At 44.8% G+C, this 252760-nt stretch overlaps 4 protein-coding genes and 2 long non-coding RNA genes across 7 annotated transcripts; 2 read left to right on the top strand and 4 right to left on the bottom strand.

The window, feature by feature from the left end:
- Positions 1–10155: 10155 nt before the first annotated feature.
- LOC146020281 (uncharacterized) lies at positions 10156–15343 on the bottom strand. Its single transcript, XR_014450763.1, has 3 exons — positions 15011–15343; positions 11168–11333; positions 10156–10379 (listed from the first exon to the last, which is right to left on the bottom strand). It is a non-coding gene; the product is annotated as an uncharacterized LOC146020281 (long non-coding RNA).
- Positions 15000–51448, top strand: CCP110 (centriolar coiled-coil protein 110). The gene is made up of 14 exons (XM_083153266.1): positions 15000–15185; positions 19404–19556; positions 28607–28735; positions 31453–33034; positions 36668–36792; positions 41223–41370; positions 42226–42368; positions 43290–43406; positions 43579–43683; positions 44483–44599; positions 46578–46657; positions 48154–48216; positions 48358–48417; positions 49174–51448. Exons 2-14 carry the CDS (start codon positions 19419–19421, stop codon positions 49247–49249), a joined length of 2883 nt encoding a protein of 960 aa, XP_083009392.1. The 5' UTR covers positions 15000–15185; positions 19404–19418; the 3' UTR covers positions 49250–51448.
- Positions 51449–55074: 3626 nt separating this feature from the next.
- On the bottom strand, positions 55075–137961 carry VWA3A (von Willebrand factor A domain containing 3A). Of its 2 annotated transcripts, XM_083153264.1 has the most exons (34): positions 137503–137961; positions 135177–135260; positions 129792–129924; positions 124137–124261; positions 123393–123470; positions 121052–121106; positions 118100–118198; positions 106514–106620; positions 104474–104599; positions 99169–99268; positions 98672–98737; positions 98091–98222; positions 96983–97121; positions 95249–95352; positions 91926–92006; positions 90116–90210; positions 83950–84069; positions 82265–82339; positions 80702–80846; positions 76810–76984; positions 75437–75507; positions 75077–75235; positions 74738–74828; positions 73113–73220; positions 72251–72348; positions 71098–71250; positions 69723–69831; positions 68411–68555; positions 65783–65927; positions 64038–64183; positions 63149–63275; positions 61963–62060; positions 60472–60539; positions 55075–55357 (listed from the first exon to the last, which is right to left on the bottom strand). In XM_083153264.1, exons 2-34 carry the CDS (start codon positions 135239–135241, stop codon positions 55320–55322), a joined length of 3576 nt encoding a protein of 1191 aa, XP_083009390.1. In that variant the 5' UTR covers positions 135242–135260; positions 137503–137961; the 3' UTR covers positions 55075–55319. The 2 variants fall into 2 exon arrangements, with proteins under 2 accessions (XP_083009390.1, XP_083009391.1); XM_083153265.1 differs by lacking the exon at positions 135177–135260.
- Positions 59724–64122, top strand: LOC146020279 (uncharacterized). The gene is made up of 3 exons (XR_014450762.1): positions 59724–59940; positions 62939–63025; positions 63128–64122. It is a non-coding gene; the product is annotated as an uncharacterized LOC146020279 (long non-coding RNA).
- Positions 137962–147863: 9902 nt separating the features above from the next.
- On the bottom strand, positions 147864–194891 carry MOSMO (modulator of smoothened). The gene is made up of 3 exons (XM_083153263.1): positions 194575–194891; positions 159548–159760; positions 147864–149583 (listed from the first exon to the last, which is right to left on the bottom strand). The coding sequence occupies exons 1-3, from the start codon at positions 194678–194680 to the stop codon at positions 149399–149401; spliced, it is 504 nt and encodes a 167-aa protein (XP_083009389.1). The 5' UTR covers positions 194681–194891; the 3' UTR covers positions 147864–149398.
- A 19704-nt stretch (positions 194892–214595) lies between these two features.
- UQCRC2 (ubiquinol-cytochrome c reductase core protein 2) lies at positions 214596–236863 on the bottom strand. The gene is made up of 14 exons (XM_083153262.1): positions 236722–236863; positions 235014–235091; positions 233778–233927; positions 233042–233106; positions 230187–230243; positions 228865–228989; positions 228571–228668; positions 223217–223274; positions 221613–221708; positions 220346–220545; positions 220062–220142; positions 219201–219277; positions 217952–218105; positions 214596–214903 (listed from the first exon to the last, which is right to left on the bottom strand). The coding sequence occupies exons 1-14, from the start codon at positions 236755–236757 to the stop codon at positions 214820–214822; spliced, it is 1359 nt and encodes a 452-aa protein (XP_083009388.1). The 5' UTR covers positions 236758–236863; the 3' UTR covers positions 214596–214819.
- Positions 236864–252760: the final 15897 nt, after the last annotated feature.

The raw sequence follows: 252760 nt of genomic DNA, 5'->3' as shown, positions 1-252760 counted from the left end.
CCAGTAGTTCCCCACCACCCCAGTGTCTATCAACCTGCTACCTTACCCCCTTCCCTCCCCAATCAGCCAACTTACCCTATCCCACTTCCCCGCCCCTCCACCTAACCCCCAGCCTGCACCAATCACTGCCCCTCAGACATGATTCAGCACAGTGCCTCCCCCCTTTTCTAAATTAGTGTTTGCGTTGTCCCACACATTGAAATATATAAATATAATATAGCAGTGGGGACGTCTGCAGTCAGAAAACTGATCCCGACATCCCAATGGAGGGAATCCTGTCCAGGGAGTGCCAGCACTTCATGCAGTTACACACATAGGGAGGCACTGTGCTGTATATATATATATATATATATATATATATATATATATATATATATATATATATATATATAATCAGAGCCAGATTAAGGTCTAAATGGGCCTGGAGCTGAAAATTATCAACGGCCTATTATGCGCAATAATAGGGGTTGTGGCCAGCACCTAATAATGTGGGGGGCGTGACCAGTGTTCTGGTTGGGTGGTCTGCTCATGGGTGTGTCTCTATTTGTTTAAATCCTTTCAACTAATTATATATGACTGGAAAAGGCAGGGGGATGGCATAGGAAATATGCAGCGAGATATATTGGCGGGTGCCCTCCAAAGTTGCACCCGCTGGATGCCGATGTCCTAAAATACTTGCAGGGTGAGGTGGCACTCCAGTCATTAAAAAATACTGAAAGCCAAAACTTGTTAGACAACATTTCAGCACCTTTTATGTGGTCACCTAAGTTTACCACAACATATACCCCTTATACAAATCATAAAACCCAATAGTAACTCCCTTATACTGTACTTGCCTCTTACACATTGGGCCTTATTCTAGTTCACTCTTTCTGACAAAATCCTTCTTAGATGGACAAAACCATGTGCACTGCAGGGGGGCAGATGTAACAGGTGCAGCTAGAATTAGATTTGGGTGAGTTATTTTGTTTGTGTGCAGGGTAAATACTGACTGCTTTATTTTTACACTGCAATTTAGATCTCAAATTGAAGTAAAACCCCACCCAAATCTAATTCTCTCTGCACAAGTAACATCTGCCCCACCTGCAGTGCACATGGTTTTATCCATCAAAGAAGGATTTTGTCAGAAAAAGTGAACTAGAATAACCCCCATTATGCCACATGGAATGAGTAAAAATTCACATTTTGTCACATGGATTGACCCAAAATACACACTATACCAAACAGATTGAGCAATAATGCACAATATGCTTCATAAACACGAGCATTGCGCACCGGAGGCGCACATTAAAAAATTTACACTATAATGCCCATTACATGTTAAGCCACACACCATAATGTCCATTACGTATTATGCCAAACACCGTTATGCCTATTAAAAATTATGCTACATAAGTGCTGCTTACCTACATGCTCATTGTCAGGGGTTCCATGCTCATTGCCATGTGGGATTACATGCTCATTGCCAATGGGGAATACATGCTCGCAGTTACTGGGGGACAGCCACCGCCGGGCAGAAATGACAGCCATTGACTGCTATATCTTCAGAATCAACTGACCCATTGAAGTGTGGGTTTCGAATGATTTTGGTCCCATGAAACTGGGCCATTTGGTTCCAGAGAAATCTGTCCTCAAATAACATGAACAGCCATGAAATTACATTTCAGAAATGAAAAAAATTGGTTTACCTGCAATATCTCTAGAACCAATGAACCTATATGGACCAGCCTGGTATCAGATTGAAGGCCCAGCAATTGGGGTTTGACTGAGATCAACCTCGAGCTTCTGTGATGCCAGAGGGGGAACTGGCAGCTGCTGGAACCGGGTGGGGGTTGGAATTAGCGGGACCCATCAGGGCCGTCTTAACAGCAGTGTGGGCCCCTGGGCAAAGCAATGCACTGGGGCCCTTACCCATTCTCCCCTCCTAGGGGTGGGGGGTGCTATCAGCAGCAGCTTTTAATGTCCCACGGGTGGCAGGGGTTGCTCTATCTTCCACTCAACATTTAGGACCTGGAACAGTAACTTCTGCTAATTACTCCTTTACTGCACAGCATACTTGCCTACTTTCAAATTCACCTCTCCGGGAGAAGCCTGGAGAGGCAACACGTCAGGGGGGCGGGAGGAAGGCTGACATCACTTGACCCCGCCCCCATGCCGGAAAACAATATGATTTGCAGGCCGCGGAGAGGGGGCGGGGCTTAAATGTCAATCTCGTCATTTTTGCCCCGCCCCCTCTCCACGGACCCTCGAATTCCGGTAATTAAACCAGCGGGCATGGGGGGGAGCAGGGGCTATTACCACATTTCGGGACACTTGCCTACCTTCCCGGGGGGGGGCGGGAGGCGGACCGGATTTCTGGGAGGCTCCCGGCCATTCCAGGAGGGTAGGCAAGACTGCTACACAGGTGGTGGGAGGGAGAACACTAACGCGTGGAAGGGGGCACTGAGCAGAATGAAGGGTCCCTTGTAAATGACTTCCAGGGAGGTAGGGGGTGTTTTATATACAGGGGAGGGTTGGATAACGGAGTGGGCATCATTTTCCGGTGGAAGGGCAGCTTGTTTGACTGCAGATATCGCCATTATCTGGAAATAGATTTCTTAGCCTTCAATAGTACAAAAACCTAGAGTCCCAACTTTCAGGAGGTGCTGGGAACTTGGGGATCAGAGATCAGGAGCCAGAGCAATCCATTGACAAAAATATAAAACTGTACTCCAGATGTTTGGAGCTGAAGCAGGGACCGGCTGATGGAAGGCTGATATCTCTGGTTCTGGGCATGATAGAGACAAGCCGCTAGAGTCGGCAGAAAGGGGATAGTCCCAACTTTTGGAATATACTCTCAGAAAAACTCTAAGTCAAAGAAAACCTGAGAAATATGCTGGGAAGTGCAATTAACAGGTCAGATGTGGACTGCTGTTTTGAAGTTGGATATCTCCAGGTCCCCATGGCCGATTTTCAAAATTCTGGTATCCCTGGAAAAAGGGGATCCTCAGCTATCAAAATAGCACCTGGGGCCCCTGGGCAAGTGCTCATTTAGCCCATACGAAAAAACGGCCCTGGGACCCATGTTATCCTATGGAGAAAACGTTCCAGATTTGCCTGGCAGTATCTCTGGTTCCCGGGGGGCTAGAGACGCGGGGCTGGGCTCATTGGAAAGCCCTGGTCCTCAGCTACAAAATGGGCCTATTTCGAGAGTGGGCCTGGAGCTGTAGCTCCTTCAGGCCCATTGTTAATCCGGCCCTGTATATAATAGATATGTACAAGACGGCACTCCGAAGTAAGTAGTAACATTGGTAGTGGTGCAGGGTCCATAAACAATTGATAATAACACTCACCCAGCCTCCAAGAAGGAAAGAAAGGAAAGGACCAGCACTCACAGGTTTCTTTGAAGAAAAAGGTTTGTATTGAGAGTTCACAGCATGATATGGTACAAGCAGGCTGACCCAACAGCCGTTTCCACTGGATACCTAACCAGTCTTCATCAGGGGTGAAGACTGGTTAGGTATCCAGTGGAAACGGCTGTTGGGTCAGCCTGCTTGTACCATATCATGCTGTGAACTCTCATTACAAACCTTTTTCTTCAAAGAAACCTGTGAGTGCTGGTCCTTTCCTTTCTTTCCTTCTTGGAGGCTGGGTGAGTGTTATTATATATATATATATATATATATATATATATCTGGAGAAAAGGGGGATGGAAGGAAGCGCTCGATAGTGCAATATTATTTTGATAAAAAGAATTTGTTTTATGCACATAAAAACGGACTATCGGTACACTGCTCGTACCATTAGATTCCTCAGTGTGGGCTATTAATACCACATGATGTACAAGATAATAAAAACCCGGTCACCCGGTCACCGTCTGTCCTTGTTGCTGCCTCCTGGCAGGGACCGCTCTGTCACCTTTAGCGCTCACAGCACTTCCCGGCAAAGAATCAGCGCGTACCCCTTAGCCTCCTTGCAGCAGGACTTCAGACACGGTATGTTGGTTTGCGTCAGGTAGGACACACCCAGACGCGTTTCGCCTGTAGCTTCGTCAGTGGGTTGTCCTACCTGACACTGTCTTAGTCTATTTCTACCCAAAACAATTAACATCAGCTGGTAATTTAACCCCGCTCACTCAGGACACGGCTCAATCTATTTAAAAGTGACTACGGCTCAACATATTCAGCCTGTAGCTGTCAATCCAGCAATTAAAACATTTAGTAACAGAGTAACCTAAAAACTTACTATAAAAATACAAAAAAGACAAACAATACTAAGAAGCGGGACATATATATTTTTAAAGTGCATATTAGAAAAGGGGGATTTTTACAAAAAACACTGGGCGTTCATAATATTTTTTCAATTTTTTATATATAACAGCAGGACTCCCCCGCAATTTCTATTCAATGATGAATGGTTTACTATTCAAGAATTAATGATTTTCCATGTCCTGGGTCAGCGTGATTTTACAAACATTTTTTACAACATCTACACCAGGCAATTTTTCCAGGAGATCGAGGTAAATGGCAAACAATTTATCTGGCGTGTCAAGTACACACCAGGCAATTTTCATATAGGGTCCAATCCAATATGCAAAGCTGGTAATTTATCAATATCTTTAGCTGCGGCCCTCTAATAGGTTTTTTTTCTCAGCTATACGATATCCACACATATATATAACAAGCAGGTCAAAAAAGGACAGAAAGGATCAGAAGAAGAGATGAGCTACGTGTAGCATGAAGCCTTTTAGAGTTATTTTTCATCTAGATGCCACATTGATATATAGACATAGAGGGGCTTCTCAGGTATTAGCAATAAACGGTGTTATCTCGCAGTTCTCATTAAGCCCATTCGGTATAATTGTATCCAAAGTAAGTATCCAATGGGTCTCCCTTCTTAGCAGTTGTTTATCAAGATCACCGCCTCTCTTGTCAGGCAATACCAATTCGATCCCCTTGAACTTAAGGCCACTAGCATCCCCTCCATGATGTTCTAAAAAGTGCCGGGGTACACTATGGTTAGTGATTTTATTTTTAATGTTCCTAGTATGCTCTAGGATCCTTATTTTTAGGACACTTTGGTCTTTCCTATGTACAAGTAGCCGCACGGGCAAGTTAATGCATAGATAATTGATTTGCAATTGCAGTTGATAAAGTTTCTTATTTTATATTTATTTCCGTTCTTGTCCTCAATCTCCTTTGAACCCCTTTCACCTAGTGGGCACACCTTACACTTCCCACATGTGTAAAAGCCGACCATGCCACCCAGTGGGCGTGCCACATTTGTTTTTATTGGCTCCAAGCAGCTCTTGGACACTGATGTTAATTGTTTTGGGTAGAAATAGACTAAGACAGCGTCAGGTAGGACAACCCACTGACGAAGCTGCAGGTGAAACGCGTCTGGGTGTGTCCTACCTGACGCAAACCAACATACCGTGTCTGAAGTCCTGCTGCAAGGAGGCTAAGGGGTACGCGCTGATTCTTTGCCGGGAAGTGCTGTGAGCGCTAAAGGTGACAGAGCGGTCCCTGCCAGGAGGCAGCAACAAGGACAGACGGTGACCGGGTGACCGGGTTTTTATTATCTTGTACATCATGTGGTATTAATAGCCCACACTGAGGAATCTAATGGTACGAGCAGTGTACCGATAGTCCGTTTTTATGTGCATAAAATAAATTCTTTTTATCAAAATAATATTGCACTATCGAGCGCTTCCTTCCATCCCCCTTTTCTCCAGATACAATTGGTTCTGTTTGGATCCCAGGACCCATCCAGGTTGGAAGCAGCGGTCAGCCAAATCAGTGATCTAGTGCTAATTGGAAATTGAAGGACAACAGTGTCTGATGAACTGCATTTGTATGAGTATCCATCACTGGACTTTTTAAGAAAAATAACCCAGGCAGTTAAGCTAGCGCACCTCCATACCCCCTCTGCAAATTATATATATATATATAGCTTGAGTATCAAGTTGGTGGTGTCTTTTAGGTAAGAAGCCTGCTCCTGTACCACAGGTTGCAGGTATGCATCTAAGTTCCTTGGAGATGGGATAGTACAGCGAGCCTCTTGCTGAAATAATAGGGCGTCCTGGTGGATGGATCGGATCTTTATGCAATTTAGGAAGCGTATACAGCACGGGGATTGAAGGGTTGGTGACCTTGAGGGTCTCCATGCAATATTGAGAGACGATCCCCTCAGTGACGGCAGCTTGCAATATCGTGTCCAACTCTCTTTGGAACTCCACTGTGGGGTCTTTTGTCAATTTACAATACACGGTGGTGTCTGCCAGCTGTTTGTAGATGTCACTTTTATAAAATTCCACATCCATCACGACCACCGCGCCACCCTTATTGGCTGGTCTCATGATGATGGCATCATATAGGCTCAGATCTTTTAAGGCTTTTAATTCAGGTTGTGCCATATTCAGGGAGCTTAGTAGTTTACACTACGTGGGCAAGACAGCGAGGCAATTCAAGGAAAGGATGGCCCAGCACCATAAGGCCACTTGTTCCGCATTACACAGCGGAACAAGTGATCAGGCTGTAGCGCTGCATTTCGGAGAGAAAAGACATGGAATGGCAACTCTCCGCTATAGAATGATCGACCATGTCCCGGCCTCATTACGAGGAGGAGACAGGGACAAGAGACTATTACAGTTGGAATGTCGATGGATCAGCAGGCTCAACACTGTGAGCCCTAACGGACTAAATGAGGCCTTAAATTTCAAATGCTTCTTATAAATAGATATAGATCCGTAACTGCAAGAATAAATACAATATCTGGTAGCCTTTGTTGATAGGATAACAAAGTTTAATATAAGATGATAGCATAAAAACTGCCACTAAGGGGTAACAGACGGTAGAAAATAATATACTAATCAAAAAATAGCACAGTCACTATAATAGAGTGAGAGATAGATGAACTAGTAATACATGAAAATCATCAGTAGATATATGTGATTAGTAGTGACGGTTATCGTTTCACTGTTTTGTTTGTAGTTTTTCACATTATTTACACATATCCAAGCCCGCCTTAACAGACGGTTTTTGGTCTTATTGCTCGCACTAACAAGTCACTCAGGGGCAGATTTATTAAGCTTGGAGAAGAGATAAACTGGAGATAAAGCGGAGAAAAGGTAAAAGGAGATAAAGCACCAGCCAATCAACTCCCAACTGTCTTTTTCAACACAGTTGATTGGCTGGTGCTTTATCTCCTTTTACCTTTTCTCCGCTTTATCTCCAGTTTATCTCTTCTCCAAGCTTAATAAATCTGCGCCTCAGTATCACATCTTTTAAACACCTGCTGAGTCCCTGGTGTCTGTTATTTAAGGAATAAGTACAGTGACAGACAAGATAGGAACAATGTAGGCAGGCACATAGTTAAGTTATTGATAATAAGACAGGACAAGAGTGTGTACATATTTATCCCCTCTTCTTGCTCTTTTCTTTTCATTTTCATTTTTACTTTCCATGTTTTTTTTGAAGGTTTCATTCTTCCATTCATCTTTTTTTCTTGTTTTAGTGTACTTTCATTCATTTTACATTTTTATTTCTATTTTTTGTTTGTTTATTTTTAACAGATTAAAGCAGTACCAGATAGTGATAATAGGGTATTAATAACAAAATGAAATAATAGATTAAAATAGATAGTAGACCATGAGCACCATCTATTGATGGCATGGTCACATTACACACAGAGAAATTCATATTTATTGGACACATATAACGCAGTCAATGACATAAATAGACACAAGAACAGGGCCGGCACCACCACTAGGCAGGTCTAGGCACTGGAGGGCGGTAGTGAAGCAGAAGCAGGAGAGCCCGAGGAAGGAGCAGGTGTTTGGTGAGTGAACACTCTCTCTCTCTCTTCACCTCCCCCCCCCCCCCACACACACACACACACCCCACTGGCCGGGCAGACACACCGCGCACCACACACACACACACAGACACCCCCCGCTGCCGGGCAGACACACCGCGCACCCCCCGGGCGGCCGGGCAGAGACACCGCAAACCCCCCCGGTGGCCGGCCTTGCTTACTGATTATTCATTTTAATACACGTTTTTATGATTGTTTGTTTGTTGGTTTATAGATGCCAGTAATAAGTACTGGCAGACAAGCTGTGACAGAACACGCATGAGGTCCTTTTGATAACCCGGAAGGAGGTCCCGGACGCCGAGATGGGGACGGAATGGCGGCGCAGACGCAGGAACTGGGTAAGCTGTATTGTACATTGTATTACTGTTCTTGTCCTGAAGATGGGCTCCGGCCCGAAACACTGTAGACATCGCACAGTAAATTCTTTTTCCAAGCACCTGGAGTGACTCTTCTTCTTTCAAATGGTATATATATATACACACACACACTGTGTTACACTATTGTATATCTTCTCTCTTTTTCCACATATGATGAATCCTGGAACCTATGTGAGAAAGTGAGGTATTTGGAATCACACTCTATCTGGACTTTTTCAGTAGCGCATGAGAGACTATTTCCTTTTTTTTAAATAATAAATATAACTCTCTTTAGGAAAGCTTTACTTTCAGGGGGGATTCCCTACTCACTTCGGCTATTCTTCCTTGTGGGGGTCCATGACCCCCATAGAGGGAGAATAGAACCTGTGGCGAGAGTAGCGAGCCTGCAAGGGACTAGTTTGCGCACGCCCCCCTGTCGGAGCACTGGCAGTCGGGATTCCCCCTGGTGGAGCGCCATACCACAGCCGTCTGTGCGTAGCCCAGGAACTACTCAGTAAAGGTGAATAAAACAGGCTGATCAAGGACATAGTTGACGTCACACACCCTCCCTGAAAACGCCTGGGCATGCCGGCATTAACCCTGATGGCTGGTTACCACCCCTAAAGGCCGACTTCCTGACAATCAACTTGCGTACAGCCAGCAACTAAAAAAGACACTGGATTTTATCACAGGATGGCCATGCAGGGCCGCCGACAGAGGGGGTCTGGGGGTACTTGAGTCCCGTGCCCCGCCTCTCTGACAGAGGGTAATGTGCATCTCAGGATGATTTATACATCATGACTACTGTGGCCAGTCCCGGGATCACAGAATTTGGCACCAAAATGGGCGGGATTTCGGTATTAGACTGTGCATGCGCAGCACCATTCAGAGTAAACAGAAACACAAATGTAGACTGAAGTAATAAACACTAATATAAAACATACATCCCAACTGTCCCGATTACAGCAGGACAATCATACCTTACCCCCATCTGGGAGAGAACTGTTGCCAGCCAGGATTGATTTCTTATATTCAATGTAACCCGCTCCCTGCTTTGGCCACAGTGTCTTTTTTTGAATATTCATGAATACATTTCAATATTATTCTCTGTAGAAAAACAGCACTGTAAAATAGAATTGACCTAACACTAATCATATACACACTACACTCTGAAAATGTGTCATTCAGATTACTCTGCACACAGAATTTAAATGTTTGTTGTGGCCACACCTCTGTAATTGGTCTCACCTGGCATTTTTTTGTCATTCCTTATAGTTATAGTCATTGCATACTTTTAAAGTGCCAAGATTCCACCGTGACAAATCATGAAAGTGTGTAGTGTTACTAGCTATCCAGCCATAGGTGCCGATTCTGTGGGTGCTCAAGCGCCCGAGCACCCACGGAAATTGATGAGCACCCACGAGCCCGAGTCCCGCTGCTGGGCCGCCATATTAACTTGCTAATTTGTGGCTGCAGCACCCACATCTCCGGACCCGCCACCTGGAAAACAGTATGCCGGGAAAAGTGTATTCTGTGCGCGGAGTACCTGCACTGTAGGGGCATTTATGTACCTGCACTGTGGGGGCATTTATGTACCTGAACTGTGGGGGCAATTATGTATGTGGAACTCTGTTGCCGTAATTTGGATATTGGAGACAACTGTGCTCCATAATAATATATTGATATTATTTTGTGGCCACTCCCCTTCCCCATGAAGCTACTCCTATATATTTTTTGGCTTGAGCACCCACCAGCAAAAAGGGCCAGATGCACTAAGCTTCAAAAGTGATAAAATGGAGAGGGATCAACAGCCATTTGTTAATACATATGTGCTAGCATCGCTGTGGAAGCATGGCGAGGGGCAGCAATGGATTTTAATACATCCCGTCCCTAGTCTTTTACGTCAACATTTCAAGGCCATCTGTCCTTTTTATCAGGACAGACTTCAGTGTTAAATAAGTGCTGGTGCAAGTGAGAAATCAGTACATTTGTCAATGTCTTACCTTAAGTAGCGGAGACTGTCTGTGTGTGTGTTGCTCCCAGCGTCTGTGAGCAGCGCTTCCAGGGAGTGTCCAGGCCCTTGTGCCAATGATGTAGGGATCCCCTTCTGCCTCCTGCTGAGTCACCGCCCCTCTGCCGCCCGGGATAATTAAAAAGTGATAAGACCAACTGTAAAAACAAGTTGATTAATACAAAGTGACTACATAAAAAATCACATAGCAAAATAGCAGTCTCTGCAATTATATGGATAAGGATTATAGGATAATTATTAGGTAAGACATTGACAAATGTACAAATGTAATTTCTCACTTGCACCAGAACTTATTGAACACTAAAGTCTGTCCTGATGAAAAGGCCAGATGGCCTTGAAACGTTGATGTAAGAAACTATGGGGTAGATGTATGAAGCAGTGATAAGGGAGGAGAAGTGATAAAGTGTCTGGTACTTTATCACTGGCCAATCAGCTCCCCACTGTTAATTTACAGGCTGGGTCTAATAAGGGAGAGTAAGAAGCTGATTGGCCAGTGATAAAGTACCAGGCACTTTAACACTTCTCCCTTATCCCTGCTTCATACATCTACCCCTATGTTTTTTTATATATTCCCATAGAACAAGAGAATAACCTGTGGCACCACCTGCCATTCAGCGACATTCTAGCTGTGCTCGGCCTTGGGTCCATACATAGTTCTTTGCATGATACCTATAACTATGTGAATTAGTTGTGACACATGGCTCAATATAGCAGTACTTTTCAAGAGGCTGCGGCCATACCGTAGTTTGACTTATTTTTACATCACACATACCCTAAGAGGGTCGCTGTGCAGTGGCTTAACTACCGAGGGTGCAGGGGGTGCAGCTGCTATAAGGCCCGGGCTGTCTGTAGGGCCCGCTGCACCCAATTGCTCTTCTATGACAATGGAGAAGAGGACAGTGGTGGCACCCACGGCAGCGTTTACCCAAATGGTGGAGATCCAAGATGTGCGTCCTACTGTGCCGCCCTCTCCTAGACGCGGAGATGTGTGTCCTGCGCCGCCGTCTTCCCCTCCAGACAGCGGAGGCTCTCTCTGACACTCCCGGCCAGTGCACTGATTGGGTGGCTGCCGGAGAGCTCTGTCTCCTCTCCTGCTGCATTGAAAGAGAGGAACAGACAGTGACAAGACAGAAGACGGATGCGGCGTGCTGCAGCCTATAGGGGATACAAGGACAAAAGGTGAGAAATGCCCTTAATGGTTGCATAATTCACTTCTTTAACCTCCTCCAGTCTGCTCATGCCCTCTCCTGTCCATTCTTGTCCCACGTCCACCCATGCCCTCCACACGCGTTGCCTGTCTGTCCTTGCTCGCTCTCTCGCTCCTCCATCTCTCTGACACCCTCTCTCATGCTCCTCTATTTCTTTGAAGCCCTTTCTTTTTCTCTGACCCTCTTTTTGCTCTTATTTTCCTCTCTTTCCCCGACACCCCCTGTCCTTCACCCCCCCCCCCCCCCAAGAGGCATTTTAGTGATGGGGGGGCCCTTTCATAACTTTGCTATGGGGCCAGCAACAATCTAGTTACGCCTCTGTCGCTGTGGACTGGCGTTCTGTTTAGCATCTTTGATCTGTTTATCCTGGGTCCTTATATGAATAGGGCTTATCATATGTCTGATTCGTTATACATTGACAACTACAGTATATGCAGTGCTACCTTTCATGTATGTTGTTACTATCACTGTGTCTGCACAACTGTATCTTCTCTTCCCTACTCCTTCTATGGAGAGCTCAGGCACTCACTACCTCTTCCTCCTCATTATCAACTGCCTACTCCCCCTAGCATCACCCACTTTCTCCTGCAGTCACTATTCCCTGGTGTCATCCATTGCCTCTCACTGTCACCCTTTCAAGCACTGCCTCTCTGTCTCCTACTAGCTCTTTGTCACCCTCTGCCTCTCCCCTTGGTTACTATATACTCATCACCCTCTTTCTCCTGTCACCCACTGCCTCTGCAAAGTATCACCCTCTTCCGGTCATGCGAATACGGCATTTCCTTTGAGGCCATGAGCCTTGTTGTCAGGTCGTGCCCTTATTGTGAGGCTGTGTCCAATTTTCAGAGAGCTTGCACAACTTGGGTGTGCACAATATACCCACCCCTTCCCTTTTTAAAAAAAATAATTTATTTATTAAAATGAAAAGAATGAGCATTACAGAATACGCTGGACAACAAATAAAAAAAAAATTGGGATCCTAAAAATTACATATGTTTATTAATAGAATTTAGGGTCCTGAAACGAAAATGACAATGAAATTGAAAGATTTGATGTCGTTTTATCGTTTTCCAAAACAAATCGCTTAATATACATACACAACATCAACAATAATACAAATCATTGCTTTTAATGCCGCTTTCATTTTGCAAGTCGCTTGTACACTATTTCCGGGGCATCTTTGATAAGTATCTCTTCTCTATCTCAGAAATATCCTGGTGAAAATGTTCACCATGTTCATCACTAACGAGGACGCAGTTAGCTGGGAAAAAATCTAAGTGAGAATGAAGAAAATGCATCTTGAAAGACATAGTGTACCCAAGTGTCTGATATGAGGAAATCATATTTTCAACCAGTTCAATGTAGTTTGCTGCCTTCTTATTTCCCAAAAAGTTTTGCGCTACCAGATGAAAATCGTTCCAAGCAGTCTTCTCATCACCTGTTAAGATACTATCAATATCTTTGTCCTTGAAGAGATTTCATATTTTTGGTCCTACAAAGATGCCCTCCTTGAGCCTTGGGAACTTTTGCCACAGTATTGATCTATGATTTAGTTCCTCGCTAAGGATCTTCAAAACTTTAACTAATAAACAATTTTAAACATCATAGTTGTGTTCAGCGCATTGAAATCAGTAAGAATTGGATGTGTTTAAGTAGGATCCTTTTTGGCTGTTGCCTAGTGATATCAAAAGAAAACATTTACAGGTACATTTGATATAGAGAAATGGGTGACATAGATCACTCACATAAAATACAATCCAACTAAAATAAAACAAGCAATAGCATATACAAAGCAGCAGAGTATTAGAAGGGAGGAGATCCCTTTTCTAGAGTAGCCATATTATACCAAGTAGACAAGCGAACAATTTTTCTTATATTTTCACGTTCTGAGAGGGATTAGTGTATAGGGCAGCCAAATATCAAAGAACTTGTGTGCACGCGTTTCCACATCTAAAGTACTGTACATTCCACCCAGTCCATCTGGAACAAATATATCAATCTAGATAGCATAAATAAAATACGGTCAGAGTGTATCCATTGCAACAAGATGGTCTTTTTTGCCACCGCAACTGTTCTATCCAAGAGTAAGCAAACACCCATCACTGGTTTGGGGGTGTTGGATGTAGAATAATGATTCCAAAAGGCCCATGACATGGAGATCGAAAATGAAATATGGAGCACACTGGTGATATGTTTGAATCTCATCTCAAAACAATTGTACAGTAGTGCATGATTTTCGGGGTATAGTACACCCTATGTATAATTTTGAATTGCATTTCTGCAAAAGAAGTAGAAACTAATTGTTTATTAAGGTAATCTGAGAGTCGTATTATATCTAGAGTGGTGAGGTCTGGGATGGTGTCGCGCCATTTACACAATCCAGTCAGGTTCACAGCTAAGTCGATTTTAGTTCTTACGTAATCATCAAGTATTGAGGTGGATAAGGGTTTGCCTTTATGGGTGATGATAAAAATCATCAGTGTGTTTTTATGTTCAGTATTCAGAAAGTCACATAACAGTCCCAAAATATAACTTCTAGCCTAAAAATATGTAAACAAAGTTACAGTCACAGTAGAGAATAACTATTTTAATCTGGTCAGGAGAAGCACTGTATTAGAGCTTTCATCCAAAAACTGATAGACCAAGTGAAGACCATGGAGGTGCTCTAACCAGAATACCCTGTCATCATTTCCGCCTTGGAAATCACGGTTATAAATCAACGGTGAGAATAAGAAAGGCGTAGTAGGTAGACATAACTTTTTACGCGTGGTACGCAAACCCATATAGGGACCAAACAAAAGAGGACTGTCCCTAATCTCCGGCAGAAGTGAGGGCAAAGGCTCATGTACTAAAGCAACTGGCGAGAGGTTTGTAAGAAACCCCTGATCTAACTTATATATTACAACATTTTCGGCACCACCTATCCAGTCTAGAGCGTACCTCAGATTAGATGCCATAGCATAATCACCTCTTCCCCCCTGAAGTGCACCGCAACCCCTCGCATTGCTCGCTATGCTTCGGGCACAATATTTTATTCTCCCACCATGCCCTAGTGGATGATAGGGCATGATATACCACCTGTCGGCACATGTCGGCTCAAAAAACCCCATGTCGACCTAATGACCTGTCAAACTAGACCCATGTCGACCTTATGACCGTATCCCCACTGGGGGAGGGGGGTGGCATTTGCTATGGGGCCCATGAAGAACTAGTTGCACCCCTGGGGGTCTATCTATCCTTAGTAAATAAACTTTATACTGTACATAAATCATTACATTCAGTGGAGGAGTGTGTTCCTTTATCTAAGGCTGTGTCAGTAGCCATGGGTAATCTGAGGTGCTGCCCTGGTGTGGTGTCCTGAGGACCGAGTTTGAGAACCTGTGACCTAAGCCAATGACTACATGTATGAACTATGAGGTGCTAAAAAGCCATCCTAATCCCCTTGCCGCAGTGCTCTGTGGGCGGTTTAGAAGAAAAGCTACTGCCCGGTACATAGTGCACAGTGAGTGCAACACAAGACAGGAAGCCGCTTCCGGGTGTGGGCGGGCCCCAGTGCTGACCCTCTCGCAGCCTCCTGTTACTCCTCCCAATGGGGCGGCTGCCGCAACGGCCGTTGCCAGGCGAAGCCACTGTGCCGCCAGGGAGCTCCTATATGGCGGGGAGGACGGAGAGGGACTGAGTTGCCGCCCGGCACAGTAACGGCGCGGAGATGCCTGTGTGAGAGCTGCGGGTGAGGTAGGTTCCCGGGCTGGTGCCAGCTGTAACGCTCCGGGAAGCTCACGGATGAATGTCGCTTCCCGTCTTGCTTGGTGTCGGCGACATTTGCAGCTGGTGGGGATGGCATCGCCTCCTGTGTCTGCGGCCTCTCTGCCCCCATGTTCCCGCACGTCCTGTTCCGGTCATTCCTTAGGTTCGAGACTGGCTGGGCCCTCTGTTCAATTTAGGAGCGTTAGATTGTAAGCTCTTGGGAACAAGACTCCCTTCCTGATGCGCTGTATTGCTAATCACTGACAGCTACTGGTACCTGTCAATGTGCTATTATGATCTGTCGTGCTGTGCTGCGCTCAGGACATTTGTGCTGTGTACATCACTGCCCTGCTATGTGCTGTGCTTTGCTTAGGGCATTATGTGCTGTGTACATCACTGCCCTGCTGTGGGCATCACTGCTCTGCTATGTGCTGCTGGTGCGCTGTGCTCAGGGCATTATGTGCTGTGTACATCACTGACCTGCTATGTGCTGTAGGCATCACTGCCCTGCTGTGCTCAGGGCATTATGTGCTGTGTACATCACTGCTATGTGCTTTGTACATCACTGCTATGTGCTGTGTACATCACCGACGTGCTATGTGCTGTGTACATCACCGACCTGCTATGTGCTGTGTACATCACCGACCTGCTATGTGCTGCTGGTACACTGTGCTCAGGGCATTATGTGCTGTGTACATCACTGCCATGCTCTGTACATCACTGACCTGTTATGCGCTGTGCTGCTGGTGCTTTGCTTAGGGCATTATGTGCTGTGGGCATCACTGACCTGCTATGTGCTGTGTACATCACTGCCCTGCTAATGCTTTGCTTAGGGCATTATGTGCTGGGTACATCACTGCCCTGCTGTGGGCTGTGTGCATCACTGCCCTGCTGTGGGCTGTGTGCATCACTGCCCTGCTGTGGGCTGTGTGCATCACTGCCCTGCTCTGGTGCTTTGCTTAGGGCATTATGTGCTGGGTACATCACTGGCCTGCTATGTGCTGTGTACATCACTGGCCTGCTATGTGCTGTGCTGCTGGTGCTTTGCTTAGGGCATTATGTGCTGTGTACATCACTGCCCTGCTGTGGGCATCACTGCCCTGCTATGTGCTGCTGGTGCGCTGTGCTCAGGGCATTATGTGCTGTGTACATCACTGACCTGCTATGTGCTGTAGGCATCACTGCCCTGCAGTGCTGCTGTGTTCTGTGTTCATGTGTCCGTTGACCATGGTCCCACAGATCAGTTGCCAGTGTCTAACCAGCGTTACTGCTGCTCTAGGGTTGGACCCAGCTTCCTACCCCATTTACACAGCACTGTGACCCAGGTCTGCGCCGTTTACACTGAACCTGGGTCAGCACTGCTTTTCCCTATGGATGACATTAAAAATTTCCATTTTAGGACTGATAAACTGCCATCCAACCTTCCCTCAATGATTTAACATAAAAATTAAAAGACATGACAAGTTAGCATTGAAGAATGTTGGTTTGTTTATTTTGTAAAATATTTTTCAAAAAGTTTAATTCAGTGCTCAAGCACACATAGCCGTATAAAAGTACAGCAACACCTATGTGCTCTCCACAGCCCCTTCCCCTGCAGCAGCAGACCGAATCTCCCATGTGCCCCCCCCCCCCAAAAAAAAATAACATAAACGATACTGCATCCAATTATGATTTCTGTGTGCACTGCCTGTATCCTTCCTGCTGTATTTTGCCACTGCAGCGCACTGTGGAAAGGCTTCCAACACTTCTGGTATCCTTTCAGCACTACCTGGATGTCCCAACCTGGGTTGGGACCATTTATACCGCCCACGACCCAGGTTCAACCCTGGTCAGGACCTGGGTAGGAGACCAGTGTTACTGGACCTGGGTTGGCCCCTTTTACACCAAAGCTGACCTGGGTCCAACCTGGGTTTAAGGGTGGTTGACCATACCATGGGCAATGTAAACCCCGGCGTCCAGATATCCTAAAGGATCAGGGTGCTGGATGGCTTATCGACAGGCGGGATTCCGATGATCAGTAGACATTGGGATCCCAACTGATGGGCGTTTCTCCCTATACCAACCCCCGCGCACCTCCCCCAACCCCCTCCCCCATAGAGGGAAAATAGAACCTGTGGCGAGCGCAGCAAGCCACTGAGCCCGCAAGGTGCTTTGTTGCGTTAACCCACTGTCGGGGTACCGGCAGTCGGGATTCCGATGTTGGACTACTGACCATCAGAATCCTGACTGTCTGAGCACTATACCGCACACAGATAACCAGTGGTCAGAATACCAACGCTGGCATCCCAAAGGAGGGAATTCTCAGTATCCTGATGCTAGTCTTATGGTCAGAATGCTGGCGTCCGTATTCTGGCTGCTGGCATCCCATCCACTGGGGGGTGTGGTATGCTATTCCGACAGTCAGGATCCTGACAGTCATTAGCCCGACGTCAGGATCCCGACTGGCCGGACTCAGACAGCGTGGCCAGCGCAACAAAGCCCCTCCCAGGAGGGAGAATAGCCAACGGTCATCGGAACCTGGCCGTCGGTGTTAATGACTGTTGGGACCCCGTCCGGAACCCCCACTGGGAAGTTAACCACATCCCCTGTATGGTGATCCCCAACCATAACAGTGTTGTGTTGTTTAACACTGGTGATCCAATAGTAGTAATGTGTTTGATACGTGTTGATATATTTGTGTGTTGTTTTTTTTATTAAGGATCTACATACGCTCTGGAATACACACTTAGTTGGGCTTAATCTACTTGTGCTTTGGGCATTTGGGCATTCCTGATCTTGTACATTGTTTAGTCCAAGTTATCTACTACAGCGATAAACTGTTAAGTGTTTTGAACACTATTTTTAGAGCACATCGTTAGTGACCCTTTATTAGTGTCATTACCTAGTACAATTTAGACTCCCCTGTTATTATTTTGCCATTGTGATGGATGGTTTTGTGTCTATCTTCTGAGCGTTCGGCTCTAGGGTATTTGTATTCTGTTGTCAATGGGGACAATTGGTTTGTAAGCTACAAGTGTAAATACCCACTTCTAACCAAATAAAGTAAAAAAAAAAAAAAGACCATATATTATGTCTAACTTGGGAACCTAGCCTAAAGCTCACAACATGGGGTACGCCAATCTTTTACCATTCTATTATGAGTTTATGACTAGCCCGTATTCTGATCTTTTACCAGAATCCAAGATCGAGATGGGAAAAAGTTAGCATGAGGGGTTTTTTTTTGTGCGTCCATGAGATCCCCAATTGTTATACTATGTCCCCTTGTATTCGGGGAAGTTGTCTCGCTCTGCTACAGCTGCACTCGCACACTTTGGGGCAGTACGGATGGTGTAATGGTTAGCATTACTGCTTCACAGCGCTGAGGTCATGGGTTTGATTCCTACCATGGCTCTAACTGTGCAGAGTTTCTATATTCTCCCCGTGCTTGCGTGGGTTTCCTCCGGGTACTCCGGTTTCCTCCCACATTCCAAAATTATGCTGGTAGGTTAATTGGCTCCTAACAAAATCCTAGAATGTCTGTGTGTGTACATGTGGTAGGAAATATAGACTGTAAGCTCCACTGGGGCAGGGACTGATGTGAATGTTCAAATATACTCAGTAAAGCGCTGCGTAATCTGTATGCGCTATATAAGAAACTGGTAATAAATAAATACATTTACTGTTCTTAGTTTCTAATTGAGAAATTAAAAAAAATATATATTCAATGAAATAAATTGTGTTATATTCCATTCATAGGTACAGTTATGTTATGAGGAGCTGGGTTCCCCAGGGTACAGTGGCGCACAGTTTGGGGATCGCTACTTTTATCCCTGACTCTGTAACACATGTAAAGATGGAGCGGCTCTCTTTAGATCGGCTCCTGGCGATTCTATCCCTTCGCCCGCCAGAATGGGGCACGAGACGCTCGCGCACCTCTCACGTAAGCCCCTGCAGCCGTCTCCCGCCGCTGCCCTTGTCTCCCCCACTCGCTGCGCGCTCCCTGCCTGTCTCCCTGAAGCGGAGATGGGCAGGTAAGCACCCGGTCCCCACTGCCTTGCTGATGGGACGCGTGAGCTGCTCGAGCGTCCCCGTCCATGCCCTCCGCCAGCGCTATTGATATGTCCTACTGGCGGGCGGTCTGATTCTGGCTCTATCTGTAACTGAAGTTGTCATAAAATAATTAGGATTTACATTACTATTAAATGGTAACGGCAAGTACTTTATCAGTCTTTTTTCAGAACCATGGAACCATATGAGGAGTTTTGCAAGACACAATTTGCCAGATTGCAAGGCCAGGCGATTCATAGCGACCCTGCTTCAGCAGATCCGCAAAGAGTATCTGTCATTCAGTTTCATGGTGTGGCAGTCCTTTCTCCATTGGTAAGTGTCTTTGCTTTATATACTCTCTTACTGCCCATTATATATGTATTTTTGTCATGAAATGTCTTTTAGTACCTTCTAGGATTTTATACACTGGCATGCAGGACCCTGCTCCATCTGTATGACCTCTTTGGAACTATGAAATCACTTTGTGTGACACGAAGTTGTATTTTTTAGTTCTGTCGCAAAGGGGGATAGAATCTGCACTAGGGGTCTGATTCAGCAGTCGTTCGCTGCTTAGCGAGCCCTGAAACGCAGAACGTCAGAATGGTTTCTTTCCCCTTTGGAAATAAAAGTCAGTCTAAACGGACTTTTATTTCCTTCAGTGTCCGCCGAAGAGGCGTTGACGTCATGTGATGGCAGGCATTTGCCCACCCACGTTCCCAGGGGAAAAGCCAGTGTTTTCATGGGGACGGCCACAAAATGATGGGCGTTCCCCCGGTCTAGCCCAGTGTCTGTCTCTGCCTACCCCCTCTGGAGCGAACGACTCGGTGAGTGTGCTACTTCCAGGGTCTGCATATTACTTATTTGCAAAAATACGCGCATACGCAGACCCATTACCATCGGAACTGAGCCGAATTCACCCCAATCCGATCACTACTGAATTAGGCTCTAGCCTAGAGCCTTCTCCCAAGGGTGTGGATCATTGGGTCATTCATAATTATGTAGACAACCATATGGTTGCAAGGTCAAAAAGTTGATAGGGTCAGTAGGTTGACATGTAAAAGTAGACGCCTGACAAGATCAACCAGTACGAAAGGTCACAAGTGGTTATTGTGTGCGAATTACCATCTTAAACCACGTGACCCTGGGTACCATGTCCTCTCCCATGGCTCGCTTCATTCGCTATGCTTTAGGCCTTGTAAAATAAAATGTGTAGTGTCGCCCACTAGCGAAATCTACACAATGAATCCAAGAGTCTTTGTTACAATAAATGTATCATAGGGTCCAAGAGTCTTTGATCTAAAAAAACTCAAACCGAAAAGGACAATACTGCCTTAAATAAATGGCATGATTTTATTTCATATATTGCACTCGCATATGGCGTTTTTAATGCGCATATCAAACAGACTTATTTTTCCTTTCCTTATTCTTGGTACTGACTCTGGATTCCTAAAAGGAATTGACTTTCAGGCTGGCCAGCATCGCTTTATCGATCCTTTGTCGCTGTAATGATGCTCTCCAAATGGTACTGCCAGGAAGGTTTATTTCGAGTCTTCTAGTTCAACTAGACTGAGATCAAGCAGTTACTATCTGCAGCTATTAGGAGGCAATGTGAAGACTCGGTACAACGACAGTATTGGAGATTCCTGCTGCGGTCTCTCAGTCATACATGTCGGAGGTACTTAATATTTGTGGCTGACCTCTGAAAAAAAATTTTTTTCCAGGGTATTATTCGCAAATATTAAATCAGGGGTAGCCAACTCCAGTCCTCGAGAGCTACCAACAGTTAATGTTTTCCCAGGTCTCCTCACAGAATCACCAGTGAAGTAATTAGCTCCACCTGTGGGTCTTTTAGAATGTGTCAGTCAGTAATGAGTGCACCGGTGTACCTGCGAGGTGAGCTGGAAAACGTGAACTGTTGGTAGCTCTCGAGGACTGGGGTTGGCACCCCTGTATTAAATGATAAATGGACCCATCGGTCTCTTACAAGATAAAGACCTTCACAAGGCTACTGAGCACCATGAAGTATTTGGGTGGGATCTGAATTTGGAGGTGTTTCAGACAAATACAGAATTTTGAGCCGGGTATTCCTCATTATAACCTTCAGGACATTTGTAGACAGGGACAAATATTTAATTCTGGTTTAATCCTACTGCGCATAAGTTGGTCTGAAACATTTATTCTGCCTTGTTATGTCTAGTATGTTTAATGATTTTATATAGAATCTACTATGTCTAATATATACTATGTCTAATATATATACTATGTATATAGAAAGAAGACTTTCCTGAAAAAGGATGTTCACAAATCATGATGGCTTTTTTTTCCTATTTATTTTTTATTCATTTTTAAAATACACCTCATTGTCTTTTCTACAGACCTCTACAAGTCTGACACACAAGCGTTTGTCCTTTTGCAAGTTGGCAGTCCTTCATAAGCCTAGAATAGTGATAATGCTTCCCATAGGTTTCTCATGGTCCTACTCTGTTTCTTATTTGCCCCTCCTCACATTCTTCTTCACCTACTGTGATTTCTTCTGCACATGCTTTACAAATGTTACCTATGGGATACATGCGGATACTTTCCCTTCCCCTCAGCCTAACACTGTCCCCTCACTAGTGCCTAATCCCAACCAACCCCTCCCATTACTGAACAGGATGTCGGCTGTTGGAATGCTGGCTTCAGCATCCTGACCCTTCTGAATGCAGTCGGGATGCCGATGTCGGCACACTGAGCACCAGCATCCTGATCGCCAGGATGCTGACTGCATTCCCTACTTATTAGTCTGTTCTTTTCTGCACTGGTTTTCTAATGCCACCATGTGCTCTTCTGTATTGTCATATATTTGCTACAGTTATTCTGTTTTGCTTGTGTACGTATTCTTCTACTCTTTTCCTGAAAACTTAAAAAAAAAAGATTTGTGATCCCGCTAGGATGAGGGCAGGGCGCCAGCATCACTAATGATGGTGGGATGGCCTAGCTGGTGTCACTATTGTGGGCAGGATGGCTGCGCCGCTGTCACTGATTGGGGCACACCCTAGCCGCCGACATCACTGATGGGGTGTGCCCGGCACCTTTGGAGTCCCCCAAGCTCCCTGCTTAATGTGTACGGCGTATATTTGCACAGCAGCAGTGACTGCACGGGCAGTAAGCATTTTGCCCTTAAAAAGCGTGAACAGTAAAATATAGAATAGTGCTAAAAATAGTGTCAGCACTGGGCAATTTATTCTATTAACATATATATATAGAAATGTGCAATGCAATCCTGAGTAACATCAATGTGTATAATCATTACTTGTATTTCATTGTTCACACGTCTATTTGACATGTATGAGTTATGGTTGTATGCTCTATAAATAAATCACCCACTCTTTTCTGAATTGCTCACATAATTGTATTTACACGCCTGTGTTAGCATTTATTTCTGTTGTCATTTTAAATCTGATGATTGGCAGCTATCACAAGCAATGGTAGTAGATCTTCCCCTATCATACACATGGGGCGATTTAAGCCCCATTTCTAAGCAATCTATTGAGAACATGGGCTGTGACTGACTGCTCAGCACACATCACTGGTGCAGCGCTGTGTGCCGAGCTATCGGTGCTGTGCGATCTGAGTGATTCAGTGTTGCTCAAATCTCTCCGTGTAGAAGGGGTGTTACGCTGACTGGGAACATATTGGGTTAAATTTACTAAAATGTTAGTTCTTCTAAAGATGGGGTGCTGCCATGGGCAACCAGTTAGATTCTATCTTCTAGAAGGTGGTAAATAAATTGTGGCATCTGGTTGCTATGGGCAACTTCTCATTTTAGATAGAACTTCCATCTTCGAAACAGGCAAAATGGGGTAAATTTACTGAGTTGAGAATAGAGCAAAAAGAGAGAGCAAGTTACTGCACCTGGACAAGCCAAGTTACTGCACCAAGTACAAGGGCAGCAAATATACTTATATTTTATTTTTCTGTTAAAGGTAAATACTGGCCGCTTTTGCATGTAGCCCATAAATGTTAGATACAGTATCTTTGTTTTTACACTACAATTTGGGTTTGGACACACCCCACCCAAATCTAACTCTCTCTGCACATGTTACATCTGCCCCACCTGCAGTGCAGCATGGTTTTGCCAAGGTGCCTCAGAATCGGGCCCATTATCATTCTATATCTCATCTCTGAATATATTTTTTTTGTGAGCAATTCTGCTGCATTTTGTTTACCAACTATAATGAACATGAAATAAAAATAAGCTAAAAAATAGTAATTTAGCTGTAGAAATCCTTTTCACGGTTCATTTCTGCAACATAGATCCTGTGGCAAAATAGGCTTCTAAATCTAAAAAGCCATTTGTTTTATTCCACATACAACTGGATTATACGTAGTCTTTGTGTAATTATTCGGTACTCTTTACCTAGCACGGCGCCCATCGTGGTCATCGCGGGCATTGAATGCACTAAAAAATCGGGTGCGACGCGATGCCCGCGATTTCCCATAGGGAACAATGTTAAATTTCTCAATTGACCTGATTTTTCCATAGGAAACAATGTTAAATGGCCCACAGAGGCCAAATACCCACCCTGAAGTGTGAAATGGCCCCCACAATTGTTAACGCCACCCCACAATCAACGTGAACCCGAAGCGTGGCGAGCGGCGGCGGTACGCGTCCTACGACCTTTTCATACCCCCACTATCCACGTCGGCGTGGAGTTGAGAATAGAATAGTGTGGCGAGCGCAGCGAGCCACCGAGCCCGAAGCGTGGCGAGGGGACACGGATACCTGTGAAGCCCGCGAAGGGACGGATTTACCTGTGAAGGTATCCGCGTCCCCTCGCGGGGCTCGCTGCGCTCGCCGCGCTTCGGGCTTGGTGACTCGCTACGCTCGCCACACTATTCTATTCTCAACTCCACGCCGACATGGATAGTGGGGGTATGAAAAGGTCATAGGACGCGTACCGCCAACCCTCGCGGGCTCGCTGCGCTCGCCACGCTTCGGGTTGACGTTGATCGTGGGGTGGCGTTGCCAATTGTGGGGGCCATTTCACACTTCAGGGTGGCTATTTGGCCTCTGTGGGCCATTTAACATTGTTTCCTATGGAAAAATCGTGTCAATTGAGGCATTGAACAGTAAAATCGGGTCAATTGAGAAATTTAACATTGTTCCCTATGGGAAATCGCGGGCATCGCGTCGGTCGCGTCGCACCCGATTTTTAGTGCATTCAATGGCCGCGATGCCCGCGATTTTTTTACCTGTGATGCCCACGATCAAAATCGTGGGCGCCGTGCTAGGTAAAGAGTACCATTCTTGTTAGGGTATACGGTCCCTGTGTAGACAGTGACTAGGTGGACACCTGAAAATGGTCGGGATCTCCATGGTGCAAGATTTTTAAATATTAACTCCCAATTGAATCTCCTAAAAAAAAAAAAAAAAACCTTTGGCACAAATTGAAATGTTTTTCTATTTTGGCACACTGAGGCGCACAAGTGCTCTTGGCCAGATGACTAGAGGAAGTGAGGTTTGTATGACTTTTTATTTTTATTTTATTCTGTGTGAAATCGTTCCTATGTATATTATGCCCTAAGTAACACAGACTGTTGTAATGTTTATGGAATATATAGTTCTGACCAGCAGACTACACAGCAGTGAGCTTCTTATGCTGCCAGGCAGTCCTTAGTGCACCATAGTGTGATTGGGTGAGTTGAAGTCTGCAGATCAACAATCGCTACAGTAGGTCACCATCTGCTTTCAAGGAGGGAAGAAATAAATCACTAGACCTGAGAATGGATTGGAGTGTGAGGCACCACTGAAACTAATTAAAACGTTTAATACACTGGGGAACGAAAAGCATGTTTAGAGCTAATCGGTGTAAACAAGTCACAAGCTGTATGTCCCATCTTACCTTTGTTTACCGCTTAGTAAATGCAGCTCTGCTTGCTCTTTCATAAAACCATTTGGATACAAGAGGCCATACACATGGATGGGATGATTCCCTCATTAATTCATATTATGCATTTGGGTTAATTGAATCGTATACACGATACGATGGTTCAGCGCATTTTCCAATATATAGTATTGTGTGCATCCACCTTAGGTTGTCTTTGTTGTCTGGAGCAGAGAGACTCCCTCCTTGGGCCACTGATACAGTCCAGCAAGCGCCTGGATTGTCAACTTGTTTTTCTTGATTCAATGAAGTGTCCATGTCACTTGCCCATACATGTACAGTGTTTTTCTACCTGTACAACACAACTCAATTACTACTATTGGGTAATTTGAGCTATTTTGGCATCGGTCATATAACGTTTAGTGTAGTCTGTCATTATGCAAAAAGGTGTTCCAACAAACTAATTGCAATCTAGCTGTCCTGTTCCCGAAGCACTGTTTTTTCACACTCAACTATATAGCTTACTGTATCGTACATAGGGCCTGATTCAGAGTTGATCGCTGAGCAGTAAGTTTGCAGATCGAATGACCGTGCATGTGCACTATACATATTGCGCGAGCGGAGACAGTGACAAAAAAATGCATATGGATCATAAACGCAATGTGTCCGGAACATGACAGACCGGAAGCTGGCATTTGGTGGTGGTAACCAGCAGTTTTCAGGGAGTGTTTGAAAAAGCAGGCGTGCCCAGGCGTTTTTAAGGGAGGGTGTGTGACATTAGCATCGGCCTCAACCAGTCGGTCTCAGTCAAGGAGTTGGGGAAGGGTCAGACTTACTCACATTTTGCACAGACTGGAAAAATCATTCAATGGTTTTAGAATTGTGTATGGATTGCGAGCGTAGAGAATTGTGTATGGATTGCGTGCGTAGAGAATTGTGTATGGATTGCGAGCGTATAGCTAATAGCGATTCTCTCGCAAATTTACACAGATTTTTCTTTGTCTGGGCGACGGCTAACTTCTCGCTGTCCTCTGCAACTTATCAGGTCTTAATCAGGCTCATAATTGTTCAGGAGATCTCTGGAATATACCATCACTGAAAATTAGGTTCCTGATTTCTTATAATGGCAGAGAAATGTCAGAAATTGGTGTAGTCCAGACTACTTGTAGAAATATTAGCATGTAATTTGCTGGGTAGTATCTAAAAAACCTCACTTATACCCCTTTTAAAAACCCGGCTTTTTCCCTTGTGGGCCCGCGTCAGCGGCGGTGTAAAAGGGGTTAACCCTTGTCCCTTTACACGTGACTTCTACCCAGGTCCTAATCAGGGTAGAACACGGGCAGGACCAGGGTAGAAAAAAGTGTTAACGGGTACGCCGGGTCATCCGACCCAGCTCCCATTTACAGCAATGGGGAAGTCCTGGATCCGACCTGGCTTGGAATCGTGTTCCTAGTACCGGGTAGGATCCAGGATTTGGGTGTAAAAGGGGTATTTGTAAGTGCTATTGAACACATACTGTATTACCAGGCAGGTTGACCATAATGACCTCTTATTGCAAAAGTCTATTAGCTCCAAAAACACAGCTTGTATCTGTTTTTTTAAGAAAAAAGAAAAAGGTCTAAGACGTTTACAATAGCAGATCACTTTCCTCTCAGCACTCTTGTTTTCTGATCTGTTATATAGCTGTCATATGAGACAGGTGTAAGTCACACAAGGTTGGATAATTATCCCTTTTGCTTTTTTAAACGAGCATGTTTTTAACTACCTGATACGTTCCAGCATTGTAATCCCTGGCAATAGCAAACAAACTGTCAAACACTGTTGTGTAAGAACCAGTAAGCGAGCCCCGCTTCCCTGTTGTCTGACACTAGTAGACTTCGCTGCTGGCTGGGGCTGGTACAGAGTTCTCCTGGCAGCTGAGTTTTGGCCTTTTATTTTAGTTATTTTTGTGTTCACTGCAAATATTTCAATTATAATGCAAGGAACAGATCTCCCAGATGATTCTCTGCTTTGGTCTTCTGAAAGGCAAGTGACCAGGGCAGACTAGGAGAGGGGTGCATCATGTAATGTTTTATACCGTTTCTTTTATATTTTAGACCACTCATCCCAGTTTTTTTATGATATCAGATATGTTTGTTTATTTTGTGTAGGATTTAAAATGTCTTGAACCTTCCATTCATTTTCTTTAGTGTAAATCTGATCTTTAAAGAAGAAGAAGGATTGGTTACCGCAACAGTGGTCGCACAAAACAAATTCTGTGTGTGTAATGTGTACAAAATTTACGATTGTATATTTGGTAATAATCTGCGTGTAAAAAAATGTCAATTTATGCACTGTTCCAATTTAATTCTCTCCTTTTATAGTGGGACACTGTTTTCTGGTGTGGCACTGTGAAGTCTGACTTTTGTATCGGCGCTACTATATACCATAGGATTTACAGATGTGTCCTCATATTGTACATGGGATACGGTCACTAGGTCAACACGCATTAGGTCGACATGGCGAAGGTTGACAGTCAAAAAGTTAACATGGGGCTTTTCCCGTTTTCTTTTCTTTTTTTTTTTGGAACGACATGTGCTGATGGGCTGTATTTCATGCACTACCATCCACTAGGGCGTGGTGGGAGAATAAAAGTGTGGCTTTTCAGTGTGCATGTTGACTGGACATTCGGAACAAAAACCCCATAGTGACCTTTTGACTGTCGACCTTCCCCATGTTTACCTAATCCATGTTGACTTTGTCATGTTGACCTAATGCTTGTCGAGCTAGTTGCTGTCTATCCAATTAACCATACCTCTGTACATCTAGCCTCAATATGCCATGCGCCGCAGGATGCCTGGCGTGAGTGAGCCAACACTTCACGGACAGCTCTGCCACAGTTGCACACAGAATATAGGCATGCTGCATATCATTTTAATCTGCATTTTAATTGTTTGCTTGTGCACCTTACTTAAATAGCGATGCGAATAAGACTCCTGTGACTCCTTGTGACTAGAAGAGCGGTATAACGTGACAGCAGCAAGAATGTAAGAAGACACATCTGTAGCATCTCCTCTGCCATAACAAATGTTGGGGGCTTCTCTAATACCCCTTTCCCATCGCACTTTTAAAACGGTATATTGCCATTTTTTTTCCATTTTAAAACGTTTAAGGCTGCAATGTGAAAGTGCCAGAGTTGATTTACCGGTTAAAGTTAACCGGTATTTCAACACGGTTAAAAAGCAGAGTCCTACATGTTTTAAAGCCGTTTTTTTTGGCAGTTTGAACAGCTCTATTTCAATGGCTTGAAACGTGTCCCTTGGGGGTTAAACGGGTTGAATGTTTGAATGGTATTAAATGATTTTTAAAACGGTTTTCACCTGCAATATGAAAGGTCTCAAGGCTCAGACCCGTTTTAAAGTCCCATTTAAGAATACCGTGTCATTACCCATTTCTGCAATGTGAAAGCAGTATAAAGCTTCTATTTTGGTCACAAGCCCAAATCATTAGTTCAAATATTTTCATTTTTTGTTGTAGCTCACTGTGGAAAAGAGACAAGAAATGCAGCAATATCGTCAGAAAGCCATTGAGTTTAATGACAAGCGACAGAACAACAAGAAGAGGTCCTTACTGAACCGCGTACAGGAGATTCTGGATACTGTTCAGGTAACAGTCCTATTATCCATTATGTTCCATTACGGGCAATAAGTAGTAAGAGAATTGACTTTTATACCATGACCACAGCGGAAGAACCATATGAGGTAGTGGGAGGCCTGCTCCACACAACAAAAACTGTGGGTTGTCTTGCATTGGATTCTGATTGGTTAGCACACTGTACTGTCCCTACACTAAGTGAACATTCCACCTGGACAGCTAATCGTGCAGAGAGCCTGACCGCTTTCCCAGACTGAATAACTACAGATTAACAGCAACGTATTGAGCGTGTTCTAAATTCCATCCTAGCTGTGCTTATTACCTTGCCAAGGCGACGTCGTCCACTGCACCAACATCTCCATAGAGAATAATCATCACTAGGTGTGCTTTCAGCTGCGGGAGACGGAATTACCAGAGGTCCTTCACCTTTTAATCTGTTGTGCTGGGTCCTCTGATAGCACAACAAGGATATATAGCCCTGAGACGCATTACTATATACTATATGTAAACACTGTGCTTAAAAATAAAGGTATGTAACTTACTCTGATATCGGCCACGTTTTAAGAATAGCTTTGTCCTTTTATCAAGGCCTGGTAAAAAGGCAAATATATTGCTGAGATTTTAAGATGTGCTTAATCCCTGTAAACACAAGTGTTGGAGTGCCATGCATCTTTATACTATATACTAATGACTTTGCTGTATCTTAAATTGATGTACCTGTTGAGCGGAGGGACCAGCTATCTAATCTGTTGCCTGCTGTGATTAGCTAATATTGCAAATGGAAAGCCTTCCAGCATTTTATTACCTCGGTTTTTTATTCTTTTTTCCCCAAGTGTGTGATCATCTGCCTCAGATGATCAGTGGGGGTCACTGCCCTATGCAGAATTCTTAAATTGGATTTAATTATAGCTAGTAAGCCCGCTCTAAGCAAATGCTTCGAAAGCTAGACTGCTACCTTGTGATTGTCTCTGTGCATGTGTGAGAGAGAAAGAGATGTAGTTTCACTCGCTGACAACAGATGGCAGTGTTTCAGAGACACACAAACTGACACTAGACTTATATAATGATATATAGGTGTATAATCACCAACCAGATCCATCTGTACTGCGGTCCTCATGAGGGGAACTGCTTCTGTACAAATATGTACTCGGACAGTGTTAAGGAATGGTCCAGTAAAGCTTGCAATGATCAATACAGCATACAGTGATCACTAGTTAAGCAGTGTTCACCTTTGTCATATGTACTATCAAACAGCATAATATCATTAAAGAGTCTTTTATGAATTGCCAGTAATTCTGCTGGTATTTAGTGTATGCCCTGTTTTAATTATTTATCGTATCACATAAGTAAACATTTTGTTGATAACAAGTGTTTTTTTTCTATTATTGATTGATTACTGCGTCAGGCAGGTAAATCTGCCAATACCTCAATTACACCAGCCGCCAGGCGTCATGCCAGGGATCATACGTACTTCATATGTGTCTGCACCTGGCTTGTCAGCAAAGACTGCGTACAAATCTGATGCCTATCCAAACTGTCTCCTGAGATCAATTATATTTCTCCTCATCTAATATTATCACATCTAAGTGTGGTTATTAATGTTTTATTCCACATTGATCAGAGTGTTTGTGTTTATAGAGCAATCTGTATACAGATCTAATTACATCTTTTAATACACAATAAAAATATAGTCCGTAAGTATTTATAGCTCTCTAATGTTCACTCTTCACCGTAGGACAAGTGTTAGATCTTTATGCAGTGTACTAAAACACTACTGAGTTGTATAGAAGTACCTGCTACACACATATTGTTACTAATCACAACCTCTATTCCTGCTGATCTCAAGCCAAAATATTCCCTTTGATCTGTTTAAGAATATTTCCTGATGCCAACATTTTACCAATCTTCCGCCATAGAGTAGATACGTGATATGCTTAATCACACCTATTGTTTAGAGGGAGGGAGTATAAACCACGGAGAACCACACAACTGTCAGCAGTGTGTAAACAACCCCATTGTTTTCTACAGAAATGTGTCTACTAGAAGAAAACGTACAACCAGGCAGTATTTTCACATTTCCTTTCTTGGAATCAATGCTGAGGCTTGTGTCCCGTCACTACTGAATAGCTGGTCAGTGGACCATAGCACAGTGAATAGACTGTAAGAGCTGAGTCCTCTGCTACAGTATATGCATCTGAATTGAGTGTGCTGATGATCACATGATCTTCATACTGATGAATCCCGTGTTTGACTCCTGTTTACTACGAATTACCTAGTAACCATCACATGGCTTGGACATAAAGACAACAAACACTTGGCTCTTTTTGTGCCCCCTGTGGCCAAATGATTGTTCACTTATTCACACTTGTCTGCCTCAACCCAGCCTACAACTGCTGACAAACTGGGTATAACTTGTATCTGTCTTTTTAACAATTGGTGTCTAATTAGTAATGTGTTTTAATTGTACTGGTTTATGGGTACAGTACATATCATTGGTTGTCTGTCACATAGAAGAATATGTGGTTGCAGTGGCGTTTCACAATCTTATATTTGTTCTGTTTTATTATTTTTAATGATCTATATTAGACATAGGATTAGCTATTGGTACAGATCTGTTGCCACAGTAGAAGTATTATATACTACTGTATGTCTGTACAGTGCAGCTTTACATCTTGGGTTTTTCCAGTGCAATAATGTAATTTCTTATTTAATTTTTTTTTCTTATGCAGGTTAAAACCGCTCCCAGTGGTGTGTCTACAGACAGTGCAGCGAATGATCAGAACTCTGGTTTTAAGAGCATGAATGGATTTGCAATTCTCCCAAATGCAATGACCTTTCCCGTGTGTCCTTCTCAGAACGGATCGGCGAGGTTTGAAAAGTCAGTGGAAGACCTGATCTTTAACTCCAAGGAACGGACACCCCTAGACATCAGTTCTACAAAGGAATGTAATCATCCTGTGCCTTTAACTCAAAGCAAGAGCCCACTCTCGACCAATGCAAAACTCTCATCCATAGACAGTACAGAAAGTTCTGCTCAGGAAACCTCCCAATGCGATTTACCACCTACAAGCAAGGATGCCCCAGATCCGTATGTATTGAGCCTTCAGAACCTCCTGAAGAAGTCCCGCGAGTACATTGAAAGGGAGCAAAGCAGGCGTAGCGTGAAAGTCTACTCGAAAGGACTTTCTACTGAAGGCCACTCTGACAAGGAAAATGATACTATTAAAATAAGTGACTCTTTAAAAGAAAAGGCCAGGCTGGCAAACCGAAGCAGAAGCTGCAGCCCACTCATGGCTGACAAGCCGGCTCTCAACAAAACCAACACCTTGCTACAAACTGCCTCAAGCCAAGGGCAGAGCCTGACAAGTGCTCAGTCCACCTTCTCAAAAGTGGATATTCCATATAGACCAGGAACCTCTTCAGGTGTTGACCCAGAGTCTGATGAAGAACTGAGAAATGCATTCATGCTGGAGTATGAAAGCAGCATCATAAAAAGCCTTACTGGCTCTTATGCCAAATTGCCCAGCCCAGAGCAGAGTTTAAGTCCGAAAATGCACAGACGACGCCCCAGAACTTTATCAGCTGGAAACATTGTTATAAACCATCCAGTTAATGCTTCTGATTTAAGCCCAAAAGATAAAGGTAAAGGGATGGACTTGAAGCCTCCTGAGACTAATCAAGAAACTTCGGTGTCTGAGTTCGTGCCAACGACTGACGGGCGCGTTGCAGCCATTTCTTCCAACAAAGGCCCTTTGGTCCATGAAGATACTGGACTAGTTTCTAATTTTAATAAACCATTAATAAGTAACCCTGTTGGCTCCATGTTGGACAATAGAATGGTCGGTACTGGAAACGTAACTGGTGGGCCTCAAACTGGGATTGTCAGAGGAACACACAGCACAGATCCTGACTCCACAAACATGAATGACACAGAACTGACAAGCAAGCATGGCCACCCTGCAGTCACTGTACAAAGTGTACAGACGCCATGCATTCCATCGGAGGTGGCAAAGCGTAACTCACCAGCAGAACTTAATAAATCCTATGATGTAGAAACCCCATCTCCTATTTTAATGCAAAGCCAAAGTACAAATCAGGCCACAGACACACCTAGTATGTCATTGAAGGATCAGTTTTTAGATAGCCTTGACCTTCAGGTTAAGCGCAGACTTGAACTGGATATAGATAGTACACAAAGAGAAGCCCCCCTCGCAGCAGCTGAAGAAGACAAGAGGTGGCTTCATGAAAGAAATGGTCGCCGCGGGTCCCTTCACACGCACAAAAGTGAGGCGTTACAGAATAGTGCGATAGGTAGGAAAGCAGAATTGTCTGTTACATGGCCTCTTACAATCTCTCCTAAATTATGTATAGAAGGCCTGAATGTAAGTTTTTACGCTTTCCTTTCTTTTTGTAACAGTTTTTGTGTGTGTTTTTTTTTTTTTTTTGCTTTTTAAGTTGTACCAGTTATTTTAAACGTGAGTGTATTTGCATCTCGTCCTTGGGCAGTGTAATAAATCTCTATTACTGCACTACCTATCTGCGCTGGATAATGGTCAATGTGGTGATAAAGATCGGTGCACAGTGGAATAATCAACAGTGTTAGTGTTGACTGCACTATGCTAGTACTTTTAACACTGTTCTTATGTCAGCAAATTTCAAATATCGTTTTAATAAATTAGGTATGGGGTGCTGCAGATGGTAACATGATTGACAATGTGGTTCTCTATGCCAGTAATGTTTAGTTTGTGGATGTGCCAGCTGTGGGAGTAGCACGCAGCAGGGTGTGGATGTGCCAACGGAGGGAGTGACTCGCAACAGGGTGTGGATGTGCCAGCGTCGGGGATAGCGTGCAGCAGGGTGTGCATGTGCCAGTGGTGGGAGTGGCATGTAGCAGGGTGTGGATGTGCCAGTGGTGGGAGCGACGCATAGCAGGGTGTGGATGTGCTAGGGGTGGGAGCGGCATGTAGCAGGGTGTGCATGTGCCAGTGGTGGGAGTGGCACATAGCAGGGTGTGGATGTGCCAGTGGTGGGAGTGGCACATAGCAGGGTGTGGATGTGCCAGTGGTGGGAGTGGCATGTAGCAGGGTGTGCATGTGCCAGTGGTGGGAGTGGCATGTAGCAGGGTGTGCATGTGCCAGTGGTGGGAGTGGCACATAGCAGGGTGTGGATGTGCCAGTGGTGGGAGTGGCACATAGCAGGGTGTGGATGTGCCAGTGGTGGGAGTGGCATGTAGCAGGGTGTGCATGTGCCAGTGGTGGGAGTGGCATGTAGCAGGGTGTGCATGTGCCAGTGGTGGGAGTGGCACATAGCAGGGTGTGGATGTGCCAGTGGTGGGAGTGGCATGTAGCAGGGTGTGCATGTTCCAGCGGTGGGAGCGGCGCATAGCAGGGTGTGTATGTGCCAGCGGTGGGAGTGGCACGCAGCAGTGTGTGGGAGGGGTGCTCAGCAGGGTGTAGTAGTCTGAGGAGACCCTAGTTGCTGTTGACTGTGGGGTGACTGGCTATTAATGTATGAAGGCAGCAGTGCTGGTCTAATGTGTGTACAGGAGCTGGGTATGCTGTGCAGGTCCTTGGGGATGTCAGATATTGTGTGTAATAGCTGTACTCTGTACTGTTAGTGTTCTCTGCGCATGAACTAAGAATTGTCTGTCACCTGAGAAATTTACTAAGATGGGAGTTCTATTTCACATGAGATGTTGCTATGGGCAACCAATTGGATACTACCTATAATCTTTTAGAAGGTGCTAAACAAATAAGAAATAGATTCTGATTGGTTGCCCATAGCAACATCCCATGGGAAATAGAACTCCCATCTTTGTAAATTCCCCCCTAGAATTTGGAGGAGTGTCTGCAGACCTTCTCTGCTTGCTTGTTGGCTCACTTATATAGTCCTTTACGTGTTGACTGGTATACTCTGCCCTGTACTGAGAAACCTGATCAATGGCAATAGGCTGCCAGCGGGTGGATATTGTCTACGTGGCCCACTGGAGAATAATTGAGTGAAGCGCTGTCTTACTTTATCTAAATATTGATGAATTATTTGTGACGTTGGCATGTCAAATGTAATACCATCTGGAGATTTTGGTTATAGCTATATGATCATTTTTATTCCCACTTTGATAACATAATCCTTATTGGGTAAGGACACATTATTATTATTATTATTATTATTATTATAATATATAGCGTGGTTTGCATCATCGAAATCAATGCACTATACACAATGAGCAATACAGCAATAGAAAAACCACACAGAAATACTAGAGAGAACAAGGAGTATATGCAGGCAGGGTTGGTGCAGGCATTGTGGGTAATAATTTCCATGGACATATCCCCACTCACAGGCACCAGGCTAGGCAGCCATCTTGGGAACACTACATAGGACTAGGATCACTGTGGCTTGAAGGGGTGACACTTCTGTGTATGCTGCCTTCCCTGTAGCTGGACTGTTAGTCACGGAGTATACTGTTATATGGGACACTGGAAAAGTGTGTTTTCTGCATGTGTCAAAACATCACTAAACTACTATTGTGACATTTTAAAGTTTAGCGGTTCACTGTTACACCGGGTACCTGCTGACATGTGAGTGTTGTGGTTTAACAACTACTTGCACTCCATTTGATGGAGGTCAAAAGCTGACTTGCATTGAAGGTAAAAAAAAAAAGGGCGTGCAACATATACCCCCCCCCCCCTGCTATTGCCTCTAATAGTACAAACAAAAATGACTGCAGTCTATGTGCTAAAAGATAAAGTACCAACTTTTTTTTTCAAACACAGATTGTAACATGGCTATTATGAGCTGGTTAGTACTTTATCTCTCTCCATTGCTTAGTATATAGACCCCTTTGTATTCTTGGGTGTCCCTCATTTGCAAGCTGTGTACTGGTATTAGAACTGCCTTGTACCACCAGCTGGGATGAGGCCTTAAGCTGGCTTGTCGCTGAAGCTGTTCAGTAAATCTCACCTTCATTACTGGCCTATAGACAGCACATGCGCCAAACACACCTTCAGGATTGTGTCCTGGTGGAAATTGCTACAGATCAAACAGCTGAAACTAAAATGATCTGTTCCTCTCCCTGTGTGTGCGGACCCCCCTTTTCCTCCCCACCACCCAAATCATCCAGTCATAATATTTCTAAAAAACAAGTCTCATAAACTGTCACAGGGTTTCCTCTACTATATAAAGACTCCTCCCTTGCAACACAGCAGCCTGCTGCAGAGAGATTAGAAAGCCGGTTTACCTCACACCTTTATTTCTATATTCATATAGTGACTACATACTGATATGGCAGTAACTTGGAGAATCGCCCTGATTGAATACTATTCCATACTATCTGTTTATATCTGAGTGCTGCCACCTCATTAATATTACTTTGTTTTGTCTAAATGGATGTGGCAGGACACAACTCTGATGTATGTGTGCATACACACTACTATTGTATCATCCTGCATGAGGAAGAACCTTGCATAAGCTGAGAATCAGCTGTTTAATGGGATGATGGGTGCTCTGACATACAACCTAGGCACCTGATTGTTTCCTGGTGGAGGGCAGTTGATTACTCACTCTTCTTTTAGTAACTGGTAAGGGACAGCCCAGGATTTGAGGCTGGGATGGTGCAGGAAGGAGAGGTTACTTATGACTGAGGATAGGCGATTTTATGAGGAATATATGGAATATTGATTGAGGGATTATAAAGAGGAGAATCAATAGGGGTATAGTGGTATGGAGGAATGGATGCATCGCCAATGAGCATGCCAGGAACTAGGAGGGTCACTTAAAGAACGTGCTTTATAATGGGGAACATTGAGATGTCTACCTCAGTGTTCCCCAGTATAAAGTCCATAACAGGCCACACAGTTCAGTAAAATGTATCTACAATTGCTTGCTGTTAATATGAGTGATTGCTGTACAGAGAGAAATAAGCGGTGTGTTTACATTGTGCAGAAGACAACCTGAGACAGAAAATGCTGGACTTTGAAGAGATGAGGAAGAAACTGGAAGAGCAGCACGCGTACCAGCTGTCATTACTGATCGCTGAGCAGGAGAGGGAACAGGAGAGACTGCACAGGGTAATGTCACACACACACACACACAGGACCACTGCACGTGACCTATACATGTAATGCCCTCTAGTTCTAACGATTCTAACAAAGTTGTGGCAATAGTGCACATATGTGTAATAAGTGTATGTGTAACTCTTCAGAATACAAAGTAATGTGGGTACCCTGCTCCTGGCTATTCTGACTTACATAGTTACATAGTAGGTAAGGCTGAAAAAAGACTTGCGTCCATCTAGTTCAACCCGGTATAGATATCCATTGCTGATTTGGTAGGTTCTGGTAATTTACAGACAAATTATATTTCTTATTTGTACCCATGGATGTTTTTCTCCAGTAAATGTTTGTCCAACTTTGCCGTGAACGCATTTAATGAGCCAGCCGTTACCACCTCTCTGGGAAGAGAGGGTACTTGTGAGTTATCCGGGCTGCCGATTTCTAAATCGGGTCGGATCGGGCACATCGCATCGCATCGCATGCGACCATCGGATGCGATGCGATGCCCCGATTTTTCCATAGGAATCAATGTTAAAATGGACTGAGTCCATTTTAACATGGAATTCAATGGGAAAAAGGGGTCCTTTTCATACCCCTACTATCCAAGTGGGCATGGAGTTGGATATAAACCTGTGGCGAGCGTAGCGAGCCACCGAGCCCGAAGCGTGGCGAGCGTAGCGAGCCCTGCGAGGGGACACAGAATACCGTCCGCTCGCCACGCTTCGGGCTCGGTGGCTCGCTACGCTCGCCACAGGTTTATATCCAACTCCATGCCCACTTGGATAGTAGGGGTATGAAAAGGACCCCTTTTTCCCATTGAATTCCATGTTAAAATGGACTCAGTCCATTTTAACATTGATTCCTATGGAAAAATCGGGGCATCGCATCCGATGATCGCATGCGATGCGATATCGCATCGCATCTGATTGTATGCCTTAACTTAAGGCATACAATCAAAAAATCGGCAGCCCAGATAACTCACAAGTACCGAAGAGAGTTCCAGAGTTTGACTGTTCTGACCGTAAAGAAATTCTTTCTACTAGCTGAATGAAATCTTTTTTCTTCTAATCTATACTCATGCCCTCGTGTCCTAGATTCCTTTCTAGTAGAAAAGAGGGTGTGTGACAGCCCTTGATATACTTGTACATGTTGAGCATGCCCCCCCTTAAACGTCTCTTTTCTAATGTAAATAGTCCCGGTACTCTTTACTTAGTTGGGCGCCCGTCGCGGGCATCGCGGGTACATTTATGTCTGGCCGCGACGCGACCGACGCGATGCCCGCGATTTCCCATTGAAACCCATGTTAAACATGGAAATCGTGTCGGTCGCGGCCGGCCATAAATGTACCCGCGATGCCCGCGACGCTCCCGATTTGCCATAGGAATCAATGTTAAAAGGCCCGATGGACACGATTTTACTGTTAAATGCCTCAATGGACCCGATTTGGCCATAGGAATCAATGTTAAATGGGCCACAGAGCCCAAATAGGCACAATTAACCCTTAAATGTCCCCCCCCCCCCAATTTTTAACGCCACCCCACGATCCACGCCAACCCGAAGCGTGGCGAGCGGCGGCGGTACGCGTCCTCCGACCTTTTCATGCCCTACTATCCACTAGGGCGTGGAGTGAGAATAGAATAGTGTGGCGAGCGCAGCGAGCCACCGAGCCCGAAGCGTGGCGACGCGGACACCTGTGAAGCCCGCGAGGGGACGCGTCTACCTGTGAAGGTATCCGCGTCCCCTCGCGGGGCTCGCTGCGCTCGCCACGCTTCGGGCTCGGTGGCTCGCTGCGCTCGCCACACTATTCTATTCTCACTCCATGCCCTAGTGGATAGTAGGGCATGAAAAGGTCAGAGGACGCGTACCGCCGCCCCTCGCGGGCTCGCTGCGCTCGCCACGCTTCGGGTTGGCGTGGATCGTGGGGTGGCGTTAAAAATTGGGGGGGGGGGGGGGGACATTTAAGGGTTAATTGTGCCTATTTGGGCTCTGTGGCCCATTTAACATTGATTCCTATGGCCAAATCGGGTCCATTGAGGCATTTAACAGTAAAATCGCGGTCAATCAGCCTTTTTAACATTGTTCCCTATGGGAAAATCGCGGGCATCCCGATTTACCCGCGATGACCGCGATTTTTACCCCCGACGCCCGCGATTTCAATCGCTGGCGCCCATCTAGGTAAAGAGTACCAAAGTCCCAAATTGCTTAATCTCTCCCCGTAGCTTAAATTCTCCATTCCCCTAATAAGCTTTGTTGCTCGCCTTTGGACTTTTTCTAATTCTATGATGTCCTTTTTATAGTGTGGGGCCCAGAACTGCACTCCGTACTTGAGGTGAGGTCTCACCAATGCTTTATACAGTGGCATAATTACCCTTGAGTCCCTAGTTTCCATTCCCCTCTTAATACATGCCAGAATTTTGTTGGCCTTTTTTGTAGCTACATTACAATGGGCATTACATCCCAGTTTGCTGTCTATTTGGACTCCTAGATCCTTTTCAAGTATGGAATTACCCAGTTCCTCTCCGCTAAGGTTGTAACTTGCACACTGGTTGTGTCTCCCAAGGTGCATAACCTTACATTTATCTACATTGAACCTCATCTTCCATTTTTTTGCCCACTCATCTAGAATTGCAAGATCATTTTGAAGCATGGTGACATCTTCTGATGATTTGACTTTGCTAAGTTTTGTATCGTCCGCAAAGATGGATACATTGCTGAGTAACCCTATCCCAATATCGTTAATAAAAATGTTAAACAAAATGGGCCCAAAAAACCGAACCCTGGGGCACTCCACTTATCTGATACGGCACCATTCACAACCACTCTTTGTTCTCTATTACATAGCCAATTCCTTACCCATCTGCAGATATTTTCACCCAATCCTAGGTTCTCCATTTTATTAATCAATCTCTTGTGTGGGACCGTATCAAATGCTTTAGCGAAATCTAGGAAAATCACATCTACAGCATTTCCATTATCGAGGTTTTTGCTAACCTCTTCATAGAACCCTAATAGATTAGTTTGGCATGAACGATTTTTCACGAACCCATGTTGGTTAGTACTGAGTAGACGGTGATGGTCTAAATATTCCTGGATACCATCCCTTAAAAATCCTTCAAATAGTTTACCCACAATTGATGTTAAACTAACGGGTCTGTAATTAGCGGGATCTTCCTTTTTTGAATATTGGCACTACCTCTGCTATTCTCCAATCTTTTGGTACTATACCTGACGATAGTGACTTGCTAAAGATATAATGTAGGGGGGTAGCTAGTTCATCCCTTAATTCCATTAATACCCTCGGATGAATCCCATCTGGCCCTGGTGATTTATTTGTTTTGAGTTTGCTTAGCCTCAGTATTATTTCCTTCGGCGTGAAATCCACAATGAGATCTGGGTCATTTGTCCCGTTTGTGGTAAATGTTCGTTCCACAGTCTGCTCTCCCTTAGTAAATACTGATGAGAAGAACTCATTTAACAGTTTTGCTTTTCCCTTGTCCTCAGTAACACTTTTTCCACTAGTATCAGTTAGTGGGCCTATGTTTTCCTTAATTAAACATTTACTATTTATGTATTTCAAAAACTTCTTTGGGTTGGTTTTGCTTTCAGTGGCTATGCGCTCTTCGTATAATATTTTAGCTGCTTTGATTACCCCTTTACAAGTTATGTTTGATTCTTTGTATTTTGCGAACGCCTCCTCATTCAAGTTATTTTTATAGAATTTAAAGGCTCTGGTTTTATTGTTGATAGCTGACCTTACTTCTTTGTCCAACCATGGTGGCTTTTTTTTGTTGAATTTACCTTTAGTTACTTTAGGAATGTATTCAATAGTTAGTGAATCAAGCACCTTTTTTAGAGTATCCCACATTTCCTCTGCATTTTTTTCCCTCCATAACCGTTTCCCACCCAATTCCTGTTAGGGCTTCCCTGAATAATTCAAAGTTCGCTTTTCTGAAGTTTAGTATTTTTGCAGATCCTTTTTGATGTAATTTACTGAAGTTGATTTCCAGCGAAACCATATTGTGATCACTGTTCCCTAATTGTTCAATTACTTTTGTGTTTGAAACGAAGTCTGTGTTATTTGTTAATACTAAGTCCAAGAGTGCCTCATCACGAGTTGGAGTTTCTACCGTTTGTGTAATAAACTGGTCTTTAAGTAAGCTTAAGAACCCATTGCTTCTTGCTGATTTACATGTTTCGTTTTCCCAATCAATGTCGGGTAGATTAAAATCCCCCATAATTAATACCTGACTTTATAGCAAGTGTATTTTATCTCAGTGAGAAATTGTTCCCGTCTGCTACAGTAACTTTGGCAGCAGAGTGGTGATTATCATTGCAAACTATTATCTTGTCTGTTTTTTGTTCTTCTCTTTTTCAGTTTGTAAAGTGAATGTTTGTGGTAGTTTCTAATAACTATTTATTATCTCTCTTTTGCTTCTGTCTTCCAGGAGTTTGAGGAGGAAGGGAGAAGATTGCGGTATAAAGAGGTAGACCTGTCTGCTGTATCAGGATCTCCAGACAGCTGTAGGAGCCGGACTGACTGGAAAAGCAGTGTGTCTGAGGGCCACGCGGATAATAGTCACTCAGTTAGCACTGGTAAGGCACTACTGGAGATCTCTATATTTCCAGCTGGGCACATGTAAGGCAGAGCACTGCAACCAAAACAAACCACTATCCTTGCCTTTGAAATTGATGAGAATTTTGCTTAAAAAATGTGTAAGAGCACCCCAGCAATCTAAACAGGGGAGACATGGGCTAGGGGGTTATTCTGGTTGATTCGAGTCCACCAAACCCCTCTGGCGAATGGTGGCCTGGGTACCACCCATTCGCATGGTGTGTTCACACACACTGGGTATTTTACACAAACATACATTCGCAACCTGTGGGGGAACACCCACATCAGTTGATGGTCGCCGAGCATCCAATGTTGTGGAAGGCACACACATCTAAGGTTGCTCAGTATAGCTGTGGAGACTCCTGATCCACCGGTGGAGTGAATTATTTCCCTTGTGATTCTGTGAGAAGACCTGGAAAACATGCACTGTGTGGGGTCCTGAGGACTGAGGGTCTGGTTCAGCTTTGTTGGCAAAGCAAAAAAGAAGCACACTACTGGGCAAAGCCACGCCACGCTGAGCTGCAGATGTGGATGATGTAACATATGCAGAGAGCAATTTAGATTTTCGGGGTTATATTGTTTCTATGCAGGTAAATACTGACCGCTTTCCGTTTTTACACTGCAAGTAAGATTTCAGTGTGAACACACCTCGCCCTAATTTCCCAGAGTCTGAGAACATATTCTACGTATGTAATATAATTGTGTAAAGGAACAAAGATCGCCTTGGCTTAGGGAAAACACTTAGATATGTGTGCCTGCTATTAGTAGCATACAAATATTATTATCTTGTTGGCCTATACAAAAAGTAATTTGTTTCCTTTTTTTTTTTCTTACAGTTGGGCCACTTGTTGCACCTCCTCAGCATAATTATGGCTCTTCTAACGAGTCGTCATTTATTCATTGGGGACAAGCAGACACCAGAACACCAAAAATATCTGCCTCAAGGCCCCTTAGCAGAGTAAAAACCCGCTGGTCTCAGGTGACTTACTCGCAGACATGTTCTCTGTGATCGTCTCTTATCAAAATCTCCTAATTAAGCCACGCAACCATTTTCCTGTGGTTGACTCTGAATTTGATACAATAATTCACTGTTGTGTCAATTGCTTACAACACCTATAGTACATTATTGTTGTACATAACTAATGGGCCCCATACATCAGCAATCACAATTTATGGATTTCCAGATACAGGGATTTTTTGGCCAGATAAATGGATTTTACAATCTATCTGACTTTGCCCACACATTACAGATTTATTTCAGTGATCGGCAGATTTTTCCATCTAAAGATTGCATCTTAATATCTGGAAATTGCCCAATCGATTGCTGTTCATAATGTAAATAGATGAAGAAGACGAATTGGGAATGCCCACACATATAAAAAAGATCCGCAGATAATACCAGATTATTAAACATGTTTAAAAACCTGATTAAGCAATCGATTGGCGATTTTGATTGGGATTGCCAAAAGGGGGAGCCCACACATCTAAAATTAATTGTGGCAATCATCTCCATATCTGAAAATTGTCACAATTAATTGCTGATGTATGGGGCCCTTTACCTTTGTTATCAACATAAGCTGCACTTCCCCATAATAATAATGATAATAATAATGTAGGAGAATGATTAGGGAATAGTGTATACAGTGCTTGGTCCGACTGATATTAGTTCCTATCGAATACATTTTGTACTGCAACTTTTTCTGAGTATATTTAAAATTCTTTCTAGGTTCATGTTCTTAGTGTCGTCTTACACATTCATTCAGAGACTTTTATCTATATGAGCTGGGATCCATGCCGTACTGGCGATAACCAGACAGACATCTGGCTTACTGTAAATGGTGAAATCTGGACTAATTATTTTATTTTTCCTAATCACCATTTTATTTATATTATATTCCAGGTTTACAGTCCACAAATGCTAAGAAAGTTTAGTAAATTGACTGCACTGGCCAAAGGTTTTCTTACACGGAGACTGATGCAGACTGAGAAGCTGAAGAATCTCAGGCAAACTGTGAAGGTATGTGTGACTTTCTGCCAATTTACCAGTTTCCTGCTGCTCTTGCTGGCCGCCTTCTCTTTCTCTCGCTCGGTTTTTCTTCTCATTTTTCTACTAAAGGTCCTGGCTTGTGCTGCTGCAGTGTCTGCTTTCCAGTTATGTCTCTTGGTTTGTAATGCTTCTGTTTTGTTAGGACACAGCTGAATTCATTAGGACATTCAAACCTGAAGTTCCACTGAGTAGAGGAGGGGCAGTCTCCGCTCAAGATATTTCCTTACAGGAAAGAGTTCTAGCACAGGTAAGTCCTTCCACTGCGCCACTTGGCCTGGGATATGTCTGTGCTAGTTTAGTTTGTTGTCAATGATTTATACGACTGCACAGGATGTACATAAAACAAATTAGATCAAATAAATGTGGACAAGAAAAGCTATTTAATGTGAACGTAAGGCATCCATTGTAACAGGAAAGCAAAAATAAATTCACTTGAATTGATAATTAAATCTGTGGGCTCCCAGACATAATTTGATATAGCCAGGTTTAACCCCTACGCTACTGAGCCTATCACTGCACTTTCAGAAATCCGTATCCATAGTTATCGTTGCACTACCAACACTAGTTTTTTAATTACAGAAACATGATTTAAAGGTTTGTTTCTCCTGCTGTGTGTCTGTGAGCACCATGGCAGTGAACACCCGCATCCTGCTGTGATTAGTTGTCTCAGCGTCCTTATGCACAATGCATTCTTATGGAAGCTGGTGAATACTTTATGCAAATTCTGCTACAAAGTCCTTTCCCCATGCGTATGACTGAGAGACCCACTGTAATACTTCTCTATGCATCTATAGAGGCGCCATCATACCATGCAATAGCCCGAAGGCAGGAATACTTTCTCTCCCCATGTGGGCGGTTGAGCGTCTGCGCAACCACTTTCACTTGTCACCCGTACACAAAGTTTCTAATAAGTTTCACTGTGTGTGCATCTGAATTCGCAACTGAGGCTTTGTGGGACGCATTCATGGTGCTCCTAAGTGTCCGCTTTCTGCACTGCGTCCACCTGTGAATAACCAGTGGTCTCATGGCTTCTGTACTGTTTCCAGCTGAGGGCTGCTTTGTATGAAATCCACGATATCTTCTTCACAATGGACACCGGAGAGAGGATGAATATTCTGGTGCTTGACCGGGAATTGCGGCGCGAGAAGTTAATCAGACAGATGGTAATTTTATTATTGTTTATTATTGTATTCATAAGTCGTCACATTATTAAGATGATAAATGAGTGAAAAGGAGAATTGTGCTGAATGGTTCAGAAGCAATAATGGCAGAAATGACCCATGGCATATGAGGCTGTGATTGCTGGAATATGTGCAATAACCTCTGATGTCACCACCTTCTCCGGTGTTCTCTGCCCCGCTGTGTTATACTGTAGAGCAAGATAACCCATTGGCATGTTATTTTTAGAAGAATTTGGTGTCAGCATGTCCTATTCATCTCAGCTAAGCCTGTTTTTCTACATATTTGAATTAATGAATGTAAGCTGCGGCTTGCTTGGTATGTGAGAGTGATATGTAATATAGCCCCACCACCATCCTGTCACCTTATCATGGAAATGCTTACAGGCATTACATTGTACATTAACCTGCATCTTATCCAGTAGGCCTTCCCGATGTACTGTACAGGGCAGACTGGCATATAGGAAGGGTATGGTGCTGTCAGGGTGGCAGTATAGGGGTAAGCTCAAGTCCTTTCCCTATTTAAAGGCCGATGGGGAATATATGAGGGTGGATCAGTAAGTACCTGTGTTCGAAGACAGGTGGCGTTGCTGACAGGGGTGTGGAGTCGGTAGATAAATGGTCCGACTCCTCGTACGGCTGCCCCCGACTCCTCGACTCCGACTCCTCTGTATTAATATGCAAATGTATTTGATCCATTCCTTGAAGGAAAGAAAGGCAACATACATATTCTTACTACAGAAACTAGAGGCTGGGAAGCCAACAGTCTACTGTATGGAACAGTTTAAGCAAAGGACAAACACAATGTTTGTCCGCTGGTTTTCTTGCTCGTCACCGTTCAATTCACGGACACAAGGAACGATTTCTTTACCGAATCGTTACTGGCGACGAAAAATGGTGCCTGTACATCAATATGAACCAGCGTAAGGAATGGCTTAGCCAAGGTAAACAAACGACCCCGCGCATGAAACAAGATCTTCAGCCGCATAAAAAGATGTTGTGCGTATGGTGGGAGAGCTTGGTTGAATGAATTTTTCGAGGTATTGAAAACCTTATTGAACGTTTGAAATAAGTTGTAAACTACAAGGGAGAATACATTTATAAGTATTGGTGCTCCGAATTGTGCGTTGTGTGCCATATAGTGAAGCACATGAAAAGCATGCTTTTTCACGGTCACTTAACGTGTTCGTTTTGCGGTTACATGAGGCACTGTATGCATTGGTCTTTATTCTTCCAGTAGAGAAGTCATTAATTATAATTTTCGGAGTTGGAGTCGGTGCATTGTTTGTTTGCCGACTCCGACCCCAGGTACTCGAAATTTGCTCCGACTCCACAGCCCTGGTTGCTGAGGAAAGTTGGTATTACCATTGTGTACTACCATCTTTCAAACAATGCCATACCAAATTTCAGATTAATTCATAAGTTAGTTTTTTTTCCAACCACGATAATGCACCAGCTCCCTCACCCGGAATTGTTGCAACCATATTATATGAATTGCACTATGAATTGTTTTCCCTGCGAGCTACGTTATTAGGTTAGGGAACAGAAAAAAGTCGTGGGAAGCAAAGTCGGGTGAGTACTGTGTATGCGGCAACAATTCATAGCGCAATTCATGCAATTTGGCCACAACGATTCCAGATGAGGGAGCTGGTGCAATATCCTGGTGGTAAAGAAAAACTAACCTATGAATCAATCTGAAATTTGGTATGGCGTTGGTTGAAAGATGGTAGTAGACGCTAGTAATACCAACTTTCCTCAGCAACGCCATCTGTCTTCAAACACCGATACTTATTGATCCACCCTCATACATGCTTGGGCGCTTTGAGTGCAAAATGTGGTTTTAATTTTGTTTCCTGAATAATTGAATGTCCTCCTTACAGCAGCAGCAGACCTTTTGTGGTTTTCTTTACTTAATAAATTACATTGTTAAAAAAATGATATTTATTTTTCCTCTTTATTAAAGGAAAAAATGAAGAGCCCCCGGGACAGGTTTATCCTTTCATCAGCAACTCAGAAGTCTCTGGATAGGAAAAAGCTCACCAGGTATTCACCTGCCTATGCCAGGTCCCCGATGCCCCCAGTGTCTTTGAGTACCACCCTGTTTTGTGTGTACCCAGCTTAACCATCGGGATGCTGTACAGTGCGTCTCAGGAACAAACGCTTAAGTAACACCCCCGGAGCTTGCGCCCACCTTTTGAATCGGGCCCAAAGTGAACAGTTTAGTTTTCTGAATGCTGGAATTTCACACAATTATTGGTTATTCTGTAGATTTAAGTTGCAGTATTAGGATCTCTCCATAGAAGATCGTAGTCAAATGGGGTTATTTATAACCATCCAAAGGCAGGTTTAGTGCATTTTATTTGTGGTAATTTTATGGGTGCTAATAGTTATGCAGGACACTATCCTAGAGCAGGACAAATCTGGGCATATTGGGTACATTCCTCCTAATTGAGGATTTGTCAGCCCCAATTATCATAATACAAATGTTATTCCAGGAATAGTAGCACACCCGCTATGTCTCTATGCTCTCTACAGTGCCTCTCTCCTCTCGCATTCTACTGACTTTCCCTTGTGTCCAGAAAAGTAAGCCAATAACTATACTGATGTCGCTGTATGAAGACACTATTGAAAGTAGGGGGGATTAAATTCTCGATAGCGGCATTATCAGAGATATTGTTTCACCTGCCTGGAGGCGATAGAAACAAAATCTGCAATTTTCAAATGGAAAAAAACATAGATGTATGTATATGTGTATATAGATGTGTATATACATCTGCGGTCATGTATTCAGGAAACATGATTCCAGCTTTGCTACTGCTGGGTCCATTTTGCATAGCCAGAGTGCAACCCTAGCGGTCATGTTCTCCTTTATTGCGTAAACACAGTTGCAAATCAGTTTGCGATGACTCAGGTTGATGTCTATTTTCATTATTGGGCGTCGGCTTAATTTGCTCACATCAGTTCCGTAACCTAGACAATAACAATTGCATTCGCACATGAACATGTCTTAGTCCCCTATACCATAATATAAAAACACAAGTACAAGCCTAATATAGTTGGATGAAAATATAGATACTTTCACAATTACTGCTGAATTGTGTCCCAGTTCAATGTGTACATACAGTAAGTATATTCCTAATCTTTGTTTACTAGTCTTGTGTTCCACATGCATGCATGCATGCATACATACATACATACATACATACATACATAATAGTGTATTACTTATCTTTGTCACCATCTTCATTATGTCAATGTCCTCTTCATGTGAATGTCTTCTACTGCTGTTCTTAGCTCTTCTTACCACTGTGTAATGTGTGTTTGTGGATGTGTCTTGTTCCTTGTCCTCGTGTTCCCCTTGTTTGCCTGGTGATACGTGTCCCTGGTGGTAGTAAGGCGAGTGGAGAGACGCTCTTAACCCCTTACCACTGTAAACACCATCATTTTCAATATGACTACTATTGGCGGCAGCAGGTGCAGACTGTATAACCGACCACATAGACATAAAATCTGTTTCTATTTGTTCTGTGTGCTTATAGGGCTGTAGAAATTGGAATGTCAAACAGAAAACCTATGCCAAAACCTAAGGCCATGGAAACCAGGTGAGCGACCTGGTGGTGATGTCTGTAATGCCTTATAAATATAAGTTTTAATTCTTTTTATTTTATTGTACATCATTTTCGGGGTGGGACGTTTTTTTCTGGGATTTTGTTTTAAACCCTTTCACTTGTTCATTTTAACAGAATTCTTCAGCCAAGCCAAGGACAAAACGCACCCATCAGTAAGCTACTTTGCCGGCAAGGGTAAGTGAGTGCACAACACACTGCTTCTGTAAGGATGTGGTACAGCCTCAGAGATCGTACTCAGGACTAAGCAATATCAAATGGAGACTCCTATTTAAAGATGAAGTTACATGTTAAAAAAAACCTTGAAAAGACAACAGTGTAATACTAACTTCACACTGGTTTTTCCTTACCCTAACAAGTGGTATTGTATTGTATTGGGCTACTAGTCCTGAACACCATTAGGTTCTGTTATGAAGGTACAAGTGGTGGACGCACTCCCAACAACTCCAGCATATATCACACAGGCTGGTCCCTAAGTTGTCTCCAGCACACATCTATAGGTAATATGGGGTATGATCAAGCCTCGGATTGACCTGGGTGCTGGTAGGTTTATCGGGATATCCGGTCTCGTGGAAATACAATATAGAGCGCGGTAGGTGACACCTGATGCTGGTGTCTGTTAGCCCGCATGTTGCTCTTTTTGTATTCTACGTTGAGTCCTTGAGTGCTATGCTTGATGAAATTATTTCCTTCTCTACGGTTTGTTGGAGGTTGATTTTTAGCTGAGAAAGGCCAGATGGGTCTGTATACACCGATTTTCATATCCAATTTTAATGTGCCATATGGTTTTGAGTGGTCTAATGATCCTTCCTAACTATTGTAATCCACGTTTGTAATTGAGCAAATAAATGGTCCTTTTCCTATCCATTGTATGTTTTCAAATATCCGGTTCTACTGTGCGCAGTGTAATCTCCTCTTATTTCATTATTCCAGGAGTGTCTGCAAAAAGAACCTCAAGAAAGAAGCCAAATGCTGTGACAACTTAAGAAGACAGCACTCGTTGGGATAAGCTATCGTGCATCCCTTTTTCCGCCCTGTCCCGTGGTCTGTGCTGGGTTTTTGCATGTGCCGTTCTGCATGCCGATGTTACATTCTTGTATCCCCAGGCATTGCTTTTCTTTTTTTTGCATGTCTTTAAAACACAAGCTCTACATACTCTTCAGAGGAATTGCAGCTGCTGACATCTATATTGGCAATATGAGGTGGTACACAATGTGACCATGTAATACCTGTACAGACACCAATGTTACATATTCTTTGCACTGATTTAGGTCTGGAAAAAAAGATTTTGTTATTTAAAGAACACTGTTGCTGAGTAATATTTTCCAGCCATCACCTGTGTATTTGAGGACTATGAGGGACATTAATTCCCAGGAAAACCTTAAACTTCACCAGAACATAAGAGAATCTCATAGCTTTGTAGCTTGTGCACCCAATCAATCGCATGACCCATCAATATTGTTCTAGTGTATGGCCAGCTTTATTTCTATGCACCAGTTTTCATAACTGTCCCCATGTCTTCCTGTAATCTGCATAACTGGCAAATCTAGCGCATCAAACATTTTACACCCTAACGTCTCGTACCCCTACGTATGTGCTATAGGTACTCTTACAAGTATACTTTAGAGTTCTACTATACATTTTAGTAATTGCTCATCTTGAGTTTTGGGTTTAGTTGCCTATTAAAATATGCTCTATTAAAAGTTGACTTACGGTCATTTACTGCAGTATATATGACACCCAACCAGGGACTCCACTGTTCATGGGGGAAACAACGCTGTTTGCTATTACAATACCAAGACCTTACTTATAGCCTAGATGGTGCCTTGGGCGTGTTCCGATTAGCTGCACCCACAACCTCAGGCATCAGTGCAATGTTCTGCAGTCCGAGTGCAGTGATACTGCAGAAGCTAGCAAGAGGTCTCCTGAATGGCTAGACGTGGATTTAGGACACTCCCCAATTTCCAGTTTGGGGGTTGAGAATACATTTCACTTTTATTAATCTGGATTTTTTTCTAAATGTCTGAGATTATATAAGACTGTCGTGAATGTTATCATCTTAAAAGTTGAATTTGTGCAGTTTTCCTAATAACTAACCTAGACCAAAACAGAAACCACATGTGCTTTGATGTCCTATAGTCAGTTCCAGGTGTACTACAGTAGTCGGAGAATACAAAAGTCATTATTGTTTTTATATGAACTAATACACTTGCAGAACATATACGTTTAACCATGTTGGCTAGCAAGTGTCCAGCAAAGTTATTTATTATGTACTGTATCCTGTATATTGCTGTAGTATCTTTATAAAGTTTACACTCTTCATATTTGTAATTACTATTTAATGTTAGATTAGTTTGAATATTCTTGCTGATAAATTGCAGCAACTTCAGTGTCACTTTGGGTGATGGTAATCACTCAGATGTGATGGGAACACAGCATATCTCCGACATTTGCTGGGGTTTGTATATTTCTACTTCTATACTGTTATACTATCTTTATAGATTGTTAAAACTTAACATTACGAAGTCCAGCTGAAATGGGAAATATCCCTTTTCTGGAAATGTAGGTTCTTGTATGTCAAATTTCACATGAATAGCAAAGACCTTGGGGTATATTTTCCATACAGTGGCTTTTGGATGCAGGATTTAAAAGGGAAATATTATTAAAAACAAATCACCTGCTGTTATATTGACCTACTATTGGCATTTTAAATCCCAGCGCCAGAACCACCGACATGCTTAGTAATTATACCCCTTGTTTAATTCTAACTCCTCTCTTTTCAAATATTCCATTGTAAACGTGTTTTTCAAAACCTGAGCTGTGAACTTTTATTGTCTTGCAGTGCTGTCTATGTGAATGTGCCTATAGCCGGGACTCTATGTCCGGTTTAAATATTCCATTTTTTTATGATTTTTTTTTTTCCCAGTATCTTTTTATTTTTTAGTTTCACAATATTTTCAGAGAGTTGTTTATTCCTGAATGGACAGACACACACTCCGCAATCTATGGCCTTTTTCCTCTTAAGTGCCAGAGCATTTTCTATACATTGTATTTATTTATACATATTTAATGTTAGCTGCATGAAAATTGGTTTCTTTATAAAGTGTATTTATTTTTGTACCTTGTTTTGTATCATTTTGTTTTGTTCTTGCGTTGCTTGTTTTCTTAGTATAATAAAGTTTTTGCCCACAATTGAAGGGAAATATTACATTTGTCTTGTTTTTTGTTTTGTCCACTTTGTATGATGATTTCATGCTATGTGGTTAGACGGTTTTCTCTTATGGCCCCCATACATTAAGGGCTCCACCGGTGGCTAGATCACATACGATACATCCTATGCGGTCACTTTGTATATAATATATTGCATGTGATTCCATTCACTGCTGTGGGATAGGATGTATCCTTATTGAAGCAGTGAGTATGGGGGTTATTCTAGTTCACACTTTCTGACAAATGCCTTCTTAGATGGACAAAACCATGTGCACTGCAGGGGGGAAGATGTTACTTGTGCAGAGAGAATTAGATTTGGATGGGGTTTTACAGTATTGCAGTGTAAAAATAAAGCAGCCAGTATTTACCCTGCACAGAAACAAAATAACTCACCCAAATCTAATTCTCTCTGCACATTTTACATCTGCCCCACCTGCAGTGCACATGGTTTTGTCCATCTAAGAAAGATTTTGTCAGAGTGAACTAGAATAAGGCCCTATGTCCGGATCCGATCCGATGCACACACGGGGCTGCAGATCTGAATCAGAAGTAAAAGACCTACAATTTGATGGCAACAGCAGCTTCCTTAGACCTACCTACCTGAGGAGAAGCTGAGAATAAGTGGGCACATAGGCCCTTATTCTGGTTCACTCGCACAGGCAAATTCCTTCTCAAATGGACAAAACCATGTGCACTGCAGGGGGGCAGATGTAACGTGCAGAGAGTAAAGGCCCCCATACATTAGTCCGACTTGTCCTAAGGACAAGTCGGACCTGATTTCCCCCTGCAGCTCCCCAGGAGGGGGACACACGATTAGGCACTGATGTGCCAAGTTTTGCAAATGATACATCGCATGTGATGTATCATTTGCAACTCCCGGGGAGCTACAAGGTGGAGGGAGCAGGGGGGCAAGGGACATCCAGGTGGCGGGTGGAGGACGCTGCGAGGTGGCTGGGTGGCGCTGCTAGTAGCCCAGAGGCAGCGGACGCTGCGGGGGACACAGGCGGCAGTAACGTAGAGGCAGGCAGGGGGAGCCGGGAGCTGTCAGCGCTGGAGAAAAAAAAAGCCCAAACAATGAATGGGCGGCCTGTGATTGGCTGAGCGCTCTCTCAGCCAATTGCTGACTGGCTGAGAGCGCTCAGCCAATCACAGTCTGCCCATTCATTGTATGGGCTTTTTTTTTTCTCCAGCGCTGACAGCTCCCGGCTCCCCCTGCCTGCCTCTACGTTACTGCCGCCTGTGTCCCTTGCAGCGTCCGCTGCCTCTACGCTACTAGAAGCGTCCCCTGCCCCCTCCACCGGACGGAGCATTGACAGCTCCCTGCTCCGGCTCCCCCTGCCCATCTCCCTCGCCAGCATCCGCCGCCTGTGTCCCCTGCCCGGCTGCACATAAGATTTAGCAAATCTTATGTGCAGCCGGTCCGACCTCCCGACTCTGACCCGATGCGCACGGGACCGCGCATTGGGTCGGACTGGGTGTCTATACCTGCGATTTGGCCCGATTTCACTGCCCGATCCATCTGAATCGGGACCAAATCGCATAGTGTATGGGGGCCATTAGATTTGGGTGAGTAATTTTGTTTCTGTGCAGGGTAAATACTGGCTGCTTTATTTTTACACTGCAATATAGATCTCACTTTGAAATAAAACCCCACCCAAATCTAACTCTCTCTGACCATGTTACATCTGCCCCACTGCAGTGCACATGGTTTTGTCCATTTGAGAAGGAATTTGCCTGTGCGAGTGAACCAGAATAAGGGCCATAGTGTGGGCCTGGGCTTCCCTGGGCCACCTGAGAAGCCCAGGCCTGGGATATTAGTACCTGCACCCCCCTCTTGGCACCTTTGCTTGCGTATTCCTCACTACATACTGTATAGTAACTTGCGCTTATTACACAGCACTGCCTGCTTACCTGCTGGACAAAGTGCTTTCTCACACACTGCTACAACAAATCCGATATATGGAAAAAAACCATACAAAACAAAAATGCCTATTATAAGTAAGGGAAACATGGTGTGCTTGCTACAAAAAAATAAAGGGTTTAGAGCAGTTAGTTTTTTACAAAAATTGTGACAAAAGCCTTTTAGTGCATACAGGTGATTAAAAAAAACCTTCACCACATTATTTTATTAAAAGAGAAAGTTAATGATTTGGCCTCTTAATCTCTCTAAAGGAGCCCATACACGCTCCTTTCTGTGCGTCCCTTCTGTACTTTTAAAGTACACATCCTATCGCATCGCATGCCTTGTGCTTGCAATGCGATGCAATACAATGTAAAGCTAGCACAAAAAAAGTATGTGCAGCACATACTTTTTGTACTGTACGATGAGGAGCACGCATCTCATAGTACAGAACGGACGGCGCAGAACAGAGCGTGTATGGGCTCCTTAATTCTGGAAGTAGGTGGGAAACTGACATGAACGCTCCCTGGAAGAGCACTGGGTACACCTTGGCATGTCTCTGTGATTACTTAAATAATAAAAAAAATATGCTTAAATGCATATTCGGTCAGACTTTAGTGGCCTGGTGTAATGACACCCCAGTTTGGTGGCTATGCGAGATTCTGGCTGAACTCGGCATTTTTTTAAAGGGGCAATAATTTGCGATGCATTGTGACAAGTTTGGACGGTATCCTGCACAGCCGCCTACCTATGGTGTCATTACATCCGGGCCTTATTGTGGGAATGTATGAGGATACCAAGGTTTGTGTTTATGGAGTCTGAAGAATGTGTAGACACATGTACCTTCCACCACATGGTGTAAGATTTATAATGGTGGAGAATCTTGGTCAATGATGCCGTGAATCACGTCGGCTATATAAATAAAAACGTTATATTCAAATAAAATCACTTTTTAAGCAACAAACCACAATCAAACAAAATAAACTTTATTCATATACAGTTTAATGGTATAAAAGAAGTCTCATATATTATGTAGCACAAAACAAATCACTTGTTACATAATAACAGGAACCCAAACATTATATAAGTGAATTTGTCAGTTCTCCTCTGTAATGCATTACATGTATATACTGTAGTATACACATCTGCATGTAATAAAATAACATTATTTGGTACTTGTGTACTAGCACGGCGCCCACGATAATTAGTCCCCCGATTTTTTATCGCATCGCATGCCATACACCCGATGGCATGTGATGCGATGCAATCAAAATTCGGGCGACTATATGCCCCATATACGATGTTAAATTGTATAAGCACCCTAATGGGTGCTTACAATGTTAAATGCACCCCCACGCCACCCCCCAAGTATAAATGTGAACCCGAAGCGCAACGAGCCCGTGAGGGGCGGCGGTACGCGTCCTACGACCTTTTCATACCCCCACTATCCACGTCGGCGTGGAGTTGATTTTATAAAGTGTGGCGAGCCCTGCGAGGGGATGCGTATAACTGTGAAGTTCTGCGTGTCCCCTCGCTGCGCTCGCCACGCTTCGGGCTCGCTGCGCTCGCCACACTATATAAAGTCAACTCCACGCTGACGTGGATAGTGGGGGTATGAAAAGGTTGTAGGACGCGTACCGCTGCTCGCCACGCTTCGGGTTCACGTTTATACTTGGGGGGTGGCGTGGGGGTGCATTTAACATTGTAAGCACCCATTAGGGTGCTTATACAAGTTATAATCGCATCGCATTGTATGCCATATACAATTTTAAAATTGTATGACATTGTGGAACATCGCGCGATATCACATCGCATACTATCGTCTGCGATGCGATGGGCGCCGTGATAGTACACAAGTACCCATTATTTAATTGATACATTATACCTGCCAATACTTTGTATCTGAGAGGTAGAGTCATATAATTAAATAACACTCTATATATAACAGCACAGGTTTTCTCCACATTCATTAAGTGATTGTTCCTGCTGTGATCCCATTTCTGTCATCTGTTAATACAAAAATACACAAGTTAGCATGTAAGATGTGCTGAGGCATCAGGAGGCTCTGGGCTGTAGTACATGGTATGAGGAGGTTCTCGTCTGGCATACAGGGCATGAGGGGGCTCTGGGCTGGCATGTAGGTTTTGAGGTGGCTCTGGGCTGGAATTCAAGGAATAATTGGGCTCTGGGCTGAAATGTAGGACATGAGGGGCCCTGGGCTGGCATGTAGACATGAGGGGGCTCTGGACTGGCATGGAGGACATGAGGGGGCTCTGGGCTGGAATGTAGGACATGAGGGAGCCCAGGGCTTGCATGTAGGACATGAGGAGGCTCTGGGCTGGCATGCAGGACATGAGGGAGCTCTGGGCTGGCATGTAGGTTATGAGGGGTCTCTGTGCTGGAATACAGGGCATGATTGGGCTTTAGGCTGGAATGTGGGACATGAGGGAGCCCTGGGCTGGCATGTAGGACATGAGGGAGCTCTGGGCTGAAATGTAGGACATGAGGGAGTTCTGGGCTGGCATACAGGGCATGAGGGGGCTCTAGGCTGGGATGTTGACATGAGGGAGCCCTGGGCTGGCATGTAGGACATGAGGGGGCTCTGGGCTGGAATATAGGGCATAAAAAAGGCCTGGGCTAGCATACAGGGCATGATTGGGCTCTGGGCTGGAATGTAGGACATGAGGGAGCCCTGGGCTGGCATGTAGGACATGAGGGAGCCCTGGGCTGGCATGTAGGACATGAGGGAGCCCTGGGCTGGCATGTAGGACATGAGGGAGCCCTGGGCTGGCATACAGGGCATGAGGGGGCTCTGGGCTGGCATATAGGACATGAGGGAGCCCTGGGCTGGCATGTAGGACATGAGGGGGCTCTGGGCTGGAATATAGGGCATAAGGGAGCCCTGGGCTGGCATACAGGACATGAGGGAGCCCTGGGCTGGCATGTAGGACATGAGGGGGCTTTGGGCTGGAATATAGGGCATAAGGGAGCCCTGGGCTGGCATACAGGACATGAGGAGACTTTAGCATAAAAACTGTGGTTTTGGTTACACCCCTAGTCAGGCCACCTGTCCAGAATCAGAAAATGAAAAGACGGTAACCCTAGCCATAGACATTCAAATTGTTAATTCCCTATTAGTATATAGTAATGAGTTTTATACCTGTGGCATCCTGTCTTTGAGGACATGAGGGAGCCCAGGGCTTGCATGTAGGACATGAGGAGGCTCTGGGCTGGCATGCAGGACATGAGGGAGCTCTGGGCTGGCATGTAGGTTATGAGGGGTCTCTGTGCTGGAATACAGGGCATGATTGGGCTTTAGGCTGGAATGTGGGACATGAGGGAGCCCTGGGCTGGCATGTAGGACATGAGGGAGCTCTGGGCTGAAATGTAGGACATGAGGGAGTTCTGGGCTGGCATACAGGGCATGAGGGGGCTCTAGGCTGGGATGTTGACATGAGGGAGCCCTGGGCTGGCATGTAGGACATGAGGGGGCTCTGGGCTGGAATATAGGGCATAAGAAAGGCCTGGGCTAGCATACAGGGCATGATTGGGCTCTGGGCTGGAATGTAGGACATGAGGGAGCCCTGGGCTGGCATGTAGGACATGAGGGAGCCCTGGGCTGGCATGTAGGACATGAGGGAGCCCTGGGCTGGCATACAGGGCATGAGGGGGCTCTGGGCTGGCATATAGGACATGAGGGAGCCCTGGGCTGGCATGTAGGACATGAGGGGGCTCTGGGCTGGAATATAGGGCATAAGGGAGCCCTGGGCTGGCATACAGGACATGAGGGAGCCCTGGGCTGGCATGTAGGACATGAGGGGGCTTTGGGCTGGAATATAGGGCATAAGGGAGCCCTGGGCTGGCATACAGGACATGAGGAGACTTTAGCATAAAAACTGTGGTTTTGGTTACACCCCTAGTCAGGCCACCTGTCCAGAATCAGAAAATGAAAAGACGGTAACCCTAGCCATAGACATTCAAATTGTTAATTCCCTATTAGTATATAGTAATGAGTTTTATACCTGTGGCATCCTGTCTTTGAGGACATGAGGGAGCCCAGGGCTTGCATGTAGGACATGAGGAGGCTCTGGGCTGGCATGCAGGACATGAGGGAGCTCTGGGCTGGCATGTAGGTTATGAGGGGTCTCTGTGCTGGAATACAGGGCATGATTGGGCTTTAGGCTGGAATGTGGGACATGAGGGAGCCCTGGGCTGGCATGTAGGACATGAGGGAGCTCTGGGCTGAAATGTAGGACATGAGGGAGTTCTGGGCTGGCATACAGGGCATGAGGGGGCTCTAGGCTGGGATGTTGACATGAGGGAGCCCTGGGCTGGCATGTAGGACATGAGGGGGCTCTGGGCTGGAATATAGGGCATAAGAAAGGCCTGGGCTAGCATACAGGGCATGATTGGGCTCTGGGCTGGAATGTAGGACATGAGGGAGCCCTGGGCTGGCATGTAGGACATGAGGGAGCCCTGGGCTGGCATGTAGGACATGAGGGAGCCCTGGGCTAGCATACAGGGCATGAGGGGGCTCTGGGCTGGCATATAGGACATGAGGGAGCCCTGGGCTGGCATGTAGGACATGAGGGGGCTCTGGGCTGGAATATAGGGCATAAGAAAGGCCTGGGCTAGCATACAGGGCATGATTGGGCTCTGGGCTGGAATGTAGGACATGAGGGAGCCCTGGGCTGGCATGTAGGACATGAGGGAGCCCTGGGCTGGCATGTAGGACATGAGGGAGCCCTGGGCTGGCATGTAGGACATGAGGGGGCTCTGGGCTGGAATATAGGGCATAAGGGAGCCCTGGGCTGGCATACAGGACATGAGGGAGCCCTGGGCTGGCATGTAGGACATGAGGGGGCTTTGGGCTGGAATATAGGGCATAAGGGAGCCCTGGGCTGGCATACAGGACATGAGGAGACTTTAGCATAAAAACTGTGGTTTTGGTTACACCCCTAGTCAGGCCACCTGTCCAGAATCAGAAAATGAAAAGACGGTAACCCTAGCCATAGACATTCAAATTGTTAATTCCCTATTAGTCTATAGTAATGAGTTTTATACCTGTGGCATCCTGTCTTTGAGGTTAAACAGGATGAATTCTAGCTTAACTCTGTATGAGTGGAGTCAGAAGATCGGTGTAAGAGGCATGGCCTGTACCCATGTGTGACCCCAGGACGCGGTGACACCAAAAAGCTGTATTCCCCACAGTGACAGGAGCCGGATTCTGCATTGTGATTTTCATCTGCAGCAACCGGTTTCTGCAAAAGTGTAGAAGCTTCTTTGGAAGCAGGTAGAAAATTCTGCCCAGTCGCTCACAATGACTGCCAGCATCTTCATTGGTGAATGGCTGGAGCTATCCACCAATACGTGTGTCCAATGCTCTACCCGCCTCCCAGCCTGCAGCCAGCCAAACAGTGAATGGCTGTCAGAATGCAGATTGGTGTATGGCTGGAGGGGGACTTGGTGGCATACATACAGCAGGGTTGCCTACTTTTGAAAAATTATTTCAGGGAGAAAAGTAAAAGCCAGGGGGCAGGCCTTGCATCGCCAGGGGGCGGGCCTTGCGGTAACTATACAATCGGCTCTGCTGGGTATGCATGCCCTTTAACAGTGGATGGGGAAGCCTGGCAGATTGATGGATGGGGCAGGGGCAGCGCCTGGAAGGTGACTGACTGAAGTCGGTGTCGGGGGAGCTGTTAATGAAAGGTCCCGGGAAGTGTGGGCTCTGCTGGGGGTGATCGTTACTAAAATCATGTGCAGCTGTAAATTTGTATACAGTGTACGTGTACACTGAATAATGGGGACTAATGTTTTAATCTCATTGTACAAAATGAAACCTGCTTTTTATACACTGCCACCATATTCATCCCACCCCCGTGTGCCAGATCATGACACAGACATGAGTTACAACAATTTACACTGTAGTGAGTGGAATGTGTGTGAGGTGACAGAGGGTGGACTGTATATGGGGAGATAGGGCGTGCAGCCCTTCAGTGTGACATAGGGGAGGAGGCCGGCAGCACAACATTCAGCCTCCTTCTGCAATACCTGAAGGAGGGAGTCCCGGAGATCTGCAGCAGCCATGGCATCTGCAGAGCAGGCTGCCCCGGTCCTGGCGAGCGCGGTCACTGCCTGCGCTGTGCAGCTAGCTGTCGGGTGTGTGCCGGTTCCTGGGGAAGGGCTGCTCGGGCACGGACAGGTTGGTGCTGGTCTGGCTCCTTTGGCTTTCCCCCGCCGCTCAGCTTCACTTGCGCGACGGCTACTGCGCATGCGCCAGATGACGCCGCCAACGCGATGACGCGGCGTCATCGATGATATCTGGTGCAGTAGCCAATGCAGAAGCGCGAAGCTGCTGCGGGAGAAAGGGGCCCTCTTCCGGGAGTCCGTGAGAAGCCCCATAATTCCGGGAGTCTCACGGACATTCCGGGAGAGTCGGCAACCCTGACATACAGGGGCCTGAAAGGATATGGCAACAAATACTAGGGGGGGAATGAAGAAACACATACCTGGGGTGGGGGGTAACACACTGGCACTGGAGCCAGGGAGGGAGACATGGTTACATTGACACTGTGGCCTGGGAGAGTGAAGTAAGTAAATGCCGGCAACACCGCTCGATCTTGCCCCCTTCGTAGACTGGCTTCAGCCTGAATTCTCTGAAAATTGTTCACTACCCTAAGGTGGAGTGGTTACACACACACACACACACACACACACACACAGTGGGGAAGGAGCTCAGGACAGGGCCTGCAGCTTGTTACCTTTCCATTGGCTCCCCCATTATGTTTCCGCTGGTCCGCAGCAGGGACAGTCTGCATTGTACTACATGACTGCTGGAGCCTGCCCTCACTCCCTGCTTGCTCCCACTATGCCCACATCCACATGCTGATCACCATGATGATCAGATCATACTGTATTACATGTAATGCATTAGATGATCAGCTGCGCACAGTGCAACAAGTCACGGCAAGCTGTATATAATCACTGGAGCGATGCGTATACACACAGAGGCGATTATATGCCAGCTGCGTCCTGTCACATCTGCACACGTCACGTTTAGTTCATTCTCTTCTTATCTTGCAGATCTTCTATAGCTAGCATAAGAAACACCTGATGCTCACCTGAGAGATCACTTCCTTCCAGAGACAAGTCTTGGGAGCCAAATTGCTGTTTCTCTAATATCAGAGACCTGTTATAAATACAAAACATTACTTTAAACTTTATTTAAAAGCAGTTATATACAGTAGTGTGATGTGCAAAATGCCATAAGTGATGCAAAACAAGGTAAAGACATATTGGAAATACAATAAGTTGAGGAACTGTAACATAGAGATTAATGAAGCGGCAGAGACCTTCTGCACATACAGTATGTAGCGTCACGGCGGAATAGCTTGTTGCAGAGGAACACAATCCTGGGGAGCCTGATGGAGAGGCTCCTGCTGTTCTGGCACACTAGGGGGGAACCGTGCGCCGGTTCTGTAACAGCTTTCTCCCTGCAGTAAGGGGGTGATTCTAGTTGAATCGCTCCACTGCGCGTTCGCACAGGGGAGATATTTTTAGAGACTGCGCATAAGTATGTATGTGCATGTGCAGCCTCTGTGTACGAGCGGGCACAGCAAATAAAGGTGGGCATGGGGCGTGGCAGGCTGTCGTCGCGCCCATGGGAATGCCCAGCGTTTCATGGCGTTCCCATGAAAACGCTGGGTGTTCCCATAGATATCCACCAGTGACGTGGGTGCGGGGGGCGGGCAGCTGACGCCACGGATATCAGCTGCCCACCCACTTCCCATACAGGGCGCTCGCAGATCTAAGACATAAGAGAGGTGTCTTAGATCTGCAAGTGCTTGCAAAATCATTCGATGGTCAGCGACCATCGAATGATTTTGTCCCCGCATCCGAGGCTGCAAATGGATGTTTACGCTAAACATTAATTGGCATGTGTGCAAAGAAATCAGTGTGAGGGGGAGGCGGGCGTTCGCGTGGGCACCGACTGGAGTTTAGAGGACCCGCAAAACTGCAAATGTCACAGCTTTGCAGGTCAACCAGAGTCACCCCCTAAATCTCTGTCTCTCTCTGAACACACCTGTTTGGGTTGTTCCCCCCTCCCCTCTCTCCATCCTGCAGTCTCAGTATCTCTCCTGCTGCTGTCTCCGGGGTCCCTTGGTTCTGTGACTGGGAGCTGTCTCGCAAGGGTCGCTCTGAGTGCTTGGCCTTTCCCTGGGGAAAGGGCCTCCTTCTCATTATAACTGGGAAAGGCTATACCTAGTGGTCTCCTGTGCTAATGGGGTGTGGTACAGGGGTCCGATAGTCGGGATCCCGACTGGCCGGACCCAGACAGCATGGTGAGGGCAACTAAGCCTCTTGCACGTAGTGAGCCACCTATTCTATTCTCCCTCTATGGTGGTCGTGGACCCCCACGAGGGAAAATAGCCGGTGGCCTTCGGGAACCCGGCTGTCAGTGTTTTGACAGTCGGGATCCCGACTGTTAGGACCCTGTCTGACACCTGTGCTAATGTACTCTGGTAGCTGTGATAGGAGTTTATATTGTAGTTGCTCGCTGCATGCGGCAGAGGCACGGGGCAGATGGACTAAAGGAAAACCAAGACACACACCTGAATGATCGGGCTTGTGTGACAAATCGGCGGGCTTTGTCTATTTCTTTAGCAAGTCTTTTTAAATCATCACCTTGAAATGTTGGGAGGATTGGATCCTATTATAGAAGAGACACAAACAGGAAAAAAAAGAGAATGACTATCAGACACATTGCATTCATTTGCAGCACACGTGTTCTCTATCAGACAACCTCCACCAAACTAGTGATATGGCCAGGGGCGGATTTAGGGATGAGGGCGCCCCTAGGCACAACAATAATGTTCGCCCCCCCACCTAATTGTATTATTTTTATTGATTACTTATAAGCCCTCATTTGATAAAAGCCAATATAATGGATTTATAAAAAAGTCACTAACTGTGACATGTTATTTTATTATGAATACATATTTACTAAGTAGGACAGGTTACAGGGGCAGTATCTGCATGTCCCATCCATTTACACTCTATTTAAGATAGAATATAGTACAGTACAGTGGATATTTTGCAGTTATTGGTACATTTTGGGCTGACAGTACTATCACCGGCATCCAAGTGCCGCCCCAAACATGTGCCACCCCTAGGCATGTGCCTAATGGGAAATTCGGCTCTGGATATGGCAAAAACTGTGTAACCAAATGCAGAAAATGAAATGCATCAGACACATATGCAAACTTCATATTCTGGGGTTGTGTTCTAATGACATGTCTGTGCTGTCATCGCTGGTGCTCAGAATTAGCATAGTGCAGAATGCCCTTTATGTTCAGGGGGGGAACTGTACTGAATGATGAAAGTGGCCCTTGCTAAGCATGGAGTAAAATTGGAGTCCTGTGCTTGGGATCGGCATATTGATATCCTTACAAAGAAAGAAGGATCAAATATGGTTTGAGGTAACATGTTTAAAAAAAGGGGCAGAGTAGATGGGCCAAGTGGTTCTTATCTGCCGTCAAATTATGTTTCTATGTTGTGAAGCAGCTTGAAAACTAGAATTCATTTCAGGTGACATATTTTTAATTGGAAGCGCTCAGTCCAGGGCCGGCCCGTCCACTACACTGAGATGGCGGCTGCGTATGGTGCCACCCTGAGGTAGGCACTGTCGTGCAGCACACCGACTAGGGGGGAAGCCCAGTTATGGCCCTGCCCGGAGAATATACTCTATACTCAATAACATTTACTTTTTTTACACAGACAACTATGAAAACCACATACATCTTCATCAGTGAAGCCCTCAGTCAGCATCCTGTGTGCAACAAAGTGACCATCTGTATCCCCCTGACAGGAATGGTATCTCCCGCCAGACAGAGAAGCCAAATTCTTCAGGAATTCATTCCCTGTTCTAATTGGAGAAGGAAGAGGGGAATGATAAGCAAATACACAGCTTAATGCCCTCTAACATTTCTACAGTGCTCAAAAATAATAATATATAAATAGTAACATTACGTTATTTCTTCGTAATGACATATATATTTAGTTGTTGTATGTATTAACATTGGCTCTGTTACATTTAGAATGTTTTAATATCTTATGCCCTTATTGGCTAAATCAGTGGTTCCCAACCTGGGGTACTAGTACCCCTGGGTTTACTCTGCAGACCAGATACTTGAAAATAATATTGATAATGGTGGAAGAAGTGTCCCATTGCCATGGAGAGGAACCACTGTGCGTCACTTCCGATTTCTTCATCATCAGACATCAGCGATCATTTTCCCCGCGCTGACACGGGTGGAGGAAACAGCGGCACTAATGCTACAGGTGTTAGCCAGCGGCCCGGCACAGAGGGACCGTATTCCTGATCGCACACTACACCTCCACTACTTCTTTATATAAGGACACACATACTGTTCACTTCCACTCCACTCGTAAATACTGTGGATATTTCCAATTGAGAGGAGGGGGTACTCACAAATGAAAAGTCTAATAAAGGGGTACGGAAGAGAAACAAGTTTGGGAACCACTGGGCTAAATGATAAAGTATGTTCTAATGCTCTGGTTGCATATACTGTAGGTTGGTTACATTTCTGTAATAGTCTGCGTGTGCTACAGACTGGAGTGCAAACACTGTGCACCGGCTGCCGGATGGCTCATGGCATCTGCATACCTTTCACATGTGTTAAAAGAAATAGTGTTCACTTTAATATTGTGAGACTTGAGAATATGTTTTGCCAGCAAGAGGTTATAGCTAGTGTCCGGCTTCCCATCTGTCAGGAGGTAGAGACCTTGTACATCTGGATAAGTGAAACCTCTCTGAAATAAAATAAAAACACAGATTGAGTTTCTGAAGTGTTACATGACACCCCCCCCCCCCCCCCCCAACTAGTCTCTTTTGCTTTTAAGCTAGCTGAGATTATTTTAGAAATAAAGGAGACATGGGTTAACCTGGCACTAACCCGAGTTTTCAGTGCGATCTGAAAGGGGTAAAATAAGGGGACCAGAGGCATAAAGGGTCATCAGACCCAGGTCACATAGTTGTCTACCAAAGTACCAGTATTAGCTGCTAAGCAAATGTGCTCATATAGGTGGTAGTCTGTCTTTCAGCAATGTGATGCCCCACACTGATCTGATCCATCTCTTGGACTCAAGTTTCACCACCACAGGCACAGCTGGGCTAGTCAGTGAGCCCGGCACTGTCTGAGAAGTCTTCTTGATTACAGATAGCATTTGTGACGTGAGCTGTGGGCAGGGCCGGCGCCACCACTAGGCAGCTCTAGGCATTTGCCGGCACCTGGAGGGCGGCAGTTCGCCCCTCACCCCCAGTATGTGCATATAGCTGGCGACGTCAGCGTCCCTGCAGTGCTGGAGTGGGCAGGTGCTGGAGCGGGCAGGGGTGTCCGTGCCGTGGGGGTACCTGCGGCGCTGTCACTGTGTATAAAGCTGCTGCTGGCAACGGCGGCGGGGTCCCTGAATCTCAGCCAATCAGCGTGCGGCAAGTGTTTTCAAAATCGGAAGCGCTTCCCGCGCCGCCGCATAGCGCTAGTTATTCTCTATTCACTGCAGGGACCCCGCAGCTGACAGCAGCTTTATACACAGTGACAGCGCCGCAGGTACCCCCGCAGCACGGACACCCCTGCCCACTCCAGCACTGCAGGGATGCCGATGCCACCAGTTTTATAATACAGGTACCCCCCCCCCCCCGGGCACCGGGGCGCCCCCACCCCGACTCGCCTGGGGCGCTCCGGTGCCTTGCACCGGCCCTGGCTGTGGGGCATGGATAAGTGCCGACATTAGAAAGGGAAAAGGTCCTGAAATGAAGAAGAGCTCCAGAGAAAGTGTAATTTCCTTCACGAGGAAGGTAGGACCTGGCTAGTTATCATCATTTTCCCAAAGGTGTGATCACCAGGGTCATAAAAGGACATTCAAGATCTACCCCTCAAGTAATGACATCACAGTTAATGCAATAAAGTGTCCTATAAGTGAAAGGAAAGGTCTGGTCACCAAGATATCCAGCCACATGTTTGGCACCTGTACACTTTCTGTAAAGCATATCACCTATAGGGTAATAATGGAGAATATAGGGATAGATTTATTAAGCTCGGTGAAGTGATAAAGTGTCTGGTTTTTATCACCGGCCAATCAGCTCCTACCTGTCATTTTTCAAACCAAGCCTGTAACTTCACAGTTAGGAGCTGATTGGCCGGTGATAAAAATCAGACACTTTATCACTTCACCGAGCTTAATAAATCTGCCCCATAATCTGCTACACTGTATAGATAAAACGTAAAGTTTAGATGTCTTAATATACCAAGTGCAATCTAACTGTAGTGACAGAGCGCTGCACATGTCTCATTACGTGACGTGAGTTATTATACCAGAAGTCAGAAGTGATAAAGTTCAGAATTCACCCACCTCCAGAGCATGGAATATACAGGTGTTCCCGCGTGGCTGTAGCCGGGAAATCCATTGCACAGCATCCTGGCACGCTTCATCCGTGGCTTCCACCAAACATTCCTGCCACGGCTCAATGTTTTCCGCAAAGCTTATCATATTGAAGCTGCATGTGAAATGAGTCACAGAATTATTCAGTACGCACCTTTTCAACTTCTGTAGGAACCTTATGCATTGTGGGCCTGATTCAGAGGTGAACGTAGGAGTGATTGGTGCTGCATCGCACCACCATCGTGGCATACACGTGGACCCTAAGGTAGCTCAGATCATGTATTAGGTGCCTGTGTACGCTTCACTCTGCACATGTGCTGCGATGGTCTTGTGGTGGTGGTCACAGTGAGGGATTTATTCACAAAGTGATTACCAATCAGAAAGCATAATGTGGGCAGTTACTAGGAGTGATGGCAAAAACACAGGTGTACATGTCTAAGTATGCAACTGCGATCCCATATGCAAAAGCAATGTTTCCGGCGCCTTACTTCTGCTTTGCCACCATAGGGCTACTTAGAAGTTTTATAATTGACTGATTTGTAATGGATGCTGCAAATTTGAGCGCTACAGTATCACTGGGATTTGAAAAAGCTTTTCCTACATTAAATACTGAACCAATATTCACAGCCATATCCAGAATAAAGGGGGAGAGGGGCTTGCAGTTCCCTTCACTGCTCCAAACTACAGTATACTTGCTAAGATCTTTTAGTCTTTCCAGGTAAGTGTCATAAACCATGCACCATTTTTTTGCCCTTCTTTGTATACTCTCTAATGTATTTATATCCTTCTAGAAATATTGCATGATTTAACGCAAGTAAATCCATGCTGTTTTGGATAATGTAAATGGCTTGATTTAAGATATTTAAGATATTCCACTTCTCTCTCTTTTAATAGTGTTTCCATTACTTTCCCTACTAATGATGTAAAGCTTACTGGTCTGTAGATACTTACCTGTGCTATTTTTCAGCAGGAACCAGCAGGAACTCAGTTCCTGAACCTCTAATTAAATATGATATCATCAGGAACTGACAATGTACTTTCCATAAGATAAGTTTTATTTTAAAGTCACCTGTGAGTGCCTTTGTTTCTAAATACAATACATCTATCTATCCCTCCCTATCTTTATTATATATATTATTTTTTTATTTAATTTATCCACCCCCAGACCTGGAGTTCCTGGACCTATTTTTCCAGAAAAATAGCACTGATACTTTTTCCTTGCTTCCACTTTTGTACAGTGAAACTACATGAACAGTTTTTCAGTCCCCTGGAATTGCACCTGTATCTAGTAACTGGTTAAATAATTATTTTAATGATGCCAGCAGCACATGTTTTATTGTCAAAGATGACCTAGTGTTGATCTAGAGACTGTCTATCCTAGGATCCAGACCTGGTAAACTGTGTTGTTGGGTACCTGCAACATCAATCCACAGGCTACACTGGCCCAACGGATAATGGGTACTACTCTCCCTGCTGCTGATGACATTCAGAGGAAGCGCTGTCTGGGTAGGGCACACAATATCTTAAAAGATAGAACCCACCCGGCCAATGGGTTGTTTGTGTTATTACCTTTGGGTAGACGCTTTAGTTGTATGAGGAGTAGGACCAGTAGGATGAGGAATAGTTTCTTTCCTAGGGCTATTTTAGAATGAAATGCTAATTTGGGTCATGGGGTAAGGTTAATGGGACTTAAGTTTTATTGTAATTGTATGTGGATCATTCAGATTTTATTGTATGTACGTATTTGGATGGATACTAAACTGAGTTTTGTCACCCTAACTTAGGGTGATGACAATAAAGATGTATCTAATCTACACACAAGTCAGTATTACAAGTTGCCTTATGTGATAGCATGAGAGATGTAGGCATAGGCACAATTGGTGAGTTAGCCCGTATTCTTAAAGCAGCAATAATTTAAATGGGGAAAACCAACCTTGTTTTTCCTTTTAAATAATGTCCTTATTAAAAATACGCAGCAATGGATCAGAATCTTAGTAGTAAATGACTGGTAAATGTATGATAAATAATCAGGCACAGAAGCTACAAGATGATGCACATGTTTATAGTATATCAGTGGGGTCATGCCTAAACATGCAAACTCGATAATACAGCATTTATAGGTTGGTCTATACATAAGTACATAAGACTTAGCGTGATAACTTTAGGTTCAGAGCTGAATTAACAACGGGGCAATTGGGGTGGTCGCCCAGGGGCCCCCACACACTGGTGGGCCCCAACATGTAGATACTGTACATCACCAATGTTGGAGGCACTGTGGCATATGTAAGCTTGGGGCACTACAGTATATTGCTGCAGCACATTGTGGTGTTGGCTAGGAGTAGTTACACATAATACTTGTAAAACCATCGGCAGTATATCTTTATAACAATTGTATTGGTAGGAGCCACCATAAACCTCAATCCAGCCCTGTTTAGGTTAATCCATAGGTAATTAGTATGCTTGATTTTTACTTTTCTTTTAAACTGTAGCTAATGTATATGTACTGTATATATTTATTGGTATAGTAGTATACACATTACTTAAAAACATTTCATTTGCTTTTATATATATATATTACCGGAACGACGCTCCACCTACCAGATGTTTCTTGCCCTTAGCTGTTCCCACAGGAGAGACGTGAGCCCCTTCTGCAGCTCTGCCAGGAAAGGAGCCATAGAACTGGATGCATCTATTAGTATGCACACCTTATCTTCCAGTATGGTCCCAAACAGTCTGCGACTCCCTGCAATAAGCAGCACAGTGTACACTGTTACTTCTGACAGGCTGCGAGGCATGTTCAGTATATGTTGGTTAAACAAGGCTTGTTGGTGACAGTTAGTATGAAGATGATGATGCTTTAAGAAAATAAATGAGTCCAACTATTGAGACAAGAAAAAGTGGATTTTCCTGTATACCCCAATATTTCCTCCTAGTTTATTTGTTAGGATAGGGGTGCTGTCCTAAACAACTGCAAGGTTCCAGTATATACGTATATTGTATATAATGGATCAGCAAAATGTGCAATTATAGAAACAATCTACCATATAGGTCTAGAATGGTGATGGGTATGTGCCATACCCCAAGCTCACAGCTACTTATAGGTTATAGTGATATCTGGTATTGATTACAGCACCTGCTGGCATGCTATTAAAGATTACGGTTAATTTATAACAAATACTAGGTGTAACTAGCAGCCAATCCACCAATCACGTCACTGCCCCAGTACAGATGCCTGGAGACAGCCGAAGTAGCCCCAACCTAACCCTAACACCTCCCAGACCACAATTTGCTGTCAGCAGCAAAATTAAATATAACTAAACTAAGTCACAATGACAACAAAAAAACCCTACCTGTCCTCCTCAGCCTGGTGTGCCGCCACTAGGCATGTGCTACCCCTGTATTTCTATAACCAGGACCAGTCCATGAGCTTGGTGCTGGTTATAGAAATACACAGGGACCACAAACCCCCCTTCCTGTATTTCTGCATCCCGAACCGGCTTAATGAGGCGGGGGAGCCCCACGCATTTTTTTAATTTATTTATTTTATCTATTTTTTACACAGGGCAGAATTGCAGGGATCTGGCTGATCCCTGCAATGCATTGTATGTATTTGGCTGGCGGTAATACATCATTGGAAAATACAAATCGTGAGAATACGGCATCTTAGTAGATTTGCCCTATCCACGATTTGTATTTTCGGCGGAATGCGTCCGATCCCGGTAGTATCCATTCTTACCGTTGATCGGCTGTATTACCTGTCTTAGTAAATTTCCCCCATTGTGTTTAGCGAAGATTCCCCATTCCATGGCTTGCACTACACCTTAGTATCGTCTGCATCTGGTACAAATACTGGCTATGAAAGTATCTGCAGATTGCATTATGGGTAACATGTTGCAGGATAAATAGTCACCAGACAAGAGCCACTGCAGCCTTTGGATGTAGCGTTTTAAAACCTTCTCCATCTGTTCAATATACTCCTCCAACTCCTTAGGCTGAAACTGTAGATGTCGCACCACTCCCTGCACACAGACACGTCTTATTAGTCTTTATGGATAAAGCAAAACAACTAATCTTCACATGGTGGGTCGAAAGTATTGTGGTGAGAGTCCGGTTGCCATGCGGGATGCCAGCCGAAATAGGAGGATTTATTTTAAAGGGGCAACTATTTACAAGGCAAAGGCATGCCTTGTAAATGATTGTCCCTTTAAGAAAAACCTCCAAGGTCAGCTGGCGTGCCACATGTCCAACGGACTCGTACCACAATACACCCGGCCCATGGTTTCAAGTAATTAATCTGGATAAAGAAGGCAGCAGTGTGATCAAATTATATATTGCTGTGCACCAAAGCTGCATTTCTGTAGCAGGTGCCTAAATGACAAAGATGTAACTTTTATCATAGGCGAAAACTACATTAAATTACAGGGATATCAGAAGTCAGATTCTGTTGGCTGACCTTTGTGGTCAATCAGCAGAATCTGACAATACCCCACACCATTCAGCCAATCACTAGAATACGGACATTACCCCCACAGCATTCAGCCAATCACTAGAATACTAACAATACCACACAGTATTAAATCTGACAATACCCCACAGCATTCAGCTAATCACTAGAATACTGACAATACCCCACAGCATTCAGCCAATCACTATAATACTGACAATACCCCACAGCATTCAGCCAATCACTAGAATACTGACAATACCCCACTGCATTCAGCCAATCACTAGAATATGGACAATACCCCAAAGCATTAAGCCAATCACTAGAATACTGACAATACCCCACAACATTCAGCCAATCACTAGAATACGGACAATACCCAACAGCATTCAGCCAATCACTAGAATACTGACAATATCCCACTGCATTCAGCCATTCACTAGAACACTGACAATACCCTACAGCAGGCATGTCCAACGTTGTCCCCCCAGATGTTTTAAAACTACACATCCCAGCATGCTTTGCAATAGTTTTAGCATTCTCTAATAGCAAAACTGTAGCAAAGCATGCTGGGATGTGTACATCTGGAGGGCCATCGTTGGACATGCCTGCCCTACAGCATTCAGCCAATCACTAGAATACTGACAATACCCCGCAGCATTAAATCTGACAATACCCCACAGCATTCAGCCAATCACTAGAAAAATTATACTACCCAACAGCATTTAGCTAATCTTTAGAATACTGACAATACAGCACAGCATTCAGCCAATCACCAACTGGGTGTGGCGCATCCCTAGCTCAGAAATGGAAGGTCCTATGAAAGGGATGAGTGACTCACATTGATTTCCACACTTGGGAAAATGGTGCAGTATTTAGCGGAGACCTTTTTATTTAGCGTTGGCACCAGCTTTTTCTGGTGAGTGCAGTCCGGGCCAAATACCAACTTGGGTAGCTCCAACTTCAGTCTCTTCAAGCCATACTTTTTTAACCACTTTTAGGAAATAGAGGACAATAAGGTTACAAAATAACAAATAACATAGGGCCTGATTCACAGATGTACTCTAACCTGATGGCACATCTCTGATAGTGGGAGGATGTATGCAGGATGTGTACTGAGCATGTGCAGCCCTTCATCTGTGAGTCAGATTACTGAAGCCACAGCATGACTGACTTTATGCAGCATTGGGGGCAGGAGGTGGGGACAAGCAGAGGCGTGTTGGGGCAGCGTTCACAGAATGGGGATAGGTGCCCATTTTCCAGTAGGGATGAGGCCATGGTCTGAGTGGCCCCATGCAGATTTCCTGGGTTTGCAGGTGGTCTACGGATGCTGCACTCAGATCACAAATGCAATGCAGGAGGTGGCTTTTTCACACAGCCACCTCCTGCTGCATTCACATTTTGGTGGATGGTATTGCAAATCTGCTTGTGTGTGGACTGCAATAACATCTATCTCTGAATCAGGCCTGTAATACTGTAATGGGGCATACACCAGTAGCGACGGGAGCTTTGTGCTGAGCAATCTCGCGTCTCTCAGCACAGATCGCTCAGCACACAGCGCTTCCCCAGCTGCAAGAGTAGCAAATGGTATTTCCTGCAAGGGGAGAAAACAATGCCTTCATACAGATTATTCTCTAACTTTATGTAGTAGTATTATAATCAGCGTTGCCCCGGGAGGGTCCCAGAAATCGGGGGTCCCCCTCCCGGCCCCTCGGAAAGGTGGGCAATCCTCCTGGATTCCTCAGGACTGCCTGCATCTTCCCAGCTACAGTGTTGATTTGTGGCTTTTCGCGGGAGGGGCGGGACATAATATGAAAATAGCATCCTTTATCCCCGTCCCCTCACAAAGACCTGCAAAGTGCGGGATTTGCCGTACTGAGGGAGGGCTTGATGATGTCTACAGGCCCCGCCCCCGAAGTGCTGATTATAAATGACTATAGCATTTTGTTAAAAAACAACATGTTATATACTGCAACACACTGCGTATGTCTTACTTCTTTTGTTGAACAGATTTCTTCTCCTTTTGGTAATACAATGAACGGAATATATTTCCTCACAGTCTTAGACATTGGATAGTCTTTGTACACCACCCCTGCACAAAAGAAAACTCAGGGTCATATCAAACAAAGCATATTACAAGGAGAAATAAAAGAACTGACCTCTGTTATTTTTCTTCAAAGCACTCATTTCTTTACCCGCAAACTACATACATTTATATAAACACCTGAAGCAGCCTCTGTCGAATACCAGCAGATGTGAGCAGGAGGACCAATCACAAGTTGGAATCAGAAACGGGTGGTATCTAGGCAACTGTGAACACCCCCTTTCCCTGCATTTAATATATACAGTATTGTCATGGTACTGTGTCAAATCCTTAACTAAATATTTCTGACCCAGTTGAATTTTAGACTTCGTGGCTGTCATTCTCAGTGCCAGTCCTGAGGACTCTTGTGTTTTTGTATTTATTTTTATTTCAAGTACTGTAATGCTGGAGATCATTGGACATTAATAAGGAAGGAGCTACACGTATGTTTGCCAAGGGGCAGGAGCCATCCCGTGCATTGCGTGACACACGCTGGCCTCCTAACGTGCTCGATAATCTCCTAATATGCTGGCTCACATTTAAATACTGTCTTTCCTGAGGTCCTTTTATATTGTATTACAAAGGCGCAGACTGGACTAGAAAACAGGATTCCACCCATACCCCTGGCTGCTATTCTCCCTCTTTATCTACTTATTGATTCTAGTTATCAATTTATTATTTTACTTATTTTCTTTTAAATTGATACTATCCAGCCAGGTATGTAATACTGAGTATTACCATACGCAGCAGAGTAACTAGGAAGACTCACTTACCAACATCCCTCCCATTTCCAGTATAGAAGACACTGAATGACATTTTCTGATGTTTCTTTTGTTTCATTTTCTTGTCCTTAACCAAATCCCGGTCTTTCATTGGTTGAGCTGTAGGAAAAATAAACACACTGTTGTCTTTTACTTACGTCTTGTCATTTCTGTATATAGAGTGAGGGGCATTTTTAGTGGATATTTGTGCATCTCTCACAGAGATTTTGACACTCAAAGGGTTAAGCTTTATTTTAACTAGTGCTTCTCACCGGCGGTCCCGGAGTGATACTCTGTCCACAGTTTTGGCCTAGTATACACATGTTTTGACTGAAACTAGGACATAAAATCAGGAGGCCAGCTGGCTAAATGTATTTATTGGGGATAATTGGTGTCTTCGTTTATATCTCTCCTACAAATATAAAGCTAAAATTGTACTAAAAGGCTGTAGTTATATTCTCTTCAATGCTTGGTTTTATGTCAGTTATAGATAGATGATAAATGAATGACCTAAGATAAAGAAAAGATCCCCCCACCAGTGGCATAACAATAAATCATGCGCTGGACCAGGGTGTCCACTCCCGGCGCAGCAGATGCGGCGGCAGGTGGCAGCGTAGCAATAGCTCCCGCAGCCCCCACCCCCCCCCCCCCCGGTGCCGGGCGTCCACATCTGGCCAGCGCCCCCCCATCGTGGGGTCTGAAGCGCTATTGTTACGCCACTGCCCCCCACACACAAATATCTGTTGAATTGATCTGTGTTGAATACCAATATCACTTTTGCAAAATATATTATTAGCAAAGAATGGCTCTAGGGGGTACAGGATTTGTCAATGACAGTCGGGTTTCCAACTGTTGTTTCTCCGACATCGGAATCCCCACTGTGACTAGCCTGACAGTCAGAATTCCGACTTACATGGGCTATTTTCCCTTGTGGATCCTCATAGGGGGAGAATAGAACAGGTGGTGAGTGCAGCTCGCCACCGAGCCCACAGCATGGCGAGGGTAGCGACCCCGCAAGGGGCTTGAATACGCTCCCCCCCCCCCTCCCCCGCTGGTGGGCTCCTGACAGTCAGAATTCAGATGATGGAGAAATGACCAACAGAATCCCGACTGTCGGTCAGTTATACCAGTGGTTCTCAATCTTGGGCCTCAAGGACCCCCAACAGTTCACCTTTTCCAGGTCTCCACACAGAAACACAAGTGAAGTAATTAGCTCCACCTGTCGATCTTTTAAAATGTGTCAGTGAATAATAAGTGCACCTGTGCACCTGCAGGGTGACTTAGAAAACATGAACTGTTGGGGGTACTTAAGGACTGAGGTTGAGAACCACTGAGTTATACCATAACCACTCTAGGCCAGTATCAAAGGAGCAGAATCTGTCACTGCTGCGGACCTTGCATGAGAGGAACATCTATAATTTCAGCTACCAGACTACTGCTCTGATAGCTAAGAAGGAAATTAAGTTGATTACAGAAGGCGATTTCAAGAGGTAACTTTTTTATGTCCTTGGAAAAGAGGAATATTAAGTCAAAATGGATTGTTTCACATTGTAATAGAGTCAAATGGCTTTAGCACATGAGGGCACTCTTTGAGGTTAGTGCGCCGTAAATGAGAATCTGGAATAAAGAGTAAGTACCTGGAGGAATATCAGCCTTGGCACTATTGGGTCGCCACATCAATGCTTTCATGTTAGCATCCTTCTTGCCATCTTGCTCCTCTTTAATACCCTGAAATAAGATTCAGAATTCACCTTTAATGTAAATACTTATAAAGCATTATTAATACACATGCTACAGTATGATCCTGTAGTCATACCCATAAGAACATTGTTACAACACAAGGAATCTTTTGTTTTCAATTTTTCTGTAATAGCATATTGGAAGAAAAGATAGCTGACGCTTAACCAACATTTCCAATAAGATATTGTAGTTGACATCGGGGCAGATGTATTAAGCCTCAAAAATACATCACACACCATTCGAGCAAGTGTCAGAGCGGTTGGTTTTGGAAGCGGCAGTTTTTTCGGCTTGCATCTCTCTTTCTGGTACGGGATCACAGATCCTTCTCCTGGAGTAATCGGGATCTCGTCTTTATTCCCTGTTTTCGGTTTTATGGATTCCACCAAATAAGCGCACTGCAATGGACAAAGAGCAGCTGATCACACTAACTACTAGCAGGTTTGTCACATACACACAGTGCAGGCAGCTGTGCTGAATATTCATGACAATAAACTGTATCAATTCACCAGGGTTCCCATGACTATTGGTTAAGCCATAATAACCACGGTGTGTAGATCATAAGTATGCTTACAATTCCATAGGAAAACTGGACATACCTTTTTGGAGTAGTCAACAGCTTTTTTCATCTCAGATATGAGACCATTGATGTCATCACTTTCAATCATTCCTGTAAATAAATTGTCATTTTACCAAAAAAGTTTTAGTAGTTAAGGCTTTAACATAGTCGTCTATGGAGCCGAGAACAGCCAATCAGCTGCAGAGCTCCCCCGGAACCTGCTGCTGATTGGCTGAGTGAAGACACGGTGAATGACGTCACTAGGAAATCCCTCAGTTTGGGGGAGGAGCTGCAAGTGTAAACACACTTGCGACTCCTCATGTTCTTATGGTGCTGTGCTACTTGGTTTGTTTGTTCTTTTCAACCTTGGACGTACTTTGGAATGAAGAGGACGAGATCTATGCCAGAGGAGTTGGTGAGTATAATTTATTTTCACAGGTACCCTAAGCATTTCTACTGGAGAAGAGGGCAGGCCTACGGTGGACTCTAAAGGTAAGTTTGTATGGGTGATTGTAGTGTGTATTCAAGTTTTTTATTTTACAGGGTGTCTGTGTCTTTTATTTGAACATTGGTTTTGTTGTAGAACTACAACACCCAGCATGCCTATTAATGCCCGCATTCTGGAACTTGTGGTTCTCCAAGTCCCTACATGTAGTCGAGGTTTGCTGGGACTTGTAGTTCCACAACAAAACCCAATATTTATTATTCTTATGTTTACACTATTCATGACATCAGCTCGGTGCCCAATGCCCAGGGGCACTGGGGACAGCCCCAGGCTTCAGCCCTGGCCAGGGTAACTGATATTTACAAATGACTGTCAATTTGGAAATAACATAGAACTCTATGGTCACATACGGCTGAGTTTTTATCAATGGTGTATTCATTTGTACAGCGAATTAGTCATCCTACGCAGTATATAAATACGGCAAATCAGCCGCATTCGGGTCAACAGTAAATGTACCCCTATGTATTGTGGTTGTGGGATAATGTTTGTATGCAATAGGCCTTTGCTAGGTCTGTCTTCTAAAGACCCATTCTATATCTCCCTGCCAACCAAGCAATCTCCGCCATATCTGACTGTTAATCCACTCTGGCATGTCCTGTTTTTTCCGGGGACACATAAACCTGCCTGTCATATTCATGCACAAACAGAATAGACAAAGCAAACTCAAAAGTAAATGGCATAAACTCCCACTTGTCCTGGCATATACCGGCAAGCACATAAACCTATTGTATGTGGGTATAGTTATAGGCATTGGTTGCCCAGGAAATAGCACATCTATAACATACCTTAAGAAATACAAACACACACAGAGGAGCACAAGATACATGCTTGAACATTAACACACAGGGACACTTTAATGACCAGCTTACTTTAACAACCATTTTTTATGATCCCTACTGTTTACTTACCTTTGTCATCAAACCAGTGAAACCTTCCATTAGTGACATGCGCTAAATTTTGTAAAACACGGATGGTGTCACTCCTGTCATCAGCACAACTGTTATCATTAATGTCATACAGGCAGACATGGAGCTGTAAATCACAGCCAGCGGCTGCTTCTGACAAGTAAGCGGAAACTGCCTGCTGTGGGGAACAGGAATGGAGAGCTCATTGCCATCTCATTTGCATATTAATTACTAATGCCAGCAGCTGATTGGATATATAACCATATATACCAGTGATGGCTAACCTTGACACTCCAGCTGTTGTTGAACTAACATCCCAGCATGCCCTGCATCGGTTTCAGCATGGCCAAATAGTAAAACTGATGCAGGGCATGCTGGGATGTGTAGTTCACAACAGCTGGAGTGTCAAGGTTCGCCATCACTGATATATACAATGTTTCCCAATTATTGACACTTCAATTATAAACAATAAAAGTGTTTAAAGAGCGAATGGCACATTAAGCCACAATGTGATGTAACTAGGATGCATCAGGACAGTGTGCTAAGTAATTTGTAGATCTGTGTACGACTGAGTCTCTGGGGGAAATTTACTAAGATAGGAGTTCTATTTCACATGGGATGTTGCTATGGGCAACCAATCAGAAACTACTTCCTATTTATCTAGCACCTTCTAGAAGATAATAGATAGTGGGCCAGATTCTCTAAGCTTCAAAAGTGATAAAATGGAGAGTGATAACCAGCCAGCCAATCAGCTCCTGTCTGACATTTTTCAAACACAGTCTGTGACATGTCAGGCAGGAGCTGATTGGCTGGCTGTTTATCAATCTCCATTTTATCACTTTTGAAGCTTAGAGAATCTGGCCCAGTATCTGATTGGTTTCCCATAGCAACATCCCATGTGAAAAAGAATTACCATCTTAGAAAATTTCCCGCTCTGAATCTGTATATGAATCACTATGATGCAGCGGTAGTCGATTTTTTTCCCATGCCAAGTTCCATTGTGTAACGTATATAGACTCAGGCGCACACATATACAAGATGCAACTAAGATGCATTTCTGAGTGAAGATGCTCAGCACAAGCAGGATCACATGATCACAGGTTGGCTCACTGCCGCCAGGCACCCAGCAATGTATGGCGTAGATGTATGAGGACATATCTGTACATTCTTTTCAGGCAATGACAAATCTTACAAAAGTCTCTGTAGGAGTTTCCCCCCCCCCCCCCCCCCCCCCCATCTCCTCACCTATAGTAAATGGCTACATAGAATAGATTAGAGACCAGCTCACTTAAAACCCCTGAATTCCCCCACAATGGGAATGTATGATAGCAGCCTAAACTCAGATAATGAAATACTGACTCCTGCTGTACATACGGTGTATTTGTTATCTGCTATACCAGTCATACTCCTTTCAGACCAAAATGAACACAGCTGCAACCCTTATTTATACCCCATCATGCCAAAGCAGAAACCTGGGGAAAGACCCAGGTCATGAGTGAATTGAGCTCTTTTTAATGTAACCGGGTTAAGTATCTCAGGTCTCCCATTTAACAATGTAGCATGTTTGGCCCAGACCTGGGAATAACCCTGGTAATGACCAGGGTCGCAGTCATGGCACACGACGTCACACTGACACACGACCCGGGTTTACCAGGATTTTTCCATCTAGTTGTGAAAGGGGTATAAGATTCATCATACAATGCACCATTCCCTGCCAATACACCTGCCCAGCTTGCTGTATGACTCAAACCCTTGCTAAGGATCTAAATTTCAGGTAAGAATGATTGGAAAACTTGAAGCCATACACATAAACTCAATGTTCTATGTAAAATTATTCCAACAGGGAAACTGCCACATATGTGACAGCCATTAGACACTATACTTAAACAGTAAACATTAAAGAATTTGTCACACACATAGTTCTGCTGCCTAATACCCACCAGATATAGTGGGTATTAGGCACTGCTGAGTACTATGCGGTAACATAGGGGCAGTTAGCTGAGCCCGGAACCCTCCTGTATATACAGATGCTGCCCAGTGCACTAGGCTTATAGGAGAGCAGTCAGCAGTACGAGGGTTACAAACAGTGGCCATATTTCTCTACTGCTCTACCAGCTAGCCCATGTGGGAGACCGGGACCTATAAGGGGGACAGATTTTGGGCACATGCAGAGCCGGCCCTAGCCTAAATGACGCCCTAGGCAAGATTTTGGCTGGTGCCCCCTAGCACCGCGACTAGTTCCGCCTCTGACCCTGCTCCCCTTTCCCAGCACCATCAACCCTCATCATAGCAGTCATCATTTTGGTGCTCCTACCTGCAAAATTTTAAATAGAAACAGTGCACACATTCGTGCGCAGCCCAAACAGGGGTGTGTTCTTGCTGGGAAGGGGCATGGTCACACAATAGTACCCCCAATTCAAATTATGCCACACAGTAGTGCAACTTTATTCACATTATATCTTGCGATGGTGTCCCTTATTCACGTTACATCACACAGTAGTACCACTTTACCTTATGTACATTACTCCCCACATTATTCACATTATACCCTTAGAAAAAAATCCTGACAAAATATAGTATTTTAAGCACCTCCATGGCCACACTGCAACCCAACACAAAGCAGTGTATGCTGGGCAGAGGAGAAGAGCTGCAGCTGCTGCTATCACTTAAGGGGAGGGGGCCCAGGGCCCCCACTGGGCCCTTCCATCAGACTTTGGCCTGGGTAATTTGTACACCCTACCCCTTTCTCTCTGTACCCCTGATAATACCACACAGTAATGCCCCTTACACATGACACACATTATTAATGTCCTTATAACCATAATGCCCCTTACACATTATGCCAACCTTTATTAATGCCCTTCATACACATAATGACACACATATTGCCCCTTACACATATGTTGCACATTATTAATGCCCTTATACACATGACACACATAATGCCCATTACACATATGTTGCACATTATTAATGCACTTATACACATGACACACATAATGCCTGTTACACATATGTCGCACATTATTAATGCATTTATGCATGACACACATAATGCCCCTTACACATATGCCGAACACTATTGCACAATCAACCCACCCGCAGACACTGTGACCTCTGCCTCTCCTTGGATACAGATGTTTCTGCATACATCTTGACTCAATAGGCCATGCAGCTCCTGCCCAGTTCTGCTAACATTGGGTGCCTTTTTTGCTGAAAATTCATCTTATTTGCATTGTTATGACCAGCACACACAAGGAGCTTCCAATGATTAAAATGACATTTAAATGACTGTGTGCGACTTTGGCTGTACCTGCATACGGAATGCTATGTTACAGTGATTTCAATGAATACACTATTTCATATGCAGATTCAGCCTCACTCACACACATAATATGTGCATGCTGCATATCATTTTAATCAGCAGAAGCTGCTGATGCCCCTAGGCATTCCAAATGCCCTAGGCAATTGCCTAGTTTGTCTATGCCTAAGGCCGGCTCTGGGCACATGGGAGTTACGGTCAGCAGCCACTAGCTCATCAGCTATAAGGAGCCGTTAAGCATAAGCCCTGTGACCCAATCTCAGCAGAGCTCTGGCGCATTCACCTTACATTGGAGCAGAACACAGCACACAGCAAGTCTATAGAAGCAGCAGTGATAGCACTAATATGGTAATGCAGCAGGAGGCATAACGCCTTCTGCATGCATTACTGAGTCCAACTGCATTCTAGGATTCAGTATTGGATTATCTGCGAATGCATTGGAGGACTGTGTGACCTACGCCAGCCGTAAACCTTGATATACTGTAGCGAGCTTTCCAACACTATCAGTGCATTATAACTGTGTTATATCGCACCGGTGCATAACATCATGATGCAGAAGAGTCTGTCACTCACCACATTCTGGTCTGGAGCACCACTAGTAAATAAGTAGATTCCCTGCGATTCTGCATTTTCTTTATCAGTGAAGTTGAATTCCACTGCTCTCTGTATAGCCCCCATAATGTTCCTGCCACCTTCACACTGCAAGGCCAGCGCCCACCTAGAAGCAGAGACACTTCATTGTTAATGTTCAAGTATTACTTTTGGATAAATCTAAGCATATATATATTTAATAATGAGAGGAAAGTAGCATAGACGAGTGTGAGCAACAACATCCCTTAAACACAATACTTAGAGTAGAGGTTCCCAAACTCACAGGTCACGTTTTCCAGGTCAAACCCAGAATTTTAATGTAAAAGGGGTCCCGCATACATCGGGATATGGTCATTTGGTCTACAGCATGATGGTCGACAAGCAGTGGGTCGACACCATAAGGTCGACATGGTTCTAGGTCAACATGGGTCACGGTCACCATGGTTCTAGGGCGAAAGGTCATTAGGTAAACACAAGCATTAGGTCAACAGTCAAAAGGTCGACATGGGGTTTGTCACTGTTCTTTGAGCCGACATGTGCCGACAGGCGGTATTTCATTCCCTATCATGCACTAGGGCCTGGTGTGAGAATAAAATAGTGTGCCGAGTGCAGCGAGGCACCATGAATGAAGCATCGCGAGGGAATGCGGTGCACTTGCAACTGTGTCCATGTCGACATTCGGGCAAAAAAACTGTGAAAAACCCCATGTCAACCTTTTGACTGTCGAGCTAGACAATGTCAACCTAATGCTTGTGTTGACCTATTGACCTAAAGCCATGTCGACCTAGAACCATGTAGACCAACATGCTGTAGACCAAATGATCCCAACCACATACATCTACATTCCGAAGACCGACAATAGTTTGTATTGAGGAGTTTCTGTGACTAGTTACATGCTGGACTTCCATATAACTCTGGAAGGCAGTCTGTACCTCTGGGACTGGTCTTTTATACTGCTTCTTATATTGTTTGTTATGTCATTTATTTGGTATTGTCTGTTCCTCAATTTTATATGAATACATTTCCTGTTGGTGTTGCACTATATATCTTTATTTATCTTCTTACATTTTATTGTAATGTACAAATATTTCTCAGATGGGGATGAGATGCGCATGGGAACCCAACTGAGGGTAAACATTCCATCTTAAAGAAGAAGTGGCAGTTTGGCACATTAATCCTTACAGCTACTGAAGGTACGTCACTGGGAGAAGGGTACTAGCGCCATCTAGTGGGTGAAGAGCTAATACACATGGTGGATCATTTATTCCACACAACTGTACTATAAACTCTCATTTCTTTCTTGCTTATTGTCTGCTTTTAATGTGTTATGGAACATCTTAAACAAGAGAGATCGCCAGTTCAGAATCTCACTGATGCCTGAGCCAGAACGGTTGTTATTTGCCCCTAATGATCCCATTATTAGGCACACTCAGGCCCACATTTATTGACAGTAGCCTGTAACCTAAGATGGGCAGATACACTAAATACTGCTGTATTGGGGAGCTTCATTTATTAATTGACTTTAATTACTAAAGAAGAACTTACTTCCAAGCACTTTGCAAATTTTCACAAGTTGCAGCGACCATTTCCGATTTCCAGAATTGAATCTCACTTCCATATCTGTAATATATAATATGGCTTAATTACAAATGTAATAACATATCCCACAATAATAATTATTACTAGTGCCCACTATAAGTTTTAAAATGGAAATGCAAACTAACAGCTGTCTCCACATGGGAAGAAGCTTCTTAAATGTAACTACGGTATCATCTATTTCCCCTCCCAACTGGATGCAACGTTACTATTCTTGTGAGAAGCAAAATGTTCCATCTCTTAAAGTAACGCTATGGGCCAAATGTAATAGGGTGTGAGAATCAGATCATGAAGGAAGTTTGGGAGAGTTTTCCCTTTTTTTTTTAAAGCGGCAATCATTTATACTGGAAAAACCAGGTTAGTTTGGCCATGTAATTGAGTGCCGCTTTAATAAAATGGGAAAACTCTCCCAATATCTCTCCCTTTCTGATTCTCACACCCTACTACATTTGGCCATCTATGTTAGACTACAGGTAAGTATGATATTTTCCCCTCTGACCACTGATATTTTAGGAACTGCTGCTACAAGGGACCTCTACTGCTCCATTTTGTTGGGCTTCCAACCAAATTATGATTTCTGAATCTAGATAAAAGACGTCCTTAATTCCATGTTGGAGCCTCCTGTGCATAAGGACCAATTGACATTTTATTTTGCTAGTCTGCCCCAAACCTCAAAAGACATCCCAATAAGTTATTATCCTATGTTCTGGCCACTAAATGCCTCATTGCTAAGAATGAGAAGAATCTGTGGTCACCTGGGATATTTAAGGAATTTCACAACCAACCACAGCTTCCTTGAGTTTTTGGTGCTTGGCATCTACCAATCACAATGGGCCAAGCACTCATATCCTCTTATTTGGAGCCTGTTTCCTTGCAGGTGTGGATCGTATTGTCGACCCGACTTAGATCGACAGTCATTAGGTCAACACCATTGGGTCAACAGGCAACTAGGTTCGACAGGGTTCTAGGTCGACATGGGACAAGGTCGACATGGGTTTAGGTCAACAAATGCATTAGGTCGACATGGGTTTTTTCACAGGTTTTTTACCCGAATGTCGACACAGTCAACATGGACACAGTTGGTAGTAAACCGCAGCACCTCCCATCACTCGCTTCAGGCACGGTGCCTCGCTGCGCTCGGCACACAATTTTATTCTCCCACCACGCCCTAGTGGATGGTAGCGTATGAAATACCGCACATGTCGGCTTAAAAAACAGTGGAAAAACCCCATGTCGACCTCGCAACCTGTCGACCGAACCCATGTCGATCTAACGCATTTGTCGACCTAAAACCATGTCGACCTAGACACCTGTCGACCTTCATCCATGTCGACCTAGAACCCAGTTGACCTTGTTGCCTGTCGACCCAACGGTGTCGACCTAATGACTGTCGACCTAAGTTGGGTCGACAATACGACCGTATCCCTTCCTTGCCCATTTCATCACAGAATTCCAGTAGCAACTGCCTAGTCTCTTTCCCCTTCCTAATGTATAGTGTATACTCCCATTACTTAAGGTTAGCATCGTAATTTACTAACTCTTAGCATATTAACTCACTATACAATGTACTGTACAGTATGCTAATAGCAGAAATTATATAAATGTTATTGTCTTCAATGTGTATAATAACTCACGCTATAATGTTAAATAAATCCTTGTTTGCCATTTGTTCTTCCAGGAGTAGTCTGAGAGAATGCTGTATGTGTATAATATGCAGGGCATTCTCATCTGATATATCCTGCAGCAACACAACCCTGCAGCAGAAAAAAAAAAAAAACATGGTTAGGAAAATTTAGGATATACATTGCCAATTAAATTTCTTCCTATAAGTTAAAATATATATATTTTGGAAAACCTGTGACCAAATCTATTATAGAACAATAAAAGGATTGGAAATTAAGTGATCTGGTGGCGCAGTGTTAAAATTATGTAATAAAGTGCACAAACAATATAGTGATATTGTGATAATAAAAATAATTAAAATTATTATGAAAAATACATCCCTCGAAGTCCAAAATAAATGATTCCTCTATCGAAGATACGTGAATGTTCCACAATGTGTTGAAGAGGATATTCGTGTTACCCAATTGAACAACAGAACGTTTTCCACATTCAGTGATTGAAGGTAAGTGTTGCTCAGAAGTAAAAAGAAGATACAAGATGAAATGATCGGGGATTAGTGTTACAATATTGTTAATAAAGTTTTTTCAAATGTTAGTGGTGTTGATATATTTTGAGGAATGAGTGGAGAAATATTTCTCCTGTGCACCTCGCTCACCTCTATGAGAGAGACGAGGAAGCATATAAAAGGTATCTTTATAGTATCTGAAATAAATGTATGATCCCAAATATATAACCAGGATGGCGTACTCCACTCACAGCGGATATGTAGTTATAGCCTCCTTTAATGGTTTCTTTAACTTCCTTTGTCAAATACACATATTGTACAGTATGTGGTGGAAATGGGGTTTGAAAGTGACTGGAATAGCGTACCCAACTCACAGTACATGGATATTGAGTAACTCATATAGTTGTTTCAATACTTGTGTAGTTTCACGGCGCCACCGCGCGCACACTCTGTCTCTGAAACTTGGCAGCCTGCCAGAGGCTTTGTTTACCTGTGCGCGTGCCGCTCTAGCTCTATCTGACTGTGCTAAAGCATCTAAATTTAGTTGGGTTTAGGGGTACACTATCAAAACCTATCCACAATGCCACTAGTCGACGCAACAGCTGTCGACCTTGTAAATTCCACTATCCACTCCAACCCGGTGTGGCGAGCACAGCGAGCCCCGCGAGGGGCGGTGGTACGCGTCCTACGACTTTTTCATACCCCCACTATCCACGTCGGTGTGGAGTTGATTTTATAAAGTGTGGCGAGCGCACCGAGCCCGAAGCGTGGCGAGCCTCGCGAGGGGACGCGGATACCTTCACAGGTATCCGCGTCCCCTCGCGGGCTTCACAGGTATCCGCGTCCCCTTATAAAATCAACTCCACGCCGACGTGGATAGTGGGCGTATAAAAAGTCGTAGGACGCGTACCGCCGCCCTTTGCGGGCTCGCTGCGCTCGCCACGCTTCGGGGTGGTGTGGATAGTGGAATTAACAAGGTTGACAGCTGTTACGTCGACTAGTCTCATTGTGAACAGGTTTAAGAGTGTTTTGCACAGTGCACCCCTATGTACCCCTACACCCTACTAAATTCAGACGCTTTAGCGTCTAAATCCAAATACCCCCCTTCTTAGCGGCTTGCAGGGAGTTTGGATTCAGATGCTAAAGCGTCTAAATTGTAGCGTCTGCATTTCGGACACCCCCTTTGATAGCGGTGTGCTGAGTTTAGATGGAATTAGACGCTACACTGATAACGTAGCGATGCGCTGAGAACAGCTAGAGCAGCAGGCACACACGCTACGCTGGTAACGTAGCGCTGAGAACAGCTAGAGCGGCACGCGCACAGAGTTTATAACAAGTTTCTAACAGACTGTGCTCGCGGCGGCACCGTGAAACTACACAAGTACCATGGTTTCTTTAAGACCGGAGGATATTTTCATTCGTAAGACATTTCGGGCACTCGCTGCGAATCTTAACCCCTGCAGCGGACGAGCGTCCGCGGCAGGGAGTTGTCAGGGAGCCGTGGGACGGTGGCAGCCAGGGAGATTAAAGTCTCCCTGGCTGCCCCAGAACATATGTGGAGGGGAGGTGGGCTCCCCAGGACCCAGGCAGCACAAGCTGCTCCCCCCCTATAGCCAGCGGGGGACCCAGTATTCACTGCACCCGTTCGTGCATATGTAATGATCGGATGCAGTGAATATATGAATATCTAATGAGCAGCTCGAGAGCTCCGGCCCCCTGCTGGCTGCTCTGTGTAAAAAAATAATAAAAAAAAAAATAAAAAATATTTTTTTAAAAAATTAAATATATATTCATGTGCTATAAGCACATGAATAAAAATAACATGCCCCTTCACAGAAAAAAAATCCTGATTTTTTTACACCAAAATAAAAAAAAAAACCTTTTAGTTTAAAAGTTCACATTCCAGCTCTCCATGAAAAGATGAAGAATTGCTACACGGAGAGACACGGCAAAAATCACTTAGAAAGACGGCGAATATTTCACATTGAATAGGGTTGCTCGCTTTTGAAGAGCAAAATGCTCCGTCCAAGGCGAAAAAAGCACAAATTCGCCATAAAACAGGGTGAATTTTTCTCATTGAATACTGCCCTTCATCTGATACAGTAAGTGTTTGTTCAATACAGCTGGCAAGGAATGCATACCATAACTTACTCATCTATGAGTGAAGTAACTCCCATAAAGATTTATTTCGGCATTTGAGAGTAGATGACAAGAATTTGGTAACCGTTCACATATAAAAAATTCTCCCCAAAATGGGGTACTTACATCCAAAATACAATGTTCCAATTATGCAAAGACTGAGGCAGGATCTAGGACATATACAATACTAAAAAGTATAAAAATATAAAACTACACCTTATAACATATTTTTTTTACTGCGCCCGCAGATTACGTCAGTTCTAATCCTTTTTTTTGTTGTATTTTGTTTAGATGTGGTGACATCTACCTAGGTTTTGAAAGGTCTACAGGCAGCATAGTGTCCCAATTTTGATCAATATAATTTTTTGCACATAACTCTATTATAGTGCAGTCAATGTGATAATGCACTAGCCAATCAGCATCTAAGGGTCACTTTTCAAACTGAGCCTGTAACTTTGCCAAGAGCCCATTGGCTGGTGCGTTATTGCTGTCCACTTTATTACTTCACCAGATGCATCTGCTCCTTTAAGTCATACCAGGCATCCCCTACTCCGAATCACATCCATGCCACCCCCCCTTACACCACTTCCACTGTGCAATGTTGCAATTGGCAAATCAAGCAGAAGCAGGTGTAACCACGAATAACACCATGAAGCCCTGTTGTTTCCTGAGTCAGTGGGTCGGATCCAGGAGGGTGTTCTGCTCTCGCTTGAATTTGGGATTAGTCTGAGAAATTAGGTAGTAATGATTTTAATTTAAATAGTTTAATGTGCTTTAAAAATATGCCCCCTTAAAACCTATGTATTGACTGTGGGTCTGATGGTTATGTACATTTTTTATGTTTATAGAACAGCGCATGTGCAGAATAGGGCCTGAATCCTCGCACACATTGGGGTTATTCTGATTCACTTGGAAAGGCACAATCACTCTCTAATTGACAAAACAATATGCACTGCAGGTGGGGCTGATGTAACATGTGCAGAGAGAGTTAGATTTGGGGGTACTTGTTTCCTAGCACGGCGCCCATCGTGGTAGATCGCATACCTTAAGTTAAGGTAACTTAAGGTATGCAATCAATGCGATGGACGCGATTTTCTCTTAATTAAGTGGCTTTATTGCCGGCAAAGAGAAAATCGCGTTGATCGCGTCCATCGCATGCCATTATAATGGCATGCGATGCGACCGACGCGATCAACGCGATTTTCCATAGGGCTCAATGTTAAAATAGCTTTTAATGCTGAAATCGCGTTGATCGCGTCCATTGCATGCCATTATAATGGCATGCGATGCGATCGACGCGATCAATGCGATTTTACATAGGGAACAATGGAAAATGGGGAAATGTGCCCAATTTTTCATTGTATATGCACCCTGATGCCTTTTAAGTATGTGAAATGTCCCGCCATTGTTAACGTGGTCAAATTCATCCCCTTACGATGCTTTGTTTAACACAAAAAACTCTTTCTTCCGGGCGAACACAACCACTGAAGCTTGAAATCAAGAGACGGATTTTTGTATCGGATATATCATTTTCTTAAATGCACTGTTGCACTTTTTGGGGCAGATTTATTAAGTTCGGTGAAGTGATAAAGTGTCTGGTTTTTATCACCAGCCAATCAGCTCCTAACTGTGAAGTTACAGGCTTGGTTTGAAAAATGACAGGTAGGAGCTGATTGGCCGGTGTTAAAACCCAGACACTTTGGGGGAAATTTACTAAAGGAAATTTGTAAAAAAAAATAGGTGTATTTGTATCCAGAAATACACTTATTTTTTACATTTACTATCCCGAAAATACGGCAATTTGTATTCGTATTGATGTGCTATCAATACGAATACGAACTGCCGTATTTTCGGGATAGTAAAGGTAAAAAATAAGTGTATTTCTGGATACAAATACACCTATTTTTTACAAATTTTCTTTAGTAAATTTCCCCCTTTTTACCACTTCACCAAACTTAATAAATCTACCCCTTTGTATCTTGTATATAGATACACTTTGCGCCTAGTGTTTAAGTCACCTCCACTCCTTTTCCCATTTGTCTTAGTATCTGATTGGTTGGCCATAGAAACAACCCATCTTAAATAGGACTCCGATCATAGTAAATGTCCCCCTATGTGTTGTAATACCAAGCCAGTTAGTTACAGAGTACTGTATCAGGTGAAACACCCATGTATTGAAGATGTGCATTAGGACGGGTTGGGATCATTCGTCAGAATGATTCTAGGTCTACAGTCATTAGGTCGACCCCACTAGGTCGACTGGCAGGAAGGTCGACCTGACTTTAGGTCGACATGGGCCAAGGTCGACATGACTTAAGGTCGAATTTGCATAAAGGTCGACATGAGGAAGGTCGACTGGTCATAAGGTCGACATGGGTTTTTCACTGTTTTTTGATCCGAATGTCGACACAGTCGACATGGACACAGTTGGCAATGAGAATCGGACCCTCGCATCGCTCGCTTCGCTCGCGATGCTTCGGGCACGGTGCATCGCTGCACTCGGCACACTATTTTATTCTCCCACCACGCCCTAGTGGATGGTAGGGTATGAAATACCGCCTGGCGGCACATGTCGGCTCAAAAAACAGTGAAAAACCCATGTCGACCTTATGACCAGTCGACCTTCCTCATGTCGACCTTTATGCAAATTCGACCTTAAGTCATGTCGACCTTGGCCCATGTCGACCTAAAGTCAGGTCGACCTTCCTGCCAGTCGACCTAGTGGGGTCGACCTAATGACTGTAGACCTAAATGCATTCTGACGAATGACCGCATCCCATTAGGACTATAGGACTGATTCAGATTTGATCGCTGATCTGCGAATTTGCAGATCGAGCGATAATAGAATTACTGGGCATGCGTATGGATCCTAGCATGCACGTGGGAACCCAAATAGCGACAGAAATTGCGTATGGAACGTAAACGCAATTTGGTCAGAGGTTGACTGACAGGAAGCAGACATGAGGGTAGTAACCTGTCATTTTTTGGGAGTGTCAGAAAAAATGCAGGCGTACCCAAGCCTGTGACGTCAACTCCGGCCTCGATTAGGCTGTTTCTGTTGCAGATTGCAAAAATCATTCGATAGTTGGGGATTTGCGTATACAATTGCGTATGGATTTGCAATCTGTGATAATTTCACGATTCTCTCCCAGATTTACACTGGGTGGATTTTCTTTCTGTCTGGGCGATGGTTATCTGCTCACAGTCCTCTGCAACATTGTAGATCAGCGATCAGGTCTAAATGTGAACTATTCTGTAGCATTATTTGGTTACAATTAACATTGGCTTTCTAACATGTTCATATCTGATTATGGTACTCAGTTGTCATTGGTGTGTCATCGGTGTCACAACGCCACAGAGGTTGGTATCCTCTGCTCTGGGATAATATACAGATGAAGCCTCTGTCATTCACTGCCGGCGCTGTGTCCCCTCTGGCGAGCGCTGGCGGAGAGGGACTCCAAGAAAAATAGAAATGTCTGGTACTGTATGTCTGGTTAGTTTCAAGGTTTAAAAATATATTTATTGAATTTTACCTTTTCTCACACATTGTTCCCCAGAGTCTCCTGCTTCCCTTTGTGAGCCAGTCTATTCTTTTTTCATAGGTCCGCGCTGCTTTGGCTAGCTGTTTCTGAGTGCCGGACATAATAAGGAATAGTAACAATATAGTATTAATGACATTAGAGTACCCCATCAATGCTGCAATAGGCCATGGTTTTTTTCTTTTTACAGTAGAATATGCTATATAGTATTTTTAAAAACAGTTTATTACACTGAAGCAGATTAATACTTCTAGGAGGTTATTCTGGTTGAGTTGCTGGGCTGCGAATTCCAAGCCTTTGGAGGCCACCAGACGCCACCCTGCGAATGCCGATATGCACGGCTCCCCCCCCCTCTAACACGCGCCGCGTTTGTACACACTGGCAGCAAATGGATGTTTTACATAAGCATCCATTCAAAGGCTGTGGGGGAACACCCACACCATTCGATGGTCGCCGACAATCGAATGATATGGAAGGCCCATGCAGATATAAGGCTACTCTCAGGTAACCTTAGATCTGCGTGGACATTTGGCAGGAAGTGGGTGGGCAGCTGACATCCGGTGGTCTCAGCTGCCCGCTGCTGGCGCTCACATCACTGGGTGATCCTCATGGGAACGCCCATGAAATGCTGGGTGTTCCCATGGGCGCGACTATTCACCCGCCCGCAGTCTTGGGTGCGTGCACCCTGCAAACAGTCTCCTCGCCATGGCTGCACGCACCCGGCATATGCACATGCGCAGAAATGCGGCTGTGCAGAAATGCGGCTGTGCAGAAATGCGGCTGTGCAGAAATGCGCCTATGCAGAAATGCGGCTGTGCAGAAATGCGGCTGTGCAGAAATGCGGCTGTGCAGAAATGCGGCTGTGCAGAAATGCGGCTATGCAGAAATGCGGCTATGCAGAAATGCGGCTGTGCAGAAATGCGGCTGTGCAGAAATGCGGCTGTGCAGAAATGCGGCTGTGCAGAAATGCGGCTGCGCATACGGCAACAATCGGTCCCCGTGCAAACGGACCAGAATAATCCCCCTAGTGGGGTGTTTTGCAGTCACTCATATAAAACAGAGGAGAACACTTTAATATTTCAAAGCAAGTTCTTATAAGTGAAATGCGTAGTATTAAAGCTGTTGTTTAATGGCTTGTGTGACAGGTCCCGGGCACCAATGTATCACTGTTTGCTTGAGTTGTTTTCCTGCTGGCCCCCATGCTGCTTTCTAACACATATCAGAGCAATTTTCAAGTAAATTTAATACCAGTAAAGTGACTGCCTGAGGCGGTAAAATTAGATTTTATTCTGTGTAGGAATCTAAATTGGATAAAATCCAGCTGTTCAACCCCCTAGGGCCAGTGCCTTTGCAAGACTGTACATAGTTTGAAAGGGGGCGGGTAGATGATGTCGGTATTCGCCCCGAATCCGCGTCAATCCATGCAGCCGCCGTGTGACTCCTGAGTGACTCCTGGGTCACGCGGCGGCTGCGAGTGCCGGGCACAGTAGTAGAAATCATTGATCATGATTTCTCTTCTGTGCGGCCCAATGCAAACAGATGTGTACACATCCATTTATATCCCTGCACAGGGATTCGTGCGGCGGGGGGTTTGGGTAATCGAGGATCGACCCCCGCTGTTGTATGGCCCCAATAACTCTTACTGTACATTAGACATTTGCAGATGTAGCATTAAAATGTTCACAATAAGATTTGGTGATACTTTGGGGCAAACAAGGGGTGTGGCTATGACGGCCCTGCCAGGTACATTTTCTCAAATGGCCATATGCTGAAACAGGAATCATATTGCTCTTGGAAGACTTACCTGGTATTCATAGAGCTCTGGAGGGTCCACGTGAATGTTTTTCACAGAACCATCATGCCATTCAAACTGCATCATTGCACGCTACAAAACAAAAAAAAAAAAGACGACTTTATTTTCCTTTATAACTTGTAATCACAGTCATCTACATTATATATCCATTCAATGGAAGGTACAACTATAGCTGGTCTCTCACATCTAACTAACTAGAATTAATGCAGCGGATTGGACCTCAGTCTTCTTTCTATGTAACAATATAAAATGACTGGCAAAAATGATCACTTTAATCATCTTCATTAGCCCTTTGAGGCTGGGCATGACATGTTGTATTGTCCTGCACACAGTCTCTGGGACAGTGCTGGGGGACCTCTAGTGACCCCAGTGCCCAGAGTGTACAGCACTGCTGTCTAGGGAGGAGGGGGCCAGATGAAATGTGCACAGGAGCCTCCTCCTCTCCAGAAGCTCCCCTGTCATTTTCTATAAAAAATAAAAAAAAATCGATAGTATTTAAGAAAACAAGTATGGGATCCCCCAGCAGTGTCATCATCTCACCACAACTTCAGATTGCACTTCTTCCTGTAGGATGGAGGACTGAGACCCCGAAAAATCTCTCTGCAATGGGCATGTGTGATCTCAGCTTACACATATACATTAATACTGAAATGGGTGCAGTAACCCTACTAATAACTGATGAAATCACCAATTTTAGGTAAAGCGGGGTGAAGACTATATTTAGGAGCAGCCATCCCTACGATGTAGAATTGTTCCAGGATTTTGGCATTCACTGCCACAAGTTTTGGGAAGCAGTGGTGACTCCAGAGGAGGGGGAGCTGCAGCACAGTTCAGCTGTGCGGGTGGTGTCTGATGGACTCACAAGGCTGTGAAATTCGCAGCCTTGCGAGTCACCAGAATAACCTCCTATATTCCCTACTACATGCACACACGCGCGCGCGCACACACACACACACACACACACACATTAATTCTAAGGTTATTTTTTGTTGGGAGCCAATTATCCTATGCTGCTTTCACACCGCAAAACCTGCTTAGGCCCAGTATTTAAAACGTTTCTTAAAACGGGTCAAAGCAAGTTAAACCCCTTTCACATCGCATGTTGTAAACAGTATACTACCGTTTAATTACCATTTTTGTACCTTTCACATTGAACCGTTTCACCCATAGAAAACTGTTGTGGTGAAATAGTTTATAGAAATAGTTTGGTGCACCCCCCTCCCCCTGCTGGCTGACAGATAGCAGTGAGCACTGAGGTCCCGCTCTGTGCATATCTAATGAGCGGGACCCAGCGCAGTGAATATTTAATGAGTGTGTCCCCACCCCCTGCATATGAAATGAGCAGGTCCCGCTCATTCCATATGCAGGGGGCGGGGACCCGCTCATTAAATATTCACTACACGGAGCAGGACCCACTCATTCCATATGCAGGGGGCGGGGAACCCGCTCAATAAATATTCACTGCACGGAGCAGGTCCCACTCATTCCATATGCAGGGGGCAGGGACCTGCTCATTAAATATTCGCGGAGAGGGTCCCGCTCATTCCATATGCAGGTGGTGGGGACCCGCTCATTAGACATGCACAGAGCGGGACCAGCTTGTGTTTACTGCTGCCTGGGTCCTAAATACTGTTTCAGACCCGTTCAGACTGCAAAAAAAACTGAAACGGGTAGGACCCTGCTTTTTTTTACTATTTTGAATTACCTTTTTTTTAAAACAGTAAATTCACTCTGGACCTTTCAGAACGCACATATTACCATTTGAAACAGAAAAAAAAACAGCAAAGTACTGGGTAATAAGTGCGGTCTGAAAGGGGCACTACAGTACCAATATATTTTTGGATTGTGGGAGGAAACCCACGCAAGCACTGGGAGAATATACAAACTCCACACAGTTAGGGCCATGGTGGGAATTGAACTTATGACCTCAGTGCTGTGAGGCAGTAAGAGATATTGTGCCCAGGTTGTCTTGACTGACTGCAGTTCAGCTATTACATACCTTTGAATGGGTATGGGCATGCCCAATAAGTACCAGAGCAATAGTTTTCTTCTAATTTAACACCATTAGAATTTAGTGGTCTATTTAATAACCATTGAAAACCCTTTTTACTGACTTTATGACCTAAGAACAAATGTTCTTCCCATTTCCAAAGCCATGGGCAGTAGAGTAGTGATTTACATTGTCTCCATAGTACACAATAGGGAAATTATTTATGAAGCAGCAAAAGCTGTCCCGGTAGGGACAGATGAATATATATGGGAGGGGTGAAAATAATTCATTTTCAGATGCAAACTGCAAATGACAAGAAATAGACCCATTAGTAATGTCATTTTGGAGAATGAGCGCTAAAAAGAAAAAATGTCAGAGGAAAAAAGATTTGAAATAGAATAGAAAGCAAGAGAAAATGGCAAAAAGCGCCTGTAAGAAAAAAACTTGGTAAGTGTATGTTTACACACCTTTATAGGAGTGTTTGAGAAGTCCGTGGGGATCTATCTCCGCTCCGTCACTTTCACTGCTGCGGCGCATCTCAGCGCTGCTGGATGAAGGTGTCGCTGGGCTTAATCTGGGTAGCGGGGTAGGCAATCAGGATGGGTGTGGTATGCGACTCCGACAGTCGGGATCCCGACGGCCCGGAGTCAGACAGCATGGCGAGCGCAAAAAAGCCCCTTTCGCTCGCCACGCCCACGAGGGGAAATAGCGGGTGGCTGTCGGGCACCCGGCTGTCTGCGTTTTGACAGTCGGGATCCCGACGTCGGGTAAATGACTGTCGGGAACCCGTCCGGCACCCATCAGGATCTTCTCTCCTCCATGGGCAGCAAGGATCCTTCATTAAGCCCAGTGACACCTTCATCCAGCAGCGCTGAGACGCGCCGCAGCAGTGAAAGTGAGGGAGCGGAGATAGATGCGGCTTCTACAATCACCGCCGCCAGCTCCTAAACACCGCACCCAGAGCCTGGATAGAGGTGGGGATAGTGTCAGGACTCCCCACGGACTTCTCAAACACTCCTATAAAGGTGTGTAAACATACACTTACCAAGTTTTTTTCTTACAGGCACTTTTTGCCTTTTTCTCTTGCTTTCTTTTCTATTCCAAATTTCTTTTCCTCTGACATTTTTTCTTTTTAGCGCTCATTCTCCAAAATTGCATGTTACTATACCCATTGAGCTGCTTTTTCAGAATTTAGCGCAAGTGAACCCTCCCAAGACCCATTAGTAATAGCAAAATTATTGTAAAATATCTGAATTTACAAGGTTTTCTCAGAATTCCTTTATCATATCATATTACAATACTGTTTAACAGAGAGGTTACCTACCTCATAAAGTGTAGATGAGACCGTTTTCTGAAGTATAGGTACAAAATCTTCCACCAAAGAATAAGCATTAGGAGCTAGTATTTGATAGAGAATCAGTTTTTTGGCTAGAAGAAAGAATTCTTCTTATTTCAAACACAGGCATCATTGTGATGTATACAATATATTACAATCAACATTTTATTATATTTCCTCTACTGATGAACACACAAAAAAATGTTTACTAGGAGTCAGGGCTCTAGGGCCAGGTGCACTAAGCGTCAAAAAAGTGATAAACAACAAGCCAATCAGTTCCAACCTGCTACAGACTGGGTTTAAAAAATGAAAGGTAGGAGTTGATTGGCTGTTTATTTATCACACTCTCAACTTTATCACTTTTTGAAGCTTGGTGCATCTGGTGCAGACTAAATATAGAGAGTTGAGTATTTCAGTAATGCTGTGTACACACGGGGGAGATATGGGCTGTAATCGCTGGGAATATGGTCGCAGGCGACCATATTGCCAGTGATTGGGAGTGTGCCCCGGCGATAAATCAACGGGTGCGCGCTCCCGTTTTCTGCCCCATTGTAATCGCTGGTCGCAGGAGCTTGCTCCTGCGACCAGCTAATTACCTCTGCGGCACCCCCAGCAGAGGTTCTTTTTCAACAGCGACCATCTCTGGTCGCTTGTTGAAAAAGAGACACTGAGCAATATATTGCTCAGCAATATATTGCAAGCAATATATTGCTAGCAATATATCTCCCCCCGTGTGTACGCACCTTGAGAGTAGGTGGAATGGGATCATTGTATAGACAGCAACTAGGTCGACAAGCATTAGGTCGACACCACTAGACTCTGACGACCTAATGGGCCCCATACATCAGCAATCACAATTAATGGTTTTCCAGATCCAGTGATATTTTTGACCAGATAAATGGTTTCTACAATCTATTTGACTTGCCCACACATTACAGATTTGTTTCAGTGATCGGCAGATTTTTCCCATCTAAAGATTGCATCTTTATATCTGGAAAGAGCCCATACATCACCTCAATCGATTGTCATTTTAGATGCTACTTCTTTTAATAATGTAAATAGACAAAGAAGATTAAACGGGAATGCCCACACATATAAAAAAAACAACCGCAGATCATACCAGATTATTAAACATGTTTCAAAATCTGATTCAGCAATTGACTGGCGATCCCTATTAATTGTTGATTGGGATTGCCAAAAGGGGGAGCCCACGCATTAAAGATTAATTGTGACAATCATCCCCAGATCTGAGGACTGTCACAATTAATTGCTGATGTATGGGTCCCATAACCCATGACAACCTTCAGTCATGTCGACCATCCTGCATGTCGACCTTCCTTCATGTCATACTAATGGTGTCGACCTAGCGGTGTCGACCTAATGCTTGTAGACCTAGTGACCATATCCCAAATGGACACTTTGTATTGGAACCGGATTAGTATTGGTAACGGTGGGACGATTCCATTTCCAAACGTACAGTAATTTCTTTCACCAATGTACCGAATACCATTCAGGCATTAGGATCAGTAAAAGCCACTGCTGACCATATGACTGTAGGCCCTAAATGTGCAGTGTCTCATGCTGCTTGTCTGCAATCACACGGTGGTTAAATATAAATAATAACCAACCTCAGAAGACAGGGTCCCTTTGTCCCACCCAGTGTGACACTTTTACATTTGCTCTGAAAGGACTAGAAAAATAAATGACTGCAATTAATGTTACCTTTAAGTCCATTTTTCTTGAGCCATTCAGCTGAGGTTTTGGGTGAAAAATTTGGTATTTCAATGTTCAATGGTCCATCATGGTTGGGTGGTTTTGGAAGAAAGGCGGAGGGAGGCATTTTGGCAACCTCAGTTGATATCTATTAAAAGAATAGCTTACACTGCTTATTTATAATTCTAAGCCTACTGAGAAAACACAATGAAACTTAGAATGTAAGCTCTCACCTTTGGAATGTAAGCTCTCACGAGCAGGGCCCTCTCTCCTCATGTGCTTTTCTTGTAATATATATATATATATATATATATATATATATTGATATATATATTGATATTCACGGCGGCACTCGGTAATAAAAGAGTCGACACAAGTAGCTTTACGTCAACGTTTCGAAGTTTTTTTACTTCGTCTTCAGGGCATATACAATACACACAAAATCTGAACACGTTATATCCCCTCATCCACACTTGCAGGCAATCAAGCTAGCTCCACCTTGTGACGCCCACAAATGACGGCACAAAGTAGCACAGCTGTAAACTCACCTAGTTACATATCAGCATGATCAAAACAAATGCACAGTTACCAATAAAGATACAAAATATATACAATGTATCACATAAACCAAACATGTATAAACATGAAAGAAACATAGAAACATTACCACACATCACTGAAACAAATATAAAGCAGAAAACCTGAAAAGACGGATCCAAGATATTAATATAAAATATTACTTCGAAACGTTGGCGTAAAGCTACTTGTGTCGACTCTTATTACTGAGTGCCGCCGTGTACATCGATATATTGGAGGTTCCTGGCAGGGGGACTTTTTCGGGAGGCACCAGGATTATTATTTGTGCACAATGGGAGTGCTGCCCCGTCCATGGTTTTATATATAGAAATTTATTGGTTGCTATGGCCAACATCCTATCTTCAGTAGAACTCCCATTTTAGTCAATTTAACCTGTAGAGAGACTTGAGGTGTCGGTTCTGGATTAATCTCTGTTAAATGTCTAGAATATGGCTGCTATGCACAACTTCTGTATTTTACCTATTTACAAGGTCAGATACATTTTCCTCATAGACCATAATAACACTTAGAATGAACTCACCTCTTGCATTATACTGATAACAGTGTCATCCAGTCTCCCTTCCTGCATTTCCTTAATCCTGTTTAAGATATCAACAGCCTTCTGCACCTCTTCCAAAAGTATCTTAATATCGGTGCTGGCATAGATCTCATCCTGTTTCAAATAACATCACATAAGCACACACATGAACCTTAAGGTGTGTACACACGGCAGATCCTGCCGTAAGATGCGAGTCCCGATGCGATCAGATCACATCGGGACTCGCATCGCACAGCATGCTAGAGGGGCACAATTTAGACTATATAGTGCAGATCTGCACTATATAGTCTTGCCTGCCCTCTCTATCTGGCTGCCGATTTGCGCTCACACGGGTGCGCGCATCAGCAGCGCATCAGCAGCGCATCAGCAGCGCATCGGCATCGCAAGCCCTAAAAAAGCATGCGATTTGCATTCGATATGGCTCCCGATGTTCACTATATCGGGAACATCGGAAGCCATATCTGACCATGTGTACACACACTATTAGAATTATCAAGGAACATCAGTGACTGATGGTTGGCATGAGAATCCCCATGTGTGTGTGTGTGTGTAATATTCTTTACCTCTTTCCATGAAGAAAAGCAATGGAAACGTCCTCCAATTGTGTCAGCTAGCCTTTGTAAATCAGCCTGTTGTGGAATAAACAACTTGTTACATAATATATTATTGACTACTTGCCTACCTTTTGGTTATCTTTTCCAGGAGAATCCCGGAGATGAGATGCTACACATCACTTCAGGGGGCGGGGACAGACTTCCTCGTCATAAGGCCCCGCCTCTAAATCAGCACAATCCTGCGATTTGCAGGTTCATGCAGAGTAGATGGGCCTAAAATGACACAAGTATTTTATCACTGTCGCCCCCCCCTCCCCCCCTCCCTGGGAAGTGGGTGGGATCTAGATGATGCAGCCTATCTTCTAAGAGGAGCTGGGGACTGCCTGAAAAATTGTGAGTCTCCCGCCATTTCCGAAAGAGAGGGTTAGTATGTATTATTAATGATACAAACTGATGAAAAACCTTTTATAATGTGAATAGTTTTGGTTTTGTCTCTTGCAAATCACCTGTGCAATGCTGTCAAATGCAACAATGTGGAATTGGATGTTTCTTCCCAGAGTGCATTGCAGAAGGTAGTCAGATAAGACGTCAGATGTCTGGTCAGGGCTAGAAAATACAACAACAGCAGTAATCAGGGAAGTATAATGGTGGAATTAGAAATAATACACTGAAATAAGGATATTGATAATGACTATAAATACCAGCAGCAGCATGTGAGGGACCACCCAGCACAGGGCAAGGCCACCCCGCCTGCCTGGTCCCTCCCATCGCTATCAGTAAAGCACTCACATGCTAAGTGTAGCCCCCCTGGCTGCGCAGCCTAGCCACAAAGACAATCGCTGAGCCGCATTGGCTGAGTGTGACTGCCTGAGCCGCAAAAGTCTGAACACGCCTGCATTGTCCAGACCACAACCCCGGCACGCCACTCTGAAAATCCCGCATTGCCGACCCATCGCAACCCCCTGGCACCAGCAGTTCCAGTACTTGAGTATGCAGGCTCTGGCGTGCACAGATTAGCAAAAATCGCCATAGCGTTTTTACTCATCTCTAATCAGTAGTGATCTCAGCCCCATATCCTTCAGTCACCAGTAGATGGTGTGCTAACACTAGAGAAAAGGATACATATACAGTGTATTAAAACCTAACATAAGATACTGTATATTGGTTTATCATAACCCCAGAACCTTACCCATAACCCCAGAACCCCATAACCCCAGACCCCAGAACCTTACCCAAATCATACATAAAGGAAAAAACATTTCCTAACATATAAATGTCATGTTAATCACTATTTTCTCAGTTTGCCATTAACTTAAATATTTCTTTATAACCTGTATCAAAATCATTTCAAATATTTTTTAAATAAAGAACAAAATGTTTAAAGAGTTTAATCTTGATTGTACTGAAAAGGTTTTAGAGGCAGAAAGACAAACAAATCTAAAATCATCACTTGACAAATATCTCAAACACTGTCCTTTCATCCCCTATCGTGTTCTTTCCTGACCTGGTCTATGCTCTCCTCCTCTACCCTTATATTAACTTGTCCTGCAATATATTGTCCTAAACTACTCAGTGCGGCTGAGAGAGGGAAGAGGGTGTACTGATTACCAGGGCCCGGCCCAGGTCTGATGGAGGGGTCCCCATTACCTGGCAGCAGGTGCATTTGCAGCAGCTCTTCACAACCCAGCACATACTGCTCTGTGCTGGGCTCAGGGACGGATTTAGGGGTGAGGGCGCACACAGGCACAACAGTAACGGCCACCCTGACTATTTGAGTTATTTTCATTGATTGGCTATAAGCCCTCATCTGATGATAGCTAATTTAATAGAATAATATAAAAGCCGCTAACTATGACCTTTTTATTAGGTAAATGGGTAACAGGACGGCACTCCAATGATAAAGCTTTCGTCGGTGCCAGGTCATAAATTGAAATGCAGTACACTTACCCCCCCCGTAGAAGGATGAAGACCAGCACTCAGACGTAGGTAAAGGTGAAGAAAAAGCGTGTTAATTCCATAAATACAGGTAATAGCAACACGGGCTGTCCCGACAGCCGTTTCAACTGGGCATCAACCAGTTGTCATCATGCCCTGATGACAACTGGTTGATGCCCAGTTGTCGGGACAGCCCGTGTTGCTATTACCTGTATTTATGGAATAAACACGCTTTTTCTTCACCTTTACCTACGTCTGAGTGCTGGTCTTCATCCTTCTACGGGGGGGGGGGGTAAGTGTACTGACTTTTTTATTATAAATGATGTATACATATTTCCTAAGCAGAACAGCTTCCAGGTCCTACCCATTTATACACTCCATTCAAGATGACACATGGAACAATACAGGAAATATTTTGCAGTTACTGGTACATTTCAGGCTGATAGTACCAACACAGGCATTAAAGTGCCGACCTCAAATATGTGCCACCCCTAGGCACCTGCCTAATAGGAAATTTGGAACTGGCTGGGGTGCAGTGTGGCCAGGGAGGTGCTTAAAGTAAAAAATCTTTTCAGCATATATTTTTCTAAGGGTACTTGGCCACACCTCCGATGACTAGGCCACACCCCTGAAAAGTATCTGAGCCAGGCCAGGCTCTCTACTGCCCTGCATATACTGCCCTATACCAAGAATATTTTGTTTTTAAAACTCCGGTTCTAGAAACAATGGGGTAGATATACTATCTGCCGCTATGGGGGACATAGGCAAATCTAGGGGGTGGTCAGGGGGTCCGCCCATTTTGTAGCTGAGGGATGGGGCTTTCCAACGAGCCCAGCCCCGTGTCCCTAGCCCCCTGGAAACCGGAGATACTGCCAGGCACAACTGGAAAGTTTTCCCTATAGGATAACATGGGACCCACTAATTCCGACCCCCACCCAGTTCAACGGCTGCCAGTTCCCCCTTCGGCATCACTGAAGCTCGAGGTTGATCTCAAATCGCTGGGCCTTCAATCTGATACCAGGCTGGATCCATATGGGTTAATTGGTTCCAGGGATATTGAGGTTAACCCTTTTTTTTTTTTCATTTCTTAAATGTAATTTCATGACATGTTTATGTTCTTTGAGGGCAGATTTCTCTGGAACCAAACAGCCCAGTTTCACGGGACCAAAATCATTCAAAGCCAACTCAAAAGTTCTTCAATATGATACTGGTCTCATGTAAATGGGTCATTTGGTTACAAAGATATAGCTGGTTGGTTAAAGGGGGGGGGGGGGTAGGGAGAGGGGAGTTGTTCTCTCCCCCTCACACCAGAAAATGCAGGGACTAGGCTGGTGTATAAGGGGAGAAAAAGAGGGGGTTCAGTTACCGAAGTAACTGGAGGGGCGCCTGTATGAGTGGTCTCCACCAGCAGCTGTCAAAAAAAGGGATTGTCAGTCCCTACAGAAAACGGGAAAAAGGGGTGGATAGACTGCGCTTATTGATGACAGAGTGAGGATATTTAAAGCATAATAAATTTTAATGCTACAATAACATATAAAATACAATGTAAATACACAGTAAAATCAGGGAGGGGTAGGGAAGGGGAATAAAAGAATATGCTGCATCCACTGTAGGTAATATCACCTTTTGGTATGTCCACAGTTCAATGGGAACCCAAATGCTGGTTAGATCCTATAATGCTCGGACACAGCGGTGCTCTGTAAAACTTTATCCGGATATGGTGTGGGGGTAGCGAGCCTCCCAATTGGAAAGTTAGGTCGAGACGTCCGCTGGGTGACACTGGGTGGGTGTTAGATAGGCGGCTTGCCTTCAGAAGGAGAGTGCCTCACTCCAGGTCAGATTAGCTGATGATGTTTCGCAGCTTAAGGATCTCCAGTGATGATGGGTGGTGGATGGTGGTGGTGAGGAGCAGCGTATTCAAGGGGCCAAATTGCAGCCTGGGTGTATAAGGGGTCAGCCTGGGAATGTCCCTGCATGATCCTGAGACCATATTCCCGGGTAAATCCCTGCATTTTCTGTTGTGAAAGGGGTATTATTTCAAACAGCCGTGACCTGCAGTGCTCTGAATACAGCCGGGCAGCCCCCTGCTCTCTGCCCAGCTGTCAATGACTGTCACCCCTGCAGCTTCCGCTCCAATTCTTCTCCCTGCTTTCACCTCAGCCCGCCCCCACTTTAATCATGTGGTGCCGGCGCCCGGCGTGCTCCCCCGACGTCACGCACAACAACAGCGCGCACAATATTTCAAATGTCCACTCGGCTAGAGGGGACACTAGGAGGGGAGTGGGAGCGTGCTCTGCGCTGCGCTCTGCTCCTCTCCCCATAGATGCAGCTGCACCGCTCTCCATCTCTCCCTGCAGCAGCAGCGAAGGCGCATATAAGAATTTACAGTAAGTGGCATTTTTGGGGGCATTGCTTAAGGGACGCTACAAGTGGCGGTATGTGGGGGCATTACGCATAATGTGTGGCTTAATGTGTAAGGAGCATTACGGTGTGCAGCATCATGTGGAAGGGGCATTATGTGTGCAGCATCATGTGTAATGGGTACTATGGTGCGCGGCATCATGTTTAATGGGTACTATGGTGTGCGGCATAATGTGTAATGGGTACTATAGTGTGCGGCATCATGTGTAATGGGTACTATGGTGTTCGGCATCTTGTGCAATGGGTACTATGGTGCCATCAAGCAAGAACCCCCTAGCAAGGAGCACGTAGGTAAGCAACACTTATGTGGCAAATATGTAATGGGCATTACGGTTTGTTATATAGTATGTAATGGGCATCATGATGTGTGGCACAATGTGTAATGGGCTTTATGGTGTGTGGCCTTATGGCATTACGGCGTGTGGCTTTATGTGTAATGGGTATTATGGTGTGTGGCCTTATGTGTAATTGGCATTATGGCGTGTGGCTTTATGTGTAATGGGTATTACGGAGTTTGCTAAAATGTGTAATGGGCATTACTGTGTATTGTCTAAAGTGTAATACCACACCTCTTTTTGTGATGCCACGCCTCCTTCCCATGAGGACACACCCCCTTTTTTGCCACGCCACCACGCCGCGCAAAGGTCCCCCTGCTATCATGTCTAGATCTAGGACCATCTATTACCATAAATCTACATTCGCCTATGATGGGGGATTAGTGGTATCAGCGCAAATCATGGATCTCTCCCTTGTATGAAGGCAGAAAAGTATGGCAAATGATAGGGGCACACACCTTTATCAGCACAAGGATGTGTAATTGATCATGGGCCAGTACTGGGTGCTTGCTTCTGATGCTAAATGGTGCTCCTAGTCCAGAGCCAGCAATACACTAAACATGGCATATTATTGTACTGATACAATCTTCAATCAGGGCCGGCGCCACCACTACGGGCAGTTCGCCCCTCGCCCCCAGCATGGAGGGTTAGCGAACTGTGTAAAAAACTTGCAGCGCCGGCGTCCCTGCAGTGCTGGAGCGGGCAGGGGTGTACGTGCCGCGGGGGTACCTGCGGCGCTGTCATTGTGTACAAAGCTGGCGGCGGCCGGCGGGGTCCCTGCAGTGAATAGAAAATAACTAGCGCTATGCGCGCGGCGGCGCGGGAAGCGCTAGTTATTTTCTATTCACTGCAGGGACCCCGCCGGCCGCCGCCAGCTTTGTACACAATGACAGCGCCGCAGGTACCCCCGCGGCACGGACACCCCTGCCTGCTCCAGCACTGCAGGGACGCCGGCACCGCAAGTTTTTTACACAGGTACCCCACCACCACCGCCCCCCCCCCCTCCCGGCACTGGGGCGCCCCCACCCCGACTTGCCTGGGGTGCTCCGGCCCTGTCTTCAATACATGTTATACCAGGTTATATCCTAACCTGTCTGCTAGGAAATATATATAATCCTACCAGTTGCTGACAATAATGACAAGAGAATCCAGATCTTGGATCCGCAGAGCTTTTCGTAATGCTTGGAGCAAGTTACAGCCACCTCGAGGTTGTAACTCTTGAATCCACTGTCTGGTTTCATGTAGGCTGTAAAAATGATACAAAATGATTTGTATTAATGATCCCTGAGAATGCAAGAATGATCCGTAAAACATTGAAACTCCAAAACAAGGAGCTTGGTGCGCAAATCCAAATCTCAGGGCTGGATTCAGATGTGCTTGTTCTTGCGATTGCTGTTGATATCTTTTGCTGTACGCAACTGTGATTATGGGCCTTATTCTAGTTCACTCTTTCTGACAAAAACCTTCTTAGATGGACAAAACCATGGGGTTTATTCTAGTTCATTCTTTCTGACAAAATCCTTCTTAGGTGGACAAAACCATGTGCACTGCAGGGGGGCAGATGTAACATGTGCAGAGAGAATTAGATTTGGGTGAGTTATTTTGTTTCTGTGCAGGGAAAATACTGACTGCATGATTTTACACTTCAATATAGATCTCACTTTGAAGAAAAACCCCACCCAAATCTAATTCTCTCTGCACAAGTTACATCTGCCCCACCCGCAGTGCACATGGTTTTGTCCATCTAAGAAGGATTTTGTCAGAAAGAATGGACTAGAATAACCCCCCATGTGCACTGCAGGTGGGGCAGATGTTACTGTGCAGAGAGAATTAGATTTGGGTGGGCTTTTACTTCAAAGTGAGATCTTTTTTTGCAGTGTAAAAATAAAGCAGCCAGTATTTACCCTGTACAGAAACAAAACAACTCACCCAAATCTAATTCTTTCTGCACATTTTACATCTGCCCCCCTGCAGTGCACATGGTTTTGTCCATCTAAGAAGGATTTTGTCAGAAAGAGTGAACTAGAATAAGGCCCGAATAAGGCCCAATATGCTAATATGGGAAGACATACCTCCCAACTGTTACGATTACAGCGGGACAGTCCCGATTTTCGGGTCCTGTCCCGCTGTCCCACCCGCGGCAGGCATTGTCCCGCTGCCGGGGGTGGCAGTTGGGAGACCCCCCCATCTAATAGAATAGATGCTGTGCGCATTCTCGTATGAAAATGAGGTCACGGCTAATTAGCATAAGCCGCACAAGTGTCCCTATTTCCCCAACACAGAAGTTGGGAGGTATGTGGGAAGAAGTTATCCTGAGCACAGGCATGCCCACTCTTGCCCCTTTTGTTTCCACTCAGCAGTGTATAATTGCTGAAACATTAGCACCGTCAACGCAAATCAGGTCATGTTGCAGAATCTCAGTGCCTCTAGAATCGCAGGATTAGCTGCTCTGCGGGAAGGCAGAGAGCTCTCCAATAGCTAGTAAGATCAAAAGAGGTAATTTATGCACACCCAGAAACCGTTATCCGATTCGCCTGCGTTTGGCTGACTACTTCCTGCTCAGGTGCATGCGCAACAAAAACATCAATCAATGTACGTACAATAGCCACATCTGAATATGCACTAAGAGCCTTTAGTGAGCCTCTCAGCAGCGTAGTCTGTGCAGACTTGTCAATCACATAACAGTCATTTTGTAGCACCCATTGGGGCCGATTCAGACCAGCTCGTTCGGGTCCGGATTCGGCCCTGTCTCCGATGATGTGGACTGCACAGACGCGTAGATGGTAATGCCTGTGGCATGTAGGTGGTAATGTAGGTGGCATCATGCTCCGATGATGTGGACTGCACAGACGCGTAGGTGGTACAGACCCCCGCAGCAAGCACCTACGGTGAGATTTACACTCACCGGGGCATTCACATAGTGATTGGTAGCCAGGGGCATTCCGGGGTGGACACCCTGCATTTCATGGGCGTGCCCACAATAAAAGTTAACCTGCTCGCTATACTCCGAATATATGCAGGTCTGAATCAGGCCCATAGAGGATAAGTACTGTAGCTGAATGACTGTATTTGGTGCCTTAATACTATAAAACACAGGTAAAGTAATAAGCCGGCAGCATGGTAATTACCCAGACAACCTTACCGAGTTGAAGATACTTACGTACGTATGTTAACACTGTGTGCAGACTCCCAGAGACACGAGACATTGGTTCCAATTGACATCGGGAAAATCTGATCCTTATAGCAGAGCTGCTCGTCTACAAGGCACTAAATGTTAATAATAAAAATAAATGTATTCACAAATGCTGCCTCCCTTATGATGATGACATATCATTTTACCTATTTCTATATGAATAGTGTAATGCTACAAACTGTAAATCTGTCCTAAAAGACAAATCTTCCTCTCTCGTTGTTATAATTCAGCCATACCCCTATCTACACTTGCTTCCCATATCACTCAATATCAAATAACTCATCCTCGCCTACAAATTCCACAACAACCCTTCGTTCCTTTTAAATCTCTTCTAAATACTCTTGTCATGGGCCGGGCCGTAGAGTGTTTTGTGGCTTAATCCTGGGGGGGGGGGGGGGTTAAGCTGAGCACCTCTCAGTTAGGGGCAGATCCATTGGGAACATGATCAGAGCGTTTGCTATCCCCCCTGCAGACAGATGAGCCTCCATGGACCCGCCAGACCGCTTGCTGCACAATTACAGGTAAGAAAGAAGATGGAGGTGTGCGGACCTGGGCTCTGAGCTGACTTTCTCGGCTCCTGATTGGCCACCTAGCGGGCAATAGAATCATTCAATGGAGAGGCGCGGAAGATGAAAGATCTCTGCGCCTCTCATCAGTCCGATGCGGGTAGCTGCAGGAATCGCCGGCATGTGCCAGAAGATGCCAGAAGACCAGGACTACAGCGGATCAAGACGACAGATCTTCGCAGGAGGACCTGGGTGAGTTGGATTTCCTTCCACAGGTCCCCCATGGATTTCATCGGACCCGGACTGGACGCCGACACAGACGCCGCCGACATGGACCTGGACATCGACATGGAGCCGAATGCCGACATGGATCCAGACCAGGACAGGACACCGGACCAAGACCCAGGGACCTACCTGCGGGCTCAAGATAGGTAAGTATCAGTATGTATGGGCTTTGGATGTATTAAAGTTTTATTTTTATTGCGTGTCAGTGTGTGTTTATTTGACTTTTTTTTACTGTGGAACTACAAGTGCCAGCGGGCCCTTTAATGCCCCGCAGGCTGGGACTTGTGGTTCTCCAAGTCCCAGCTTGTGGGGGAGGCTTGCTGGGACTCATAGTTCCACAGTATTAAATAGTTTTATCTTTTTTTTTACAATGAAATCAGCTCGGTGACCACCGCACAGGGTCACTGGGGACAGCACCAGGCTTCAGCCTGGTCAGGTAAGTCCTGAAGGGGGGGGGGGCTGACTGGTCAGTAGGGTGATGTTTTGGCCGCGGGACCTTATCTAATAAGTGTCCCCCGACTGTGACATTACCCTGCTGGCTGGTTTGGCCTGGGGATGGTTCTTAAAATACGGTGGACCCCTAGTCATTTTGTCCCCCGTATTTTGGGAACCAGCCCTGGACCTGGAGCCTGGTTTTTAAAAAATCGGGGAACCCCTATATGTCGGGTTTCTTTATTTTTATTACCGGCGCCGGCTCTTTTAGCCTGGTGCTGGTTACATCTGTGGGGGGAATCCCACGCTGGTTTTTTATTTATTTATTTATCTATTTTTTTTACACTGAAGCCTGCACAGATCTGACTGATCCGTGCAGGCTTCTGCCAAATACGACAGGAAAATAAAGTGTATTTTCCTGCCGTATATTCACGGCCGTTTCACGCCAATTAGCGGCCGTATTATCAATACGGCTGCTTAGTAAATCAGGAACCACCATTCTTTTGAATGGTGATTTCTGTCGTATTCTTTCGATGGTGTATTCATTCGTATTTGTAAACAAATACGAATGTCCTATCATTAAGAATGCGAAAATAGTAAATGCCAAAAATACGTATACACCAAAAAAATCGTACAAGAGGTTGACGTGCACTAGGTCAAGATTGACAATAGGTTGACACAAGCAAAGGGTTGGCATGAAAATTGTCAACCGATAGTTAGCATACGAGAGGATGTGTACGAGAACACATCCCCTCGCTTGCAGCTGAAGGGGAGAGAAATCATTCGATGGTCGGTGACCTTCAGAAATAAAAGTCAATGAAAAATTATTTTAATTTCAGACGGAGATGGCCGGAAAGGGGGCGGGCTCTGACATCATGTGACGTCAGCTGCCCGCCCTGAGCAGGCATTGGTCGCCTGCGTTCCCCTGCTCCAGCCCCCTGTCTGCCCCAAGCCCGTCCTCTCTGAAGCCCTTTGTTTTCTACTTTGTAATTCTGTTTCCCCTACTGTCCGATGCTGCGAACAATGCAATGATAATCATTATTAATGAGATGCACTTCTTCTCTCACCAGCAATACACATTTCTGAGTAGCTATTTTATCCTGTAGAGAAATGAAATGTAGCTATGTCTACTTATGCAAACAAATTGTAGGAAAGCAGATGGGATTACACATGGAGAGCTGGATGCTGGCACAATATTCTCTGGGTACGTCTATCTTCACAGCTGTAGCAAGCCAACTATTACAATAAGTCATATCCTAGGAATAGCCCAAGACCAGCCAAGCAGAATAACATGAATCCTTTATACCACAGCATTAAATATTGGCTCTGAACGATGGTACAGAGAATGCCATGCAAACAATAGGACCCTCTTGGGTGCATCACATGACCTGTAGATTTAATTCACGACATACAAATAACTTTATTCTATCTGCCTGTTCTACAGTTTTCCTGTTAATTACTGTACTTTGGGCCTGATTCAGACCTGTTAGTAAGGCTGCATTTTTTGCATATGGACAAAATCATGCTGTACTGCAGGTGGGGCAGATGTAACATGTGCAGTGAGGGTCGGTTTTCTGTGCAGGGTAAATATTGTCTGCTTTATGCAATTTAGATTGAGTATGAACACAACTCGCCCAAATCTAACTCTCTGCACATGTTACATCTGCCACACCTGCATGCAGTACCATCTTTCCCGTTGGGCTTAAGGGGCAGTTGCCCAGGGGCCCAAGGTTTCTAGGGGCCCCAATGGGGAAAACGGCACTGCCGCAGGGAGCTGCTGGGGCTGCAGTGGGTGGAAGCTTGTAGCGCTGTTTGCCGGGCGGTGGGGCGGGAAGGAAGTGCTTCTGAATTAGTAAAGACTGGCCAGACGCTGATTGGTTGAGACAATTCAACCAATCAGCGTCCGGCCAGTCTTTTCAAATTCAGCAGCGATTCCCGCCGGCCACATGGCAAACAGCGCTACAAGCTCCCAGCCCCCGCTGCCCGGATGCCGCTGCCTGCACGTAGGCGAGGTGAGGAGGGGAAGAGGCAGAGAGGGACCCCACTAAATGTATTTGCCCAGGGGCCCTGGCAAATGTTAAGACAGCCCTGCTTGCATGTTTTTTTTTTCCATCTGCAAAAATTGCAGCCTTGCTAACAGGTCTGAATTAGGCCCTATGTGTACTAATACTAAATTGCCTTGGTCAGTGTAAACACTATATACAGTAAAGCAGGGGTGGCCAAACCTGTCCTCAAGATTTACCAACAATTCATGTTTTCAGGCACCCTGTGGATCTATAACGTGAGAGGGAGTAATGGCGACAGCTGTGCACCAGCCAGGGGATTTAGAAAACATGGCCCATTGGTAGATCTTGAGTACTGGTTTGGCCTCCCTTGATATAGATCATAAAGCCAACAGTGGGAATGACTGGTCTAGCTCTACAAAATGCAGAAGGTTGCTATTTCTAAGGACCGATTAACACGGGACCGAAAAGTGCATCATTCAGCTTCACAGCAAAAACTGGGTGTGTTTGGGGTGTGCAGGTGTCAGGGCCATGGATTATTAGGTCAACGATAATTAGCTCTACATGTAATAGGTTGACCACTATTGGTCAACAGGCAATAAGTTGACACATGAACAGGTCAACATTGTTTAAGTCAACCTTGACAAAAGGTTGACGCAAGCAACATGAAAATGGTTAACAAAAAAAAGGCTGACATGGGTTTTTTCACTTTGTGGGGGTAACTATGTCGAAATCTGCCGACATGTAGACTGTATAAGTGCACCCATGCGCTCGCACGCTTGGTATTATAATGTAACTTTATAATAAGTATTATAAGTATTAAATAAGTATTTATAATAAGTATTATAATGTAAATGTATGCCCACTTGAATTGTGAAAGTATGACCATGTTGGTTTTAAAAAGGCCGACCTGTAGTGATCGATCTATTGACGGTCCACCTAGACACTGTTGACCAATCAACAAGATGCATTAGTGTCAAAAGACCAAAGCCAAAAACTGTCAGACCTTCTGCAAAGTGATTGAAAGTCACAGAGAGTTTGCGGGGGTTATGTGAGAGCTGACTGACATGCAGGTGTGTTATGACCATTTCAGGGGCAATGCCGTAATCAGTTACACTTGACATCTTTCTAATAGAACACTCTCCACCAACCCACGAATTTGGTCGTGGGGCAGGGCCTAATTATGAAACTATGACTTCCTGCAGCATCCTCTGAGATCAGATCTCGAAGTCAGTGCTAAAGGCCCCCATAAATTAGGCCGACTTGTCCTTAGGACAAGTCGGACCCAATTCTCCTGCGAGCCGCCCGGGAGCTCCCCGGGAGGCTCACACACAATTTGGCACTTGATGAGCCAAATTTGACATGTGATAATTCGCTTGCGATTTATCACATGTCGAGGCTCTCATCAGGGGGAGCAGTGGGGCGGGCAGTTGGTCCCTGAGAGCTCAGCCAATCAGAGAATGGCTAGTCATTTGACAGGTATTTTAAAATTTAATACCCGCCACTGCGCGTCCCGTCCCGACTCCCGCAGCGCTGCTGATATCTATGATCATCACCGCCCGGCCAGGTCAGCACTCGCCGGCGCCGCAAGCTAAGCTCTCAGGGACCCGCTGCCCGCCCCACTGCTCCCCCGGTGTCTGCATGCATATGCCTGTCAGGTGGGCAGGCATATGCATACAGGGAGGTCGGACGTGATCGTACATGCTGACTGTCCGACCTCCCTAATCCGGTCCGATGTGCACGGGACCGCGCATCGGATCAGATATCACGCACCTGCGATTTTGGGCCGATTTCACCCGATTATCGGCACAAAGTGCCGAAATCAGATGAAATCGTCCCAAAATCGCATAGTGTATGGGGGCCTTAGTGTTCGCTATGTGTAGAGGGTGGAACTCCTGTAGGCAATGGAGTCTGACGCCCCCGAGCTCCAGCTGTGGAGGGGCACCTGGTTGCTGTATTGTCCCACAATTCTCCCCATTACAGCTAGCGACAGCATTTCACCCTCCATGCTGCACTCTGTTGCACAGCTGGTGATGGATCCTAAGTCAGTCGCACTGCAGCCTGCTAAGTAGAGCTCCAGTTTAGGACAAAGGGGAGTGCTGAGCTGATGCTGATGGGCGCTCCCGCTCTGTGTCTTAGACTTGGTGCGCTGCAGTCTCCGGTGCCACTGACTGAGGATCCGCTGGGTAATACTGAGTTGCAATGGCTCAGGCATTTTACATTATCAATGTGCATTCAATGTTTGTATCTTTGTACACAGATCAGAGACCGCACCAGTGGGCCCAACAATACAAATCCCGGCAGCTGCAACATTTGCATATTTTCACTCAACCGCTGCATACAAAATCATAGCTGGGACGGCATGTGCATCCATCTTTGAATCAGTCTCTGTATTTGCTGTGTTACAGAACTACCTTCCCACAAACATGGCAACTCAGCGTAGTGAGCTAATAATGAGCAGAAAGGATATATTAGTTTATTATAAACACACAAGCTACTTCAGATGTGTTGAACAGACTAAGGGGTATATTCAATTGATGTTGAAACTGCCGTCTTGCCGAAAAGATGGCAGTTCTCGACATTAATAGGTCAGAAGGAGTTCAGACCTAGTCACTGTTATCTGTATTTTTTCGACATGTCGGAATGTTCCGACCTGCCGATAATCAAGTGGATTGACAGAATAGCCGCGAATCCACCTGCATTTAAAGATGCCGGATTGAAGCAGGGAGGACGGTGCCTCCCTGCTTACACGGCACCATCCTCCTGTCCGCCGCCTCCCCTACCCTCCACCTCCCTCCCCTACCCACCCACCGCACTCACCTGTCCCGCCACCGGGCTGGGTGTGAGCAGCTCACCCAACCCCGGCCTGGCTCCCACTGCCTTCCACCCCTGCACTCAAACAATCTCCGCGACGGCCAGGTGAGCATCAATCAGCATCCAAATCCGACACCCAGATTTGGCCGCTGCATTGAATAATGGATGACAGATCCATTCCGTGAAAAGAATTTTGGAATGGATCTGGCATCCATTGAATATACCCACAAAACGAAAAAAAAAAACATAATAACATTATCATTAATTCATTATATATATTTTTAAAGGTAAAAAGATCAATTAAAGATTTTGCTACAAATATAGGGGGTTATGCAGAGTTGATCGCTGTTGTGCAATTTGCCATCCTATCGATTATCTAATAACTGCGCATGTGTACAAGATCGTAACCCACAAACCAAAATAGAGACAGAGGTATTGAAAATATCTAATCGCAATCCCTTCCCAATTTGATGGACAGGAAGTCCCCATTTGTGGTGGACATCTGCTGTTTTCTGGGAGCATCCGAAAAAAAAGCAGACGTGCCCAAATGTTTTCAGGAAAGGTTAGGGCTGGCATCAATCAGCATGTATCTGTCGCAGAGTTGTAGGAGGGTCAGACTTACTCTCATTCACACAGACTTGGAAAACCATTTAATGGTGAGTGAATTGTGCATGGATGTGCAACAGGATTCCGGAGAGCGATATTCTCCCCATTCATTCAGATATTTACACTGGGGGGTTTTCACTCTGTCTGGGAGGTGGTTATCTATTCGCAGTCATCTGCAAAATTGCAGATGAGTGATCAGGTCTGAATAAGGCCCAAAGAAAGAAACTTTGTAGCTATATATTTCATCCCTCCCCCATAAACGAAGGGGACGAGTCTCTTCTTTTAAACCAAATCAAACAATCATCAGATCAGGGTCAGGTATTAATTATGGGTGATTTTAATTTAACGGATATTGATTGGCAAAATGAAACATGTAAAACAGCAAGAAGCAGTGGGTTCCTAAACTTACTTAAAGACCAGTTTATCACACAAACGGTAGAAGCTCCAACTCGTAATAAGGCGTTATTGGATTTGGTTTTAACAAATAATATAGATTTAGTTTCAAACACAAAAGTAATTGAACATCTAGGGAACAGTGACCACAATATGGTTTCACTGGAAATCAACTTCAGTAAATTACATCATAAAGGATCGACAAAAATACTAAACTTCAGAAAAGCTAACTTCGAATTATTCAGAGAAGCCCTAAAAAGAATTGCGTGGGAAACAGTTTTTGAGGGGATAAATGCTGAGGAAATGTGGGATACTCTAAAAAATATACTCGAATCATTAACTATTAAATACATTCCTAAAGTAACTAAGGGTAAATTCAATAAAAAAAAGCCACCATGGTTGGACAAAAAAGATAGGTCAGCAATCAACAATAAAACAAGAGAATTTAAATTCTATAAAAATAACTTAAATGAGGAGGCGTTCACCAAATACAAAGAATCAAACAAAATTTGCAAAGAGGCAATCAAAGTAGCTAAAAGGTATAATGAAGAGCGAATAGCCACTGAAAGTAAAACTAACCCCAAGAAGTTTTTCAAATACATAAATAGTAAACGTATAATTAAGGACAACATAGGCCCACTAACCGATATTAATGGAAAAAGTTTTACGGAGGACAAGGGAAAAGCAGAACTGTTAAAGGAGTTCTTCTCATCAGTATTTACTAAGGGAGAGCAGACTGTGGAACGCACACATACCACAAATGGGATGAACAAGCCGGACCTCAATATTGAATTCTCTACTAAGGAAATAATATTGAGGCTCAGCAAAATCAAAACAAATAAATCACCTGGGCCAGATGGGATTCATCCTAGGGTACTAATGGAATTAAGGGAGGAATTAGCTTCCCCTCTACATTATATCTTTGATAATTCACTATCATCAGGAAAGGGTACCAAAAGACTGGAGAATAGCAGAGGTAGTGCCATTATTCAAAAAAGGAAAAAAGGAGGATCCCGCTAATTACAGACCTGTTAGTTTAACATCAATAGTGGGTAAACTATTTGAAGGATTTTTAAGAGATGGTATCCAGGAATATTTAGACCTTCATAGTTTACTCAGTAATAACCAGCATGGGTTTGTGAAAAATCGTTCATGCCAAACTAATCTACTTGGTTTCTATGAAGAGTTTAGCAAAAACCTTGATAATGGAAACGCTGTAGATGTGATTTTCCTAGATTTTGCTAAAGCCTTTGACACAGTACCACACAAGAGGTTGATAAATAAAATGGAGGACATGGGATTAGGGGCAAATATCTGTAGATGGGTAGGGAACTGGCTTTGTAATAGAGAACAAAGAGTGGTCGTGAACAGTGCCATATCTAATATGACACCAGTACTAAGTGGAGTGCCACAGGGTTCGGTTCTTGGGCCCATTTTATTTAACATTTTTATTAACGATATTGGGATGGGGTTACTCAGCAATGTATCCATCTTTGCGGACGATACAAAACTGAGCAGAGTTATTAAATCATCAGAAGATGTCACCACGCTTCAAAATGATCTTGGCAATCTAGATGAGTGGGCAAAAAAGTGGAAGATGAGGTTCAATGTGAACAAATGCAAGGTCATGCACCTTGGGAGACATAACCAGTTTGCTAGTTATTACCTAAGTGGGGATGAATTGGGTAAATCAGTACTCGAAAAGGATCTAGGAGTCCAAATAGACAACAAACTGGGGTGTAGTGCTCAATGTAATATAGCAACAAAAAAGGCCAACAAAATTCTTGCATGTATTAAAAGGGGCATGGAAACTAGGGACTCAAAAGTAATTATGCCTCTGTACAAATCATTGGTTAGACCGCACCTTGAATACGCAGTGCAGTTCTGGGCCCCGCACTATAAAAAGGACATCATAGAATTAGAAAAAATCCAAAGAAGAGCAACAAAGCTTATTAGGGGAATGGAGAATTTAAACTATGAGGAAAGATTAAACAATTTGGGACCATTTACACTAGAGAAAAGACGTTTAAGGGGGGATATGCTCAACATGTATAAATATATTAGGGGCCAATATAAGGAACTGTCAAACACCCTTTTTTCTACTAGAAAGGAATCTAGGACGCAAAGGCACGAGTTTAGATTAGAAGAAAAAAGATTTTGTTCATCTATAAGAAAATATTTCTTTACAGTCAGAGCAGTCAAACTTTGGAACTCTCTTCCTGGAGAAGTGGTGTCGGCAGACACTATAAATATGTTTAACATAAAGTTGGATAAACATTTATTGGTTAAAAACATCCATGGGTACACATAAGTAACAAAATCTGTCTTTAAAATATCATAACATACTATACAACAAGGGATAAGCTACTATAAACATAGGTTGAACTAGATGGACGCAAGTCTTTATTCAGCCTCACCTACTATGTAACTATGTAACTATGGGGCAGATGTATTAAGCCTGGTGAAGAGATAAACTGGAGATAAAGTGGAAGGAGATAACGCACCAGCCAATCAGATCCCAACTGTCATATTTCAAACACAGCTGATTGGCTGGTGCGTTATCTCTTCCATGTTATCTCCACTTTATCTCCAGTTTATCTCTTCTCCAGGCTTAATACATCTGCCACTATGACCCTTATTCAGATCTGATCGCAGTACAAATGTGTTCTCAAAATGGGCAAAACCATGTTCACTGCAGGTGGGGCAGATGTAACATGTATAGAGAAAGTTAGATTTGAGTGAGTTATTTTGTTTCTGTTCAGGGTAAATACTGACTGCATTATTTTTACACTGCTATTTAGATTTCAATTTCAACACACCCCACACAAATCTAACTCTCTCTGCACATGTTACATCTGCCCCACCTGCAGTGCACATGGTTTTGCCCATATTGAGAACTAATTTGTACTGCGATCAGATCTGAATAAGGGCCTATGTAACTATGCCATTAAGGAAGGATACCAGAACAACAATGTTCACTTTTAGAACACAAGATAGTCTGCTAAATCTCTCTCCTCCCTTCCTCTGCATATAAATATGCTGGCATCGGGTAGACAGTGCCAGCAAGAAAGAGGATAGAAAGCAGGCCTATTTCTGGCTAAATATATCATGCATGTGTATGGTCCAAATCTGTTGGCTTGGATTGCGCAGTGTGGTTACCAGCCATATTGATTTTTCACACAACCCAGTTAGATGATTGCCGTGCCACACTGTGTGAACACATACATTCAGGCTCCTTCCGGGCCAAAGTGGGTCCCACTATGTGTAGCCCTAGCCTTATATGGCTTCTCTGCAGGGTAAATACTGGCTGCTTTTGCATGTAGCTCACAGATGTTAAACAGCTTTATTTTCATACTGCAATTTAGATTTCAGTTTGAACATGCCCTATTTAAATCTAAATCTCTCTGCATATGTTAAATCAGCCTCCTTGGTCACGACTCTTCCTCTGCAAGGAGCGGCGCCGGGAGAAGTGGGGTCTGATTACTCTAGTGCACAGACCCTACTGCGAATGAGCACTCAGACTCTACTGCGTATGCACAGATCACAGGAAAAATGGCCATCGTGCCATTTTTCCGGTGATTTCTGCAACACTCCTAGCGCTGCCGCTGGACTCCGAAGGGTAAGTATTACCAAAATGGCTGCATTGTGTACAGTGTGGGCCCCCTGGGACTCAATGTGCACTGTGCACATGGGACCTTGTTCTTCCCCCCATGGCTGCGAATGGATGATTTGCATAAAAATCCATTCGCAGCTTTGGTTGCGGGGGCCAAATCATTTGATGGTCGCCGACCATCGAATGGTTTCGAAGGTGCACGCAAAACTAAGACACTCTCTGATTTCTTAAATTTGCATGTTCCCAGGACGAGAAGAGGGCGGGCAGCTAACATCCAGTGACATAAGCTGCCTGGCCCCCTCCCCGCACCACAGCGTCATTTGCATGGGAACACCCAGCGTTTGCATGGGAGTTCCCATGGGTGCAGCTTGTCCCCGCCAGCACTGCTACGTGCGAACAGCAGTTTGCCATGCCAGCTTGCACCCAGTGTCTGAATATGCACATAAATGCGCATGCACAGACACAAATCCTTGCACCCCCATGCGAACTCGTGGGGGAGCGATGAAACCAGAATAAGACCCACTGCACCATTATAGATATGCCACTGGCTTGGTGGTGCAATATAAAAAACACAGCTTATACTGTAGTTTTGCTATATAATGTTTATAAAATATTACGTTTGGTCTCGGCATACAATAAAACAGCTATGCTCTGGTTTTTTATTTTTTTTATTTTTACTATAGTTTCTTGCATTACTGCAGTCTGTGATTCCATGCAATGCCTGTTATTGTTGGTACAAATATATTTGCACACAAAATTGAATCTATTATTTTTGGATCTCACTTATTGAGCATATTGCGGTAATCTATAAACAAAACAGTCAGCTAATTATTAAGTCAATTTGCTACACTTACATCAGCCCAATGATTAGTTTACATGGACAAATATGTCAATTAATTACCAGGAGGCCTCTTAAGAAATCCATTCTCCTTGGACCACAGTTCAGATGCGATGAATCGATCAGCAGCCCTACATTTTCTCCTTTCACAAGGCCAAACATCTGCAATATATAATGAAGACTGTGCTTTTCATGGATAATTCATCAAACAATAATTCAATAAGGAAATATATAGTAAATACAATCTTCTCTGGGTCAGGGACATATTCTGCCTAATTACAGCCTATGATCAGCACTGTGCAGGAAAATGCAGGGCAGGCAGGCAGGGCACATGCCCAGAGCCCTTCGCTCCTGTGTACTACCAAATTCTATCCTCCCCTTCTTTACTGCTAACAGCTTAAATCTACAGTTTGGTGTAGGGTGCGTAGTGGTTAATGACAGCTGCAGCAGCCTTTAATTTTATTACCACCATTATATCAGTCATTCAGGCAGGTAGCATTGGGAGCTGTCTACATGTCATTAATAGAAATTACCACTGGGTTAGTAGACAATTGCTCACATGTGCTCTCACTGACTGCTCTCGCTTAACTCTTCCTTCACACAAAGGACATTGGGGTTTATTCTAGTTCATTCTTTCTGACAAAATCCTTCTTAGATGGACAAAACCATGTGCACTGCAGGGGGGCAGATGTAACATGTGCAGAGAGAATTAGATTTGGGTGAGTTATTTTGTTTCTGTGCAGGGAAAATACTGACTGCATGATTTTACACTTCAATATAGATCTCACTTTGAAGAAAAACCCCACCCAAATCTAATTCTCTCTGCACATGTAACATCTGCCCCACCTGCAGTGCACATGGTTTTGTCCATCTAAGAAGGATTTTGTCAGAAAGAATGGACTAGAATAACCCCCATTATTCTGGTCCACACGCAAAGCTGCGAATTTTGCAGCTTTTGTGTGGATTAAACGCCGCCTGCACTACCGGCCACCCCCCTTGCCCACCGAATATCCCCGCACGCATGCAAATGATGTTTTACATATGCATCCATTCACAGGCTTGTGTGCGAGGACAAAATCATTCGATGGTCGGCAACCATCGAATGACTTTGCAAGCGCTCGCAGACCTAAGACACCTCTGTGGTGTCTTGGGTCTGCGGGCACCCTGTCTGGAAAGCAGGCGGGCAGCTGACATCCACTGACGTCAGCTGCCCGCCCCACCGAACCCACGTCACTGGCGCATTTACATGGGCGTGACCCCTTGCCGCCGCCTCATGACCCCCACCTGCACTGCTACGTGCAAACGGGATGGCGAACAGGCAGTACGCCGTGCCCACTCACACCAAGTATCTGCACATATCTGCGCATTTGCATAAATGCACATGCGCTAAACATCACTCCCCCATGCAAACTCGCGGAGGAGCAATTAAATCAGAATAACCCCCTAAAAGAGAAATGTCAGGACTGGGAGGTGCGTTTGTCTCAAAAATAAATCAAAACTGCATCACTGCACATCAACACAATGATGTGACCTCATACATCTGCCCTCAATACACCATGCAGTGCGAGATGCCTGACGTGAGTGAGCCGCCAGATCCAGTGCAACTCTGCTTAGGTCAGGCAATGTAGCAAGGAAGCACAAGAATATTAAATTCATATATGACACTTGTTTATTGTGCGTGACGGAGTCTGGACACGGAGCGGAACAGAACTTGTTCTGGAAAAAGCTGCTACATGCATTTCATGTACAGAAGACTCAGTCGCACATGAACATATCAGTGTCCTATATCAAATCAATCTGCAAAGTATGTCTGTTCATCCGAGTCACACTGTGTGTCAACTAAGGGGCCGATTCAGAGCTGTTCGCACAGGTCCAAATGCAGCCTTGTCCCCATTGGTAGGGGTCTGCGCATGTATAAACCCCCTCAGCGAGCACATTCAGCTCATTTTTCATTTTCCCGGGGTGCTTGCTGCCTGATTGACAGGCAGGGGGCGTTCCGGGGTGGGTACCCAGCGTTTCACAGACGTGCCCTCAAAAATGGTGGCCTAGCCCATCAGAATGCGGGCGTGCCCCTGCCTGCTTGGGGTGGGCGAATGACATGACATGACATCAGCATCTGCCCCAAATTCGTCGGGAAGCGGCCATCAGAAAAGTAAGTATATGCTTACTCTTCTTTATGAACAGAGGAGAAATCACCATAACCATCGAATGATTTCTCCTTTGTGCAGACGCATGAGAGCGGATGTGAAAGCGTACACACCAGCTTGCATCGTAGTGATTTGGGCAGGGTGGGTATTCAGAGGGGCGGCGTTTACCTGCTCACTAGGCAGCGAATATACACAGCCTAGTGAGCAGGTCTGAATTACCCCTTAATACCCATGTTCAGCAAAATATATCCGGATTCCTAATGCAAGAAGATTGTCATGTGATCTTCTGTGCCAAGAGGGGCTGTATAGAATCAGTCCACTCCCCTTTTGTTGTATTTTCGAATGAATGATTTTCCAACCACAATAGGCGTGATTATGCCGGATGCGTGCATGTGTATTAATCTTGTAATGCTTGCGAATGTGCATGCGAGCGACTGAATCTGAATGAGGGCCAATATTCCCTAATTCAGTGGTTCCCAAACTGCACCCTGGGGTACCTCGGGACACTTAGATTGATGTTCTAGGAAAAATTCATAATATTTATGGGCAAAGCAATAGGCAAAACCAGAGTTGGTGGCTGCCAATCATGAAATATGTGGGCAATAAAGAAAATTTGGTTCCTCACTACATAATTGATCCTAAGGATGACATAGAAGCACAATTTACTTAATTTAAGATTTTTTCTAAATTTCTCAACAAGAAACTTTTTACCGAGGTGTGCTGTGAAAAATATTTTGATACTCTAGGGTGCTGTGGTTCAAAAAGGTTTGGGAACCACTGCCCTAATTTATAACCACGTTTGCATGTCTCAAACAATCCAGCAACAATCCTGTTCAGTCAGGTATCACATCTATAACAGGGCAATTACCTTCCTGCTGCCTTCCATCAGCCAGCGAACTCTGTTATGGTAATGTTCAATGGCCCTACAATACACAACATGTACAAAACTCAGCAGAATATTCTGTGGACAGTACTGAGGAATCAGACACTTGATGGTTTGTTTACTAAGATGGAACTTTAGTTGAAGATGATGAGAAGATGTGAGAATCAGAAAGTGAGAGATTTTGCCAATTTTTTTAAAGCGGTAATCATTTACAATGTAAATCCAGGTTGATTTTGCCATTTAAATGATTGCCGCTTTTAAAAAAAATGGGAAAATTCTCCCAAAATCTCTCACTTTCAGATTTTCACACCCTATTACATTTGGGGCCTTATTCTGGTTCACTCGCTCGGGCGCAAATTTGCACCCTTGCGAGTCATCCAGAACCCGCCCGACGAATGGTGGTACTGGCGCCACCCATTCGCACGCAGGGTTTGTTCATCTGGCACAAGAATGGATGTTTTACATAAATAACAATTCGCATGCCAGTGGGAACCTCCCCCATCTTTTGATGGTTGCCGACCATAATAATGGTCTGCTCGTACATATGAACAAAGAAATGCAGTAATATGGGTGAGCAACTGACATCCAGTTATGTCAGCTGGCTGCCACCGCACATGCGTCACAACCGTATTTCTATATGTACGGCCAGCGTTTGAGGGAACGCCCATGAAATGCTGGATGTATGCATATGCTTTTGCCCATGGCCAGCACCCCATGCTCCTCTCCACCCCCCGCTCGCAAGGCAGGTAGCGTGCAATCAGCAGATTAAGCAACGAGTTTGCACGCTCCCAGCGTATGCACGTGCGCAGAAATGCAGCTGCGCATACGCACAACATCGGGCCCCCTTGCGAATTCGCATCTGAGCGAATGAAGCAGAATAAGGCCCTTGGCCTGGGATGTTGCTATGGGCAACCAATCGATTCAATGTATTATCTAGAAGGTGCTTAATAAATAAGTAGATTCTGATTGGTTGCTATACGCAATATCTCATCTCCAATAGAAGTCTCACCTTAGTAAGCTATACAAGCAATGCTGGGAAATGTTAATTGTAGACATTTATAATAGGTTCAGATTTAGATTGATATAATTTACTCCAGGTAAATCGTATATTAACAAGTGTAAAAATCTAATGATGCCACAGGCTAGGGAATAAAGAACATTATAAAGAAGAGGTGACAGAGATGAGGGCGAGGAGGCATTGCCAGTAGTCACTGCTAGATCTGTAAAGAGGAACCTCAGGGTTCCACATCTGGAAAATGTCCATCACTACATAATACTCTCACAGAAATATGCTACAACAGCTCAGTACTCACCCTTCAATCACTTGTGATTACCCTTTGCACAAGCAAACACTAGTCCAGAAATGCAATCAATTTTCTGGGCTGAAGGTCCTGAGGTCTCCTACTCTTTCATTATTATTTCTAGTATGACAAACTCTGCCCCATCCCACCAATTGCTCTGGCTGGCCCCCATTCCCCCCCATTCTTCCCCCGGCTACCATTCTTACCTTGCTCCCATTCTGACAAATGAGGGGTAAGGGTTAAAAAAAAGACATCCAGTGGTCTGGGATGCAGTTCAAATCCCGGCATTCTAAATCCGGAATCCCGACCGCCGAAATCCCGACACTTTCTCCCTCTGTGGGTGTCCACGACACCCACAGATTGAGAATAAATTAGAGTGCCGAGCATAGCGAGGCACCGGGCTCGCTGCGTGGCGAGCGCAGCGAGCCCGCAAGGAGGGGCGATCCACGCCCCCCCCCCTTGTCAGGATTTCGGCGGTCGGGATTTCGAACACCGGGATTCCGACCACCGGCATTTCATATCAATCCCAGTGGTCTGATTCTCAGAATATGTGTGATAACTTGCAAAATGGTAGGGGCAGAATATGGCCTAAACAACACGAGCCGGTGGAGCCAGCCTGCCTTGTGTCAATGGTTCCGGTTGGTGATAATGGTGGCAGAATGTTGGGGGGTGTTTTCTTTGAAAATATGAGCCCCTTAAAACCAATGTAGCATTCTTTAAATGTTATAGCCTATCAGAGTCTTTTTTCTAATCATGTATATGCATTTATGGTCACTGGCTATCTCCAAGCACATTTCATCTTATAATGGTTCATGATGATGGGCCCGATTCAGACCTGATCGCTAGGCTGCGAACGTTCGGAGCCCAGTGATCAGGTAATTGCGGCTGCCACAGTCTCCCCCCGCCCCTGTGCATGGCTGCAAATATGTTTTCTGCCGTGCACACAGGATAAAACCATTCGCAATATATATATATATTTGTAAATATTACAATTTGTACAGTCAATCATAAAGTTATGTACTTACTCATGTATTTTGATTGAAAACTCATGTATGGTTTCAGCAGTAAATTCAATCTGTTTTGAGGTATTTTTTGAAGATTTCCTTGGGGGGAAAAATGGGGACATTTCAATATGCTTCCATATTGTTGTAGCTATATCCATGTGCATATAGTATATCAGTACATTTTACCTGAACGCCTCTTTTTTTACATTAAGAGCAATACCGTCTTTGCTTCCAGTACAAACTGGACTCAGTCCCAGATCAGTAAATAATAACAGCGATATGATTGTAAACAGGCAATCAGCTGGGGAGGTGATGTGCCCAGTTACACAGAGGCAATGAGAAGATGTAGCTGTCACCTGCCCATCAGCTTGTATGTGTCCAGTGTAACCTGTACATTGCATTTGAGATGTGGGAGCAGGGAACAGTCACAGTTTCCTCTCATCTGATGGAGGCTCTTCTGTAATCACTAAATACCAAGAAAGTTATGATTCTTACTTATTAACGATACGCACTCCCCCAGGTCATTAGTGATGTTCTCTGTCATCTGTACATGCAGGATGGTAGAAGATATTGCTAGCAAGAGACACCCACCCCGCCATTGCTCATCACACATGGCATTGGCATATGTGTACACACTTGCCAATGCCAGTTACCCCGCTGGGCCCTGTCGCTCCCGATATTCCACTGGTTACACATCATCCAATGTGTACCCAGCTTTAGAGGCGTATTACTGCAGAAAACATTGCGCGTTCAGAGCTCACTCACATGATGATACGCCCCAGTTTGAGTAAGTCCTGTATGGTGAGGTGTCTAGCCTCTACTCCGTTACGGTGAATCCATTCTTCCGAGGACTGTGTATCCTTCTGCCCATATTCAGAATTTGCCAGTCTCTGGTTGTCAGGGGGAACAACAAAACATTGAGTTAATATTTGGCCATGTACATGACATTACCTCCTATTCATAGGCAGATCTTTTCAGGTTCCTTTCTGAAATATACTACAATACACATTGGCCCTCATTCTAATTGCTTCACTCCCGTGTTCGCACTGGGATATGATGTCTAGCAACTGCTCATGCGCAGAAACTTTTTGCACATGTGCAGCCACTTTGTGCGAGTGGGCATGGCGAATAGCTTATTCCCCAGCCATTTCGCACCTAGCAGTGCTGGCAGGTGGCGGCTAGGGGTAGCGACCATGGGAATGGGAAGGCTCTGCGTTTCATAGGCGTCCCCGTGAAATGGGCGTTCCCATGCTAATGTGGCCGTGACATGGGTGGGGGGGGCAGCTGATGCCAGCTGCCCGCCCTCTTCCTGTACAGGGATGCCGCAGATCTAAGACACCAGAGAGGTGTTTTAGGTCTGCGAGCGCTGTAGAATCATTCGTTGGTCGGCAACCATCGAATGATTTCGCCCACGCACGCAAGGCTGTGAATGGATGCTAAACATCCATTCTCATGTGTGCGGGGAAATCAGCATGCGAGGGGGGGGGGGGGGGGGAAGGATTTTCCTGCAGAAACAATGATGTAACAATATATAAATAGATTAAAGGCTGAGTTTTGAACCATAAATTACAATATCTTAAAATTATATATATATATATATATACACAAACACCGTTCAAAAGATTGGGGTCACTTTCGGCCGGTGGAATGGAAGTGCAGGCATGCATTCCATTGGCCGGAAGCCAATCTGATCAGTCCCCAGCATTCGCACGCTCCCTAGTTAACCTTCATAAAATTTCTGATTCAATGACATTCTCACTATACAGTACACACATATTCTCATATATTTTTTCTCTCTTCACTTTCACCTCCTGACCCCTAGACAACAAAATTTGCAATCTGGCTGGACCATTACACAACAGAGTACATCTATCCTTTTGTATCAATGCCTATTTCCCTAGATATTAAGTTTGCGAGCTGGGCCTTCCTACTTTTAGGTGTGTCTGTCATTACCCAGTTTTGTTTTTATCACTGTTTTTTCCAACTGTAAAGTGCAACAGAATTTGCTGTTTTATATAAGAAACTGTTAATAATAATAATAATAATAATAATAATAATAATAATAATAATAATAATAACATAGTTGCCTACCCTCTTGCATTCTGCAGGAGACTCCCTGAAATAGCAGCAATCTCCCTCTCTCCCTCATTAGTCTAGCAATCTCCCTCATGTCACCTAGCCCACATTACACTGTTACATTTGGGAAAAAAAAGAAATGAGAGATAGATACATTTACATTGAATCATCAGCGCCATTTCCCAGCACTATACCAAGTGTAGTAGCTCTTACTAACTGCTTTGGGGCTCATCTACATTTGGATATAAGTCATTTTAAAAGATTCCTCTCAGATGTAGCAGTACACACCCACGCTTCTAGGTGCCACGTTCACAATCTCTTTTCACAATCTCTCCATATATGGAACTAGACACGCCCTTTGGGAGGAGCAATACACGCCTCCTCAATGGGGCGCATTGCTTAATTCTATTACCAGTTATAATCTCCCTGAAACTAGATTTCAAAAGTAGGCAAGTATGAATAATAATAATAATCATAATGTAAAGGGATAGGGGAAATGTCCGCAGGCAGCCGCAGTAGGGAGTACACTGCCCAATGCAGCTGATTTTTACCTTAGAAAATATTGCTTTGGGAGGACGTGCTGGATTATATTTTCATATCAGTTGGCCACATACATGCTACAATTTTCTGCCCGTTCCATTGATATCGGGCAGATCAGCCAGAATTGTGTGTATTGCCCATAATTAGACAAAACTTTATAGAAAAAAAAATAAGCTTTTTTTTTCAGTGTAATATCCTGGGTTCAGCCGTCTTTGTTACAGATACCACAGTGAAACACTTGTATTTTTATTGAGCACATTCATCTCATTTATGGCAGTCCTATTTAACCCATAGTTGCCATATAACAACATTCCAACCCCATCAGCAGCTAAGGCTATCCCAATGGAATACAGCCAGTTTCCTGGAAGTCATCAAAATCCTGGTTTAATTATCACATAGATCTAGAATTGACAATTTTCCACACTTGTCTCCTTTTCTTGTTGGCGGAGCTGCACTCAGTATTCCCAATGCACAGATCATTTAGATCTTTATTACACTATCCTTCAAATGTCATCTCTTGGCCGCCCTACAAATGTCCCAGGCTGTCCAATTATCTCACATCACAGCACAGATCCTATATAACCAAAGCAATTATTCTGTTTCATTCATTGTGGTGCTACTATAGGAAGTGTTAGGATACCACTGTTATATATTCTTTCATTGTAAGCTGTTCTGAGCTTACATAGTGATTATTATCTTTTATTTATAAAGCACTGACATATTGTATTACGCAGTCCTGTATAACAAGAGGGGTGATGACAAATTACATACAATGGCATAAAACAAGAGGTGTCGGAAACACTTGACACATCAGGTAGGTCCATACTTACCTACTCTCAAAGTATGTCCAAGAGACTCCCAAATTTCGGGGAGCTCTCCCAGGATCCTGGAAGAGTAGTCAATGTTCCTGCATTCTGTCCAGATCTTCAGGGAAGTGGGTGAGGTCGAGATAACACTGTGAATTGAGTTACTGTGTCTCTGTCTTCTGCTGCAAAGTCTGTCTTCTGATTCACAGTGCCACACTTGCTGCAGCTACCCCAGGACTGCCGCTCTCCACGGGAGAGAACCCCAAAGTCAGCAACTATGGAGCACGCAGAATGAAAACTCTGCCATGCTCTGGTGCAATCCTTTCACTTTCTTCATATTGTACTGGTACCCATGATCAGTCGCTCATGAGTACCAGTATAATATGAAGAAACCAACCCTGACTCTAAAGCCCCATACACACTGGGCGACTTTGAGCTGAAAGCAGCTCAGTTTACTCGTTTAAGCTGCTTTCAGCTCCAAAGCTGCCCAGTGTGTATGGGGCAACGATGAGCGGTGAAGCGCACTCCCGCATCATCGATGGGTCGGCCGTTCATCTGCTGGTATTATCAGCAGATGAGTGACAGGGTGGACGGCTTTCCATAACGTCCTGCTATGGATAGTCGCCATCATCGTTATCCATACATGCTGGGCAAAATCACCCAGTGTGTATGGACATTAAGCTCTAAGGAGGTTTTTCTGCCTAGCACGAAGGTTGACATGCATTGGGTCGTTCACTGATGGTCGATAGGCCTTAGGTAGACATCTGAAATAGGTCAACATGGCTAAGGTTGACAGGGTCGGAAGGTTGACACAAGCATAAGATCGACAATGGGAAGGTCGACAGTCAAAAGGACGACATGAGTTTTCCAGTTCTACCTTCAAATATGATAACATTGGGAGATATGGAAGAGGCATGCTCATTCCTAGTGTTCCCGCTAGGCTGTTTTAGCAGGGCGCTGCACCCTGCCCGATTTTTAAAGGGCAAAATGCGCCCTGCCCCTCTAGCAGCGCCCCGCTAAAACAGCCTGGTGTCTGCCCGATACACCGCACGGGGAAGCCCAGCACCCGGCGCTTCCCCGGCAGCACTCCGGCAGGGCCTTTGGTGACGGCGGTGGCCGGGCCCACCCCCTTTCATGACATTGCGGGCCGGGCACGCCCCTTTTGTGACGTCACCGGCCCGGGACCGCCCAAAGCTGTGACGGCGCCCTGCCCGCACAAAATCCTAGAGGGAACACTAATTCCTGAGCACAATTTTTTAATAACCCCATGGTGTGAGATCTTTCCTGCAGTCACAAGGCTATTTCTATTCATTGGCAGGTAAGAAATGAATTGCTATTGAAATGAATGTGTCTTTTTTCTTATAGCAGTGCAAAAGACAAGAAAACCCCCGTTTTATGTTACAAATGTTTGGAAATCCTTCGGATGCCTTAGGACACCCCTCTTAATTAGTAATTGGATGTTTCCAATAAGCTTAATTACAGATGTATCCTCGTACATCATTTCTATAGTCACTCCAAACAGACCCTCTTACCAGGTCCTGTCAGACTCTGCTAGTATCAGGTCCTGTCAGACTCTGCTAGTATCAGGTGTCTCCTCTGCTGAAAATGGTCTAGGACGCACCAGCAGACCAAACCGATCAACCTAAAATGTGGCATCTGTGTTCGACTGAGTCTCTGAATTGGTGTACCAAGTGCTACAATGTAATAGCCACAGCTTTTTTTCAATACAAGTTCCATTCTGGTCCGTATACAGACTTATGTTGTGTACACACGGTTCGAGTCCCGTGCAATGAAATCCCGACACGATCAGATCGCATCGGGATCGCATTGCACAGCATGCATGTGATCTGCATACAACTATGACTATATAGTGCAGATCTACACTATATAGTCATTGCGGCCAAGACTTTTTTGCGTGAACATGCATCGGGATTGCAAGGGTTAAAAACCCATGCGATCTGCATGTGATCCCAATGAGTTTTTGACTATATAGTCAAAATCTCATGCAGATTGTACCTGTGTGTGTGTGTGTGTGTATAACTGTCTCACACAATATTCAAGTGTCACACATCAAATCAATCAGCACAGTCCTCTGACTCATCTAAGATCTACATTGCGATCTCGTCATAAAAAGATGCCCGACACCAGCAGAATCACATGGGACCTGGCGGCTCACTCCTGCCAAGCATCTTAGCATATGAGGGCTAGATATACAGGGGTAGGAATCATTGGATAAACATGAAATAGGGTTCATGAATCAGGCCCCGAATCAGCAAACCAGAATCAGGCCCTGAATTCCTAAGAACAAAAGAGGCCGTCCATGTCCTATACTAAGTATACTCCAGGGTGGGAGCAATGAGAGGTTACCACCAGGGGGACAGCGGCGGACTTGTGGCTTGTGGGTCCGGGTGCAAAATTATAATTTGGGACCCCCTCTTTCACCCCAACCCAAGTTCACAAAATGAGCAGGAAGAAGCAGGTTGGAGGCAGAGTGTGACAGGGAAAACAGTGGGTGACATCATGAGGGTTACAGGGGCAGCAGTGGGCCCCTTAGTCCTCAGGGGCCCTTGTGCACTGCACCTGCTGCATCAGCGGTAGTTCCGCTTCTGCAAGGGGAGGTGCTTAGAATGCCCAGAACCCAAGCACTGATCATTTCCATTGCTAAAACAAAAAGATGAAGACACAAATGTAGACCATTTTGTTAGGTTTACCAATTTCACGCCACCAATTGTGAATACACATCTACCAACAATAAACACACTTAACCGGGAAAAATAAGCACTGCACCCAATCTGTCCAAACGCCAGCATTATATTCTCAGAAAGTCCTACATTTGGGTGAAACGCTGTCCCTTTCTAGATTTGCAAGTGAGGACTATTAACTTATCCTTATGTGTTATACATATTATTGCTAATAGAAACAGTAAGACAACACAGTATATGTTATGTCAATCTCTTTCATGCTGTCTAACAAACACAGCTGCACTTATAAGATTTACCAGCAGGTCCTGGGTCTGATTGACGTGTGTCACCAATAAGCCGTTATCATATGTCAGCTTGCCAAGCTTCACATCCTCCCAGGAAGGTCGTCCTGTGCTGGGAAAGGGCTTCATGCCTTCTTCCGGCTCTTGGCTTTAATACAACACAAAACCATTACATGTAATATGTGATGTCAATTTTCCATTTAACTGAAATTAATAATTCATATATAAATCCAGTTCATATGAAATCTATGTTTCTCTTATAAAGTTTATATAACCATTGGCAGTCAATGTACGGTGTCTATGGGACAGTATGCAGATAAGAAATGTGCGCTAGGCTGCATATACTCGCCTGCCGAATGCACGTACCCCCATGCCACCCGTATCCCTAGCGAGGACACATCATTTTGCATGTGGCCAGAAGGGGAGCTAAATAATCTGATGGTCGCCGACCAGCCAATGATTTTTCTCCACTTCAGAAATAAATGTCAGTCTGAACTGAAGTTTATTTCAGACAGAGGTGGCTGAAAAGGAGGCGGGTGCTGACATCATGTGACATCAGCCGCCTTCCCCAAGCAGGTATCGGCCCGCCTGCGTTCCCAGGGGAATGACCAACATTTTCATGGAAATGCCCATAAAACACTGGGCGTTCCCCTGCTCCAGCCCCGTGTAAACCCCCTTTTGGAGTGAGCGGCCCAGTGTTTGTGAAACTAACGGTAGCCATTCGCTCCTGGGGTAATCTGATGGGTTACTATAAGTCCCATGAATCGGATATCAGAAATTTCTAGTGGGTGCAAGCGATGTCTCCAGCATTCAAAGTAAAATATTCCTGATGATAAATAAAACAATCTACATGACACCCCATAATTAAAATTACATATTTGGAAAAGAACAAGCATTGACTATTCTCCCCCAAACTTTGTTATGGGTTCTAAGGGTAGGTATTGTCAAGGGAGCCAGACCATGCACAGTGAAACACACGCAAGTGTATTTGTGATCCCCTGCCAATATACCATCGCCCATAGGGAAGGGTGCAGGGCCTAGCCAGCATTACCTGGCCCACCACAACTTTGAGCCCTATAGAAGCTGAACACTACTAGGCCTGATTCAGACCTGATCACGTGGCTGCGAATTTGAGCAGGGTCCAATTATCTGTGCATGCGTACGGCCCATAGTGTACATGCATGAGGCCATCCCGCTATCAAGTCCTGCAACTTTTTCTAGGTGATTGATAGGAAGAAGGCAGCTAGGTGGAAAACAGAGTGCTAAGAAAAACGCAGGTGTGCCTAGAAAAACGTTGTGAGTGTTCAGGAATCCGCTAGGTGTGCCTGAGCGTTTTAGCGGAGGGGGGTGCGACGTCAGCTCCAGGCCGGATATGCTTTTTTCCGTTCCACCGCCGTGTAAGTCCAGGGCTACCTGACGCCTGCAATGAGTTGTGGCCAGTGTAAAGGATGTGCAGCCATACACATGCATTTGCACAGCGATCACCTTAATTCGCAAGGCAGAATTTCACTTTAGCAGGACGGTGGCTTAACTGAATTTGCGGCCGTGCCATCAGGTGTGAATCGGGCCCACTGTGTAGTTGCAGTAGCTATATAAATATATCAGTCTGATTTGACTGTATTGATTTTACAATTCAGTAATTAAGCAGCTATTTGTTCACAACTACAATGGACTCAAAAGAGATGTCTTAATATGGTCACTATCTATAACCAGAAGTCATGTTTAATATCATATGAACTGATCAAATAAACTGACTCTAAATGGTTCCCCACTTTGGTGTGCTCGGATCTGTTCGCATTAAAGTCCTGGCTACTAGAACATTACCCTTGGCCAAAGTACTTTAAAGCTACTGTACTTGAGAAATGCAATTACTTTGTGGAGAATAAGTGCTTTGCCTCCTGCCACAGCTCAGGGCCCCTAAGTCCAATACATTGGAAACGCTCGGGGAAGTATTTTCAATGTGATGACTGCAATACTTAAATGCAGAGTTGTGACTGATCAAGAGCAAATGTCATCAAAACCATCCAAGATTCTTAGGACAAGTGCACTTTACATTGCTCTTAAACTGCTATGGCATTGCTAATGCTCAGATACATGTATCCTTACACTAGGCTGTCAGTGCCTATTGCACTCAGGTCAATGATGTTCTCAGCGGACATATGAAGTGTTCACCGGCGCAACCAATCTGATTAGGTGATTTTCCATTACAGTATAGAATATGTAAGCAAATGTCTAATCGTTCACTATATTGTCAAGCATTTCGGACCAAGAGCCACATTCAGACCTGTTTGCGCGGCCGCAAAATTGCACGGAGGCCAATTATCGATGAGCTGTGCATGCATGTTGCCACAATGTATGTACGCGACACCTGGCTGCGATCAAGCCCTGCAACTTTTTCTGTTTGTTGGCCGTACGCAGGGTGATTGAATGCAGTGGGCGTGTGGGGGGAGAACCGGCCATTTCATGGGAGTACCAAGAAAAACATTGGGAATGCGGAACAAAATGCAGGAAGTGACAGAAAAAATGCTGGTGTGCATAAGACTGCTAGGGGAGGGGTTGTGAAGTCAGCAGAATTTTTTATCGCAGTTCTGGGCTACGCATTGTCTGCGATGATTTGTGGCCAGTGGGTGGTGGCATAATTGAATGCTGGCAGAATTTGCAGCCGTGCGAGCAGATCTGAATAGGGCCCTAAGTTACCTTTACAATCATTTTTACAATTGCGGATCCTTTTAAAACCAGCATATACACAGATACAGGCTTTTTAATTATTGTGGCTGACTCCATTCAAGTCAATGAAATGATGAAACAGGGACTGCATGTGCTCTTTTCAACCCTCAAATGTTTCGGTTCGGATTCAGTTTTTAGTTTGTTTAAAAATTGATAATGATATAAATTATAAAAAACATCTAATCAGATTTCAAATTATATTCCGAACCACAGGATGATCCGTACTGGGAGTTGGTTTTGTATTGAATCTCCTCTGGAATTCTGGGCCAGGTTTTGGTTTGGCTCGGTTCAGGTCTATAAAATCTGGCAAGGAAAAGGCTCTTTAAGACGGGTGTGGTATAGTAGCCCGACAGTCGGGATTCCGACAGTCATTAGTCAGATGTCGGAATCCCGACTGCGCTCGCCACGCTGCGGGCACGGTGGTGAGCTGCACTCGCCACCTATTTTATTCTCCCTCTATGGGGGTCGTGGACCCCCACAAGGGAGCAGTCGGGATTCCGACGTCGGAGGAATGACTGTCGGAATCCCGACTGTCGGGGAGCCGTCCGGCACCCTTTAAGACTACACTTTCAGTCTATCCAAGGACGCAGCGCGGCAGCACTGTATAACCTGTGACACAATTGGCCTGACTGAGTTACCCATGAGGTAACTCAGACCAGTCACTGCAGCTCTATTGCGAAGGCAGGAAATCTCCCCTACCTGGCTCCAAATGGCTGCAATCTGTCACTCAACTGACATCTGCAGTCTTAATGCATCTGAGATGTTATGAGACATGGGGGGTTATTCTGGGTTATTCTTATTCGCAGCCTTGCAAGTCTTCCAAACCATGTCTTGTGAATGGTTGGCTGGCGCCACCCATTCGCAAGGGCGACTCGCTCACAGGGGCCTGCGAATAGATGTTACACAATAACATCCATTCACAGGGCAGGGGTAACCTCCCATATCTTTCGATGGTTGCTGACCATCGAAAGATGTGGAAGGTGCATGCATATAAAAGTCACTTACATTTGCGTGTACGCTGGGAACGCTGGGAAGGCCTTATTAGTAGGAGAACGGCCAGTGTTCTCATGGGAACACCCATGAAATGCTGGGTGTTCCCATATGCTAATGGGGCCACACACTGCCCCATACTGTTCTCCGCCCCCCGTCCGCTGTCCTGGGTGCGTGCACACGGCGAACATTCTGTTCACCATGGGTGCACGCACCCTGCGTATGCACATGCACAGCACAAAAACATCGGTCCCCGAGCGAATGCAGCCCTACTGCGAACGGACCAGAATAAGGGCCATGGTATTCCTGGCAGAACGAGGGCAAGGAACTGAGGTGCAAGCAGGGCTTCCATGTGTGCGCATTCCCAAAACAGCCTGCCCTTTGACATCCCCACCTGTAACATGGGTATGAAAGTTGCTGTTTCAGATCACCATTGGGTAAATGGGAGTTCTATTCTATTATTGTCTAGATGTAGAAAGTAGAATATGATTGGTTGCTATGGGCAACATCCTATCTTCAACTCTCATCTTAGTAGATATACCCCATAACACTATATCATGAATGCAACAAATCTTCATCACCTTCTGCCAGAAAGACAAAATCAGGCATTCCCAACCACGGTCCTCAAGGCACACCAACACTGCAGGTTTTGTAGATATCCAGGCTTCAGCACAGGTGACTTAATTAGTATCTGAGGGATTCTGATTAAACCATCTGTGCTGAAGCCTGGATATCACTAAAACCTGTACTGTTGGTGTTCCTTGAGGACCGGGGTTGGGAATGCCTGATTTAAATGAATGGTCCCTATGAACAATTTAGTTTCCATTTGATTCAGAGATGCAAACTGATGGTTTACGTACAGATGGAGCGGGCCTCGCTCTTGCAGGGGATGGCAGAAGAATCGCCAGCCGCCATCTCGCGCGCCCACGAGATGCGCACGCGTCCCCTTCCGACTGCGCTTCCCCCAGGTCCCCGCCGGCTTGCCGGCCGTGCACCCGGGGTCCCCACCGCCTCCCCGCTCTCCCACCTAACCCTGTCCGTCTCCCTGAAGCGGAGACGGACAGGGTTCCCGTTGCCTGGAAACTGAGACGTGCGTGCATGTGAGACGCACGCGCGTCTCAGTCAGATGGAGCCCCTTGCCGCTGGCGGATCGCCAGCGGAGACAATCTGTCGATTCGCCAGCAAGAGGGAGGCTGGCTCCATCTGTACATCTTCGCATGTATGCATGTGCAGGATCAATTCTGCGTATGTGCAGATAAGGACCTGCTTCATCAGACACTGCGACCCAATAATTGACAGACGGTGGCTATTTTGGGTCAAGGAATGGTTGGTGACGATTAGCGTTCCCGTTTACAGGGAGTGACAAAGCCAATGTTTGCAAATCCCAACGCAGATGTACTGTCCTTGGGTATGGCACCATGACAGCCATTATGAGTCACCTTAAGCCCATTCAGATGGCAGATGGCACGGCTGAGGGTCGCACTGATAATCTGATGCTGTGTCATCTGACCCAGCACTCAGATCAGCACTGTTCGGCTTTGTCGCCAGGCACCTACTGCTGCATTAGCATATTTTCGGATAGCCGAAGCAGCATCCATCTCTGAATCAGTCCCAACGTCACAGCATGATGAGCACAACCTATCCACAGTAACACCAGATGTTTGTATCTGACACAACACTTACTAGGATGTTTTGAAGAACTGTTCATTTTCCAAAATATGAGCCATGCTTTCTGTGTGGAAATCCATTTGATCCTTTCTTTCTTTTCTATATCATTAAAAGAACTTGAAAAGTACACTTAAAACTAATTTTTTTTTTAATTTATTTACAAACTTGAACAAGGCCTACAGTATGTAATATTCAAATATATTCCCCAACATTTAACAAATTAAAAATATAGACAAACAAGAAAACATTTGACATTTAAAAAATAGTTGTTGCCATTTTTCATAGAAATGAAGAATCCCCAGAAAGTATTAAAGGGTGAATGCAGCAGATATTGGCGACATCTGCTGTATTCCCTAGGCCAGTGGTAGCCAACTCCAGTCCTCGAGAGCTACCAACAGTTCACGTTTTCTAGATCACCTAGCTGGGGCACAGGTGCACTCATTACTGACTGACAGATTTTAAAAGAGCCACAGGTGGAGCTAATTACTTCACTTGTGATTCTGTACAAGTTAAAGTCCAATAAAAGGGTACCCCAACTGCAGGGTACCACACTAAGCCTTGAAGAGTACCATGCAGTTGAAGTGGCGAGTACTAGCCATTCAGTTCCTAACTTCCATGTTACAATGCATCTGGAGTATTCACATTGCTTCACTTTTTCCACATTTTGTTATGTTACAGCTTTATTCAAAAATTGAAAAATTCATATTTGTCCAATTCCACACAAAACCCCATAGTGACAATGTGTGGAGACCTGGAAAACATTAACTGTTGGTAGCCCTATAGACGACTGGAGTTGGCTACCCCTTTCTTGGGAAAAGCATTCCTCATACTGTAAAAGGGGAAGGATCAATAATGAAATGTACCAAGCTGTACACTTTCCAGGACTTGACCCCAATAACTAATGCCACACATAGATCATAGCCTTGCCCCCTGCTATACAGTGTCTGCTTCCTCACCACTCTATAGTTAGGCAGGGGCAAAGAGACTGAACTCTGATGCTACACCCCCAGACAGCCCACCTTTCTGCTCGGCCACGCCCCATATGTGCCTACAGGTATGTATGACACAGAATTGGCTAGCCATTGTAGCCTACAGACTAAACTGTTCGATAATATAGCCCATGGGCTGCAATGCCACTAGGACATGTTTGTTCTGATGATCATACATGTGCACTAACTCTGCTGGGTTTAAACCCAGAAGAAAAAATATAGTGTAGTGCTTCTGAACCTCTGCCATCAAGCAGGTTGTTTTAAGGATATTCAAGCTTGAGCACAGGTGACCGACTTACTTAGTAGTACCAATTCACTCCATGAGCAGACCTTTTATTTTATAGGCTGCTGCTCAGCAGCCCATAGAGAGGCGTTCCGGAGGGAGGGAACATCCAATAGGAAGTCACTACCAGTCACAGACTGAATCTGGCTTCACTACAATGACGGATTTTACCTGGGGGGCTGCAGCCCTTAGGTATAAGCCGACATGATATTGTTCGTTGATGATATCCTGTTCCCACTCTGTACATGCAGTCAATGAGTTGCATGCACAGACGACGGAGGACATCATTAATGACCGCTGGGAGTGTGCATCATTAGGGATAATTTCTTTACACACAAGACAATATTACGCCCCGTACACACAGAGCAACCTGGCTTTTTTAACTGAGAGACGTGCTGCAGCACAAACCCTCAGCACATATCGGGACACCCGCTCAGCACACTGCAATGCTGTGTGCTGAGCGTTCGTGCTGAGTGGGGCTTTGCCTATTTTTATAATAGGCAAAGCCCCGTGATCTACTGCACTGGCTTTCCTTGCAGGTGATACCGACATGTGCGACCACGGCCTTGCTGCAGGGCATACACAGCGATGCATGATCATTCATTCGCAGACTTGGGTGCGGGGGAGAAATCATTCAATAGTCGGCGCCCATCGAATGATTTCTTCAGCACTCGCAGTTCTCTATGGTATCTCAGACCTGCGAGCTTCCTGTGCAAAAATGGCTGCGGTTGACTTCCAACTGTGTCCATGTCGACTGTGTCGACATTCGGGTAAAAAAAAAACCAGTGGAAAAAACCGATGTCGACCTAACCCATGTCGACCTAACGCATTTGTTGACCTAAACCCATGTCGACCTAGACACCTGTCGACCTTCACCCATGCCGACCTAGAACCCTATTGACCTACTTGCCTGTCGAACCCAGTGGTGTTGACCTAATGGCTGTCGACCTAAGTCAGGTCAACAATACGATTCACACCCCAGTGTGTATGGGACTTTAATGCTATATACAAAGTGCTGTATTATTACACAATGGCCCAACACAAAAAAAAAATTGCATATTCTCTTTACCTGCCTGGCTCCCACAGATACAGCCGACCCCGCACTCAAGGGGTATAGAACCAGCGCAGGCGTCCCGGCTCCGGCAGCGCACACAGAGCACCGAGCTTCCTGCTGCAGAGATGTTACTGCGTCTCCATAGCAACGGCGCCTACCACTGGCACTGAGCGGGGGGGGGAGCATCGGGAAAGTACAGAAAGAAAAGACGGTAAAAGCGTCTTGTTATCGTATTGTATAATATTAGACGACTTACTGTAGCTATAAGTATATCATTTTATATTTTATTGGCATCCTGTAGAGTGTATGGGAGTTTGGGAGACCAGATGGATCAGTCCGTTACTAGGCAGAGGATGCTTCTAATGAATGAAGTGCTTCATATTGCTGTGGTGATTGTAGTAGTAACACTTTACGCATGAAGTCATGTCCTACATGCTATATTATTAATGAAGCTGTTTACCACCACTTTATATGTTCAGTCATCTTCATGTATTAAAGATTTGCTCCTGCAAAGCTTAAGTGCATGTTTGCAGAGTAATTGCCTCAGGGGCGACAACGGCAGTGACTCTGAGCTGAGATCTAGTCACTTTTTTTTACGAATAGCTAGGCCTTTTTTTTTTTTTTTACGAATAGCTAGGACTATGCCCACCATGCCGTTTTCCCAGAGACCTGGGCATCACGCCCAGGTCTCTGGGAAAACGGCATGGTGGGCATAATCCTAGCTATTCGCAAAAAAATGTGGGAGAAAGTCCAATGCATTATTTCCCTTATGTGCATGCGTAAAACACTGGCAAAATGGTTGCTTTAAGATGTATATTCTATGTGATCAAGAGTTTGTTTGTGCCATGGGCTTCACTACAAAGATGTATTAGGAACAATAGGATTCTTAGGGACTATGTAAAAACCAGACCCGGACAAGACCCCAGACTGCTGGACCGGACATCAAACTCTGCAGTCGGAGCTTGTAGTGTTCGGTCTGGGGAATGTCCCGTCCTGTGGGTATCTTGTCTGGGGTAATGCCTGCATACCTCCCAACTTTACCCTATCAAGAATAGGGACACTTGCTCGGCTAGCGCCCAAAAAGGGAGTGTGGGTTATGTAAATGATGGCAATGCATATGCAAATGAGGGTCGCACCCCCGTTTTCGATCGCTGCGCCTCTGAATAGACACTGTGCGCATGCGCCCTGTGTCTATTCTGTCAGATTGGGGGGGGACTCCCAACTGTCCCCCCTCCGCAGCGGGACACCGCCGGCCGCGGGAGGGATGCAGGAATGTCCCCAAAAACTGGGACGTTCCCGCGTTTAGCGGGACAGTTGGGAGGTATGCTCCTGTGATAGCTTTCACCAGGAATTTGGGGAAGGGGAGATTACAGCCTCCCAGTTCCCCCCCCCCCCCCCCCCCCGGAGACCTCCTTTTGTGGAGATCAAAGTGCTGTGCAGAGAGAGCAGAGAGCGTCGCTCAGCACAAAGGGCCTTATTCTAGTTTGCTCTTAGAGGCAAATTCTTTCTCAGATGGACAAAACCATGTGCACTGCAAGGGGGCAGATGTAACAGGTGCAGATAGAATTAGACTTGGGTGAGCTATTTTTTTTCGGTGCAGGGATAATAACTGACTGCTTTATTTCTACACTGCAATATAGATCTCACTTTGAAGAAACCCCCCACCCAAATCTAATTCTATCTGCACATTATATCTGCCCCACCTGCAGTAGTGCACATGATTTTGTCCATTTGAGAAGGAATTTGCCTCTAAGAGTGAACTAGAATAAGGCCCAAAGAGTGCTGACAGGACGCGCTTCTGTCAGCCTCTGCTGCGCTGTCAGTGTAAATAAACTTCCTCTGGAAGTTTCACACTATAACCTGCAACAAACCAAGTTAATATTAATAAAATAAAAAAAAAAAACCTTAGCTATTCTAAAAAACGGCTGCAGCCTGCAGCCAGTCAGCATAACACCCACTCCAGTGGGCACCTAAAACGAACTGAGGAATTCTGGGATGCGGAAGGGAGGAGTCTGCTTCCCAAAGAAGCATAGTTGCCTTGCTCCTGCGGACCCTCCTGCATCCCATGGTTAGCTGTGTCACCAGGATGGACGACAGAGAAAAGGGGTCATGTTGGTGGGTGCGTACAAACCAGGGATTATTTTTGACAGATGCCAATTCATCTGTCAGTATGTTTCCGGAAGTTGCTGTGATAAGAGGTAACCTATGCAAGCTCGATAGAGTCCTGGTTCGCATTGAACCCATGGAACTCATACTGTGAGGCAGCAAAGATAACCATTGCACCATCCATGTTGATATCAGGTGTCTGTAACTCCTTCTCTACTCAGGGAATATTGCCACTTTCAGGGCTGGACACTTATTGACGGCTTTTCAGTGAGTTGTAGTTTATTATTTGGTACTTGTTTCCTAGAACGGCCACAATCGTTAGTAATCGTGTACCTTAAGTTAAGGTACACGACTAATGCAATGGAAATCAGGTCCATTTTGCCAGCAAAATCGCGTTGATCGCGTTGGTCACGTGCACTAACATGGCATGCGGCGCGACCGACGCGATTTTGCCATAGGGTTCAATGTTAAAATATTTTTAACATTGTAATCGCGTCGGTCTTGTGCCATTATAATGGCACAAGATGTGATGGACGCGATTAACAACATTTTACATAGCAAACAATGGGAAATGGCCCAATATGGGCCATTTCTCATTGTATATGCCCCCGTCATGGATATTAATTAATGCCCCCCCATTGTGAATGGCACCCCACGATTAACGCCAACCCGAAGCATGGCGAGCGTAGCGACCTTTTCATACCCCTACTATCTACGTCGGCATGGAGTTGAGAATATAAAGTGTGGCGAGCGCAGAGAGCCACCCAGCCTGAAACGAGCCCCGCGAGGGGACGCGTATACCTGTGAAGTTATGCGCATCCGCTCGCCACACTTTATATTCTCAACTCCACGCTGACGTGGATAGTGGGGGTATGAAAAGGTCGGAGGACGCGTACCGCCGCCGCTCGCCACGCTTCGGGTTGGCGTTAATCGTGGAGTGCCGTTCACAATGGGGGCATTTGAGCCATCAGGGGGGTTAAAATTGGTGTCTGGGGACAATTTTACATTGAATCCAATGTAAAATAGGGTCCCAGGGACCCTATTCACATTTGAATCAATGTAAAAATCGGGTCCATCGCATCGCATGCGATCGACGCAATTTTTCCGACCCGATCAAAATCGGTGTGGCCGTTCTAGGAAACAAGTACCTATTTTTTTTCAGAGCAGACAATAGATCATACTTACCTACATGTCATGCCTCCAGGAGATGGAGGCTTGACCAAAGGGAATGACAATGAAAGGCACATAAGGACGCTGATATGGCCGTCTTTTCCATTAAATATTTACTGACAAGTGTAGAGAGTCAAACCAAATCTGCCTGCTGAAGCGGAATGTCTGGGAGACTCCAGAAATCTATTGAGATCACATCCTCCTGTTGTCTGATGCTGCTTATTGTAGTATTTTGAACCAGGAGGGGATGGGTTTGTCATTAATCACTAATTAATTCAGCTAGACCCAATTTAAAGGCTTTGTCCCCCATTACAACATTGACCGATTAATCTGAGCAGCTGGATAATTGTGAGGCACTTGACAAGGGCCTGATTCAGAATTAATTGCAAAAGCAAAATCTTTCTCAAGTGGGCAAAACCATGTGCACTGCATGTGGGGCAAATGTAACATGCAGAGTCTTCCATGAAGCGACTAATAACATGGTGGTATCGACTGTCACTGGTGGCCATATAGCCTAATACAGAGGTTCTCAAACCATTTTGCACTGGGTCATAGGTGCCGATTTATGTTTTTGCTGGTGGGTGCTCAATCCAAAAATATAGAGGAGTGGCTTCATGGGGAAGGGGTGTGGCCACAAAATAATGCCAATTTATATTATGGAGCACAGTTGTCTCCAATATTCAAATTACGGCAACAGAGTTCCACATACATAAATGCCCCCACAATGCAGGTACTCCACGGACAGAATACACTCTTCCCGGCATACTGTTTCCCAGGTGGCGGGTCTGGCAATGTGGGTGCTGCAGCCGCAAGTTAATATGGCAGCCCAGCAGCGGAACTCGGGTCCGTGGGTGCTTATCAATTTCCGTGGGTGCTCGGCCCCTTGAGCACCCTCAGAATCGGTACCTATGCACTGGGACCCAGTCAGGCAACAATATTTATCACAGGACCTCAGCAAGTTTTCACAGAATGGCCACCACACGTGTGGTTAGCCAACAGCATATGCTTGTGGCAGTATTGTTTGGGCACAAAATGATGCAAGGAGTCAAAAGCAACAAACAATTCAACTGATTTTTCAGACTCCTTGGATCAGTGGCTAAGAGATTAGAGAAGTCATCCGTTTGACGGTCAGCAACATGGCGTCACAGCCCCATGCTGAGGTTTCAGGACCCATTTTGGTTCAGGGACCCACAGTTTGAGAATCGCTGGTCTAATATGTATACATGTTTGTTTGTTTTTTTAAATATGGCAGAACTCCAACACTAAAACCTGTCGTCCAATTAGAATGAACTGGCAGGAGGATCCTAGATAGAGACTTTTTTTTCTGAGTTATGTTTGATCACTTTGGACAAAGCAATTCTAGAAAAATATACCTGACATTAAGGTCACATTTATGAAGAAATTCTGCACATACCAATGTGCCAACAAGCATTCTAGCATTGTTGTATGAATTTTTGTATTGCTGTAATTACTGGCATGTTTGGTGATGCACAGACTGCACAAGCATCTGCACTTTAGAAGATAAATTACATGCTGGCAGTTCTAAGTTGAAAGAGGCAATAAGTCACAGACAACAGATGATACAGTATCTCTGTGGAGTTCATATTTCATGCATGATGAAATATACACCCCACGTGACTTTTCCTCTATGCTTGATGTATGGATTGTAATGTGTATTCTGACATGTCTGCATCAGACTTACTGTATTATGGACAATCTTCTCTATCACATCGCTTAGAATGTTTTCCCGGACATACCTTCTAATGGTTTTATAATGTCTTGCTTGAGTCTCCAGGGAACAGGCTACAGCATCAGGCTCTTGTATTTAAGCCACTTGTGCTGCAGTAGGCACAATATGCACCGCCATTCTGCATGACTGGGGGCAGAGGAGCAGGGGGAAATGACAGCTCAGAAGCTGGAGAGTGTAATTTATTTAACTAGCTCTATAAAAAGCTATACTTGCTCACCAAGCTATGTTATATTTAAAGAGAACCTTATTTATTTACATACAGTATAGGTTACTTTATTTATGAAAAAATCTGTAAATGTCAACCAATGAGTTCCCAATTAGAAGACAATGTAATTAATTAATCTTTCTGCCTGTCAACTTTTCTACAATTTATTTACAGTTTCTTATATAGTGCAGCAGTATCTGTTGCGCTTTACAATTGCTGGCTCATACATGGCGGAACAGTAGTATTGTCATTGTCGGCGGCAATGCGTGCCTGAATGGAGCAACTCTTGATATTCTCCACCGGGTGCCATCTAGTGGCTGTTGGCACACAAAACACTTGAATCCCACCCATAGAGGTGAGGAGCAGAGTTGTCCTTTTGGTATAGGATTGGGATGTAAAGAAACCCGTAACTTGTGGCACGCTCTGTAGGTTTATCTGAACACAGTTTTAATGACTGTTTGTTTCCTATTGCTGTAGTGTAGGCTGGCAAATGTTAATAGATACTAGGGGTGCTGGGAATTTTTTCTATTGGCATTTTGGAATACCAGTGGTTTTATGAGAAACGGCAAACATTTTCGCTACATGAGTTTTTTTCTTTAAGCCAAATGTGCCGACAGGCGGTTTATCATGTCCTACCATCCACTATGGCGAGGTAAGAGAATAGAATAGTGCCCAAAGCATGGCGATCGCAGCGAGCCATGTGAGGAGACATAGTACACGTGTCCATGTCGACATCCAGAACAGAAAAACTCATGTCGACCTTCCTGTTTTTTGACCTAATGCTTGTGTCCACTTTAGCCAAGTTAACCTATTTGAGGTGTCAAGGACAAGAAAAAAGGATATGGAAATATCCAAAAAAAAAAGGCGCTGGTGTATGAGTGTGCTTGGCTAATAAAGCAGCAGTCTAAAGAAAGGGGGAGTCAGCCCCAGTACAATAATAAACAAAAAAGGAAGTGGACGACTGCGCTAGGTGGATGTAAATAATCTAAACACAATGAATGGAAAAAGGTCAGGTGTATAATGAAAAAAAGTTGTACAATTTATTAAAATTAATCACATATAATAAAACACTAAAAATATGGTAAAAAGTGACACTGATAGTTATATTCACCCTTGGTCGGTCATATGAGTCCAATCCAGTTGGTAGATTTTTAGAATTTGTAATCCATTTGGATTACAAATTCTAAAAATCTACCAACTGGATTGGACTCATATGACCGACCAAGGGTGAATATAACTATCAGTGTCACTTTTTACCATATTTTTAGTGTTTTATTATATGTGATTAATTTTAATAAATTGTACAACTTTTTTTCATTATACACCTGACCTTTTTCCATTCATTGTGTTTAGATTATTTACATCCACCTAGCGCAGTCGTCCACTTCCTTTTTTGTCTATTTGAGGTGTCAACCTAAGCCCTGTCGACCTCAATCCATTCCACCCTGTGACCCATAACCCTAACAAGACACGACACTCCATACAGTCATCAATGTTTCAGTATTGCCACTATTGTCAGTATCCTGATGATAGAGGCAACATTGAAAGGTTAACTATTTGGAGTGTCACCTTATTATGCACATCTACATATACACACCAGCTGAATGTATAATGATGCTAATACAAATGCTTTATATAAAATGTGTATGCTCTGGGTACAGCGTTTATCTCAGTACTGTGTTCTTTTGTGTTGTTCTAGGTTCCCTCCCACAGTCCATAAACACGCTATTAGGTTAAGGTTTGTTTTATAGAGAACATAAACTGGAAGCTTCACTGGAAGCAGGGACTGACATGACTGATTAAGCATCCTCTGTGATACAGTGTTAATATATAAAGGTTAATATATACAAGCATTTAGGAAGTGCTGCAGTCCTAAATCTTACAATAATTTGAGTAGAACAGAGCTTAGTAGCTGTTAGTTATATGTCCCCTGCTCAATGACAGTGATTAATGCAGCTACAACTGTACCCAGGAGCATGGAATATTATACTTTGTTCATATTAAAGTCTATTACCTCCTTGGGCTATTTCCAGAATCTATTTTATTAGTACTGTATGGGTAGGATTTGCAGACACGAGCCAGTCTTGCAGTATGGATGCTATCTCTGCAGCAAGAACACTGCCCTCTTCCCTAACAAGATAATTGAGACATACATTAGCTCATCTCCGGATGATTTGTTTGGCAGATAATGGACAGGTGCTTCACCACATATTACCTAACTGTGATTACTGCTACAGTATATGCACGTTTCTGTGCAGGAAAGCATTGCCAAGCTCCTCTTGATTTTCACAGCGATGATTGAAATTGATCCCTGTAATTCAGCTGTGGCAGAAGATTGTACATGCTGCACAATACGGATAGAAATAAGATTTGGCTGTACAGTGGCGTATAAGCATGGCACTGGCAGAATGTACACATCAAGTATTTATAATAAAGTACAAATGATAGATATTCTATATGACAATACCTATTATTTTCTACAATGTTCTATTATAAATGTAAGCTCTTGGCCGGAGCCCTCTTCCTCTACAGCTAGCACTTTCCACGCCAGCCGTGCTTATATCCTTGTCACCTTCAGCGAATCAGAAACTGTTGGCTGCCCTTTACAATGGGTACAGTATCAGAGAGCTGTTGTCCCTACTAGATATAGCAAGTCTCACCCCCTTTTCCTGTTTATGGTTCTTGTTGCACACTAAAGGTGCGTACACACAGGGGCGATTATTGCAGATATCACTGGAAATATGGTCGCTGAGCGACCATATTGACAGTGATTGGAGTATGCACCAGCGATAAATCGCCGGGTGCGCGCTCCCGTTTTCAGCCCGACCCCCTGCTCCTCCGACCAGCGACTTCCACTGCTTCTTCTCCCGGCAGTGTGACATTTTCATCTGCGACCATCTCTGATCGCAGATGAAAACGGGACACTGAGCAATATATTGCCAGCGATCATATTGCCCCGTGTGTATGCACCTTTATGTTATGTCCCCTTCTCACCTACACCCTCCAGCTGGTATAGTAAGTAACAAGATAGAAATCTTCTACACGGTCTGCATCTTCAGGCATATGGGCAGGAACAAACCCAGGATTTGTGAAGGTTTTTTTTTTTTTTTCTCCAAATGGTTATGCAGCACCCATTCACTTGCTTATTGTACCTGTATGTGAACAAATTAAGTCACCCAATACCTAATGCACTCAAAACCGCAGTGTATATTTGAGCAAAGAAATTAAGCTTGTAGAGGACAGGTGCTCTGTGCTGGGAATGGTCATGTGAGCAGCTATTAATTGTATTTAACGCATCTAGGTATCTTTTAATGCAACTGTTGTTGACAAGTAGTAGCAAATATCTATATGCCACAAATAGAGCATGAATAGGATATAAACTATTCTTATACAGCGTGCCCTAGAGTGGTGACCAGTACACAAACTCATGAGAATGAAGTGTGTCTAGGCGTTAAAACGGTGATGGCGTATTTCTCTATGGTAATTGGGATTGTATTTCTTATTTAACACTGCCATTAGATTTCCCCTAGTGCAGGAGTTCTCTACTCCAGTCCCCCAAGTACCACCAACAGGCAATGATGTGGATTTATTTTTGTAAACAGGCGAACAGAACTATTCGCTTGGTCAAAATTTATCGCACCTGTTTCCACAACCAGAAATCCACAAAACATGATCTGTTGGGGGATTTAAGAACTGGACTTGAGTACTATTACCAGAGTATTACAAGGGAGGCATATGTTCCCAGTGAAGCAACAGGCTGCATAGTCTGGATGATATATCTGGATGATATATCGGTAAGGATTGGCCCAAAAACAACATAACGGGGTATATTCAATGCCCCATGGCAAGCAGTGCCTATTCCACCGGTACATAGAATAGGGCGAGTGGCCAACGAGGGGGTTAGACGGCGAGGATGGTTTGTTTCTGGCAAGTCACGCTGAAAACAAGCCACCCTCACGGCAGAAACCCCTTGCCGGCGGTATTGAATCAACCTAATTTGTCAGCTTATTGACGCTGTTGACCTTCCATGTGTCGAATATTACATTATAGATCTTTTATACTGTTGGCAATGTGTGCAGAAACAAATCACTCACCGATGACCATTTTTCTATTCCATAGCACTCACAGCTACACTAACCAAGGGTATAAAGATGCATGACTTTTGTGAACCCAAATGCACAGGAGGATACAGTATTACTGTCCCCAATTATATTTTTCTGCCACAACACAACTTGGATACATGCATGGCATTTCATGTTACACACATCTATGTCATTCGATCAATGTAAACCTTTTTACTTGCCAAACAATATAACGTTAGGTATTCCTTACTGCCACTCCCTACCCTCCCTCGCCGCAGCAAACGGCCCAGTGAGTGTGTAACTCGCCCAAACCGTACGCTGCTGGGGTTTGCACATGCCCAGAAACAAGCACGCGCAAACTCCCGACCATCGGGGCTGTGGCCAAATTCAGACCGAAACGAGCAAGCCTAAATTGGCCCCTAAATCAAAATAGGTGTTAACTTCTTTGTGCAGGACAGATGTAAAATTGCAACAATTCAGACATACCGTGGTTGCAGTGTTGACCATAAATTAATGTATGCAAGTTGTTTTTTTGTTGTTGTTTTTTTAAAGGATAGCACTGTCAGTATCCACATACCAACTGCAGTACCTGGTATTAGCATTTTATTATCCACATTGAGTGGATAACTTGTACTTCTGTGGGGGCCCTGTGTTTAATTACTGTTGGGGCCACAGCATGTGTTTGGTGTGCCGCGAGTTGGAAAAGGTTGAAAATCACTGCAGTAAGCAGTGCTGACCTTGCGTTGCTTCAGCAGCCCCTGCAAATCCTACATCAGTTAATCAGTGTAGTCCAGCTCTACATAATGCACGCTGTAAAGGCAGATTACTTAGCTCTCACCAGCTCAAAAGAACACACTGGCTTTATGAATCCATTAAATCTGAGTAATGTGGAGGTTTTTTTTTTTTTTTTTTAAACCCCATTTAAAATGTATTTTTCTGCAAAAATCTCAATATAGCCAGGTGACAACCACATACGTATCTACAGAATGCAATGTCGTGAAGAAATTAAAATGGGTGCACGGCCTGGAGGGTAAATTAAAAATAAAAATCTCACACAGCAAAATAATTTAAGAATGTCCATCTGACTGATAATAAATTAGTCATAACAAGTAACACACATTACAGAACAAAGGTATTTACATCAGTTTGACCTAGTAGTGACATTTCCTGTAGCATACATAGTTTGTTCCAAAGTCTATAGCTGTGCTTGGAGTTATCGCTGGTAAAAATGCGGCTACATGTAGCAGATGAGCTCAGTCAACGCAAAGAGGGGGAGGGGGGGGGGGAACTGAACCGGAGGAGAAGAACGAAATGCTTGTTATTAGGACGAAAATGGAATTAGTCTCTGAAAATCATAATGGACCTTTTGGGTGGTGGGGGAATTTCCAAAGCTTTCTTACCAAGCTCGGTCACCAAGACTCATACCCCTACAATGTCAAGCTCGCTTTTCTTTGAAAAGACTAAATAAATTTACTAAGCAAAGAATCTTTTTTTTTTTCTCCTTAATTGAAAAATACTATGAGAAATGTTTGAACCTTTACAATAATAAAAAAAAAAAAAAAAAAAACCCACACACCCAAGGGCTGCTACAAAAAAATATGAGGTAAACTGAAGGCTCTCCACAATGGAGTCTTCAGGAAAATGGCTTCTGTTATGTACTGGTTCCAGTTTGCGTGCCACAGTGATTTTGCTAGCAAAGCATTTAGCATTCTTTCCCCAGAACTGCCTGTATATACACTGTATACTGCATCAGCAAAAAATATATATTCATAGAAATATAAAATGAAGAGGCCAAACCCACCCCACCATTATTAGTGTTTTCTTCTAGTTTCCCCAGTAGAGAAATGGGTAGTGTTTTCCGTTACAGAGAACACAATGCTCCCTTTCTATATGCAAAGCACTGGTCACCGATTTTCATTTTTCGATGGATTCCCATCCCACCCCCTACCCCCGGCAACACCTGTTCGTACCAATAACCTCAAATTGCCATTGTCTCCACCTCCGATAGGAGCCCGCTGTATTTGTAAAACCAAGCTTTCAGCCATAGGAGGACAGGTGTTTGATCTTTGCTTCTCAGTGTAGAGGACTCTATGGTTACCAAGTCTCTATATTCCATGAACCCTCTCCTGCACTCTCCTCGGTAAGTAAGGCCAGCCTCACTCAGCCACGGAACGCTTCTAGGTCATATGCAAAGTTTATAAATACTTTTTTCTCTCTTCAATTCCGATGTTAGCAGACAATGAAAACAGGAATTGGGTACAGTAATAAAGGTCAGATTCGCTTGTCAGTGTAAAGCATTGTTCTTCACGAGTCCACGTCACAGTGCAGACCTGACTGCATGAATATGCTCAGGAGGTCAGTCAGCGATATTTGTATTTGGTTGTGGAAAGAAAGGCTCTCCATTTGATCCAAAGTGCATAGTGAGAACAAGTCAATGTCTTTTATCCGCTGGGTTCTCTTGTCCCGATCAGGAACTTTGCTGAGAAGGCAATGTCCTCAAAGGTTTCAGAGAATCCCCCCGCCCACCCTTTCTCCACCAACCCTCCCAACCAATTCATATTATCCATTTCATTAAGAAGTCTGGTAGCTCCCTTTACATCAGCCAGGTAAGCAAACTTTGCCGGCAAATAATAGTCCCACTATAGTAAAGAAAATGGATAACACAAAAAGTACATAAGATGACCCAACCACAGTGTTATTGGGTAGTTTGTAAGGTTGTCCACCCACTTCATTGATGTAAAATCCTATGGGAAATATTAATGCTGCCATACAGAAGAGGATCACTGTAGAGAAGGGGAAAAAGAAAAAAAAAAAAACACAAGTTAGGCAAAAATATAGATTTTATAATTATTTTTTTAATTCGACCACAGCAACAAACTATTCAGAGACAGTGGGCAGTAAGGCTTTAAGGGCTATAGAAGTAATCTGTAAAAAAAAAAAAAAAAAGTTTTAAAAAGGTTTTAGGTCGGTATTCATTCCCGGGTCATGACTGTTGATCCGTCCTGACAGCCGTGAGCCTGACCCATTTTCGTTTTGCTAGACAGCATATCACTAGGTGGGATTCAATACCCCATCTGCTGATCATCAAAAAGGGGGTGTGTCTGCGTATAACGGCCGTGGATTATCGAGATTCGGCAGCGATCGCAACAATTCACAGCTGCTATCGGCAAAACGGGCCTGACAGCTTTTAAAGTCGGGCCCATTCTGCTTCACTGCTGTCAAGAAAACAGCATTGAATAGGTGCCCGCCACTATAATCCCCGTCGAAAATAGCGGCGGGGATTGAATACCCCCCTTAGTGACCGTTTACGACACCATTATTAAAAGCAGATTAAATACAATCAAGCTAAACCCTCTCTATAAACCAGTTTTTCCAGCAGTCACTTTACTTATAGTCTTTTTCCACCATAATGCTGGGTCCAGCCCAGGTTTTCGAACTCTGATCCAACCTGTGTCACAGCACAGGATGGATCCAGCCAATAAGCAAATTGACCACTTTTCGGTATTTCTGTCCTGCCAAAGCTTGGAGATGACATCTCTAAATGTGCGTACACACTGGGTGATATTTTGAACAATATTGTTCATTTTGACCCTTCTGAACGATACTGTTAAAAATATTGCGCGTACACAGTGAATGATCAGCGCTCCCGCTGGTCATTAATGAGGGTTTCTGTCATCTGTCCACGCAGCTCAATTTTGCCAATGCAGTTCACAAAAATCTGCATATTACTAGATTTGAGGTAGATAGTTTGTCATATTGTTCAGTGTGTATGCACAATATTGTTTGTCCAGGACACTGAAAGGTTCAAGGGAAATTGTTCAGCAATATTGTACACTGAACACATAGTCTAGTATGTTTAGGCATTAGGGTGCCGGATGATGCTCCAACATTTGGGATTCCAACAGCCAGTATACAGACATCGAAATCCTGACTGTTAGAAGCTCGACAGTCAGGATCCGGTCTGACAGGGGCTATTCTGCAAGGGGCAATCTACCGCGCTCACCCATATCAGAGCACCAGCAGTCAGGATTCTCATATTGGTACCCTTACCGTTGGAATCCCATCGGTCGGAGCGTCATACCAATCTCAGGCATTAAGCCCAGCGTGCTGGTTCTCCCTATGCTTTTAATGCACCCTTACTTGACCTGGGTTATTTTTCAGGGACCCTTGTTCACGGAGGCCTGACCATGGTAGACATGGCAATAACCAGTTATTGCAGCATTGGAGAAAAGGTTATAAGTAACATATCCTAACAGTACACTATGTCATTTTCAGTATAGCAAATGTGGCATTTCAGTATTCTGCTTACTAAAGTGGCTTTCAATATCTCAAACTCTTCAATTTAAAGAGTGCTGCTTTAAATCGCTGGCTGTAGCAAATGCCAAGACACGAGTCCTGCCAATATGTTCATTAAATAGTGAACGTGCCAGCTATCTGCCATGCTTTTCATTGATAATTTGTATTGCTGCTTATTGAGAATGTATCAGTTTAACTCATGAGTGGGCAACAGGCGGCCCACTCCCGAGTCCAGGACAATGACAAGCGGCCCCCCACAATATTGATGATGGGAACGGTGAGGTCCCGCCACTGCCGATGCATGACTGGCGACGCTCCATCCCCGCTCAGCATTACTGGGAGTGTGGGAGGGGATGCGGTCACGCGGCCGCCGCACCAACCAATGGCGGGGAGGCGGCTGCCACATGAACGCGTCCCCTCCCACACTCCAAGTAATGCTGAGCGGGGATGGCGCGGTCATGCATCGGCGGCGGCGGGACTATTCAGCAGCAACGCAGGCACTTAAAGTCAGGATCCTCCGGTCCTGACTCCCCTCTGGCTGGCTAAGCAGACTCCACCACTCTAAAGAGTTGAATTATACTCACCGATAATTCCTTTTTCTTCCTAGAGATCCCATGGCAGCCATAACACTGGGATGTTCCCTTCCCCCATAGAATTAGACAGGATAATTTTCTCTAGGACCGCCCACCTTGGGTATATTAGCCTCCTCCTCCTCTATGTCTTTTCATGTCTCCGAAATATAAGTCCTGGAGAAAAAACACAACACAGGGAGGGAAAAACCAGTGGCGGCCATGGGATCTCTAGGAAGAAAAAGGAATTATCGGTGAGTATAATTCGACTCTTTCTTCTACGATCCCCATGGCAGCCATAACACTGGGACATACCCAAGTAAACACACGGGAGGGCTAAATGCTGCATGAATTTTTTTATATATCTATCGAAGTCAATCGCCCAAAAGAGCTTCTTGTAACACATGCGTCCCAAAGTGGGCAGTAGAAACGTTTAGTGAATAATGGTTTGAAAAGGTATGGATAGATGACCATGTCGCTGCTTTACAAATTTCAGCCGTTGATGCCTTCGCCTTATTCGCCCAGGAAGTAGATACTGCCCGGGTAGAGTGTGCCTGTACGATGGAAGGTGGCACCTTGCCCTCTTTTTTATAAGCAAATAAGATGGTCTCTCTGATCCAGCGAGATATGGTCTGTTTCACCGGCGCTTTGCCCTTTTTTTATCCCATCTGGAATTACAAACAGGTGTTTTGTCAACCTAAAGGTCTTAGTTCTTTCTAATTATAGAGTTATTACTCTAACCAGATCCAATGTGTGCCAGACCTCCTCATCTCTATTTTTTGGCTTAGGGTAGAAGTCAGGCAAAGTTATCTCCTGGTTCAGGTGAAAGGCTGACACCACCTTAGGAATGAAGTCTGGATGTGTCCATAATACTACCCTATCAGGGAATATTACAAAGTATGGTTCTTCCATCCATAGAGCTTGAAGCTCGCTCACCCGTCGGGCTGAGGTCACAGCTACCAGAAACACATCTTTCCAGGTTAGAAACCTTAGCGGGCAATCTTCCAGGGGTTCAAATGGATCCTTTGTTAACACCGTCAACAGTAGATTCAGGTCCCAGGGAGCCACAATCGATTTAATTGGCGGTCTAATTCTTTTCATCGCCCTGCCAAATCTTCTGACAATTCTCTCTTCAGCTAGAGGTCTGTCTAGTAACACACTTAGAGCTGATATTTGTGCTTTAATCGTTGCTGTGGCTAATCCCATCTGGAACCCTTCAAACAAGAACTGTAACACCTGATCAGTAGGAATGTTCATAAAGTCTCCTTTAAACTGTCCCCAGCTGATAAATCTATACCAGGTTTTATAATAAGCGTCTGAAGAAACCTTCTTTCTAGCTCTCAGCATCATCTCAGTCACTTGTGGTGATAAATTGTGTCTCTTTAGAATCTGCCGCTCAATTTCCATGCCTCGAGTTGTAAAGTTGCCAGCTCTGGATGTAGCATAGGCCCCTGACTCAGGAGGTCTGGTCTGTTTGGTAACTGCCACGGACCCTGTATCGCCATCCTTAGGACATTCGAAAACCAGGCTCTTCTTGGCCAATGAGGAAGTATTATCAGTACTAGTACTTGGTCTTCCCTGATCTTTTTCAGTACCTTGGTTATCATTGGGAATGGAGGGAACAGGTACCCCAGCTTGAACTCCCATCTGATGGAGTCTAATGTCCTTGCCTGCGGATGATAATACTTTGTATAGAATTCGCTCACCTTCCTGTTCGAATAGGTGGCCATCAGATCCACTTCTGGAGTTCCAAAGAACTTTGTTATCTGGAGAAACACTTCGCTGTTTAGTTCCCATTCTCCTGGTAGAATAGTCTTGCGACTTAGATAGTCTGCTATCACATTCTTCTTGCCTGGTATATACACCGCAGAGATTGACTTTAGGTTCTTTTCTGACCACAGCATGATCTTTTCTGACATTTCCATCAATTTCAGACTCCTGGTTCCCCTTTGATGGTTTATTTGAGCGACTACAGTCACATTGTCGGACATAATTCTTAAGTGCGTGTCCCGAATCTTGGGCTTTAACTGATGCATAGCCTCCCAGACTGCTTGTAGCTCTCTGATATTTGAAGAGTTTCTCATTTCTTCCCTGGACCGAAATCTTTCCGAGATGACCTCTCCATCCGAATAGACTGGCGTCCGTCGTCAGGATCAGAAACTGTGGGTTTTCTAAACTTGAGCTCTTGCTCTCCAAGTCCTGACTCCACCATTTCAGAGACTGTTTCACTCGAGCCGATAACTTCATCATATGATAGTCTTTCAGGCCTTTTTTCAGCAATGGCAGTAAGAACCACTGCAGTTGTCTCGAGTTCCACTGAGCCCAAGGTATTACTTTTATGCAAGAGACCATCATTCCTAATAACTGTACTCCTCTCTTCAGAGGAATCTTCTCTTCTTGTAAAATTTCTCGTATCAATTTCTTCATTTTCATGCATCTTTCCAGTGATAGAGCCACCGAGTACTTTCTGGTATCTATCCTGACCCCTAGAAAGAGAATATTCTTGGTTGGTAATAACTGACTTTTGTCTTTGTTTATTATCCATCCGTGGCTTTGCAAGGTCTTCAGTGTCAGACTCAGACTCTGCTTCACCTCCTCCGCAGAGTTCCCAGCTACTAATAAGTCGTCCAAGTACGGCCATATTTGGACCTTCATTTTCCGTAGCTCCGCCACCAGCGTAATCACTACTTTGGTGAAGACTCTTGGGGAAGTTCTCAACCCAAATGGGAGACAGGTGAATTGAAAATGCTGACCTCAGGAACCTCCTGTGTTCTATGCAGATCGGAATATGGTAATAAGCGTCCTTGAGGTTGATTGAGGCTAAATATTCGCCTTGCCTTATTCCTGCTATTATGGATGTCAGACATTCCATACGAAATTTTATCTTTTTGATAAAGCAATTCAGGTCCCTGAGATCCAAAATCGTCCTGAATCCGCCACTGCTCTTCTTCACTAGAAACAGGTTGGAGTAGAACCCCTTTCTGTGATAAATTTTGGGAACTATTTCGATCGCTCCCTGCTCCAGCAGTTGATTTATCTTTGTGTATAAAGCTGCTCTTTTTTCTTTCTCCATAGGTATTTTGGACATCAGAAACCTGTTTTGCCACGGAGTCTCCAAGAACTCGATATGATAACCCTGTTGGATTATCCTTAGCACCCATTTGTCGGTTATGGTATCTTCCCATTGATGCATGAATTGGAGAAGTCTGGCTCCTATCACTGTCGTTTGCATATAGTCATGATCTTCCTCCCTTGTCGGACTGGAAGCGCCCACGAAAGGGCTGACGAAAAGCTTGTCGCGAAGTATTAGCTCCGCCTCTCCTATAGTAGGGCCTACCAGGCCTGTAACTTCTGGAATCTCTATAAGACTGTTTAGCCGTACTTGGATATGGAAAACAATTTCTTCTGTCCTGTGGGAGACGTACAGATTTCCCCCTGATAACTTTTGTATCATTGTATCAAGGTTTGAGCCGAATAAGAACTTTCCTTCAAACTTTAACGTCGTCAGCTTGTTCTTAGAGTTTGCGTCAGCACTCCAGGGTTTCAGCCACAGGGCTCTCCTTGCTGTTACGCCTGCAGCCATAGTTTTTGCTGCAAAGGCCACAGAGTCCAGCAAGGCTTCGCATTAGTAATCTATAGACCTTTGCATAATGTCCAGACTTTTCAATAAGTAGTGTTTGGAAATTCTTTCCTCTATGTCTGTCTGCAGGTTAGACGCCCATAATCTCAGTGCTCTAGACACTGACGCTATAGCCACAGTAGATTTTAGTGATCCAGCAGATGCTGTATGAACCTTTCTTAACCCATTCTCAATCTTCCTGTCCATTGAGTCCTTAAACGCTGCTGCGTCCTCTACCGGGATCGTAGATTTTGAGGTAAGTTCTGCTACGGCGGCATCTACCTTGGGAATAGAGCACCAACCCAGAAACTCATCATCTTTATATGGATACATTTTATCAATTCGGTTTCCAAGTGTCAACTTCTTATCCATATTCGACCATTCCTTGGCAATAGTCTCCCTCACCATCTTGTGAACTGGAAAAGTTCTCCCCTTCTTCTCTCTATCCTCGAATAACGGGTTCTTTACCTCCGACGTACCCGGTTCTTCCTTATAATTCATCGCTTTATAGATATTTTTCAGTACATTTTCCACTAGCTCCAGATTAAAAGATCTTACATCTTCTAATTCCCCTTCATCTGTGGAATCCTTTCTGGCCCCTTCTATCTCTTCAGCTGAACCTTCCTCCTGGCTGAACTCTGCTTGGGCTCTGGACCTTTTCTGAGTCTGTGACTGTGCGAACTCCTGTTTTGACACAAAGGATTCTCTCATCCAATCCATCAGTTCCCTAAGGACATCTGATTTCTTCTCCTTTTCTATTTTATATTGACCTGCCTCACAGTCTCCACATAAGGACTTCTTCTGGGCAGATGCAAAAGACTTATCACACGACATACAGTTAGTCTGTATAAACTTCTTTTTGGCTGTTCTTTTCTTAGGTATCTCAGGACCTTTAGAAGATAACTCCACATTCTGCTCTGCAGACACACTAAAAAAGAAAAGCACTAAGTACTATTCTGTACTATAAATAAAACACCAACTAATGCCCAAAAAACAAAGGGCTTACCTCTGAGGGGCATTATCCGGCTTATGGGGAGAAGGCACATCCATGAGGCAACTGCAATCACCAACCAACACTGGAACCACAGTGTAAAGCACGCTGTTGCATCGCGTCTTTAAATATGGCGCCATAACCCTTTGTTCCCTGGTTAGCCCTATTCAGGATGACCAAGTGGAACCAATATGCTTCCCCTTGTTTCCGCGGGGAAGCATTTACCGCCCGTCCCCCGGCGTCTCAGGCGGAAGTGACGCACGCGCACACTTCCGCCTAGGGTGGCCAATCCCGGGATCGGGATCGGCGGGATCCCGGGATTTGGCCCCTAAAACGCCGGGATTTCAATCCCGGGATTGGAGTTTCCAATCCCGGGATTTCGGGATTAGACTGCGCATGCGCAGTCTAATGCCGGCAGCGTCTGAGCAAGTGCTCAGACGCTGCCCAGCTACTCCCGTCCCGGCGTTGTGGCTCTGCGCAGCGTGACGAGGCCAGAGGTCACGCTGCGCAGCACCGTCCTGTCATCGCCCGGCCGCCCGCACACCTCCCTGCCCGGCTCTGGAACTAAAGTGGCCGCCTCCCGCCCGGCTCCAGTAATGGACCGCCCACCCTCCCAGCGTCACCGAACACCCGCCCGGCCGCACTGCACAATTGCACATGTAAGTAAATATGCGGGGCGGCCGGGGCGGGTTTTTTTTAATTAGGGAAGCCAATCCCGGGATCCCGGGATTGGGCATTTTTCAATCCCGAATTCCGGGATTGAAAAAATGCCCTGGGATTGGCTTCCCTACTTCCGCCCCTTCTGCCTAGTCTGTTTGGAGCGTGCAGACGCGGCTTCCAGCCCGGTCTGCATCTACTCCACGTGGAACCATGCATAGAGCCCAGCTGCTGCCCCGCGCTTTCCCAGGATATTTACAGGTACTCACGAACCCGGGCTCCGACGTAGGACTCCAGGCATTCATTTATATATCCAGCGATATCACTAGGCAGGAATTTATGCACTAACATAGCTAAAGCTAGTTAGGCATCCTCTTCTCCCCGGGGAGCCACCCCTTCAGCTCCATGATGCTTGAGGTAACCCTGATTGAAATAAATAGACAGCCTACTCTGTCCTAACTCTTACGGAGACAGGAAAAAAGACATAGAGGAGGAGGAGGAGGCTATTATACCCAAGGTGGGCGGTCCTAGAGAAAATTATCCTGTCTAATTCTATGGGGGAAGGGAACATCCCAGTGTTATGGCTGCCATGGGGATCGTAGAAGAAAAGTAAGCGCTGCTGCAGTCAATGTTCAATGAGTAAATATACAGTATCTTGTATGACTGGCACTCACCTTCTATTTGTGCAGAGGGTTTTAATCAGGCAGCATAATGATTTGTAATTTCATTATGCTGCCTGATTAAAACCCTCTGCACAAATACAAGCCTGTTGAGAGACTCCTAACCTGCATTATTTGTGTGTGATATATATATATATATACACACACACACATACATATACATACACACACACACACACACACGGTTGTGTAGGTAGGGTTTCCACTGCGGCACATAATTCTGTTAAGATGGCCCTGCCAACCTGTGCTGCCACTGAAGCGAGCCGGGGTATTTCCTTCTCCCTCCTGTGATGTGAGTGACATGCTGAGATGCTAGGAGGCGGTTGGGGTGGAGCTTCTTGTGCAGTGGGGTCGGAGGCAGCTGTGTTAAGGTAGAATTGCTGCTGTGTCCTGGGGGTGAGGGAATGCAAAATACAGGTAGAAGCTACCTCCGTTTTACATCCCATCTCCCCCAGGACCCAGACAGCAGCATATACAGATGGAGCCATCCTCATCTAGCCCTCTCTGGAGAGCCATGGTGAGCCAAGGCCTCTTGTTCTCAGCAGCAATACAATACATAGAACCTTACAGTTGGAGAAGGGGATTAGCAGAGAAATCCGATTACTCACTTAATCTTATTAAAGGGTGAGATGAGGATGGCTCCATCTGTATACAAGATATTTTGTGTGCGGCCCTCGAATATTCACTGGAAGCGTAAAGCGGCCCCCGTGCCAAAATAGTTGCCCACCCCTGGTTTAACTCTATGAAATGCAAATACATAAATGTATTAAGGCAAATAATTATAAGAAAGTAGGTTAGAAAAAAGAAATCAGTCTTGGCTTTCGGGAGGCTGCAGTCAACAAGTTTATCAAAAGAGCAGAATAACCAGTGAGGTAGATGTAAACAGGGAGGAGAAGTGAGACAGAGTAGAAGTGGCCTGTGGCTACCAATCGGCTGCTCTGGATAAATTTTATATTATGCAAATTATAGATGTTACTTCAGTGCTGCAAGAAAGGGTATGCCAGCGCTGGCTGTAAGCAGTAAATTTTAGACGGTTCTCAGATAAAAATTATTTATTAACTCTAATAATATAAAAAACAAATATAATAAAACTGAGCCAATGCAAAACTAATATATATATATGTACTATCGATTAATCACATCGGTGATCTCAAGGGTGGTATAAATCAATAAAAAGCAAGTGCACTTGCGCCTGAGGAAGCCAGAGGTTATAAATTATCCGGGGAAACTCGTTGAGCTTTTTAATATATTACCATACTGGGACTATAATCTTCATTGGACACCTGAAAAACTAGAGCGCCATCTGACACGTTGGTAAAGTGGTCTGACAGACATTTGGGATACCTAGCCCGATCCCTAAGGACCCATTCCAGAGTGGCTGCCATCAGGATATTTCTATATAGAGATATTGAGTAAGATCAAATCATCTTTTTTCAGCTAACAAAGGAAATTGCATTGTTTTCTTCAGAGCTCCTTAAAAACAAATGGAGATCATATCAATGGTAATATGCAAAAACTCTTACCCAGTTTTTTATTAATGAGTGACTTACTTCAAGAACAAAACACTTTTTATTGATTATACCACCCTTGAGATCACTGATGTGATTGATAGTTGTTTTTTTTTTAATTTTTATATATTGTGTTTGCATTGTCTGTTATATTATATTGTTTTATCCATTTTATATTATTAGAGTCAATAAATTATTTTTTATCTATGAGAACAGTCTAACATTTACTGCTTACAGCCAGTGCTGGCATACCCTTTGTTTATTGTCTTTTGGGGACCGACCACCCCCTGCCAGACGCTGATAACTATGCACCACACAATTTATGTTTACTTCAGTGCTGACTGGTTGCCATGGGCCACTTCTCCCTTATCACTGCTTCATACATCTACCCCCGTGTAACCATATTGTTCGTTTATAGTAAACTTACTGCCAGTGAATGCTATCCAGCGGGCATATTTTGTAGCCTCTCTTCTCCAGTGGGAAGCCACTAGCAAGCCGCAAGTAACAGTCAATGATATAATCCCCATGATGATAAAAAACAGTGTTGTAACCCATTCCGGAGGGAGCCGAGGAGGAATACAGGTCCTGTCACGACCATGTATGGTTTGACACTGCCTGACAAGGCCGACTGTGAGAGCACCTGCAAACACAAAAACATCATTAATATTAGAGAAAAGCTCAACTAGATGTTTACGGGATGAGAAAAAAAACGTAGTAATAATATTTAAAATCACCAGCACTATAAGTGAACGCATGTTCCAATCTATAAGTTTTATATAGTTACCAATCATATACCAGTCACCTTCATATAAGCATTGTAATAAAAAAACTGCTGGAAAGTCCAACCTAAGGACCTCCAGGAGAGCCTGGAGGACTGCCCACACAGAGAGAACACATCCTCTACTTAAAGATGGCACCTACAAGCTTACGGTATGTAACTATACAACCTAACTAGGTTGTAAACACTCAACCTTCTACCTCAGAAATATGCTGGAGAGGCGAAGGGCTAGGTCCACACATTTTGGTGGTATTCCCCAAAGCTCAAAAGCAGTTTGCACAATAGTAGTAGTAGTAGTTTATTTATAAGGCGCCACAAAGTGTCCGCAGCGCCGTACATAGCAAACAAACAAATTACATGGTAACATACAGGGTGTGTTGATAAAATACAGCATAAACAGGGGTATAGCTAGTAGAACTAAAATCAGTATCAGTTCTTAAGTAGGTGTCGAAATTGTCGAGGACACTGAAGATGAAGTAGAGGAAGGGAAGAACAGGGCAGGAGCTCTGGTGAGGTAAAGGGGTAGGGTAAGTACGTGAGGAAGGAGGACCCTACTCATAAGAGTTAACAGACTAAAAAGGAGGTGGGTGGACTGGACAAAGGAAAAACAATAGGATAAGTAGGAACGGATGGGAACGGATGGAGGGGTAGGGTAGGGCAGGATAGGAGGAGCGAAAGAGGTTAGGACAGTGGATCCCAAACTGTGCCTAGGCTCCCTGGGGTGCCTCAAGTTGGTGGTCCAGAACCAATTCAAATTATTTATGGCCAATGAAACAGGCAAAAATCAGTGCTTGGGGCTTCCAATTATAAAATATGTGGGGAATCAGAAGTGAATTGTGTTCCTCACCACATAACTGGACCTAAGGATGACATTTAAACACAACTTATTTCATTTAAAAAATATATATATATTCTTGGTAACAAATTTTGGCCTAGGGGTGCCCTGAAAAATATTCTGATACTCTAGGGTGCCGCAATTCAAAAAAGTTTGGGAACCTCTGGGTTAGGAGGAGGAGGGATAGACTAGTCGGAAGAAGTGGGTTTTGAGGGAGCGCTTGAAGAAGGTAAGGGAACCAGAAAACCTGATGGGTGGCGGGAGGTTGTTCCAGTGCAAGAGAAGTCTTTGACACAGGAGTGGGAGGAGGTGATTAGGTGAGAGGTCAGGCAGCGGAGCGAAGAGGACGGGAGGGAGTGTGGATAGAGATCAGTGAAGAGAGGGAAGGAGCGGTGGAGGAGAGAGCCTTGCAGGTGGTGGTGAGGAGTTTAAAGAGATTTCAGAAAGGAATGGGGAGACAGTGAAGAGATAGAAAGAGGGGGGAGGTAGAGGTAGAATCTATGGGATACATACGGATCACTGGCAGTCATTATACTGACACCAGCATCCCAATGGAGGGAATCCCAACCGCCCATTCCACTCCCCCCCCCCCTTCTAGCAGTCTAACCTTAACCCCCCAACTCCTGCAGCCTGACTCCAACCTCTCATTCTAGGTGCCTAAAACTAACCCCCACAGTCTAACCCTTAGTCCCCCCACTAATGCCTAAACCTAACCCCAACCGGCCCTGCATCCTCACTAATCGGGATGTTGGCTGTTGATATTCTGGTGTTGGCCTCCTGATCCTTTTGGTGTTCCGATGCTGGTCTTCTGAAGGCAGTCAAGATGCCGGTGTTGGTATACTGAACGCCGACATCCTAACTGCAGTGATGCAGACTGCATCCCTTTGCTACATATCATTATAGCTAGACATTCAACACTTCGGTTCCACCACCACTAAAATGAAAAGGTTAGGACTATTTCACATGCTCCGGCTCCTGCTGGGCAGCGAAACCCCACACGGCCAAAAGCCGCACTGCACACAGTAGTTAATAATGGACATGATTGTGTCCATTCACACGGGACGGCCACGGCCCAACCGTTCGGTTGCAGCCGGATCCCACCATTGGAAAAGACGGCTGCCGGGAAGTGATTTTGCCTACTCATGTTAAATAACGATTTCAGAGTGGCCATCCTGGAGAGAAGCAGGACAATCCCAGAAGCCTGAAAGCAAACAACCCTAATAGATAATTGCAGGAGATAGGTCTAGCCAGGGAATGAATGCTCCTGAATTCCACATTATTTATTCTCACTCCATCCTGGATTATATGGAAGGTTATCTGACACAACCTTTGGAAGAATGCAGTTTATTGCTATTGTGTAGATCACACTTTGCACTCAAACTCCAAAAGCCAGAGCGGTGGCTTCTGTCCATCCAGGACGTATCAGTTTACCTATGATGCAAAAGAGAAACACTGTTTGATCTCGGATGATAGATTAGCAATGGTGTCCAGAGCCAGTTTCCGATTGTGAGCCACACAAGGCCTATGCTGCTTAAGCATTCAATAGACCTGAACACACAGTAATTCCTGATTAATAAAAGCTGACCTTCTTAGCAACACTGATACCATACAATGGGGCAGATGTATTAAGCCTGGAGAAGAGATAAACTTGAGATAAAGTGGAGATAAAGTGAAAGGAGATAAAGCACCAGCCAATGAAATGTGTTTGAAAATGACAGTTGGGAGTTGATTGGCTGGTGCTTTATCTCCTTTTACCTTATCTCCACTTTATCTCCAGTTTATCTCTTTTCCAGGCTTAATACATCTGCCCCAATGCCCCATAATATGAAAAAAATAATATAAAAATTGGTCTCTTTTCGCCTCCCCTTAAAAATGTCCATTACCTTTGAGGCCATCTCTATTACTGAACGACTGAAGAATAAAACACAACAAATGTGGACAGGATATATACAGCCTAGCCTCAGATCCCCTAGAACCATCACTGTAATGACAAAGGCTGGCCCCAAAAGGTGCCAGTACCTCTCCAAAGCTGCCTGTGGGGAAGCACAGTATAACAGCAACGAGCGGAAATATTCACACAACTGCAGAATGTTTATTAGGAGATGGTTTTTGATGCCCTGCCAATAACTATCAGATGGCCTTGAGATAGGCTAATAGGTTATATGCTTGAATGCACAGATGTTTGCCAGTGTGTTTCTATTTCATGGATTAAGAGAAAGCAAGTTCAGGCTTGCCCAAATGGTTTTGTGTGCCTCAGCGTGACGGAGACTAATGAATACAACTTTTCACTGTCTGCATCTTCAGAAACAAGGAAACACTGAGACAATGGTTATTTGGGTTCTTAAAGAGACACTGTATTTATAGAAGAAAAAGGACAATTATGTTTTTTAAATGTTATATTTATGAACAAAATTATTTTGCTTCCACCCTACTTGCCTACCCTCCAAGTAGCTGCGGGAAGCTGCAGATTTTCCACCCTACTTGCCCCCCGCAGCCCCAGAAGAGTAGGCAGCCCTCCCCACAACATTCTTGCTTCCTTCTGGGTCTGAGTGAAGTCGGTGTGGCTATTAAGTGTGTGGATTCATGTCATTTAGCACCACCCCCTCACTGCAGACCCACAAATTGCAGGTGTTTCTCTGTGTGGGGCCAAATAACAAGTTACTTCAGCCTTGACCCACAAAGTCGCTTGTAGTGGGTCTACTCTCTGGGCTTCATCTAGAGAAGAGACTACAAAGGTTAGGCTAGATAGATATATTTATATTTTAGCTATATATGGTTTATTTATATTCAAAAACACAGACATTTCCACTAGATAGGTACCACTATTATCTTATATTTTTTGTAGTGTTCATTCTAGAACCCGCTATCTTTGAAGACCCATGCAGTTCCTGTTCCCTGCCTGGGGTGTCACTGTCTGCTGTGGTGTTTCTAGCACAGGCTTGGTTTGCATATCAGTGCTGATATTTAGATCACACTGTGCTAGAAGCACTACAGCAGACAGCTACCCCCCAGGCAGGGAAAAGGAACTGCCTGAAGATGGCGGGTGTTAGATTGAACACTATTTTCTAATGCTGGGTACATACTAGGCAATGTTTACCCCGTGCAGCATCAATGGTGATGGGGAACTGGTATCGCAAGTTCATACAAACCTGCCAATGCTGGCAGCGATGTCACCCGCAACTTAGAACATACACACATGACGATATTAAGATTGTAGTTCTGACCCGTCCGAATCGGCAAAATCATTGACTAGAGAGTCTAGTGTGTACCCAGTATTACTGAGGCAAAATGCATATAAAAAAAAAAAAAAACAGATTTACTAAAAGACGTTCATCCCAAGGCTTTCAGGAGGGCGTCCACTACACAGGCCAGACTGAAACAGGATAGGAATCCTCTCGGTGTCTGGCTACACTTTAACCCCTTCCCGACAATTGACGTACATTTACGTCATGGTCGGGAAGTACTTCCCGACACATGGCGTAAATGTACGTCATGGCATTTAACTGTCACCGCGTCTATAGACGCGGTGACAGTTTCAACATGTCTGCTGTCCCTGACAGCAGACATGTCCGTGCATGCCCAGGGGGGGCTGCGATGCCGCCCCCCCGTCGGCGATCGCTGTGATTGGCTGTTCAGTGTGAACAGCCAATTACAGCGTTTTCTGTGTCACCGGCGAATAACGTTCGCCGGTGACACGCGATCGGAGGTGATTGGTGCTGTAAAGTACAGCACCAATCACCGCGGGGTGTAAGGGTGACACTGGTGTCACCCCACCTCACCCCGCCCGCCCCCAAAGGCCGTGATTGGTCCGTCGGACCGACGGACCAATCACAGCCATGGAGGGGGGTTTAAACTAACGGTGACTGCACTGCAGACGCCATTCCGGTCTGGAATTGCGTGCAGTGCGGTCACCGTGCCAATCTGCCGCGATATACTGACCAGAACCTTGCAAAATACTTACCTGATCCTTGCAAATATCTTGGCTGCTTCATCTGTGCTTGTAGTGTGCTGGATGCTTCCTGGATCCTGTTACTTGTGACTTCCTGTGAACTTGTGCTGCTGCAGTGTAATAGCGTTAGTTAGATAGAGATAGAGAGAGATAGTGTCAGATAGTGTCAGAGAGTGCTGTATTTTGTGCTGCTGCAGTGTGATATAGTTATAGAGAGAGAGATAGAGAGAGATAGAGAGAGATAGAGAGAGATAGAGAGAGATAGAGAGAGGCCTAGTGACAGAGTGCTATATTTTGTGCTGCTGCAGTGTGATAGTTATAGATAGATAGAGAGAGATAGAGAGAGATAGAGAGAGAGAGATAGAGATAGTGACAGATTGTGCTATATATTTTTTATATAACTGACTGCTGCCCCCCCTTTTGTGCTGATCAGTATAAATTAACTGATCAGCAACTTTTTGGGGGCGCAGGGTATTTTTATATATATATATATATATATATATATATATATATATATATATATATATATATATATATATATATATATATATATATATATATATATATATATATATATATACCTGTCACTGCTGCTGCTGCAGTGTCATAGAGTGTTAGATAGTGAGAGATAGAGAGATAGAGAGAGATAGCGACAGAGAGTGATAGAGAGTGCTAAATTTTGTGTCTGCTGCCCCCGCCTTTTGTGCTGATCACTATATCTGAGGTGATCAGCAACTTTTTAGGGGTGCAGAGGTTTTTTTTTTTTATATATATACCTGCCAGTTGCACTGTCAGTTGCACCTGCTGCCCCTCACTGGTAATCAGTGTCGCATCACTGATCACCTTTTTTTTTTTTTGTGTGTGCTGTGGGGTCTTTTTTTAATTTTTTTTTTTACACACACTGTGATTTTGTGGGTGTCCTGTGGCCGCTGTGCGCGGATCAGTGACGTACATCACTGATCATCTTTTTCGGCACAGGGTTGATCTATTTTTTTTTTTTTTTTTGATCAAATTCCTGTTGCCTTTCAGCGCTGTTCAGTGACGGACGTTACTGACCAACATCTGTGCTCAATTTTTGGCGCAGGACCTTTTTTTTTTTTTTTTAACCCCTTCAATTTTTTTTTTTTAACCCCTTCAATTTTTTTTTTTTTTTAACCCCTCCATTTTTTTTTTTGGTATAAAGTATTTTTTTTTTCTGCACACTACATACACACTACATACCCCCCGGGTTGAAATAAAGTTTGTACCCCCCCCTACACTATACACGTGTTGAAACATTTCACTACCAGTAACACAAAAATAAAAATGTCATCCCAAATGTCATCCCAGTCATCCAGAAGAATGTATTCAGCGGAGGAGGCATATGCCCTGCTTGCTTCTGACTCTGACACAGCCAGTGATGCAAGCGGGGAATTTGAAGGATTCGCCTTAAGCTCCTCTTCCTCCTCTGGTGATGAGGGACCCCCTCAAAGACGCCCCCGTAGAGCAGCTGAGACCCCCCCCCCCAATAATTGATCTCGTATGGACCCCACCACCAGACAATTTTGAGCCCCAGGTTCCTGAGTTTTTGGCCATGCCAGGAATCCAATTTGATTCCACAGGTCTCAGAGAAATTGACTTTTTCAAATTATTTTTCTCTGATGATTTTATAAATTGAATGGTGGACCAAACTAATTTATATGCCCAGCAGTTTATTGCTCAAAACCCCACATCATCATTTGCTAGGTGGACCCCTGTAGATGCAGTAGAGATGATGACGTTTTGGGGTCTGGTGTTTCATATGGGCATAGTAAAAAAGCCAGAAATTAGGCAATATTGGAGTACAGATGTTCTGTACAGCACCCCATTTTACCGTATGGCCATGACCCGGAATCGTTTTGAGTTAATCCTTAAATTTTTGCATTACAACGATAATGCACAGTGCCCACCCAGAGATGATCCCACATTTGACCGGCTATTCAAAGTCAGGCCGGTCATTGATCACTTCAGTGCCAAATTTGAAGAGATGTACATCCCAGATAAATTCATTTGCATAGACGAGTCCCTTATACATTTTAAAGGAAGGGTTAAATTCCGCCAGTACCTTCCCAGTAAGAGGGCAAGGTATGGCATAAAAATGTATAAGTTGTGTGAAAGCACCTCAGGGTACACCCACAGGTTTAGGGTATATGAAGGGAAGGATTCAAGAATTGAACCGCCAGAATGCCCCCCCTCCCTCGTAGGTGTTAGTGGAAAAATTGTCTGGGATTTAGTGCACCCCTTCCTGGATAAAGGTTATCACCTCTATGTCGATAACTTTTACACCAGCATCCCCCTGTTTAAGGCCCTTGGTTCAAGAGGTACAGCAGCTTGCGGTACTGTGCGCAAGAACCAAAGAGGCCTCCCAAAAACGCACATTGCCCAAGTAATGAGAAGGGGTGAAAGCAGGGGAATATGCACCGAAAATATGTTGTTGGTCAAATATAAGGACAAGAGGGATGTCCTTATACTGACAACAATTCACGGAGACAGTACCACCTCCGTCCCTGTACGAGGTACCAGTACCCACACCTCCAAACCTAATTGTATCCTGGATTACAATAGGTACATGGGCGGAGTGGATCTTTCAGATCAGGTACTGAAGCCGTACAGTGCCCTGCGGAAAACAAAAATCTGGTACAAGAAGGTGGCCGTGTATATCATCCAGATGGCACTGTATAACGCTTACGTGCTATTCCGTTCTACCGGCCAGAGGGGGACATTTATGCACTTTCAAGAGGAAGTCATAAAGGGCCTAATATTTGGGAACCAGCAGGCAGAGGGCCCCAGTACTTCTACTACTGGCCCCCGTATTGTACCAGGGCAGCATTTTCCTGATGAAATCCCCTCCACTGGAAAAAAGGGCAGGACACAAAAAAGGTGCAAAGTTTGCTATAAAAAGGGAATAAGAAAGCAAACTATTTTCCAGTGTGACACTTGCCCCGACAAACCCTGCCTATGTATAAAGGAGTGTTTTAAAATATACCACACATCTATGGATTATTAGGTTCATAATTTCACCGTGCTTCGGGGGTCTTGCTAATGCCACATAGCACCCACCATTCATTCCACCAGAATCTGAGCCGCAAAATCCAAAAATCACTCCTTCCCTTCTGAGTCCTGCCATGCACCCAACTGGTATTTTTTGGTCACATGTGAGGCATTGCCGTACTCGGGAGAAATTGGGGCACAGATTTTGGGGTGCTTTTTCTCCTTCATTCCTTGTGAAAATGAAAAATTTTGAGCCAGAACTGCATTTTTGTGTAAAAAAATGTAATTTTTCATTTTCACTGCCCAGTTGTATCAAAATTGGTGAAACCCCTGGGGGTTTGAAATGTACACTATACCCCTAGATGAATTCCCTGAGGGGTGTAGTTTGCAAAATGGGGTCACTTGTGGGGGGGTTCCACTGTATTGGTGCTTTGGGGGTCTTGCTAATGCGACATAGCACCCACCATCATTCCACCAGAATTTGTGCTGCAAAATCCAAATATCACTCCTTCCCTTCTGAGTCCTGCCACTTTTTGGTCACACATGAGGCATTGCCGTACTCGGGAGAAATTGGGGCACAGATTTTGGGGTGCTTTGTCTCCTTCATTCCTTGTGAAAAATGAAAAATTTTGAGCTAGAACTGCATTTTTGTGTAAAAAAATGTAATTTTTCATTTTCACTGCCCAGTTGTATCAAAATTGGTGAAACCCCTGGGGGTTTGAAATGTACACTATACCCCTAGATGAATTCCCTGAGGGGTGGTAGTTTGCAAAATGGGGTCACTTGTGGGGGGGTTCCACTGTATTGGTGCTTTGGGGGTCTTGCTAATGCGACATAGCACCCACCATCATTCCACCAGAATTTGTGCTGCAAAATCCAAATATCACTCCTTCCCTTCTGAGTCCTGCCACTTTTTGGTCACACATGAGGCATTGCCGTACTCGGGAGAAATTGGGGCACAGATTTTGGGGTGCTTTGTCTCCTTCATTCCTTGTGAAAATGAAAAATTGCGAGCCAGAACTGCATTTTTGTGTAAAAAAATGTAATTTTTCATTTTCACTGCCCAGTTGTATCAAAATTGGTGAAACCCCTGGGGGTTTGAAATGTACACTATACCCCTAGATGAATTCCCTGAGGGGTGTAGTTTGCAAAATGGGGTCACTTGTGGGGGGGTTCCACTGTATTGGTGCTTTGGGGGTCTTGCTAATGCGACATAGCACCCACCATCATTCCACCAGAATTTGTGCTGCAAAATCCAAATATCACTCCTTCCCTTCTGAGTCCTGCCACTTTTTGGTCACACATGAGGCATTGCCGTACTCGGGAGAAATTGGGGCACAGATTTTGGGGTGCTTTGTCTCCTTCATTCCTTGTGAAAATGAAAAATTTTGAGCCAGAACTGCATTTTTGTGTAAAAAAAATGTAATTTTTCATGTTCACTGCCCACTTGTATCAAAATTGGTGAAACCCCTGGGGGTTTGAAATGTACACTATACCCCTAGATGAATTCCCTGAGGGGTGTAGTTTGCAAAATGGGGTCACTTGTGGGGGGGTTCCACTGTCTTGGTGCTTGGGGGGTCTTGCTAATGCGACATAGCACCCACCAAAATTCCACCAGAATCTGAGCTGCAAAATCCAAAAATCACTCCTTCCCTTCTGAGTCCTGCCATGCACCCAACTGGTATTTTTTGGTCACATGTGAGGCATTGCCGTACTCGGGAGAAATTGGGGCACAGATTTTGGGGTGCTTTTTCTCCTTCATACCTTCTGAAAATGAAAAATTTTGAGCCAGAACTGCATTTTTGTGTAAAAAATGTAATTTTTCATGTTCACTGCCCACTTGTATCAAAATTGGTGAAACCCCTGGGGGTTTGAAATGTACACTATACCCCTAGATGAATTCCCTGAGGGGTGTAGTTTGCAAAATGGGGTCACTTGTGGGGGGGTTCCACTGTATTGGTGCTTGGGGGGTCTTGCTAATGCGACATAGCACCCACCAAAATTCCACCAGAATCTGAGCTGCAAAACCCAAAAATCACTCCTTCCCTTCTGAGTCCTGCCATGCACCCAAATGGTATTTTTTGGTCACATGTGAGGCATTGCCGTACTCGGGAGAAATTGGGGCACAGATTTTGGGGTGCTTTTTCTCCTTCATACCTTCTGAAAATGAAAAATTTTGAGCCAGAACTGCATTTTTGTGTAAAAAAATGTAATTTTTCATTTTCACTGCCCACTTGTATCAAAATTGGTGAAACCCCTGGGGGTTTGAAATGTACATTATACCCCTAGATGAATTCCCTGAGGGGTGTAGTTTGCAAAATGGGGTCACTTGTGGGGGGGTTCCACTGTATTGGTGCAACATAGCACCCACCATTCATTCCACCAAAATCTGTGCTGCAAAATCCAAAAATCACTCCTTCCCTTCTGAGTCCTGCCATGCACCCAACTGGTATTTTTTGGTCACATGTGAGGCATTGCCGTACTCGGGAGAAATTGGGGCACAGATTTTGGGGTGCTTTTTCTCCTTCATACCTTCTGAAAATGAAAAATTTTGAGCCAGAACTGCATTTTTGTGTAAAAAAATGTAATTTTTCATTTTCACTGCCCACTTGTATCAAAATTGGTGAAACCCCTGGGGGTTTGAAATGTACATTATACCCCTAGATGAATTCCCTGAGGGGTGTAGTTTGCAAAATGGGGTCACTTGTGGGGGGGTTCCACTGTATTGGTGCTAGGGGGGTCTTGCTAATGCGACATAGCACCCACCAAAATTCCACCAGAATCTGAGCTGCAAAATCCAAAAATCACTCCTTCCCTTCTGAGTCCTGCCATGCACCCAAATGGTATTTTTTGGTCACATGTGAGGCATTGCCGTACTCGGGAGAAATTGGGGCACAGATTTTGGGGTGCTTTTTCTCCTTCATACCTTCTGAAAATGAAAAATTTTGAGCCAGAACTGCATTTTTGTGTAAAAAAATTAATTTTTCATTTTCACTGCCCAGTTGTACCACAATTGGTGAAACCCCTGGGGGTTTGAAATGTACACTATACCCCTAGATGAATTCCCTGAGGGGTGTAGTTTGCAAAATGGGGTCACTTGTGGGGGGGTTCCTAAATTTTAGCATCTTATGGTGCCTAGAAACCTACATGGTGCCTAAAAAATAATCTCATAAAAAGGAGGCTCCAAAATCAAGTAGGTGCTCCTTCTATTATGAAGCCTGTGGTTTGGTCAACATGCACACTAGGGCCACATATAGGATATTTATGAAAACAAAAGAATTGGGGGAATCAATTTTTAGTCACATTTCTCTAGTAAAATGTACTGTGTTCCTTAGAAAAATGTATTAAAATTGCAAATCTGCAAAAAAAAATGAAATTTTGAAATTTCACCTACACTTTGTTTTAATTCCTGTGAAACACCTAAAGGGTTAACAAACTTCCAAAATGCTGTTTTGAATACTGTGAGGGGTGCAGTTTTTGAAATGGTATCATTTATGGGGGTGTCTCACATACAAGTCCCTCAAAGTCACATCAGAACTGAACTGGTCCCTAAAAAAATCAGTGTTTGAAATTTTCTTGAAAATTTGAGAATTTGCTATTCATATTGTAAGCCTCCTAGTGTCCAAAAAAATTTAAAGGAAGTTGAAATAATGATGGAAACATAAAGTAGACCTATGGTCTATGTTAGTTATTAACTATTTTGAGTGGTATTATTATTTGTCTCACAAGCAGAAAATTTAACATTTTGCAAATTGATAAATTTTCCATTTTTTTACGACATTTTGGTATTTTTCACAAAAAAACACAGACTGTATCGACCCAAATTTACCACTAATTTGAAGTACAATGTGTCACGAAAAAACAATCTCAAAATCACTGGGATAAGTAAAAGCAAAAAAAAGTTATCCCCACTTAAGTGAGACATGTCAGATTTGAAAAAAAGGGCTCTGTCAGGAACGCAAAAACTGGCTCTGTCAGGAAGGGGTTAAAGGAAGGAGAAAATTTTACTAATCGGGATAAAACTACTGATCAATAGAGCTACATCATTCCTTCAGCCTGAACTAGGCCCTATATTTTAGGGGCATGCATAGTTTTATTAGTACATTGTAAGTGTACTCGTATTGAAGTAATAGGTGCTCTAAATAATGAATTACAATGGAAGATGGAGAATGCAGAGAAGCAAAGGGGTCTGTGCCCCATTTAAATACAACGTTTCTCTCTACAATTTATTCACTTTGAACTTTCCTAGCTTTACTGACCTTTTTCGATCACCAAAAGGGATATTGCATCTACAACTATTTGGTGTCTAAAACAGCACAGAGTAAAATCAAATATCCATATAGTATTACACTTTAGGGGAAATTCAATTAGCTGCAATAAACTTTTCCAGTGAATTGGCCCCCTTGGTAATTCAATTGATGCCGATTGTGCGGGACTTTATATCAACGACCCGGAGGGAGGAAAAACTAAATCTGCGATAAGTACCGTTGTTTTGTGTCCAATATTGCAAAAACAGAAATCCGGGATACGTTTCCGGCATTTCGGCATGAACATCTGAATTTAAGAAGGAGGGGAGACGCGCATTATCTGAACTGCCTAGAAAATCATTAATGGAGCCCTGCTAAAATAGCATGCCCACATCTCATCTTGCTGGTGCTACGCAAGTAGCTGCCATGCACACGTGCACAGCACCTATTCACATAATGTATTTATTAACAGTGTGTTATATAGCACAGCAAATTCCGACGTGCTTTACAATTGGAAACAGAGATAAAACAAACTGGGTAGTTACAGATAGTAAAAAAGGAAAGCAGGGCAATGCTAGCAAGCTTACAATCTGTAGGATTACACATAGAGCTTTGGGAAGTGTGACGCGGCTGGGAGGGGCTCACCCACCCTCATAGTGACATTGGCCAGGTGGTGCCCCTCCCAGCCAGGCCCCCTTTCCGTGTGCCCTGGCGCCCTGCCCGCATTGGATTCTCCTTGAACACTAGTAAGTTTTACAGAGAGAGACCCATGCATTGCTGGAGACAACAGCTAGCCCGCTATATTCATAATGCAGCTTACAATAGTAATGCAGATCATCCTACAATTAACTACAATGCCCATTTGTTGGTAATAGTGTTTCACTGTCGCAGCAAAGCTGAAAAGAGCCACTTCCTTACAAGCCTATCCTGCAGCAATCACTTAATGGATTGAAATGCAGTCTCGGCAATAAAAGTCCAGCACTTCCACTGTTTCTCTGGTTTATTGGTCTCTATCATACGATTAGGGTTGGGGTCACTTCATTGTAGTCTGCAACATATACAGAGTTCCCGCTAGCGGCATCCTGCATGCTGGTGGGATGCGGCGGATTGGGGGGAAAGATGATGGATGAATAAACCAGAACAGAGCCCTCTAATACATCATCATGTAAGCTACTTCTCCCTGGAAGCTTAACTACTGAGGTGACGTTTGCCTCTGCTGACATTAAGGGTTATTGTGTTGCTAAAGGTATTGCAGATATTTAGGCTTTAAAGGGGCAGATTCTGATTTGTATGGTATTACACAAATCAAATAAAAAAGCAAATGCAGCAGCAGCAGACATCTATAGGAAATAGATACCCCTGCAGGCATCTGTGATCAGAGTGCGACGTACGAAGATGCAGCACCATCCCCATAGCTAAAGCTGCAGCCGCCAATCTGCATAAGCCAAGTTTACAGAGATTTCCTGTCAGAACCAGTCGCCTGGGTCCAGGAAGTCCGGCAAATGACAGACCTTGGGCTGAGCATGCAGCAGCTTAGTAAAACTGATCCAGTCACTGCCCCTTGCAGCATATCAATCATGCTGCAGCTAAGGTGGTACTGCACGCACTTTCATAAGACCCACCATGGGCATGCTTGGACCACCAAGCATCAGATTTGTATGTAAACATTTGGGCTTGCGTAGAAATACAAATAAGGTTCCAAGTAACACCTGCAGTATATGCCCTGTACAGTTATATGCAACAGCCAATATAACCATGCTGCCTGGCTCCCTGATGAAACTGGTCTCCCACAAAGGGCGTGGGAACATGTTTGGAGGAAGGCCACAATAGTGGTATCTTGGCTCTAGCTCCTGCTTATGACAACACATGGCTATCCCAGCAGACTCAACATGGCTGGCACTAAAAGTCATGTCTTCACAAGAACCATTGTGTCATCAAGGACTGCATAAATGATAGATGAAGGACTCAATACAAATTAGGTAAGATGGGTAGTGGTGTACTGTTTGTAATATATTGCATCCTTGGATAGAATATGCAGGCTTTCCCAACCACGGTCCTCAAGGCACACCAACAGTGGAGGTTTTGTAGATATCCAGGCTTGAGCACAGGTGACTTAATTAGTACCTTAGTGATTCTGATTAAACCATCTGTGCTGAAGCCTGGATATCTACAAAACCTGCACTGTTGGTGTGCCTTGAGGACAGTGGTTGGGAAAGCCTGCTTTAACGGATAATATATTGTGGCTAGAGTCAATACCGGGATCGGGGATTTGGCCCAGCCAGCCAAGAGGGACTTCAAGGGCCCTAATAGCTCGCACCCGCCCCGGTGAGTAAATGTAATGGGCAGCTGGTTGGGTGGGAGGGGGTATGATTTTTTTAGGGAAGCCAATCCTGGGATTGAGCATCTTTCAATCCCGAATTCCCCGGGTTAGTATCCTTAGTTGTGGCCAACTCCTATTTACCAATGCAATTTATGGTGTGTACACATGGTGAGATTCCTATGATATTCGACTTATGGTGTGTACACACTGTACAATCCAGCATGAGATTTTGACTATATAGTCAAAATCGCATCGGGATCGCACACGTTTTTTACCTTGCGATCCCGATGCGCGCTCCAGTGACAGCACAAATCGAAACCCAGATAGACAGGGCAGCAATAACTATATAGTGCAAATCTAATGTAGATAGCATGAATCGTATGTAAATAGCACACGAGTTGCATAGCAAGTCGAATAGCAAAGGAATCTCACCGTGTGTACACACCATTAAGATTCAAGTGCTATGCAATCTTTGCTAACTCTGTACTATTTACATACAATCTGCATTAGATTTGCACTATATAGTCATTGCTGCCCTGTCTGGGTTTCAATTTGTGCTGGCCCGGGAGCGCGCATCATGATCGCAAGGTAAAAAACCTGTGCATACGATCTGCATGCGATTTTGACTATATAGTCAAAATCGAATGTAAAATCTCACCGTGTGTACACAGCATTACCGTACTGAAGCCCTCTTTATGTCTGAACAGAAACACATGAGCACATAAGTCAAGCAAGCCTATAAAATGTGTTTTGTTAAACTATACACAGCCGCTGATAACTAGGTATGGCAACAGACAAGTAGATGTGTGCACAGCATAAGCGGTAGTGGGTGTTCATTAGCCGTCACCCTTATGGCAGGTTAAAATATTACTTTAGAAGTTTTCTGTTAGGGATTGCTAGCAATGCAGCGCTTTCATGTGGCAAATTATTAGCATATATATGGTCATAGGCCAATTAGACGACAGGAGACGTTAGAGCAGCATGAAGTAAAACAAGAACGCCACTTAACTGCAATGTCAACCACCAAGGCAAATGTACAATTATATAATAGGCTTCTCAATAGCTGTCATTATGTAGTGTGACATTTTCATGCTAACAGAATGTAAAAGGATTTAGAACACACAGAACTAGAGCAACTGCAAATTCTATTCATGTATTCTTCAGCAGTGCCGAGGTTCTGAAACATGATTAAAAATAACCAACTGTGGGTGGCAAGTCCTCCTCATTGGTGCAACTGGCTTAGCCTGGTGCGGACATCCATTACATGCTCTTTGCCCCTCTGTGGAATTGGGAACAAGCCTAGGTCATATAGCACTGGACTAGTAATGGTTTTTGGGAAGGTTGGAAGGCACCCTTCTTAAATATTTAAAATAATTTTTTTTTATAGCCCATTCCTTATGTATCCCTCCTATTATCCCTATAGATTGTAAGCTTGCGAGCAGGGCCCTCCTACCTCTGTCTGTTTGTTACAACCCATTTTGTTTTATCACGGTTTCCAATTGTAACAGCGCTATATAAGAAACTGTAAAGAAATAACGGTACTTGTTTCCTAGCACGGCCACAATCGCATTGATCTTGTGCCCTTAATAGTGGTATGCGATGGCCCCCCGACGCGATGGACCCGATTTCCCATTGAAATGCATTGAAAAGTTAAAAAATCGCGTCGGTCGCGTCGCATGCGGCTAAATAAGCATTAAATGGTCCCGACGCGATGCCCCCGATTTCCCATAGGGAACAATGTTAAATGGCTCAATTTACCCAAATCAACAGGGAACAATGTTAAATGGTCCAGAAACCCCCAAAAACACCCCAGAACAGTGAAATGGCCCCCCAAAATTAGTTAACGCCACCCCACGATCAACGTGAACCCGAAGCGTGGCGAGCGCAGCGAGCCCGCGAGGGGCGGCGGTACGCGTCCTCCGACCTTTTCATACCCCCACTATCCACAACGGCGTGGAGTTGAGAATAGAATAGTGTGGCCCGAAGCGTGGCGAGCGTAGCGAGCCCCGCGAGGGTACGCAGATACCTTCACAGGTAAACGCGTCCCCTCGCGGGCTTCACAGGTGTCCGCGTCGCCACGGACACCTGTGAAGGCCGCAAGGGGACGCGTATAACTGTGAAGGTATCCGCGTCCCCTCGCCACGCTTCGGGCTCGGTGGCTCGCCACACTATTCTATTCTCAACTCCACGCCGACGTGGATAGTGGGGGTATGAAAAGGTCGGAGGACGCGTACCGCCGCCCCTCGCGGACTCGCTGCGCTCGCCACGCTTCGGGTTCACGTTGATCGTGGGGTGGCGTTAACTAATTTTGGGGGGCCATTTCACTGTTCTGGGGTGTTTTTGGGGGTTTCTGGACCATTTAACATTGTTCCCTGTTCATTTGGGTAAATTGAGGCATTTAACATTGTTCCCTATGGGAAATCGGGGGCATCGCGTCGGGACCATCGCATGCGATTTTTTAGCACGCATGCGATGCGACCGATGAGATTTTTTTTACCTGCGATGCCCCAGATTAGAATCGGTGTGGCCGTGCTAGGAAACAAGTACCGAAATAACTAATAATAACAGCCCGCTCCTTTCAATGAAGATTATACAAACTGGGAACTGATTTACCTATAAACAGCACCTGTATCCATTTAGCACAAACCTACCCACAGGTACACCGCATAGCAATACTTCCTTTACCAGATCAGTCATATTACAGAATAGACTATGGGCGGTATTCAATGCCCTCTGCAAGCAGTGGTGATGGGGTTTGTACGGTAAGGATGTTTTTTTTTTTTTTTTGCAAAGAAAAGCCATCCTCACCGGCTGCTCGCCATATTCAACATTCCAAGGAAATCCGTATCGTTAGAACAGGACAAAGATTCCCTGCAGCGGTAAGGTTTGCCGCAAAGGCAGGGAGTCTGCTGCGTATATCGGCGAGCTTTGCCATTTTAACGGCCAAACTCAGTTTTCACCTCGCCGTATAGCTAGCAGTCAGCCACTCGACCCCACATTCAATATACCCTTATTTTGTTACAAAACACGCTTCTAAAATGGCCACGTGTAGATCAATCTGCACACGAACACTTTTTAATTTTCTAAAAGCACAAGGTTTTTTACCTATTGTACTACAAAATGCTTAGAGGTCACATTTCAGATAATAAATCACACAGCTTTGCCTTTTAACTACACACCGGCAGACGCCAAGAAAACACCACCACATTTCATTTTGATTGAGGGAAGGACAGGTAAATCAATCTGAAGCAGACCTAACTCCCGACACCATGCTAATAGCAAAGCCAACTTGGCACCAATCAACGGGATGCAGGAAATCTGCCTGGGCAATGCCACAGGACTTCAACATCATTCCATACTTGATCTGTCATTTCTAAAAAAAAAAAAGGTGTCATCTACTTCCAGGTAGCTTTTATTTACTGACTTATAGAGAGATCATGAATAACGATAACGTACTCAACTTCCATTTGTGTAATGCATCTCAATCTATTGTCTGAAACGCTATCTATTGGTGGACCCAGATTCTACATCCACAATGTAGAGCCTACACAGGCAGCGACTTAGGGGCATTTTCTAAGCAATCTCACTAGATTGCTTAGATTGTAAGCTTGCGAGCAGGGCCCACCTACCTCCATGTCGGTTTGTATCTACCCAGTTTGTTTAATCACTGTTGTTTCCAATTGTAAAGTGCAACAGAATATGCTGCGCTATATAAGAAACTATAAATAAATAAATAATAAATAAGAATTGTCCCCTCCCCCATCACTGTTGTAGGCAGGAAGGGGAAAAGCAGACAAGGCAGATGTGATTGTGTACCTTTAAAGTACAATATTTACTTATAGCCCTTTCAGTCCCGGATCCCGCGCACCTGCAATTGACCCGGGATATTTAAAAAACACAAAACTGTATCGGTTTTAAAATCCTGGGTGGTATGACTGAAAGGGGTATAAGTAACCTGAATCTTACAAGTGTAAAATATTAAAAAGAATATTAACCAATTCAAAGAATTTACAGTGATTATTTTATTGTGCTTCTGGACAAACGTTCTTCTGTGTACATAATCTCCACCTGAACAAATTTGGTTATGGTAATACAAGCTAGCTGCAACGTCTGTAATAATGACCAGTATATGATGATCTTAAACAAAGCTAGGTATTGTTGTGCAAGTACAGTTCACAGGTTATAACACTATCTACTGTTGTACTCTGTCCATAGCAGAACTACAGAGAAAGCCTGTGGCAGTGGGCCATACACACAGAGCAATTTTCAGCCACTTTCTGAGCGATTTTACATAATTTTAGCAAATCACTCAGAAAGTGGCTGACTATCGCTGTGTATAAGCCCACACAGCGATATGTATGCGGGACCGCGATACATAACAGCCCTGCTGGAAAACTCAAAGCAATCGCTCAGAAGGCCCAGCACATCTCTGCTGTGTGGTGGCCTTCTGAGCGATCGCTGAAGCCGATGAAGGGTCCGGGGGCTCCTGCAGCAGTGGCGGTGACGAGTGGTTGAAGGAGGAGGTTGTGGCTGCTGGAGGAAGCAGCAGGCCTCCAGGAGAGGTGCCACTGGACGCCGGGGATCATAAAGGCGGCTGAGGGCTTGTGCACTGTGTTGGGTCCTGCTGCTGCATGCCCGTCCTTTTCTTTTAGCCGGTACACACCAGCTGGGACAGCAGCGGGAAGGTGTGTTGACATGGTCGTCTCCTCCCCTGAACTGGAAGTTAGTCCTGCCCACCAGCCAATCAGGAGCCAGGATCGGCTGGTGGGCGGGACTAACTACCGGTTCGAGGGAGGAGCCGAGAAGGTCAAACAAACACATTCTCGCTGCGGTCCCCAGTGGTGTGTACCGGCTACCAGCTAAAAGAGGACGGGCGTACAGCATCAGGACCCGACAGCGCACCAGTCCGCAGCCGCCTAGAAGCCTCTGCGATCCCCGGCGTCCAGCAGCACCTCTCCTGGAGTCCAGACTGGGTAAGTATTTATTTTTTGTCTCCCGCTTTAAAAAAGTTTGCCGGGGGGGGGGGGGGTTGCCTTATTTGTTAAGGAAATGTATTTAGGAAATTACTGTCTATACCATATAACATTATTTTTGTGATGAAGTGCAGTTTTTTACGTCACTTTCTGTGACAGTTGTAAAAGATTTGAAATCCCCCAAACTGAATCTCCCATCACAAATCTCTGTATGTAGCTAATTATCTGAGAGAGGGAAATCTCTCATGCTGAATCTCCTGTTATGAATCTCTTCGTATGTAGGGCCCTTAACAGCAGTGTTTAATAATGCGGTCCCCTCCGAGAACCGGGTGCCTAGTATACACCGTGGAGAGTTGTATCTAGCTCTCGGCAGCTTCTAGTAAGGAAAAGAGTAATGGAGCACAGAATGGGAACATGCTCGAGTCGCCTGGGTGCATTCCTATATTGCATTCCTATATTGCCATGGCAACCAGAATTTGTGTATAGCACTGGCCAATGTTCGTTTAATTGTTCTTTAATATAACCCAGAACTGGTCCCTAGATAGATCTGTGAAGAGACCAGAGCAGAATTGAGCAATAAGCTGGGGAAAGCAAAATAAACGGTTCCGCTTGACGATCTAAACACAGGAGGTAAGCAGACCCACAATGCAATGTTGCAGTACAAAAAAAAAGTAATTAGTAATAGCGTTGACAAATGTATTTGCATCCAAAATGCATCTAGTGCACATATCACAGAGACCCACAGACACAGATATTACCATCTGGTCATTCTGCCTGATCACCACACAATCGGATCTGTGGTCCTTTTGGTCACTTTAGGTACAACACAATTTGTATTCTGACTGATGACTGCGTGGTACTGTGGTGAATGTAATCCTCATCCCCGAGGACAATGCAGTAATGAACGCGGGTCCCCTTTATTTTACGCTAGTGCTGAGGTAAGACTATAAACAGATAGGATCAGCAGGATATTTTTCAGAAAGAGTTTAAAAACCCTCCTCAGCATTTGTCTTGCTGCAAGCGCAGAATATAGCAGTTTAGTATCACGGGTGTTTTGACAAATTGTGCCAAACTATTTTCTCTGAAATCCCCAGACACCGGGAAGAGGAAAGCTGAAAGACAAAGCAGACACTGTGCAGAATAGAAAATATTAGGCGGAGTTCTGGATTTTACATAGAATTGGTGGCCTGTAATCTTTCCAATCTGCAGAATAAAGAGCTTTCTATTAATTTGCAGACACAAAGAAAGTCATTATTTTCAAAGTGCTCAGCTCTTCACTGCGATGAGAGATACAAACTCCGGTATGTGGCAGTGTCACATAGAACCATTAACAAGCTAGCTGGTTTGAATTCTTACTATTTATATATACTGCGATTGATTAGCAATAGGGGTTACAATGATGCTTTCTTTGCAAAATAACGGACAGATTAGAGTGTTTGTGGGAGGCAAATGCAGGTGAGTCATGACCATTTTGTGTGGCATAGTTGTGCATGCAACCAAGTCTTGCTGAAAGGGCCAACGGTATGTATTTGTATGCAAGTAGCAGACCAGAGATGCCCTTAGTGGGCACCTCTGTACAAATCCCTGCGGCTGGGCATTAGCGTATGTTTAAGATCTGCTTCCACTCAACGAAGTGTTGCACAGTCACTAATGAATGGGTGTGGATCTGGTCTACAACAGGTTGGCCGACAAGCATTCGGTCGACAGGGTCAGGTCGACACAAGTGTCAGGTCAACAGTAAAAAGGTTGAAATGGTGTTTTCACTGGGTTTTTTTTTCAGTCACATGTCGACACAGTCGACATGGACACTGAAACATAGCACCACGTCCCCTCGCATGGCTCGCTATGCTTCGGACATGGTGCCTCGCTAGGCTGGCCACACTTTCCTTCTCCCTCCACGCTCTAGTGCAGGGCTGGGCAACACCGGCCCTCCAGATGTTGATGAACTACACATCCCAGCATGCCTTGCATCAGTTTCAGCATGGCCACATAGCAAAACTAATGCAAAGCATCCTGGGATGTGTAGTTTACTAACATCTGGAGGGCTGGTGTTGCCCAGCCCTGCTCTAGTGGATGGTAGGACATGAAATACCGCCTGTCGGCTCCAAAATCAGTAAAAAAAAAAAAAAAAAAAAAAAAAAAAAGTCAACCTTTTTATTGTTAACCTAATGCATATGTGTCGACCATCATGCTGTAGACCAAATGACCGTATTCCCTATGTATCAGGCCCGGTGTCATTTTAGAGCTGAATAATAGGCAATCATTTAATCCGGATCTATAGCGCTGCAAATCAGGACTTTGATTACATAACTATGTTGAAGCCATCATTGTTTAATTTACTAGTAATCTGTTAAAACAGTCGGTCGAAAAAGACATGGATTGGCGAATTAGAATTTTTATTGAAGGGAAACTGCAGCAATTAAATAGGGAAATGGACTAATTGAATACCTCCCATAGCCGCAAACCATAAGATTATGCAACATGGGAAGCATGATGCATAAGTCCAGGACAAGTTTGTAAGGTTTCCTTGTTACAAAGATCTATAAATATCTGGTCATGCAAATGGTTAAACGCAATAAAATGTAGGTCTTGATTTTTTAGAGCATGATTTCCCCCTTATATGGGAACACCCCTCACACAGTCAAAGCAGAATGTGATGAACACTTCATTCACATTATGTCAAATTATTACCAATGTGTTGTTCAACACAATATTTTGTTTAAACTGGAACACAATCAGCTGCCAAACAAATATATTCCAGATTAAAATACTTTTCTAAAGATCGGCGTAATGTAGGCTGTATACAAAATGAAAAAAAAAAAAAAAAAAATACAATAAAACTTCAGGATTTGATTTACCATTGCATTATGCCGCTTATGAGAAAACCTGCCCCCACCAGTTTCCTCACGTTATTCAGCCACGCACCTTCTGTTTACAGGAAGCCGGCCTAGAATTACCCCTGGCCTTTTTTTCATTATACTTAATTAGATTCCCAATGATAAAGCTAACCGTTCTATCGCTGGAAAGATAAACTTAATACTCTGTGTGATCCTCAAGGGAAGTCTCAAAAAAGCCATGTTCATGAATGATATTCCAGGAATCTCTTAGATCCCTCAGAAAACGAGCAAGTGAAAAATGAAATGCAAGCCAAGCTAAATAATGACAGTGAACAGCGGTAACGGAATGAAACCGGGATCCCATTCCTGCCCAATGTAACTGTCTGCCGTAAAAAAAAAAAAACCACGAGATTTAATAGAACTGCAAGTGTACATCCCGCAAAAACGACCCAGCCACTGTAGCATTGTGTATCAGTCAATCATTTGAATGCTGCATGGGCAGAGCTAAGGGAATAACACTGAGCCTACAAAACGGTTTGGCTTGTAAATTTCGGATTTACGGCTTTATTTTCATTATTCTTATCAAATGAAAAAACTGTAAAAAACAGAAAGCTGACAAGTTACGGGAATTACATGGCAAATGTCTTATAGGGCCTACACATGGGGAGATGTAGCTGAGCGATGCTAGTTCGCTCAGCACACAGCGCTGCATAGCGATGTGCCGCTGACCGATCTGTCAGGGCCAGTGTTATCCGGTGAGAAAACCGGCCCGGACAGCAGCTATTATAGTTATCCTGCATGCTGGATATTAATCGCTGGGTGATAGCGAAGCGCGGGGCCTCGCATTGCTGTCGCTATGGTCCTTGCACACAGAGCATTGTAGGGGCATTTTCTAAGCCATCTAGTGTGATGGCATAGAAAATGCCCTATCCGCCTGCACAGCTTACAGAAAAGATATACAGTAAAGCTGGGTACACACGGATAGATTTGAAGCCCGATGGGGGCGTTCCCAATTCATGGGAACAACCAATTGTTCAAATCGTTCCGTGCATAGTTAACGATGCGAGTACCCGGAAATTGTTAACGATGGTCTATGATCTTTCCTGCATGCAAGTGTATCAAATTGTTCGGTGTGTACGCACGATAAACTCGTTAACGAAGTCAGAACGCTTCCCACATGTTTCCGTGTGTACCCACCTTAAACTTATGCTGCCCATACACTAGGGCGATCAGACGCGATGCCGTGCTTTCATTTCCCTTGAAGCTTCCCCTGCGATAAATCGCATCTGAAGTGCTTTTTCACTCATTCGATGTATATACAATCTTGCGATAAATTGCATGCTGCATGTGATCTGAAAATCGGGTGGTGTAATGAGGTGTAGTAGTTTTTGTGTGATGTTAGACATCTCCATAGTTCATACATAGTCCCTAGAAGTATATTTCTCAAAAAAATAAAAAAAAGACAACACTTTATTTATGTATACATTAAAAACATATTAAAAAAACCTTTATTGCAGGGGTGAAAAAATAAAATAAAGTCTACAAACTAAAAAAATAGGTGACTAAACCCTCCCTCCCTGCAACCTGACTCTAAATCTTCCCCTAGCGCCTAAGCCTAACCTCTAATCCTCCCAAAGCATGATGGCGGCATTCTGCCGCCATAATTTTTTAAATAGCTAAAACTATATAGAGGGGCCCCTGTATTCCCTACCATACGGACATGTTGACATGAGTTTTGCACTTTCTTTCACAGTAAGAGTAGACATGCGAGGGTACACACTACACTACTTGGGGGTCCACGTGCGCAGGTGTCAACATTGACGTAGAAGACGCATGTTAGCCTTTTCATATGTCGATCTTTTGATAATGCCGAGCCTTTAGATATCAACATAGACACTGTCTATCCAATGATCCATACCCGCCAGATCCAAACAATTAAAGTGGGTGCCCCAAAAAAACATCTGACTCACCCCCTTAATGTCAAATACCTGTGGGAGGCCATTCCAGTTAACTTTATCTTTCATTAGATGCAATGAATGGGTAAAAGAGCATTTTGAAAACTGTGTTACAACACAATGCATCACAACTCAAAGGCTAGTAAAATGTGAGTGGGTGTGCTGTCACAGGAAACGATGGCTTCCTTTGTTAGACATTTTCTTGCAATGAACTACTTGTAGCAAAAAACAAAAAAAAGAAACAAGAGCATATAAAGTTTTTCACTGCTGTTATGGGGGGGATGTAACAAGCCTTGGACAGAGATAAACTAGAGAAAATGGGATTTTTGTAAGTACTTACTGCTCGAATCCCTTTCTCCGAGTCCATCCTGGTGACACAGCTAACCATGGGATGTAGGAGGGACCGTAGGAGCCAGGCACCTATGCTGTCTTTGAGTGAGAGGCAGGCTCCTCCCTTCTGCATCCCAGCATTCCTCAGTTCAACTTACAGAGCACACTAGGATATATTACTCAGTACAACGCCTGAACATATTAATATGCACAATCAAATAATAACTATATAAAATGACAAATCACATGAAACTGTATAACTTACTGAGCGTAAGGGAGGGATCGCTGTGTCATCAGGATGGACTCGGAGAAAGGGATTTGAACGGTAAGTTCCAACAAAAATCCCCTTTTCTCTGCCATCCATCCTGGTGACACAGCTAACCATGGGACTTAAAGAGCCGGTCCTTTGGGAGGGTACGCTCAGGTTTGCAGTTCTCATCTCTGCTCGCCCAAATGAAGCGTCCTCATGGAACCTGTAGAATTTGGTAAAGGTGTGAACAGAGTACCAGGTGGCAGCCCTGTAACGCACAGCCCAAGAGGAAGCAACCGACCTTGTGTTATGGGCATTAATCCTGGAGGGAACTGGCCTGCCAACTTTAGTATAAGCAAAGGCAATGATCGACCATTACCATCTAGCAATGGCTTGCTTAGAAGCTGGGCACCCTCTCTTATGTTCCTCATACAGTACCAATAACAATCCAGTCTTACGGAATTCCTACACTCTGTCCACATAAATGCACATCCAATTTCTTTAGTTTGGCCCTATTTCTTGCCTCCTCTGGAGGACAAAACACCGATAGCACAATCTCCTGGTTCAAATAAAAGTTTGACACTACCTTCGGTAGAAATTTAAGCACCGTTCCCAGAACAGCCCTATCCTCATGAAATACCAGAAAAGGAGATTTGCAAGACAAGGCCCCCAATTCCGATAGCCAATAGAAAAGTCAGCTTCCAAGAAAGAAATTTTCTGACCTTAACGGCTCAAATGGAGATTTTTGCAGATCCGACAACTCCAGAAACAGACCCCAAGGTGCCACCGCCTGTCTATATGGAGGCTTAATCCATATAACTCCCTGGAAGAAAGTTTGCACCTCCCATAAAAGAGCCACTCTCCTTTGAAAGATAGACAAGGCAGATAGCTGCACCTTCAAAGACTGCAGACTTAACCCAGCCAAAAAAGCCTAGTGACTTTAAATCTAGAAGTGTGATCTCTCGGTCGTTCACACCACCTTATATATGTCTCCCAGACTCTACGATAATTGGCTGCTGACACAGGTTTCTGAACGCGGATCATAGTTCTGATAACTGCACCGGAGAAACCTTTCTTCTTTAACAAGGTCTCAAAAGCCAGGTCGTCAAATTGAGAGGAGTTAGGTCCTGTTGTAGGAAGGGTCCTGGCTTGAGTAGGTCTGGACAAAGAGGAAGATGCCACAACACTTTCAACAACCTCAGTATGTCTGAATACCAAGACCTCCTGGGCCCATCTGGAGCTATCAAGATGACCCTCAACACCTGCATCCTCACTCTGAGGACCTGAGCAATCATGGGAAACTGAGGGAATACATATGCGAGGCTGAAACACGGAACTGTCATGGCATCCACTGCCCACGCTGTCGGATCCCTGGCTCGCGAGCAGAACTTGGGTGCCTGACCATTGTGTCTGAATGCCATCAAATCCACCTCTGAGAGCCCCCAAAGGGATGCAATGTCCTGGAACACCTCCAGATGCAATGCCCATTACCCTTCCAGCAGTTCTGCTCTGCAGAGGAAGTCCACTTCCACATTCCAAAACCCCGGAAACGGGACCTCGGAGCCCTACCTTTGCCAGAGGTCAAAACGGGACCTTGGAGCCCTATCTTTGCCAGAGGGAAATTTTCCCTCTGGCAAAGGTAGGGAAATTTGCCAGAGGGAAATTTTCCCTCTGGCAAATTTTCCTCTATTGGACGAGCGCAGCGAGCCCCGCGAGGGTACGCGGTATACCTGTGAAGTAATCCGCGTCCCCTCGCCATGCTTCGGGCTCGGTGGCTCGCCACACTATATAAAATCAACTCCACGCCGACGTGGATAGTGGGGGTATGAAAAAAGTCGGAAGACGTGTTCCGACCCCGCTTAACACGCTTCGGGATTACGTGGATAGTGGGGGGGGGGGGGGGGGGACGTGGATAGTGGGGGCTACCCTAAATGGCATTTTTAGGTCATTTAGTGGTATAGACCATTAAAAAGATAGGGTGTGATATAAAAATCGCATCCCATCGCATTATATGCCATACATGCGATGCGATTTCACTACTCTTCCGTATGTAGAAAATCTGGGCGCCATGATAATACATAAGTATCAATTATTCATTTTGTGGACACTGAGCCGTGTCCTGCATCACCTGTAATAAGGCAGGATCCCCATGAGAGGGGGTAATAGAGCCCACAGAAGGCTGTGAAGGTGAGAATGGCATAGAAGACCTAACCAACTCATCCCTCTGTCTATTTAAAGCCTGTACCAAGGCAGTCATAGACCTCCCCAGGGCCACCACCTTTCCTGCTGCTCCGACCTCTGTGCTTGAGCGCCATTGGGCACAAATTCGCATGCAGGGCACAAATCCCCCTGGTCCATCTGTTCAGCAGTTAATTTAACTCTGCAAAACTTGCAGTTAATTAACATGGCAGACGCTCCCTCCCCAAAACAGCAGCACTACACCTTTCTGTCGTGATAACACACACAGTGCAAACATCAGGCATTTGTACAGAATAATATAGCCGTGTACTTATCTGTCTGTGCTACTGTAATGGACCCTCAGCGGTCACCGGGGAAAGTGCTGCTTCAGAAGAAACTGTCACTCAGGTCTGCAGAAAGAAATCTCCCTTTCAGTTCCACACAGTGTTGGCAAAAAGTGCGCCAGTTCAGAGTGAAGGAAGCGACCAAGTCCCTGCTGCAGCAGGGAGGGAAGCTGTTTTGGCACCCTCCCCCTGCAAGCCACTCCCATCAAGTGTTTCTTGTGCCTTCAAGTGTCACCCCTCAGTACAGGATCATTTGGATATGCCCAGTTGCACTGGGCTCTTGTAACAGGCTTCATCTCCATAAGGATTTCAGCCTGGAAACCCTTTCAAAATGGTGGCCACCATCGCGGGGGTCCAGCATCCCCTCAGCATAGCACCCACTCCGGTGGGCACCAAAAACGAACAGAGGAATGCTGGGATGCAGAAGGGAGAAGCCTGCCTCTCAAAGACTTAGAATAGGTGCCCGTCTCATGCGGACCCTCCTACATCCCATGGTTAGCTGTGTCACCAGGATGGATGACCGAGAAAATAAACATTGCAATCAATCAGCTCCTAAAGCTGGGTGACATCATGGGCGACAGGATCCCGCAAAGTGCACACACACTTGCATATGCGGGCATTGATGGCAGCGTGCATGCATTCATCAGTATGGTCCAGCAGGGCCGATAGAGGATGTTGCTGAAGAAGCGAGCAGGCATAGTCTGTGACATAGCATGTACACACGACGAGGTGCCCCACGTGTCAATCTGATCCCTGGGAACCGACAAAATTGTCTAGTGTGTACTCTGCTTTATTCGCAGTCTAGGAAATGACAGTTAGAAGCTACTTGATGGCAACTTCACCTTATGCCGGGCAAACACTGAGCGATATATCATTAACGATATGCACAATACCCATATTGTTAACGATACACCACAAATATCGGCCAGTGTGTATGCTCAATATCATTATCGATGCACTCTTCTGTGCATTGTTAAAAACCCTCCCCGTCATCTGTACATGCAGCTCAATTTGACAACATAGTCAGCGACTGCATGTATGGAACAGGGCTCCTGGTGACATCACTGACCAATATAGTAAATTATATTGGTCAGTGCGTATGCTTAATGCGATTCCACCGTGCACCGCCAATATAGGTATCAATATCGGCGGTGCCAGGAATCAGACAGTGTGTACCCAGCTTCAAATACTCTCCAAGGCATGATACATCCTCCCTATTTCATTCATTCAGATCTAGGATGTGTTACGTTAGTGTTCCCTTTATTTTTTTGAGCAGTGTATTTTATATACACATTAGAAAATAGTATTAATAGCCACCAATGTTACAACTAGAATAAGCAATAGACATACGGTACGTAAGTGGAAGCACTGCTGCGGTTCTACAGTATGATATATGGTTTAGGAGCCAGACAAAGCTAAGTGCCAAATTGTTACTTAAAATGTTCCAATTTGAAGCAGAAAGGGAAAGAGCAATTAAGCAGATTACGTAGAGAAAATACAGAAAGTATACTCACCGCAGGACATTGCTGTGATATCACCGCACCACTTGCAGCTTGAAGAAGACAGCTTACAGCTGTGTCCCCTACACCTAGCCTACTTACGCTGTGTGGCAAATGCCCCACTCTTGGGCAGCGATTCTCACACTCTCGTACCTATTTCTGACGTTATTAACTTGGTCACCTTATAGCTTCCCAGGTTACATACAGAATTCTGGGAATTTAGGATTAGCACTTTTATCACAAGATAGTAAAAAAGCGGCAGAAGAAGCACAACTCTGCGAGCTGTGGCTCACTGCCGCATTACTGACGAGAATAACATTCAAAACTCTCCGGCTGGAAGCATGACGCCGATTAGCAGCAATGTCTGTCGAGTGCCAAACAGGGCTATTTGGTGTGATCTGGGAATAGAAGTGGGCACATCTGTATATTATCAACAAATAAAGGCCTCAGAACTAATTGGACGCGAGAATAGTAAAATGGCAGGATAAACAGTAGTTCCGTCTAAACCAAGGTTCCTCAAACTATTTTGCTGTGACCCCATCAGACAATAATAAGTAAAAGGACCCCAGCAGCAAGTTACCAGAAGGTTACCACACACCTGTGGTCAGAAGATGGCACAGTGTGAACAGCTCTCACTTCAGACTCCTTGTGGCAAAAATTATACAAGGAGTCTGAAATAACAGCCAATTCAATGTGATTTTTCAGACTCATTGGATCACTGACAAAGAAATTAATCAGTGTGATGGTCAGCAAAATGGAGTTGTGACCTACTTTGGGGTCAGTACCCACAGTTTGAGAACCACTGGTCTAAACCACTGCAGCATCCACGGAACAGAACACATTAGTTACACTACATGGCTAAAATGTAGACACTTAAACATTATGCCTATATGTGCTTGTTGTCCATGTTCTTGTTATATGTTCATTAGTAAGGAGTTGCTCCACAACACTGCATCCTCCACTCTCCTGGCAATAATACCATTAGAGTTTGGAACATTGCTGCAGAGACACACAACCATTAGTCACAAGTGCTTCAAAGAGGTTGGGCTCAAGACGTTGTGAAAGAAGGCATGGCTCTCCAAATACACTTCAATTCTTCTCAAAAGGTGTACAGAGGGACTGATGTCAGTGCTCTGTGCAGGCCAGCCAAGATCTTCAACACCAACTTCAGCTAACCATTGTTTCATAGACCTCACACTCTGCATGGGAGCATTGTTATGCAGAAACAGGAAACAGCCTTTCCCCAACTCGCAACAAATATGGAAGCACACAATGCTGTAGCACGAAAGGACAAACAATGAGATATAGGGCAAGTTGGCCTTTCGGGCAGCATGTGGATTAAGAATTGTGTATTTAACCATCAGTTCTTGTGCAGACATACAGTAGCTTCCAGTCTGGAACTTGGAAGTATCATTGAAAACAAGCCAGGCAATTGTTATGTACTTCACACTGCTTCACATGGGATGTTATGGGCAACCAATCAGATACTACTTATTTTTTTTAGCACCTTCTAGAAGATAGATTGTATCTGATTGGTTGCCCATAGCAACATCCCACGTGACATAGAACTCCCATCTTAATAAATGTCCCCCTATAGCGTGTAGCAGGCCAGTTTGTGGCCATATTGAGGTATGTTTTCAAAGATAGGAGTTCTATTGACGATGGGATGTTGATGGTCTCTGATGAACAGGAGACTCTGCCGGGGGAGCCGCAGAGGGAAACAGCTGATCGCTGGAGCAGCGATTATGAGGGTGCTGAACATGGGAGCGTGCACCCAGCGATATATCACTGCAGCACAAACAAATCAATGGCAACATGGTCGCTCAGAGACCATATTGCCAGCGATATTGCACAGTGTGTACACAGCTTTATACTAATGTGTTTATGGAGACAACATAGATGTAGGTTTGATTTTATGCAGTTTGCAAAAGGTGTATAGATAAACACAAATAGAAGTTGTGTCGGGACTTATATGTTAGTTGGGCGCCCACTATAGTTAGTACGCTCATACCCCCACTATCCATGTCGGCATGGAGCTGATTTCATATAGTGTGGCGAGCCACCGAGCCCGAAGCGTGGCGAGCATAGCGCACCCCGCGAGGGGAGGCGGAAATCTAAGCAAATAGCACTTGAATTTAGACCCAACTGTGATTGCGATGCACAGGTTTAGCTTTAAAAAAAAAAACTTCTAAATCTGGTGCATTTAGGCACAACATGTGTGGCAAGTAATGGGCTACCAGACAACTGAATCTCCCCCAAAAACTGTAAATGCGTATTATTTCCACATACTATGCACAGTGGGGGCATATAGCATATATGATCGATCATCATCTCAGCTGCCAATCAAGAATATTTTAAACTGCATTAAAAAAAAAAAAAAGGTATACTACAATGTGCAGTAGCTTTTAATATGGATTTTACATTAAATACTGATGCTATGCTCTATTTCAGAGCGACTTACTAAGATTCCATTTCCATATCACTTCTGGTAGAAATGCATGTAAATTGTCTTGTAACTGGTACAAACATAGAAGTTGCGAACATGAATGCAACTGATGTGACTGTGCGGTCCTATCGCATCCGCCAGCATTTTAAATGTAAACCAGTTCTGCACAAGAGCAATACGGAATTCCTCCTGCGCTCTGGCACTTGCTCAGTATGCCGTGGCATCTGACCATCAATATCGCTACTGATACAGCACCAGAGAATGCTGTGCTATTGGCATATGGAGCACAGTGTGTGTGTGTGTGTATGGGAGGGGCAATTGGAATCAACGTTCCCCTCTAAGCAATAGGAACTAAACTTTACACAGTTTATAGGTTTACTGCTGCTGGGAGGGGAATCTATTGGAGATGTGGGCAATTCTTTGAAAGAAACCAAAGGACAATGGGGGATGGTGAGAATTGGCACTTCAATCTATAGCCACTGCAGAATGTAACCATAAAACTCCATCCTGCATAACAATCTATATACTACAGACTAAGGGCCAGATGTATCAAGCTTCACACAGTGATAAAATGGAGAGTGATAAACAGCCAGCCAATCAGCTCCTACCTGTCATGCTACAGGCTGAGCTTGAAAAATGACACGTTGGAGCTGATTTGCTGGTTGTTTATCACTCTCCATTTTATCACTTTGTGAAGCTTGATACATATGGCCCTAAGGCCTATCTGGAGGGTACCAGAGCAAATAAGCCCTAGGGGCTGCAGAGTGCCTGGAGAGAGTATTACACAGTAGTATATGGCCACCTGAAGTGATCTGACTAGATTGTTTAGGGAGTAAGCACACATCGCCCACACATTGTATCCAGGAAAACCATATATTGTATGCAGAAAATCAGTGATTAGGAAACAATTTGAAGTGATATAATGGATATTGAATAACAAAATAACCGGTACTTATGTAATATCTGGGCTCACATTTTTCTTAAGAGATCGCGTCCGCTCGCCACGCTTCGGGCACGGTGGCTCACCACACTATATAAATTCAACTCCATGCGTAGTTGGATAGTAGGGGTATGAAAAAATTGGGTGCATTTAACATGGGAGCCCAGATGATACATAAGTACCAAATAACCTTTTGACATTAAAAATATGATTATAAATACAAGGACCGAAAGCATACAAAATCCAAAGAGGACACAAGCAATACATAGGCCTTGACACTAAAGCTGGATACACACTAGAACGAGGTATGTCCCAGCAACTGTGTGACGCGATGCAACGATACATCATGCCGCCATACACAATCCTTCATACGATGGTGCAATGTATTGTTACATACAGCATGTAATATACACTGCTTCGCTCTGTGGATAGGCCTATCTAAAGTGCAGAAAATCAGATGGGACAGCCGATTATTGAATGACTGCGCCTTGCATTGCGCATGTACCTCATCATACTGGGAATAAACATCTGTATGCATAGAGGTTTATTAACAGAAAGACAGTTCAGGGGCAGAAACACTGTTTTCCACTCCTAAATCCTGGGTAGGTTTGTGAAAACGCAAACATGGCAATTTTTTTGTGGGGTGGGTCTTTGGCGTCAGCGATGCCCACTGCAAGCCTGGTTCTTTTGCAGATTAGCGGAAGCGACTTACTCGGATGTAAAAAACTCTTCGTGTGTCAAATTAATCTACGAATACATGGCTATTTGTGATTCTGTTGCAATTTAGCACCGGACGTTTATTCTTTTACTGGGTGGTGACTTTTGGATCGCAGACAGCGGCTTTCTCTTCAGTTTGCAATCCATGCTGAATTCAGCCCATTATACCATGTGTATAATATATAGCATAGTGCGTATCCGACCTTACATGCTGCTCAGATAGGTCCAATACATATACTGTATGCATACTTTTAGGGAAGTATTATTATACTGGCGCATATTGTCCTGTTAATGCTGCTGCTTCTTCATTGCTTACCAAGGCTAAACAAGAAGCAAGAATTCTGAGATGTATTAAAACCTTGACGGCCGTAGTGGAGGGATGAACCTGGTCCGCTCCAGCTATCTCTGTCCTGTAGTGCCGATGTTCTATGAGTGGCTGCACCAATGAGCATGCACAAGACCTCACAAAAACTGAAATCTCATACAAGGAGGAGGGCGCATTCACCCAGTCAGTGTGCGCACGACACATAAGTTAGGTAATAGCGCCAGTATGACAATAAACAGACTGCAACTGTATGGCAACAGCGATCTCTTTCCAAGAATGCAAACTCAAAGTACATAGAGAAACATTTTTTTTTCCTACAGTAAAAGCTTTAATGCACTTCATAGATTGATACAAGTAAAAATTATGCTGGATCTAGTTTGACACTTATCACCACATAATACATCTCCCACTTTTAAGCTAAGTGCTGTAATATGTTTAGAAGCTAAAGTGAAACATGTGAATGTAGCTTTGTTCTATCAATATACATTTAACAAGCTTCTTCAACAAAATCCATATACTCAGCACAAGAGTCTCTCAAACTGGCTCTAAACTAAAACCAACACAAATACAAAAGTCAGGATCACACCATTCCAAATAAAACAACAACAAAACAGTGATGAAAGCAAGGAGAATTCAATTGTTTTCAATGGTGCTGAACAACTTCATTGCAAAAGTATGAGTCAATATATTTCTAATTCCATTCACCTCTCCCTGCATCCCCACCTCGACCACTTACTTTATGGAAAAATTGTGCTGAGCAGTTGCACCACATAAACAAAATAATTGAAGAAAAATTGTGCTGAGCAGTTGCACCACATAAACAAAATAATTGAAGAAAAAAAATACACATGCACATTTTCTAAAAAAAAAAAAAAAGGGAAAGGCCACCAGCAATTATGATGTGTCAATCTTCCTCTTACCCACAAAAATCATCTGGGGGTTAGTGTATACTCAAATATACAATCTCCGGTTTCTAACACAGGAGTTATTCTCAAAAATGAAAATATACATAAAATATCAAACAAACACACACACACACACACACACACACACACACACACACGTCTTATCACCCTTTATGCACCAGCACTCTCCCATCTCATATATACCACCATCCATGAATACTGAAACGTCCCCCCCCATACATACCACCTTACCCGATACATACTCCCAACTTCCATCTCCCCCCCTCCATAAATCCTTTCACATGCCCTCTCCTCAAAACATACACCCATCTCCCCAAGATACATACCCCCACTTTCCCCTTCCCACTCACCTCCTCCCACATACATCTCTCCACATACCCTCTGCCCTATACATACCCCCACCGTTCTCCCGCCATACACACCCCCACACATCTGCATACATACAACTAGCTCCTCTCCCCATACAACCCCCCACCCCATCCCCAAATATACCATTTCCTCGCCTCTTCCCCCATATCCCATCGCTTCTCAACACACACAGCGCAATCCATACTATTGCCCCATGCTTAAGCCTGTGCCCCATGTCTACTACTCACCCGCAGACTCCCCGGTGTTTATCCAGTCCGGATTGGCGATGCTGGCGATAGCAAAAATATCCGCGGCCAGAAACAGACATCCTGAAATGATAGTCAGTTTATCCATATCTTTCCCCCCCGCCGCCACTGGGCCTCCCGGTGCCCGCTCCCCTCTTAGACGGAGGGGGGAGATCCCTCCGCATACAACACGATCCCAGCGCTGGGACCGGGCCGAATACTGCCCCGGAACTCAAGTCTCCTCTCCCGAAGGACCCCCGGAAGTAAACAGCGCGCTCTCCCTCCCCAGGCGCAGTGTTCCGCCCACAGCTTGTTACTACGGAAGCTGGCAGGAGCCATGAGCGCCTAGCAACAGAGAACACGTGATGTACGGGAGGGGGGAGGGGGGGGGTGTCGCTCAGGGAATGGATGATAGAGTGATGTGGGGCAGAGAGAGAGAGAGTGACCATAGGTGAAGCGCTGGGAGTGACGCCACCACACACCTCTCTCCACTGCTTTTACAGTTATATTACATTTTTAAAGCTCCAATTTTTTTTTTATTTATTAAAAATTCTGTAATGAATAATTTAGTGAAAAGATTTGTGCCGTGGACATGTCCCAAGCAACTTCTCTGGGTATTGTTATTTATTAACAGTTTCTTAAATATCGCACACATATTCCGCAGCTCGTTACAGATGATTTCAACATTAACATCTGTACCTACCGCAGTGGAGCTTACACTCTATATTTCCTACCACATGTACATGTACCACATGGGCTTCTCCCAGGGTGGAGACTTTAACCCCTTCATGACAGAGCCAGTTTGTGCCTTCATGACAGAGCCCTTTTTTTCAAATCTGACATGTCTCACTTAAGTGGGGATAACTTTTTTTTGCTTTTACTTATCCTAGTGATTTTGAGATTGTTTTCTCGTGACACATTGTACTTCAAGTTAGTGGTAAATTTGGGTCGATACAGTCTGTGTTTTTTTGTGAAAAATACCAAAATATCGTGAAAAAATGGAAAATTTAGCAATATGCAAAATGTTAAATTTTCTGCTTGTGAGACAAATAATCATACCACTCAAAATAGTTAATAACTAACATAGACCATATGTCTACTTTATGTTTCCATCATTATTTCAACTTCCTTTTAATTTTTTTGGACACTAGGAGGCTTACAATATGAATAGCAAATTCTCAAATTTTCAAGAAAATTTCAAACACTGATTTTTTTAGGGACCAGTTCAGTTCTGATGTGACTTTGAGGGACTTGTATGTGAGACACCCCCATAAATGATGCCATTTCAAAAACTGCACCCCTCACAGTATTCAAAACAGCATTTTGGAAGTTTGTTAACCCTTTAGGTGTTTCACAGGAATTAAAACAAAGTGTAGGTGAAATTTCAAAATTTCTTTTTTTTTGCAGAGTTTCAATTTTAATACATTTTTCTAATGAATACAGTAGATTTTACTAGAGAAATGTGACTAAAAATTGATTCCCCCAATTCTTTTGTTTTCAAAAATATCCTATATGTGGCCCTAGTGTGCACGTTGACCAAACCACAGGCTTCATAATAGAAGGAGCACCTACTTGATTTTGGAGCCTCCTTTTTATGAGATTTTTTTTTAGGCACCATGTAGGTTTCTAGGCACCATAAGTGCTAAAAGTTAGGAACCTCCCCCACAAGTCACCCCATTTTGCAATCTACACCCCTCAGGGAATTCATCTAGGGGTATAGTGTACATTTCAAACCCCCAGGGGTTTCACCAATTTTGGTACAACTGGGATGTGAAAATGGAAAATTACATTTTTTTACACAAACATGCAGTTCTGGCTCAAAATTTTTCATTTTCACAAGGAATGAAGGAGACAAAGCACCCCAAAATCTGTGCCCCAATTTCTCCCGAGTACGGCAATGCCTCACATGTGACCAAAAAATACCAGTTGGGTGCATGTCAGGACTCAGAAGGGAAGGAGTGTTTTTTGGATTTTGCAGCACAGATTTTGGTGGAATGAATGGTGGGTGCTATGTTGCACCAATACAGTGGAACCCCCCCACAAGTCACCCCATTTTGCAAAGTACACCCCTCAGGGAATTCATCTAGGGGTATAGTGTACATTTCAAACCCCCAGGGGTTTCACCAATTTTGATACAACTGGGCAGTGAAAATGAAAAATTACATTTTTTTACACAAAAATGCAGTTCTGGCTCAAAATTTTTCATTTTCACAAGGAATGAAGGAGACAAAGCACCCCAAAGTCTGTGCCCCAATTTCTCCCGAGTACGGCAATGCCTCACATGTGACCAAAAAATACCAGTTGGGCGCATGGCAGGACTCAGAAGGGAAGGAGTGATTTTTGGATTTTGCAGCACAGATTTTGGTGGAATGAATGGTGGGTGCTATGTTGCATTAGCAAGACTCCCAAAGCACCAATACAGTGGAACCCCCCCACAAGTGACCCCATTTTGCAAACTACACCCCTCAGGGAATTCATCTAGGGGTATAGTGTACATTTCAAACCCCCAGGGGTTTCACCAATTGTGGTACAACTGGGCTGTGAAAATGAAAAATTACATTTTTTTACACAAACATGCAGTTCTGGCTCAAAATTTTTCATTTTCACAAGGAATGAAGGAGACAAAGCTCCCCAAAATCTGTGCCCCAATTTCTCCCGAGTACGGCAATGCCTCACATGTGACCAAAAAATACCAGTTGGGTGCATGTCAGGACTCAGAAGGGAAGGAGTGTTTTTTGGATTTTGCAGCACAGATTTTGGTGGAATGAATGGTGGGTGCTATGTTGCACCAATACAGTGGAACCCCCCCACAAGTCACCCCATTTTGCAAAGTACACCCCTCAGGGAATTCATCTAGGGGTATAGTGTACATTTCAAACCCCCAGGGGTTTCACCAATTGTGGTACAACTGGGCTGTGAAAATGAAAAATTACATTTTTTTACACAAACATGCACTTCTAGCTCAAAATTTTTCATTTTCACAAGGAATGAAGGAGACAAAGCACCCCAAAGTCTGTGCCCCAATTTCTCCCGAGTACGGCAATGCCTCACATGTGACCAAAAAATACCAGTTGGGCGCATGGCAGGACTCAGAAGGGAAGGAGTGATTTTTGGATTTTGGAGCACAGATTTTGGTGGAATGAATGGTGGGTGCTATGTTGCATTACCAATACAGTGGAACCCCCCCACAAGTGACCCCATTTTGCAAACTACACCCCTCAGGGAATTCATCTAGGGGTATAGTGTACATTTCAAACCCCCAGGGGTTTCACCAATTTTGATACAACTGGGCTGTGAAAATGTAAAAATTTAATTTTTCATTTTCACAGCTCAGTTGTATCAAAATTGGTGAAACCCCTGGGGGTTTGAAATGTACACTATACCCCTTGATGAATTCCCTAAAGGGTGTAGTTTGCAAAATGGGGTCACTTGTGGGGGGGTTCCACTGTATGGGTGCTTCAGGGGTCTTGCTAATGCGACATAGCACCCACCATTCATTCCACCACCAAAAATCACTCCTTCCTTTCTGAGTCCTGCCATGCACCCAACTGGTATTTTTTGGTCACATATGAGGCATTGCCGTACTCGGGAGAAATTGGGGCACAGATTTTGGGGTGCTTTGTCTCCTTCATTCCTTGTGAAAACGAAAAATTTTGAGCCAGTACTGCATTTTTGTGTAAAAAATTAAATTTTTTTACACAAAAATGCAGATCTGGCTCAAAAGTTTTCATTTTCACAAGGAATGAAGGAGACAAAGCACCCCAAAATCTGTGCCCCAATTTCTCCCGAGTACGGCAATGCCTCATATGTGACCAAAAAATACCAGTTGGGTGCATGGCAGGACTCAGAAAGGAAGGAGTGATTTTTGGTGGTGGAATGAATGGTGGGGGAGGGGGGCTGGCGCTGCGACTGGTGGGGGGTGGGAGGGGTGCTGGCGCTTCGGCTACCGGGTGGGAGGGAGGGGGGGCTGCCGGGTGGGAGGGGGGGGGCTGGCGATCGGTGGTGATCGGTGCTGTACTTAACAGCACCGATCACCACCGATCACTGTGTTACCGAGCGGCTTAGCCGCCGGTAACACAGAAAACGCTGCAATTGGCTGTTCACATTTGAACAGCCAATCGCAGCGATCGGCGGCGAGGGGGGATGTCTGCTGTCAGGGACAGCAGACATCTCCAAACTGTCACCGCGTCTATAGACGCGGTGACAGTTCAAAGCCATGACGTATATATACGTCAACGGTCGGGAAGTACCTCCCGACCATGACGTATATATATCTATCTGTCTATATATATATATATATATATATATATACATATATACATATATACATATATATATATGTGTATATATATATACATATATATATATATACATATATATATATATACATACATACATACATACATATACATATATACATATATATATATATATACATATATATATATAAACATATATATATATACATATATATATATATATATATATATATACATATATATATATATACATATATATACATATATACATATATATACATATATACATATATATACATATACATATATATATACATATACATATATATATATATATATATATATATATATATGTGTATATATATATATATATGATTTCATTTTATACATTTTGAAGATTTTTACATGCGGGGGGGGGTTGGAGCTGGGGGGGAGCGCTGCGGCTGCGGCTGCTTCTTGATGACAGGGAGCGAGGGAGGGGGAGCGGCTGCCGGAGGGAGCGCAGCTGCCGGGCGGGTGGGAGGGAGGGAGAGCGGCTGCCGGGCGGGTGGGAGGGAGAGCTGCGGATCGGTGGTGATCGGTGCCAGCACCGATCACCGCCGATCCCTGTGTTACCGAGCGGCTTAGCCGCCGGTAACACAGAAATAGCTGTGATTGGCTGTTCACATTTGAACAGCCAATCACAGCGATCGCCGACCGGTGGGGGCATCCCTGCCCCCCCGGGCGGCGAGGGGGGATGTCTGCTGTCGGGGACAGCAGACATTTCCAAACTGTCACCGCGTCTCTAGACGCAGTGACAGTTTGAAGCCATGACGTATATATACGTCAACGGTCGGGAAGTACTTCCCGGCCATGACGTATATATACGTCAAATGTCGTGAAGGGGTTAAAAGTAGTCAACCCTGGAGCGGGGATGGGTGAAAACCGAACCAAGACAAAACCGCCGGACCGGACATCAAACTCTGCATTTTGGAGCTTGTAGCCTCCGGTCCGGGGGGTGTCCTGTCCGGGGTGGCTGCCTGTCACACCTGTCACCAGGTAGAGGAGGAGGGGTAGAATAAAGTCTCCTTGTATGGTCCGGGCATGTAGCAAAAACCGGACGGTCCGGACCACACGGGGAGGCTGTAATCTCCCCTTCTCCATGTCCCTGGTGATAGCTATCATAGGGACCCCCCCCATGGACAAGACACTCCCCCGGACAAGTCACCCCCCCGGACCGGACCCCACAAGCTCCGGACTGCAGATTTTGATGTCCTGTCCGGCGGTCCGGAGTTTAGTCCGAGTCCGGTTTTTACATAGTCCCCCCTGGGGCTGGTTTCTCACACTCCGGCTCCTGCCGGACGGTGAAATCCCGCACGGCCAGGGAGCCGTGCCGCACACACTAGTTTATCATGGAGGGGATGGCCACAGCCCGGCAGCCGTCCCTTCCAGTGGCAGGATCCGGCTGCAACCGTGCGGCCGGGCCGTGGCCGACCCGTGTGAATGGACACAATAGTGTCCATTCACAACTAATGTGTGCGGCACGGCTCCCTGGCCATGCGGGATTTCACCGTCCGGCAGGAGCCGGAGTGTGTGAAACCAGCCTGATACACATTCACTCTTGGGTCTACAAGTATATTTTTGGTATTGTGGAACGGTATGCCGACCCTGGGTTGACAATGTCTAGGTTGACAGTCACTAAGTTGACCACTAATGGTCGACACCTTGAAATGGTCGACATACCTTTGGTCGGCAATGACAGAAGGTTGACACAAGCTTATGGTCGACACACATTTTCCACTTTTTTAGGTGTATACCTAATTGGTTCATACTTTACCTAAGTGTTGGCCATGCCCATGCCGACCTTCTGTCAATTGCTATATTAGCATATTTGTCGGGGCACAATTAATGTTGTGTCCTGCCGAAAATGCTAATATAGTCATTGAAAACATTGCGGCCCTATCCAGTATGTATTTTGTCAAACAAAGCTCCTCTACGTTTTTACCGATTGGACTTCGTCAGACACGCAATGATACGTGTTGGGGGTGGCCTTGTGTGTGGATGAGTGGACAGTGAAGGGAAGCTGCTCCATGGTTATGGTGGTTTTCCACCTGAATTATGCTGATTGTACTCTGGTGTTCATACCGCTATACTTGGTACAGCATCTCTAACCTGTTTGGCTGGTCTGTGGGAAAAAAACCCTTTTTTATTTGATTCATTCACTATGGAAGTGCACTTTCTTTCTTTCCTTCCTTTCTTATTTTCTTCCTTCCTTCACCAAATATACCCCACATCCATCAATATGAAATATAGTTAATGGAGAAGGACGCCTTCGGGTGTAGTCCTTTGTTTACTACCACCAATGAGGGAAAAGAGGCTAAAAGTGGACCTGTACCATGTATATAAATTAAATGTATCTCAAGCGTTTGGAATGATCCAAACTAATCCATCAGCAGTTATTGTTAAAAATTGCATAGAATCCAAAAAGTTACAAAAAACAAGATACAAAATATAGTGTAATCCAATGTACAAGTTAAGTTCAAATAAATAAGCATGAATGCCCACTGTAATGTAAGAAGAAAAAATAGCTTATGTGAAATATGTAGTTCTACCCAATGTGCTTCATCTGCATGGAACTGCATCTTATCTCATAGAATTCCTTAGGGATCTTAGCCTCTCTTCACAGATCGGTGGCACTCTTCAGTATTGTACTAGGAGGCACCCTTGTCCGTTTACTATATTTTCTCTCTCTCTCTGTATATATAAATATATTGTGACAAGGAATCACATACACCAGTTAAAGATGAAGTTTGGTTCTGTATTATCATCAACAGATTGGCATCTCTTAAGTTGCAGCATGGCAGTTCTCACCATAAGAGTTCTTCGAGAGAATCCCTAACGTAATATCCAGACCCCTGCAAGCCTATTGCCCAGGCACTAACTGCTATTGGGAGCACCAACCTTCTGTTTTGAACACACACATATAACAGAAAGCACCAGGTGCTGCTAATCAGCCAGTGATTCCCAATACAGTACTTTGGAAAATATTTTATAACCTGTGTTAGGAAGAGACAGAACAAAGGACCAAATGTAGAAACCTTAACCTACCCATACCACCCCACAGCCTATCCCTGTCCCCTGCTAGTGCCTAAACCTACGCCTCCCCCAACCCCTCCCCCCAGTTAAAGTTAAACCACATACCTATATTCAGGATGCCAGCAGTCAGGATCTTCATCGATGTCAGCATTCCGGCGCCGGCATCCTATGCACCAGGATGGGAACCACATCCTGCTGGAAAATATCAGGTAGTTAAAAATATGGTTGGCGAAACAGAAAAAAGATATGTGTAGATCAGACATGGGCTGCGTTTTACTTTTGCAGTAAGATGTTTGTTATGTCTGAAAAGTGGGCCATACAATAATGGTGTGTACACACGGTAAGTTGTATCATTCAGTTTTGACTATATAGTCAAAAGTATTACATAGACATTGAATGGATATAGAACATGGTCTTAAGCTTTTGATCCCTATTCGATGCCAATGCGCGCTCCCGTTCAGCTGAAATCAAATAGCCAAATAGACAGGGCAACAATGACGGGATGCAGTTAAAATCCCGGCGGTCGGGATCCCGGCGTTCAGAATCCCGCCGCTGAAATCCCGACCGCCGAAATCCAGACAGTTTCTCCCTCCGTGGGTGTCCACGACACCCCTGGAGGGAGAATAAATTAGCGTAGCGAGGCACCGGGCCCGCTGCGTGGCGAGCGCAGCGAGCCCGCGAGGGGGGGCGATCCATGTCCCCCCCCATGTCGGGATTTCGGCGGTCGGGATTCCGGCGTCGGGATTTTAAACGCCGGGATCCCGACCGCCGGGATTTAATACTGAATCCACAATGACTATATAGTGCAAATTGAATGTAGATAGTATGAATTGAATGTAAATCGCACATGAGTTAGCAAAAATTGCATAGCAATCAAATCTAATGCTGTGTACATACGGTGAAATTTCCTTGCTATTCGACTAGATTTGAGTGCTATACAATCTTTGCTAACTCTGTACTATTTACATACAATTCAAGCTATCTATCGATTTGCACTATATAGTCATTGCAGCCTTGTCTATCTGGGGGTTTCGATTTGTGCACGGGAGCACGCATTGGGATCACAAGATAAAAAACCTGTGCGATCTGCATGCGATCCCGATGCGATTTGGACTATATAGTCAAAATCTCATGCTGATTGTACTCGTGTGTACACACCATTAGTCTAATAGCAAAGGAATCTTACCGTGTGTACACACACCATAAGCGATATGCATACAATTTAGACACAATCAATCACAAAAATACTTACCCAATTCCCTCCATCAGGAGACTGATCTGTATTCTGAATGCGGTATCCCATCTATCCTGTCCGAAGAGGCCTACCTGCCCAGTAATATAGGAGTGAGTAGGAGCACCAACATAGAGATCCTTCACATACTTACTAGCCAACTACATGTTTGCTAAGCAGGAACGCTAGTATTTCTACAGGAAGTCTGGACTACATCCCAATTTATTACATTTCTGTTCCATTATAATAAATTAGAATGATAATTTCAGCAACAGTATATTCCAGGGATCTCCTGACAATACCCTCATTCAATATTGCTCCAGGTGCTTGCTGGACTGTACCAGCGGCCAAAGTAGGGCGGCTCTCTGCTCCAGACAACAAAAGACACTTACGCTGTGTGCACACAACACTATGGGCCTTATTCTGGTCTGTGCGGACGGAGCCGAATATGCGGGCAGGACCGTGCGTCCTAAACCCCGCCTTTCGTACGGATCGCTCACTCCGTCCGAATGCGGTAAGAAGCTGTCGGAACGGACCGCAAGTGTATTTCTCATGAATACATCTCCTCCATCTCAGGGAACCTTCCCCATCATTCAATGGTCGCAGACCATCGAATGCAGGACCGAGTGGTCAGGCAGCTCCCGCAACCTCAGACCACACGGGCATTTCTCCGTGCAAAAGCAGGGATCTGGGCGGGCAGCAGACATCCGGCAATGTCATATGTCCGCCCCCTGCACGTGCGTCACGACCGCATTACCATACGTACGCCCAGCGTTTTCATGGGAACGCCCATGAAACGCGGGGCGTATGCATATGTTAATAAGCCCAAACAGCCCTTCACGCCCCTCTCCACCCCCTGTTCGTACTGTGCACATTTCATGCGGAATTTGGACGTGCGTCCCGTTCGCACATGCGCAGAGACGCCTCTGCACATGCGCAGACACTAAACATCGGCGGACCGACCGCACGCGGACATTACCGCACCAACCAGAATAAGGGCCTATATATTGTACAATGTAGTGAACTGTGATAGATCCATCGTAGTGTGTACCATCACATCAATCAAAATATATAATTTGATTAATTAAATCATCCCATTGGGGTGCATGGCCTCTCTTCTGTCCCAGTGGTTTTTATGAAACCTATTATAAGAGCAAGCATTTATCAAGTGTTGGTTGTTTTCACTAATTAGCTCTAAACATGCTTTTCTTTCCCCAGTGTATTACACATTTTAATTAGTTCGGTGATGCCTCTCAAACCAATCCATTCTCAGGTATCAGGTCTAGTGATTCATTTCTTCCCTCCTTGAAAGCAGATGGTGACTTAGAGATTGTTGAGCTGCATGACCTCACCTCACCCAATCACACTATGGTCTGCCTGGCAGCATGAAAAGTTCACTCCTGTTTAGCAGGTCCAAAATAGGTTTTCCGTCACCAGGGCAAGGTAATAATTCGGCGCCCACCCCCAGTACTATTGGACAATGGACCATCTGAACATAGACTGTGCATGCATACGGTACGCGGAGCGTGCGGAATCTATGCAAAGGTTTCCTTTTCTGGCAGGTATTTAATGCTGTGGGCGAGTGGTGACAGCGAGCAGGTTTTCCTGCTCGCTGTCACCACTCACCCTGACAGTATTTAACGCAGCCCCCTCATACGCCAATTCCCCCTCGCTCCATTTTTTGAGCATGGCCAAACTAGAAAAACTAAGGCAAGGCATGCTGGGATGTGTAGTAAATATCATTCTAATCTTTGTTATACAGGAATTCCCCTAAAGCAGTCTCTCAAGCCCTCTCGTGAGATTCTGTCATCTCGGAACGAGGGGTAAGGGGGAAGCCATGTATAACATAGAGATGAGGTCCCTGGTAGGTGTCCCTCTAGACCAGTGATTTTCAACCTTTTTACCTTGCGGCACACTAAATAGGACTTTAAAATTGCCAAGGCACACCATGAGATCCCCACAGGGCAAAACACATTGGCCACCACAGGTTAAAAAAAAACCTATTGGCCCCTACATTAAAAACAATCACACTGATCCCCACAGGTAACAAAAATAAAATACATTGGCCCTTTACATGAACACAAGAGACCAGTAAATAACAGTTGAACTGGTGGTGGCTGTAAATGGGTTTGGGCATCTCTAGATCTGGGGGCACACTTGAGAACAGCTCAAGGCACACTAGTGTGCCACGGCACACTGGTTGAAAAACACTGCTCTAGACGCTAGATGCTCCACTGTAGTGAGAAAACAAATTGTAATGGGGACCATACACTTTTTATCAGGGAAATTCCCGGATTCCCTTACTATAGCACCGAGGATTGCTGCATCTGGCCTTATTTTCTTGGAATGCTAAATATCACTGATCCCCCAACAGATCGCCACCCATCGCTGCTTGCCGGTTGGCTTATCTGGTCGCTGGGACAGCAATGTTGGCTGGTTGTGGTAATAGAGTATCGTCCCCTGCTGGTGTATGGGCCCCATAAGTCGTGTTATCATTATAGAGTAAAAATGTCAAATGTACATAGTGGAAACATAATTTTTGTGGGATAGAATCAGATTGTATTATCAGCAAGAACTTTTAGTTGGAAAGTTGGAAGGGGAAATTCCTGTGGTTCCTAAACTTGTTAGACTTACGGCAGTCACCCTGTAGTATCAGAATTTTATCCATGGTACCCCCAGGTCAAAAGATTGTTATTGATATATTAAATAAATTATGTATTTAATAAAGTGTGTTTATATAACATCTTTAGATTTAGTTATTTGGTGAGGGAGAAGATTTGCTTCTTGTCCACATATGTTATGATTGGCAGCCACAATCACTGTTTTTTCCTATTACATTGACAATAATTGATTTAAATTGGTCCTGGACTACCAACCCAAGGCACCCCTGCAAGGGTCCTGAGGCACCATAGGATGCCAAGGCACACAGTTTTGGAGCTTGTTTCTGTATACCCATAGAGATCATCCATTTTTGACCGTAGAAAGTCCATTCTCGTTTCTAGAGATGGGAGATCAGATTGGAAATTGCTCTACTGCACGCAGATATGGTATAACTTACTGACAGACTGGAGTTCCTACAATTGTTTTTCTGACATTGGAACTCCGCCGGTCAGTAGCCCGACAGGAAGACGAGCGCATTGAAGCCCCTTGGGGGCTCACCACCTATTCTATTCTCCCTCTATGGGGGTTGTGGACCACCACAAGGAAAAAAAGCCTGTGTAAGTCGGGATTCAGATGTCGGAAAAACCCTGACTATTGGTGAGTCATCTGGCACCCCGCATGCTTTAGATCCTGTTGAAAAATAAGCTTTATCCTGTCCACCAAAATAGTAAGGACAGCTACATAGTACAGGAGGACCCAGTTTGCAATGTTAATTTTGTTGCATTTGTTTCTATTATACTTTCAATGTGAAAAGTTCTGGGTTATCTGGTCACCTTTAATATACTATACATTATACACACACACACACACACGCAATAGTGGGTTGTCCACATTTGGTCCAAGTACATAATGTTTCCCTATCAATACAGTACAGAAGCCTACAGTTATATCCAAACCAGCACTTATTCCTATAGCAATATTGATTGCAGAACTTGGTCAGATTTTCAAGAAAGAATGCAGTGTGTTGCCAATGTATAACACACACCTTTCAACAAGAATCATTACAAACACTATGGGCCTGATTCTGGTTCACTCTCTAATGGACAAACCATGTGCACTGCAGGTGGGGAAGATGGAACATGTGCAGGGAAAGTTAGATTTGGGTGAGTTATTTTGTTTCTGTGCAGAGTAAATACTGTCTGCTTTATTTTTACACTGTAATATAGATCTCAGTTGGAAGTAAAAACCCCACCCAAATCTCACAATTGACACTAAGGCATTGCGACCCTTTTCATATTTCGACCTATGGCCTGTTGACCTAGAAATGTGGGCAGACTCGCACAAAATCTCACACTCCGGGCAGCTCCAGGCTATTACATTTAGGCCCTTATTCAGATCTGTGCGGCCGGAGCCGCACACGGTGCTCCGGCCGCACAAACCAATCCCCGCCCACGATACGGATCGCCACGGCCGTCCGTACACGGACGGCTGGCGATCCGCAAGAAAATGGTGGGGCGTACGCCTCCACCATGGTGGGAGCTGCCCCCTGCATTCGATGGTCGGCGACCATCGAAGGCAGGGCCGCACGCCCCACCAGGTCCCGCAAGCTGAGACCACACGGACAATCGTATGGGGGCTGAGAGCTGACATCCGGCGACGTCAGCTTCCCGCCCCCATCACTGGCGTCATACCCTCATTAGCATGCATACGCCCCGCGTTTGCATGGGAACGCCCATGAAACGCGGGGCGTATGCATAGGGAAATGAGGGTATGAAGCCCCTCACGCCCCTATACGCCCCCTTTGCGGCGGACGAACTACGTCTGCGGCGAATTGGGCTGCACATGCGCAGATTGACCTCTGCGCATGTGCAGACTGAAAACATCGGCGGTACGGCCGCACGCGGGCCGTACCGCACGATTCAGAATAAGGGCCTTAGTCAATTACATCAGTCAAACTAATTTTACATTTATTTTTTGAATAAAGTACATTGTAAACATGGTTAATAATGGGTTTCCTTTTTTTCCCTCTGGCAGCCATCCTTCACATTAAAAGTCTTTTTCCATTGGCCTTTTCTGTACAGAAAAGCTCATTTACAAGTGCGCTTTGACAGGGCTTGTTCACATAACATTGCGAATGTTATTTACTGCACCACCTACAGTTAGTTCCAAATATACACTTCTTAAAAAAATAAAGGGAACACTAACATAACACTAACATCTGAATAAATTAAATACTTTGTTCTAAACATAGTTGAATGTGCTGAAAACAAAATAACACAAAAATTATCGGTACTTGTTTCCTAGCAGGGCACCCACTAAGCTATTTGCTTAGTGGGCTATTCTGCGTAGTGAAATCGCATCGCACATCGCATGGCTTTTTATGCCTTGCGATATGTGCGATGCGATCTCAGTAGTTAATTAAGTTAATTTATTCACTGCACCGAGTGAAATCGCATCGCACATCGCATGAGATGTGAGATGAGATGTGAGATGCAATCTCAGTAGTTCATATGGTAAAACACCTAAAACAGCACCACTCTCCAGGTCACCCCGAAGCGTGGCGAGCGCAGCGGAACGCGTCCTCCGACCTTTTCATACCCCCACTATCCACGTCGGCGTGGAGTTGATGTTATATAGTGTGGCGAGCGTAGCGAGCCCCGCAAGGGTACGCGGATTACTTTACATGTATTCCGCGTCCCCTCGCCACGCTTCGCGCTCACCACACTATATAAAATCAACTCCACGCCGGCATGGATAGTGGGGGTTTAAAAAGGTCGGAGGACTACGCCGCGCTTCGGGGTGACGTGGAGAGTGGTGATGTTTTAGGTGTTTTACCATATGAACTATGCGATTTCACTCAGGGTGCAGTGAATAAATTAACTTAATTAACTACTGAGCGCCCTGCTAGGAAACAAGTAGCAAATTATCAATAGAAACCAAATTTATTAACCCATGGAGTTCTGGATTTGGAGCCCCCCTCAAAATCAAAGTGGAAAAGCACATTACAGGCTCATCCAACTTTGATGTAATGTCCTTAAAACAAGTCAAAATGAGGCTCTGTACTGCGTGTGGCCTCCACGTGCCTGTATGACCTCCCTACAATGCCTGGGCATGCTCCTGATGAGGTGTTGGATGGTCTCCTGAGGGATCTCCTCCCAGACCTGGACTAAAGCATCCGCCAACTCCTGGACAGTCTGTGGTGCAACGTGGCATTGGTGGATGGAGCAAGACATGATGTCCGAGATGTGCTCAATTGGTTTCAGGGCTGGGGAACGGGCAGGCCAGTCCATAGCATCAATGCCTTCCTCTTACAGGAACTGCTGACACACTCCAGGCACATGAGGTCTAGCATTGTCTTGCATTAGGAGGAACCCAGGGCCAACCGCACCATCATACAGTCTCACAAGGGGTCTGAGGATCTCATCTTGGTACCTAATGGCAGTCAGGCTACCTCTGGCGAGCATATGGAGGGCTGTGAGGCCCTCCAAAGAAATGCCACCCCACACCATTACTAACCCACTGCCAAACCGGTCATGCTGGAGGATGTTGCAGGCACCAGAACATTCTCCTTGGTGTCTACAGACTGTCAAGTCTGTCACATGTGCTCAGTGTGAACCTGCTTTCATCTGTGAAGAGCACAGGGTGCCAGTGGAGGTCATTTTGCAGGGCTCTGGCAGTGCTCCTCCTGTTCCTCCTTGCACAAAGGCGGAGGTAGCGTTGCTGCTGCTGGGTTGTTGCCCTCCTATGGCCTCCTCCACAACTCCTGATGTAGTGGCCTGTCTCCTGGTAGCGCCTCCATGCTCTGGACACTACGCTTACAAACACAGCAAACCTTCTTGCCACAGCTCGCATTGATGTGCCATCCTGGATGAGCTGCACTAGCTGAGCCACTTGTGTGGGTGGGTTGTAGACTCCGTCTCATGCTACCACTAGAGTGAAAGAACCATCAGCTTTCAAACGTGACCAAAACATCAGCCAGAAAGCATAGGAGCTGAGAAGTGGTCTGTGGTCACCACCTGCAGAACAACTATTTTATTGGGGGTGTCTTGCTAATTGCCTATAATTTCCACCTGTTGTCTATTCCATTTGCACAACAGCATGTGAAATTGATTGTCAATCAGTGTTGCTTCCTAAGTAGACAGTTTGATTTCACAGAGGTGTGACTGATTTGGAGTTACATTGTGTGGTACTTATGTAATATCTGGGCTCCCGTTTTTCTTATGAGACCGCGTGCGCTCGTCACGCTTTGGGCACGGTGACTTGCTGCGCTCGCCACACTATATAAAATCAACTCCATGCGTAGTTGGATAGTAGGGGTATGAAAAAATGGGGTGCATTTAACATGGGAGCCCAGATAAACAACACAATGGGTACTTACGTATTAAGTGTTCCCTTTATTTTATTTTTTTGAGCAGTGTATTTGGACACACTGACACAATGTTCTTTATTTGGCTCTGTAAGCCACCAGTATTGATTAGAAATTAAACTATGGAGACGTAATTGAAGTGCAGACTTTCAGCTTTAATTCAAGGGGTTGAACAAAATGAGTGGATGGCAACCATTTTTATACAGTTCATGGTTTCCAGGGGCTCAAATGTAATTGTTGTCCAATTAAATTTGAGCCCCTGGAAACCATGAATTGTATAACCATAACTAAACCATGGAAACCATGAACTGTATATCCATAACTAAACCATATATGTATAACCATATGTATAAGCATAACCATAAATAAAATTATCATTATTAATACTTTGTCAATAAACCCTTACAGGCAATGACAAACGTCTGTGATCCATGGACATAAACAATTGCTGCGTTTCCATTTTGTTCAGCTCTGCCTGGCCTTCACTGCAGCTGCCTTCAGTTGTTGTATGTTCACGTGTCTTTCTGCTTTTAGTATTGTCTTCAGCAGGGAAATTGCATGTTTAATTTGGCTGAGATAGCAGAATATCCCAATTCTTTGACTTTAAAACTCCTGTGTTGCTTTCGTAGTAGGTTTTAGGTCACTATCCAGCTGTACTGTGAAGCACCGCCCAATCAATTTAGCAGAATTCAAATGAATCTGACAAATCGTGTACCTGTATATACTTCAGAATTCATCCAGTTGCTTGTCTTCTGTCACATCATCAATAAATAGTAGTGAACCAATGCCATTGGAAGCCGTACAGGAACAGGTCATCACACTGCCTCCACCATATTTCAGAAGATGTGATAGGTTTTGTATTATGAACCATTCTAAGGGAGGTATTCTATCACGGCTGTCAATCGGCGCAAAGGGGGCGTGACCATTAAAACGGCCGTGGATTGTCAATCTGCAGCCAGGATCGCAACAATCCATGGGAGTCATCGCCAGAATGGGCCCGACAGCTTCTAAAGTCGGACTCGTTCTGCCGTGATCCCGCATCAATGCTGTCACTACATTGAATACCCCCCTAAGCCTTATACATATATTTCTTCCCAAAAGAATAATGTTCCAGAACTGAGCTGATTTTTTATTTATTTAGTAAAGTATAAACTGGCCTTTCTGTTTTTGAGCGTATGAATGGTTGGCACCACCTTTATGGTACACTTGGATAATAATATCCCGCTCTCCTGGAGAGTGTTCCACAATTGGCTGGATGTTAAGTCTTTACAATGGCAAGGATCCTGTCTTCTATGAAAGGTACAGCCCTTTTTGTGTTACTTCGCTCACTAGAGCATTTTTTGGGGTCAGAGATGACCAAACATTGCCTACTCCTAAGGTTTCCATGATCGTTAATAGATCTAAAGATTGCCTATTTACTTTGCATTGAGAACTCATTTGACTGAAGGTTGTGGGTTCACAGCAACAGATTACAAATGGCCCATGTGGGGCATATTTTTTTAGGTTCTGGTTGCCTCTGGCAATCTCAGTTTCTATTACATATGCTCCTTTGAATCAACTCCAGACCTTTTGCCTGCTTAATTGATGAAGGAATAGCCAAGATCTATCCATGAAACAGCTTTAGGGGAGTATTCAATGATTTTTCTCTCCATGTACAGCGAAACCTGTTTAGGATTCGCTGCACAGTCGCAGGGTTCCAGAGGGCTGCAGCATTTGCTGCCATCCCTTCCTGTCACCCTATTCAATGCAGCAGGGGCTCGCTACCCCTGCGGCGAATGGCGCAGGGAGCCAGGTGACGGAGGCAGGCAGGGAGATGTAAGCCTCCCTGCCTGCCCCAGAATTTTTGTTGGGGAGGAGGTGTTTAACGGGACACAGGCAGCAGAAGCTACCCCCCGATAGCTGGCAGGGGACAGGGGTAGGGAGCCTCTCCACTGGTCCCACTTATAAGAAGCCGGGACCAGTGTGCAGTGAATAAATGAATATCTAATGAGTGGCTCCAGCCCCCTGCTGGCAAATGTGTAAAAAAAATATATATATAAATTATTAAATATATATTCATGTGCTACAAGCACATGAATAAAAATAGCATGCCCCTTCACAGAAAAAAGAAATCTGATTTTTTAACACCAAAAACCCCCCCCCAAAAAACCCTTTATTTTAAAACATCACATTTCAGTTCACCTAAAAAAGATGAAGAATGAAAAACGGTGGCGAATATCACTGGAGAAAGCAGTTCTCCATTTGAGCAGTGAATACACACACTCTCTGCGAATTTGACTAAAACCCCCATTGAAAACCAACGGCGAATCGACAGATATTCGCTGTTCATTTTCAGTGAATTTTCTCTATTGAATATTGCGAATTGTTTTTTTTTTTGAGAGAGAAAATTCACCGCTACCCTGGTGAATTGCCAGATTCGCTGTAAAATACGGCGAATCTGAGGCATTGCATACTGGCCTTAGAGTCAATTGTCCTATTACTTTTGAAACCTTAAAAATATTAACCATTTGCCTGGAAAGAACCACAAAGTCAGTTACATAGTGGGTACACATTGGATGATTTGTCATTCCGAACCATCAGAATCAGCAAAATAATCCAGCTTAACATCACTTCACCCAGACTACTTGTTACACTTTTGTAAGTGCCATCAATTGACTGTGGTAACTGGTAGCATGTGAAAAGGCCCCCAAACACTATGCGTTTTGTGCACGATTTTGCCCGATTCAGATGAATCTGGCCGTAAAATCGTCCCAAATCACAAATTGAGACATCCTCTCCGACCCGCTGCGCGGCCCCGTACGCGTCGGATCAGAGTCGGGATGTCAAACGGGCTGCACATAACATTTGCTAAACCTTATATGCTGCCCGGAGCTGTGCTCCCCTGCAACGGGAGACCTACCAGAGCCAGGTGGAGGGATCAGGCGCAGGGGGCCGGCAGGGGAGGATGCCGCTGCCTTCAGCGGGAGCAGAGGGGTGGGGTGCAGAGTACCAGGGCAGGAGAAGACGCTGCAGCGGCAGTGCGAGTGGTGGCCTGGCGGGAGTAGCAGAGCACTTAAAAGAAAAAAGCCCATACAAACGCATAGGAAGCCATTGATTGGCTGAGACCTTTCAGCCAATCTCTAAGGCTTCCTATGCGTTTGTATGGGCTTTTTTTCTTTTTAAATGCTCTGCTGCTCCCACTACTCGCGCTGTCGCGTCTTCTCCTGCCCGGCTCCCTGGTACTCTGTGCCCGCCCCCCCCCCCTGCCCAGTGGCTTCTTGCCCAGCTCCCTGCGCCGCCACCCCCCCTCTGCCCGTTCTTTGGTCGCGGGCATATCCCCGCTGCTGTCCCCCGCTCCCATTGTCCCCGCAGCTCCCCGGGAGTTGCATGTGATAAATCACATGCAATTTATCACATGCAAAAATCGCATGTGATCCCTCCCGGGGAGCTGCAGGGACAATCAGGTCCGACTTGTCCTTATGACAAGTCGGACTAATGTATGGGGGGGGGGCCTAACACCTGCATTGTTCCTATAAGATGAGATTTGTAGTAGTTTCTATAACCTGAACAAGTCTTCAAATTTCTTCCAATTTGTAGAACTAGTTAAAAAAGTTAAAATACCAAGAAGAATGTAAATTGAGTACACTTTGAATAAAGCACTGCATGTAACTTGTAGAGTTTTCATTTTGATTTCCTGACATCGCTGAGTCCTTATTCTTTGCTAAGAAGGCATTAGTCTAAATATAAAAACACATTAACTGCTAAATAAATATATTTAATGACCAATTAAACTGCAACGTGACATTGTGTTCTGTTGGATTAAAACCATGATGCCGACTGATTTTTTCAACATTATACATTGTAGACTGTTGTAAAGAGAAAGAGAACACAGAAATATGGTCTGATACTTTCCCCAAAATTTACTTAGGACATTCCAATTGACCACAATGAATGCATCAGGGTTAATCCAACTGTGTGTAAAAAGCAAGAATATTTGTTAATTACATTTTTCAATAACCTTCATTTTGGTTTTATCCTGTCATATTGCTGAAGACACAATTCTGAGCTCCATATTAACATACATATCCCTCTTGGAAATAAGTTTGTACCAGTTATTCCCATGCACCACTCATCCCCTTAAGCGCAATGATAGATCCTATGATTTTTCTGACATCTCCCATTCTTTAAACATGAAATCACACTCCATACTTATATCAGAAGACTTGACAACATGTGAAGAGAAGAACAAAGCAGAAACATCCATTAAACACAATACACAGACTTAGGAGTCTCCTGCTCCAATATGTTTATGGGACAGTTGTATGCAGATGGCAGGTTCCTGAACACGTTACTTCTCCTTATTCCAAAATATTGTACTTTTGATTGGGAATTAAAGAAAAGCAGAAAACAAAAAACTCAATCATTTATTTATTTTCTACCCCATGTAAGTGCCCACCCCTGCTATACAGTATACACAGCTCAGACTAAGTAGTAATGCCACTTGTACACATGATAGAAATAGTAATCTTTTATTGTATGTTATGCTGTTAACACACAAACACACTAGTATGTTTCCCCATAGATCATTATTGGAAGCCTTTCTTGATTCCCTCTTACAATTTACATGTATGGTCTGACAGCATAAATAATTTGGATTAACTCTGTGGAACCAAAGACGTGAAGATCTATGGGAATATTCCCCTCTTCAGTAAGTCAAAAACATCCATGTTGCTGAAACTACAGATCAGAAACAAATGGGGTGTGTTCCAAATTCCCGGAAGCCGCCAAGGACTTGGTTCCAGAGGCAAACTTCTTTGCAGCCTATAGAAATAAAGCACGGATAGCAAAGTTAGCTGCATTTTCCTTGAAAAAACTCTACTCGCATGCACCAAGACAGAACAAAAATTTTTTACAATTTGATCTAGGAAGACAAGGTGGTACTTGTGGAGTATCACGGCTCCCACGACCTGCATCGTATGCAGATCGTATGCTAAAAATCGCATCGCATTGCATCGCATGTGGCATACGATGGCATACGATGCGATGCGATGTTTTACCGATTTTTGACTATTTTAGCTCAAAAATCGTATGCCATCGCATAACATCGTATGCCATATGTAGTGGCATACGATGTCATACGATGCGATACGATGTTTTACCGATTTTTGAGCAAAAATGGTCAAAAATCGGTAAAACATCGGATAACATCGTATGCCATATGTAGTGGCATACGATGTCATACGATGCGATACGATGTTTTACCGATTTTTGAGCAAAAATTGTGAAAAATCGGTAAAACATCGGATAACATCGTATGCCATATGTAGTGGCATAGGATGTCATATGATGCGATACGATGTTTTACCGATTTTTGAGCAAAAATGGTGAAAAATCGGTAAACATCGCATGGCATCGTATGCCATCGATGCGATACGATGTTTTACCGATTTTTGAGCCATTTTAGCTCAAAAATCGTATGCGATCGCATCGGATGCCATACGATGGCATCCGATGGGATGCGATGGCACCCGATTTTGCACTGAAATGTGTATTAAAGTAGTGAAATGCCCCCAAATGCCATTTTTCATAGTGCACCACCCCCACTATCAACGTCAACCCGAAGCGTGGCGAGCGCAGCGAGCCCGCGAGGGGCGTCGGTACGCGTCCTACGACCTTTTCATACCCCCACTATCCACGTCGGCGTGGAGTTGAGAATAGAATAGTGTGGCGAGCGCAGCGAGCCACCGAGCCCGAAGCGTGGCGAGCGCAGCGAGCCCCGCGAGGGGACGCGGATACCTTCACAGCTATACGCGTCTCCTCGCGGGCTTTACAGGTATCCGCGTCCCCTCGCGGGGCTCGCTGCGCTCGCCATGCTTCGGGCTCGGTTTCTCGCTGCGCTCGCCACACTATTCTATTCTCAACTCCACGCCGACGTGGATAGTGGGGGTATGAAAAGGTCGTAGGACGCGTACCGCCGCCCCTCGCGGGCTCGCTGCGCTCGCCACGCTTCGGGTTGACATTGATAGTGGGGGTGGTGCACTATGAAAAATGGCATTTGGGGGCATTTCACTACTTTAATACACATTTCAATGCATTCTGATGCATTTCAGTGCAAAATCGGGTGCCATCACATCGCATCGGATGCCATCGTATAGCATCCGATGCGATCGCATACGATTTTTGAGCTAAAATGGCTCAAAAATCGGTAAAACATCGTATCGCATCGATGGCATACAATGCCATGCGATGTTTTACCGATTTTTCACCATTTTTGCTCAAAAATCGGTAAAACATCGTATCGCATCGTATGACATCGTATGCCACTACATATGGCATACGATGTTATCCGATGTTTTACCGATTTTTGACCATTTTTGCTCAAAAATCGGTAAAACATCGTATCGCATCGTATGACATCGTATGCCACTACATATGGCATACGATGCCATGCGATGGCATACGATTTTTGAGCAAAAATGCTCAAAAATCGGTAAAACATCGTATCGCATCGTATGACATCGTATGCCACTACATATGGCATACGATGCCATGCGATGGCATACGATTTTTGAGCAAAAATGCTCAAAAATCGGTAAAACATCGCATCGCATCGTATGCCATCGTATGCCACTACATATGGCATACGATGCCATACGATGGGAGCCGTGATACTCCACAAGTACCGACAAGGTTTCCAAAAGGCAGAACTTATTGAACCCTGTTCCAAAAATTATACACATTCTGGGGTAGATTTATCAATAGCTCCATAACGTTCTTTATGCATGCAGGTTCGCTTCACCACTTTATTGTGGTGAAACTCACCTGCAATTCACCCGAATGTATTATTAGTTTAGTGTACGTCATGGGTCCTCAAACTGCGGCCCTCCAGATGTTGTGAAACTACAAATCCCAGCATGCCTTGCCACAGTTTTGCTATAAGGGAGTGTTAAAACTGTGGCAAGGCATGCTGGGATTTGTAGTTTCACAACATCTGGAGGGCCGCAGTTTGAGGACCCATGGTGTACGTGATGGGAGTGCGTTATCCCCAGCCGACGGGGATACGCTTCCTCTCATAACGGATGTGCCCTCCGCCCTACTGCCAAGTTCTGCACATGTGCCGGTTACCTGGTCTTGCGATGTGTACCGGCGCATGTGCAGATCCATCCAGCAGGCGCCGGGGAGAGAGAGCACTGTCAGCCGGGGAGAGGACCGATAAAGTTGATTGAAAGTGACAAAAAAAAAAAAAAAAAACAACCGAAGCGTCCACCGCCAGATCTGTCTGGCGTTACAGACAGCAGCGCACAGCCGCAGGGAGGGGGATAGCGAAGAATAATACATCAGGTATGCCTATATAGCGCAGTACTTGAAAAGTACATGCACTGTGACACAACCGCCGCTGTAACACCGCCCGCACAGCGGGTATGATAACTGAGGGGAAGCGCTATCCCCTGCTTTAGCGCACGGGGATAGCGCAGAAACCCCATAGCGCACCATGATAGATCTACCCCTGAGTGAGATTAAATAGGATGAGAGATTCAGAAAGTGAGAGATTTGGTAAGAAATCTACAGTTTTTTTAAAGCGGCAATCATTTACACTGCAAAACCAGTTTGATTTTGCAGTGTAAATGATCGCCGCTTTAAAAGAACTGGAGATTTCTTATCAAATCTCTCACTTTCTGAATCTCTCCCTTGGTATTTCTCTTCATTCCAGATCTAAAATGTACAGATACTAATTAACTGGTCTATTAAGAGCAATATAGTTTTTAGTTTTTTCTTAAGTGGTTTGAATAAATGACAAAACATTTTATACATTAAATTTTAATAGATTTATACACCCCTTTATAGGCATATTCTGTAGTCCACACTCACATTGACAACATCAGCGCTGGTGACAGAGTCTATCTGCTGGGTGGCAGCAGCTGGTGATACGTAAGATCCGGATGACAATGCCTGAGAGCCAATCTCATTCAGCAGCCCAGAGGAATTCTCCACAGACAGCAAGTAATGGGATTTTAGCTGGTTCCTGAAATGGTTACAGCTTTCAACTTATGCACTAGCCAGTAGTAGCTACCAACTCAAACACACACATAAATGAAATAAAACAAACTTTTTAAGTTAAAGGGAATTAAGATTTCAAGTAGAGGGTTATAATACCAAGAATGACTTAAAATTATAACGAGTCTCATTTTCATAGTAACTATAGCACATGTATGAACCATAAAGCTCTTCCTCAAGTCAATTAGCCCTAAATTTATGTTGCATTTTGAGCTAAAATACCCACTGGCCATAAAAACCGAGGGGAAATTTACTAAGACGCGAGTTCTACGTCACATGTGATGTTGCTATGGGTAACCAATCAAAATTTACTGATTTAGTACTTTCTAGAACCGTGGTGTCAAACTCATGGCCCTCCAGCTGTTGTGGAACTAACGTCCCAGCATGCCCTGCCACAGTTTTAGCAATCCATTATATAAAATCTGTGGCAGGGCATGCTGGGACGTGTAGTTCCACAACAGCTGGCCATGATTGACACCACTGTTCTAGAAGATAATATATATTACCAGATTGGTTGCTCATAGCAACATGTGAATTTGAACTCCAATCTTAGTAAATTTCCCCCAGAATATCTTTTCCAAAATCCACCTAACACATTGCCTAGGGCATGGTATCCTTCTACATCAGAGCATGAACCAATTATTCTAAGAATTGTTAAAGGTTTTATCTGATGGAACGCTTGCAATCGGATACCAAATTGGAAGTGGGGTGAAAGCAATAATAAGAACATTATGTGTATACACAATTGCTTTAGAAAGGTCAATAACCAGCTCTTGCGAAGCACGGATGATGCTATGGACAAGGTGGCACAGCAACGTAGCATCTTGGGCAACTTCAGTCTCTCCAACTGGAAAGCAGCTACATGTTCTTTTACTCTTCATGCTTGGACTTGCAGTTCTAAGAAGATGGTGAGCCACAGGCTCATTTACACAAAGCAGTGCAGAACCTCTGCCTTTCCATACTACCAGTAAATACAACATCAATCCTAAACAATATAATCAATTAAGTTCTCTGAAAGTGAAAAAGCAATGGCTCGGTTTTGGAAAATAGACAGTTTACTCACTTAGCTCTGGTAAGTTCGGCCTCTGTAATGCTGCCCTGGGCAACCGCTTTCACCTGGTTAATTGCAGCTTTAATTACCTAAGAGACATTGTTGTTTCATTAGTTCATATAATGCACTCAGTAGCCAGTGCAGCTATCAATACAGACAAGAACACTGAACTGTCGGTGGGATGTAATGCTGCCTGAGTTCGGCTGCAGTGCGGGATGCCAGCCAAACTTGATGTTCTAAAGAGGCAATCGCTTATAAAGGCATGGTTTCGCCTTTAGTGATTGGCCTGTTTAAAAACATATCGAGTTAGACCGGCATCCCGCACAAAAAAATAATCACTGCAAATGAAAAATACTCAGTAGACAGATATTATTAAGGTGAAGGGCCTCTGGCCAGCTGAGGGCCTGTTACAGAGAAGTCAGCTATTCTGATATTACTGTAGTTGGCCCATGTTTATTACTGCACATGCGTTCTGATGCGTCTGCTATGTCGCTTGCAGAGAGGATGTGGATGCAGACTGATTGTTAGCTAGGCTGGTAATGGGGGGGGTGTTGGGGTGTTTTATAGGGGTGTCTAAGCCAGTGACTGCATTCTCACAAGGCCGATAATGTATGCATCGGCAGTAGCGCACATCTCTGAATCAGGCCCGAGTACATGCGTCTAAATAGTTTTGTTTTCCAACTACAACATGGGTTATGTCCAATTATTCTGCCACTCAGCATGGGGTAACATCTGAAAGTCCAACACGCTGTTTTTTACATTGTAAAGTAATAACATTTAAAAACTGTAGTTATAATTAATTGACCAAAATAAATTAGGAGAGACATACTATGGGAGCAAGTGCATTAACATTACATATAGCTTTTCTCTTACATCTCCAGCAACAGCTGCCTGGGAAATCGTATAGACTCCAAAGAGACCAGAATCAGAGTAGTTGGCATTGAATGCAGAAACCTTTTAACAAAAACAAAGAACGTACAATTATATTCAGGTTAAATATGGTTCATTGCAAATAACTAACCGTCCCGGTAGAACCAATCGTTCGGATACAACCAAAGCATTGAGTTACACAACTTCAGAGATAGATGACCCCAACCCAGTGACACAGACCATACGAACAAACCACTGTCATTCCACAATCTTAACTTTATACTTACATCAAAGGGCTGACTAGTTGCCTTGGTGACCGCTTGAGACAATTTGTTGCTAGTGTTACTCCCCCTCTTGATGTAAGGTCCGGCCCCAAGAACGTGCTGGAGGACATTAAAAGCATTGGCTTCAGGGCTCCCAACAGACGCTCCTTCAGCCACAATAGCAGCATGGACCAGGCCATCTCCATTCTGCTCTCGGAGCTCACCTGGGCGGAGGGATAAAAGCTGGGTCAGTAACATCCTGTTATGGCTGCCTTGGACAGTCTCATTTCTCTAATGTGGTTTGTTTCCCACAACTAATTATAGACAGATCTCTCCTGCTCCTGTGGTGTTGGATACTATAGTAACACAAGTCCAAAAATCAGGTTAGACATGGTTATTGTAACCCACAAGATTACAGTACTACACATTAGTAGATCCAACATTTTCAAGAAAAAACACATAACTATTTCCCACATTTGAGCTCTACAGTTTATTTAGGTTTACATCAACTTTCTAGTGACTATACTATAGGACCATAGTTTGTATATAAACAGCCCTGTGTCAGCAGTGAGGATCCCCCACCCTCCCTTCCTTTTACAGTTCCAACTGTAACCAATTTAATGCCTATAGATAGCATCATGGCTATCATGGTCTTAATGCATTAAATTGCTGTATGCTGAAACAGATGGGTCAGAGGTTCCCAAACTTTTTTGAATCACGGCACCCTAGAGTATCAGAATATTTTTCAGGGCACCCCTAGGCCAAAGTTTGTTACCAAGAATACAAATTTTTATTTTTTTTAATGAAATAAGTTGTGCTTAAATGTCATCCTTAGGTCCAGTTATGTGGCGAGGAACACGATTCACTTCTGTTTCCCCACATATTTTGTAATTGGAAGCCCCAAGAACTGATTTTGCCGGTTTCATTGGCCATAAATAATTTGAATTGGTTCTGGACCACCAACCTGAGGCACCCCTGCAAGTGCTCCGAGGCACCCCAGGGTGCCTAGGCGCACAGTTTGGGAACCACTGAGATGGGTACCCATTATGCGCATATGTGAGTATACTTAAGGTGGCCATACACACGCAGATTTATCTGCAGATCTGTCTGGTTGGAACAAAAACATGTTATGGATGAGAGCAAATGACAGTTGACCAATTGCTTGGTGATGTTGGAAAACGGTCATTCATCCATAACCATGTTTTTGTTCCAACCAGCCAGATCTGAAGATAAATCTTACTAGTGTATGGGCACCTTAAGACCTAGTAACAATATAAATATGATTACATACCTCCGCGATACTGAGCTTTCACTGCAGCAGTGCCACTGCCACTTCTGATGTTGAGGTAATGCTCTCCAACTTGTTTGAGGACCGAATGGCTGACACCTGAAAGTACATGAGAGATATGCAGAAACTGGAAAGATATACTCGTTACAGTGGACTTGCCAGCAGTTACTTCTGAATCGATAAAACTTTCTAGCCACTCAATAGAAACTTATTACAGCCCATTGGCTATTTAAAAATCTACACCAAAAAAATTACTGCTGTGAGGAGAGAAGGGCCCTGGGCGGATTGAAAATAAAGATCCACCCTCTTGCCATTCATTCTCACTAGAACAGATAACATGGACTGTATGCGCCCTGTTATAAGACTGCGTCAATAATAGGGTTCTCTAGGGGACATGACCATTGTATAATTCAGAAACAGACTAGAGGTTGCAGACCCTGTAAATCTGGGATTGCTGCTGCAGATTTTGCCACCATGGTGCAATAATTGTTTGGCCACTATTGTGATAAAGTATAAATTACAAACAATACATCTCAGATGAGATGGGGTGGTGCTTGGCAGGCTGTCAAACGAAGCTGCTGCTCAATACAGGGTAGCAATTCTTGTACAGTACAAAAACAACAACAAAATGGAAGACCAAAACGCAAACCATTAAAGATAGGAACAGACTACATATATTGCTCAACCTGAATTCGCTATATGTGCAATATCTCCGTTTTAATCAGTGTTTTTTATATAAATATAAAATTGGTCCTCAGTACCCCACACCGTTCACGTTTTCCAGTGAAACTCATTACTGACGCATTTTAAAAAATCCACGGGTGGAGCTATTTGACTTGATTCTGTGAGGGGTCACGAGGACCGACTTTGAAAACCTGTGCATTAAAGGGATCAGTGCTTAAAGCCCTGTTAGAATAGGTTTGGTACAATGAAAGCCCCAATATCTACTTGTGTAAAGGGCCTAAATTACTTCAGTGCATTACACAAAATACATTTACTTAAACCTGTTATTTTTCTAGGTGATTCTCACTCACAGGAGGTATTGGCCTCCTCCTAGCAGACAAAAATAAGGTTTACTTTGGCATCCTGCCATTTGGTGTGGCAAGAGAAACATACATCTGGTCTCCACATAACTTGGCATTGTATAGAGCAGGGCTGGGCAACACCGGCCCTCCAGATGTTGATGAACTACACATCCCAGCATGCTTGCATCAGTTTCAGCATGGCCACATAGCAAAACTAATGCAAAACATCCTGGTATGTGTAGTTCATCAACATCTGGAGGGCCGGTGTTGCCCAGCCCTGGTATAGAGTGATGCTAAGAATGACCTTCGCTTTCCTCACTTAGCCAGGAACAAACAGCATTTTTTTTTTTTTTTTTTAAAGACAGCAATTTTTGGTTCATATATTTAGAACAATAAAATTATTACTCATGAATGCCTTTGGGCTCTCACTAGCTCATTCCATATGTATTTTGCAGTACTGGACACTACCTTCTCCCTTATGTTTTAATACAAACATTTTTGTAGTAACGGCATGACTACAGAATGGCTACAATCAGTCTGGATGTAAATTTAATGTTCCCCTCAGTCGCCCATAATACTCACCTAGACCGACCAGGGCCATTCTTGCGCTTGTGAAATTATTCTGTACAAATTGCTGCAACTAAGAAGACAACAAAAATATTAATGGTCACTAAACCCACAAAGTAAAAAATGAAGCTGTTACATGGAAAGTAGTAGTAATTGACGTTCTATAGAGGTGCTTAATTACAATTTTGATATTCCACACTGGGGCAGATGTATTAATCCTTAACAAGAGATAAATGCAACGGTAATAAGGAGAGATAAACGTCCAGCCAATCACATCCTAACTGCCACGTTACAGGATGTGTTTGAAAAAAAGTCAGTAAGGAGCTGATTGGCTGGACGTTTATCTCTTTATCACCCTTGCATTTATCTCTTGTTATGGCTGAATACATCTGCCCCATTATGTGTTAATGTCTCCACACTACCAGAGACGGCTGTTCAGCCTACTTTTGAAACACCTGCTGTTGTGAAGATGCGTAAACCAAACCGAATACACATTGCTCATCTATATAAAATAAACCCAACTTACAAACTTTAGGAAAACCAAAGTAAAAATAAAACTGAAGCATCGTACAAATCTATATAAAAAAAAAGCTTGCTTCTAGTAATAAATGCCATATAACGCTTCCCTACCTAGCATATCAAGGTGTTTTTGTTACCTTTCTGTATTATCTTTAATTTGTTCAGTATTAGATCGGTAGCAGTCCGGCTGTTTTCTAAGCCCGCGATCTCTAATGGCTCCATTCTGCGATCATATATATCAATAGAATGATATAAGAACTCCGTGTAAACGGAGTCTGTTTACATATAGATTAACTTCCGGCGGAAGTGCGTGCGTTCCAAGGGAATGGAACGCACGCCGAATAGGTTCATTTTAACCATTTTTAAGCATTATTTTATGTTTAAAGTACATTGGCAATGCGATTTATGAACACATATTGTTCAATCATGTATCTCTATGTATCCTAGTGTTTTTAAAGAAGATTTGTTTTGTTGAAACCGCACCCAGGAAGGGGAGGTCTTACCCCACACTGGGTATAAATGAAGCACTGAGCAGACCTGTAGTATACACCTTGAAAAATACTTTTTGTTGAAACGCGTTGGTGTTGTTTTCAGAGGAAGGAACCTCTCCTTATACAGTGGAATTATCTATGGTGAGTTGTCCTGGCGCCCTAGTCACTCTCCATAATTTTTTGACCATCTATTCCATCTGTGGAGAGGCTCCCCCCCTGTTTTAGTACATTTTATGTCATATTTTATGAAGCAAAATAAATTGAAGAAGAGTTTTTATTACCAATCTGCTTGGTGCCGGTTCGTTTATTGGGAAAAGAAACCATGATAGGAGGATACATAATGTATAAGAAGTAAGAACACGTGAGCATACTTTTAAAGATACCTTTATATGTTTCCATATCAACCCTAAAGTGTAAGACACTGTTTTCTCGGAAATATTACCAGTGCCACGCGCTAGCTCAGGGAGGCAGAGGGAGATCAGGGAGGTAAATGTGTGGCTTAAGGATTGGTGTAGGAAAGAGGGATTCGTGTTCATGGAACACTGGGCGGACTTCTCGGTCAGGCGCCATCTTTTTTGCCGTGATGGATTGCACCTGAACGAGGAGGGGGCTGCAGTGCTGGGGGAAAGGATGGTTAGAGGGTTGGAGGAGATTTTAAACTAGGCGACGGGGGGGTGGGGGCAGCAAGACATTATGGGACCATCAGGGAGAGAAGCCGGACTGGGATCAGGAATCATATGGGGGAAGGAGATGGGGGGGGGGGGGACGGAGACATAGACAAAGCCCTGGGACATAACAAGGGTATAATCGGGGGTAACTCTCAGGGTGCATCAGGAATGTCATGTAATAAAATGTTATGTTGTAACAGTCACGTTACCCCATTACAGTTCTTAGGTACAGATGATCTTAGTATACGGGAAGGAGGGAATGACAGAGGAAGAATTCCCGGAACTATGGAGAGGGCAGGCAGTGTGCATGGTGGGGAGGCCTGTAGAGAGTCTATTGAAGGGGAGAGGGGAGAGGGGAAAGAGGAAGCTAGTAAAGAATTCAAATGGGTCCTGGGGTGAAACTAATCACAATATTAGAGCCATATCTAAAAATAAACATAAATTAAAATGCTTACTGGCTAATGCAAGAAGCTTAGTGAGTAAAATCGGGGAGCTTGAAACGGTGATCAGTAGGGATGACTACGACATCATTGGTATTACAGAAACATGGTGTAATGAGTCGCATGACTGGGCATTAAACATGGAGGGATATACACTCTACAGGAAAGACAGGGAAAATAGAAGGGGCGGGGGTGTGTGCCTATATGTAAATAATAACTTAACATCATTTGAGAAAAATATGAGCACAGACCTGGAAGACGACAACTCAGAGACAGTGTGGGCAGAGATAACCGACAATAATAAGAAACCAAAAAACAAATTTATAATAGGGGTATGCTATAGACCACCAAATATAAATGAAAGGGAAGAGTCTCTTCTTTTAAACCAAATCAAACAAGCATCAAATCAGGGTCAGGTATTAATTATGGGGGATTTTAATTTACCCGACATTGATTGGGAAAACGAAACAGGTAAATCAGCAAGAAGCAATGGGTTCTTAAGCTTACTTAAAGACCAGTTTATTACACAAACGGTAGAAACTCCAACTCGTGATGAGGCGCTCTTGGACTTAGTATTAACAAATAACACAGACTTAGTTTCAAACACAAAAGTAATTGAACAATTAGGGAATAGTAAATCACAATATGGTTTCACTGGAAATCAACTTCAGTAAATTACATCAAAAAGGATCTGCAAAAATACTAAACTTCAGAAAAGCGAACTTTGAATTATTCAGGGAAGCCCTTACAGGAATTGGGTGGGAAACGGTTATGGAGGGAAAAAATGCAGAGGAAATGTCGGATACTCTAAAAAAGGTGCTTGATTCACTAACTATTGAATACATTCCTAAAGTAATTAAAGGTAAATTCAACAAAAAAAAAGCCACCATGGTTGGACAAAGAAGTAAGGTCAGCTATCAACAATAAAACCAGAGCCTTTAAATTCTATAAAAATAACTTGAATGAGGAGGCGTTCGCAAAATACAAAGAATCAAACAAAACTTGTAAAGGGGTAATCAAAGCAGCTAAAATATTATATGAAGAGTGCATAGCCACTGAAAGCAAAACCAACCCAAAGAAGTTTTTTAAATACATAAATAGTAAACGTTTAATTAAGGAAAACATAGGCCCACTAACTGATACTAGTGGAAAAAGTGTTACTGAGGACAAGGGAAAAGCAAAACTGTTAAATGAGTTCTTCTCATCAGTATTTACTAAGGGAGAGCAGACTGTGGAACGAACATTTACCACAAACGGGACAAATAAGCCAGATCTCATTGTGGATTTCACGCCGAAGGAAATAATACTGAGGCTAAGCAAACTCAAAACAAATAAGTCACCAGGGCCAGATGGGATTCATCCGAGGGTATTAATGGAATTAAGGGATGAACTAGCTACCCCCCCTACATTATATTTTTAGCAAGTCACTATCGTCAGGTATAGTACCAAAAGATTGGAGAATAGCAGAGGTAGTGCCAATATTCAAAAAAGGAAAAAAGGAAGATCCCGCTAATTACAGACCCGTTAGTTTAACATCAATTGTGGGTAAACTATTTGAAGGATTTTTAAGGGATGGTATCCAGGAATACTTAGATAATCACCGTCTACTCAGTACTAACCAACATGGGTTCGTGAAAAATCGTTCATGCCAAACTAATCTACTAGGGTTCTATGAAGAGGTTAGCAAAAACCTCGATAATGGAAATGCTGTAGATGTGATTTTCCTAGATTTCGCTAAAGCATTTGATACTGTCCCACACAAGAGATTGATTAATAAAATGGAGAACCTAGGATTGGGTGAAAATATCTGCAGATGGGTAGGGAATTGGCTATGTAATAGAGAACAGAGTGGTTGTGAATGGTGCCGTATCAGATATGATACCGGTACTAAGTGGAGTGCCCCAGGGCTCGGTTTTGGGGCCCATTTTGTTTAACATTTTTATTAACGATATTGGGATAGGGTTACTCAGCAATGTATCCATCTTTGCGGACGATACAAAACTTAGCAAAGTCATCAAATCACCAGAAGATGTCACCATGCTTCAAAATGATCTTGCAATTCTAGATGAGTGGGCTAAAAAATGGAAGATGAGGTTCAATGTAGATAAATGTAAGGTTATGCACCTTGGGAGACACAACCAGTGTGCAAGTTACAACCTTAGCGGAGAGGAACTGGGTAATTCCATACTTGAAAAGGATCTAGGAGTCCAAATAGACAGCAATCTATGTAGGATGTAGTGCCCATTGTAATGTAGCTACAAAAAAGGCCAACAAAATTCTGGCATGTATTAAGAGGGGAATGGAAACTAGGGACTCAAGGGTAATTATGCCACTATATAAGGCATTGGTGAGACCTCACCTAGAGTATGGAGTACAGTTCTGGGCCCCACACTATAAAAAGGACATCATAGAATTAGAAAAAGTCCAAAGGCGAGCAACAAAGCTTATTAGGGGAATGGAGAATTTAAGCTACGGGGAGAAATTAAGCAATTTGGGACTATTTACATTAGAAAAGAGACGTTTAAGGGGGGACATGCTCAACATGTACAAGTATATCAAGGGCCAATATAAGGAACTGTCACACACCCTATTTTCTACTAGAAAGGAATCTAGGACGCGAGGGCATGAGTATAGATTAGAAGAAAAAAAGATTTCATTCAGCTAGTAGAAAGAATTTATTTACGGTCAGAACAGTCAAACTCTGGAACTCTCTTCCCAGAGAGGTGGTAACGGCTGGCTCATTAAATGCGTTCAAGGCAAAGTTGGACAAACATTTACTGGAGAAAAACATCCATGGGTACAAATAAGAAATATAATTTGTCTGTAAAATACCAGAACCTACCAAATCAGCAATGGATATCTATACCAGGTTGAACTAGATGGACGCAAGTCTTTTTTCAGCCTTACCTACTATGTAACTATGTAAGCATTTGCTTATGAAATAATCACAGGTGGTGACCCTATAAGATTTTATATCACAAGAACTCCGGGAAGAAGTGTTGTACCCGAAGGGATACCCAAAGACTTTTTAGTTACTATTTGTTTTGTAAAAACGGTATCACACTATATGCATAATTTTTTTCCTTTTTATGTACAAATACATTGGAGGATAAATCAGAAATGAATATAAGAATCCACATCCATGCTTTGATCAACTTCATGGTGATACGTAATTTATATACATACAAATTGTTTAGTTTGAGCGCAGTTATGATGTTCCATTTCTTTGTTTGAATTGTTTAGATTATTACCTCGTCTGGAGAAACTTTTCCAATTCTGTAGTCAGGACAGAACAAGGAGTTCGCAAGAGTATTGCGGTAAGATGCTGCATGAAGGTTTTCCAAAACACCTGGATTTATGCAAATAAAAAAAACTTATTACTATTTAGAATACAAGCGTTATACAAAAAACATTCTTTTTACATTACGGAACTTATTCAGCAACACTGCTCTTGTTCTTGCTGTGGTTTTGAGTAATTTACGGGAAAAATAAGGTTGTAAATCTGCAACAAAGGCATACAAATAAACGGTCCGTTCACTACTTACCGACTTGTGGAGTTTGATAGGCCAAAGCTTTATCAAGTGTTAATCTATCATGCAAGTCAGCGACCTCCCATCTTCTGAATTCTGGGGCGGTAGTGACATTTATGAGATATTCCATTACAGTATCCCTGAAAAATCAAATTAGAACTAAATATGTGTGTGCCTGTTTCAGGTAGTGTCCGACATCCCTAAGATATTGAATACTTCCTGAAATTAATAGTGGTGCTCTGAAACCATATAGAATCACGAAGCTTTAGGGGGGTATTCTGACACATTACACAAAATCCAAGGTGACTTTGTAACATGTAATTTAGGTGGTGAGCAATGATGTTATTACATCAGACTGCACCAGTTAGAAGTCATGCTGTCTAAAGTACATTTTAGATATTCAAATATTATCTATATTACTTCTATATAACAGCTGGAGGAGGGATTATTGTGCAGTCCTCATTAGATGCTCATACTCTGTGCAAATTAGAACAGAAACCAACAATAATCAAAACCAGACAAATACCCTCCTCATAGTGCACCCAACCCAGCTGCATTTGTGACCTAAGAAAACACAGGCCACCTTACTGGTGGTAGCAATGTTGAACTCGCAGTCATCAGATTAACAATTTAGCACATATTCTGAGTGTGTATGTACAACATAGAAAGCATCAATAATTATTAAGCCGCATAGTGATGCTTGGGTATATACAAGGGTTCTTCAAACTGTGGCCCTCCAGATTTTGTGGAACTACATGTCCCAGCATGCCCTGACAGCTTTGGCATGCTCTTATAGGAAATAATGTGGCAATGCATGTTGGAACATGTAGTTTCACAACATCTGGAGGGCTGCAGTTTGAAGACCCATGGTGTTATATATATTATGAGACAATAGCTTCTGAAGCATTTCCACTAATGACAGACTACAGCCGGCACTCATTTAGTGACCTACCCCACCGGATTCTGCAATGACACCTATACCATGATTTCCAACAATTCTGCACTGTACACTGCCATCATTTACAATCAGGGAATAATGTCCTCCAACAATGACTAGCATATCTAATTAGCCATGGCCTTTCTAGTTATATGTAGTTTATCCCCCTCCCCACCAGGAAACAAGCAGCACTGTACAAGAAATGACATTGCTACCATCCATTCAAAGCTCAAACTACGTTTATGTCTAAACGGCGAAATCTGAGGGACTGGAACAATGGACCAGTCATTTGCTTACCTTTGCGTGATTATATGGCATTTCAGACACATTTTGTCTAAATTCACTTTATTCATTTACATAAAAAAAACCAAGCAGCAGCACTGCGATTGTGGTTACTTACACATAGTCTCTCAGGCATTCAACCGAGTACACAATGTTCTCCCTTGTAGATGTCACGCTGCAAAAAAACAGAGAAAAATAGAAATAAATCAAATGTACACATTTTAAAAAGCACCAACCAGCTACAGACAATTCCCTCTAATCCGTGCCCCTGCAATTATTAGTTTAATAAAGGCCTTCTCGTGGGAGAATGTACTTTTATACCCCAATGAAGGATTTACAAAAGTCATGTAAAAGAGGTGCAGTCCAAAATAACAATAAGTGCAAGTGGCAAGAAGCTTGGGATGAAGACAAGGTAAAAATAAGATGGGATTGTTAGCTAGTAGGGAGGGAGTTCCTTTGTGAGGAAGGAGAAGGTACCGTACTCTAGGCTGCTGCCAAGACCTAAATCAGATTTAGTACTTGTGTAGTTTCACGCCGCCGCCGCGCGCACACTGTCTCTGAAACTTGGCAGCCTGCCAGAAGCTGTTTAACTTTGCGCGTGCCACTCTAGCTCTGTTTAACTGTGCACGTGCCGCTCTAGCTGTAAGCTACGTATTGTCAGCTTACGTTGTCAGCGTAGCCCCGGGCAGCAGCATTGCGCTGCCCAGGCGCTGACAGGTCACTGTGGTACTTGTAGTTCCACAGTGAAATAGGCAGCCCTGCGCACCGCTGACAACAGGGGCATGTAAAAGTGGACACCCCGGGCACACCGCTATCAAAGGGGGAGTCCCCATGCAGACGCTAAATTTAGACGCAAAAGCGTCAGAAAACCAGACTACCTGCTAGCTGCTAACAAGCCGGGGTTTCTGGACTTAGGCGCTAAAGCCTCTGAATTTAATTGGGACTAGGGGTACATCTAAATTTAGACGCTAAAGCATCAAAATTTAGTTGGGTCTAGGGGTACACTATTGAAACCTGTCCACAGTGCCACTAGTCGATGCAACAGCTGTCGACAGTTAAATCCCACTATCCACGCTAACCCGAAGCGTGGCGAGCGCAGCAAGCCCCGCGAGGGGCAGCGGTACGCGTCCTACGACCTTTTCATACCCCCACTATCCACGTCGGCGTGGAGTTGAGAATAGAAAGAGTGGCGAGCACAGCGAGCCACCAAGCCTGGAGCGTGGTATCCGCGTCCCCTCACGGGCTTCACAGGTGTCCGCGTCCCCTCGCCACGCTGCGCTTGCCACACTTTCTATTCTCAACTCCACGCCGACGTGGATAGTGGGGGTATGAAAAGGTCGTAGGACGCGTACCGCCGCCGCTCGCCACGCTTCGGGTTGGCGTGGATAGTGGGATTTACACGGTCGACAGCTGTTGCTTCGACTAGTGGCACTGTGGACAGGTTTCAATAGTGTACCCATAGACCAAACTAAATTTAGATGCTTTAGCATCTAAATTTAGATGTACCCCTAGTCCCAACTAAATTCAGAGGCTTTAGCGTCTAAGTCCAGAAACCCCGGCTTGTTACCGGCCGGTTTTCTGACGCTAAAGCGTCTAAATTTAGCGTCTGCATGGGGGACTCCCCCTTTGATAGTGGGGTGTCCACTTTTACATGCCACCGTTGTCAGCGGTGCGCAGGGCTGCCCATTTCACTGAGGAACTACAAGTACCACAGTGACCTGTCAGCGCCTGGGCAGCGCAATGCTGCTGCTGCCGCCCGGTGCTACACTGACAACACGTAGCTTACAGCTAGAGCGGCACGCGCACAGTTAAACAGAGCTTCTGGCAGGCTGCCAAGTTTCAGAGACAGAGTGTGCGCGCGGCGGCGCCGTGAAACTACACAAGTACCTCAGATTTTGCAGGTCACATTTTTGCTGTCGATGTAAAGTTCACTAAACATGACATAGGATTCTCTAGCTAATCTCTATCCGGTCCTTGGGTCGGCAATGTCTAGGTAAGAATGATCGACATACCCTAGATCAGTGGTAGCCAACCCTAGCCCTCGAGAGCTACCAACAGTTCACATTTTCCAGACACCCTAGCTGCTGCACTCATTAATCACTGACACATTTTAAAAGATCCACAGATGGAGCTAATTAGCTCACTTGTGATTCTGTGAGGAGACCTGCAAAACATGCACTGTTGGTAGCTCTCGAGGACTAGGGTTGGCTACCCCAGCCCTAGATCGACAATGATAAAGCTAAAGATCAACACTCATAAGGTCGACGCAAGAGGTTTTTCATGATTTTTTTAAAAACCGACTTGGTTCACACTATACTTTCCAAGTGGGCATGGACTTCGATTATAATAGTGTCAAGCGTAGTTAGCCATGCGAGGGAACGAAGAACACTTATATGGTTTCCATGACAACATCAACACAAAAAAAAAACGTGAAATTTGTGTAGACCATGTACATGTCAGCCTTTAGATTGTGTTATCCTGCTGTCACTGTTGACCTAGGGTATGTCGAAAAAATTCTTAGGTGTCAACCTCGTCACTGTCAACCATCGATACGAGAACCAGCTAGTCTGGGTGTCAAATATGAAGACTGCTCTAGTGCCATTGGAATAAACCTTACTTTAAAAGGTTACATACAATGCAATAAGAAATAGGACAGGTTATTCTGCCATACAGCTTTACTATACTAAACATTCTAATATACTCTCAGTTATAACAGCTCCACATCTCCGCCCCAGAAGATGTAAAGTAGGAATTCCTGTAACAGATGTGTTGAGGAATAGCAGGTATGGGTGCCATAAGGGTTCTATACCACCAGGAAAGAAGAATGCCTCTTGCATGTTTGTCGCAAAATTTGTGGGAGACGTCAAATTTTAACACGGAGCTGGGCAGTTCCAAGGGATAACTTTATACTACTGGCTATTCTGGTGCATTTCTTTTTCCAGATATCACAGATTATGCACGTAACACACAAACCTTAATGCAGCACCGGCAGCTTCAAGCCCACGGGTTATTTTAAAAGAGGAGGCTCCCTTGGTTGTCTGGAAGAAAATGTCACAACAGATAGTGAGGGTGCAGATTTAGTGATTATATAGGCTTCAACCACCAACAACCAGAGAGCAAGGGTACCTGGGTAAGTGCTATGGCATCAAATTACAAAGACTATCAATATTCTGCCAGTATAGTACAGTCCCATACAGAAGGGGTGCCGGATGACTCACCAACAGTCGGGATTCGGGCGGTCATTTCTCCGACTTAGGAATCCTGATTGTTAGGAGCCAGTGTCGAAACCCACACTTACAGGGGCTATATTCCCTCGTGGGGGTTCATGACCCCCATAGAGGCAGAATTGAGCGACTTGCAAAAGGGTTTAAATGCGCCCAACACCCTGATGAGCTCCTGACAGTCAGGATTACGATGTCAGAGAAACAACATACCATACTCTACAAAAGCCACATTTACAATGATATAATGTACAACAAGTGCCACCTGCATGAAAGAGCTTACATCCCCTTATTGAAAATGAGTTTATTAGTCTCAGCACAATAGTGCCGATTGGTAACCTCTCTAATTAGAGACCTCTCTAATTAGAGACCTTAGGCCTGTTGACCTTCTGACCCATACCCAGTACATTTTGAGGGAAGGATCCCTTTAATAAACAAACTTTCTGAAACCAATCCCAGTTAGCAGTTTAATTGTGTGAAAGACTTACCAAGTTAGATGCAAGACGTAATACATGATTAACGCCCAACGTGTTGGCATTTTCATATCGGCTTCCTGCCTTTATAAACACTCCGATCTTAGAAGCAGGGGAGTAGTTTTCCAGAGAAGCAATTACCAGTCCATTTGGCAACTTTGTGATCTGAAAGACAATTGAAAAATATACTAGTAGACACAAATTACTGCACAGAGCCAAGAACAGGTGCTCTGCCTATAAATTGTGGTAAATCATGGTACCAGGGACAAGCATAATGCCAAGAAAACCCAAATTAGCACAATGCCTGCAAGCATCGTCGCCTCTAGCTGGCAACTAGCACGGCGCCTGCAAGCATCGTCTGCCTCTAGCTGGCAACTAGCACGGCGCCTGCAAGCACCGTCTGCCTCTAGCTGGCAACTAGCACGGCGCCTGCAAGCACCGTCTGCCTCTAGCTGGCAACTAGCACGGCGCCTGCAAGCACAGTCTGCCTCTAGCTGGCAACTAGCACGGCGCCTGCAAGCATCGATCGAAGTTGCCAGGTGATTATAGCCAACAGGTTCCTATTTTGCGCAGTGTGTGTTCTCAATCTGGACATGTTTTCTACAGTTTATCCCAATACCTCACCCAACTTGTAGGTGAACAAATGCAAATTCCCCAGATCGAGGATGAATGAGGGGGAACATACCTTTATAAATTCCATAAGAGAAGTTACGCTAATGTATGACGCTGTTTACCCATAAACAATGCAGATCACTCTTACCACCAAGGAAACCCCCTGGTTGATGAACGAAAACCTGGCATTTCATGTGATTGGAAGATGGGTAGAACTTTAGCCTGCAGTCTTTTCCTTGTTAGAGGGAATGAACCGCAGTTTTGAGCTCCTGAGCCTTGCTTACTTTCAAACTCAGCAGCTCAGACGTGTATGATGCAGAAAAAAAAACAAAACAAAAACTGGGAACGGTTGGCATCTGGGCAGCCAGATTAGTAACTGTGAGACTTTCCTTATAACCGGGTGCTCAAATCTAACCCTCAAGGACCAAAGCCATATTTTCAGTATTTCTGTCTGTGGAAACAGGTGTGACTAATACTGCTGCAGCAAAATACATTCTCAACCGGTGCATGATTATAGAACTTCCAAAACGTGATCTGTTGGTACTTGAAGACTGGAGAACTGACAAATTTCCTCACCCACTTTAGGATACCCATACAACCTAATTCTGTTTGCAGTCAGCACCAATTGATGATAATTACCTCAAGCTCCTCCGGATGAAGACGCACACCAGCAGCAGCTTCAGGCCTTTTGGCTGCTTTTGCAGAATACAGCCTTCTCTGTAACCAAACAAAGTAAGTTTAATAAAAATGTATCTAGGAAAAACTATTTCAGCAGTTAAAGTCATTCTTCTAAGTTTGAAATGAAAAAAGCAGAACTGTATGAGCGAGGAGTACTGTATGGTTTTGGCCTTAGCCCCTTACTACTTGAAGCAGGTACAAATATAGATTACTCAGAACTACAGATTTCAGTGCCAGTCACCACAGCTTCTGAGATGATCAACCACGCGAGTAGTTAGGTGACTGCATGGCCATATAGGTATAAAAGCATGCAATAAAGTAAGTTTGAAACAAAAATATTTGTGACCTTTATATACAAGGGTTGGTTGGTAAGTTTTACTTCGTATGTTTTAATATTTGTTTCTTTTTAATAGATGAGCAGACGCTATAACTCCTGTTTTCAAGAGAACACTCTTTCCAATCACTATTATAGGAAATAAGCAAATTCAAATACACTTTTAAACCCTTTTTGTTACTGCAGATGTATAGGGCTATTTCACACGTTCCAGCTCCTGCTGGGCGGCGAAACCCCGCACGACCAAATGCTGTGCCGCACACAGTAGTGAATAATGGACACGATTGTGTCCATTCACACGGGAAGGCCACCCTGTTGCAGACGGATCCCACCACTGGAAGGGACGGCTGCCGGGCTGTGACCATCCCCAACATTCTAAGCTTCCTTGTGCAGCACGACTTCTCGGACGTGTGGGGATTCTCCGCCCAGCAGGAGCCGGAACGTGTGAAATAGCCCATACACTAGCTACAGTCACACCAAACATACCATTCTCAGTGCACCAGGTCATGTGTGTTTCTGCTTGCGCCAAGAGTCCTTAAGTGTGTCTTAATCGCAATATGATGCGACAAAACCATTTCACAAGAGTGCAATGATTAATTTTATTTGCAACACTGTTATACAGGTGTGTGACTTATGCCAGACCTGGGATTGTGGTAAAGAAGGGGTATAGAACTATGAAGAAGGCGAGCCAAGGAGGGCAGTCAGTATAGGAGCTAGGGGGAAGGTCAATGCATTGGTGGAGGGCAGGGATACCAGGGGGCGGTCAGCGCAGGGGAGCCAGGGGCTGTCAGTGCAGGGGGTTGACAGGAGGGTGAGGGCAAGAGCACCAGAGGCAGTCAGCACAGATGGAACAGCAGGGGTTGGTAGCAAAGCGGTGGTCTGCACAGGGACACCAATCAGATGTAAGGCAGGTGTCCAGGGACTGCCAGTGGTGGAGGATGAGGGCCTGGTCTGTGAGCACAGTGTGGAGGGAAGGGACGGTCAGTGCAGGGAGACCAGGGGCTGTCAGTGGAGGATTTTGGCTGCAGGTGTACACCAGCCATGTACACGGAAGGACGGTGCAGTATATGGGGCAGGGTCACACAGGAGAGCAGGGAGGTGACCTTCACATGCCCCTCCGCCATACACACTACCCGCAAGCACTGCAGCTCCAGATACACGGCCCGGCAGCCCCGGCGTGTCAGTGAGGGTGCACCTGTGAGCAGATATGAGGGGAGGCCTCTGGGACATGGAGGGGCCACCTATCCCTGACTGGTCACTGCCTGCGGCCCGAGCGGTGACAGCGGGGCACACGGAGTGGGTGAGGGTACAGGAAGCACGGACATGGTTCCTTACAGAGAGGTACCGGGCGCCTGTGGTAGCGAGCCTCATCGTGACCGCTCTCTCCTTCAGCTGCTGGCAGGAAGCTGCAATGGCCGCGTCCGCTTACCCGGCATGCACAGCGCCGCCCCTTAACTCTCTCGCTGCCAGAACCTGGTGACTGGTGGTGAGTGACAGCGTCGGTCGGGCTCTGGTCCATTCCATGTATGCATACCTCCCAACATGACCCTCTCCAGGAGGGACACAATGCTCTGTTTCTGGACATGCCTCTTAATGTATGATTGTCAGCACCTGTGTAGAAGCACCACAGGTGATGGCAATCATACATTAAGAGGCATGTCCAGAAACAGAGCATTGTGTCCCTCCTGGAGAGGGTCATGTTGGGAGGTATGTGTAGGTGACCCTGGGCTAGGCACATTCATGTATACAGGCTTATGGATGACAATGGTCTCACACCCGGGTCCATATGTTCTGCATAGCCGCAGCTGTACCTAGCTACCCGAACAGGAAACAGTCATTGGATAGCCATTATGTCCACATTAATACCCCTTTTACACCAAAAACCCTGGTCTTTGAACACTGGAGTTTCCAGGATATGACCCTTCTTTATACCCCATTTACACAGCACTTCGACCTGGGTCGGACCAGGGTCTGCAACATTTACACTGAACCTGGGTCAGCCCTGCTATTTCTTCTAGATGTCATTAAAAATGGCCATCAACAGCTCATTTTGGGGCTACGACCCCTTTTTAAAGTATCTCAAACCCCTAGACAGTACAGTTTTACCCTCAGAGTATAATAACCCTCTCCTATCCTCTACAGACAGCGCCACACGCAGAGCCAGTGACCCCTCCGGTCATGCCTGTGGCCAGCATAGGTCACATGAAGCCGCTGACCCCCCGGACTACCCCTCCTCTCTCTCTGTCTGTCCCGGCTATTCTACCGAGGAGGGGAGAGGACTCGGAGGAAAGAGGGCGGCGCTGGGAGTTGTAGTCTCCCCAGGCCTTCCATTTCTTATAGCAGCGGCACATACGATCCGGAGACTACAATTCCCAGCGGGCTGTGCGGCTACCGCGCACTCCACACTTGTCTATGCTGCTGCCCTGGTGAAGGGGAAAACAAGAGGAGGAGGCTTCGGAGGGACATAGCTACCAATGCAGCAGAGTGGCCGTGCATCAACAAATCAGCCAAGTTCCCATCTGCCGCTCAGGTTCTCCCTGCCTCAACCCGTGCTGCACCATTTACACCGGCCTCTACACGGGTCCTGACCGTGTTCTACCCAGGTCAGGACCTGGGTAGAGGACCCGTGTAAATGGACACGGATACACCCCATTTACACCGCCGATTATCCGGGTCTCAGCGTCTCACCCGCCGCTAACCCGGATTTTTTCGGTGGTGTAAAAGGGGTATTAGAAAGTTCGACTTGGGTTAGGTTGACAGGGTCATTAGGTCGACACAAGCATTATGTCGACATGGGGTAGGTCGACAGTCAAAAGGTCGACATGGAGTTGTTCGCATTTTATTTTAACCAACATGTGCCGACAGGCGGTATTTCATTCCCTACCATCCACTAGGGCGGGGTGTGAGCGTAGTGAGGCACCATGCCCGAAGCATGGCGAGTGCATGGAGCCATGCGAGGGGACACGGTGCTACATTTCAGTGTCCATGTCGACTGTGTTGACATTCGGGACAAAAAAAGTGAAAAACCCTATATCAGGGTTGCCTACCCTCCCGGAATGGCCCCCCGGAAAGAGGGGCAGCCCTCCCGCAAAACCACCAGGTTCCGGCGACCCCCCCCCGGGGGAGTACGCGGGTCAAATGACGTGAATAGCGGCGTTTTAGCCCCGCCCACCGCAGTGCAATGCCATATAAAATGGCATTGCACGTGGGGTGCATGGCTAAAATGGTGCTATCGCTCTGGTCACACCCCCAAATAGTCCCCCATGTGGCTCCGCCCCCTCCCCACCCCTTTTCACTCCTTGCGCTCACCCTCCTGGAAAAAGCAGCCAGAAAGTCGTTAAGTATGCCCTATATTGACCTTTTGACTGTCGACCTACCCCCATGTCGACCTAATGACCGTGTCGACCTAACCCATGTCAACCTTCCTGCATGTAGACCTACATACTGGTGACCTAATGATCCATACCCCTGATGTCCTGCGCCCTATACAGTCATATCTGTTGGACAGGAGTACTTCTAATGCAGAAAATTTATATATTCCAATAAAGAATACATGAAATGATGGTTAATGTACCATATAGCAAATACACTGCTCAAAAAAATAAAGGGAACACTAACATAACACATCCTAGATCTGAATGAATGAAATATTCGTATTAAACACTTTGTTCTTTACATAGTTGAATGTGCTGACAACAAAATTAATCAATGAAAATCAAATTTATTAACCCATGGAGGTCTGGATTTTGGACTCACACTCAAAAATAAAGTGGAAAAACACACTACAGGCTCATCCAATGTTGATGTACTTAAAACAAGTCAAAATGAGGCTCAGTAGTGTGTGTGGCCTCTATGTGCCTGTATGACCTCCCTACAATGCCTTGGCATGCTCCTGATGAGGTGTTGGATGGTCTCCTGAGGGATCTGTGGCTCTGGGGGGGTTAGTGCGGGCGGCAGGAGACATGTACGTTGGGGCTGGCTCGGTGACATCAGCCCGAGGTCCGGCAGCCCAGGCAGACAGGGGGTCCCTCCAGGGTATGGGAAGTTGCCGGCGGGGTCCCTCCAGCGCATAGGAAATAAACGGCGGCATCCCGTAGGTTGATTCCCATGTGCTGGAGGGACCCCGCCGGCGACTTCCCATACCCCTCCTCCTTCCCATACCCTAGAGGGGTATGGGAAGTCGCCGGCGGGGTTCCTCCAGGAGGACTCGCAGACGCTGCCGATAATTGGAGCCGCTCCACAGAGGAGACCTTGGAGGGGTATGGGAAGTTGTCGGCGGGGTCCCTCCAGGAGTACTCGCAGACACTGCCGCTGTCCGGGTGATGGGAGGGAGGAGAGTCTGCAGCTCCGGGGGGTTAGCTTTCTACCCATCCCCTGGTTGTCCATCTATGCTTCCCCTCATCCTCTGTTTATCCATCTATAATGCCCCCCACCCATGGACAGTTAATCTATCATTTGTCAGTCCATCTATGCAACCAACCCCCCCCCCCCCGGTCTGTCCATTTATGCTGCCCTCCCCAGTCCATCCATCTATGCTACCCCAGAACCCCCCTTGGGCCATCTATGCTGCCTCATCTGTCCATCTATGCTACCACCAGCCCATCCATCCATCTATGCTGTGCCCCCCTGTCCATCTATGTTCAGAATATGTATAACAGCCATCACGGTGTGTGGCATATGTATAATGGGCATCATGGTGTGTGGCATATATGTATATATAATAGGCATCATGGTGTGGCATATGTATAATTGCCATCACGGTGTGTGGCATATATGTATATATATAATGGGCATCATGGTGTGGCATATGTATAATGGCCATCACGGTGTGGGGCATATAAATAATGGGCATGACGGTCTGTGGAATATGTATAATAAGCATCACGGTCTGCGGCATATGTATAATAGGCATCACTATGTGTGGTATATGTATAATGGCCTTCACTGTGTTCGGCATATGTATAATGGCCATCACGGTGTGTGGCATATGTATAATGGCCATCACGGTGTGTGGCATATGTATAATGTACATGACAGTGTGTGACATATGTATAATGGAGCATCACAGTGTGTGACATATGTATAATGGCCATCACGGTGTGTGGTATATGTATAATGGCCATCACGGTGTGTGGCATATGTATAATGGCCATCACGGTGTGTGGCATATGTATAATGGAGCATCACGGTGTGTGACATATGTATAATGGCCATTACGGTGTGTGACATATGTATAATGGACATCACGGTGTGTGACATATGTATAATGGGCATCACGGTGTGTGGCATATGTATAATGGAGCATCACAGTGTGTGGCATATGTATAATGAACATCACGGTGTGTGACGTATGTATAATGGGCATGACGGTGTGTGGCATATGTATAATGGCCATCACGGTGTTCGGCATATGTATAATGGCCATCACGGTGTGTGGCAAATGTATAATGGCCATCACGGTGTGTGGCATATGTATAATGGAGCATCACGGTGTGTGACATATGTATAATGGCCATCACGGTGTGTGACATATGTATAATGGACATCACGGTGTGTGACATATGTATAATGGACATCACGGTGTGTGACATATGTATAATGGACATCACGTTGTGTGACATACAGTATGTATAATGGCCATCACGGTGTGTAGCATATGTATAATGGACATCACGGTGTGTGACATATGTATAATGGACATCACGTTGTGTGACATACAGTATGTATAATGGACATCACGGTGTGTAGCATATGTATAATGGACATCACGGTGTGTGACATATGTATAACCGCCATCACGGTGTGTGACATATGTATAACCGCCATAACGCTGTGTGACAAATGTATAATAAGCATCACGGTGTGCGGCATATGTATAATGGCATCAGAGTGTGTGGCATATGTATAATGGGACATCACAGTGTGTGGCATATGTATAATGGGACATCACAGTGTATGGCATATGTATAATGGGCATCACAGTGTGTTGGATATGTATAATGGTCGTCACGGTGTGTGGCAAATATATAATAAGCATCACGGTGTGTGGCATATTTATAATAGGCATCACGATGTGCAGCATATGTATAATGAGCATATGCCACACACCATGATGCTCATTATACATATGCCACATACCATGATGCCCAATATACAGTACATATGTGGCTGTCTCTGTGTCCCTGCTGTCAATCTCTCTGTGTTCCCACTGTCTCTCTGCTGTCACTCTCCCTGTCCCTTTGTCCTTGAATTTTGGCTCATACTGTGTGGCACAATGTGTAAGGGCACTAGTACTGGATAGTATAAGGAGTCCTACTAGTGTGGTGTACATACCTCCCAACTTTGGAGGAGTCCGAGGAGGCTCTGTGAGCCTCTAGCCATGCCCCCAGCCCCCTGGCTACGGGAATAGACGTTGTGCGCATGCGCCCAGCGTTTATTCCCCGCTGCTTAGCAGCCGACAGGGGGGACTCCCAACAGCCCCCCCTCACCGCGGGACACTGCCGACCGCGGGAGGGACAGCGGGACAGGCCCTGATATTCGGGACTGTGCCTCACTGTTGGGAGGTATGGGTGTATAAGATGTATGTGGTGTGGTACACTTCACTTAAAGACACGCCCCCTTGCCAATGGCCACACCCCATTTTCCAGAGCGTTTTTCTCCATACCCCCACTTTAAAATTTCCACTTCGAGCACTGCCCCACACCATTGCTGACCTACTGCCAAACCAGTCATGCTGAAGGATGTTGCAGGCAGCAGAATGTTCTCCTTGCCGTCTCCAGACTCTGTCACATGTGCTCAGTGTGAACCTGCTTTCATCTGTGGAGAGCACAGGGCGCCAGTGGGGAGTTTGCCAATTTTGGTGTTCTCTGGCAAATGCCAAACGTCCTACATGGTGTTGGGCTGTAAGCACAACCCCCACCTGTGGATGGGATGCAGTTAATATCCCGGCGGTCGGGATCCCGGCGTTCAGAATCCCGACGCCGGAATCCCGACCGCCGAAATACCGACATATTCTCCCTCCGTGGGTGTCCACGACACCCCTGGAGGGAGAATAAATTAGTGTGCCGAGCGTAGCGAGGCACCGGGCCCGCTGCGTGGCAAGCGCAGCGAGCCCGCAAGGTGGGGCGATCCACGTCTCCCCCTTGTCGACATTTCGGCTGTCGGGATTCCGGCGTCGGGATTCTAAAACGCCGGGATCCCGACCGCCGGGATTCAGTACTGAATCCCTGTGGATGTCGGGCCCTCATACCACCCTCATGGAGTCTGTTTCTGACTGTTTGAGTAGACACATGCACATTTGTGGCCTGCTGTATGTCATTTTGCAGGGCTCTGGCAGTACTCCTCCTATTCATCCGTGTACAAACGCGGAGGTAGCGGTCCTGCTGCTGGGTTGTTGCCCTCCTATAGCCTCCTCCACATCTCCTGATGTACAGGCCTGTCTTCTGGTAGCGCCTCCATGCTTTGAACACTACGCTGGCAGACACCGCAAACCTTCTTGCCACAGCTCACATTGATGTGCCATTCTGGATGAGCTGCACTAACTGAGCCACTTGTGTGGGTTGTAGACTAAATCTCATGCTACCACTACAGTAGCGCACGCAGGGGGGGTTTCTGAGTACCCACCCCAGGAATCTAAGGGCCCTAGTCTGAAAGCTGAGCGTCCCCTCTTTCCATGGGTACAATAATTTTAAAAATCAGCCCTGGGGAACCGGAGATATCTGACTTCAAAGAAGTGGTCCCCATCCAAGCCTGTTAATTGCTCTTCCCAGTCAGATATTTCAGGTTTTGTCTGACTTAGAGTTTTTCTGAGGGTATATTCCAAAAGCTGGGACTCTCCCCCTTTGATGGACACTAGTAGCTTGTCTCTATCAGCCTTCCAGCAGCTGGTTACTGCACCAGCTCCACACACCTGGTATGAAGTTTTATATACTTGTTGGCAACTTGCTCTGCCTCCTGAATTCTGATCCTCTAGTCCAGTGGTTCCCAACCTTTTTTGTCTCCCGTACCCCTTGATTAGGCTTTTCATTTATGAGTACCCCCTCGTGAAATTTTCAGGGGCGTGGCCTAAAAAGGGGTGTGGCTTAACAGGGGCAAGTCATACTGGCAATGACGAGAAAAAAAAAGTGCAACCACTTGACCACAATATAAGCTCAGCCCATTCTGCGGAGGGCATATAATATAACAGAACCTTGTCAAATCTCTATTACTGAAGCAACAGACATTCCAACGGATCACGTTAGCCTTCCAATAGTGCCAGATACACATATGCCCCCAAAAGTGCCAGATACACATATGCTCCAATGGTGCCAGGTATGCCCGCACAGTGCCAGAAACGGGAATGCCACCACGGTGCCAGGTATGACCCCATGGTACTGGGTATGTGCCCACAGTGCCAACAATGCCCCTACAGTGCCAGCAACAAGTATACCCCCATAGTGCCAGCAACAAGTATACCCCCATAGTGCCAGCAACAAGTATGCCCCACAGTGCCAGCAATGCCCCACAGTGCCAGCAACAAGTATGCCCCACAGTTCCAGCAATGCCCCACAGTGCCAGCAACAAGTATGCCCCACAGTGCCAGCAACAAGTATGCCCCACAGTGCCAGCAATGCCCCACAGTGCCAGCAATGCCCCACAATGCCAGTAACAAGTATGCCCCCACTGTGCCAGCAATGCCCCACAGTGCCAGCAACAAGTATGCCCCACAGTGCCAGCAACAAGTATGCCCCACAGTGCCAGAAATGCCCCACAGTGCCATCAATGCCCCACAGTGCCAGCAATGCCCCACAATGCCAGTAACAAGTATGCCCCCACAGTGCCAACAATGCCCCACAGTGCCAGCAATGCCCCACAGTGCCAGTAACAAGTATGCCCCACGCCTGAGAAAAGACAAAATCCCTCCCCCCTACCCCCTCTCCCCTCTCCCCAAGGCCACAGCAGAAGCACATAGTCAGCAAAATTTGTTACTTACATAAATGTAGTCAATCTGACCTCCTGGGCCCTGGCTGAGCTGGCTCCAGGCTACCAAGCAGCGTGTGGAGTGGGTCTGCTGGCTGTCCTGCGCATAACCGCGAGGGTACCTCCCTCCTCTGTCCCCGGCAGTCACCACTCGCATGTCGCACACACAGTGACATAGCTCCGCCTCCACGCCGGGTCCACTCTGCTCTGAGTGGTCTCCCCGGCTGAGGCTCCCTCTATGCCCGCCTCCGCTCCTTCATTCAGCCGCCCAGAGTGTCCCCGCCCTGTGCGCCGCTCGGCGCTCACAGACAGTCACAGCCGCCTGTCAGTCTACATATCAATGTGACAGGCGGCTGTGACTGAGCGCCGAGCGGGGCACATAATAAAACACAGTCTCCCTGCACGGCCGCCATTACAGGTCGGGCCGCGGCGTACCCCCCAGCTTGTGGACGCGTACCCCCAGGGGTACGTGTACCACAGGTTGGGAACCGCTGCCCTAGTCCCTAATACCATTTGGTAGGTGGAATTATCTAATTTTTAATTCCATTAAAGCTAAGAAATCTAGTTCGGGAAACTGGAGATATCTGCAGTCAAGCAAGCTGTCATCCCACCAGAAAATTCTGAATAATAAGCCCCCTCACTCTATACACCCCTCCTCTGCATATTAAACATCCTGTACAACCCTGGAAGTTATGCATCAGGGCCCCTTCATTCAGCCCAATGCCCCCTTCTCCCACCATCTGTGCAGTAAAGGGTAATTAGCAGTGGCGTAACTACCTATTTTGCGCTGCCCCCCCCGCCGCACCTAAGTGTCCATCTCTGTGCTTTGCTCCGCCCCTCTCTGGAAACCCCCTTCTGAAAATCCTGCGTTTGCCCCTGCACTAGAGTGAAAGCATCGCCAGCTTTCAAAAGTGACCAAAACATCAGCCAGAAAGCATAGGAGCTGAGTAGTGGTCTGTGGTCACCACCTGCAGAACAACTCCTTTATTGGGGGTGTCTTGCTAATTGCCTATAATTTCTACCTGTTGTCTATTCCATTTGCACAACATGCAAAATTGATTGTCAATCAGTGTTGCTTCCTAAGCGGACAGTGTGATTTCACAGAAGTGTGATTGACTTGAAGTTACACTGTGTTGTTTAAGTGTTCCCTTTATTTTTTTGAGCAGTGAATATTTGGTGCAGGATCCTTTGGATAACATTATGGTTAGCGCCATTTGCACATGGCCCATCAGATATCAGGATGATAGGTCGACAATGTCTAGGTCACAGTCAATAGGGCAACACCAAAGGGTTGACGGTTATAAAATAGCGGATTGACCATGTTATGGTCGACCACCCTTAGTTTAACACATAACTCCCATCATGACCCTCTCCAGGAGGGACACAATGTATGATTGTCATCACCTGTTTTAAACAGGGTAATTGATGAGATAGGTGTTTCAGCACAGGTGATGGTAATCATAAATGAAGAGGGAAGTGCAGGAAGGGTGCATTCTGTCTCTCCTGGAGAGGGTCATGTTGGAACGTATGGTCGAACCCATCTAGTTAGATGCCTAAAAATAGTTGCGTCTAGATCGACAGTAACGGAATTTAGATGCAAGCGTTAAATCACAGGTTCTCAAAGTTGGTCCTCAGGACCCCATACCATACCTCCCAACATGACCCTCTCCAGGAGGGACACAATGCTCTGCTCCTGGACTCCCCTGGTAATGTATGATTGCCATCACCTGTGTTGAACTAGGTAATTGATAAGAATGGTGTTCCACACAGGTGATGGCAATCATACATTAAGAGGGAATTACAGGAGCAGAGCAATGCGTCCCTCCTGGAGCGGGTAATGTTGGGAGGTATGCCATACAGCAGGGGTGGCCAACTGGTCAGAGGTAAAGAGCCAAAAAAGATCTGTAGTCAAGCCAACAACATGCGCGCGTCGAAGGTGTGCGCGCCCAAAAAAGGGACGTGGTCTATTTGGAAGTATGCCGTACACCAAAGTACCCATTACACATGATGCTGCACACTGAGTTGCCCATTATACATAAAGCTGCACATCATAATGCCCCTTACACATGATGCTGCACACTGTAATGCCCCTTACACATGATGCTGCACACTGTAATGCCCCTTCAAATAATGCTGCTCACTGTAATGCCCCTTACACATGATGCTGCACCCCGTAATGCCCCTTCATATGATGCTGCACACTGTAATGCCCCTTATACATGCCACACATTATGCAAAACGTAATGCCCCCACATACTGCCACTAGTAGTGTCCCTTAATCAATGCCCCCAAAAGTGGCACTTACTGTAAATATTTATATGAGGTCAGCCCAGCCTTCGCTGCTGCAGGTAGAGACGGACAGCGGTGCAGCTGCTTCTATGGGGAGATGAGCAGAGCACACTCCTGCTCCCCTCCTGGTGTCCCTTCCAGAGAACATTTCAAATATTGTGCGCACTGTTGTTGCGCCATGAATGATGGTCAGTGATGTCGGGGGAGCCCGCTGGCATCACATGGTTAATGGGGGGGGGGGGGGGGGGCGGTCTGCTACTCCTGCAGGAGAGGTGGAAGCTGGGAGAAGAATGGAGTGGAAGCTGCAGGCGTAGCGCTGCCTTGCTACCTGGCTACACCTCAAGTTAAGGTCAGCGGCAGCGCAGCTCTCAGGGTGCTGCCTTCCAGAAATAGCCGCATCGCCGGGCAGCGCTGTGGCTTCCGTTCCAGTGGGAGCAGGAGCCGCACATTATCAGGGGGAGAGCCGCGGCTTGGCCACCCCTGCCATACACTGAAATAAGTAGTAGCTCCATCTGTGGATCTTTTAAATGTGTCAGTCAGTAATGGCGGTGACCTGGAAAATGTGAACTGTGGGGTCCAGAGGACCGAGTTTGAGAACCACTGCGTTAGCTCAATGGGAGTGTGGTCAACGGTCACATGGTTTTCAAGTTTTTTTGGTGCCGAAAGTCACAGGGGTCCCTGTGGACTAGGGTGACCAACTCATCCCTTTAATCCGGGACACACATTAATTACACAGGTTCTGTGGCAGTTTAAAACCAGGTGAAAGCCAGCCACAGAACCTGTGTAATTAATATGTGTCCCGGATTAAAGGGATGAGTTGGTCACCCTACTGTGGACCTTCACAGTGTCTACCAACATGACCCTCTCTAGGAGGGACACATTGCTCTGCTCCTGGACTTTTCTCTTAATGTAGGATTACCATCGCCTGTGCTGAAACACCTTTCTTATTAGTAAACCTGTTGAAAACAGATGATGACAATCATACATTAAGAGGAAAGTCCAGAAGCGGAGCATTGTGTCCTCCTGGAGAGTATCATGTTGGGAGGTATGCTCTGTCAGGACTTCTCAAACTCGGTCCTCAGGACCCCAACATTTTCCAGGTCACCCAGCAGGTGCACAGGTGCATACATTACTCATTTGACACATTTAAAAGATCCACAGGTGGAGCTAATTATTTCACTTGTGATTCTGTGAGGAGACCTGCAAAACATGCACTGTGTTGAGAACCTGTGTTATCTCTTATATATTTGGCTACATCTGTCACTCAAAGTGTGTCTGGAGCTATAACGCTGGGTGGAGCCTCTGACTCACATGACTGACTCACATGACAGAGAACCAGCCCAGTGAGCCCACAGACAGTGCCAGACACCCTCTGCCTCTCCATGTTACACAGCAAAGACACAGCTACTCACCAGACACACCAGGTGAGCGCCCCCCCACCTCCATACCTCCCAACATGACCCTCTCCAGGAGGGACAGAATGCTCTGTTTGTGGACTTCCATCTTAATTTATGATTGTCATCACCTGTCATTTTAAACAGGGTAATTGATAAGAAAGGTGTTTAAGCACAGGTGATGGGAATCCATAAATGAAGAAGAAAGTCCAGAAACAAAGCAATGTGTCCCTCCTGGAGAGGGTCATGTTGGGTATGCACCTCCCTCCCGCCCCCCCCCCCCCCCCACCCATTCACGGCATCCCCACGATTAAATGGCACATGCAAAACACTGACATGGCTATGGTAGACCATGAAAAAGGTTGACAAGATTTAATTTTCACTTTTTCAATGTTTTCATATTCATTCTCATGTGTTGACATGGACACCAATGAAGTGCCACACTTATGTCAACATTTACATGTGTTGACCTTTCTGTGTTGATTTTTTCTTGTGGCGATTCGCGGCACCCCCCGCGACCCCCCTCCCGCGATTTGCAGCACACCCCCCCGCAATTCGCGGCACCCCCATGACACCCCCCCCTTCCTGCGATTCGCGGCACCCAGCGACCCCCCCTCCCACGATTCGCGCCAACCCCCCGGGCCCCCCCTCCCGCGGTTCACGGTGCCCCCCACGACCCCCCCTACCGCGATTCCCCACCCCTGACCCCCCTCCTGTCATTGCGGCAACCCCCCGCCCCCGCGACCCACCCTCCCGCGATTCACTGCAACCCCCCGCGCCCCCCCATCCCACGATTCGCGGCACCCACACCCTCCCGCGACCCCCCCTCCTGCAATTCACGGCATCCACCCACGACCCCTCCTCCTGTGATTCACGTGATTCACCTCCTCCCTCCCCCTCCCCCCACCCCTCCCGCGCGCGATTCACGGCAACCCCAGGATTAAATGGCACATGCAAAACACTGGCACGGCTATGGTCGACAATGAAAAAGGTTGACATGAGTTTTTGAAGATTTATTTTTCTTTTTTTGAATGTTTTCATAGTCATTCTCATGTGTCGACATGGACACCGATGAAGTGCCACACTTATGTCAACATTTACATGTGTTGAACTTTCTGTGTTGATTTTTTCGTGTAGCAATTTTTTTCCAGTGACTATTAACTATGTGCACGTCAACCTACACATCATCAACCAATTCTTTGTATAATATATAACACCTGTTCTGTTTTACTGTAGGTGTTTTAAGTCAGATCTTTTGCTGCTACTATTACTGTTTATGTAAATGCATTCTGAATGACAGCAACATCCTACCATCCTTCTACAAGAATATATAACCAACTAGGTGATTCATCGCGCCCCGTGCCCCCCCCCTCCCGCAATTCACGGACCCCCCGTGCACCCCCCTCCCGCGATTCGCAACCCCCCCTCGCGCAATTCACGCCCCCTCCCACGCTTTGCGGACCCCCGCCCTCTCCCGCGATTCGCCGACACCTGCGCCCCCTCCCTCCCTTGATTCACGGCACCCCCCGCGCCCCTCCCGCAATTCACGGCACCCCTAAGCCCCTCTTTAGTCCCTCGTAGACTCACACACCCCTATCACTACCCAGCTTCCTGCTCTCCTGAAACGTAACTTCCACCACTGGGGAGTCGCTGACGCTGTTTTGCCCACATGCCCCTATCATGCCTCATAGCCCAGCCTCCTGCTCTCATGCACCCGAACTCCCACCCAGTAGGAGGAGACACTGACTAAGGGCCACCATCCTGTACTCCTGTACTGCCACGCTGGACCCTCACCCACTGGCAGAAGCTGCACAGTATCTCCCACCCTCCTCTTTAGTCCCCCTTATGCCCACACACCCCTATCACTACCCAGCCTCCTGTTTTCCTGTGTCGTGACCTCCGCCAGTGGGGAGCCGCTGACTCAAACACCCTACTATACTATTGCACACACACACACCTAAACAACATGCACACACAGCCCCCCCCCCCACACCCACAAATGTCACTGTACCATCCACACTATCAATGTACATCTTACGCTGTAACCGCTTTTTAATTAAACAAAACAATACACACCCCCTTCCAAATCATATGCTCTCTATTTAACACATTTCACCTATAACTCAAGTTGCAATACAGGCCATCTTTCATACAATTCTAACCATCTTTCTCATATACAAATGTTCACAAATTAAGGGGGCGCAGCCCCTTACGACGGTGTGAAAAGCGCCCGTAGGGCGCGATGAATCACCTAGTATATTATTAATCAAGGCAAAAAAATCTAAAATCAATGCCCAAGCAGTTCTCTCGCAATTAGGATTGCTCTCATAGCTTGAAATAATGGTTAATAGAGCAGTAAAAGCAATAATGTTCAGGAAAGCTTTTACCCAATTCTTTCACAATTAATATTTCTCTCCCAGCTTGAAATGCTGGTTATTAAGTCAGAAGATATGCAGGAAAGCTTTTTATCCAATTTTTATAGCAATTGTAGTATAGCGGAAAAAAGTCAATGTTAAAACACCTCTCTCACAGCTTGTAGTAATTGACAGTACCTGTCAAGTTTTCACAGCTAGTGCTGTATAGCACACTGAATTTAAGCTGTGTACACACGGGGGCGATAGTGATGGGAGTGTGCCCCGGCGATAAATCGCTGGGTGCGTGCTCCCGTTTTCAGCCCTGTTCTAATCGCTGGTCGCAGTAGCTTGCTCCTGCGACCAGCTGATTACCTCTGTGGCACCGCCGGCAGAGGTTCTCTTTCATCAGCGACCATCTCTGGTCGCTGATGAAAAGGAGAAACTGAGCAATACAGTATATTGCTAGCAATATATCTCCCCCGTGTGTACGGGGCTTTAGTAACTGCATTTAGGGCCCTTTAAGGCCCTGTACACATGGGGTGATATTAGCCAGTATCGCTGGCTAGATGGTCACTGAGCACCCATATCACCTGTGTTTTTCGTGTGTACAGGGTGATAAATCGCAAGCAGCGCACTCCCACAGTTGACTTTCAGACTTGCGACCTGGCAATTGCTTAATTATTTTTTGCCGGGTGCATTCTGACCCCCTTTTACACTGATCAGCGAATAACTGGGTTAAAAATGTCTGAGTTTATGCAATAAATAGATCACTTTGATGACTATTGTACTTTTGAAAGAAATAGTACATACATTCATAAAATGCTATACACAGCATGGCCATGGCCAATAATATACCCATTGCACAGCTTTTACCCTTCTCTTCTACTGTATGTCCTATATACTGTAATAAGCCCTCATTTCCCCACTATACAGCTCTCCTGTAGATAGTTATTCACCTTAGCTGGCTGCTTGCAGCTTCCTGTATAGCAAGCATTCCCAACCACGGTCCTCAAGGCACACCAAAGCTGTGTACACACGGGGGCGATAGGGGCTGAAATCGCTGGAAATATGGTCGCTGGCGACCATATTGCCAGTGATTGGAGTGTGCCCCGGCGATAAATCGCCGGGTGCGTGCTCCCGTTTTCAGCCCTGTTCTAATCGCTGGTCACAAGAGCTTGCTCCTCGGACCAGCTGATTACCTCTCCAGCTGCTAGTAATATATGGCTGAGCAATATATTGCCCAGTGTCTCCTTTTCATCAGCGACCAGAGATGGTCGCTGATGAAAAGGAACCTCTGCCGTCGGTGCCGCAGAGGTAATCAGCTGGTCGCAGGAGCAAGCTCCTGCGACCAGCGATTATAAAGGGGCTGAAAACAGGAGCGCGCCCCCGGCGATTTATCGCCGGGGCACACTACCATCACTGGCAATATGGTCGCCTGCGACCATATTTCCAGCGATTTCAGCCCCTATCGCCCCCGTGTGTACACAGCTTAAAACCTGCACTGTTGGTGTGCCTTGAGGACCGTGGTTGGGAATGCCTGCTGTATAGCATGGACTCTCAAACTATTTTGCTCTGGGACCCTGTCAGACATTAAAAATTATTTCAGGACCCCAGCCCCAAAAGGGTGTTAGGGCAATGGAAGAGCGAGGCAGTGGTATTTTGACATGAAAGACAAGGCTAGCCCTAGGGCTAATAGAAGCGCTGGTAATACAATCACTCCTACCTCTCAAGCTGCCTAGGTGTTATCCTTGACTCAGAACTTTCCTTTGTACCCCACATTCAATCTGTCTCAAAATCATGCCACATGCACCTAAAAAACATATTTAAAATTCGCCCTTACCTTACACAAGACACTGCAAAAACTCTAATCCATGCTCTCATCATCTTACGCATTGATTATTAGTCTCCTTATTGGCCTTCCCCAATACAGACTCTCACCACTACAGTCCATTATGAATGCAGCTGCAAGGCTAATCTTCCTAGCCTGACGTTCATCGTCTGCAAAGCTACTCTGTCAGTCACTTCATTGGTTACCTGTATTCTACCGTATTCAATACAAAATTATTATACTTACACACAAAGCCATAAACCAAACTACACCAACTTACATATCTTCTCTTATCTCAAAGTATCATCCAACACGACCTCTACGCTCCTCCCAAGATCTGCGTCTCTCATCCACACTCATTACTCGCTCCCATTCCCGACTGCAGGACTTTCTTCGGGCTGCACCCACTCTGTGGAATGCCCTCCCAAGCACAATAAGACTCTCCTCCAGTCTCCAAACCTATAAGCGTTCCCTAAAAACTCATCTCTACAGGCAAGCTTATCAAATTCCAGAACCAGTCATAGAACCTTGCGTTCTGGTGGAATCGATGC

The sequence above is a fragment of the Crinia signifera genome, chromosome 7 (genome assembly GCF_055691185.1).
Source record: "Crinia signifera chromosome 7, ASM5569118v1, whole genome shotgun sequence".
NCBI classification, from domain to species: Eukaryota; Metazoa; Chordata; class Amphibia; order Anura; family Myobatrachidae; genus Crinia; species Crinia signifera.
This window is presented reverse-complemented; position numbering and strand designations above follow the sequence as displayed.

Excerpts from the sequence above, each read along its gene's own strand:
- CCP110 (XM_083153266.1), top strand. The coding sequence starts at position 19,419 with ATGGAACCATATGAGGAGTTTTGCAAGACACAATTTGCCAGATTGCAA. Across the intron at positions 28,736-31,452 it reads AGATTCTGGATACTGTTCAG|GTTAAAACCGCTCCCAGTGG; the intron begins GTAACAGTCCTA and ends TTTCTTATGCAG. Across the intron at positions 36,793-41,222 it reads AACAGGAGAGACTGCACAGG|GAGTTTGAGGAGGAAGGGAG; the intron begins GTAATGTCACAC and ends TCTGTCTTCCAG.
- VWA3A (XM_083153264.1), bottom strand. The coding sequence starts at position 135,241 with ATGGATTTCCACACAGAAAGCATGGCTCATATTTTGGAAAATGAACAG. Across the intron at positions 92,007-95,248 it reads TCTCATCTACACTTTATGAG|CGTGCAATGATGCAGTTTGA; the intron begins GTAGGTAACCTC and ends TTTGTTTTGTAG. Across the intron at positions 68,556-69,722 it reads GCTGCAGTGGCTCTTGTCTG|GGAGTCGCAGACTGTTTGGG; the intron begins GTGACTATTTAT and ends TGCTTATTGCAG.
- MOSMO (XM_083153263.1), bottom strand. The coding sequence starts at position 194,680 with ATGGATAAACTGACTATCATTTCAGGATGTCTGTTTCTGGCCGCGGAT. Across the intron at positions 159,761-194,574 it reads AAACACCGGGGAGTCTGCGG|GTGCTCTCACAGTCGGCCTT; the intron begins GTGAGTAGTAGA and ends TTGTGTTTGCAG. Across the intron at positions 149,584-159,547 it reads CTGGATAGCATTCACTGGCA|TGATCCTCTTCTGTATGGCA; the intron begins GTAAGTTTACTA and ends CCTTCTCTACAG.
- UQCRC2 (XM_083153262.1), bottom strand. The coding sequence starts at position 236,757 with ATGAGGCTCGCTACCACAGGCGCCCGGTACCTCTCT. Across the intron at positions 228,990-230,186 it reads GAATGCCTGAGAGACTATGT|GGATACTGTAATGGAATATC; the intron begins GTAAGTAACCAC and ends TTGATTTTTCAG. Across the intron at positions 219,278-220,061 it reads AGGCAGCTGTTGCTGGAGAT|GTAATTAAAGCTGCAATTAA; the intron begins GTAAGAGAAAAG and ends AATGTCTCTTAG.